This window comes from Bos indicus x Bos taurus, chromosome 8 (assembly GCF_003369695.1).
Source record: "Bos indicus x Bos taurus breed Angus x Brahman F1 hybrid chromosome 8, Bos_hybrid_MaternalHap_v2.0, whole genome shotgun sequence".
NCBI classification, from domain to species: domain Eukaryota; kingdom Metazoa; phylum Chordata; class Mammalia; order Artiodactyla; family Bovidae; genus Bos; species Bos indicus x Bos taurus.
The window spans coordinates 109,825,916-110,056,339 of NC_040083.1; the positions used below are offsets into that span (position 1 = coordinate 109,825,916).

At 50.1% G+C, this 230,424-nt stretch overlaps 1 protein-coding gene across 8 annotated transcripts; it reads right to left on the reverse strand.

The window, feature by feature from the left end:
- Window positions 1-28,485: 28,485 nt before the first annotated feature.
- CDK5RAP2 (CDK5 regulatory subunit associated protein 2) lies at window positions 28,486-211,726 on the reverse strand. 8 transcript variants are annotated; one of them, XM_027550654.1, is made up of 38 exons: window positions 211,489-211,726; window positions 201,515-201,582; window positions 198,070-198,137; window positions 183,184-183,294; window positions 179,232-179,308; window positions 168,957-169,080; window positions 165,932-166,086; window positions 160,233-160,395; window positions 159,080-159,133; window positions 158,143-158,262; window positions 155,335-155,427; window positions 148,122-148,340; window positions 125,682-125,852; window positions 124,978-125,118; window positions 113,422-113,519; window positions 107,199-107,329; window positions 104,985-105,094; window positions 102,751-102,879; window positions 96,471-96,566; window positions 94,469-94,656; window positions 87,928-88,360; window positions 82,365-82,596; window positions 79,179-79,367; window positions 75,156-75,732; window positions 72,545-72,777; window positions 66,139-66,187; window positions 63,428-63,600; window positions 58,977-59,096; window positions 53,126-53,242; window positions 50,520-50,709; window positions 49,513-49,634; window positions 48,213-48,461; window positions 45,646-45,723; window positions 44,342-44,607; window positions 41,901-42,044; window positions 32,276-32,402; window positions 28,991-29,037; window positions 28,486-28,581 (listed from the first exon to the last, which is right to left on the reverse strand). In XM_027550654.1, the coding sequence occupies exons 1-38, from the start codon at window positions 211,542-211,544 to the stop codon at window positions 28,525-28,527; spliced, it is 5,775 nt and encodes a 1,924-aa protein (XP_027406455.1). In that variant the 5' UTR covers window positions 211,545-211,726; the 3' UTR covers window positions 28,486-28,524. The 8 variants fall into 8 exon arrangements, 7 of the variants coding, with proteins under 7 accessions (XP_027406455.1, XP_027406454.1, XP_027406456.1 ...); XM_027550653.1 differs by having other exon boundaries at window positions 28,486-28,576; window positions 211,489-211,682; XM_027550655.1 differs by lacking the exon at window positions 96,471-96,566 and having other exon boundaries at window positions 28,486-28,576; window positions 211,489-211,683.
- Window positions 211,727-230,424: the final 18,698 nt, after the last annotated feature.

Genomic DNA, 230,424 nt, shown 5'->3' on the forward strand with positions numbered 1-230,424 from the left:
CCAGACCTCTGTCTTGAGCTCCAAAACCAGGGATGCAGTAACCCTCTGGACATCTGGGGATATCCAAGATGTCTCCAGCTCCACATGGCCCCAGTGAAGTCAGCATCTTCATTTATTGGGAGCTACCGAGAACACCAAGGCCAATCAGGATGAAGGAAAACTCCAGGCCAGGCACCCTTCTGAGTGTCTAAATCCATGCATATTTCACTTAGCTTTGCAACAGCCCTGTAAGGACTGCTGCTAGCCCTGTCTCAGAGATGCAGAAACACTTTGCCTTTCTATACGTGAGATTCTTTGGAAGAATAGAAGCCAGTCTGACTTGTTCCTTGCTGGGAAGCCTCTTAGATGTGTTGCTTTCACCTGCCAGGATTCTTGTGTGTTAGTCACTTTGATCTTTTTCCTTGTAATTCAACACATTATCCAGGTTCCGCCCAAGTGTGGCTCTTCCACTGGCTTAGTCAGGAAGGAGGGGCCCTGCTCTTTCCTCAAGAACCGCCATCATATCCCCATTGCTCCATCTTTTCTGAGTTTATACTTTTCTTCTGACTTATTAAGGGAACTGCTTAAGATTGTCCTCCACATCACCGATTTGATTTTCCATCAGGTCTATTCGGCTGTCAATATTTCCTGGGACATTGTAACGATTCTATCGCCTTTTGGGTCCCTTGTAAATCTTTCTCATCTCATCCATCTCTCTTTATATATATTTCATCAAGGTATCTGTTCATCACAGCTTCCCCTCCTTATGACTTTCTGCTCTATTTTCATAAAAACCACCCTCTACTTGCGTTCACATGTGGATCCTCACAAGATTCCAAAATTTTCTTCTGGATCAAAAGAAAACACTTTTCAGAGATCCAGTCATCCTCTGAATTTTAAACAATGTTATCATTCAATTATTCAGCAATTTTTTTCCAGAGGTCCCAGACCATTTCTTGAAGAAGAATACATAAAAAGCACACTCGTATATTCACCAAATATTTCCTATGCGTGTTTCTGTCCCAAGCATTATAAAGAAAGCTCCCTGCTACCCGGTGGTCTAGAGAAACAGGAAATGTGTTTCTCCGCAGCCCAGGGGGAAACTCGGCCAGGGCTGAGGACAGCTGTCTCCACCACTGCCACAGGCCCAGCAGAGCAACGTGGAAGGGTCGCCGGATCTGCAGGTGCTAATCATTCAGGAGAGGGAAGGGGTGACCCTTGCTGTCTTTTCTCAGGTCTGGATTTGCACGGCCAGTTCCCAAGAGATCATTTCATCTTCCATGTGGGGCCAGCTTTCTTCCTGAGTCTTCGCTTTCTTTGCCTGTTGAAACAGAGGCCAACGGCAGAGGGGGAGCCCAGATCCTACAGTGCAGAGGGGAGCTGAGGCCAACCGGCTCCAAAGTTGAGCACAGTTCAGTCCAGTCGCTCAGTCATGTCCGACTCTTTGTGACTTCATGGACTGCAGCATGCCAGGCTTCTCTGTCCATCACCAACTCCCGGAGCTTGCTCAAACTCATGTCCATCCATGATGGACTCATCACCATGAATCAGTGATGCCATCCAACCATCTCATCCTCTGTTGTCCCCTTCTCCTCCTGCCTTCAATCTTTTGCAGCATCAGGGTCTTTTCCAAGGAGTCTGTTCTTCGCATTCGGTGGCCAAAGTACTGGAGTTTCAGCTTCAACATCAGTCCTTCCAATGAATATTCAGGACTGATTTCCTTTAGGATGGACTGGTTTGACCTCCTTGCAGTCCAAGGGATTCTCAAGAGTTTTCTCCAACACCACAGTTCAAAAGCATCAATTCTTTGGCACTTAACTTTCTTTATAGTCCAAACTGAGCACAGCAGCAGCTAAGTCGCTTCAGTCGTGTCCGACTCTGTGCGACCCCATAGACGGCAGCCCACCAGGCTCCCCAGTCCCTGGGATTCTCCAGGCAAGAACACTGGAGTGGGTTGCCATTTCCTTCTCCAGTGCAGGAAAGTGAAAAGTGAAAGTGAAGTCGCTCAGTCGTGTCCGACTCTTAGCGACCCCATGGACTGTAGCCCACCAGGCTCCTCCATCCATGTGATTTTCCAAGCAAGAGTACTGGAGTGGGGTGCCATTGCCTTCTCCAAACTGAACACGGGAGACACGAAAGCAATAACGGCTAAAAGGCGTGGCTCCTGACAGCCGCTGGGCTCTACCGCCTAAATCAGGCTCCACCCCACCTAAACCACGCCCCCTCCGCCACCCCACCTAAACCACGCCCCCTCCCACCCCGCTGAGATTCGGTGCTTGCCATCTCAAAAAACAAAAGCAGTGGCTTGGGTAAAGCAATCACGAGGAGAGAGAAAGGTTTTGTTACTCACAAGAGAAGTAGTTTGTTGTTTGGTTTTGTTTTCTTTTTTTTAATAGCTGAATTTAGGTTAAAAAACTGCACATCTTTGATGCATACGATCTGGTGAGTTTGGAAGTCTGCATGCACCCGTGATACATCACCGTAAGGAAGACAGTACATAGACCCTCACCTCCATAAGCCTCCATGCGCCCCTTTTTTCTTTGCCTGTTTCTGTTTTCTGTGGTAAGAACACCTGAGAGGACATCTAACGTCTTCAGCGTTGAAGTGCGCACTGTAGTACTGTTTACGCAGGCACTGTGTCACACAGGAGATTTCCAGAATTTATTCATCCCGCATAGCTGAGACTTCAGTTCAGTCGTTCAGTCGTGTCTGACTCTTTGCGACCCCATGAACCGCAGCACGCCAGGCCTCCCTGTCCATCACCAACTCCCGGAGTTCACCCAGACTCACGTCCATCGAGTCAGTGATGCCGTCCAGCCGTCTCATCCTCTGTCGTCCCCTTCTCCTCCTGCCCCTAATCCCTCCCAGCATCAGAGTCTTTTCCAATGAGTCAACTCTTCGCATGAGGTGGCCGAAGTATTGGAGTTCATACCAAAGGAATAATATATCCCCCTTTTCGCCCTCCTCCCCGACCCTTGGTAACCACGCCTCTATTCTCTGCTTCTGTGAGCTTGACCATTTTAAATACCTCACATACATGGAATCAAGCAGTATTTATTCCTCTGTGACTGGCTTATTTCACCGAGCAAGGTGTCCTCGAGTTTCATCCACATTGAAAATGGCAGAATTTCCTTCTATTTTTAGGGCTGGATAATATTTCACTTTATGTATAGGCCACATTTTTTTTCCTATTTATCTGTCAGTGGACATGTGGGTTATTTCCACATGTTGGCTATTGTGAATAATGCTGCAAGGTACATGGGGGTGCAGATAAAGAGATAAAGTGTTTCTTAATCTTCCCACATCAATGGGAAGGTCCTGTGGGAGAAATGACAAGGGAAGAAGCTCCTTACAAGCTTCACAGGAAAGAGTGGTGCTCTCCTTGCTATTAAGGAACAGGTATAATTCAGTAGGAGAAAAGAAACGGAAAAAAGGATAGGAGAACATGTTGCTTAGTCACTAAGTCATGTCTGACTCTTTTGCGACCCCATGGACTATGCCCACAAGCTCCTCTGTCTGTGGGATTTCCCAGTCAAGAATACTGGAGTGGGTTGCCATTTCCTTCTCCAGGGCATCTTGCCAACCCAGGGATTGAACCTGTGGTTCCTGCTGCGTCTCCTGCATTGTAGGCAGATTCTTTAACCGCTGAGCTATCAGGGAAGCCAGAATGTGTGAATCAAGCAAATACACATGTGCATGTTTGATTATTTCAGAGATACACCAGTTCTGTGCCTCTTAGCACATCTACTGAGTAAGCTATATAGCACTGAAACCATGGTATCTGAGTCAAGTACAACCCTGGGGCCGCTTAACCTGGGAACTTGTCAAAAATGCAAATTCTCAGGCCCGGTCACAGACCTACTAAATCAGAATCTGGAATTTAACAAGATCCCCAGGTGAGTTCTTAGCACATTAAATATTGAAAAGCCCCTATTTAAAAGGAAAATAGCACTGATTTTAAAAAGAGTAAGAAAAAGAAAAGGGCAAGTGAAGTGAACAGATAATTATGGATAAGGGTTGGGTCCAGATCTGGATATATGAGAGCTCGTATTATTCACTACCTTTGCATTTATTTGAAAATGTTTGGCATTAAAAACAACAACAACAACACATTGATGGAGTGACAAAGGAAACTGTGGTCAGAGAAAACAGCAGCGGCTTCAAGAGAGAAGCTCCAGGGGGCCACGTCACAAATGCAAACAGCTGCGCCGGCCGAGGCACTGAAGCCCCCCAGGTGACATGTCAAAGGGCTGCACCTGGATGCCGAGGGTAGCTGTGGCCTCAAAGAACAGAGCACCGAGGCCACGCGCGATGAATGAGAAAGACAGACACGGACGCTTCCTGGCGAGGTTCTGGTGCTCCTCGGGCGTGGAGAACATTTCAAAGGCTTCAGAGAGCAAACGCGCGGAACCCACTGATGTCCACGGCCCACTGGATGCCGCAGGCATAGACCCGGCCTCTGCGTGAGCTTCCTGTGGCTGTGGTGACAAACCGCCGTGGTGGCGTAAGCCTGCAGGGGTGCGCTCTCTTACAGGCTGAAGGTCAGAAGTCTGAAATCAGTGTCACAGGGTGGAAATCAGGGTGCCTGAGCTTGCTCCCTCCATGTCTCCTCATTGTGCCCATCCCAGCTTCCAGAGCTGCACTGCCCACATGCCCTGGCTCAGGGCTCCGTCCTGCATCTTCAAAGCCAGCAGGTAGCATCTTGCTTCAGTGGCCACATTGCTGTTTCCCTCTGGAAGTAAATCTCCCTCTGCCTCCTTCTCATCAGCACACTTGTGGTTACATTGAAGGCCCCATTAGATAATCTAGGACGATACCAATACCACTGATCACGCCTGCAATGTCGGTTTTGTCTTACAAGGTAACGATCATGGGGCCCATGGTAATCTGCATACTGGGGGGAGGAGGGCATTACTCAGTCTGTCACACCTTTCAGGTCCCAAGGAAAAGTGTTTTTCTCCAAGGTTCTATACAAACTGTCAAATAGGGGGAGGGCAAAATAAAGATATTTTTATGATTCCCAAGAAGTCAGAATTTTACCACTCTGCCTCAAAATTAAAAACATGTATATTAACATGCTTCTACTCAGAATAATATTTTTCAAAGTGTTTCCATAGCAGAAAGACAAGCAACCCAATTAAAAAGTGCACAAAAGACTTGATACTACCACAAAGAAGATACACGCTGACCAATAGACAGATGGGGAGGCTCAGCATCACAAGTCATGGGATGCTTAGTCACTTAGGTCGTGTCCGACTCTCTACAGCCCTGTGGACCATAGCCCACCAGGCTCCTCCGTCCATGGGGTTCTCCAGGCAAGAATACTGGAGTGGGTTGCCTTGCCCTCGTCCAGGGGATCTTCTCAACCCAGAGCTAACATCAAAAACCAGAAAAGAGCAGGTGTTAGCAAGGATAGAAGATGCGGAGAAGTCAGAATCTTCCTACATTGCTGCTGGGAAGGTAGCCCAGGGCCGCCACTATGGAAAACAGTTTGGAGTTTATCAACAAGTTAAAGATAGAATTAGCTGCTGCTGCTAAGTCGATTCAGTAGTGTCCGACTCTGTGCGACCCCAGAGACGGCAGCCCATCAGGCTCCCCCGCCCCTGGGATTCTTCAGGCAAGAACACTGGAGTGGGTTGCCATTTCCTTCTCCAATGCATGAAAGTGAAAAGTGAGAGTGAAGTCACTCAGCCGTGTCCGACTCTTAGCGACCCCATGGACAGCAGCATGCCAGGCTTCCCTGTCCATCACCAACTCCCGGAGCTCATTCAAACTCATATCCGTTGAGTTGGTGATGCCATCCAACCATCTCATACAACCCAGCTGCCCATCAGTTTCTGAGTAAACAAAATGCAGTCTCTCCATACATTAGAAGATCAATCAGGATATTCTGCCCTGCCTGCTGCTGACCCTGGAGTATCGCTCTAGGACATTGCTTCAGACCTGCAGACTTTTAATTGGAATACTTGAAACCCCATCATTCTCGAAGATGAAGAACTAACTGTGTAAAACCAGTTTGAGACCACAGCAGCCAACAAACAAAAACAAAAATACAAACCCAGTCATCAGCAGACAGGATTACCACCTCAACCAGCCTTGCCCATCAGAGGGAAAACAAACAAACAAAAACTCAGCATAAATCTTACCCTATACGAAGCTTACACAAACCACTGGGCCAAACTTAGGAGGGCAGAAACCAAAAGGAAGAAATAATTCAGCCTTGAAGCCTAGGAAAAGGAGACCTCAAATACAATGATTTTTAAAAATAATAAATAATGAAAAGGCAAAGAAATACTACACAAATGAAGGAACAAACTAGAAACACAGAAGTCCAAATAAATGAAGAGGAAATAGGCAAACTACCTGAAAAAGAATTCAGAATAATATAGTAAAGATGATCAAAAAATTGAAAACAGAATGGAGAAAATGCAAGAATCAGTTAACAAAGACCTAGAAGAATTAAAGAATAAACATACAGAGGTAAACAACACAATTACCAAAATTAAAAAACTCTAGAAGGAATCAATAGCAGAATATCTAAAGCAGAACAACGAATCAGTGATCTGGAAGATAAAGTGGTGGAAATAACTTCTGAAGAGCAGAATAAAGTAAAAAGAATGAAAAGAACTGAGGATAGTCTCAGAGACCTCTGGGACACTATCAAACAACACCAACATTCAAATTATAGGGGCCCCAGAAGAAGAGAAAAGAAAGGGTATGAGAAATTTTTTGACGAGATTAGAGTTGAAAATTTCCCAAACGTGGAAAAGGAAACAGTCAATCAAGTCCAAGAGGCACAAAGAGTCCCATACAGGATAAACCCAAGGAGAAACATGCCAAGACACATACTAATCAAACTAACAAAGACTAAACACAAAGAAAGAATATTAAAAGCAGCAAGGGAGAAGCAACAAGTAACATACAAGGGAAACCCCGTATGCTTAACAGCTGACCTTTTAGTGGAAACTCTGCAGGCCAGAAGGGAATGGCAGGATGTATTTAACTGAAAGGTGAAAATCTACAACAAAGATTACTGTACTCAGCAAGGATCTCATTCAAAACTGATGGAGATATAAAAAGCTTTTCAGACAAGCAAAAGTTAAGAGAATTCAGTGCCACCAAACCAGCTTTACAACAAATGTTAAAATTATATAGTCAAGAAATATGATTCTTTTTGATATTTGGCAAAACTAATACAATTATGTAAAGTTTAAAAATAAAATAAAATTAAAAAAAAAAAAAGAAACCAAAAAAAAAAAAAAGATCCATAAAATCAACCCCAAACAATTAAGAAAATGCCAATAGGAACATATATATCAATAATTACTTTAAATTTAAATGGATTAAACGCTCCAGCCAAAAGACACAGACTAGCTGAATGGATACAAAAACAAGACCCACATTTAAGGTGTCTACAAGAAACCCACTTCAGACCTACAGACACATATAGACTGAAAGTGAGAGGATGGAAAATGTATTCCATGCACATGGGAAGAAAAGAAAGCTGGATCAATCCTCGTATCAGACAAAAGAGACCCTAAAATAAAGAGGATTACAGGAGATAAGGAAGGATGCTACATAATGATCAAGGATCAACCCAAGAGGAAGACATAACAACTGTAAATATCTACGCACCCAACATTGGAGCACCTCAATGCGTAAGACAAACACTAACAGACACAAAAGGAGAAACTGACAGCAACACAATACTAGTGGGAGGCTTCAACACCCACTCACACCAGTGGAAAGTTCATCAAAGCAGAAAATTAATAAGGAAACACAAGTCTTAAATGCTCCATTAGATGACATGGATCTCACTGATATCCTCAGGACGTTCCATCCAAATGCAGAAGAATTACCTTCTTCTCAAGTGCACATGGAACATTCTCCAGGATGGAGCATATCTTGGGTCACAAATCAAACCTCAGTACATTTAAGAAAATTGAAATCATACCAAGCATCTTCTCTGACCTCAACACTATGAGACTAGATATCAACTACCAAAAAAAAAAAAAAAAACTGTAAGGAACACAAACATGTGGAAATGAAACAACACGTTTCTAAATAACCAGCAGGTGACTGGAGAAATCAAAGGGAAATAAAAAGATTTCCAGAAACAAATGACAATGAAAACACGACAACTCAAAACCTATGGGATGCAGCAAAAGCAGTTCTAAGAGGAAACTTTATAGCAATACAATCCTACCTCAGGAAACAAGGAGAACATCGAATGGACAACCTAACTCTACACCTAAAACAAGTGGAAAAAGAAGAAAAAAAAAATTAGTAGAAGGAAAGAAATGATAAAGACCCAAGCATAAATAAATGAAAGAAACAATAGAAATGATTAATAAAACTAAAAGCTGGTTCTTTGAGAAGATAAACAAAATTGGCAAGCCTTTAGCCAGACTCATCAAGAAAAAGAGAAGACTCAAATCAACAAAATTAGAAATGAAAAAGGAGAAGTTACAACAGACAACACAGAAATACAAAGATTGTAAGAGACTATTATGAACAACTATATGGCAATAAAATGGATAACCTGGAAGAAATGGACAGATTCTTAGGAAAGTTCAATCTTCCACGACTGAACCAGGAAGAAATAGAGATTATGGACAATCCAATTAAGCACTGAAATTGAAGCTGTGATCAAAAATCTCCCAAAAAGCAAAAGCTCAGGACCAGATGGCTTCACAGGAGAATTCTATCAAACATTTAGAGAAGAGCTAATGCCTATCCTTCTAAAACTCTTTCAAACAATAGCAGAAGAAGGAACACTTCCAAACTCATTCTATGAGGCCACCATCATGCTAATACCAAACCAGACAAAGACAATACAAGAAAAGAAAACTACAGGCCAATATCACTGATGAACATAGATGCAAAATTCCTCAACAGAATTTTAGCAAACACAGTTCAGCAACACATCAAAAAGTGCGTACACCATGATCAAAGTGGGTTTGTTCCAGATATGCAAGGATTCCTTAATATATGCAAATCAAACAATGTGATACAGCATATTAACAAATTAAAAGACAAAAACCATATGATAATCTCAATAGATGCCAAAAAAAGCCTTTGACAAAATTCAGCACCCATTTATGATTAAAATTCTTCAAATAAATGGGCATAAAAGGAACCTACCTCAACATAGTAAAAGCCATATACAATAAGCCTACAGCAAACATTACTCGCAATGGTGAAAAGCTGAAAGCATTCCCCTAAGATCAGGAACAAGAAAGGGGTGTCCACTTTCCCCACTATTATTCAACATAGTTCTGGAAGTCCTAGCTACAGCAAAGAAGAAAAAGAAATAAAAGGAATCCAGGTTGGAAAAGAAGAAGTAAAGCTCTCACTGTTTGCAGATGACATGATACCATAAATAGAAAACCTTAAAGATAGAATCAGAAAATTACTAAAGCTAATCAGTGAATTTAGCAAAGTTGCAGGATACAAAATCAATACTCAGAAATCACTTGCACTTCTGTATACCAACAATGAAAAATCAGAAAGAGAAATTAAGGAATCAATCCCAGTCACCATTGCAACTAAAAGAATTAAACATCTAGGAATAAACTTACCTAAGGAGACAAAAGAACTGTACACAGAAAATTATAAGACAGTGATGAAAGAAATCAAAAATGACATGGAGAAATATTCCATGTTCCTGAGTAGGAAGAATCAATATTGTGAAAATGACTATACTACCAAATGCAATCTACAGATTCAATGTGATCCCTATCAAATTACCAATGGCATTTTTCACAAAACTAAAACAAAAAATTTCAAAATTCATATGCAAACACAGAAGACCCCGCATAGCCAAAGCAGTCTTGAGAATGAAGAATGGAACTGGAGGAATCAAACTTCCTGACTTCAGATTATACTACAAAGCTACAGTCATCAAGACAATATGGTACTGGCAGAAAAACAGAAATATAGACCAACGGAACAAGATAGAAAGCCCAGAAATAAACACATGCACCCATGGGGACCTTATTTTTTACAAAGGAGGCAAGAATATACAATGGGGCAAAGACAGCCTCTTTAATAAACGGTGCTGGGAAAACTGGACAGCTATGTGTAAAAGAATGAAATTAGAACACCTCCTAACACCTACACAAAGATACACTCAAAACGGACTGAAGGCCTAAAGGTAAGACCAGAAACTATAAAACTCTTAGAGAAAATCACAGGCAGACAGTCGATGACGTAAGTCAAAGCAAGATCCTCTATGACCCACCTCCTAGAGTAATGGAAATAAAAACAAAAGTAAACAAGTGGGACCTGATTAAGCTTAAAAGCTTTTGCACAGCAAAGGAAACTCTAAGCAAGGTGAAAAGACAACCCTCAGAATGGGAGAAAATAGTAGCAAATGAAACAACTGACAAAGGATTTATTTCCAAAATATACAAGCAGCTCATACAACTCAATGCCAGAAAAACCAACAACCCAATCAAAAAATGGGAAAAAGACCTAAACAGACATTTCTCCAAAGAAGACATACAGATGGCTAACAAACACATGAAAAGACGCTCAACATCACTCAGTATTAGAGAAATGCAAATCAAAACCACAATGAGATACCATCTCACACTGGTCATAATGGCCATCATGAAAAAGTCTACAAACAATAAGTGCTGGAGAGGGTGTGGGGAAAAGGGAACACTGTTGCACTGTTGGTGGGAGTGTAAATTGATACAGCCACTGTGGAAGACGGTATGGAGATTCCTTAAACAACTAGGAATAAAACCACCATAGGACCCAGCAATCCCACTCCTGGGCATATACCCTGAGGAAAGCAAAATTTAAAAAGAGACATGTATCCCATTGTTCATTGAAGCACTATTTACAATAGCTAGAACATGGAAGCAACCTTGATGTCCATTGACAGACAAATGGATAAAGAAGTGGTGGGACACATACACAGTGGGATATTACTCAGCCATAAAAAGGAAGGCATTTGAGTCAGTTCTGATGAGGTGGATGAACCCAGAACCTATTATACAGAGTGAAGTCAGTCAGAAAGAGAAATATAAATATTGTATTCTAAAGCACATACACAGAATCTAGAAAAATGGTACCGAAGAATTATTCACAGGGCAGCAATGGAGAAACAGACATAGAGAACAGACGTATGGACACAGGGAGAGGGGAGGAGAGGGTGAGATGCAGGGAAAGAGTAGCATGGAAACTTACATTACCATGCGTAAGATAGACAGCCAACAGGAATTTGCTGTATGGCTCAGGAAACCCAAACAGGGGCTCTGTATCAACCTAGAGGGGTGGGAAGGGGAGGGAGATGGGAGGGAGTTTCAAAAGAGAGGGGATATATGTATACCTATGGCTGATTCAGGTTGAGGTTTGACAGAAAACAATAAAATTCTGTAAGGCAATTATCCTTCAATAAAAAGATAAATTAAAAAAAAAAGAATATCATCAGTCACAAACAAGGAAAGAAAGTGTAACACGCTACAAAATGGATGAAACTCGAAAACATCAGATTAAATGAAAGAAGCCAGGTGCTAAAAAGCCACATATCATATGAGTCCATTTACTTAAATACACACAATAGACCAATCCACAAAGGGAGAAAGATTAGTAGTTGCCAGGGGCTGGTGGGAGGGAGACATGAGGAGTAATTGCTTACTGGGTACTGCTGCTAAGTCACTTCAGTCGTGTCTGACTCTGTGCGACCCCATAGACGGCAGCCCACCAGGCTCCCCCATCCCTGGGATTCTCCAGGCAAGAACACTGGAGTGGGTTGTCATTTCCTTCTCCAATGCATGAAAGTGAAAAGTGAAAGTGAAGTCGCTCAGTCGTGTCCGACTCTTTGTGACCCCATGGACTGCAGCCTACTGGGCTCCTCCATCCCTGGGATTTTCCAGGCAAGAGTACTGGAGTGGGGTGCCGTTACTGGGTACTGGGTTTCCTTTTTTTGAAGCAATGAAAGAGTTCTAGATGGTGGTATTGGATGTGTGGTGGTGGTGGTTTAGTCGCTCAGCTGTGTCTGGCACTTACGAACCCATGGACTGTAGCCCACCAGGCGCCTCTGTCCATGGGATTCCCCAGGCAAGAATATTGGAATGTGTTGCCATTTCCTTCTCCAGGGGATCTTTTCAACCCAGGGATCGAACCCACGTCTCCTGTATTGCAGACAGATTCTTTACCACTGAGCCACCAGGGATTTTGTGAATGTACTTAGTTGCACACTTTAAAATCATTAACACAGTGGGGGCACAGTTTTTGAGTCTCTAGCCTACTGTGTTCCCCCTTTGCCTGGTAAAGAAACAAAGCCATTCTTTCCTCCTCCTCCATAAAAAGTCACTGATACAGTAAGTTTTATGCTAAAGAAACTTGTGTGTGTGCTTTAGTCGCTCAGTTATGTCCAACTCTTTGCGACCCCATGGACTGTAGCCTGCCAGGCTTCTCTGTCCATGGAATTCTCCAGGCAAGAGTACTGGAGTGGGTTGCCATTCCCTTCTCCAGAGGGCGTCCAGGCTTCCCTGGTGGCTGAGATGGTAAAGCATCTGCCTGCAATGTGGGAGACCCAGCTTCGATCCCTGGGTCAGGAAGATCCCCTGGAGAAGGAAATGGCAACCCACTCCAGCAATCTTGCCTGGAAAATTCCATGGATGGAAGAGCCTGGTGGGCTACAGTCCATGGGGTCACAAAGAGTCGGACACAATGGAGTGACTTCACTTCACTTCTTCTCCAGAGGAACTTCCCAAGCCAAGGATCAAACCCTGGTCTCCTGCATCGCAGGCAGGTTCTTTACCGTTTGAGCTACAGTTGTTGACACTTAGGGAAGAGAAAAAGAGTCAATATGGAAAACGGTAGCTAAGGATAAGTTAGAATTGAGAAAAATACAAACCAAATTATAGGAAATTCCACTGGCCCCAGTGTTTAGAACATTCCCTTTGAGCAGCAAAGTTTTCAAGACATAGGATTCCATTATCTTCCCTGCAGATCTAATCACATCATTTAGTTCTTCAGCAAATAGTTCCATAGTCCAAAGTGCATACATGGTATTTTATTGGGTTTAAAGTTTTAGAAACAACCTATAGAGAAATCTTGAAAGACCAATACGTTAACAGAGAGAATGGAAATGTTATGAAGCTTGACCAGGTAAGAAAAATTACTTAACAAGAATTGAGAGGAGCACAGCTGTCACAGAAGAAAGAATAAGACCACGACAAAAGAAAGGAATGATTTCTCTATTTTTCACACCAGAGATCAATACTCATGGTTCAAAAGGAATAAATCAAGAAATAGAGACTTAGTATAGTATTAAAAGTTACACAGGCAATCAGTAGAAGAACTCAGAACAATACCATGACTATAATACGAAACTCACTAAAGGAAAGGAGCAATGGAAGATAGCAAATTCTGGTCAGTTTCTCCTTTTTCTCGGTGGAGAGGAAATAGATGGCAACCAAAGGACATAAGTCAAGAAACAGAATTAAAATACTTAAAACTTCAGTTGTTGGTAGATGTCTGTTTTTGTCTGGTTTCAGACACGTCCTTTACTTGGTGATTACCCACTTGTGTGGATAAGGCAGGGTTATCTATCTTTTTGGCCATGGGGGTGGTCCCCTGACTTAGCCTAGCCAATCAGAAACTCCCCTGGGACTTTTTGGCCCGCATCCCTGGGGAAGACACCGACTCTCAGCTGGGCTTGTCCGGTTGTGGGAATGTGAATCTGGGCCTGTCTGCATCCGTCTTCTTGCTCCTTGGCATGCGTCCCCATAAGGCTGAAGTAAACCAGGGCAAACAACGTTAGTGAGTCCCTAGATGTGCTGAAGCTTATGCTGCCTTCAGACTTCTGTTATCCTACCCAGTGAATTCTCCTTTCACTTAAAAATAAAGTGCCCTGGGCAGCCACTGGGCTTGTGTGCTGTGCTGATGGGTGGTGCTGACTCCGGGAATCTCCCAGGAGAAAATGGTGTCCATCAGCATCGAAACGGAGTTAGATCCACCATCCAGATGACTACACGAGGCTCTCAGCATGGGGCACAGATGGTGGTTCAACGGCCAGAGCACCACGCTGTGAGGTAATAATCGTCCACACCCTGCCATCCGGGAGCCACGCAACTCGGGTGCGACTCTCAACCACCCTGACCTCAGTTTCCCTGGCACCCCAAAGAGAAGAATGCCCAAGGGGCGGCCAAGACGGTGGCGTAACTGATGAAAAGGTGCCTGACAAACCACACCCGGCTTTCCTTTCTACGATGACTGGTTTGGTCCCTGGGTTGGTTGGTTGAACTGTAAACTGGTTTTGTTCTCTGACCACAGTCTGAAACCTGAATTCTAGCCCAACCACCCTACAAAGGTTAGGTTGTATTCCCAGGTGGTGAGGGTGAGAAAGCATGAAGGATTCACTGTGTCCCCTTCCAGCTCCTGGGGAGAAAATCTACCCCAGCAATCACTGGGCAACTCCACCGAAGGTGTCATCGTGATCTAAGCCTGCCTCTCCTTCCTCTTTCTACAAGGTACGGCTCCCTTCTGGCTGGTTCTTCTTTTAACTCTACTGTTTTATAAAAAAAATTTTTTTATTTTATTTTATAAACACCATCTTCATTGAGTGACAAAGGGGACTTTTTAGGATGTGAAAAAAGTACAAGTGTTAGTCGCTCTCACTCTTTGTGACTCCATAGACTGTAGCCTGCCAGGCTCCTCTGTCCTGGGAATTCTCCAGGCAAGAATACTGGAGTAAGTTAGCCATTCCCTTCTCCAGGTTCTTCCCGACCCAGGGATCGAACCTGGGTCTCCTGCCTTTCAGGCAGATTCTTTACTGTCTGGGCCCTTTTTAGGCTAGCAGGATATAAATTCAGGTGACCTGTGCCTCTGGAGACAGTAAGGAAACCCCTGCAGGAGGGCCTGCAATGGCTTTTCCCTGAGATGGTGTCATTTACAAACCATGCAATGTAGGTTTCCTTTTGTCAACTTCTGTGTTTTTTTCTTATTTTAAGAGTAATACTGTTTACTGTAATTTTTTATGGTAAGTAATAGAAGTAATATTGTTTATCACAGAAAACATTGAAAGATAAAGAAGGAAATAAAAGTCACCCAAAATCCCACAATCCAGATATAAACCCTGTTAACATTTCAGATTTTCTTCCACGCTGTTTTAATAACACTCCCGAAATCATGTCATATATTGTACCCTGCTTTTTCCATTCAATATTATATGATGAGTCTATCCTCATTTCATTAAAAATTATTAAAAAAATTTTTTTTGACCAGCATAATACTCCAGGGTACCACAATCTGTTTATTATTGGATATTTTAGATCTTCTAGCTTTTCATCACTCAGCCTAACATTTTTTATAATCTGTTCATTTGTGTGTGTTGTCATAACTGACGGGTTTAGACCTGCAGCTCTCCTGGTTCCTGGGACTACGTCCAGGACGCTACGTATAGGATCCTGAGGACTGTCTCTACCACCCACACACCCAACAGGCCCTCTTCCCCACAGGGAGTGTTATTTCTCGGGCCTCCTCCCCTTCCTTGCTCCTGATCCTCCCCAGGGCCATGGCAGAGTTCCCTGACTGATCTCCCATGTTTGGGTCTCTGGAAGCAGAGATTCTCAGCCACGTTCTTCTAGAAGACTCCAGGCTCCTTGTGAGTAAGTCCCCCACCTCAGCCCCCAACCCCAGAAGGTGAATATGCAGTTTTCGAAACTCCCCAAAACAAACGGCTGCTTTGTACCCTCACTCCCAAGCAACAGGTGATTCCCAACCCTGCATCTGCATAACTGAGGTCCCCCATCTGTCCCCTCTGCAGGGGGAAGGGGCTCGAGAGGAGATCTGAGGGGTAGAGAGGACCCACTGGAGAGACCCCGGAGCCGGTGCCATATCCTACAAGCCAGGAGGCGGGTGGCACTGCTCCACATTCCCGACTTCTCTCTCCTCCTGGCACCCCGTTCAGGTGGACTTGCCCACTCCAGCTTGCTATTCCAGGGTCTGGCGGGGTTTGGGGCCTGGGCTCCGGCTGCAGCCCTGCCGCCTACGTGCTGTGTCAGTGCATGACCTCCACTCACGATCTAGCTACTCTCAGAGGCCATGCCCTTTCTCCCCTGGGCCCATCTCACGCCCCTTCTTTTTTAAAAATATTTTTAAATTAATTTATTTTAATTGGAGGCTAATTACTTACAATATGTAGTGGTTTTTGCCATACATTGACATGAATCAGCCATGGGTGTACATGTGTTCCCCATCCTGAACCTCCCTCCCACCTGGCACATATACACAATGGAGTATTACTCAGCCATTAAAAAGAATGGATTTGAATCAGTTCTAATGAGGTGGATGAAACTGGAGCCTATTATACAGAGTGAAGTAAGCCAGAAAGAAAAACACCAATACAGTATATTAATGCATATATATGGAATTTAGAAAGATGGTAACGATGACCCTACATGCAAGACAGCAAAAAAGACACAGACATAAAGAACAGACTTTCGGACTCTATGGGAGAACGCAAGGGTGGGATGATTTGAGAGAATAGCATTGAAACATGTATATTATCATATGTGAAACAGATCACCAGTCCAGGTTCAATGCATGAGACAGGGCGCTCAGGGCTGGTGCACTGCGATGACTCCCCTTCTTTCCTACACAGCCCCTCCTAAAAACCGAGGACTCATTTCAGAAGTCCCCTCCTCCCTCCTCTGTGAACCCCAGCCCCCTCCCTCCCCCATCACAGCACAGCATGTAGCCGCTGTTGTAAGAACGGTCAGCCTCCTCCATCGGACTGTCAGCTCATCGAGAGCAGAGGCTCTGTTGATTCCCTGCGAGCCTGGCGCCTGGCCCCAGCGCACAGAGAGCGCTCAGGGCTGTGCTGCTCCTGCCCCAGACGTGATCCCCCAGTCACCCCACCCCCAGCCAGCACTCCATCAATCAAAGCAGCGCGTTCAGGAGTCAGTCTTGGGGTCCCAGACACTGGCCCCTCCAAGTGGCCCGGTAGGGCCTCGAGCAGGCCCCCAGGGAGTCCCAGGTCCTATGAAGGCGCCAGGGGTACTGCAGGCCACTCATGAATCCCTGAACGGAGGGATTAATTACCGCCTGTCGAAATTAGACTTCTCCTTTCCTTCGAGATGCATCTTCTTTTTATTCTTAATTAATTTTTAAAATTACGACGTCAGTGCGAAGTCTAATTTATTTGACTTTTAGCATTATTTCTCTGATAAGCAATTTCGTTTTATGCCAGGCGCTCGCTCGCTTCGGCACCAATTTGTCACTTCAGCTCTCTCTTTTGGGGGCTCATCAGCCTGAGAGCGCCCCGGCACCAGGGCCTCAGGCCCCCGCTGAGAGGTGAACACGTCCCACAGACCTATCCTAAGGGCCCTGGCCCTCCTCCCTGTCCATGGTTCCACAGGCTCGTGCCTCCCTTGTTCTAGGATGGACAGAGGGAGCGAGGCTGAGGAGCTGGCCTTGCAAACGCAAGTGCTTCTCCCTGCCTGTCTCACTGATCCTGCAAACGCCCTTTTGAAGCAGAGCCTGTCATCCCATTTTACAGCTGAGGCCACCGAGGCTCACAGAGGTGTCGTAACTAGGACATGTTGGAAAAAAGGACTCCAAATCTGATGACTCTTCTGCTTCACCCTGGAACCTCAGCAGGGCTGGTTAGAAATTTCCACCTGCAGACCTACGACTGAGACCGAGGCCGGCAGGACAGGTCCAACAGGATTCCCACTTCAGTCTGCCCCTTAGCCTTCCTCCGGTCTCCTGGTGAACTGGATCCTTTGTATGGGCATCTGCGCCTCTCACCCTACACTCTGCCCAGAAGCCCTAACAGAGGAGCTGGCGACCTCCAGGACCCTCCCCTTCGGTCACGGGGTAACCCCACGGCTCAACTCAAGCAGGTTGTGATTCTAAATAGGGGGTCACGTAGGCTTTATTGACGGGGGACATCTGAGCAAAGTCTCCAGAGAGGAGAGGAAGTGATCGAGGGTCTGGGGAAGGGCCTTCCAGGCAGAGGGAGCACCCAAACTTTGAGGCAGGAGCACGTGGGGCACCTTCAGGAGAAAAGCAGGAGAGCAGGGCGGCGGGGCTGGAGGGGGCGATGGGAAGCCGGTGTGGGCAGAGAGCAGCCACCGGGGAGGCTGAAGATCCTCTATACAGTTACAAAGCTCAGGGAGTGCTCGAACACACTGGAATGGGATTTGAGAAGGTTCTTCTAGTCTAGTGGTACGAACGAGGTAAATAATTATAACCAGGGGAAGGCAGATGAATGACTCAGCTCCATGGTGATCGGGGGCCAGCTGGACGGAAGAAGCCGGGCAGTCTTGGAGGCCACACTTGGGGGGCCTGGGAGCCGTGTCTCCTTTCAGCCGCCCCTGTGCAAAGTGTACCCAGAGCCCCCAGAGGCTGTGGGTGTGATTCCTAGGGCCGCTGTAACAAGACACCCCCAACTGGGTGTCTTAAAACAGCAGAAATTCTTCTCTCACAATTCTGGAGGTTAGATGGCCAAAACCAAGGTGTCATGAGAGCCAGGCTCCATCCAAGACTCTGGGTAGAACCCCTCCCAGCTCCCGGTGTGGCTGGCACTTCTCAGCCTCCTTTACTTGCAACGGCCTCCCTCCAGCCTCTGCCTGTCTCACCCGCTTCCTCCGCGTGTCCTTGAGTCTTTACCTGGTGCTTCTCCAAATGTGCCTCTCGTCTCTCCTTATCAGGACAGCAGTTACCTTGGGTTAAGGTACCCCCCTCCAGGATGACCTTGTCTGTTACATCTGCAGGGACTCTGTTTCCAAGAAGGTCCCATCCTGAGATACTGGGGGTTAGGACCTCGAGGTATTTTTCTGGGGGACACAGTGCCACCCACCCCAGAGGCCACACCTCCTAGGGACGCGCTGTCTGGCCCCAGGCTGTCCTCCTGTAAGACAGGGGCTGGCGTCATCCCTCTGGCTCTGCCTGTTTCTCCACGTCCTTTTGAAGACCCGGCCCCCTCCCCTCACTGCACCGCCTCTGATCTTCAGCACGAGCAAGGCAGCGTGGGGACAGGCGCTTAGATGACTCCAAACTGGATCCTTACCTAAAACAAATGTCGCAGAAAGCCTTTTGATGTCACCCGAATGGAGTGCGGAAAACACCCTTCAACTCCCCTCCTTGGCGCTTTTAATTTCATCCTTTTTGCTGTTTTTCCTTCTCCTTTAAAGCCTGTGTCTGCTTTCATGCTACACGTTATTTATTTAGCTGCTTGTCAATTAGTGTCTATTCTCCAAGCAACAAGCACATTAGCAGCTGCAGAGATTAGAATTAAAATTCGCAACCCAGTTGGTGCTACCAAAGCCGCGCCTACCCGCCTGAGAAAACAGCACCTCTTTGTCATTTCAAAAGATGACCTTCCTCTCCTTCTCCCTGTTCCCAGCTCCTGATTTAATTCCAACTGACTCCTCCATGGTCCTGCCCAGACGTGATGGCTTTGAGATGGAACTTTTTCAAATGCACAGAGGAAGATGCAGGCTCCTCTTAACAGCAGCCTTTGATGACGGTTAGTGTAAAGCAGGAGCCGCTGGATTTGAATAACAGGCTCTGATCGCCTGTCAGGGGTTCTGCCTCAGCCAACCCAACACACCACACCTGCCATACACAGTTCAGCCAACATTCTAAACACGGCAGTGTGACCAGCTCCCTGATGCCCTGGGTTATGCGACCCTGTGCAAGTGAATTAATCTCTCAGATTTATTTCCTTCTCTGCAAAATGGGGGGGGGGGGGGGGCGGGAATTAAAACTAACTACATATAGATGTAAGAACTGAGAGTGTATGTGTAGAAAGTGAAAGTGTTGGTTGCTCAGTCACGTCTGACTCTTGCAAGCCTAAGGACTGTAGCCCACCAAGCTCCTCTGTCCATGGGATTCTCCAGGCAAGAATACTGGGGTGGGTAGCCATTTCCTTCTCCAGGGAATTTTCTTGACACAGGGATCTAATCCAGGTCTCCCCCATTGCAGGCGGGTTCTTTTCCGTCTGAGCCACCAGGGGAAGTGTAGAGGTTTGCAAAGTGGGCTTCAGCATCTGTTTCTTCCAATGAATCTGAGGAGTTAATCACGTGGCCAGGAGGGCTTTGGTGAAGGGAGACACCCAGGGCAAAGTCAGGCCACGCTCCCCCCAGGGGTCTGACCACTGCACACCTCAACGCTGCAGGCAGAGGTGGAGGGACCCCACTGAGACCCCAGCCTAAGACCAGAGGCTTCAGAGCCCGGCGACAAGGCCGATACCCAGGGAGCTGGGAAGCTGCACTGTTCCCTGTCTGTGTTCCCAGCGTGCTGCTGCTCAGGTCCGGGCAAGGCAGGCATTGAGCCAACTTCTGCACCTTCACAGTGAGCTCAGCAAACACCTGATACCATGACCTGTGCATTTCTCTGCCCTCATAATCCTGGGAGTGGGAGAGATTCCCTTGGCAGCTCCAGTGGAAAGACGTGACAAGGTGACAAGGTGACTGTGTGTGACCCTCCCTGGGTCACACTGCAACATGTGTCTGCCTGGGACTGATGTCCTCGCACTGCTAGACTCCAAGTGGCCCGAGGGTGACTCTCCCAGGGACCCCCGTTAGTGAGGAGTTCTGGCTCCCACTGACCCTGCTGTGTGACCTCGGGCTGTTCCCTTCCCCTCTCCGAACGACTTCTTTGAGTACAAAATAAAAGATGAAGCTTAATTCACAGGACTGTTGCTGGGGACTTAAAGGGGACAGAAGATGCGTAAAACACCTCAGACAAGGCTGACGGTGACAGGAACGATGGTGATCACGACGGGGACGTGCTGAAGGAAGAAGGGCAAACGCTGCCATCGAGCACGCAGCAGACCAGGTGCTCCCTCCCGTCCCCCACGTCCTGGGCGCGTGGGGAAGACAGAGTGGGGCCGAAGGCAGGGCCCAGGCCTCCAGGCTTGGCGGCCAGAGTGACGCTGTAACAACCTGAGTCAGATCACACCCTCCTCCACCCCAGAGCCTGCACCCCGTGCCCACCTCATCCTCTGAGCTCATCTCCTGTCACTGCCCCCCAACCCGGGGCCCCCTCACTGCTCCCCGGGCACCTCTGGGCACCTTCAGGTCTTCACCCCAGAGCTGCCACCCCAGCCGGCCTGGGACACCCTTGCCCCAAGACGCGCTCCCTCCCCCTCCAACCTTGCTCACAGACCCTCTCCATGAGCCCCTGCCCCTCCCCGCTCCGCCCCCTCCCTCTAGATGGAGCATGGTCACCCCGGGACACAGGGCTCCGCCCCCCTCCCTCTAGATGGAGCATGGTCACCCCGGGACACAGGGGCGGCTCACAGACCCTCTCCATGAGCCCCTGCCCCTCCCCGCTCCGCCCCCTCCCTCTAGAGGGAGCATGGTCACCCCGGGACACAGGGCTCCGCCCCCCTCCCTCTAGATGGAGCATGGTCACCCCGGGACACAGGGCTCTGCCCCCCTCCCTCTAGATGGAGCATGGTCACCCCGGGACACAGGGGCGGCTCACAGACCCTCTCCATGAGCCCCTGCCCCTCCCCGCTCCGCCCCCTCCCTCTAGATGGAGCATGGGCACCCTGGGACACGGGGGCGGCTTTGCTCCCTCATCTGTGCCACTCTCTCACCACTAGAATCTAAGCAGGGGTCGTGGTTTTGTCCACTGTGTGTCCCAAGGGCCCAGACGGGGGCTTGCTGGCTAGAAGGAGCTCTGCGTATCTGTGAAAGGGTGGTAACCACAGGGACCCGGGGCCGCCTTTAGGGGTCCCTGCATCTCCCCGCAGACACACGGCAGCTCAGCCTCTGTGGCTGGGCCCGCCATCGGGATAACTAGCAAAGGCCCGTGATTCTGAGCACCGCGGATGAGAAGGGGGCTGATCCCAGCTGCGCCCAGTTGGGGCTGTGAGCTCCAGCAAGCACTGCTTCCCCATCTGGACCAAAGGAGGCGTGGGGCCGCTGGTTTTCAAAGGGGGTCCCCTGGAGCTCCAGTACTTTGCGGAGGGGCCTCGGGGAAGTGGGGGTGGAGGTGTAGTGGGCGCCAAATGGCCAGGGCCCTGGGTAGCCTGCTCCGGCTTCCCGCAGAGATGACTCCTTCCTCTGCTTGTATGTAAGATTCTTTCAGAAGAAAGGGTTCCAATTCCCGAAGGGGTGCGGGGCAAGGGACCACGGGCAGGTGTGGGGGGCGGACCTTGAATGGACTGCCTCACCCCCCAAGGATTCACCTCCTCCATCTGTCTAAAGTCGGGTTGGACCAAAGGGCCTCAAAGTGCCCTCCCAACTCAGGAGCTCAGGCACCGATTTCACACCGGCAGAACCCTCATGAAGGAAGCACGGAACTGGGTGCAGAAGGACAATTATCCCCACACTATATAACACTCTAACGGCGGGATCTTTTATGTTAGAACTGAGGCGTTATGGAGCACAGTTCCATCAAATGAATATAATAGACTTGTTTTATATTACAATGCACACTGTAATTACACATTTCAATAATTCCTTCAATGCATCACATAGACGTGTTCTGAAGTAATGGAGTCCTGGGACCATATATAATAACTCACCAAAGGGGAGGGCGCAGGGGGTGGTGATGGGGTGACGAAGAGGTCTCCCAGCTGGCAGGGACAACCACCGTCTCCCCAGCCCAGGGCCATTCGGCTCAGACTCCGCTTTCCAGAGGCTCTTCGGAGGAGGCCCTTTGTCCCAGCACCTGCCAGGGAGGCAGGAACCCCTTCTCCGACACCCCCAGTGGCACTTCTTCAATCACACTTCCAGGGACCAGGAGCTCACCCCAGGTACCTACTGGGTGGGTCCTGTCATTAAGAAATTGCTCCACTGCAAGCACACACCACGGGGTCTACGATTGTATCCATACCGTTTAAAGCATCGTGGGGCACCCCTCGTGGCCCAGTGGTTAAGAATCCGCCTTGCAGTGCCAGGGATGCAGGTTGAATCTCTGGTCAGGGAGCTAGGATGCCAGGTGCCGCAAGACTGCAACCAGAGAGACCCAATGCAGCCAAGTAAATATATGTTTAATGTAATAGATTCCTATTACTGCTGTCACCACAAACTTAACGCCTTAACTCTATTATCTTGCGGCTCTATAGGTCAGGAATCTGACATGGATCCCACTGAGCTAAAATCAAGGGATCTGCAGAACGGTGCTCCTTTCTGGAGTTTCTGGGAGGGTATCTACTTCCTTGCCTTTTCCAGCTCCTCCAAGTCACCTGCACTCCTTGACCCCTGGTGCCTTCCCTCGGTCTTCAAAGCCAGCCCCTCCCTCTCTGAATCTTTCTGTTGTGTCTCTGACCCCGTGGCCGGGGAAAAGTCCTTCTCTTTTAAGGATTCGTGTAATTAGCGTGTCCCACCTGGATAATGCAGGTTTTATCATTAGCACATCTGTAAATTCCCCTTTGCGGTGTTAATATGCACAGGTTCAGGGATTAGAGATTAGACATCTCTGAGGGACACAGTTCTGCCTACCAGGGGCCTTCTTTTGTTATTACAATACCAGATTGTGAGCTCCCGTTAAAGGACAGAACAGTTTATTGTGACAATGTGTGTGCCACGTGACACACACACGCTTGATGAATGGAGAAAAATGCTCAGAGCGTCGGTGATACAATCCACTGTGTCAACAGCCCTCAAAAAGCAAGTCCCAGGAAACGACCACAAGGCTCTCGGTGCAGTACGGCAGGCCACGGGCAGAGTGAGACTATTCACCTCCTTTGTCTGGCCTCTCAATCTCTATTAATGCAGCCAAGGTACCGTTAGCATTTGGGATCCCTTCTTGGGTCTCCATTAACTTAACTGCTTGTAGTCAGTTAAAATCCTGTCTGTCTCCAGTTCCAAGGGGAAATATGATCATGCCCATTTTATAGGGGGATAAACTGAGGCTTAAAGCGTGCAGGCCCAGAGACGACCCCTGAGATGCGTCTTTAAGGATGAGTAGTGTGTGTCAGGCTGAGGATGGGGGAGACACACGTGCAAAGTCCAGGGCTGCAGAGAACAGGAGGTGCCTTCAGGGCCTATGAGAAGTGCAGCAAGTCTGGCTGGGGGTAGGGGTACCGTCCAAAGACACGGGGGATGGGGACGCCCCTGGTGGCCCAGTGCAGGGAGCCCACAGTCCCTGGTCAGGGAACTGACCCCACACGCTGCAACTAAGAGCGTGCACGCTGCAAGGAAGATCCCGCAGGCCACAGCGCAGCCACATAAACACATAAATCTCTTAAAAATACGAGGCTGGAGGAGGAAGGTTGGCTCTTTTAAAAAGACACTTGAGGGAGAAGAGTAGGAGAACCTGAATTCCCAGAGACACCAGCGTCATCAAAATGAAGTGACCCTCGCCGAGAGAACCGTGGTGAAACGGAAGCCAAAATTATAGTTTGCCCATTTTGCAGAGACGAAAACTGAGGCTTCAAGAGAAGAACGAAAAAAGAAAACACACACACACCTGGGCTCCCAGCCATCGGTCTCTGCAGCCACGGAGCCTCAGGACTCGGCTCCCCCTGTCTGTGACCCCCAGCCCTACTGGAGTCAGAGTCAGGGCGGCCCTTTCTCCTTCTTCCCTGCCGCCGGCCATCACCACTGTCCAGCGCCACAGAGGAGCTGGGGCCACTCGCTGTTTGCTTTGTTAAGAGGAAAACTAGCACTAATACAAACAGAGGCTCTTTTAAAAGCTGAAAGCCTGCAATTAAGCTCTCGCGTGAATGCCTGTTAACGACCATGCTGATGCCGGCATTCGAGAGGACCGTGGAGGGTGGCCGGTAACCACGGCACGATCCAGCAGGAGAGGGGCTCCCCAGGCCCAGTGCTGCCCTCTGGGCTAAGGCGGGGGTGGCTGCTTCCCCAAAGACTGGGTCGAAATGAACGCGCTTAAAGAGCTCTGGGAAACCTGAATGGAAGCGGAGGCTGGAGGTGGCTCCAGCGCCCTGTCTCCCGTTCGGGATGGAGAGACTGAGGCCAGGCCGTGGACAAGACTGGGCCTTGACGTGGAGGAACGTCCTGCACCCTGACAGGGGGCCACATCCCAGCCCCCCGCGCCTCCTTGCGCTTACCGTACTGAACTGTGCTCACGGGCAGTGCGGTGGGGGAGGCTGCGGCCCTCCGAATGAATCCAGCCCCGCGGCCAACTGGCCATGTGACCCTGGGCAGGCCACTCTGGGACCAGTCGGTCCTTCCCCTGAGAAAAGCAACGTCTCCCCGTGAGGCTTCACATGATCACCTGTGATTATGCTACACTGCCTCCCGGGCCACGGGACCTCCTGAACAAGCCCTCCCTACTGGCCTCGTTCTTCCCACCAGTCTGAGTCCTTCCAGGAGGAGGTGAGAGAAGCCTTGGGAGTGTCTGGTGACTGAATATATTTGCTGGCCTGTGGCTGGCCCTGGGGGCTGGAGTGGTGGGGAAGTACCACGTGCGTTCCGTGCCTTCATGGCCTGCCAGCTAGGGATGGGGGAGACATAATCCCCCCAGCCATTCACACTTACACAATCCAAAGCCACAAGTGTGGCCAAGTGCCAGTGATGGGACTCATCACCTGGGACAGCGCGCAGTAGGGGCTCCTGGTGAGAAAGTACCCTCTGCACAGGCTCTGAGGCAACCAGCAAGAGAAACAAGAGAAGCTAGCAGACGGATGGGAGCCCGCAGGCAGGGGACAGCATGTGCACAGATCCTGTGGCTGAGAGGGGAGCCCTGTGAAGCTGAAGCGTGGGGGCTGAGAAGCAGGCAGGCGGCTGCCGTTCAGGAAGGCAGACTCGGCACGCCCAGGCCCGCGAGGGACGCCAGCCACGAGGGGAAGCCTGCCGCGTTTCACAGGGAAGATAACAGGGTCGCCTCCACATCTCAGACTGTTCTAGCCCCGGTGTGGGTGCACGCAGGGAGGCCGGCTGGGGAGCCACTGCAGCGTGTGGTCCAGGGGACAGAGAACGGTCCAAGGTGGCCCATCTGGAAGTAAGTGAGGCGTGGCCTTGGGAGGCAGCGCGGAGAGAGAGGCTGGGGTCAGGGGTGGGACAGGTCACAGAGGGCAGGGGAGCGCAAGGCGTCCAGGACGCCTCCAGCACATGCTGCCGGCTGGGCAGAGCCTTCAGGGAGGAAGAAACAGGCAAATCCCAGCGACCTGGCCGAGGTCCCCGTGGGCCTCACAGTTGGCCATTACAAACCTTTACCCTTTCCCGCCATCACCTGGCAGGTGAGGGAACGGCAGCAGGTTCTATGAGGAGCCCCGAAGGCCACAGCAGGACCCTGGGCCTCTGAGGCCCCGGGCAGGCCCACCCCACCTGGCACCCAGTAGAGCGAGCTGGGAAGGCCCCATCTGCGGCAAGAGGTAGACACGACCGGGCCCCAGGGCAGCGTCCCGGGATTCTCTGGGGACGGGACGAGTCATTGTGATAACCGAATTTTTGAGTTAAGGTTTAAAATACGGCTAAGATTGAAGAGGCAATTTGGTAGGGTCGGGAGCCCCCAGGCAGGGTTCCCTGCCCCCACCGTTCAGAGGCCTTATTAACAACATCACTCTTTCTCCCATGCACAGCCCCGTTCACAAGCAGGTCTTGGGGCTGCTGGGTCCGAGGAATTCAATTGTGCGTCTCTGAGACCCAGCTCCGGCCAGCCAGAGACGTCTTCTTGGAAAGGGCAGAGGGAGAGGAGACTACTCGGGCCTTGATGCTGGGGAGAGCTGCAGTTTTTTGGAAAAGCTGGCATTTCGGGGAGACAAGGTATAGTCCAGAGACCAGGACCATTTTGGGAACAGGTCTTGACAGACCCAGGCTCAAATTCTGGCTCCAGCACTTGCTCTGGTGACGGCCCACCCGTTTCCTCGTCTGTAAAATGGGCAGGCGGTGCAGGTGAAAGAGACGATGCCCAGCGTGGCACTGCTCATCAGGTGGGTGCCAGCCTGGGGGCCCGCGGGCAGAGCCGGAGTCTCGGCCCCTCCTCTCTGTATTTGTTCCCTGCAGGTGCGTCTCTCAGGGGCAGCTCCTCAGCCACATGTGGTGATTCCTTGCCCTGAGCGGGGAAACAGACGCCTCTCCTGTGAAGGCTTCACAGCCTCCTGAATCCAGCTGCTGGTAAAATGAACTCGCCAGGGACAAGGGGGCTTTCCCCGAGGTCCAAATCATCCCTATTTGCCAAGGATGTTCTTGGCCCAATCCAGTCCAAACTCATGGGGCTGCTCCTCCACCTCCCCGGAGAGGAGGGCGGGCCTTCATTAGCCCAAGGTTGGAAATATTTTACACGATTCTCAACTGGGGGATACAAAGATGCTCTGCTTTGGATTACTGCGCTCCTGAGAAGCTGTGGGCGACTGAAGCCAATGGCCACCTGGGCTCCCAGAGGCCCCTGCTCTCAGGCGCCAAGTGTATGCCACCCAAAGGGTCAGGGACGGACCACGACCTCCACTCACGGACTTTCCAGAAAGCTCCCACAGGCTGAGCACCATCCATGTGCCAGGCCACGTACTCAGAACTAGCGATGAATCAGGCACTGACTGTTGCCTTGTGTTTCTATCTGAATCCGAGGCTAGCCCGAGTCCTGACCACTGTACCACACGCCTGCCCCTGCCCCCGCCCCCATTCCCACCTCCACCCGCATCCCCGCCCCCATCCCCACCAACACGCCCATCCCCGCCCCCGACCCTGCCCCCATCCCCACCAACACGCCCGCTTTTGTGCACGTCACCACGGAACCTTAAAGCAGGGCTTCCGTAACTTGCTTGAGAACCGCCACTGAGACACACTGGTTTTTGGAAAGGCTCTCACTGTTTAGTGACTTCCAAACGGCACAGAATCACCTGCGTGACCGGGTCTGGGCTAAAGAAGGGCAATTCCCATTTTACAGGTGTATTGACTGAGGACAAAAGCGTACCACTCAGGTCTAGAACCAGGACTCCTTTTCCCTCCACACTGTGGTGCCGAGCCCTCCTGTGGGCTGTTTGGAGCTTCCTTTGAGGAACTCGGCTGTGAGACTTCTAGAAAAAGGAGCTGCCACATTACGACTAAATCTCACTTTTCCCGCACTGGGATGGACTCAGGTACGTGTGTGCAAGTATTTCTTAAGATGAGTGCTCAGATGACAGGAAGCCAAGCAGAGACGGTCCTTCCTGACCACCGACCTGCCCATCCCTTGGTGAGAAGCAGAGGTGGGGGCCCAGGCCTACTTGTAGCCCAGGCTTCTGCCTCCCTGAGCCCCAGGCCTCCAGCGGATGCGATCCCGTCGCCTCCACCACCGTCGTCTCAGGAGCTGACGGGGTAGCGGTGGAGGGCCCAGTTCGGGGTCTGGAAGGACAGGAGGGCGCAGAGGACCTGGGCCGGTCGCTCGGCTGTCCTGCGGCCACACGAGCGGCCTGGACCACCCCAGAGTCCCCACCCCCACAGAGGCCTCGGGGTGAGCGTTGGACTGAGCAATGGAGTGTCGCTCTGCAGGCCCAGGGTGGGGGTGGGTTTCTGAAGGACCGCTGGACACCAGCGAGGAAAGGAGATAGATGGTGGGTGGGCATCGGAAGAGACCAGAGAGCCCCTCTCCCCTCCAAAGCAGGAGCCCCACCCATGACAGACAGGCAGGACGAGCTCAGCGGGAACCCCAAGCTTTATTGGCTCAAAGTTCTCCTCAGGAGCCTGGTCGGCTGGGACTGGACGTTCCAGGGTGGGCACTCCCGGGCCTGAGCTAGGAGAAGGGAGGGGGAAAAAATGAGAATTTTAGGTCACATGGAGGGTTTCTGGAGTATGATCCCTGACAGGGTTAAAGGTGAGTAGTTCTGAAACTACTTTCAAAGACATGCTGTTTGATCAGTAAATATTTATAGAACCAGATGATAATGAAACATTTATCAAATGCCCACTATGTGTCAGGCACCGTGTGCTGCGCTTCTCACCAGTTAAAAAACAACACACCAGTAACTAGAGCCACCATCAAAAATGAGGCACGATAAAATGAAACTTTCCATGCACTGCTGGCAGAAAAACACAGCTGGCGGAGAACAGGTGACCGGTCCACCTTCATCTTTGACAAGGAAGCCACTGCCAGCCCCACCCCATGCCCCGTCCTCCGCACGACGGCCTCAAAGCGACATTACCTCCAGGTTCCCTCTGGCCTTCCGAAGGACCTTGTGTGTCACGACCACTGAGGAGAGAGGAGAGAACGGGGCGATCAGACACGGATGCCCCGCGAGACGGTGCACCAGCCAGGGCAGGGAGGAGGCCTCGAGGAGAGAACGGGGCAATTAGACACGGATGCCCCGCGAGACAGCGCACCAGCCAGGGCAGGGAGAAGGCCTCGAGGAAAGAACAGGGTGATCAGACACGGATGCCCCGCAAGACGGCGTACCAGCCAGGGCAGGGAGGAGGCCTCGAGGAGAGAACGGGGCGATCAGACACGGATGCCCCGCGAGATGGCATACCAGCCAAGGGCAGGGAGGAGGCCTCGAGGAGAGAACGGGGCGATCAGACACGGATGCCCTGCAAGACGGCGTACCAGCCAAGGGCAGGGAGGAGGCCTCCAGCTGCAAGAGGCTCAGGCCTGTGGACAGTCCCGCAGCGTCCAGACCCAGAGGTGTCTACCTCATCACACACCCAGGACCAAGTGACCTGTCAGAGAGGGTGGGCCAGAGACCCCTCCTCAAGTCTAAGCCACCAGCTCTGTGATGCCAGAAGGCAGGGCATGTGACACCACGTTGCAGATGAAACTGAGGCCCAGCAGGGCCAGGGGGACCCCCGAGCCCACCTCTGCGGGCTGGGCCGCGGTGTGGGGAGGGAAGAGGCCTGCGCCCGTCTTGGAGCCCTCATCCCCCGGAAAAGCCACTCTGGGAATGGGAAGTGCCCGCTCCAAGCAAACGCAGGTGTGCAGGCCAGGGCCAGGCGGGAGGGCAGTGCAGTCCCGGGGTGGGCGCCTGACCACAGGGAGGACGGACGGACGGACACGGGGCAGCTCCCTGTGCCGGCAGCATGCTCCACTTGGAGAAGCGGCTGGGGCGGGACCACCTTGCAGTTCCCTGGGCTCCATGGCTGCGGGCAGAGGCCCAGCATGTGGCAACCCATGGGCAGGTGGAGGGCCCACCTCGGGGCACAGCTGTAAAGGAAGACAGCTTCTCCCCACAGCCCCTGTCTGTCCCCCAGATGCCAGGAGAAGGGGGAAGGCTACCGCTGACGGAGTCGGGCTGGATCAGGACACGCCCTCAACGGGCCTCTGAGATGGCCAGGGACTACATCTACGCCAGGGGAGGACACACAGTCTTCTGGACTGGGTCCTTGGCCAGTGAGGCTGAGACCAACTCCCTGCTGGCTTATTCCGAAGAGGTGCCATGCAGTGGCCTCGAGAAAATACTTATTTTTTACCTCACAAAAGCTTCCATCTGGAGGTAATGGAGTCTGCACACACTCTGTGACATGGGGCGGGCACAGATGCTGTGGCCTTGTTTTTAACTGGATGCAGTGAATCTCAGAGGTGCCCGCTGCCACCTGTGCCACCGCAGCCCCATGCCGCAGGGCAGAAGTTCTTAACTTGGGTCCAGGGTCATGCTTCCGGGCATCCTAAATCCCCGGAAACCATGTCCAAATCCGTGTGTACACAGTTGTGTGCATCTTTCTGGGGAGAGACAGCACCTCTCCTGAGATTCGCCAAGGGGCCTGGGACCCAGAGAAGAGTAAGTATCGTGGCACTAAAAGTATCAAAAGAGTCACGTCTCACCTGGCCCAAGTCTGAAGGGGCCCCCGCATCTGAACAGCACCGCCCACCTTCCGAGCAAGAACCCCCACTGAGCCGAGAAGCCCGAAGGGCAGAGTGGGGAACGGCTGGCCCCAGGCAGAGGCGTGCCTAGAGCCCAGGTCTGCCTGACGGCACTGGACCCCTTCCCCCAAAGACCCCAGCCTCAGTGGCGTCTAGCGGCGACAGGCGGTCTGTCAGCTGCGACCTCAGTCAGCACCCCGAGAGGCTCCTGCCCACTAGAGGCGGGACGTGGAGTGGGCAGCCCCAGACCACACGGGAGGCTCTCGCAGTCACTCTGTCTGTCCCCTCCTTTCCCGGCAGATTCTGAGCAGAGCTGGCGTGTCCACCTTGACCCAAGCGGGGTTAGGGAGAGGTGGGGACATTTCCCCAGCTTCCACCTAGTCCCTGAGAGCTGGAGCAGCCCTGGGAGAGGCCGGCGGGCCTGGGGTCCTGGGGGGACTCACAAGCGTGGCCAAGCCGCCCGCTCGCTGTACAACCTTGGGCAGGCCCTCCCTGCAGCTGAGACGGACTCTGGGTCAGGCCATGGGGAGAAATACGGAGATGGTGACGCCGTCCTAGCAGGGGAGATGCTACGACACATCGGAGGTTACTGGTTTGCCACCACCTCCATGCACAGAGCTCAGTCTGACCTCGTGGAATAAAGGAGCCAAAGAACTAACGCTGATGGAGCATCTCTTCTGTCCCAGGAAGATGTACAAGAGAGCGGAGACGTCACTCCCGTCCCTTACAGGTGAGAAAACAGGGGCACTTCTTTATGAAGTTGTGATGAGAACCCAGGCCCATCCAGCCAGTCTGAGTCCCCTGGAATTACCGTCTCCAGTTAGAGGTGAGGACTCTACAGCTTGGAGAGCTAAAGTCATTTATTCCCGGTCTTGCAGGAAAGGGGCGATCTGAGCTACGGCTCCCCGACCCAGGCCTCGGCGCTGGGTTCTGGGCCCTGGGTCCGCCACAGTGACTCAGCCATCTGAACCCACTTCCGGAACTTGCTCTCCTGGAGGCAGGGTTCACTTCCTGTGCCTGGGACTGCCTGGGGCAACAGCCACAGGGCTCTGCTGGCTGTGAACCCCAGTGTTCCCTGGACTCAGGGCTGCACAAAGCGCGCTCCCTCTTCCTCCGGCTACAGGCACCTGACCCAGCCAAACGGCCCGCCGCCACCGCAGACACAGCCTCGGTGGCACTGCCCCCACGCGGACCCCCTCCCAGTGCCCCTCTTCTCTACAAGGGACTTGATCTCCTAGGCCAGAGCCCCACAGACATCCGCCAGTCTGCCAGGGCTACCTCCCTACTAGCTTTCAACACCATCCTCGCCCCTCCACGGCCCTGTACAGCCCCCAAAGGGGCCTCCCCACCTCCCAGCCGTTCTGTGCTCAGCCACGGGGACCTAACACACGAGGGACCCTGTGGTCGTTGATGCTTCTGCCTGGGTCTGGCCCACAAGGCCCCTTGTAAGTTAAGGATGTTGACAGGCCACCAGCCCACGGTCCAGCGGGGGCTGTGCCATCCAGAGGCTCTCGGAGGACCCCGGGTGAAAGATGCAAGGGAACCCAAATGAAGGAGGCGTCAGGACAACCCAGGGCCGGGTTTAGTCCGCCCAGAGGTAGGGCCCAGACATGGCAGCCACCCCACCGCCACTCACACTGGTCAAAGATGACCTTCTCCTGGTTCTTGCTCAGTTGCAACAGCTTCAGGGTGTTATGCAACTTCTTTTCTTGTTCAAACAGTTTTTTGTGGAGTTTGCTGATCTCTGCCTTCAGTTCTCCCATCTAAAGAGAAGGGGATTTAGAAAAAAAAAAAAGAACAAAGAATAGAAACGTCAGATCATATAGGAAGAATTGCAAAACCATATAAAAAGCACTCAACCTTCCAAACAAAGGTATTTGAGTAAAAGCTAGAAGCCACGTGCTGCCAGCCAGATGGAGGCAAGCGTGCAGGCACAGCGGCCTCAGGACCGCTGGCGGAGCTGCAAGCCGGGGCAGCCCAGGGTGCACCCAGGCCCCCGAGACACAGCAGATGTTAGGATGCACTTAACCCTCTGACCAGTGAGTCTACGCTTGGACATACACCCCCAAGGAGGGGCGGTGCAGCCCCAAGCAGATGCCTTGGCTCCAGGATGTTCACCTCAGCACTGTTCAGGGCAGGACGAAATAAACAACCTGGTTTGTTTCGATAGGGATTTAGGTAACTTAATTATGGTACTTATATACAATGGAGCAATTTCGCAGCTATTAGAAATGATGTTGTAGGACTTCATTTACTGACATTGAGAGATGATGGTAATTAGTGACAGAAGAGCCCAGAACAGCTCCTGTGTGCCAGGGCACGCCAGTTTCACAAAATTGAACGCATATATCTCTATCCATAGGCGTGTATATCAAGACGTCTAAACCATCTGACAACAGAGACACCGTGAAAATGGTTACAGTGTTCCATTGCTGAGAGATGGGATTTGGAATATTTTGTTTTTCGTTTTTTTAATTTATCAGAATTGAGTTTTTCCCCCCCAAAACTATAATGCTGGTTTATTTTTAATGCTTACATCTTACAAAGAGGATATAAAGATACTATTAGGGGAGCCTGCTTTGATTTTTTCAGAGACGGGGAGAGAGTAGACGGTGACGAGCCCACAGCCCCCAGGCCCCTAAAGTGGAATATGCGCCCGTGGTGACTCTCTCGGGCCTCCCTGATGGCACCAGAGGTAAAGAACCCGCCTGCAATGCGGGAGACGTGACGAGACCAGGGTTCGAGCCCTGGGTCGGGAAGATCCTCTGGAGGCAGGCAAGGCAAGCCACTCCAGTATTCTTGCCTGGAGAATCCCACGGACAGAGGGGCCTGGCGGGCTACAGTCCAAGGGGTCGCAGAGAGTCGGACACGACTTAAGAGGCTTAGCACGACGCACGCAGCAGCCCTCCTGCCTAGCCTCCACGGAACTGGTGCGTGGGGTGACGCGCACTCGCTTCCTCATGAAACACCAGGACTGTAAGCTGCCTGGCACCGGCCACCCTGTGCGCCACTGAAACACCTCTGCTGCCGACTTACGGAGAACCGCTTTAGTTTGTCCCCAAACTTTTTTAGGCTCTTATAATCAGTTATGTGATTTAATTTTTAAGTAAACTTATGAAATATGTGTATGAAAAGACAGAACCGGTTGAAAGAAAACCTGCATATGTTTCAGAGAAGACCTGATAAAGGCAAGTCACTAAAAAAACCCACATTGCTGCCAAATTAGCTGTGGGTGAGTCAACTCTAAAAGATGTGGGAGGAACACAGTCTAGAAGAATTCTACATTCAAATTGCTTCCAAGTACCTAAGTTTTTTCTTCATCTTCAAGAAACAGAAATTGGAAGTGACAGACATACATTATGGATGTAGTTTATGAAAAAAAGGAGACGGGGAACTTCAATCAGCAGACCCATATTCAAAGAAGAGGCCCTGGCCCGACATCAAAAGAATGGCAAATGAATGTACATTGCACTGTTTTTAAGTTAAACTGAGATGTTTAAGGTATGTATCATTTTTTGATTCCCTGCTTTAACCTACTTTTAAGATTAACCAATCGTGTCAGCTACAAGGACTTCGACAGTGCTTCCAAAACAGATCCTAATTAAAACACGAGGTTTTCTTTGATTCCTCCTCAAGCTGAGAGCCCGGAGACTTCTGCTCTGGCCGCGGCTTCACAGGCCACACATTCGGGGATAAGGTCACTCTTCACTCGGAGCCCTGGGTCCACATCTGTAAACAGGGATGATGCGTGACCCTCCTGTCACACGGCAGAGGACAGAGACTCAGAGGAGAGGCTCCCTGAAGACAGGGAGGACGGTTACTTGCCTGCCCAACCTTACCTCTCCTTCTCAAGTCAGCTCAGACAGCATCTTCTCCAGGAAGCCCTCTTGAGAAGCTTCCCCACCACAGCCTCAGCTGCTTACTGCTCCTCTGGGTGCCCATCGTGTCCAGGGCTTTCCCTAACATTTCCCACTTCACGGTGGATTGTAACAGGTCATTACTTGTTCGCTTCCCCACCTACACTATAAGCTCCCTGAGGGCAGAACTCAATTCCTCCCTCTGACTCCCCAGCGACTGGCTCAAAGTAGGTGCTGTGAGGCCATATGCCAAGCGGTGGGTTCACCTGCACTCTCAACACACCCTGAACACCCTGAAATCTACCCAGCACTGAAGACAAGGCATTATATACAAGTGTCTGCTGTCTCTCTGAACTAAAAATCTTCATTTTCACAGGACGAAGACGCCAGGGTGAAGACAGCAGGGCTCCAGAGCTCCATTGCTTCCAGATGCTAAGATGATGGAGCAAGTGAGTTTCAGCTCTCGTGGTGATTTAGTCGCTCAGTCGTGACTGACTCTTGCGACCTCATGGACTGTGGCCCACCAGGTTCCTCTGTCCAGAGGATTTTCCAGGCAAGAACACTAGAGTGGGCTGCCATCTCCTCCAGGGGATCTTCCCAACCCAGGGATTGAACCTGCATGTCCTGCATTGCATGCAGATTCTTTACCACTGACCACCAGGGATTCCCTTCAGTTCTTCCTTCTGAAAAACAGGACTAATAATCCTTAACCCTCTGGAGGCTCCTGGAAGGGATAAGACGAGATGCTACTGTACAGCAGAGTCCCTGACCCCCAGCAGGACGGCAACAGAGCCACTCTTCTCGGGGCCACAGTGCTGAGATCAGAGCTGAGACTTAACGAGTGTGCTGCCTGACTTCTCTAACTGTTTTGTTTTTTTTTCCCAGTTGGTTGTTATTCTTTTTTAAAATGAAAAATCTCAAAACATTTACAGAAGTAGAAAGAACAGGAGAATGAACCACTAGATACCCATCCAGCTGCAGCAGCTACAGCTATCAACTAACGGCCAGACTCGTTTCATCTATACCCCTGCCCGTCCTCAGTCTAAAATTATTTTTAAAAACTCAATCCTAGAACCCAATCATGTTTCACCCCAAAATATTTCAGTATACAGCTCTAGAAGAAAAAGATTCTTTTTAAAAAAACCACAATGTCATTATCACATCTAAAACAATGAGCATGACTGCTTAGTATCACCAAACAGATGTTGGTAGATACGTTCCTGATTGCATCACAATTTTTATTATTGTTTTAAAACAACTGACTTGATTCAGCATCCAAATAAACTTCATGTTTTGTATCTGACTGTTATGTCTCCAGTTTCTTTTAATCCAGTGGGTCTCAGAGTTACCAAGAAGCCTCGTAAAGACAGATCACTGGGGCCACCCCCAGACTTCGTGATTCCGTGGGTCTTGGGCGAGGCCTGAAAATCTGCCTTTCTGACCAGGGTCCAGATAGTGTTGGAGGCACGTGATCTGAGAACCGCTGCAACATCTGCAACTTTCACTCTCTCTCCTCTCCCTTTTTTCTTAGGATGAAAAGAGGGTCTAAGCTCATGGTGTACAAATCCTGCCCCAGACCTGGAATCAAGCCATTGCACCAAGGAGTTCTAACTGCCTTTAGGAAAATAAAAGGTACTTAGAAACCAGTTTGGCGCCAGGGGTGCTCCCTGGTACTGGCTTGGACATTTTCAGAGTCTTTTAAAAGTAAAGAAAACTACTAAATTTTTAAAATAGAAAATACATCAGGAGTTCACATATATGCATTTCTCTTCCCTGATAGTAAAAATTTCAACAAAAGTTATTTGTTTTATCCTATGATAAAATACAGTAATTTCAAAACATTAATACAAATATTAACAATATATTTACTAAAAACAGTTTAAATTTTTTGACAGTTCGTTCCTGCTCTTTCAGTATTTCCACTAAGAAAATACAATCAAATCACTGTGTTTGTCATTGAAATGTTACCGCTGTTTGGCCATGTGGCCTCTAGGATCCTAGTTCCCTGACCAGGGATCGAATTTGTGCCCCTTGAAGTGGAAGTTCCAAGTGCGAACCACTGGACCAGCAGGGAATTTGTGAAATGTTTCCTCTTTGAGTGGTTATGCCTTCAATTATGTACAGGAAAGCTGGTTTGTTTTATCTTGAATATTTTAAAATTGCTTTCCCCCCCATTTTAATTTTTATTTATAATTACATAAAGCATTTTATAGAGTTTCAAAGTCAAATTTATGAAACAAGATCAATTCAGAGAAATCTACCTTCTATCCTTGTTCCTCCATCCTCTTCCTTCCCACCCCCATATGTAAACTCTTCTATTCCTGTTTATCCTTTCTCTTAAAAACATTTTTTCAGTCCATACAAATTATGCTTTATTTTCAGCATCTCTTATCAAACTTCAAGAATGAGAGTGATTTTCCTGCCGGGACTGAAAGCATAAATTAAGTCTGGAACTAGACGGTGTGGGTAGCTATTCCCCTGGACAATTCAGTTGATCAGAGTGAACAGTCTTTTATTTTTTACGTTTTAAAAAAAATTATTTTCAATTGGGAAATAATTGCCTTATAATATTATGTTGGCTTCTGCCATACAAAAATGTGACTCAGCCGTAAGTATACATATGTCCCCTCCTTCTCTGCACCCCCCCGCCACCCCACCCCACCAGGCTGTCACAGAGCACCAGGCTGAGCTCCTGTCACAAAGCAACTTCTCACTAGCTATCTGTTTACATATGGTGATGTAAATGTTTCAATGCTACTCTCTCAATTCCTCCCACCCTATAAATATTTTTATAAACAAATATGTGTACATATTTGTATCTCTCCTCACAACTTTCTTAGATAAACTTATACATGTGATATACACTTTCCAGAGCAGTCTTAGGGACTGTCGGAGACGCGAAAGGCAATTTAATGACACTCAGAGAAAACACCAGGTAGTAAAAAAAAAACCACTGGAGCAGCTGATGGGAACCTGGAACCTGCTTCACACGGATTTCACACCAAGAAATAGGCGCCGCACGAAACCCAGGCAGGGACGGAAAAGCGGCTGGAGGCGGCTCAGCACCACGCGGGGGTCTGTGTGCGCCAGCAGCCATCTCGGAGTGTCTCCGAGGGCCTCTTTCTGGCTCTAAAATTCTGTGACGCTAAAGTAAGCATAATCAGTTACCTGAGAAACCTTGGAAATAAGGTGCAAACCTTCACAAGCACTGACCAGTCCCTAGACTAATTTGCACTATAGTGGGGGAGATCAATGTGCCGACAATCTGTGTTTATACACGCGGATACACACACACTCGGAAGAGAAACAAGAAGTGCATCCATCTATTTAACAGACGTTACTCTACTGAGGACAAAAACGCTGTATCAAGGGTGAAATATTTAGCTTAGACACGTGCTTTAAAAATCACATGAGCAAGCACTGGTTTAGAAGGATGAGAGGAAATTATTCATTCATTCAAAAACATGAACAAAATAGACATGGCCCCTCATGGAAAACAGAGACACAGACATTAAACAAGCGTGTAAGTGTGACGCACGGTAAAGGTTAGCATGAAACTGAAGAGGGTGCTGTGACGAACTGATCGGAAGCCTCTCTGACCTTGAAGTAACATTTAAGCTGAGACCTGCTGCTGCTAAGCCGCTTCAGTCGTGTCCGACTCTGTGCGACCCCGTAGACGGCAGCCCACCAGGCTCCCCCGTCCCTGGGATTCTCCAGGCAAGAACATGGAGTGGGTTGCCATTTCCTTCTCCAATGCGGGAAAGTGAAAAGTGAAAGTGAAGTCGCTCAGTCGTGTCCAACTCTTAGTGACCCCATGGACAACAGCCCACCAGGCTCCTCCGTCCATGGGATTTTCCAGGCAAGAGTACTCGAGTGGGGTGCCGTTGCCTTAAGGTGAGAAAAAGCCAGCTGGAGGGAGGGAGCACTTCTGTTTTCTGGGCCTGAGATGGAACAAGCTCGGAGGGTTATGAGGAAAGGCGAGGCCAGTGTGGAGCCGGAGCTCGGTGGGGGTCCCCTCCAACAGGCACCTCCACTCCACACACAGACTTCCTCGCGTGATGACGGGACATGCGCTTCCCCGAGCCCGGCGCACCCAGGTTCCTGCCCAGGATCCCAGGAGGGACGCCCAAGGACAGGCCCAGCAGAACCTTCCGAGCCAAGAGCTGCTTCACTGCTACTTCCCTGGCACGGCTGTGAGCTCTGAGGGCTGTTAGAAGGTAACTAGATAGGTGATGATGTGGAATGCACGTTTCCCTTCTGCCTTCCTGCTGGACTTGGGCCAAAAATTTACAGGTTACATAAAGGAGGGAGTATCTCTCAGACTACCAAGGTGACAGCTTGAACTCTCCCTTAACTGACAGGCCGCTTCTTCCAGGGAGGCTTCTTTGATTACCGGAGTCGGTACTTGCCTGGACCTAATATGACATGGTACTCACACACACTGAAATCACATGGATTCTTTGCAGCCAAAGATGGAGAAGCTCTATACAGTCAGCAAAAACAAGACCAGGACCTGACTGCGACTCAGATCATGAGCTCCTTATTGCCAAATTCAGACTTAAATTGAAGAAAGTGGGGAAAACCACTAGATAATTCAGGTATGATCTAAATCAAATTTCTTATACAGTGGAAGTGACAAATAGATTTAAGGGCCCAGATCTGACAGACAGAGTACCTGATGAACCATGGATGGAGGTTCGTGACATTGTACAGGAGGCAGGGAGCAAGATCATCCCCAAGAAAAAGACATGCAAAAAAGCAAAATGGCTGTCTGAGGAGGCCTTAAAAATAGCTGTGAAAAGAAGAGAAGCGAAAAGCAAAGGAGAAAAGGAAAGATATACCTATTTGAATGCAGAATTACAAAGAACAGCAAGGAGAGATAAGAAAGCCTTCCTCAGTGATCAGTGCAAAGAAATAGAGGAAAACAATAGAATGAGAAAGACTAGAGATCTCTTCAAGATGATCAGAGATACCAAGGGAACACTTCATGCAAAGATGGGCTCGATAAAGGACAGAAATGGTAGGGACCTAACAGAAGCAGAAGATATGAAGAACAGGTGGCAAGAATACACAGAAGAACTATACAAAAAAGATGTTCACGACCAAGATAATCACGATGGTGTGATCACGCACCTAGAGCCAGACATCCAGGAATGTGAAGTCAAGTGGGCCTTAGAAAGCATCACTACGAACAAAGCTAGTGGAGGTGATGGAATTCCAGTTGAGCTATTTCAAATCCTGAAAGATGATGCTGTGAAAGTGCTGCACTCAATATGCCAGCAAATTTGGAAAACTCAGCAGTGGCCACAGGACTGGAAAAGGTCAGTTTTCATTCCAATCCCAAAGAAAGGCAATGCCAAAGAATGCTCAAACTACTGCACAATTGCACTCATCTCCCACACTAGCAAAGTAATGCTCAAAATTCTCCAAGCCAGGCTTCCGCAACACATGAACCATAAACTTCCAGATGTTCAAGCCGGTTTTAGAAAAGGAAGAGGAACCAGAGATCAAATTGCCAACATCCGCTGGATCATCGAAAAAGCAAGAGAGTTCCAGAAAAATATCTATTTCTGCTTTATTGACTATGCCAAAGCCTTTGACTGTGTGGATCACAATAGACTGGAAAATTCTGAAAGAGATAGGAATACCAGACCACCTGACCTGCCTCTTGAGAAATCTGTATGCAGGTCAGGAAGCAACAGTTAGAACTGGACATGGAACAACAGACTGGTTCCAAATAGGAAAAGGAGCACGTCAAGGCTGTATACTGTCACCCTGTTTATTTAACTTATATGCAGAGTACATCATGAGAAACGCTGGACTGGAGGAAGCACAAGCTGGAATTAAGATTGCCGGGAGAAATATCAACAACCTCAGATATGCAGATGACACCACCCTTATGGCAGAAAGTGAAGAGAACTAAAGAACCTCTTGATGAAAGTGAAAGAGGAGAGTGAAAAAGTTGGCTTAAAGCTCAACATTCAGAAAACAAAGATCATGGCATCCGGTCCCATCACTTCATGGGAAATAGATGGGGAAACAGTGGCTGATTTTATTTTCTTGGGCTCAAAAATCACTGCAGGTGGTGACTGCAGCCATGAAATTAAAAGACGCTTCCTCCTTGGAAGGAAAGTTATGACCAACCTAGACAGCATATTAAAAAGCAGAGACATTACTTTGCCAACAAAGGTCCGTCTAGTTAGGGCTATGGTTTTTCCAGTGGTCATGTATGGATGTGAGAGTTGGACCGTAAAGAAAGCTGAATGCCGAAGAATGGATGCTTTTGAACTGTGATGTTAAAAGAAGACTCTTGAGAGTCCCTTGGACTGCGAGGAGATCCAACCAGTCCATTCTGAAGGAGATCAGTCCTGGGTGTTCATTGGAAGGACTGATGAAGCTGAAGCTTCAATACTTTGGCCGCCTGATGTGAAGAACTGACTCATTTGAAAAGACCCTGATGCTGGGAAAGACTGACAAGAAGGGGACGACAGAGGATGAGATGGTTGGATGGCATCACCGACTCGATGGACATGGGTTTGGGTAAACTCTGGGCGTTGGTGATGGACAGGCAGTCCTGGCATGCTGCGGTTCATGGGGTCGCAAAGAGTGGGACACGACTGAGCGACTGAACCGAACTGAACTCACACACACAAACCCAGGGACGGCATCTGCTCTGCCTGACTCCTGAGCTGTGCCAGGGCAGATGCAAATGAGGATGGGGTGGGAGCAACTGTTCTTAATTCAGTCACGTTCAAGTTACTGCCAAGTCTAGCTTTTAAGGGAAATTTCAGTGGCTTTGTAATAAATGATTTTCATTGGCTTAAAATAAAAAAAAAGGCACAACTAGTTTCTAAGTAGTTAAAATAGATTTACAAAGCCCACTAAAATATGATGCTGAAAGCTATCAAAAGGAATCAAGACAGTCCAGAGAAAAGGCATCAGAAATGAAAGAGATCTTGAACAGAACGGAACGAGCTAGTCCATGAGGACAACCTGGGACTTAAAACTTATCAAATACAAGCCTGTCCTTGGGATTCAACACTGCTGCTTCCAATCCGGCTCTGCATCCTTGAGTGCGTGCCTCACTGCCCGAGCCACAGTTTCCTCGTGTGTGGAATGTGGACAGGGTTCCTCCCAAAACAGACATGCTCAGCGTGGGGCCGGGGTCAGGTCCCGGCTGTAGCCGAGTTTGCAGGGCACCAGGGACCGAGGAAGAACAGGCCTGCAGCAGCCAGCGCAGTGTCTGACGCGTCGTTAAACACGCACGGAGGCTTCCCTGCCACCCTCCACGTTCCCCTGGTGGAGGCACAACTGCCGCGGGCCCGGCCCTGGGCTGGACACGGCGGCGGCGGGGCCCAGGCCCGGCGGTCCCTGGAGCCTCTGCGTCCGCGTGCCGCCACCCACCTGTTCGCAGTGGAGCGTGCACTGGCCGTCGGTGGGCAGCGAGACCTTCCAGAAACGCACCAGCAACCCCGCGGCCTCGTCCAGCGTCCGCCTGGCAGAGCTCACGCCGGTGACAAAGCTGCTCGGGGGCTCCGCGTGTGGACCCTGCATCGGGGAATGTGAAGGCTGTTGGGTGCAGTCTGGAGAAAGATCACGGACAAGCTGGCTCTCACGGGCAGCATGAATCGCCAGACCACGGGGCCTGCATTCCACATTCTGAGCCAGAGCCTGGCGTGGACGACATCAATGTACGGTTAAAGCTGGTGAATTACAGATTATGAGGGAACTTCGTTGGTGATATTAGGCCCATCAACAAGCATGATCAGTGGCCACCTGAGGGCACTATATTTATTTCGGCCACAAGAGGGTCCGTGGCCGGCCCCCGCCCTGCTCCGCAGCCCCGGAGCCTCTCAACAGCCAGCAACGCAGCGTGGTCGTTTCTGTCCCCTGCATCCCTGGCTCCTCGGCTCCGCCTGCTGCCAGCGGGACTTGCCCCGTCAAGTCTCCATCACCCCTCGGGCAGGCAGGAGCAAGTCAAACTGGGGAGTTTCTCAAGGGCACAAGAAAGCGAAGAATGTGAACCCCAGAAGACAAAGTACAAAATAGATTCTTTTTAAAGAAAGAAATGAAGAGTATCATTTTCACAAGTAGATAAAGACGAAACAATATGACACACCCTGTTAAGCTATCAAATTGGCAAAAAAACATTTATAAATAAAAATACTCACTGAAGACACAGGCGCAGAGGCACCCTCACTCGTAAACGGAGACACTGACACACACACTTGTGGAAAGCAACTCAGCAGTGGCTTCCAACAGAAGCTAGGAGGCCACGCGGCCTGGGAGCACGTGAGTTTACTTCTAGAAATCCGTCCCTAACGGACGGTTCTAAGGTATCACCAGAGATCCAGTTACAAGGATGCTCGTGACAGCTTAAATGTCCAGCAAACAGGTGAGAGAGTAAATAGACGGCTCTGTATCCACGCTGGCTTACTTTTCAGCCACGAAAAGTCAAGCTTTTAGGAAAATACTGAACAAGATTGAAATGTTAATATAATGTTAACTGAAAGTCAAATACAAAACTCATATGTAATGAGTCAGTTTTACAGACTTTATGAATGAGACACAAGTACACACATGAAAATTCTAAGCACTGAGCACTATGTGGTATTTTTATAGATGCTTTTATGTTTCTCTATAGTTTCTAGTTTCTGTAAAATAAAGATCATAATCAGAAAAGAACAATACTCTTACTTATATTTACGAATTCATTCAACGAGTATTTACCAGGCACCTACTCCCTGCCAGGCCCCGGGTGACACAGTGGGTATATGAGAGTGAACAAACACACGCTCTCCCTACTCTTATTGATGGGATGAAAAAAGCAAAGCTGGCTTTCACAATATTGTAAAACAAAACACAAAGGCAAAACAGCTAATATGAAGTAGGGGGCTTAAGTGTCCTCAATGAGAACCCAAAAAGAAGGATCAGAAAATGTGACCCACAGAAGCTCGAAGGTTGAGTCCAGTCCAGAGGAGGAAGGAAATTTGACCCCAAGTCTTGGAGAAAGTCAATGAGAAACTTTATGTCAAGCACACAGGGGTCCTTGACTTTAAAATGAGGATTCTGGCAGGACGCCGCAGGAAGAAGGGGTAGGTGGTCTTCCCAGCCAGAGGGCACAGGGAGCCAGGGCTGGAGGAAAAGCAGCCGCACCAGGCTGGGCCAGCAACTGGGGAGCGAGGAGAGACGGTGGGCGGGCAGGAGCAGACCCCAGCGTGAGAAAGTCTGCACAGTACGGGGAGCGGGAGGTGTCACACGGCTGCGGGGCAGGACACCAGAGCGCTCTGGAGGACATGCAGCGGGGTTCCAGCCCTGGAGGCGCCGAGTTCCTTCAGCTCGGCGTCTGTACAGTGGGCACAACGCCACCCATCATGAAGGCTGCTAACCGGCCACGTGCTGGGAGGGCAGCCGCCACCCGTCAGAGGAGGCACGGGGCAGCTCGTGTCAGCAAGCGCGTCCCAAGGGACTGTGCGATCCTTCCACGCCACGTGAGGATCAGGACCTCAGCCATGCTGAGCGTGGAGGCTGGGAGCGGGGCGGACCGGTGACCGGGGGGAAGAACAGACGGACACGTGACAGGCCTGAAGGACAGAGGGACGGATGCGAGCCTGGACAGACAGAGGCCGGCGTGGGGCAGGGCAGCGCAGCAGCACAGGGACACCCCTCAGCAGGCGGCCCCCCAGAACAACGCACAACCTGCAGAGCAGACCTGCCCTCCGAGCCTCAGGGCCTCCTTTCCTGCCCCTCCTCCCAGGGGAAGAGGCCCCACGGCCCCCTTGCCTCCTGCCTCCGCCTCCTGTTCCCCCGTGCGTCCCTCTCCCTCCGGCACCATCTGAAGTTACCTTGGTTACCAGCTCCTGACTGATGGGGCCAGGAGCCTCTCGGATCTGAAGGTCCATCTCGGCAAGGAGCATCTGGCCCTGGCCAATCTGCTCACACAGGGCATCGTAGTCCTCGGCCAGGCCCAGCATGTGATGGCCGCTCTTGCTGGCCCAGAGGTGGTGGCTGGGGACCAGGGAGGACACGTAGGAGGCACTGACAACGGAGCTGCCGCTGTCGCAGGAGAGGGTGTCCACATCATTTCCGGAGAGCGGAGGCATCTCTGAAGCTGCACAACGAGAGGGGAGACGTGAGATCTCCCAGGAGCAGCACCTGCCTTCGATGAGCTGTGTGTAAGGACATGAAGCCAGCCGGGAGGCGAGAGCCCTCAGGTCCAAATGCCAGCTGACACCACCCAGAGAGGACAGACAGAGGCTGGGATCCAGGATGCCAGTGTGTGCGCCACCTAATGAGTAAGCTCTGGGATTAGTCACCTCATTTCAACCCAGCCAGCACTCATCAGAGCCCTGCAATGCAGAAGAGCCTGGTCTACACAGAGGAACCGAGGCCAGGCCTGCGCCTCAGGGGTCTGAGTCTGATCGGAGAACAGACGCCACGCGGAAGGGGTAGGAGCCCGACATCAGAGAGCCGGATCTCAGAGGACAGGACAGTCAGGCCTATGTGCAGGAAGGGGGACCAGAGACAGCTTCCTGGAAGAAGCAACGACTGCGCTGGGTGCGAGGGTAGCAAGAATGATGCTTCAGAGGAAAAAGCCTGCCGCTTTCCACCTTTGCATCAACAGAAGCACAGGGGGTGATTCTGACAGGGGCCATCCGGAGAGACGTTTCCCAGAGCCATTTGCATTCAGGAGGAGTCTTGAAGCGGCAGGATTTTCACTAGCAGAGAAGCGGGCAAGATTGGTCTGGCAAAGGCAGGAGCCAGGAGGCACAGTCCCCGTGAGAGGAAAGCGCAGGCCCGCCTGCAGGATGGTGACCCATCTGTGTGCCACCGGGTGGGCAAAGGGGTGTGGCTGGGCAGGCCCGCCGGGGCTGGGTGCTGCAGGCCCTCGAAAGCCACACTAAGGTGGTCGCTCTAATCCAGGGCAACAGGGACCCCAGCCAATGATGTCACTAAGGCTGGTAACACCTAGGAACACAGGAACCAGCTTGGAGGATGAGATCGCCAGCTAGAAATGCTGAGAACACGAAACCCTAAATCCTGCCGAATACTCTTCTGAGTTGGAACCAGGGACCCCCTTGCCCTCAACTGAACAAGTCCCACCGAGAAACCCAAAGGTGCCACAGTCACCCAGACTTTAGCTCTGTACCTGATCTTGGGGGCGTTGCTGGGGTGGGATCAAACAGATCACACGAATCGTCAGTTGCCACGGGACACTTGTCACCATCTGCACGAGGCAAAATACGGGAAGCAGGCCATCAAGTTCTCATTTCATTCTCATCAGCATTTGAGAGAAAGAACTGCAGGAAAATATAGTCAAGTTCTGGACACGAGCACTATCGTTCATTCACATCCTCACTGGGCCTCTCTCCCACCAGGCCTTGCGGAACACAGAGTGAGCAGGCCTGGCCCCCTCCCCGGAAGGACCCTCTTTGTCCAGACAAGTAAGCAGACCACGTCCCCCGAGGAGTCAGGGCTAAGGGGCGGTGGGAGCCCAGGTCGGGGGGTGACCCGAGGAGGCAGAAATGCCGGGGTCCTTTAGACACCTCAGGGAGCGTGAAGCAGGGGCTTCAGGAGGAACGGCTGGCAGCCCGAGTCTGGAGGCGGCCGTGGTACCCACACGGGATGGAAGCGTCACCCCAAGCAGGACCTGGGAGGGGATGCACTGGAACAAGGGAAGTGGGCAAAACCAGTCAGATGCTGGAAAAGATGCCAAGCCGCGTTCTACGGGGCACCTCCAAGCTCCCAGGAGCTCAGGGACAGCGTGGCTTCTAGTTCAGGTTTCCTGGGAGAGGAGGCCAAGGGACCGAGATGGGAAGGGATCTGCCTGGCATGACCTGGAGTGTCAGGGATGGAGAGAGCACTGTGTCCCCGCCTCGCGGGGTCCCGTTCAGCTCATTCCCACCCAGGCATCTCCTGAGAGTGTGCTTTGATATCAGGGGGCCAAGGAGCCCCGGGGGTCTGCTCCAGGGAGCTGGCCCAAGAGGGATCACTTCCTACAACAACAGCAGCCTTTAGAGCAGAACTTTCAGACAGTGGCTCTTCGCTACCATCCTGGAAAGTCTTTTGCAAAGGAGGAAACGCTGCTGCCTACAGTATAATTCTCATCTTCACTGGGGGAGGTGGGAGAATGCTCCCACATGTCTCTGTGGAGGGCACCCCAGGGCTGACCCTGGACAAATCTCCAAAACAGGCAAAGGCTGTTCAACGACCTCACTTCACCTGCCCCAGAGTCCATCCTGGGCACCCCAAGCCCCAGGCTGGCCTCCCTGGTTCAGTCTCCCTCGCTTACACCAACAGTCTCCTTGGTCCCATCTCCGCAAAGTTCTAGAAGGGCCAGGACAGACCTCTACTTAAGGGCCTCTGGCCAGGCCGCTGCTGATACATCACCCATGCAGACAGCGGCAGCAGGGGCGCCCCCAGCCCTGCGAGGCCCCCCTTGCAGGATCGTATCCTCAGAACGCCGCTCAACAGAACGATCGTGCTAATGCTGATGTTCACTAAAGCGCCGACTCAGAGACCACGCTAACCATCACCAGTGCAATGGTTTGGTGACTGACAATCCTCTGAAAACAGTTAGTTAGGAAGCCCCTGTGAAGGAAGGGGTAACACTGGTGACGTAATATTGGGCAAAAACAAAGAAAGCCACAAAAACGCATCTGAACCTTATGAATTCACGCCTATACCCGATCACCAGATGAAGCAACGCAAAGCACAGAGCACAAAAACTAACGTTTTATAACATGAAGGACCTTTTCCTTTTTTCTTTTCCACATTGTCACAGCACCTTTTTGGTTCAAATTTTAAAACCCTTCCCAAGGAGGAACCCGTGAGTCAGCCACTGCAAGTTCCAAGGCTGGGTGACTGGGTGGTCTCTGAGAGATTATAACTTTCTAAATTAAAGGTGAGAGGTGTAAGTCCCAATCCAAGTAGAGTGTAAGTATAAACTCCTTACTCCCCGCCCCCGAGGCACACACCCACCCTGCGGGCATGAGCACGGTGACCCCAGACCCCCGAGGCCCTCCAGGCGGCGCTTCAGAGACAGTGGCCTCGGAGCTGGGCATGATTTCTAGCTCCAGCCCTGCCACCGACATGCGGCGGTAACTCTGGAAAGTCTCTTGCCCCCTCTGAGTTTGGTTCCCTCATGAAGAGAGAAGGAGGCTGGCCTGGCTGACTGCTCTGAGCCTGAGCCCCTGCCGGCGTCTTCCGGACCTATGTGGGAGGGGACAGAGGGTCCAGGAGCCCAGTTTATCCTCTCCCTGCCCCCTCTACAGCCTCTGCAAGGCCAGACAAAAAACCGGCAAGAAAACGCCAAACAGAACCAGCGTCCAAAACTGCCAGGAAGCTTTTCAGATCCTGAGACGCTGACAGCTGGAGGAAGAGGCGTAGAACCTCTTTTAAAGGTGGTAAAAGGGACTAAAATGGATTTCCAGCAGCGGGTGATGTGGACAGGACTAAGTGGGGGGCGGGAGGCAGCAAGGTGGCTGGAAGCCACGACTCGGCTGCCCTGAGAATCCACAGGCCCCAGGCAGAGACGACGGCATTTTGCCAAAGGTGACAGCTTCCTGGCGGTCAGGCCCAGGCTCCCGGGGTCTGGCAAGTCTGCTGTCGGTGGGCGGACACCCCTGTGGGGCGAGGGTGGGACTCAGAAGCTCAAGTGTCCCGCACAGACGCGCAGGGCTGTGTCTCAGACGGTGGGGGGAGGCAGGACAGTACCTGGCTCGTCCAGCGGCAGGGGCCGCTCGGGGGCGGACAGGGTCTGCAGAGCCAAAGCGAGAGCGGCTTCCCGGGCCTTCTGCCCGTCCTGCACCAGCCGCTCCTCCACCCAGCTCTGCAGCGTCATGTTGATCTTGATGCTTTTCTCCAGCAACGCCTGCAGAGCCTGGACCTCGGCCAGGAGGCCGTGCAGGTGGCCCAGGAGGTCCTGGCCCCTCCAGCCTTCTCCTGACGCCTCCACACCGGCCTCTGCGAACGTGAGCAAAGGGAAACCTCAACACCGTCCATTGCCAAAGGTCAGCCGTGAGCGGACGGTGCTTGCCACCCGCCGCCACCACCACCTTCCTCCCCCGCCCAAGGACTGGGAACAGTTGAAAATAACAACTCAACTTTCAAAACAAAAATATCGGCAGACTTAATTGCTGCTATTCCACAGGCTAAGTAAGAGCTGGAAATTAATCTTCGCTTCTGGCCATTAAGGCCTAGCAAATTGCACACCAAACCCCGAAATTATGTCTAGTAGTAATAAAATCTATTTGGGCTGGAATTATAGAATGAAAGGGGGTGATTTTCAGAGCTGCAGTGTATTAAAAAGGCACAACAGCAGGAATAAGAAGAGCAACTTGAGGAGAAAATGAAAGCTGAGAGGTGACCCTTTTCTAGATAAACTTTCAATAGGGAGAAACCATCTGGAAAATTAGTTGAAAAGGAAACAACAACAACAGCAAAACCCCCCACCACACCTCAAAATTAATTCTAAAACATCAGAGTTTACAGTCAAGTCACTCTGATCCAGTATCTCTCTAGGACAGAGCGCGGACCAGCAACCATCTCCAGAGCAACGCTCAGCGCACAGCAGGTGCTCCATGATTATCCGCTGAATGAATGGGCCAAAAAAAAAAAATACACTCGCAGGAAAATTGTTATTTCTCAAGTGTCTACTACGTGCCAGGTACTGTGCTAGGACGTTTAATAAATGATCGCATCTAATTTTCATGACTGCATAGAACCGAGAGTAGCAGACGTGTGTTGCAGCAGAAGGAAGAGGCCCAAAGTGGCAAGCTGACTACGGGAGGCACAGGCGGGCATGCGAGGCTGTGAGAACCCAGACCTCAGCCGGCTGGGCTCCCGAGCCTCAGTCCTTCCCTGCTTCCTGCTGCCGCTTCAGAAGGAGGGTGGGCCGGAGAGCCTGCCTCAGAGTCGACCTGCTCCACCAGGGAGGCAGGCCTGGGGTTTGAGGACAGAGGGCCAGCCTGCTGTTGGTGGAGAGGAGAGCACGCCCGGCCAGAGTGCCCAGTACCTCGCGGCCTCCGCTGCTCTTGGTCCAGCTTCTCATACACCTTCAGCTCCGCCCGCAGGGCCCTCAGGAGCTTGTCGCTCTGCAAGAGCAGCTGTTGCCTCAACACCGACTCCTCCTGCAGCCTGCAAAGGCCCCGCCGGCACGGGGAGGAGAGGTTAGTCTCACACGGCGGGCAGGCAGTCCCACCGTGACCCGGAGAGTGTGGCCGAGACTGTTGGCGTGCTGAGGTGCATCCTGAGGGCCCCTCCGGGCCCAGCCCTTGACATCTGAGGTCTTGGGTCATCCTCACAGACACCCCAAGAGGGACGCGCTACGAATGCCCAACTCAGGAATGTGAGGAAGTGAAACGCAGAATGGTTATGTCTCACCCAGGGGTGCCCAGCTCAGGAGAGAAGCAGGGCTGTGAAGGCACAGACCGTGAGCTTACGGATCACTGCACCGCACTGGGGAAGCAGGGCAACCTCAGGAACTAAAGGTCAGGGGGAATCAGGAGAGCTGATGGGGCTGCTGAGACCCACGGGACGAGATGGAGACCACAGGGACAGAGGGGCCTGCGGAGGAGCAGTCAGCATGACCGGCTCAGAGTCCGAGTCAGACGCGTGTCAACCCTGTGTGCAGAATCGCCCGTGGCTTCCCAGTCACTCAGCATGAAAGCCAAGGTCCTCCCAGGCCCCAGGGCCCTCTTCCATCCCAACCCCTCCTCCAGCAGGGCCCCCTGCTCTGCCCTGCACAGGCCAAGGACACCCCGCCCCGGGCCCTCATCCTTTCCAAAGAGAAGGATCTTCCAGAGGCTCCACAGGGTGTACGCGCTCACTGCCTCCAGTGGCTGCTCAACAGCACCTTTGCAGAGGCTGGCTTTGATGCTCCCGGGATGAAACAGAGCCACCTGGCCCCCAGGCCCTGTCCCCTGACTCAGATGACTTCCTCCTCTCATTTCATTCCCACCTGCCATGCCGTGTGTCGTGTGCTTACTGCACCCGTCCCCGGGCAGAGGACCCTGGCCCCACCTGCTCAGCGCCCTGCGGCCGTGGCATGCCTCCTGAAGCAGCCGCTGGTTCTCTCTCTCCTTCCCGTCTACCTCTCTCTGCAGCCGCTCCTTCTCCGCCTGCACAGCGGCCAGCTCCCCCTGGAGGTGCTCCAGGCTGGCAGCCTTCCTGGAGAGGGCCTCGCGCAGCTTCTCGTTCTCCTTCTGTTTATCTGCACGCACAGAGAAGCGCCGCTGAGAGGAGACACCGTTTGTTTTTCCCAACCTCATTACGCAAATATAGCACTTTAGCCGGAGCACGCCAAGAATACAAAGGAGAGAAGGAGATTTCATCTGGCATTTGTGATTGTGGTATTCCAATTATCTCATGCATTTTGGGCAGATAAATCTGTCAACATCAAGGCTGCAGGTTAAACGTCACTGGGATGAGATGAGCCCGTTTAATTTTCTATTAAATAATGGGCTGTGCCAACCTAGTTACTGTGCCTTCACAGAGCAAAAACTGGGCAGACGTTGGAGACAGAGGCAAGAAACGGGGCTCAAGACTCTGGCGATGGGTGCTGGGCAAGTCTGAGAGGCCCGCTGGGAGGCCAGCGGGCTGTGCAGACGGCCCTTCAGCCACCACCGCCAGGCCCGGAGGCCAGCGCTCCCAAGGGACAAGCAGCACCGGGGCTCAGGGATACACGGCCCCCACAAGGCCTGGAGACGAGGGGCGTGCTCGGGTGCAGCTCCTCTGCTTACTGACCGCAGCAGCTTCAGCCAGACTCTACTTCTCTGTGCCTCAGTTTCCTCATGTGCGTGGCCAGGAGTAGTAACTGAGCTACAGGTACAGGCTCCATTCAGGGCCTCACAGCACACTGATGGCTGCCAGTGTGCCGGCGGCTGCGGGCTTTGCCAGTGCTGCCAATGGCTGACATCACCACAGAGCTCACTGTTACCCTGAGATCTTCCTGTGTACCATTCCTGCTTACTCTTCAGAGTAGGCCTCCATGGAGGCACTTGGCTTACTCTCTATTTTTCAGACAGGATGTTAAGGATCAGAGAGACTAAGGCTTTGCCGAGGTCACATAGCCAGTAACTGACAGAGCCAGGATTCAGATCCAGCTTTTCTGATTCCACTCTTAACCATGACTTGATCATCTCTGAGCAAGCTTTCTCCTCTCCCCGCAGGCTGCAACCACACTGAGCTTCCTACAACTCTGGACCAGTCCAGACTCCACCCCCACCTCTAACCCCTGGGCCTCCATCCACCCTCTTCTTTCTATTTAAAATGCCCCGGCTCTTCTGAACCTTATCTGTTGTTTAAGTTGTTAAGTCTCGTCTGACTCTTTGAAACCTCACGGACTGCAGCCTGCAAGGCTCCTCTGTCCCTGTGATTTCCCAAGCAAGAATTACTGGAGTGGGTTGCCATTTCCTTCTCCAGGGAAGCTTCCTGACCCAGGGATTGAACCAGCGTCTCCTGCATTGGCAAACAGATTCTTTACCACTAAGCCACCCGGGAAGCCCTCTAAACCTCAGGCACCTCTGCTAATCCCTACTAATATCCCAGACTCAGCTCTTGAAGGCCAGCTCCTCCTGGGTCAGGATGCCTTTCCCAGGGTCCCGCTCTCCCTGAGGATTTATGATGGCTGATCCTCACCTTGGTCTGACACAGTCGCCTGGCTCTCTCTCCCGTCAGACCGTGAGCTCCCCTGCAGAAAGGGATCAGGTCCCACTCAACTCTGAATCAGAACCTACACGGGCTGCGATACAGAAGAGGCACCAGGAGGTGTTTGCCAAATGAATGAATGATCTGCGGAAGCCCCAGTTTCATCTCTTAAGTCAGTATCTCTAGTGAAAATGGGATAAGATGGCCTGAGTTCCGGTTCCACCACCTCTGGCCCTGTGACCGCAGGCCAGTCAATTCCCCAGCCTCAGGTGCTCACCTGTAGGGCAGGACTAATAATCACGTCATTCCGGAAGCATTTTATGCATTGTCAGAAAATACAAGTGAAACCTCTTTGAGGGCTAAGCTCCACACAGAAGGAATGGAAAGAAGAGAAACACTGTCCTCTTCCCTGGTGGCTCAGTAAAGAATCCGCCTGCAATGCAGGAGACCTGGGTTTGATCCCTGGGTCAGGAAGATCCCCTGGAGAGGGAAATGGCAACCCACTCCAGCATTCTTGCCTGGAGAATCCCAGGGACAGGAGCCTGGCGGGCTAACTGTCCATGGGGTCACAAGAGCTGGACATGACTTAGTGACTAAACCTCCACAAAAGAAATCCTGGAAAAGCTTTCCTGGTAGTAGAAAGTCTCTGAAATTTGGGGAGTAACATATTTCCAGCCCTCTCTCTTCCGCTGTGACCTGAGTGAGAGGCGGCTGCACAGAGGGGAGGGTGACAAGTGAAGAAACATTTCCTCAGCCCCACGGAGGCAACCCGCTGTAGGCCCTTACAGCTTAGCTGTCACAACAGCCCGATGAAGAGCTCCTATTTTACAGCTAACGATACTGAGGTTCAGAGAGGCTGAGTGACCGGCCCGAAGGCACAGAGCCACAGGACTTGAACGCAGGTTGGTCCAACTCCAGCATCCGCATCCTTCCCACATCACAGGGGCCTGTGGGCTCCCGGCTGTACCTCTAGTTTTTACCTCTGGATCCTTTAGCGAGCATCGTATTGAGGGCCTGGTTCTGCTTCCTCAGGAAACGTACTTCTGATGTCAGAGAATTGTGGACCTCTGGACCATAACCCAAAACGTTTGAAGAACCTATAAAAACACACAGAAGTCACAATTTATGGATGGTCTTCAGGCCCAAGTGCATGGAACTTTCTAGAAAACAGTTTTAAATAATGAGGAAACACAACACATCATGAAAAGTACTCCTGTGAACTACGTAAGACGCTACCAGAAGGGAAAGGAGAGTGAGTTTGAAAGAGGAGACGGAGGGGACTCCCCACATCTTACCTGCCCTCGGGCAGGACAGAGGAGGAGCGGGCAGGAGACGGGTGGTGATCTCAGCCTCCATGACTTCTCTCCTGAGGGCCGAGCCCTCTGGGGACCTCTCCACCGAGGCTCCGGTCCACACCTCACCTTTCCCACCCTCCCTCCTGTTTCCTGCCTGTGTGGATGGTCTCACCACTACCCCAACCCGAGCTGATAACCTGGGAGCCGGCCCAAAGGCGTCTTCTTCCACTCCACAGTCAGGCCACACACCCTGGCCCGCTCTGTTCTGCCCTGTGGTTCAGCCGTATTTTGGCCCTATGGCCTCAGCCAACAAAATGATCGTCCTAAACGCAGCCCGTTCGTGGTTTCCTCTTTATTTTTTTCTGCTCAAAACCATTTGATGGCACCACCACCATGAAAGATAATCACACAACCAAACACAAGGTCCAAACGTCAAGTCTCTATTATTAGCTCGAACCTCACAGCCCACCCCACTCCCTCTCACACTAGACCCTCAGCCCAACCGAGCCACCCTGTGCTCCAAACACACCGCATGGTTAAACACATGCTTTACTGGACGACGTATCCCCTTTGTCCAGAGAGCCTGCCACCTTGCTCAACTGTTGAAATCACACTCGTCCTTCAACTCATAGCTCAAGCTCACTGCCCCAGCGTGCAGACTGAAAACACCAGGCTCTAAAGCTAGACAGACTGGGTCTGAGGTCCCTCACGCACTCTGATCAGTTCCCTCATCCCTAGACACCTGCCCGGGCTCGAGTCTGTCTCCTGAAATCCTAGCCCTTCCTCTGGCCGGACAGCTCCCCGACGCTCTGGGTCAGCACTCCCTGCGCACTGAACCGCCCACGCCCGCACCACGTGTACGGCTCCTGTCCGCAGCCACATGCCTGCAGGGCACCCGCCGCGCAAGGTGCTTTCTGCACGTGGCAGACAGATGCCTCCCTTGCCGTCCTTACTGATGGAGTCGACCACACCGCAGAGCCCGAGGGCCAGACACCTGCTCTCCCAGCCTCCGGGGCGGCTAGAGCACAGTCCTGTGCCACTTCTGGTCAATGAGGTTTGACAGGAAGCCTGCTGGGAACTTCTGGGAAAGATTTTCCGCCCGGATGAAGAGAGAAGGAGGGGGAGGAGCAAGCCCCACCTGCTCCATTCCCTCCTCTGGACTCCGTCCCGAGAGGAGGGGAGGCGGCAGCCCCACAGGTATTAACCCCACGCTCTGCTCCCAGTCAATCAGCAGTAAGACCCGCTTACAACTGCCTGCCCTGGACTGCCTGCTCTATAAGAAAACAAAAATCCCCGTTGTTTGTACCAGCTTCTTACTCCTGTTCTGTTACCTGCAGCTGAAAACACCCTGATACACAACTGATTACCTGTGTGGTAACCCCCTCCAGTATTCTTACTTGGGAAACCCCATGGACAGAGGAGCCTAGAGGGCTACAGTCCGCGGGGTCACAGAAGAGTCTGACCCAACTTAGCGAATAAACAGCAGCAACGCAGCACTCAGACTCCCCGGGAGGAGGGCTTGGCCCTGCGTCTCCAGCAGCCAGAGCTCGCTCGCTCTGCTGCACAAGCACTGCCTCTTCCTCACGGGAATGATTCCCTAGTTACAGCGTCATCTTTTCTCACTGACATCCCTCTCTCCCCACCATCTTCCTCCACGCTCCCCTGTAAACTCTGGTGTCCTCTTAGAGACACTTGGGTTTGAACTTCAGCTCTGGCTTCTTAATAGCTGCACGATCTCAGGCAAGTCACCTAACTTCCCTACCCCTCTATGAACTCAATAAAAACGATCGATGCTAATATTACTCACTATTACCATGTTAACACACAACTGATGACCGGCTGGAGCCAAAAGAGGACCAAAGAACGACCTGGATGAGCAGCTAAGCTTCTCCAGAAGTCTTCCATGACCACGGCTAAGGCGGTCACTTTTCAAGAGGTAATGGGGCCAAGGAACAGTTTCTGACAGAGCCTGAGCTGGCGGGGTCCACTTCTGATGCTAAGAGACCCGTCTTTCTTCTGAGCATCATCACTGGAAGCTTGTGTAACTGGCGACAAGCCGGAAGACCTAACACCGAGGGTGACAGGTTTAGCGATATTCCACCTCCACATTACAAGGAGCTGTGCCTTTCTCAGACCTGCTCCCAGGACAACCGTCTCACAGCAGGGGAGGCCGAAACACTATCATTTCCTTGTCTTTTCAGGGACTGTGGCAACACGGCGAGAGCAGCATGTCTCTCTGCCAGCATAAATACTTCACGAATGTCTTTCTGTAAACCTTCCCATCAGAGCGAATTACTCTCCAGAGCAATTGCCCGCTCCACTGTAGCTGGTGGCCATTTGAGCCCCCCAAATAATTCTACGATTGGATTTGCCTGGGAAAATGTAAAACAGACAGAATCTAATTCGGGCATTACCACGAGTAACTGCGGTGGGCCCAGGCGTGCGTCTCTTTCCTGTGTGTGATGTGACTAATAACTCAGATTAATCAATTTCCCTGGAGTGAGATGGGGAGGAGGGGAGGATGCAGGATTGCGGGGAGAGGGGCAGTCGGGAGAGAGAGGGGCAGCGGGGGGAGAGAGAGAGATGGAAGCAGTCTCTCTGCCTTGCACACCGCCCACACACAGCACTTTGAAAAGATGTCCTTCCAGGCTGATGGTTATGCCGGACTAGAGAGCGGACTTGGGGACCAGAGATGCGGGCGCTGCCACGGACTCCATCCTTCCAGAACCCACTTTTTTCCTCACTGTCGATGGCAATGAGACTCCATCTTTCCAGAACCCGCTTTTCTCATCACTATCAATGGCAATGAGACTCCATCTTTCCAGAACCCACTTTTCTCATCACCATCAATGGCAATGAGACTCCATCCTTCCAGAACCCTCTTTTCTCATCACTATCAATGGCAATGAGACTCCATCTTTCCAGAACCCACTTTTCTCATCACTATCAACGGCAATGAGACTCCATCTTTCCAGAACCCACTTTTCTCCTCACTATCAATGGCAATGAGACTCCATCTTTCCAGAACCCACTTTTCTCATCACTATCAATGGCAATGAGACTCCATCTTTCCAGAACCCACTTTTCTCCTCACTATCAATGGCAATGAGACTCCATCTTTCCAGAACCCACTTTTCTCATCACTATCAATGGCAATGAGACTCCATCTTTCCAGAACCCACTTATCTCCTCACTATCAATGGCAATGAGACTCCATCTTTCCAGAACCCGCTTTTCTCATCACTATCAATGGCAAAGAGACTCCATCTTTCCAGAACCCGCTTTTCTCATCACCATCAATGGCAATGAGACTCCATCCTTCCAGAACCCGCTTTTCTCATCACCATCAATGGCAATGAGACTCCATCTTTCCAGAACCCACTTTTCTCATCACTATCAACGGCAATGAGACTCCATCTTTCCAGAACCCACTTTTCTCCTCACTATCGATGGCAATGAGACTCCATCCTTCCAGAACCCACTTTTCTCATCACTATCAACGGCAATGAGACTCCATCTTTCCAGAACCCACTTTTCTCCTCACTATCAACGGCAAAGAGACTCCATCCTTCCAGAACCCACTTTTCTCATCACTATCAACGGCAATGAGACTCCATCTTTCCAGAACCCACTTTTCTCCTCACTATCAACGGCAATGAGACTCCATCCTTCCAGAACCCACTTTTCTCATCACTATCGATGGCAATGAGACTCCATCCTTCCAGAACCCACTTTTCTCATCACTATCGATGGCAATGAGACTCCATCCTTCCAGAACCCACTTTTCTCATCACTATCGATGGCAATGAGACTCCATCCTTCCAGAACCCACTTTTCTCATCACTATCGATGGCAATGAGACTCCATCCTTCCAGAACCCACTTTTCTCATCACTATCGATGGCAATGAGACTCCATCTTTCCAGAACCCACTTTTCTCATCACTATCAATGGCAATGAGACTCCATCCTTCCAGAACCCACTTTTCTCCTCACTATCAACGGCAATGACACGAGGGGTCCTCACCCACCGCAGAGCTTTGTAATGTTACACTGATCATGTTATACAGAATAAAACAGTAAAATAAAACTGATGGTAATGAAGAAAACCACCATCTACTGAGTGAGGTGCTGAGCAAGGCCCTATTTATAGCGTCTCATTTAATCTCACAACGACCCCGTTTTATAAGATAATGAAGATGGGGAAGGAGGGGAGAAATGCCCAAAGTCACGATGCTAATAGAAGAGGCGGGTCCCAGTCCAGGCCAGGCCAGCTTGCAGACAAAGCTGTGCCCAAAGCTGCTCTCAAGACACATTCTTCCCAGGGTAAGAACACTCCCTTTGGAGCAAAAAAGGAAAGATCCCAAAACCGAGTATTCAGTGGTAAGACGAACACAACAGTGATATAAAGCATTCCGCTTTTCAGGTAGGTGATGAGGAGAATAAGAACACACGTCTGTACTTGCGCTAACACTCTAAGGGTGGAGAGAAAACTAACAGAGGTGGGAGGAGAGAAGGCAGAGCAGGACTGATGGTATAGGACGGGGATATTAATGTTTGAACCACGTGAATGTCCTACCTATGGGAGAAACAGGCATTTTTAAAGTTTATCATGGAAGAATATTCCACGCAGGGCTAATTGTGGTTATGGAGGAACGCCCTCATGACTGGCATGTGGGAGTTATCAGATCGCTAAAGCGCTCATGCTTCTAGAATCTGTTATTGACAAAAGACAAAATTCTGCTGTGTTATTTTAACATATCTATCTTATCTCACTGGGGGGGTGGTGTGTTTCCCCAGTGGCTCAGTGGTAAAGAATCTGCCTGTCAATGCAGGAGACGCGGGTTCGATCTCTGGGTCAGGACGATCTCCTGGAGCAGGAAATGGCAACTCACTCCAATATTCTTGCCTGGGAAATCCCATGGACAGAATAGTCTGGTGGGCTACAGGCGATGGGGGTCACAAGAGAGACGCGGGTTCGATCTCTGGGTCAGGACGATCTCCTGGAGCAGGAAATGGCAACTCACTCCAATATTCTTGCCTGGGAAATCCCATGGACAGAATAGTCTGGTGGGCTACAGGCGATGGGGGTCACAAGAGAGACACGCCTGACTAAACAACAACAAAATCTGTCTCACTATAGCTTCTGGAATCAAATGAGGAGCCACTCACGGTTCAGGACTGTGGAAGATAGCAGACCCCCCAGCGACCGAGAAATAAACACGTATCAGGCAGGCGCTTTGTGCCAGGGCTGCGGGGCACTCCACTGGTGTTAGCGCCTGTAAGTCTCATCACCACCAGAATAAACTGGGAATTTTATTACCAGTTTAATAAACTGGTAATAAACTGTTACCCCCACTTAACAGATAAATCACTGCTAACTGAGAGTCAGCAAGGTTAAGTAAGCAGTGAAGTCAGGATCTGAGCTGAAATCTCTCTGGCCACAAGTTCAAGGCTCTTCCCGATACACAGCATGCTTATCCAGGCAGAAGCGTCACAAAGGAACCCCTCACGGCCCTGTGGGAACGTTCACCTTACCTTGGTCACATTCAGTCCCTTGTCGTTCCAGCTGTTTCCGTAGCTTCTCATTTGTTTTAATAGATTCCTCTAAACGTTTTCTCAAACTTCGAATTTCTTGTATATGTTCCATCAGTAAGTCTACAGGAAGGAGGGTATTTTTAATTTAAAGTCTGAAGCCCCCAACGAACTGAATAATTTATGAACTATGCAGTGATCCTGAAATTCTAAGAAATACTGGCTGTGTTAAGAGAGCCCTCCCCGGGCATGGGCGTGCTGAGCTGTTGCCCACAGCCTGTCTGTGATGACTCTCTGCAGCGCTCCATGAAGAAGATACTTTACATCACATGGAAAAATTACACTTCATACAATTTTAATGCTAACACTAATACAGCCTTTTATTCTTCTAAATATCAAATATTAATTTAAAATCTTCCTTTCAGTGAAACTAAAAGATTGCTTTCAAGTTTGCCTGAATTGCTAAAGAGTTGATTAAGCCACTTTCATAACAAATTCAGATATTTTTGAGACTAATTCTTTGAAAGGACTATGTTAACCATTTATCACTTATTAATTTAAGACTTAAAAACAAGGCAAAACAGTAACCCCAACACAAGTGAGAATGGTTAAGAAGAGCTCTCTCAAGAAGTATATCCTGTTAGTGTGGGTATAAATGTATATGACTCTGGGGACCATTTTATTAATAATCATTAGAGAGGTTCTTTACAATATCTTTTACCAAATAATTCTATTTTCAGCAATCTATTTAAAGAGACCACCAGAGATGCTGACAATCATTTACCAGAATGTATGGAAATGTTCATCTTAGCACTTTTTATAATAGTCAGAATTGAAAATAACTCAAATTATTAAATTAACGGCATTATATCCATTATGATACAGTACTACACAGCCATTAAAATTATATTTTGAAGACCATAAAATATGATGGGAAAATATAAATACAAAATGGGTTATTCGGCACAATCACAACTCTGTTTAAAAACTTGCAGACAGGAAAGATATATATATATGCAAAAGAAGGAAATACATCTAAATATTAACAGAGGTTGCCTTTAGGTGGTAGATCTTAGGCTTCTCAAAACTTTTATATCTTAATATAATATTTGACAATATATAAAAATTTAAATTTTCTGAATTTTCTAAAACGAGAACGCATTATTTTCTCAGCCTCTGCCACGTCTCACTTTAAGAAAGAACGAAGGAAGCAAAGTTCCAGTCCAAAGGTAGGTCTCTAGAATTAGTGTTTACAGCATAATCACATTAAGTATACAAAGGCAAAACTAACGCCTTTAATTCATCAATTAGGACATACTCAGCATGTCTTGGTAACATTTGCTTTAAAACATTATACTAATGTTACGACCCAGTTTTAATTCCTCCAAAATGACTTTCATTTACAAGTAGCACAATGTCACAGATCTTTTCCTAATTAAATAGTAATTTTGCCATGAATTTGAATGTTTATGGGAGGACTTAGTTCCCAGATCCTCAGCTATCTCCTATTAATGCCAGAAGTGTGGCAAGTCATTTGGCGGACTGAGGACTCTGCCTGCAGTACACTGGGGCATCACGGCACCACACCTCCGCCTCTGCCTGGCTGCCCCCGAATCTCTCAGCAGCCGGTCAGGTCCGAGTGAGTCAGGAACTTATCTTCCTTGCTGGTTTATCCATGCCACACACTGCCAGCTTCTGGGGCAAAAACGCTCAGCAACGATCGGTAGAACACATCTTCTGAGTCTGGCTGGAAGCTGCAATCATCCCTTCAGCTTAAGGACACATTCCCAGTCGAATTGGACACCACTCGTTAATTATGCAGCCTTAACTGGGCAGAAGGAAACACTATACTTGTCTTAACAACACTGGAGAAAATTATCTGTCCCTCTTACAATAATACCCTTCTGACAAATGCTGATTCTTTAAAACCCATCCTGCAAGAAGCAAGCACCAAAAACAACAGTATACACATCTTCTGCCAAGTAGTTACAATTTATAGAATCTAGGTCAAGAAAGTGTCCCGAAATAAGGGGAAAGCTTCATGTTCAAAGACATTCCCCGCAGCACTTTTCACAATTGTGAAATTTTAGAAAATGACTTAAATGTTCAGCAACAGGGAAACAAAAGGAAAACGGCAGCTCAGCCGTTCAGCGGACGACGGCACAGCCACCGGAAACGGCGCTGTGTAACCTGCTGGAAACCTTACGATACACGCCGAGCAAAGCCACCGGAAACGGCGCTGTGTAACCTGCTGGAAACCTTACGATAAACGCCGAGCAAAGCCACCGGAAACGGTGCTGTGTAACCTGCTGGAAACCTTACGATAAACGCCGAGCAAAGCCACCGGAAACGGTGCTGTGTAACCTGCTGGAAACCTTACGATAAACGCCGAGCAAAGCCACCGGAAACGATGCTGTGAAACCTGCTGGAAACCTTACGATACAACGCCGAGCGGAAAAAGCACAAGTGTAAATCACCCCTCTGCTCCACTACGAACACGACAAAAGGAAAAACGGACGCAGAGACAGCAGAGAAACAGACCCCAAGAAGCTAACCGTGGGTTACTTAGGATGGCTCCAGAGAGCACTGTCTGCATTCAGGAAAGTGCCTGAAAACCCACCTGAGAGGCCCAAGGTCATGTGTCCTCAGGAGGAATAAGGGGTGAAAGAGATACCTGAATGGCTCTACACTGGAAATAAACCAAGGCTGGAGTCGTGGAGCGGGTGGAAAGTGAAAACAAGAGGGACAGGCTGGGAGAGGAAGAGGAAGTGCCTGGTGCCACCTTAGCGGGCGGATTTTAAAGAACAGGGATCACAGATATGCAGATATTCCGGTGGCAAGGATCAGACTTGCTGCCCTGTAAACCCCGCCCTCTCTAGGCCCCACACCTCCGTCAGCTCCTCCCACAAAGATTCCGTCTTCGGAGGGAATCTCGGGCAGGAGGAGGAGAGCGATAGGGACAGGGAAATAATTTACAATCTGACCTAAGTCGAAAGGCAGATAGTGCGGCCAGAAATCACAGAAAAACCAAGAGCAGAAACTCACAAACTGCAGAGGGTCACAGCCAGAAATGCAAAGAAGACACACCCAGGTGACTGGTTACTGGAGGAGCCCAGCTGACACCTGCGTTGTGCCAAGCCCGCGTACATCACGCTCTAGGTCTGTTTTCAAACTGTGCTCCTCCACACCCTGAGTATCCTACTGCGAGTCTCAGAGGCAACCACTGGGGATAAAGGCTCTACTCTGGAAAGTTTTAGCTTTTATGTATTTCATATATCTCTTACATAATCAGTTTCATCTGAAAAAAAAGGGGGGGGGGCGGTTTCTGTTGCCAGAAAAAGGTTTTACAATTTTGAAACCCTTGTTCTACATGATCAGGTGTCAACAAAGAGCTTTTAGCAGGGAAGCGTCTGACTTGTTCTCTGGGTCCATTCTGGGCACCTTGCAAAGAAGCCGCGGGAAACGTGAGGGACCAGAGGACGTCAGCTGAGGCCCAGAGTCTAGAGCAAGGGTCAGGAAACGCGGGCGCCTGCCTCAAAGCGCCCCCACCTGTCTTAAAGGTAAACACAGTTATACTGGAACATACCCACACTCATTCATTACGCATTCAGGAAACGCGGGCGCCTGCCTCAAAGCGCCCCCGCCTGTCTGAAAGGTAAATACAGTTACACTGGAACATACCCACACTCATTCACTACGCATTTCTACAGCTGCTTTCTGCTGCAAGAGCGCAACTGAGTCAGTGCAGCAGAGGACATGTGCTCTGCAAAGCCTGTGATACACACTACTGGCCTTTCACTGGGGAAGATCTCTCTGTTCGGGTCTGAACAATCCCTGGAACTTATGATGAACAGTGAGCCCTACCCGAGGCCCAGCAGGGGGTATCAGGACTGATGTAAGGGGAGCTCAGGGTGGACGGCCTCAGGAGGATGATTCCGCCAGCTGAGCCCACAGCTCCACGGTCAGAGGCAGGGCAAAGGGCTGACCCCAAAGGTCAAAGGTCACACTAAAGAGAAACACAGCAGATTTATCAAATTCAAAAATCTCCAAACAGGGGGTGAGGTCCTTTCGGGCACCCGTACAATTCAAACCAAGGGTCTTAAAGCGACGTTGCCTCAGGAAGAGATTGAGAGAAATAACAGGAAATTGACCAGATGGATCCGTGACCACAGCGCTTTCCAGACCACCACTGCCAGATAAGCGAGGAAACGGCAAGCCATCATCAAAAACAAAGGCGACTTTTCCCTAATCTCCAGCACCTTCAACAACCGCAGGTTTCTCCATCGATAAACGGATGTCTGAACGACGGGCTTGGGCCCTCCCGGGAGGTCCTCTCATCCAGTAACCAGTCAGAGGTCGCTACACTCTCCTCCACTACGAAGGCAGGAGGGTGAATTACCGTTCGAACCGGAAATCTCAGCTAGGTTTACGACGCTTGGGAAAGCGCGGCTTACCTTGCGAAAAGTTGTTTGCCAGGCCCGACGCCTTCTCCGCCTCGCTGTCTTGCTTCTGGTCTTGTGAGGAGCAGGACTTCTCGGACAGTCCACAGTCGGACGCCGCGTGACAGGCCGAGGGCGCGGGGGACTCAGGGAGAACGTGCTGGTGTGTGAAGCTGTCTTCTTCAGTCCTTGACCATCGGGATTGAAAGAGAAATCGTGTTCCACACTACGGCCCCACGCCAGGATAAGGACACTGGCCCTTTATCACTTACCTATACTTGCGACGTTGGTCTTTTTGCACCCCTAGGACAATTTTTAGCAAAGACATTCTATAAACAAACCAAAAAGGGGCTCAGTGGGCTCGACTTGCAGTCAGTGAAGTAGGGGGACCCACTGTCTGGCTGGCAGGGGGGGCCCTGAGAGAGGCCGCTCTGTACCAGGCGTTTCACACTCTCTGTCCTCGCTGGGAGGACCATCCGCAGGCAGAGCTGGGAGTCGGTGGGACATCAGAACCTCGCCCGCTTGTACGTGGCAGGGCAACCATCTGAACCCTCGTCTGACTGGTTCCAAGCCCCCAGGAGAATGTTGGGGGTGGGGACAACCCAAACCCACAGGTGGACTTGTGGGTCTACAAATCTCAAAACCCTCGTGGTCCCCAAGCTGGTTCCAATATCACCATTCAGGCAATCACCTGGTCATTAACCTGTGTTTCCCAAGGGCCACCTCCGGCAGGAGGAAAAACACCCTGAACTTCGTGAGAAGCCCACGTGAATCCCCATTATAGATAAGCGTCTTAATTTAAGCTCTTTTTTCTCCCACTTTTTCCTATTACTTCGTGTCTCATTATTCACAAGCTCAGACAGGAGCAAAGGACTCCAGAGCGGCAACACATTCATTAACAGGTAAACACCAGATGCGACTTCACTCAGACAGCGTGATGGATGCTCAGGCTCGCTGCCGCCCTGCAAAGGGAGGAAGGGGCCGAGGGCACCCGTTTAATTAGCTTAGGAGTGCCCCATGCGAGTGCTAAGCCTGCAGCTGAAGATGGGAGAACAGAAGGGACAGAAGCAAGCCGGTCAGAGATGAGAAGGGTGGCTGAGGAGGGCCACCGAGCCTCCCTGCCTTCTCCCAGCCCATTCTCCAGTCAACCACGGCTGGTTTTCAGATCAGCAAGTCTGCTCCTGTCTAGTCCCAGCCTGCCCTCCTTTGGAGATGCCCCTCTTCCTGTAGAACAGGATCTGGGCTCTTAATTCAGGATGTGAGGACCAGGCCAAGCACCACCGCCCACCCCACCTCCCCAGCTCCGTGCTCTGTCCACCAGCCACGTAGCTCCAAGGGGCCACATCTCCTACCCCTCAAGGGTAGACACGCTCCCAAAACCCCACCCCAAGCCTCACCCTTCAGATCTCAGCTAAGACAGCACTAGCGGGAAGGTCCTTACTGCCCCCTCCACAGCATGCCGATGGGACGAGACCCATTATCATCAGGGCGGAAGTGGAAGGTCGCACTGGCAGGGATTCTTGAGAATACTGCAGTGGGAGAGGAGTGTTTCTTCTAACCTTATAGGAGCCCTGATTGAAATGTGCTCCAGTGAGCTGTGCCACTTCCCTGCCTGCTCCCTCTAATGATGCTGGTGGCTTTCATGATGCCAAGAAAATCGGAAACGCCACATCCCAGACCAGTCTCTATTTCTTTATTTCAGCCCGAGGGATCCAAAGGGTCGCAGCTCCCAAGAGGAGCAAAACATCGATAGCATTAACAACAGTGAGAACCTTGAACAAGTTAACAGAGGAAGCCACAAGCTTGATGTTTCCAGTTGGCCACAGAGGCAAGCTAAGGGTGTAAACGATCCACTTAAACCACGAACATTTTTAAAAATTCCAATCACATGCCAGAAAGCTGGGGCTGGAGCAGGTGTACAGATATTTAAGACAGTCTTTGCCCTCAAAAGGCAAGAGGGAATAACAAGAAGCATCCAGGTGTGAGAGTAACAACAGATTCAAGTTCAAACCCCAGTGCTGCCTCTCCTTGACACGTAGGCAACTCTGACCCCTCAGGCTCCTCATCCTAAACTGGGAACAAGAATGCTCACCTTGTAGGGTCAGAAACAGTGACGCGGATGCCAAGGGCAGCAGCGGGCACACGCTAACACCTAGTTAGTGCTGCCTCCTTGCCTTTCAGGGAGTCCTCGAAACCACATGGCCAGGGCTGCAGTGCAGCCACGCGGCCAGCGCTACGAGAAGGGCCAGGGACCCTGGGGTGAGGGCAGAGGCGAGGGGGTCGGGGAGAGCGCGGGCCGCTTCCCGCGAGCCGACTCTGAAGAAGGGTTTTAAACCACAGGAGGAAGGCAGGGCCGCTGCCTGTGCACTTGCACACTCTGGAGAACCACCAGCAGTCAGACAAGACTGCAGCGCGGGGTCCACAGGACAGACGGGCCAGGCGGGAGCCTGGAACTCACGCTCCGGGGACTCGGGCCAACAGAAGGGACGCGTCGCCCGAGTCAGATCGCCTGAGAGCAACGCCAGGAGCACCTCCCACGGCTGCAGGGAGGCTGCGGGACACCCGCATCGACTCCTGGTTTTGTGTGGCCAGTGTTCATTTCCTACGCGTTTCCGCTTTATTCCCCAGATGCAGGAAACTAAGAGGACAGGAGGCAGCCCAGAATGCCAAACGCTGGCACATGAAGCTGACCCGCCACGGCCTCTTACCCAGTGCTGCACACTCACCGCTCTCTCGCTTCTCTCCGGGTTTTCATTTCCACCTCAGCTGAATTTCCTGGAAGCAGAAACAACATCAAGAAGGAAAACATTAAAAGAAAAGAAGAAGTGCTCCCTAATAATCCCTTGCTCATCCATTTGCAGAGGTGCTATCCCATTTGTTTAAACACTCCTCTGTAACAGTCCTGAGGATTTAACGTTGGATTACCAAGAATACCGCTCAGACTGCAGGCTCCAGCTGCAGTGCTGGTTCCATAGAAGGCGACAGGACTGAATCTAAAAAGCAATCACGAGGGCACGGCTGGATACAGGCTCTTCCTGCTTCCCCACAATTCTGATTCCAGCAGAAGACCGGCCTGTTGCAGGAGACGGCGAACAGAACCCACAGAAAGCAGGTCACTCCCCTCCGGGTCCAAAATTCCAGAGTCTTCTCACCACAGACTTGCTCCTGGCTTCCCTTCCGTTCTTTCCTCCACGCATTCTAATGCGGATGCTAGTTATTGTGACTTAATCTCTCACTTTGGCCTTTATTTTTTTTTTAGCACACTAATGGTGATTTTTTTTTTAACCTTATCTATGTTGGGCTGCGCTGGGTCTTGGGTGCTGCGTGAGCTTTTCTCCAGCCATGGTGAGCAGGGGGCTCCTCCCCAGCTGCAGCACGTGGGCTTCTCCCCGCGCCGGGTCCTCGCTGTGGCGCACAGGCTCCGGGGGACTCGGACTTCAGGGGCTGCTCCCGGGCTCCGGAGCACGGGCTCAGTGGTTGCGGTGCACAGGCTTAGTTGCTCCGTAGAGTGTGCGATCCTCTCGGGTCCGGGATCGAAACCATGTCCCCTACACGGGCAAGTGGATTCCTTACCACTGAGCCACCAGGGGAGACCCTCACTTTGGCCTTTATCATGAGCACTTCTCTTACCAAGTTTGCTTTAGAAACGTTATGTTTGACGAGAACAGGGATATCCCCTTGGAGCTGGGCGTGGACCAGTTTCTGCTAGTTCCCTAGCTGACATCGAGGTCCTCTCGTATTTTTCATTTTATAAAAGAAACATCTTTGTGCATACAGCTCTATCTGCACTGAAATTATCTCCTCCAGAAAGGCTCGGAGAAGCGGGATTCCCAGGAAAAGGAGGTTGTGCGTGCAGCTGAAGAAGCCGCTGTCTGCCGCAGGTGGGTGACCGGAAGAAATGACAAAGGAAAACAAAACCAGGCTGGGGACACAGCTGGGGACGGCACTCCGCTGCCCTGCGCGCCACCACACGCCGTCGCAAAGGAGCACGGAGCCCACGTTTCAGAAACGAACAACTGTATTTTAAAAATATTTCCGAACTCTGGAAATTGAAGCCTGGGAGGAACTCTGAAGAAACGAATGGGTGGCTAAAGAAAAAAAACAAACCTTCAGTAGCTGTACTGGAAAAATGAGACTATAATTAAACAGTACCCACATGTACCATTTCCAAGACTACTCCTAAAAGGAAATGTTCTCGAACACGATGGCATGGAGGAGGAGATCACAGGAGAGACCCACGCTTGCTTCTCGTCCCGCAGCTCCCTCTGCGCCCACCAGGCTGGCCTCTGAGTGCCAGCACCGCGCGGGGCAGGACGCTCAGGCTCCCAGAATGGGCCCTGCGGGCGGTTCCTTGGCACCCACATCTCCCTCGGGCCCCAAGACAACCCTGTGAGCCAGGGTCAGGCTCTCTGTTTCAAGGTAACGACGAGAAATCCCGGGGGTAGAATGTTTCCACCCTCCCGGTTCACACTGCATTTACTTCACCACATGCTCAGGTAAGCCAGAGAGATGGAGATGCTCTCACAGTCGCCTGCCCACTCTACAGGTGCCAGCCAGCCAAACAGCATCACGACACGTGCTTCACAGCTACCACTGCTGTTCAGAACAGGGACTTCGCAGGGCAGCGTGGGTCTGCTCCAGGGCAGGCTGTAAGCATTCTGGGTTGCCCGACACTAAACTCATCTCAAAACCAGAGGAAAACTCTCCTTGATCCCTAACAAAGCCCACAACCACAGAAGGAGCCCATGACCTGGATGCCGCCAGCAACCCTAGGTTCCCTTCTGCAGATCAGAGACCCTCTGGGGAGCTTGTAACAACTCAACAGTTGTATTCCACTCACTGCCCTTCCACTGCAGAGTTCTTTAACACCAAATGACAGACTGTTTTGGTGGGACTCACAGGGAGATGGCTGGTACGATGCACTGAATTCTTGGTGCAATCTGCCTTCACTACCATCTGTCTGGCTCTTCTAGAAGCTTAGGAAGCATGTCATGGAAAACTGCTCCCATCTCTCAGGCAAATCTCACAGCTACACCTGAAAAGCTATAGCGTATGTGGCGGTGGAAGGGTCCCATCTTGCCGCACAGAGAGACACCTAGTTATCCGCTAACACATCTGAACAAGGGCGAGGAGCACGGTGCAGGACCGGCTGGTAACGGGTGGCCCCACCTGCAGTGTCCTCCTTGCGCTGACCCCCTGTACGCGGTCACTGGTCACCACTTAAGAAGTCGCTTGGGAGAACAGTCCTCCCTAGCCCACACCCATCGGTCGTACAAGTTTAAGCTCAAACATCAGAGTCTGGCATCTCCTACGGGACCCAGACGCTTCTTCCTTTCTGTCTCACGGGTAATTCACATTAAATATTTACAGTTCTCCTCCCAGGTTGCCTGTGCCCGACGCTGAGGACACAGATGTGAATGGGGGTCCTGCCCCCAACAGGTTCACAGCTGAGTGGGGACCGTGGACCCAAAAGATGATTCCACAATAGCACCGTGACGAGGCACGTGGGATGCTGTGTGTGGGGGGCGCCGAGCACCACCCAGCCTGGACCATCCGAGTTCAGAGGAGGTGACGACTAGTCTAGATCTCCGAGGCTGGAGAGAGCTGTTTCATGAAGGTAAGGAGAGGCTCAGGGGCCAGGCAGAGGGCAGAGTTCAGGGCTACTCAGGAGCATTCTGTGGATACTCCACTTTATCGGATAGCCTGGCTCACGAAGCTAACCAGAGCTTGCACCACCCGCCCCCAACAACATTGGGGAAATAACCTTCCCCACCAGCCATGAATCCTCCCGACGTGGCAGGCTGAGCTCCCATGTCCCTTCCTCCTGGAAGCCTTCCCTTCAGAGTCCACAGGTGCCCCCTCAAGCTCAAGGACGCGTGCCAGACAGAGGCGGGGGGCCTTTCACCCACAGGTACCCAGGGTCAGGTCCGTACCACATAAGACTCCCAGCAGCAGCAGCAGATCCTGACCAGGCACTGCAGGTCTGGCCCTTTCCTAGGTCGGGAGGCCAAGACAGAGACCGCCCCCCACGCCCCCACCCCCCAACTTCCAGGAGCTCATGCTCTGAAGAAACAAAATACGCCCCCAGAAGTCACTGCCGTCACCTGCTGGGCTCCCTCTACTGGCCGGGCGGACGCCAGCCGCTTCAATAACCTTGCATCCTCGCAGAGCTCTAAGAAAGCACACTACCACCCTCCTTCTTGGGTGCTACCAGTTAAATATCAGAAAAGAAAGAGCAAGCATACGCACAAGGGTTCCAATCCACTGGGCCTTTATCCCAGCCCTAAGCTTTGACAACCTAAACGTCCACCAAGTGGGGATGATTAATTACAGCGCCTTCACACGAAAGAACGCTCCACGCCCCTAAAACTCACAATGTAGCCTAACATTTATCGTCTATGATTGAACAAAGGGAGGCTGCAAACTGTCCTACTTCCACCCAAAATACACACATGGATAAAAAGGTCTGGAAAGTGTACACTCCAGGATGTTCCTGTTTTGCTGTATAAATGATGCAATTACAGGAATATTCGCTTATCTGTTATTCCACAATAAGCGGGTACTGCTTTGTATTAATAATAAAAAAAAAAAGACTAGATTTAAATTTTTTAAGAACTCATGCTATGCAACTACCTCAAACATAAAATTACTTTATGGTGGGCTCGTTTCATAATTCAGCAGCCAGACTCTTCAGATGGCAGCCCAGAAAGACCCATCTTGGCTACATATTATTCTCTAAGAAAAAGAGCTGCAGAGACGTTCCTGAGACCTTTCTGCCTTTTGTAGAGGAGAATTAAGGTCTGTTTGTGTTGTCTATTAAGCCCGAAATGTTTCTGCTTCCAGAACCCACAGGAAACAAGAAGTGAGATCTCCTTGGGCTTGTCAAGGTAAATAACTAAAAAATAAATCAAGGGGAGGCGAAAGTTGACGGTGGGTGAGCGTCTGGTGCCAGAGGCAGTCTCTCTCGGCCTCCCGCTCCCAGGCAGAGGGCTGGGAGGAAGGAGGGAGACAAACAGAAAGTGCCTCGGGCCAGGCAGACACAGCTCCATCTTGAGGACCCACTGATCCCTCCTACAGCAAAACGGAAGCTAGCTTATTTGCAAAATCTTGGCCAAAAGACGGGATTTCGTGTAAGGGGGTAAAAGTCAAGTGTTCCTGCGCTCCGGCCCTCTGGGGTCCCGAGAGCTGGCGGCAGACAACGGGCCTGTGACGTGCCTGAGGTGGTGGGCCCTTTTTAAAACAGAGAAAACACCACTTCCTGGGCCCAGAAGGCAAACTACCCCACGTTCTATCTCGGCGTCACACTCAACACATGGACCCTTGTGAACCGTCTGTGTGTCCGCACGAAGGCACAAGGACTGCGTCAAACCCAGGTTCTTCCCTGTAAGGCCGAGTTCCTCACGTAAAACCACTTGTCCTGAGGGTGAAGCCCCCGGCTCCTGACGAGTACAGGACTCGAGCGCTCAGGACTCCAGGTGAGGCACCACGCGCTCTGTCCAAGGCCTGGCCTCCGTGATTTAACTTGAGCCTCATGACTCACAAAGGAAAGCCTCTGATTTGGGGCAGGGAGCAGTCATGACCCGACTTACACTTTGTGAAGACCCTGTGACCACAGTAGAAACGGACTCCTCCGGGCCCGGGGTGGACGCACAGAGGCCAGGGAAGGCGGGACGCACCCACCCCAAGGGGCAGCAGGCGGTCCGCGGGAGCCGTGGCGGCAGTGAGGAGGCAGGACCGGCTGATCCGGAATACGCACTGAAGGCAGGGTTCAGAGGGCACCGGGGGCGGGCGGGAGAACTGACTCCGGATGGTGTCTCCTTGGAGTCAGGGAGGAGAGTCCCCCACGGAGGAGGGGCCAACCACACCTCTGTCCTCTCAGGACTATCGTAAGGTGTCCGTGTACATTTACGGGTATGTATGCATCTGCTGAGAGAGAGGGAGAGAATGACAGACTGCACACGGCAGAACCTCATGGGAAATAGATGGGGAAGCAGTGGGACAGTGTCAGACTTTATTTTTCTGGGCTCCAAAATCACTGCAGATGGCGACCGCAGCCTTGAAATAAAAAGATGCTTACTCCTTGGAAGAAAAGCTATGACCAACCTAGACAGCGTATTCAAAAGCAGAGACGCTACTTTGCCAACAAAGGTCCGTCTAGTGGTTTTTCCTGTGGTCATGTATGGACATGAGAGTTGGACTGTGAAGAAAGCTGAGCGCCGAAGAATTGATGGTTTTGAACTGTGGTGTTGGAGAAGACTCTTGAGCGTCCCTTGGACTGCGAGGAGATCCAACCAGTCCATTCTGAAGGAGATCAGCCCTGGGATTTCTTTGGAAGGAATGATGCTGAAGCTGAAACTCCAGTACTTTGGCCACCTCATGTGAAGAGCTGACTCATTGGAAAAGACCCTGATGCTGGGAAAGATAGAGGATGGGAGGAGAAGGGGACGACAGAGGATGAGATGGCTGGATGGCATCACTGACTCAACAGACATGGGTCTGGGTGGACTCCGGCAGTTGGTGACGGACAGGGAGGCCTGGAGTGCTGCAGTCCATGGGGTCGCAGAGAGGTGGACACGACTGAGAGACTGAACTGAACTATATGGAAGATGTCTGCTGTAGTCTCATACAAATGCAAATTATTATTTTTGAATGGTAATGTAAGAACATCCATTAAAGTACCTAGCACATAGCAAATGTTTGGCAAAGGCTTTCTTCCATCCTTCCTCACACCATCTCTGAAGCTTAAATCTGTTTTAACCAATGAGAGTTTGGCTTTTCTTGTTTGCTTCGTTTGTTTGCTTCTGCCAGCATTTAACATTCGTGAGTCTTTACCTGCCAAACCTGGGTTTCTATCCTCTCTTGAAAATTCGGAGGAACTGGCAACCATGTGGCCATGCCTTCCCAGCCTGGCCCCTGAGGCCCCTCCACCGGACCCCGGGTGTGGAACAGAGCAGAATGCCAACCACGGGGCAGTGGGCACCAGAAGGAAGCGGCCAGTGGGGCTCTGCCGTCACCCCGTCAGGGCAGGGGGTGGAAGGGGACGCCAAGGAGCTGGTTTCCCCGGGCCCCTCTGAGAAGTCCTGGACCAGCGCCTGATCCACCTGAGGACTCACGGGCCGGCGCCTCACTCACCCTTGAGAAACAGCTGCTCCAGCTGCTCCAGCAGCGCCGAGCACTGGTGTAGCTGCTCCCGGAAGCCCTCGGCCACGCAGTGGTCCACGTCGCTGGCCTGCAGCAGCTCCTCAAACGCCTTGATCATGGTGTTCACGTGCTGACGACAGACGACGCAGATGCTGTGGCTGTCCTTTATCTGCTGTCGTTGGAGGGAGAGTTCCCTGGCTTGGGCCTGAACTAACGAATCGTACCTGATACAGGAGAGAAAAGGAAACGCTGGCACCCATGTTAGAACCGAATTTCTGTGACCTTAACACTAACTGGAAAACTGACAAAGCAGGACTTTGAAAAGCCTGCAGCTGTACAAGTATGTACACTTTTGGAACAAGTGCGACTACGTAAGGTCCCGACTCTTTCGATTTCAAAACAGCCAACAAATGCTGGAACAGAGGTTCTTCTGCAACACTTTTAACCTTTATGAAGCCCCCAATTAAAGTACAGATCGGCAAGGACTCGGGAGGACAATTACTTTCCACTCACTCTTTAAAAACACTACTCGAAATTTGTAGAAAGGAGCGCGCCAACAGGCAGGGGAGCCGGCACACATCCTCAGAAGAGCAAAAAGGAAACTGATGGCGGGAAAGCAAGCCCAGGACTGTGCTCTCGAGGGAAGGGCCGCAGGACGACCCTAACCCTGACTGCCACGCACAGAGGAACTGTGACCTGTCAGCCACGGAAACAGGCGATTTTATAAGTCATTCATTCCTCGCAGTCTCCTAACAAATGCGCGAATATCTCCCTTTATGGGAGAGAAAACTGCCTCTTAGAGATGGCAAAGTCAGTTAAATGGTGAAGGTCTGTGACTCAAATAGGGTTCCGGCTTCAAAGCCTAACTAAACCAGGCATCACGGCCTCCAGGCACCGTATCTGTCTGCCCGTGCGAGCCCGCGAGGATCCGTCAACACTGAGAAAAGCGCAAGTTGAGGGAAGCGTGGCTCCGTCTTTCTTACCGACTGTGGGTGCAGGAAGCTGGCCCCAGAGTGGCTTGGCAGAGACCCTGACCCTTCGCTTCACTACCATCTCTTGAAATGATGACCAGTGACCACCTTCGAGCCCACGTGAGCAGAGAGGTCACGTGACCACAACACTGCCAACGGGGCCAGTTTAACAAACGAGAAAAAACCTGGCATCAGGGCGGGATTCAGTAGGCTGGACCAGCCCACTCCGCGAGCCCTCCCGGGCCGCCTTCTCGGGCACAGCAGCCTCTCTGAGGCTCCATTTCCTCGTCTACAAACACAGGGTTTAAGAACACCTCCTTTTCATCTGACTGTGAGGATTCAGTCAGAACAGGGCCTAACCTGGGGTCTGACACCGCTGCCCTTCAATAAATACCAGCTGCCTTCAATCGCCGGAGACGGCGACGGCGCCCACTCCAGCTGCCTTCAATCGCCGGAGACGGCGACGGCGCCCACTCCAGTACTCTTGCCTAGAAAATGCAATGGATGGAGGAGCCTGGTAGGCTGCATGCAGTCCATGGGGTCGCGAAGAGTCGGACACGACTGAGCGATTTCCCTTTCACTTTTCACTTTCATGCACTGGAGAAGGGAATGGCCACCCACTCCAGTGTTCTTGCCTGGAGAATCCCAGGGATGGGGGAGCCTGGTGGGCTGCCGTCTATGGGGTCGCATAGAGTTGGACACGACTGAAGCGACTTAGCAGCAGCAGCAGCAGCAGCCTTCAATCACACTGTATGGGAAGCCTTGAAAAATGCACTCTGGCTCCTGACAATTCTCAACAACGTGTCTGTCTCAAATTAGTGACGAATGAAGGTCAGCTTTACAAATGATCCCATGTTTGTCAGATCTCATGAAGCAAAACTGTGTATCTCTATGCCCATAAAACATTATCTTCACGACCCAAGAATTCTTCTCTTTCAACATAGGCTTATTTCTCTGAGATGACCTTAAAGGGTAGAGATACGGACAGTATTTATTTTCTCCCCACCCTGCCTAGGACAGCGGTTTCAGTGTCGTCCACCCCTCCCCTGCAGGACAGTAAGAGCCGTTAACAGGGTCAAGGGTGAACACTGCCATTCAGCAACCGCACTACGACTCACCAAGTGGCAGGTCTAAAACCTTCACCCTGTCTCCCCGACCTGAGGCGGACAAGACCTGCTGGGCCAGTTTCGGAAGGCACAGGCCGAGTGTCCACCGCCAGGGTCTGTGGCCCCACACGTCACTCCCCCAAAGGCGCAGCGGCCTTGTTGTTACTGCTGCTGTGCAGTCCCTAGGTCGTGTCCGGCCCTTTGAGACCCCGTGGACTGCAGCACACCAGGCTCCCCTGTCCTCCAGTATCTCCTAGAGTTTGCTTCAATTCAGGTCCATTGAGTTGGTGATGCGATCTAACCACCTCGTTCTCTGCCGCCCTCTTCTTCCTTTGCCTTCAATCCTTGCCAGCATCAGCGTCTTTTCCAAGGAAGAACTGCCTCAGCCGGGCCATGACGGCTTCCCTGGCACATGCCCAACGCCCCTGCAGGGCAGCACCCCTTCCCAGGTCAGGGGCGCCCACCTAGCGGCCACGTGGGGGAACTGCAGGCTCACCCGTGGGAGAAGGCAGAGGTGGGACGTACCTGGAGGGTGAGAGGTCTCTGATCTTATTCTGCAGGTTATGGATTCCACCAAAAAGCTCCATGTTCAAATTCTGCTCCTTCTGCAGCTCGTACTCCTGGCCCACCAGCTGCTGGCCGAGGCTCCCCAGCGCCCCGCCGTCCATCATCTTTGGCGCCAGAGGGTGCAGGATCTTCATGTGTTTCACATAACGGACCTGGCGCAAACTCGAGAAGGCCATTTCTTCTTCGTCGGCACTGCCCTTCGACTTGCTCAAGCCGTCCTGGGCCCCTTCCGTCCCACACAAGACCGTGATGATGGCCTCGCTGAACCCGGAGTGCTTCTGCAGCTGCAGGATGAAGTTCCGGTAGCCCTCGAGCTCCGTTTCCAGGTCACAGATTTTCCGTTCTAAGTTTTCTTTATCATTTGAGGTATCAGTGTTCTCCAGTGGGTCGGTCCCAACCACACTGACTTTAGTGGAAAACTGAGTGTTGGAACTCAAGTGTGTAGCTGCTGAAGGGGGGCCTGGGAAGTCTTCAGAGGGGTCTTCGTCGCCTGGTGGCAAGACGGCAGGGTCATCTGGCTGGTAAACTTCAGAGCCTGGAAATCAAACCACGTTTACATCAGTCTCTCCACTGCTGAAATCTAGCCCTCTGCCCTGGCTCACAGCCCCCGCCGAGCAGACACTGTGGGAGCCTCCTGCCAAGCCCCTCTGGCTCGAGTCCTTCCCTCTTTCTTCTCAATCCAGCCTCCTCCTCAGAGCGACTGTGCTGAAAAGTGATTCCACCCTGATAACCACCCACCCCCACCTACAACTCACCCACCCCCCACCATCTTGAGAATTAAGTCTAAACTTCTCACAGTATCTGAGACCCTCCATGATCAAGTTCCAGGCAACCTTTGCAGGGACATGTTCAGCCACCACCTACGCAGACTCCCTACTAAAGTAACCATCATTCCCTGCATACAGCAGGCTGCTCATGCCTCCCTGCTTCTGCATGTGCTGCTCCCCCTTGGCCGCCTACTTTACTCCCTCTCAACAAGCTCCTACTCATCCTTCAACACCCAAATCTGATTTCCCTTCCTCTGTGAACCCATGTTCAAACTATGCACAACAGTCACTCCCCACTGCACTTCCACGGCACCTGATATGTAACACCCACAACAGACATGATCACGTGTGGGTGCCGGCACAGGATGGACATCTGGCTCATTCATTCACACAGCAGTTAGTTACTGGATTCCTCTCCCTCACTGGACTGCATGTTCCTTCCCAGCAGGAACTGGCCTTTCATCTTCTCATGCTCAGGGCCTTGTACAGCACCCAGCCCAGACCAGATGTGAATGAAGGGCAGACAAACATTGGAGAGGGAAGTGACATCAAAGACGAGCAATTCTGAAATCCACGGCAGGTGAGAAGTCACCGCATCTCCATGTCTGCCAGCTTCCAGGAGACGCCATGACGTCCCTACAGCGAGGAGTTATTTGGCTGACTCATAATCCTGCCAGGAAACATCTCCTTACAGCTAGTTTCAATCCCCATGTTTGCAGCCAAACTCCTGTGGGAGGCAGGGTGGTGCTGCAGGAAGAACACACGGCTTTGAAGACAAAGTGGAGAGGGCTCACCCCCAGCTGGGCTACCTGCTGGCTGCACAGACTCGGGTAAGACCTTACTGCCCAGAGTGCCGGTCTCCCCAAAGCAGCATCTTATTTGTTGCTGTAAGGCTTCAAGCTCAGGCCTGAATCTAGAGCATCTGTCCTTAACCACAGGCCACACTGCCCACTGTCCGAGGGAAAGCTCAGCTCAGCACAAGCAGCTGTCTGAATACGTAAGAGGCAGCAGAACACAGGAGAAAAATCCATCTCTGAAAGTCAACAGATCTGGTTTCACACTAAAGCTCTGCTTAATGGCTGTGTGACCTTAGGCAAGTGCCTTAGCCTCTCTGAGCCTCAGAAGCTTCATCTGCAAAAGGGAGAGAGCACCTTGTATTCTGCTTTTGTCTTTAGTATCCAATGGGACAGTATCTGCAAAAAGGCTAACAATGTCCGGTACACAGTAGTGAAGGAGACCAGCCAGTATGAATATGCTTTGCTTTCCTGAGGTGTTCAAAGATGGGAGAGGACGCCTATTCCAGGAGACACATGAGCAAAGGCTTGTGGACTTGGGGAAAGGTGGGCAAGGCAGCGGGGTACGTTGGTTGAGATGACCGAGGAGACCACGCAGAAGGAAAGGCGTACACACATCCTTGTCAGGCTGTCTATTCCAATTTCTGGGTTCTGCAGCTGCTCCTCGTGGCTTTAAGCCCATTCCTGTCCTTGCTCACGATGCAAATAACATAAAATAAACTTATGAATTTTAGAAAGCCACTGCTACGTGACCTCAGGAAAGCATTCCTAACAGAGCATTTTTACTGAACAAAATGTGTTACAATCACTAGCTCTGAGGGCCTTCAGGGTGGAGACCATGTCATTCACCTCTGCTTCTCCAGGGTCTGGCCCGGGGCCTGGGGCAGAGAAGGGGCTCAGGGAGTCCTGCTGGCTGAACAAGAATGAGAGATACAGAAGGAGAAAGCTCAACAAGGCTTTTTTCCTATGAGTCACACTCCAAGGCAAGGAAAGAGCTTTGCTCTAACAACCTCCTAATAATGGAATTTCATGGCAGGAAGTGATGTTCACTCATGGGAATAAAGATCAGTTCTGATGACTTTCGGTAAGTAATCGCGAGGCAAAGACAAACGGAAGGCCCATACAAATGTCCTTTGTGATACAGGCTGTGGCGCCTCTGCTGTTCAAATGCACACGTACACACGCTCAGTACAGCTAGGAGGCGTCCTCCTCACATTCCCACTTGCACAGCAGTTTAAACTCTGCTCCTTACAGCTCCTTTAGACACTTGACACTCCAAATTTTGACTTCAGAAATGTCCCTCATCTACAGCAATTTGTGACTTCACAGAGGCAAGGGCCGACTTCTGGGCACCTGGGCCAGTACATAGCGAGTCTCACAGCTCAGCGTCAGCACGGCCACGTGGCTCTGCAGTCTCTGCTCTGTAGCCCTTCGTAAGGTTCCAGGCAGAATTTTTTTTTCATTTAAAAATCACTGCATAGCACTATTCAATAGCCAAAGCATGGAAAAAACCTAAATGTCTATCGGCAGATAGATAAAGAAGATGTGGTGCGTATATACAATGGAACACCACTCAGCCGTAAAAAGAACAAAAAGCCGCCACTTGCGGCAACATGGACACAGCTAGAGATTCTCACACTAATTGAAGTGAGTCAGAAAGAGACAGACACACACCCTGTGACATCACCCGTAAGTGGAACCTAAAACACATACAAACGAACCTATCTGTGAAACAGGAACAGACTCAGGCATAGAGGACAGGGAGGAGGGGCAGCGAGAGGGCTGGACGGGGAGATCGGGGCTGGCGGATGCAAACTGTTACATTCAGAACGGATAAACACAAGGTCCTGCGTGCAGCACAGGGAACCGTGTCCAGTTCTGTGATAAACCACGATGGAAAAGAATGTAGAAAAGGATGCTTCTGTGTGTAACGCAATCTCTTTGCTGCACAGGACAGGTACCCAGGGCCACTGACTTACATTATAGGAAACACTGAAGTTCTGGACATCCCTACAGTGCAGCCAGGGGACTCGATTACCCGGGAGAGTGGCTTTCTCCTCGAAGCCCAGGGCCCCTGGCAGCCTGTGAGCATGTCGTCGGCACCCCGACTGGAGGCCTCGGGAAGCGTATGCCACTGGGAACAGGGCCCGCAGCCCAGGGTCTCCCCAGAGCCCGGGCAGGGCTGTGTCCTCTGAGGCCAAACCGCCAGAACCCAGCCCACTGCCTGGTAGAAAAGTGTCAGACAAACGGACTGCCCGCTCGGACAGACACCCAGCGGGCCGTGACTCGCCCACCTACCTACTCGCTGGGTGGCCCTGGACCAGTTCTCTTTCAAAACCCCAACCTCCCTCCCCCTGTGTTAACGGGGACAGCAAAGACACCCTAAGATGCCTGCTGCGGGGCGCAGTCCTGGTTCTTACATGAAACCCCCAAATGGTGCCCGGCACACAGCAGCTGGTCGGCAGGCACAGGGGGTGAATGCTGGCCAGGCTCGTGGGCGGCCTGCTGCTCCTCGTCCCCTTCCCTGTCTCTCCAGACGCGGGGCGTAGCTTCCAGGCCTCCCTGCTTTCCCGGCCCGTCCTGGTAGGCTGTTCTCACGAGGTTCTGGGCTACAGGCATCCGCAGAGAGAGAGCAAAGTAAGTAAAACCCTCGACTTGAAACTTAGCCAAGCAACTAAGAAGAACACAAAGATACAACAGGGAGAATAAAAACACTGGGAGGCAAAATGCAATTTATGAGATGAAATTAATCTATCGAGCTGCCGTAACAGGACATAAAAAGCATAAATATACTGCAGCTTGTCTGAAATGGTTTAAGCCCGGGCTCTCGAAAAACCATGAGTGAGAAAATGAATTCTACAGACTTATGCCCACCCTTCCCAAGAAGAGAGGCCCCCTGGGCCCGCCAGGCAGCTGCCGAAGTAGCACCTGGCCAAGGCACCCCTGGGTCTCAGCAAGGAATCACAACATTGTTCAGTGTGATGGCAAGCCCCGGGCAAGGTGCCAGGGCCCCAGTGCGACTCAGCGCGTCTCCTTCCTCCCCAGGGCAGCCCCACTCCTGCTGCCCTGATGTACTTAATTATCTGTCCCTGCTCCACGGGACAGGTTCCCCTCAGAAGGCAGGGACTGCGTCTCCTTCCCTTCTCTCCTCCACTGTGTGCAGGCAGCCAGGAGCATCGCAGGCGCCCGGAGAACGTTGACTGACTGTGAATAGACGCCTGGGTGGATGGGTGGGTGGATGGATGGACAGATGAATGGATGAAGGACTCTGGGAAAGGAAGGAGGAAAGGAAGAGCCATCCTACCGAAGGCCTACTTCAACGGAGGCTGATCTTAAAACCTCAACTGTGCTAAAGCCAAGACACTGCTGTTTTGTCACTAAGTCACATCTTTTGCGACCCCGTGGACTGTAGCCCGCCAGGCTCCTCTGTCCATGGGACTCTCCAGGCAAGAATACTAGAGTGGGTTGCCATTGCCTTCTCCAGGGGATCTTCCCAACCCAGGGGTCAAATCCAGTCTCCTGCATTGGGAGGTGGATTCTTTACCACTGAGCCACCTGGGAAGCCTCAAACCCAAAAGAAACTAAAATCAAATCGAAGATACTCTTGGCTACAGGTCATCATAAAATCTGCACACGCAGAATCGCACACTAGGCTCTGGGAAACACCAGGGGTAAAGGAAAGGCTCTGAAACCAGGCAGCTGGTTCAAGCTGGGATGTCCGCCCACAGGGTGACCGTAGCCAAGTCCCTTTATCTCTGAAACTGCTGCCTCAGTGATCAAGTGGGAATAACTAGTGTACCTGCTCACAGGACTGGGAGGAGGCTTCAGGGAGACCACGTGTGTAAAGTGGGCAGCGCAGCTCAGGAGGTAACAGGCACACATCTGACTATATTTACTGCCACAGGCAGGCAGAGGCCCCCAGCCCCCTCCCAGCCCCGAACTGCTCAGATGCAGCTGTCCACGTCGGCCTGTAGCCGTTCCTCGGCAAACACTGCTTCTCTGGCAGCCTCCCCAGGAGTGGGTGTATCTTCCCTTCCTCCCTTGTACCGTGGGCCTAGAAATGCTGAGTGCCTTTGCTCATCTCTGAAGCTTCCAGACCATCTCTCTTCTTTAAGAACTCCAGTTTTGTGGCTCACGCTATGAGATCACCCCACCACCGACCCCGCCTTCCTGCAGAGGTTGCTGCTGTTCAGTCCGTCAGTCGTGTCCAACTCTCTGTGACCCCATGGACTGCAGCACTTCTGGCCTCCCTGTCCTTCACCATCTCCCAGAGTTCATTCAAACTCATGTCCATCGAGTCAGTGATGCCATCCAACCATCTCATCCTCTGTCGTCCCCTTCTCCTCCTACTTTCAATCTTTCCCAGCATCAGGGGCTTTTCCAATGAGTCAGCTCTTCGCATCAGGTGGCCACAGGATTGGAGTTTCAGCTTCAACATCAGTCTTTCTAATGAATATTCAGGGTTGATTTCCTTTAGGATGGACTGGTTGGATCTCCTCACAGTCCAACGGACTCTCAAGAGTCTTTTCCAATACCATAGTTCGAAAGCATTAATTCTTCAGCGCTCAGCCTTTATGGTCCAACTCTCACGTCCATTCGTGACCACTGGAAAAACCAAAGCCTTGACTAGGTGGACCTTTGTTGGCAAAGTACTCTCTCTGCTTCTGAACACGCTGTCTAGGTTGGTCACAGCTTTCCTTCCAAGGAGCAAGTGCTGCTCACAGTGTATTTTCTTCCTCCCCCTGCGACACGTAAGCTGGACGCAGACTTGGTCTCTTATGCTCACTCTCTCGCCGGTGCCCAGCACACAGGAGGATCTGATGCATCCTTTCTGAACAACCACATACAAGATCACTGCTCTTGCCACTGTGTGCTGGCGTCATCTGCTCACAGCTGAAGGTCAACACCAGGAGCCAACAGAAGTGCTCCTGTGGACTCAGGAACACTCTGAAGATGACGGATGCTGCTGCACGCATGCTCCCCTGCCTGCTCTGTGAGGGCCCTCAGCTTTCCTTACTCTCAGAGGCAACATGTCCAAGCACCACCATGTCCATGTCTTGGGCTGGGGACCACACTGAGGTCTCCCTCTGAGTCTAGGAGTCTCAGCCAGAGACTCTGGACCCCAAGGGCTATCTGGGGAGCTCCCAGGAGAGCAGAGACAGCAGGTTCTAAGGGAGTAGGGAGGCAGGTCAATTCTAGAAGCCATAAGGTCAGCAGGGTTTGCAATCAGCCCTGAAGAACCCAAACAATTACGGCCCAGCCTTTCAGAGAATGCTGCCAAGACGACTGAGGCCTCCACAGATGGTGCCGGGGGTGGGTGGGGGGGAAACAACCTGGATTCAGGTCACGCAGCGCCTGGAGACAATCGCAAGTGAAGGGCGCACGACCCGTCCCCCTCTGCCCCTCCAGAACAGAATGAAAACAAAGGATGCGCTTTGCTGACTCTGCCCCCTTGATTGTGTATTTGTTAAGTCAAGATTAGTCACAGCAATTCAGGAAATTTATCCTCCAACCTCCTGCAATTCCAAACACCACGGCTGACATTTCGGGCCGCGCGGTCGGGCCGTCCGTCTTCCCGTGGAGGACACGCTTTCCTTGGCGCTTACCTTTCGGGAGCGCTTCCTCTGGCGCCGGCCGCCCCTCTGTCACTGCTTCCGCCAGAATTAACTTCTGGTGAAGCTGCTTGTTGCGGATTTTCGACTCCTTCAGCTCCCCCTGCAGCTTCAGGACCTGGGCCTGCAGGTGGGCCACAGCCTCCCGGGAGGCAGGGAGCCGGCACACGCTTCCCAGCGATTGCGACGCTTTTATCAGGACGGGCAGGCGCGACTTCTTGGCATCCTGTAAACACACCGGGAGAATAATGACCACCCTCCCCAGGCCGCAGTCGACCCGCTCGAGCCGACCTCAGACAACAGGACTCAAAGCGGCCGCCGGGCCACAGCCTCTGTGCTTACGCCCGGCCCACAGAGCTTGTGCCTCAGCAGGCCCCCTTCTGAAGCCCCCAGCCTCCAGAGGGCGCCCCTCTGACTGACAAAGGCCAAGCTCCCCCCGCCGCCCCCCCCCCACGCCCTCTGGCCCAGCCTGCCGCCTCCGCATGTTCCAGACGCTCTCTGCACGGCAACCTTTTCCCAGCGCGGTCTTCTGGGCGACATTCCCCAGAAGGAGCATCTGGGAAAGCTCCTTATCTGTGTCCTCATTTCCCATCCTTTCTTCAACCCAAGACAACCTGCCTCCCACTCCAGGCCACAAGAACCACCCTACTAAGGTTTTCGGGGCTACATGGCCCTAGCCCCATGGCTATTTCTCAGGCCCGCGGCTCCTGACCTGCCCACCCTATACATGCCCTCCCAAGTCAACCGAAAGCTCAGCTCTCTGATCCATCACCCCGGGCCCCCACCCGACCCGCTCCAACGGCCTCTGCCTGCGGAGTCATGACAGCCTCCACTTGCTGCACGGCCCCAAACCCGGGCGTCACTTTTAAAATTCCCTTTACGGGCATCACCCACCTTCATCACGCGCCAGGTTCCACTGATTCCAACTCCCAGGCTGTCTCTGAATTCTTTTGCCTCTTCTCATCCTCTGTGGCCCCCACCCACCTCCAAGACGCTGTAAGCACTCACCCAGGCCACCGTGACAGCCTCCCCAGCAGCCTCCCCACTCTCATTCCTGCCCTTCTAACCCACTGGCCATACTGTACCGAAGCAGGCAACCCCTCCTCCTGCTTAAATCTAACTTAATCATTCCCCATTTCCCGTATGACAAAGGTCAACGTCTTTACAGCACAGCCCACATGCTGTGCATGACCGCAGACAGAGTGACCCACCACGGCTCCCCCACGCCCCCCACTCCCCGGCCACAGGGACCTCCTACCACTTCCTCAGAGTGCTCGGGTCCCTCCACTCGGGGCCTTGGCACAGGCCGCCTGCTCGGCCTAGAACACTCTTTCTTGCCCACCCCCACCTCTCCCACTAATCCAGATACATTCATTAGGATTCAGCTCAAACACGCCTTCCTCAAGAGAATGGGGCTTGGTTCCTCTATGTACTCACTGCTCCCTTGGAATTCTCCTCGGAAAATATTAGGACCATCATGGTAAGTGCCTACGCGTTTCCGTCTGTCTTCTGCACCAGAAGCTGTACTCTCTCCGCAGCTTCCAGCGTAAGAACTCAAATACGGCAGGTACTCAACAACTAGGTGTGGCATGAGCCTGCAAATGCTATCCTAAGAGGCCAAGAGGGGGTGCCTTTCAAGTGGAGGAAGTTTAAACACACTCAAAGCTGAGAAGAAAGATGTGAATCTAGAATTCAGAAAGAACTACGACAACTCAATAAAAACACAAGTGAGTTAATTAAAAGATGGGCAAACCACCTGAAAGACATTGCTCAAAAGGAGAAACACAAAGGCCAGTAAGCAGGTGAAAAGATGCTCAACTCATCTGTCATCAGGAAACTGCAAATCAAATCACAGCAAAATACCACCCCACCTACCCCTTAGGATGGTTAAAATCAGAGAGATAGCAATGATCGTTAGTGAGAATGTGGCGGAATTAGAGCCCCCACATCCTGGTGAAAACTTCTGTAAACTAGCTACAGCCTCTTTAGAGAGAGTCTGGCAGTTCCTCAAACCATTAAACAGAGTTACTACGTGACCTAGCAATTCCACTCCTAGATAGATACTCCAGAAAAATAAAAAACACATGTATACCCAAAAACTCGTACATGAATGTCCACAGCAACATCAACCATAATGTCTAAATGTCCATCAACTAATGATCGAATGAATAAGCCGTGGTATATCCACACAGGACTATCATTAGGCCATAAAGAGACATGAACCACTGACACCTCCTACAACATGAACGACTCTTGAAAAAGTTATGCTAAGTGGAAGAAGCCCGTCACCAAAGATCGCAGACCACGTGATTCCTTTTACACGAAACATCCAGAACAGACAAATTTATAGAGACAGAATAAAGCTTGGTGGTTGCCTACAGCTAGGAGTGCACAGGTAGAGAAAACAGGAAGTGACTGCTAAGGGGTTCAGGGCTTCCGCCTGGGAGAAAGACATGGTCTTAACCTGACTGTGACTGCTGAAGGTTGGGAAACTCGGGAAGGAGGAAACCAGCCAAGCCTCTCAGGAAGGAAAGAAGACAGAGCTCTTCCTGCACGCTCTAGGACGTCCAATGCTCTCCAGGGTTTTCTCCCGTAATCCTCAGCTCAAGTCTGCATTTCTGGAGCTCACAGGGTAAGAGAAGTTATTATGCCTATTTTCTGGACAGAGAACTGAAACATCAACCAACCAGACCAGTATCGAACAAGAAGGCGGCTGCAGAGCTGAACCTCAAACAAGCTCTTCAGACATTACTGCCCGGTTAAAGAAAGTGAGACCCTTTCTACCCCGACATTCCAAGCCAGAGGAGACAAGAGGTTCAAGGACAAGAACAGTCTGCGGTGGTGACGGGGACATGTGGGAGGGGTGGGCGCCTCATCCAAGAGGACTGGGAAACGACAACCATTTGTTTGGCCCTCCATCTCCACCGATCGATATTCCTGGATCTGAATCTGTGTGTCGTGTGGCAGCAGAGAAGACGCTCCAAGTGCATGAACGCCAAAGTCAATTTCAGGCTAGGAGCCGCCGGCAGTCACCCTAACGCCGCCTCCAAAATAACGCCGCCCGAAATGCTACCTTATGGACGCCGAACAGAGTCCCACCTACCACCTTATTAACGGTGTCATCCTGGATCTCTCACTTGGGGAGGGAACGGGGACGGGGACACACAAACCCTGAGCTCCTGCCACGGACACGGCACGAGGCACTGACCACATACTGCCTCTCTGACCCAGCACGCCAGCCCCGGGCGCCAGGTCACAGGATCCCCTTGGAGCCCCTGAGAGTCAGGTGACTGCCGCAAGGACTCAAAGCAGGTGAACAGCCAGGCCCAAAGGAATCGCTGGTGTATCTGTACAGCATCTTGCCTCTGTCACTGAACCAGAAGTAGGTCTCGTTTCTCTGTTTCGCCCCTGGGCTGCAAAGATGTTCTTCTTAACAGGGTGCCAGAGCTCCAGCTTCAGTTTGAGGATTACTGACTCCTTGACTAACCACAAGCCACAAAGAAAACCATTAAATTTTCTTCTACTTTGCACAGATGGGAAGCCACACTGCTGATATGAGGCTCCCCCGTTCCTGAGAAAGGTGGGGTTATCACATCCCTGTCTGCCTCTAAAGCCAGACTCTATGGGGCACGCCTGCTGCTCCTCTCAACAGCTGAGTCACTCAGGACAATTTTCTGAGCCTTCCAGAGCTTGCATTTCTTCCTATGCAAAATGGAGGTGATGCCTACCTCACTCATGTGCTTGGTGAGAAGATTAAACGTGATGCTACAGGGATAGAAATCTCGCGCTGCAGGCATATATAGCAGATGCAAAAACACAAACACAGCAGACTTCCTTCTGAAGACACCAACGAGAAGATAATTCCAAATGGAAAATTTTTTCAATATATTTGGGGAAATTAAGTTCATTTGATTATCCAATTTTCCTGAATGGAAGATGCTATCTCCCACGCAAATAGTGGGGAAAAACTCAGGCACGCACACACGAAACCTCGTTTTCCTAACATGCAGGTACACACTAAAGTAGCTGGGGCAGATGAGAGCATTTCTATTCCAGCCAAACTGCACACATTTGCATCTCGAGTACTGTTAATATAATGGCAACGTCTCTTTTTTTGGTCTCTACTGATATCTTTAGAAAACCCTTCTCCAGAAATTACAGTTTTGGTGCATAATTTAAAACAATCAAAAGCAATTTTGCTAATGATATATCTAACTCTCTTTGGTAGGCACAAAAGCAGTAATTTAGCGGTCAGAAAATAAACTTAATTCTCCATTCTGATGCTATGAAGCAGAGTATACAGTTATTTTTCAGATTCAAAACACCCCTCAGAAACCAGGGGACCAGCCGCCGTCGCTGGAGCCCCGGCACAAGCACGACCTCGCTCCTCCTCTCCCAGGCCACTCCCGTCTCCCTGCTGTGGGGTCCTCAGCCCCAACCCGTCCTCCTTACAAGGATTTCAAACACTGCCAGGAGAGCCTGTCTTTTAATAATCGGGCATATTTGACGGTGTGAGAGAAGATGCTTAGAGAAAGCATCTCGAGTGAAGCAAACTGCAAACATTCGGCCACCAACACCCGACCCTCCCACTCAGGCCAGCGTGGGCTGGCGAGGAGGGTGACCCAGGGGAAGTGATCAGCTGTGCAGCCAGGCAGTGAGGGGCCCAGCTCAGCCCCCTAACGGCTGACCTTGACCATGGGCACTTGCAACCTGGCTTCCTCAGCTCCAACGGGTGCTGTAAGCATAAGAGCACAGAGACGGTGCCCACAGAACGCTGCCTCTGAGACACGAAGTCTGTACAAAGGAAAACCTAGGTTCTCGTCCCTGTCGCTCAAGTCAGGTTATTACAGTTTTACTGCAGGTTAAAATTTTATTATTTTACTGCAGGTCAAGTCAGGTTATCAGTTTTACTGCAACCTGCAAAGTAAGTCCATCAACGGGGGAAAATCATGTAAATTTTGGCATATGTCCCACAATGGAATCTTATCAGCCATTACAAGGAAAGAAGTTCCTGATACGTAACATGAGAGACCTACAGGCAGATGTATAAATGTGACTCTGCTTTTTACAATGAAAACATAAACATACCATGAAAGTATATTAGCCACTCAGTTGTGTCCAACTCTTTGGGACCCCACTGACTATGGCCCGCCAGGCTTCTCTGTCCATAGAATTCTCCAGACAAGAATACTGGAGTGGATAGCCAATTTCCTTCTCTAGGGGATACTCCCTATCCAGGGATTGAACCTGGGTCTCCTGCATTGCAGGTGGATTCCTTACCATCTGAGCCACCAGGGAAGCCCTATACATATCATGGCACACAGATAAATGAGAGGGCTGGGATGGGGGGAGAGAGGGAGGGAGGGAAGAGATGTCAGCAACACTTTGGGGAAGGTGAGCAAGGACACACACCTCTACGTGGAGGTCAAGATAAGTACAGGCAGAGGGAGACACCAGACTATATAAATATTCTAAGGTAGTAGGATCGGAGATCATGTGTAAGTGTTCTGTCTGTATGCAGTAGGTAGCTAAGTAAGGAGCGAGTGGGAGGGCTTACTCTCTCGGTCCTCCTGGGGAAGGTGGGGGCGGGGGCCTGCCGCCCCAGCGTCCTGCACGGCTCTTCCGGCCGACGTCCAGCACTGAACGCAGCGTCTGCCGGTTGCTCCTCCCAAGCCTCTCTCGGGCCCTCGTGTCCGCATCTGAGCGTGTCGCCCTCCACGGCCGAGGTCTGCACGGAGGCATCTTTCTGCTCAGCTTTGGACGCCTCAGCCCCCTGTGCCAGCTGGGCTCCCCAAGGCCACTGCAGCTCATCAGGTGGCATGGGAGAAGAGCTGGCTTGGATGAAATGTCCGAATTCACCTCTTAGCTGAACGGCCACCTGCCTCAGCATCCTCTCCGTTTTACCATCAAGGTGTTCTTCTGTAGCCTCCTGCTCCGTCAAGCGCATCTGCTCCAGAAGCAGTTCACGGAGCATTTTCAGAAGGTCTGGCCTGTTTTTCCAAAAGGGAAAGGAAATGGGAGGACTCAGTTTTCTTCTATGGCCTTGGCCCCCACCCAGTTTCCCAAGTTTCCCCCTTGATTCTGGCCCGGATTCTGCTGAATCTAAACACCATGAGCTCCAGCCACGTGCCAGGACCCGCGCCAAGGAGGCTATCCGGTCACCTCCAAACAGCCACACCAGGAGGCACCTCACGTCTGCTTCACGGATGAGAAGAGAGCTGCTTTGACACAGGTACCCAGCACGCGAGGGGCCGCACGACCACCTGGATGCAGGCCGGGCGTAGGACAACCAAACGGGATCAAGTGTTCATGACAACTGCAAGATCCGCCGTTCCTGCGTCCAGGGGAAAGGACGGCTTTGCATGAACATGGCCAACCTGGTGGGTCCATGAGTGACCTGGTCCGCCTGGGTGCATGATCGGCGCTCAGTAAACCTGCTGGATGAAGGGGTGCTGGGAACCACTGCGGACAGAAACAGCCGTGGCTCTGAAGTCAGAAAAGATGGCTTCAAGTTCTAACTGCAATTCTAGGGAAGTGCAGCGAGTCTCTGACCACCTGATACAGAGAGCCAACTCATTGGAAAAGACATTGATGCTGGGACAGATTGAAGGCGGGAGGAGAAGGGGGCGACAGAAGATGAGATGGTTAGATGGCATCACTGACTCAATGGACATGAATTTGAGCAAACCCCAGGAGACAGTGAAGGACAGGAAAGCCTGGCGGGCTGCAGTCCGTGGAATCGCAAGGAGCTGGACACGAGTCCAACTGAACAGCCACAGGGACTGAATAATGGTAGAGACTGAACACGACACAGAAACACAACAAAAGCCGAGTCTCCCTCCACACACGCTGCAAGGATTGAACCAAAGCATGCATGGACAGCAGGTGCCTCTCTCGTCCCCTGCCGCACAGCCCGGGCCTCCCTGGGGTTTCAGCTGCAACTGCGGGGATAGCTCCTGTGGACAAATATCCCTCCTCCAGTGCCCCCGGCGTCTCCCTGCGGCCCTGGGCCCTTTCCCAGGGCCCTCTGAGCTCATTCACGGCTCCAGGGGACACTCTCGACTAGGGGAGGAAAAGAGCCTTCGGGTGAATATCCCAGTCCCCCCGAGCTTCAGAGGATTAGCCCTGACACGGGTTGACACCGTCCCTGCAAAGCTGGCAGGACAGCAGCCCGGCTCCCCATGGCAGGAACCAGACCATACTGCAGCCCTCCCGCCTCTGCCTCCCTCCCTCACTCTCTGCATCCCTCCTTCCTGCTGCCTGCAGTCACATCCTAAATCAATCCCTTGTACCCAGGTCCATATCTCAAGACGTTGCTCTCCCAGGAATCAAACCAGTTCAGCGTGTAAAAGACTCTGGAGCAGTTCCAGAAGACTCGCTCGTGAGTTGTTTTGTGAGCCAGACGCTGTGCTAGGCGCTGGGGCTGCAGAGCTGCCTGCAGGACGTGCTCGGGGCAGATATGCACACCAGTCACCACTCCACAGGTTGCACAGTGAGACTCGGGCTCTGTGGGAGGCCAGCAGGCTTACGAGCAAGCAGCCCAGAGCGTCTACACTCGGGGTGGCAGGAAGAGCACCAGGAAGGGGCCTCCAGAGTTGACGAGAGGTTAGCTGAGGGAAAGGAAGTGGAACCTTCTTCTAAGCAGACAAAACAACATGAACGGAGTCAAGACACACCGTGAAGAACAGGCAGAGGAGGCTGGGGAGTTAGGCGGGGAGGACAAGCCCTCTCACGGGTGGGGGAGCCATACGCGGCCTGTGTGACATGGGGCACGCCTGCTCAGGGAGGGACTGGCTGTGCACAGAGAACGAACGGAGACTCCATCAGCTGTGAGTACGGGGTGACTGCACGCAAAGCCCTTCCGTTCTGCCCTAGACACGTGTGAAAGTGAGGTCAGTGTTAGCCGCTCAGTCATGTCCGACTCTTTGCAACCCCGTCGACTGTAGCCCGCCAGGCTCCTCTGTCCATGGGATTCTCCAGGCAAGAATACTGGAGTGGGTAGCCATTCCCTTCTCTAGGCGATCTTCCCAACCCAGGGATCGAAAACGGGTCTTTCGCATTATAGGCAGATTCTCTACCATCTGAGCAATCAGGGAAAACCACTCCAGTATTCTTGCCTGGAGAATTCCACAGACAGCGCAGTCTGGTGGGCTATAGTACACGGGAGCCCAAGAGTCGGGCACGACTGAGCGACTAAAGATATGTAAATGACAGCAAAGCAGAAAGACAAAAGTGTCCAAGGCGCACCACAGGACTCAAAATCCAGTTAGACACGTCCACAGGACAGAGACGGGAGACCCAGAGCGGGGGCACCCATGGAAGGCATTCAACTCCCACAGCGGAAAGAAGAGTCAGGCAAACGTCACGCCCCGAAAGTGAGACCCAGAGAGACAAGTCAAGGCAACTTCAAAACCACCGCACAGGGAGGAGCCAGGGTGGGGAGAAGGGCAGAGCAGGGCCGCGGACACAGACAAGCCGCTCCTGCAGACAGGCTCCACCGTTACTAACGACCGCCGGCAAGCTGCAAAGCAGCGTCCACGCTCAAGGAGACAGAGAAGCCAAAGTGGCCTGAAGAAGACTTAAAGAAGCATGTCTCCATCATCTGAAAAATAAAGGGAGGAAAAGAGATTCATAAAAATGAAAGGAACTTATGCAACGGGGGCAGAAAATTATGAAGAAAATAAGAAGGATAGGAAGAGGGGGAAGCAATGAGGGAGGGGGCCAGCTGGAAAAGGAAGATGCGGTCAGGACGGGGCACGGTGTGGTCAGGAGAGCAGGAGAGGCCTCATCCGGACCAGACCCTTCCCGCTGCTGCGGTGTCTCCTCACTTCAAAACACCTGGCCAGACAGACCGGAGCTACCAAGTCCTTCAGCGCACTCCAGCCTCCCCGTCCTCTGGGCCTTTGCTGCCACTGGAAGTGACAGGCACCCTGGTGCTACCTTCCCACTGGGCCCTGTAAGGGCAGAACCGACAGCTGACTCATATCTGGATTCCTAACACCCAGCTCTGGGGCAGTCACAACACGCGGAAATATGGCAGAAACTAAAAGTATGGAAAACAGAATTAAAATGGGTGGTACATTTTTCACGTCTAATATGGAGTCATCTAGACAACACCAACCATCTTAAAATTCAGTAAACTCAGACTTCAAAAATATTTCTGGTATTTCAAGCACGTTAAACTAAATTTTCCTTTCCTCTCCTTCCCTTAATTTAGATTAAAAATAATGACAATTGCTACTGAGCTAGCCAGAGGAGGACCATTACTCACAACTAAACAACATACAATAAAATCCAGGAAAGAAAGACTTACAAATGGGGAGTAAAAGGTGGTGAAAGAGGCCATTAGAATACACTAAAGTGGGAGTGCTGTTACATAAAGCATTTCAAGTGTTGCTCTGCTAGAAATCTGAACAGCAGATTCATTAAGCTGTCGCCACAATCAGGACCTTTCTAATGGTTCAGTTCGAGGGTCTTGTCAGAGGCCCAAACGCTGTTTATTCACCCTGAGCATCTCTGCCACGCGGAAGGCACGCGGGCAAAGGCCCGGACACTCACTAGCACCTACGGCGCCAGATCCGTTACACTCAGCACCTTCCGTCCTCACAGGGAGACTACGATGGGCTACTGGCCCATCTTACAGATGCGGATTCAAGATCTCCCAGCAAAAGTGGCAGCCAGAGGCTGCAGAGCACAGGCCTCTCTGACTCGAGAGAGGCACCGTGCTCTTTCTCCTCTAAACGTAAACCTTCTGCTTTGATGCTGAGCTTCTAGCTGCCAGTATATTCACTCAAATATTCACCGAGCCCCTCCCACCTGTCGCGTAAAGCCGTGAAATGCACAGTGTGAAAGAATCCTGGCCCTGGGTCTTCCCTGGTGGTCCGGCGGTTAAGAGTCAACTTGCCAATGCAGGGGACACGGGTTCAAGCCCCGGTCCAGGAACGAAGATACCACATGCCACGGGGCAGCTAAGCCTGTGAGCCACAACCAGTGCAGCCCACACACCCGCGAGCCCACGCTCTGCAGTGAGAGAGGCCCCGCGGCGGGAAGCCTGCACAGCACAACGGGAGAGGGGGCCCGGCTCACTGCAATGGAGAAAGCCCACGCGCGAAGACCCAGCGCAGCCGACGGCAGATTAGCTGAAAAGGAGAATCATGACGCTGACGCTTCACCACAGAGACAGACAGTCATACAGACACTGATGTCTAAATAAGACAACGCACAGCAAGGAGAAGTACCAGGAAGAAGGGCCGGTAAGAGGGGCGGAGGGCACCAGTCCCCAGATGGAGTGAGACGCAGGGATTCTCGTTAAGAGTGGGCGGGAGAGGCCTCTCTGCGGAGCTGAGACACCACCTCGTCCTCGAAAAGAGCGCTGCAGGAGGAGGGAACAGCAGTGCCAAGGCCCTGAGGACAAGCCGGGATGACCTCGGGGGGGGGACAAGCCGGGATGACCTCGGGGGGGGGACAAGCCGGGATGACCGAGGACAGAAAGACCCGTGTGAGCAAGAGTGGGCGCTGAGAAGACAGAGAGACAGGCTGAAGCCGGGCCAAGAGGCGCGAAGCTCACTCCAAAGGCGACAGGAACCCACGAGAGGGTTTAAGCATAGAAAAAACATAATCGCATGTAAGTTTTTAACGAGTCAGTCCATAAAGCGCTTTCTTTAAAAATGAAGTTTAAATTTTCAAACATGAGGAGATTGGGAATACAAATTTTGGGTTTTTACTGATGGAAGCTCTGAGTCCACGTGCTTTCATGACAGCAGGGATTTGGGGCTGAAGAGCTCCGACCTGCCAGGAGGGAGCACCCAGGCCCTGAGTCCCTGCACCCCACCATCTGCCGTTCTTTCCCCAGCTCACGTCACCCAAGTGCCCCAGGTGGTCCTCAGAGAGAGCTCGGTGCATCTTCTAACTCTTAACACAGGAGCAGCTGACGCTGAGGAAACCCGTTTCTCACTTATGGACACCTAACTCCCTGTGATAATATACCAGAATGGGGTCCCCAAGCTCCACAATCTACCGCCCGGTGATCTGAGGTGGGGCTGACATAACAATAATGGAAATAAAGTGCACAATAAATGTAGTGCACTTGAATCATCCCAAACCACGCCCAAACCACACGCCACCCCGATCCGGGGAAAAACGGTCTTCCAAGAAACCGGTCCTTGAGGCCAGAAAGGGGGGGCCCGCTGCTCTAGAGGACTCAGCTAGAAAATGCTCAGCAGATGCCAGGGGCTGGGGAGGCCGCTCTCTGAGCTCAGAGAACACTGCCATCTTTCAACTGAAGAAGCGCCCACAAGGCTGAGCCCACCAAGGACATGAGCACTGCCAGGCTCCTGGTCGTGCCAGCAGCGCCCGGCGTGGCACCCGCTCCATCTGTCCATCTGTGCTGGAGGAGGACAAAGCTTTCATTCAACACCCGGCACACGCCAGCCATTCTCCTTGAACAGCGTTTTCCCGCTCCTAGTGGCGACCCCGAGAAGTGGTCGGAGAGATGGAGGAAGTGAGAGAGGAAGGTGCAGCTCCCTCTGGCTCCCAAGCCCAGAGCAGCTGCTACGGTGGAGTGAAAAGAATGGGCAAGAGGAGAAATCTGCTCCTAAAGGACTAGTTTTGATAATACATGTGTACTGAAGACTTCTTTTTTGTTTTCAGGAAAACACTCTGGAGTGTTTCCTCGTAGAGGAACGACTGCCAGCAGATATAATGAGAAGGGGATTGTGGTTCAAGCTCCACGTAAGACAGCAGAGTCGCAGCTACAACGGAAGTGGTGATGCTGCTGGAGACACTGGGAGGGGTTTCGGGAGGGCGAGCCCTCACGCGCACAGCCGGGCAGGCCTTCCCCAGCTCCCAGGAGCGACTCTGAAGGGTCTTTCTCAGCATTTTGTGCTGGGCGTGCGCGTGGCTCTGCTGAATGCAGTCCCCTTGCAGCCACGAGCACGCAGCCTAATTACTTAATTGCACGACTGGCAAGGTTCCTTCCAAGCCATTTCAGGAGCTCTCTCAGGTAAACTGCAGAGCACCACCATCGAAAGCCATTTAACACAATGAGCTTGTCCTCCCCTCTAACTGCAGACAGAGCACCGCCTGGGCCCCGTGTCTACCTGGATTCCAGGAACCACACAGCCTTCTCGCCGAAGAGCGGGGTGAGCAGGCTCACGAGCTCGCCTTCTTCCAGACCCTGGTCTCCAGGGCCGCCGGACGTGTGCGCTCCACCGTAGTCTAAGATACTGGAATCTGCGTGCCTTAAATATCCATTTCTGCAGCCCCCTTTGGAACTGTCCTCCATAGTCTGCAAATCAAAAGTATCTGGTCAGATAATGGACACAGGGGAGGGGTCAGGGGGTGGGCAGAGAAAGGATGGAGACAGGCGGTGATGAGCGAGTACAAACACCCGAGAGAAAACGAAGGGCGGGGCGCAGGCCTGCGGTCCACACGCGCTCACTCTGCCCACAATGCAGAGATGCTTACTTCTCCACAGCCTCAGTTTCCTCATCTGTAAACGGGCACAGTAACGCCACCTGCCAAGGCAGTGACGAGAACAAAACGGGATGGCGGGCCCACTTCAGTTCGTGCCACGGTGTCTTACCCGCTCTAGCTGTGTTCCCCTACCCCACGGCCTACTTTCTACATTTCCCTTCTAAGAAGAATCCAGAACATTGTTAATTGCTACCCACAATGCTGCAGACATTTATTATACACCTCTTGCAATGTATCTTCCTCATTATATATCAGAAAGCCAGCCTCCTTACAGACACATCCTAATTATCGTGACTTTGATTTGTCTCATCAGGACCATGGAGAGCTCCTAATTCCCATGGAGATGAGATGTTTATGGAACCGCCTTCTTGGGTCACTGAGGGTCCCAGAGGAGTGGTGCCAAGGAAACACCTAGTTAAAGCCTGTGCCGGGCATGTCCTGAGGTGCTGCAATTAGCATTCTTCCTCCCCATTTCCAGAGCTGTAAATTTCTTCCACCTGTCTATAAATAACTCCCCTTGGCTTCATTACAGCTGGTAACATACACACTGGCCACCACACCCCTCTCTCCACACATGTAAAATGCTTGAGGTTTTTAAACAGAAGACAAGACCCAAACATATGAGCTGTTATTTATAGGGTCTTGTTTGCCACCGATCTAGTTATTAAATCCATCTAAATAAGCAAGCTCCACAGAAGGAAAAGTCTAGAATATAATAATAAAAAGAAAGGTTGCTGCCATTCACTGAGCAATTAGTACATATCTTCTATTTAAATATCACAACAGTTCTAACAAGGGAGTATTATTCTCTTCATTGATGGGGAAACACAGGCTTAGGGGTTAAGCAAGGAGTAACCAAAGTCACAGAGATAGTGACCAAGACTCAAAATCACATCTGATTCCAGAGCCCCGACTTTTAACTAATTCGTTCTCCAAAACTCTCACAAGATGACCTCGCCTTCATGACTCCATGAACCTGAACACCTTGAAAGCCACAAACGTCAAATCTGCAGCCTCCTAGCTCCCACCACACACTGGTCTACAGTTCTTTCAACTTGGAGAACATTTGCTCCAAGCGTTCAGTCTCCATGCGCCTGGAGCGAAGCTCTTCACAGCCCCGGGGCGGCACTAATCCAGGTCTCAGATCAGGAGCTTGCAGACGGGCCCAGGGAAGGAAAGGGTGGCTCTATCGGTGGCTCCTTACACAGCAAGCAAACGATCTGGGGGTCCACAGTTGTCCCCGAGACAAGGGCACGGGTCCCGACTGTGTCACTGACCTACTCTGAGCCCCAGACGAACCATCTCCTCTCCCAGGCCTCTGATTCCAATGCATAAAATGAATGGGTTGGGTCAGAGTTCTAAAGAGCTGTGTAGGCCCAATGTCCAAGACCTATTTTAATACTCTTCTATAAGAGCCACATTTTTTATTTACAACTATATGTCTGCTCTCCTGTCTCCTGAGTGGCTCTACCACCACACCTGTAGCCTCTGCAAAGGGAGAGAGCTCCTCTCTTTGCTCCCCACGGGCACACGGCAGGCACTCGACACAGGCGGAGGGAACAGTAACCCGTCGGACTCGTTCCAGACGGGAGACGGGCTTGGGCACAGACAGGGGCGTGTTCCTACCTTGTGACGCTGCTCCAGACACTCGTCACTCAGCAAATTACTCTCGTCCTCCTCTCCAGTTCTGGTTGAGTCCTCGTCCTCCTTGCTAGCCAGAAGCTACATGGAGCATGGCATGGTGTGAAAACGCAACCCAAAAATGTGTGCAGCATGAATATGTATGAAGAAATCGGTGATGTCTTTTTTTAAAAGATGCAGAACGAACAACAAAAAAAAAAAAAACCAAAAACCGAAAAAAGAGGCAGAGACAAATGCCAAAGCCAAGAAATAAAAATTAGCCAAAGTCAGAGTTGCTAGTGCTGGCAAATCACACACAGCTGCCTGGAATCAGGCAAAATTTAAGGACAAATTCCCCGAGAAATAAGGACAGCCATCTCCCTCTGCCCTCGCACAGCCTTCCTGACCGACTAGAAGCTGAGTATGCCGTCCAATGTGCTGTTCCCATTTCTGCCGTTGCTGAATTCGCTTTCAGATTATAGAAAAGTAACCAGATTTTGGAAAATAGCTATTGATGGGATTGAAAATATCAAACAGCAAGAAAGCAGGAAATGAAAGTTATGGTGGGCCCAGTTTCTGCAAACCTGCCCCTGTTTAGCACAGGGGCTGAACCTCTTTCTGGACGGTCATGCATCTGCAATGGACGGTCTCAACCGCATAGTCATTTCGCTGATGAAAAAGTCCTCATGGCTAATGAACAGAGTATCAAGCCTGCCTGACAATAACTTTCTGCTTTTGAAAATGAAGGAGAGTTATTTAGAAAGATGGCCTAAATCCCTAATGCGCTAAAGCAGTGTAAATCCCAAAGCTTCTGCAGTCTGTATTCTACAGAAGGGACAGCAGTTGTCAACAGGGCCAGATCCCAGGTCTCTGGAAGAGCAAAAACTCTAGCGTGAGACACTCAGATCATCCAGAGAAAAAGTGAGAGGGGAGGTGACCAATGCCATTTCAAAAACTGGACTAAAGCTCACCTCACCCATGGAGGAGTGAGCTTTGCACCATGGCATTAAAACCACGAGCTGAGCCTCCGCCACCGGCTGCCGTGCCGTACATACGACACATCCGAGGTTCTGTCTCCGTGCTGTGATTTCAGGAATTCTTACACTGAGTCCCTCACCCCATAATTTTCCCAGCCCAACTCAAACTTTCCTGATCTTCTTTCTAAAGGAAACCCTTGTTTTGGAAGAAAAAAATAAAGCAAAGTGACTTCGGAAAGTCTTTTACAGAAAACTTCCCAGGGTCAGAATCTTACATGTGTGGCTCAGATGGTTAAGAATCCGCCTGCAAGGCAGGGGACCCGGGTTTGATCCCTTGGTCAGGAAGATCCCCTGGAGAAAGGAATGGCAACCCACTTTAGTATTCTTGCCTGGAGAATCCCATGGACAGGAGCCTGGTGGGCTACAATCCATGGGGCTGCAGAGTCAGACACGACTGACTGTAACAACATACTGGTTGTGATTTACATGAAAATTTATCAAAAAGATAAGGTGGAAGGATGATAGCTGGTGGAAAAGATGAATAATAGAATCTAGGGGGTGAGTATATGGGTGTCCACTCTGAAGTTCTTTTCCCTTTGCTATATTTGAGTTTTTTCACAATAAAACGCTGGGGCGGGGGGGGGTGGGGAGGGGGGAGCCTCTCTCGTCTTAAAAAAAAAAAGCCAAGTAATGGCGTTCTCCTCTCTGGTCCACCGACAGCTCTGGTCACGAGCGCTGCCTGCCTCTCTCCAGGCTTCCTGAAAGGACTGTGCACCCTCACCTTCTGCAACGTGGCTTTTGCTGCCAACACCCTCCAGAAACTCCTTAGGAAAGGACCCCAAGACCTTCTATGGCAGGAGCACGAACCCTCCTGGGAACAGGAAGGAGGCAGAGAGGCGCTGCCCCCCACCCTGAGGATCAGGAGAAGGGTCTTCCCGCAGGTATAGCTGAGCAAAAAGTATTGTTAACATGTGTCATTCCAAAATGACATCACAAAAGCTTGCAAGCTATTCTTCATTTCCAGAACCACAACCACACCATTATGAAGTACTCTGAAATAAAAACTTGCTTTCGTTTCCCTTTACCTCTGCTGACTTGGTTAAAATTAAGTCAGATCTCAATCTCCAGCACTGATCAAGAAATTAAATACCGTGACACAGAGAAATGTCACCCATGCCATATGTGACTGATCGGTTTTCAAAGGCAAAGGCAATAGAGACCAGCGCGTCGCGGCAGGCGGGTGTTTCTGGCGCCACCACCCGCAGGAGAGGAGCCCTACACACCCGCACGGGCCCCGCTCGCCCTTCGCCTCTTCCCCTCGCTGCCTCTCCACCCACTGCCACGCAGCCTCTGTTCCCCTCACTGCTCCACTGCTCGGTCCCCAGCGACTTCCCCGCTGTCTTTTTCTCTTGTCTGCTCGAGTGTCTGACACAAATCAGCAGGGCCCTCCCTAGACGTCTCTCCTGAACAAATGCGTGGCCTGGATCTGCCGCCACCTCTTGGGCTATTCCTTCTCGGGCCTCTGCAGATGCCCCTTGTCCTTCCACAGAGAAGCTCTTGACCTCAGAAGAGGAGGCGGGACCGTCCCAGGGCCCCCAGGCCCTGTCCCAGCTCTGCTTCTCCGCATCACGTTCGCCAGGGGGCAGGGACCATGTCTGGCTCAGTTTTAACACCAGTGCCCAGTGCTCAGGAAACACTGCTAAAAGGACAATTTTTTTTCCCAAATTTTTTTTTTCCCCCAAAACAAAGAGCTGGAACCATTGCTTCTGATCTTGCTGCTCAAGTGTGTTCTTTGGAGCCACGGAAGCGCGTGAGAAACGCAGACTCGCAGGCCCCGTGCCAGGCTCAATGGACCAGAATCCTCCCGTTAACAAGGGCCCGGAAACGACACTGAACAGAGTCAGAAAAGGGCTGGAGTCGCAGCTCGCACACTTCACTAAAAAGCAACACTGAAGTAGCTGTGTTACATAGTGACTGCCCACTACACGCCAGGCACCATGCCAAGGGCTTCATAAGTTGGCTACAACTCGTAACAACTTACGAAGTCAAATTGTTAGACGCATCCTCCTTTCGATGAAATTCAATCTGCTTCTGACAAACCAAATTCTAGTCTGTTGCTAATACCAGATGCTAACGAGCTTGTACTTCTGAGCTCCACTTCTGTCCTCTGAAGTCACACTAGGTCTGTTTCTTATTCAAGATGACAGCCCTACACATGAGTTCAATTAAATTATGCCCCCTAATCCATGTTTCCTCTCCATGCCAAAAAAAAAAAACCCTTAGTTTTCTAACCATCCCTAAAAAAATGACAACGTTGAGTAAATAATGATAGCGAGCAGCCTTTCCTGGGTGCTCGCACGCGTGATCTGGCCCCCAGAGGTGACAGCTGCGTGCCACACACCCGAGGCTGGCCATGCTCACCTCCCTGACCTCGGGCCGTTCAAATCATTCCCGCACGTCCATCCTCAACCACATCTCCCAGAATACATAAACTATAGTCCACAAAAAAATACAGGGAAATCAGAGCAAGCCCACGAGAGACTTTTTTTTTTTTTTAATATGCTTTAAAACACAAGGATGCCTGTTCTTGGCTTTCTGCTGATTTGGCTGGTTCTTCTGTGACCTGCCCACATGCAGGGAAGAAGCACTGTGTGCCCAGCTCAGGGGGACTCCAGCCCAGGGCCTCTGTTCTAAGGACACACCTGGCAAACTGCATCAGGGCCTCCTGCTCTTCGTAGCCTTTATCAAGTTAAAAGCCGTGTGTGTGCAGGGGCATAAAAAGAAAATAAATTATATGCTTATTATATATACACATACACATATACACATCTGTATGTGTACTTTTGACCTAGTAATTACTCATCCAGAAACACAGTCTAAGGGGAAAAAAAAGAAGTGTAAACCCAGAAAATGATTTGTGTCCAGACATTCATCAGGTAATTTAAGATAGTGAACCCCTAGAAACAACCTCCATGCCCGACAGTCGCGAGGCAGTGAGTTAAAGCCAGGGCACCCCCAAGACGGAGTAAGACGTGCTAACGCGGCAGCCACTGGGGCACACGGGCAACGGGGCCGCACGAGCGCGTGTACACGCGCTGCACACGAGGAGGGGGAGAGGCTCTGGGAAGTGCCAGGTCAGGGGTCATTTCTGAATTTTCCAAATTTAGGCAATGCTGTGGGTTAATTAAATACTGGAGGAAAAAAAGACTGAGTATACTTAAAAATACACAATATATTTGCTGTCTTTTTTTTTCCTTTTCTGACTCGTAGGCTCCCAGAGAGCTGGAGCGGGGCCCATCCCTGCTTCACAAGCCGCTGCCCCGACGAGGCTGTGGCCCACGCAGGCATTCCCCATTTGTGTCTGCCGTGTTGCTCATCAAAGGAGAGAGCCACACGCCCTCCCAGGGAACAGCAGCCTCCCCTCGGCCCTCGCAACCTCTCCGTCCTCTCCCAGCTCAGGATGCCTGTGGGAAGGCCGCCCTTGCCGCGCGCATCTTCCCATTGCATTCCGGGGGAAGACGGGGGCTGGGGCAGCAAAGGACACGGCTATTCACAGGGATCATAAAATTGCCGTGCAACCTGACCAACGATTCAGGTCTGAACTGGCTGCTATTAGGACCTCAGAGTGGAAAGAGGAAAAACTCTCTGTCCTCCAGAGGACGAGAGGACATTTAACAGATTTCTTTCAAAGAGCAAACGAACACACACACTCTCGCCATTTGCGACTCAGATGAAGCAGATGAAGAATGGGTGGCTTATTAAAAACACCGCCTTGGAGAAAACAAACCAAGAGCCTTGTTTCTCCCTAAATGGGCCGCACGTGTTCTTGCTTCTCAAAATTATCTGGGGCCCCGAGACTAAGATCAATAGTATTCTGTCTCTCCAAGGGAGCAGATGGCCAGAGCACAGCACAAACACCTGAGAGAGCCTCCCACTTTGAAGGCGGGAGGAATAAACACCTGTGAGAGCCTCCCACTTTGAAGGCGGGAGGAATAAACACCTGTGAGAGCCTCCCACTTTGAAGGCGGGAGGAATAAACACCTGTGAGAGCCTCCCACTTTGAAGGCGGGAGGAATAAACACCTGTGAGAGCCTCCCACTTTGAAGGCGGGAGGAATAAACACCTGAGAGAGCCTCCCACTTTGAAGGTGGGAGGAATAAACACCTGAGAGAGCCTCCCACTTTGAAGGTGGGAGGAATAAACACCTGTGAGAGCCTCCCACTTTGAAGGAGGGAGGAGACCACTCAGGCTGACAGATCTTTCCCTAGAAATGGTGTAGCAACGGGCTCTCCCTTTACGTGGCACACGAGGCTGGGTTCAAGACAAGGCCAACCAGGGAGAGTGTGGGGGACCCAAGTGCAAGGGGCCCGGGTGCATCTCATGGCAAGCACAGGTCCAGAGTTCTGAAACTAACTAGCCCAACACCGGCCTGGAGCGAGGCACCCCTAGGGGAGTGTCAGGCCCAGGCAGGGACTCAGGAAATAAGCTCCTCCTGAGTCACAGCAGGACCCGCCTCCCCCCACTGTGTGTGGTCAGGCCACTGACTGAGGAAAGCACAAAGACGAGGAGAGAGCCAGACTCAACGGGCCAAGAGGGCTCCTCTGCTGCCCCCGGGGCGGGCTGCCAGAGCGACCCGCACGCCCAGGAACCACACACTCTGCAGCGCAGACGCCAGGACTTAACCTTCCCTGGCCCTTTCAGACTCTCAAATGCCGCCACGCAAGAACTTCCAGAGGCAGGAAGCTGGACATGTGGGCCCAGGGACACCGACTGTCTGTTCCTTATCGGGTCCGCCGTGGGGGCAGGGCACAGGGGGTCCCGGGTAAGTGCGGGAAGAAAGAACATGCATCCGGCCAAAGCCAGGGGAAGATGCATGGCAGTGAGAAGGCGCGTTTAGAGGGTTAACTCAGGAAGGAGATGGAAAGAGTGTTTACTCGTTTGTTTTTCCAAGGTAACGGGTTTGTTAAGGTTGCATCTATACTACCGGAGTGACTGGTGACGGGACAACTCTCCGACTCCTGGGACCTTACCAGTCCTCCAGACGTGCCCAGATGCCCGTGACCTGCAGCCCAGATCCCAGGGCCAGGCCTGGAGTGCGGGCATCACAAAACATCAAGTGCATCCTCCCAGAAACGACCCAAACTTGCGGAAACCTACAGGCAGACCTGTTGACCTAAGAAGGCCTCCAAAGCCCGTCCACAGCAAAGGTAATTTCCACAGAGACCCCCAGAACAGATGCAGCCTTGACACGTGTGCGGGGCTGTTATTCTTTGTGATGAGCTCGTGATGATAAGAGCATTCCTTCTTACCTCTGTTTGATCTACTGACTCAGGCTTGTTGTCTCCTGGGAAACCCACGCAGGAAAGATCAAAAATGGTTTTCTTTAGGTGCTGGTTGTCCGCGTACAGCTCCTTGACCAGCTGGATAAGGTCGCCGACCTGGGAGATCAGAGCAGGAGAGACCCGGCTACCCACAGGCACACTTCTGCCTCTTGGGGCCATGGTTACTGAGCAGACCTCCCAGCATCACAGTCATGGAGAGCCAGGCAGCCTGACTCCAGGCTTCAGGCTCCCCCCAGGTACAGTGAGAAAAACACCAGCATCTCTCTGTTGTAGCCCCAGAGATCCTGGGCAAGCTGCCTGGTCTAAGCCTCCGTTTCCGCTTCTGTAGAATGGGCTACCACGAGAACGGAAGATGACCACGGCCACGGTGCACTAATGCCCCCCGCGCAGTCTAAGTACCCCATCCATGACAGCGTACAGCACCTCTGTCTTGCACTTGAGAGCCTCCGGAGGAAAATCCCCCGGACTGACACTTCTGAGGCTGTGTCGGAGGCTTGTTCTATGGCCTCCGCCTTCCTCTCTCTATGCCTATCTACCACTGTCCAGAATAACAACAGTCTTCAGTTCCAAAGCAATTCATGGCAACTGAAACACTCCCTTGAGCTTTAGTCAATCACTCCTTACAAAAATCCCACGGAGGTGCACAGGCCGGTGTGACTGTCCCCATTTGACAAGGAAAAGCCCGAGGTATAAAGCAGCTCACTGCCCAAGGCCCCAGAGCTGGGGTTCCTGGAGAATTCAGTGATGTACAACACTGGCCAGAGTGCCAGGTCAAGCGGGCAAGGGCAGCTGCCCGCACAAAGCAGAGTCAGGCCTGGACTCCCGGTCCAAGGCCCCTCCTTAAGGCACAGGTCTCACAAGGACAGGTGCATAAGCAGCTGATCAGACACCACCTTTATTTCCTGCAAACTTCAAATTCCAGTGGTCAGTGACTTTCCAAACCCTTCTTCAAGGGGTAATCATTCGCCCCTGAAATAAGCGGGAAATCCCACCTCAGCACAAAGAGCAGGTGTCCCCTGCACCCAAACGTAACACCAATCAGACCCAACCCTAAAGGTTACAGAGGGAAGAACGAGACAGTCTGACCCTGCAAACAGCCACGGAGTGCCAGCCAAGGGGACTAGCTCCCGCCCGACACACAGCCACAGTAGGGACCAGCCGTGGCTCCTACCACCTCAGCTTCCTCACCCTCAGAACACGGACAGATGCCTCAGTGCTTCCTGCTGCATTCCTCTGAACATAACTAAACTTCTACACTCCTGTTTTTTATCTTTTCTGTACCTTTTTTCCTCTCCCTCTCTGCCGAGAAAGTTTTCTAGTTAGATAAGCTCCTACTCATTGTCCAAAACCCACCTCAGGTCTCATTTCTGTTGAGACGCTTCCTCTGATCTGGGAAGGGCCTCCCCCACCCCCTACCCCCACCAGACAGACAACCTCTCTTTCTCTGCTGCGCCTGCACCTCGCATCTCTGCCTGGCACAGCCCTCTGTGCACTCTGCAGTAACACGGCTCGGACACACATCCATCTGCTCTACCAGGATGCGACTTATTCCAAGACAGAATCTGAACCTGTCACACACAGATGATCATTTTACAATAAACCACAGTGTCCTCTGAGTTCACACTTCCTCCTCTTATCAATGGCTCTTAGAGCCTTGAAATACTCAACCACCCTAACCACACCAATGATAACAGATGGGAAGACCTTTCCAAGTTTTAGAAAAGATTTATTGACCAAACCTGAACCTTTATTCTTTCAAAAACCATCTATTAACTCCCACTATATGTGCCAGGCAGGCACTGGGAAATCAGAAATAAATAAGATACACTCACTTTAAGGTGAGTGGCCTACTGGGGATATAGAAGAATAATCAGATAATTATAGACCAGTATAGCAAGGACATCAATGAAATCAGGTACAAGAAGAGAGGAAGAAGACCAGAGGGAAAGAGGGCTAATTCCAGGGGGGATGGGGTGCTTCCTGGAGGAGATGGGGCCTGGGTGGGGGTCCTCAAGCCTGAGAAAGAGTGCATCAGACACGGGGGGTGGGGGGGCGGTCTCCATGGAATGTCCGTGGAGAGACGGGCAGGGAGAGAGGCAGCAGAGGCAGGGAGAAGGGCTTTTGGAACCTCACACCTCTAATCAGGAACCCAAGAGACAACAAATAACTAACAAAGCACTGAAAGTTAATAAAGTCAATACCTTTTTCTTAAGCTCTTCTTGAGAAAAATGTTCCACGTGCAGCCGATTGTGTTCTTCAAGGCAAATGCTCAGGTAGGATGTCTGATCACTATAAAATGAAAATGTTTCTTCTGCACCAAGAAAAAAAAAAAGAAAGAAAAAAAGGAGAAGAGCAACAGAACGTCAGAAGGAGATCCTGCCCAGACCCACCCCAGTGCGGTCCACCTAATGCACCTGAGCTGCAGGAGGGGTGGGAGGGGCGTGAGCACTCCTAGGGAGTTCAGGGCCCCTCCTCTGGGGCGGGAGCCAATTTTCCTGGGTCTCTACAGGCTGATACTCAATGCAGGGGTTCATCGTGGGCCGCAGGCTTTCCCTGCGGCCAATTCTGAATTATAATTTGCGTATCCAGTGTTGTCTGCAGACCATTCTGAGCGGCACAAATAAGTGGTGATTTTTCAGTTTAAATAAGGGAGTGATTCTGTTTAGAAAAATCAGATGTGACCCTCAGGGGTAGAACTCAAGGGAAATAAAAAGTGCCTGATGTGTTTTTTTTTCCAGCTCCAGAGTCCACCGTGGCAGCGAGTCCACACTGAGAGGAGAAACTGCCTGTGAGATCTATGATGGGGAGTCCTGGGTCACCCATGAAGGGTCTGCTTTCTCTGCAGCAAAGCTCACACTCTCACAGGGAGCACGAGGGCAGAGAGGGGCCAGGCTAGGAGCATGAGGGCAGAGAGGGGCCTGGCTAGGAGCGCGAGGGTGGAGAGGGGCCAGGCTAGGAACGCGAGGGTGGAGAGGGGCCAGGCTATGCAGAGGGCACGGGGGCAGAGACGGGCCAGGCTAGGAGCGTGAGGGCAGAGAGGGGCCTGGCTAGGAGAGTGGGGGCAGAGAAGGGCCTGGCTAGGAGCGCGAGGGCAGAGCGGGGCCAGGCTAGGAGCGCGGGGGCAGAGCGGGGCCAGGCTAGGAGCGCGAGGGTGGAGAGAGGCCAGGCTATGCAGAGGGCGCGGGGGCAGAGAGGGGCCAGGCTAGGAGCGCGAGGGCAGAGCAGGGCCAGGCTAGGAACGTGAGGGTGGAGAGGGGCCAGGCTATGCAGAGGGCGCGGGGGCAGAGAGGGGCCAGGCTAGGCAGTGAGTGAAGCAGGATCTCGCTTAGCACACGTGGGGAAGAGCTGATATGCTTAGCATGCTGTAAAGAGCTGGACTTCAACGGAAGGTGTCCTGGCTCAAATCTGGGTGTCTTCATCTGTGATGTGATGTCAGTGCCTACTCTACCCAATGGGTCGACGGCCAGGATCGGGGTGAGATGTTAAGGGCCTCCCACTATGCCCTGTACACAGCAGGTGCTCAAGACCTGTCAAACCTATCACTGCGATGACTGACTTTAAGCATACATGCCAACACCAGGCTAGAGACACGGAAAGGATGAAGATACCAATCCGGAGTCTACAGGACTCAGGTTCTAGCCAGTGCATGCAGGCCTAGTCACTTCAGTTGTGCCTGACTCTTTGCGACCCTACGGACGGTAGCCCGCCCAGCCCCTTTGTCCACGGGATTCTCCAAGAAAGAATACTGGAGTCGGTTGTCATTCCCCTTCTCCAGGAGATCTTCCCAACCCAGGGATCAAACCTGGGTCTTCTGCACTGCAGGTGAACTCTTTATCGTCTGAGCCGCCAGGGAAGCCTTAGGTTCTAGGCAGCGAGGGGGCCAAATGCTGCTGTCCTGAGCACAGCAGGGAAGGTACCATGGGACCTCCCAGGGCAATTCGAAAAACAGGCATCATGGGACCCTCCCTAATCATAGCCCCTTGTGGTCATGACAGTTCGAAAAGCAGTATTCCAGCAGCAAACAGCAGTTTCACCCCCATGCGTCTACGCACTGGGTGCCTGGGGAGGCCAGACCCAGATGTTTGGGGCAATGAGTGCTGTTGATCCGAGAAAGGGGATGACGAGGCCCTGAGGTTATCTGGAGCTAGAAGTCAAATGATGCAGAACAGAGCGGCGGCAGCGAGCAAGCGGCCCTGCAGCTGGCCCTCAGGGAGCCAACGCAACGTGCTGGGCCCCGGCCGCCACCGGCCGCAGCCACCCGAGTCCAGGCCAGAAGAGCAGCAAAAACACTGTCCCTGCAAAAGAGGCTCCCCAGACGAAAGCCCCAAGGTGCTGCGTCTCCTACTGAAGCCTGAGGACTCCTGCCAAGCTCCGCACGGCCCTCCACGTGCAAACGCATGCAAGGGAGCGAGTACCTTCCCGCCGCCGGATCTCGCTGATCTGCTCCTCCAGGGCCCTCCGCAGGTGCTGGTACGAGAGCACGTCCCACTCCAGCCGCTTCCGCAGGGCAAAGACACTGCTCAACTCAGCCTGCAGGGCACTGACACTGGTAAAACAAGACACCATAATTTATAAAAGATCTACTTGTGCTGTAAAAAAAACCCAGCCAGCCTTCCTTTGATTTTTATGTTATTTGTGAGATGTTTGTCTTTTTTTCTTTTTCTGGCTATAAAAGTAAATACAAGTTCATAGAACATTTAAAATATAAAAGTGAAAAAAATATTTTTAAATATAAGTATGAAAAAAGCAAAAATTACTATAACCCCAACATCAAAGAACATATGGCAGACTGTATTCCCTCTAATCTTTCTCCCTGAGTATTGTTATAAGGTTGAAATCATACTGGACATAAAAAACTACATTGTGCATTGCTCGTTTAAATATCTCCCTCCATTTTCAGAAATAATTTACAAGCATCACTTTTAATGATTATGTAATATTAAGCTGGGTAAACGACCCAGCGTTTACTTTAAATCCTCCCCTATCAGTGAACATTTGGGTCCTTTCCCAAGTTTCTGCTCCAGATGTAGCTAGGTAGATATCATTTAATTCTTCGGAATGTTTCTCTGTTTGGAATACTGTCTTGCACAGGCTTGGGTATGGAAGGAAGGCTCTAGAGGGTCTGCTGTGTCACCCCAAAAAGAGGTGGCGCTGGAGGTTAAGGGCGAGGGGCAAGAGGGACAAGAAAAAGAAGAGAAGCGTGAGAGCTGAAGGCAGGAGGGACTGAAGCACCGATCTAAGGTTCAACAAAAGACTAAAGCGGTGGGTTAGCCACTCACAGATGAAGAGCCAAATGGACTTTTGTTTGAGGGGTGGGACGATGTAACAATACGGTGCTGACCTGCGCGGAGGGCTTGATGAACTCGGGGCGGCCCTGAGAAAGCCCACCTCCCAGAATCCACCCTGACGGGGGAGGGCCATCCCCCAGAGCTCTCTCCAGTGATGGGAACGCCTTGTATCCACACCGATGAGCACGGCACAGCCACCGGTGGGTCGCGCCTGCTGGGCGTCTGAAAGGGGCTACACTCCAAGGCACCGAATGCCCGGTGTGGTAACTGAAACGTGTGCGGTCACACGGCCAGCGGCTGCCGGACTGCACGTGCTTCCAGGCGGGGCTCCGTGGGTGAGCACGCGGCAGGGGTCTGAACCGACTCCACAGGCTCCTGCAGGGACACGGACTCCAGCAGACACCTGAGCGACACACACACTGTCCCCTCAAAGCCCTGTGCCGAGAGGCTTGCTTCTCACCCAGGTTAGCTTCTGGAGACAGATTCCCTGCAGCACGACTGGGTCAAAGCAAACGAACACGCTTTGCGACTCCTGAAACGCCTTAGCGAGTCAGAAAGCTCGTCTTAAATACCAAGAAATGCGTCACTCTGTCTCGCACGTGACCTTTTTTCCCCGAGAAGGCCCATCAACACTTAGAAAATGTAGGAAAGAGTTTATCAATGTGTGGGTTTTTTTTTTTAGGGAGCGGGCCCATCAGCTTTCATCAGGTTGTTCTAGAGGGGTCCACAGCCCCAAATGCTAAGGAGACGTCGCTCTAAGATACGAGCGCCACGGACTCAAGTCCCTCTTCTCCTCCAGCGACTCCCTCCAGCTCCGTCCATCGAACTGCACGAAGAAATCAACATCTATTGGAAGGAAAATAAACCATCATGTCTAATCTTCTATGCTCGCTGCTTTGAAGATGGTTCATTGTGAGGCAGCCTCCTTGCCAGGGAAGGGGCCTTCCCAGCAACTTGTACCTAGTTCCATTTCAAGACAATCATAATGATCAATTTGTAAGGCTGATGGAAAACCTCACAGAGGTGTCATAGCACAGCACTCGCTCGGATGTGGTCGTGCTGCAGACACATTTAACCAGGGGGAAGAAAAAGAAAGACTGCTCCAGCGAAGCTTCTGCGATGCGAGCTGGGGCGAGCTGACCGCTTCACTCCTTCTCCACTCTCTGGCAGGGAGAAAAGTACACAGCTGCAGCTCCTGCGTCGGTCATCCCTGTTTCCCCAGCCCCAGGATCCCTGCACAGCGTGAGGAGTCGGGGGAACAAAAGGAGCTTCTCTCAGACAGAAAGGACAGCCCTGCGCCTTCCTCCTTCCGGGGAGGAGTCGGGCAGGAGCTGGGCCTGCCTGCCCCCAGGGCGCCAGCACTCATCGGCTCCAGGACCTCAGCGGTCAGCTCACCGGCCTGCCCTGCTGCCCTCCTCTATAAAGCGGGGACAGTGCCTTTCCTTCAGGTGTTTCGAGGAGTCAGTGAGATGTTATAAGGGAAAGAGTGCAGCACAGTGCCTGACACACACAAGGTCTCGATAAACATCAGCTCCTTCCTTCCATGTAAGTTAACGACTCCCAAACAGCAGGTGCTTACAAGCCCAACCTTCTGCGACTCGTGAGTCACAGCCATGATCTTCATCTGGAGAGGATTTAAACCCCCCAGGGCACATGTGGCCGCATCTGGAGACAGCGCTGGTTGTCACAATCGGGGCAGGGGAGGGTGTCATTGCCACGTGGTGGCAAAAGCCAGAGACGCCATTAAACGTTCTACGATGGACAGGACGGCCTCTCAAGGCAAAAAGTTGTTGTTGTTCTGTAGTCACTAAGTTGTATCTGATCCTTTTGCGACCCCGTGAACTACAGCCCACCAGGCTCCTCTGTCCATGGGTTTTCCCAGGCAAGAACACTGGAGTGGGCTGCCATTTCCTTCTCCATGGGACTCTCCATCCCAGGGATCAAACCCGCGTCTCCTGCATTGCAGGTGGATTCTTTTACCACTGAGTAACCTGGGAAGCCCTTGACAAAAATTTATCTAGCCCCAAATCCCAACAGTGCTGAGAATGAGAAAGTCTGAGTCACAGGCAAACACAAACTGTCCCCTGTCTTCAAGGTGACAGCTGTGCAGTAAGGGCCCAGAGCCAGGGAGCTCTGAGCTCTGAGAATCCTAAGTGCAGGAGCTTAGAAATACCCTTAACATCCCTGAGAGCAGATGTCCATTTCTGTGACACGGGGCTGAAGTGTCGCTGTGAGGAATGAATCATAAAGCTGTCCGTGGCCAGCTGCTCTCTCCCCACCTGCTCTTACCAACTTTAGTTACAAGTACGTCACCCATCTCCAGTCACCCACCTTTCGCTGCCAGTTTGCAGGGGGTGAGCAGCCCTGGAGGGTGGTTGAGCCCACCCGAGCCCATGGCTCCGCCCTCTGGCTACAGCAAGGTCTGAAGGCTCAAAGCCCCCTGCAAGCTGAGTGTGCGGACAATGGGATACTGAGGCATATGAGACTTCTCACATCGCTGTTAGTCTTAACAAGTGTTACATTTATTGAGTATTTCCTTTGTGCCAGGCATCAGGACTTCACATATTAGCATCACGTTTTAAGCAACCCTCTAAGGCAGGTAGGGAGGTAGGTGAACAGGTAGGTCTGTGGGCAGGGCAAGCTCAATGCACAAATACTGACATGTATCTTGAGGCTCAGGGTGAAAAGTGACTTATCCAGGAGCTGAGAGCTGCTGAATGCATTTTGACTCTGAACATGGACAGGAGACCTTTTAAGCATCCGTTAGACGCGGTCTGGCCTGCCCTCGTGCCATGCACGCTTTGATTCATTAAGGAAGAGCCTGCAGGACTCAGAGCCACCACCCGTGAGGCAGAGGAGGGTGACAGCGGTCACTTCTGCCCACAGAGCCTCTGGGCGCCCAGTCAGGGTTAGCGCCATGGTCAAGCCCACTGCGCCCACTCCCCATCTGAGGTCCCCAGACTACTCAACCCACCCCAGGTGAAAACGACGAGCCCCAGAGGCTTCTTAAAGAAGCTTCCTTTCATAGTGAAACCGACTCTAGAACTTCATCAGCATGCTTTCATTTTCCTTAAAACTCACTTCAGACTAAAAATCCTGAACATTATCTCAACGTAAAAGGGTTGGGGGCGGGCGAGGGGCGGACTTTAAAGAGGGAATTCATCCACTGAGTATCTCCCGAGGGCCTACTGCATGCCAGCCCCTGTGACAAGCACTGGGACACGCGGACGCCAGACAGGACGCCAGCCCACAAGGCGCTGATGGCCAGGAGAGGTGGCCAGCCACTGCAGGGCGGTGACTGAGGGAGGGGAGGGCCGTCGCGAGGGCAGAACAGCAGAGGGGCGCCTGTCCTGGGGACTCATGCAGGCCTCCCGACAAGGGGGTTCCTCGAATGCTCAAGGATGAGTTGGGGGCAGAGCAGAGTGCAGAAGCCCACTGAAGGCAGAGGCAGGGAACCCGGCCCCAGGGACAACGAGGACTCTACGTATGACAGCTCAGCTGGTAAGGAATCCACCTGCACTGCAGGAGACCCTGGTTCGATTCCTGGGTTGGGAAGATCCGCTGGAGAAGGCATAGGCTGCCCACTCCAGTATTCTTGGGCTTCCTTTGTGGCCGAAGACAAGGAGCGGTGAAGGGTGAGTTTCCTCAACCTTTTATGACGGGAAACTTTAGACATAAACAGATGAAGACAAGCTGACATCATGAGCCCCCACCCACCGCAGCCTGCCCTGAGAGCCGGGGGCCGCGGCCGACTGTCCTCTGTTGGCGTGCCCGCCCGCCCCGTCCGCTTCTGTGCAGCCGTGAAACGAAGCCCAGAGGTTGATACCCTTCCACCTGTCACCATCCCACCACGCACAGAGGTGACCTCTGCACAGGAGAATCACTGAGGCCAGCCCGGGGCTGGGCCCAGAGGGACCCAGGGGTGTCAGCTGCCTGGACCCGGCCAGGGTGGGAGCCAGGCCACCAGCCGACCATCAGCGTTCTGGCCATGCCTCTTGGCACCACCCCACCGCGGCAGTGCTGTGAGGACACAGGCCACGCCAGGACAGGGACACACCGACGTCACTCACCACCTGCGAGACTTTAGACGGTCATCTCACCTCTCCAAGTTTCCATGGCCTTGTTTACGGAAAACAGGGCCAGTAATGACATTTACCGCTCAGAGCGGCCGTGGGGGCTAGGAGAGGTGGCACACGTGGAGGCACTTTCTGTATCTGTAATAAGGTCTGGTAAAAGCCTGAGTAATTAGTATTAGTGATGTTTTTATCCAATGTACGTGCTATGTCGTTTCAGTCGTGTCCGACTCTGTGCAACCCTATGAACTGTAGCCCACCAGCTTCCTCTGTCCCTGGGATTCTCCGGGCAGGAATACAAGAGCGGATTGCCATTTCCTTCTCCAGGGGATCCTCCCGACCCAGCGGTCAAACCCGTACATCTCCTGCAGTGCCAGGTGAGTTCCCTACCACTAGCCCAGGGGATCCTCCCGACCCAGCGATCAAACCCGTACATCTCCTGCAGTGCCAGGTGAGTTCCCTACCACTAGCCCAGGGGATCCTCCCGACCCAGCGATCAAACCCGTACATCTCCTGCAGTGCCAGGTGAGTTCCCTACCACTAGCCCAGGGGATCCTCCCGACCCAGCGATCAAACCCGTACATCTCCTGCAGTGCCAGGTGAGTTCCCTACCACTAGCCCAGGGGATCCTCCCGACCCAGCGATCAAACCCGTACATCTCCTGCAGTGCCAGGTGAGTTCCCTACCACTAGCCCAGGGGATCCTCCCGACCCAGCGGTCAAACCCGTACATCTCCTGCAGTGCCAGGTGAGTTCCCTACCACTAGCACCACCTGGGGAGCCCTTATCCTGTATTTGCTGCCAAAACAATCATACCACTCTTGCTGCTGCTGCTGCTGCTGCTGCTAAGTCGCTTCAGTCGTGTCCGACTCCGTGCGACCCCATAGACAGCAGCCAACCAGGCTCCCCCGTCCCTGGGATTCTCCAGGCAAGAACACTGGAGTGGGTTGCCATTTCCTTCTCCAGTGCATGAAAGTGAAAAGTGAAAGTCAAGTCACTCAGTCGTGTCCGACTCTTCGCGACCCCATGGACTGCGGCCCACCAGGCTCCTCCGTCCATGGGATTTTCCAGGCAAGAGTACTGGAGTGGGGTGCCACTGCCTTCTCCAACCACTCTTGCTAAGGAAGTAGGAATACCTGATTTAAAAAGGCAATCACTGTCCAAGTATCTTAAGCTTCCTAAGCAAAGTGGGAAGTCTTTGCTGCCTCAGAAAGCAGCAGCATTTATTCAAAACACACGCGTGTTCTGTTTATGTGTCAGTCCAACAGAAGCCCTTACCTGTCTGAGTCCTGTAGAGATTTTACCAGGCGTGTATAGATGTCCCGTTCTTTCTTTATGACCTGAATCAGCTCTTCATAGCTTAATTGTTGCTTTTCCTGAAAATGACAAGGGGCATCTGACATTCAGAGAAGAATTCCGAAGGAGCGCATCCTTACACTATGCAAACAGACGTGGACGCTTTGGTGTGTAAATCCAAAGGTGATGCCCCGTGCCAGGCTCTGGGCCAGGCCGCGGTCGGAGAGCGCCACCTGCAGGCGGAGTGGGGAACGACCGCCCACGGCAGCGGAGGCGGCGTGCAGGGCTCCCCCACAGTGGACACGTTACCCAGCTGCTGCGGAAGGGGCACCTTGCTGCCCGGCTGCCCTCTGTGAGACCGCACCCCCTCAGAGCTGCAGGCCGTCATTTTCACAGACTACGAAGGTGGCCTTTCCACATGTGTTCTTCCTCCCAGGAAAAGACATTCCTCAAACAAAACCCGACAACATTAGGGACAAGGGACTTAATAGGTCAGGTGACGCGTGCTTCCCAGGCTCTGTGAGCGGACTGGTGACAGAGAGACCTGAGGGGCCTCTGCCACTTGCTGGCTACGTGACCTCAGCTAGCCAGCTCAGCACACCTCTTTTGAGATGCAGGCTCCTCGTTTATGAAGGCGTATGTAATTCTGTGAATTCCACAAATGTGAAGCTTTATTTACAGCTCAGATCTTGGCTCTGGTACTTACCAGTTCTGGGGCCGCAAGAAGCTACTGACTAGAGCCACCTGAAAAATGGGGGAAAGCGTCACCACTTTATAGGGCTACAAGCAGATAAAAGTTCAACTGTGTGCTAGAGGAACCAAGGATCCCAGGGGAAAAGGCCAAGAAAGTCAGAAACAACCCATGTCTACAGCACTCTGCCATGTCGGAAAACAAGGAAGTGCTTAAATAATGGAGCACTGTCAAAAGGACACAGGAGCCAGTTTGAAAAGGCCAAACCTGGGACAATCTGAGCATCAAAATAACGGCAGTAACAGATACAACCCACTGAGGAAAACCGAAGTTCATGTCCACAAGGCCACGAGTAAGTTAATACACGGGAAGAAGAGCAGGCTTTTCTTTACAGCAAAACAACTAATAAATGTAGAAGGAATAATACAGTTAGAAGAATCACCATTTGCCAACCATCATGGTAATAAATAGTTCAGCCTCCATAAAAGGAGACTAAAACTGATGGGCAAAAGTCTGAAGACCGGAGTGTGTACCTAACTCAGAATACCTCCCCTCAAATACTAATTACAAAGGGAGAAAGAGCAACCGCATAGTCGAGACCAGGCAGACGCCACCCTCACAGAGTTACCCAAGTCAGCAGGGCCGGGAATGGGACAAATCTAAGCCACGTGCTGCCGGAGAGGACACGCTGAGAACTCAGCCTCTCTCCCGGGACACCCTGCCAGAGAGGCCTCGGCTGAATCCTGTCACCAGGAAGTGTCGCACAGACCCACCTGAAGGAGGCGCCACAAGAGGCCTGGCCTGGACACTTAGGAAGTCTCAGGGCCAAGAACGTCAAAAAGACGGAAGGCTAAAGACTGTGAAATGCGACACGTGACCCTGAACTGGCTCCTGCGGTGAGGAAGGGCATTAGCGGGCCAGCAGGTGAGATGCGAATGAGCCTGAGGGTCGGCGGTGGTGCGGGTCCCTGCCGGCCCCTGGTGTGACGGCCGTGCAGCGTCACACGGGACCGCGTCCCCTCTACAGGAGTGCACACTCGGGGAGTGTGCACACACAGCAGTCCAGTACTCGGGGCGACAGGCTCCACACGAGCAACTGACTCTCAGACGGCTCAGGACAAGCAAAACCCTTTATTCTTGTAATCTGCTTATAAATCTGAAATTATTTCAAAATAAGAAAAAGTAAAAATAAAGAAGGAAAGTTAACGTGTGCACAACCCCTGGCACAGACTAGGTGGTCCTGAATGCCAGGAAGACACCTGGTCTGTGCAGAGAGGGGCTGCAAACGGTCCTCACATTTCACGTGGCCTCAGCCTGGCCCCTAAAGCTCAGGTAGCGTCCTGAGACAGCGCTTCCGACCCCGATGGACACTCAAACACACAGGAGGGGGAAAAGCTACATCTTCATTCCCACTAACCTCTACCTGAAGTTTAGCATTTTCTTCATTTAGGAGCTGAAGGAACGCTGCTACGGCCACAAACCCCAGCAGTTCAGTAGAGTGTTTCCCCGAGATTTGGTCAGCAGAGGAAGCATAGGTACTAGGTGCACGCTGCAGGTATCTCAAAATATCTATTCTTATCACTACTTCAAAACTACGGCAGTCGCTGCTCACCACTCCAAAGCAACACCAGTTTTTTATATTTACAGCCAACTTTTTATATTTTGACAATCAAACTTCAAAATAACTGGTTTCCTTTATAAACCTGTGCACATATTTTCTGCATATAAATACTTTTCCAGGGAAGGCCTTGGCTCCCGCAGACTACCAAAGGGACACAGAGGGCAAAAAGGTTAGGAGCCCGTTACCTGGAAGAACGCTGCTACCACAGGTCAAGGCAACCCTGCCAACGAAAGGTTTCCACGCTAACCCGCTTGTTTGGTCGTGAGAAGTCAGCCACCCACAGCGCTAGAAACGTCAGGCCCTCTTGTAATTCATGTCACAGGTCAGTGGCTCAAGGTGCGCCCGGCTGCCTCCGTACACAGTCCCCAGCGCCAGCTCCCACGCACACACACCGCGCGTGCAGACAGAGGACCCCGGGGCAGCGCCTGGAGGAACGTGCCACAGTATCCAGACGAAGAGGCCATCAGCCATGGTGCCAAGTGCACTCTAGCATTTTCTCATGTAATCCTCACAAGCCAGTGGGCTCAGGCCTTACCACTCTCCCCATTTTGGTGATGAGGGAACCGGAGCATGCAGTCACGGTACGGAGGCAGAGTGTGGACCCAGGCGGCCAGGATCCAGGGCCTGAGCTCCTCAATCCACCCATGAATGACCCACGATGGATGCAAAGCCCTGGGAGCCTGGGGACACAGTCACTGTCAGCCGCATTAAAGGTCAGCCAACACTGACAAGGAAAATTAGAAAACCTACTACACCTTGAGCGTCTACCATGGGAGGCAGGGACGGTTAAGAGCATGTGACCTTCCTTATTAGCTGTGTGAACTTGAACGAGTCACTCAACTTCTCTGCACTTCAATATCCTCACCTATAACAGAGCTAATAATTCTGCCTACTTCACGGGGCTGTGAAAGAGAGGAGCTGAGCTAATCCACACAACATTCTCGCGCTGATGCCCAGCATGGAGTAAACACTTGATGTGCGTCAGCCACAGTCACCACTCCTATGTCCTAGGCCGGGCCCATCACACAGGTCATCTCTCACCATTCCTATGTCCTAGGCCGGGCCCATCACACAGGTCATCTCTCCCCACGCCTATGTCCTAGGCCGGGCCCATCACACAGGTCATCTCTCACCATTCCTATGTCCTAGGCCGGGCCCATCACACAGGTCATCTCTCACCACTCCTATGTCCTAGGCCGGGCCCATCACACAGGTCATCTCTCCCCACGCCTATGTCCTAGGCCGGGCCCATCACACAGGTCATCTCTCACCACGCCTATGTCCTAGGCCAGGCCCATCACACAGGTCGTCTCTCCCCACGCCTATGTCCTAGGCCGGGCCCATCACACAGGTCATCTCTAACAGCGACAACCACCCCAGCAGGTGTATCAGCCTTCCCACTGTGCAGACGAATTAACTGATTCTCCGAGAGGACAGGTCACGTCTTTGAGTCCACTCAGCTATTAAGCTGCAGTCAGAATGTGTGCTTAGGTACATAATTAACCAAGAAGGACTAGGAAGAAAGATGAGTAAATATGGACCTTGGGTGGGTGGATGGTGTAGATTCCAGCTGTAGGACAGACACACCCAGGGAAAGAATCCCGACCCTGGGGGTCTTACCTGGATCGCCCTGAGCCGGGGTAGAAGCCCCAGAAGACCGCCCACTGCGGTGTGGGGCCTGGGGGCCTGGCTGGGTCCCTTCCCCTCCTTCCAGCAGCCACTGCGAGCCTCCCCCGGGTTTCCCAGGCCACTGCTCGCCTCGGCCCCCACCCTCCACCTGCCAGCTGGCCACACCTGCGCTCCGTCCCAAAGGAGTCAGGAAACCCCTCCACCTGGGCTCCCCAGGGGGAACAGCCCCTCCTCCTTGGAGACCACACTCCAGCAGGCAGCCCCCTCCAGGGATACCCTCCTCACACCTTACAGAGAGAGACCCTCCCCCAGCCCCGAGGCGCCCAATTCACCTTCCCCTTCACCCAGAGCCTGTGGACCAACTGCAAGTTCACAGGCCTGCGGACCCCTCGGGGGCAAGGGGTCATCCCGAGCCAGGCACACTGCTTGGCACAGGTCAAATGCCGCCGCAGATGCTGAAATGCTGATTACGAAGGTACAAGGGGAATACAGGGACCGGTATGAGTCTTAAGAGGAGAGACCCCTGTGGGTATTTTGCACAATGGAGTCAGAGTGAGTCAGTGTCTTCCTAGAAGCAAATCGCTCACCCACGTTAAACAAATGAACTCTTTGGAGCCGTCTGGGTCCCATTTCATCCATCACCTATTCCTCGGCGTTGAATCATGCCCGATTACAGAGAAGTCATCTGGCTCCCTGGGCAGAGCTGAAAACCCCTGGATCTCCTCAGCACAGAAGCAGAGGGCCAGGTGGCCCGAGGGAGATCACGAGGAGCCCCTGCCCCCCACCCTCCACCCTGCCCCTCCACACCAGGCAGAGCCCTGGAGTCCACACCCCTTGGCACCTATGAGTCTCCAGGACGTTCCCAATACACACTCCCTTTCACTGCTGTTTTGCTCAAACTCTTCACCCTTGGATCCTACGGCCTGCCGTCAAAAGAAGTTTAACTGATACCTGTACGTTATTTCTAATCATCTCAAGAGGTAGGCATGTAACTCCCCATATTACAGATTAGGAAGATGAGTTCAGAGAGGAGGTGACTTGCCCAAGGTCACAGAGTTAACAAGCAGTAGAACTGACACGCCGACACCAAAGCCAAGGCACCGTCTGCCCCACCAGTTTCCTCAGAGACCGGAAGGAAACACGTGCAATGCCCAGACCTCAATCTGGAGAGGCGCAGACACGTGAAGAGCAAGCTTAATGGCTCACTTCTTGGTAATCAGGGCAATTCAGTGGCCTGGTAGATAGAGGCTGGTCGATTTCAAGAGCTATGTCACAGCTCTGCAACACAGACATTTATTTTACTACTCGGGAAATTGAGCAGTGATGTCCCAACCACGTCAGCAGCCAACCTATAAATCTCCGGCTGCAGCAAGTTAAACATGGTCATTGTGTTTTACTCCCTGTCCTTCAATTCCCTGACCATCCAGCATTAATTCTCAGGATCACACACGATTAGAAGGAAAACAGACTGCCCAGAGTCAGTGGAGACATCATGACAGCCTCAAGTTCTTCATAGAAATGGGTAGAGAATAAACTCTAAAATCAACACAAAACAGCCAAGGGCAGAGCACGGGAAAAAAAAAAAATTCGTGTTTTCTACAAAGAAAGAACTACAATCTGAAAAAAACACCTTTCTCAGGAGGAAAAATACTGTAGACTGCAACAGCTGGGATTTCTTAAACTGACACCTAGAAATTTCCAATTTCTAAAAGATCATTTATAATCTTTTATCCTCAATTTGCAATTACTCTTGCAGAACAGAATTAGAACCTTTGCTAAAATACCTAAGTATTTTTGCAGTCATTTAAACATCACCAGGTTCTAAAATATAATGGAAATGCCCACAGGATGACTTTATACTTGTGGTTCTAAGAAGTATAGAAAACATTAGCCTGAAAGACTGAAAACACGGTGATACCGACAATCAGACTACAGACATGAAATTTTAAATCACTCAACTGTCCAATAAATTTAGAAATATTTTGTTCAACATTTACACCATTTTTTACATGTCTAAAATATTCAAAATAGTAAAGTTTAACTAAATATACTCAAATTAGTGACGATCTGTCCATCTGAAACCTGATGCAATATTGTAAAGTTAAAAATTAACTTTAATTTTTTAATTTAATTTTAATTTAATTAATCAAATCAATAAAATTAGAAATGAAAATGGAGAGATCACAACAGACAACACAGAAATACAAAGGATCATAAGAGACTATTATCAACAATTATATGCCAATAAAATGGACAACGAGGAAGAAATGGACAAATTCTTAGAAAAGTACAACTTTCCAAAACTCGACCAGGAAGAAATGGAAAACCTTAACAGACCCATCACAAGCACGGAAATTGAAACTGTAATCAAAAATCTTCCAGCAAACAAAAGCCCAGGTCCAGACGGCTTCACAGCTGAATTCTACCAAAAATTTAGAAAAGAGCTAACACCTATCCTGCTCAAACTCTTCCAGAAAATTGCAGAGGAAGGTAAACTTCCAAACTCATTCTATGAGGCCACCATCACCCTAATACCAAAACCTGACAAAGATCCCACAAAAAAAGAAAACTACAGGCCAATATCACTGATGAACATAGATGCAAAAATCCTAAACAAAATTCTAGCAATCAGAATCCAACAACACATTAAAAAGATCATACACCATGATCAAGTGGGCTTTATCCCAGGGATGCAAGGATTCTTCAATATCCGCAAATCAATCAATGTAATACACCACATTAACAAATTGAAAAACAAAAACCATATGATTATCTCAATAGATGCAGAGAAAGCCTTTGACAAAATTCAACACCCATTTATGATAAAAACTCTCCAGAAAGCAGGAATAGAAGGAACATACCTCAACATAATAAAAGCTATATATGACAAACCCACAGCAAACATTATCCTCAATGGTGAAAAATTGAAAGCATTTCCTCTAAAGTCAGGAACAAGACAAGGGTGCCCACTTTCACCATTACTATTCAACATAGTTTTGGAAGTTTTGGCCACAGCAATCAAAGCAGAAAAAGAAATAAAAGGAATCCAAATTGGAAAAGAAGAAGTAAAACTCTCACTATTTGCAGATGACATGATCCTCTACATAGAAAGATTAAAATAAATTTTTAAAAAATAAATTTAAAAAAAATTTTAAAAAACCTGATGGGCTGCTATCTTATTTCAAAACAAACTGTGCCTCCTGAAAAGATGCTCAATATCACTATTAGAAAAATGCAAATCAAAACTACAATAAGGTATGACCTCAAACCAACCAGAATGGCCACCATTACAAAGTCTACAGATAATAAATGCTGGAGAGAGTGTGGAGGAAAAAAAAAAAACCCTCCTACATTGTTATCGGGGGTATAAAATTGGTGCAGGCACTGGGGAGAAAGGTATCAGTTCAGTTCAGTTGCTCAGTCGTGTCCGACTCTTTGGGACCCCATGAACCGCAGCACGCCAGGCCTCCCTGTCCATCACCAACTCCCGGAGTTCACCCAGACTCACGTCCATCGAGTCAGTGATGCCATCCAGCCATCTCATCCTCTGTCGTCCCCTTCTCCTCCTGCCCCCAAGCCCTCCCAGCATCAGAGTCTTTTCCAATGAGTCAACTCTTCGCATGAGGTGGCCAAAGCACTGGAGTTTCAGCTTCAGCATCATTCCCTCCAAAGAAATCCCAGGGCTGATCTTCAGAATGGACTGGTTGGATCTCCTTGCAGTCCAGGGGACTCTCAAGAGTCTTCTCCAACACCACAGTTCAAAAGCATCAATTCTTCAGCGCTCAGCCTTCTTCACAGTCCAACTCTCACATCCATACATGACCACTGGAAAAACCATAGCCTTGACTAGACAGACCTTTGTTGGCAAAGTAATGTCTCTGCTTTTCAATATGCTATCTAGGTTGGTCATAACTTTTCTTCCAAGGAGTAAGAGAAAGGTATGGAGACACCTTAAAAACCAAAAACAGAGCTGCCATGCGATCCAGCACTCCCACTCCTGGACAAAGGTCCAGAGAAAATTCTAACCTGAAAGGACACATGCACCCCATATACATACGTGTGTGTGTGTGTGTAGCTTCCAGAAAAACATCTCCTTCTGCTTTATTGACTATGCCAAAGCCTTCGACTGTGTGGATCACAATAAACTGTGGAAAATTCTGAAAGAGATGGGAATACCAGAGCACCTGACTTGCCTCTTGAGAAACCTATATGCAGGTCAGGAAGCAACAATTAGAACTGGACATGGAACAACAAACTGGTTCCAAATAGGAAAAGGAGTACGTCAAGGCTGTATATTGTCACCCTGCTTATTTAACTTAAATGCAGAGTACATCATGAGAAACGCTGGACTGGAAGAAACACAAGCTGGAATCAAGATTGCCAGGAGAAATATCAATAACCTCAGATATGCAGATGACAGCACCCTTATGGCAGAAAGTGAAGAAGAACTGAAAAGCCTGTTGATCAAAGTGCAAGAGGAGAGTGAAAAAGTTGGCTTATAGCTCAACATTCAGAAAACGAAGATCATGGCATCTGGTCCCATCACTTCACGGCAAATAGATGGGGAAGCAGTGGAAACAGTGTCAGACTTTATTTTTTTGGGCTCCAAAATCACTGCAGATGGTGATTGCAGCCATGAAATTAAAAGATGCTTACTCCTTGGAAGGAAAGTTATGACCAACCTAGACAGCATATTCAAAAGCAGAGACATTACTTTGCCAACAAAGGTCCGTCTAGTCAAGGCTATGGTTTTTCCAGTAGTCATGTATGGATGTGAGAGTTGCACTGTGAGGAAAGCTGAGCACTGAAGAATTGATGCTTTTGAACTGTGGTATTGGAGAAGACTCTTGAGAGTCCCCTGGACTGCAAGGAGATCCAACCAGTCCATTCTGAAGGAGATCAGCCCTGGGTATTCGTTGGAAGGACTGATGCTGAAGCTGAAATTCCAATACTTTGGCCACCTAATGTGAAGAGTTGACTCATTGGAAAAGACTCTGATGCTGGGAGGGCTTGGGGGCAGGAGGAGAAGGGGACGACAGAGGATGAGATGGCTGGATGGCATCACGGACTCGATGGACATGAGTCTCAGTGAACTCCGGGAGTTGGTGATGGACAGGGAGGCCTGGCGTGCTGCGATTCATGGGGCTGCAAAGAATCGGACGTGACTGGGCGACTGAAGTGAACTGACTGATGCGTATGTATATGTAATAGAGTATCACCTGGCCATAAAAAGAATGAAGTAACGCCATCTGCAGCGACACGGATGGGCCTAGACATTGTCGTACTGAGTGAGGTCAGAGACAAACATCATATGATAACCCGCATGTGTAGGACCTAAAAAAAATGATGCAGATGAACTTATCTAAGAAACAGGAAGACTCACAGACAGAACAACAAAGCTGTGGCTACCAAAGGGGCAGAGGAGAGAAGAGAAGCTGGGATCTGGGATGGACAGACACATACACACTATATACAAAACAAACGAGGACCTGCTGTATACACCGGAGAAGGCAGTGGCGCCCACTCCAGGACTCTCGCCTGGAGAACCCCATGGACGGAGGAGCCTGGAGGCTGCAGGCCATGGGGTCGCTAAGAGTCGGACACGACTGAGTGACTTCACTTTGACTTTTCACTTTCATGCATTGGAGAAGGAAATGGCAACCCACTCCAGTGTTCTTGCCTGGAGAATCCCAGGGACGGGGGAGCCTGGTGGGCTGCCGTCTATGGGGTCGCACAGAGTTGGACAGGACTGAAGCGACTTAGCAGCAGCAGCAGCTGTATACACAAGGAACTAGGTTTCGTATCTTGTAATAACCTATGTTGATAAAGAATATCAAGAAGAAAGTATATAGGGAGTTACGTAGTGGCTCAGCGGTTAAGCATCCGCCTGCCAATGTGGGGTAATGGGTTCAACTCCTGGTCTGTGAAGACCCCACGCGGCTCAGAGCTACTAAGCCCGAGGGCCACCACTGCCGAGCCTGCGCTCCAGAGCCCGCCAGCGGGGATGAGAGAAGCCACTGCGATGAGGGGCCCCCGCACACACGCACGCACACACGCACGCACATGCAGAGCTGCATCACTTTGCGGACACCTGGAGCTAGCACAACGAGGGTGAATTAACTGCACTTTAACATTTTTAAAAGTTTAAAAAAAACAGACTGTGCCTGATTATGGGTTACTGTGCATCTTAATATCCCATTAAATTTGGTCAATGTCGAGGAATGGTAAGCCACTCAGAATCACACATTAGGCCCCTGAAATCCAGTTACCGTGCCTGGACATGGCCACTCACGGGAAGACACAGAGCAAAGAGAGGAACCCAGGCCTCCAGATGCCTAGCCCCGTACAAAGGCCAAGTCCACACTGACACTCTTATTCAAGCAATGGCAGATTCAGGAGTGCTCAGAGCGAAGAAAGAGCTCCCAGGGCTCGGCAACGGCGCCCTCCAAGACCAGGGCTGACAGAGTGGACGCGCAGTGCCACGGCCAGGACTGGAGCCAACACACTGAAACCACTTCTCCACCAGCTACAGAACAGCCCCTGCTGCGTGCACCCAACCACCCCAGCCCCTCCCCAAGACCAGCAGCCATGGGGTTGGTGCCTGCACAAGAGCAGGCCTCTAGCAGCCCACTCCAGCCCGAGCGCCCGAGTCTGTTCTGATGGCGTGCCCCGGCTACACCAGCTGTTATTCTAAGAATCATACTTTCCAAAAACCACAAGTCATGATCTGAGTCATTCACCAGACAACGAGTTTGTGTAAGAACTCCCTGTTTTCTGAATGCCCGAACTTAATCAAAGGCAAGCTTAAAAAAAAAAACCTGGCCTACAATAAACTCCTTTCCTGTGCCATTTCTGGCTCCCTCATTGCATTACAGGCAAGCTTTGGGTCAGAACGCTCTGTATGCATCTCCACAAACCTGTACCATCAGTCATTCACTCAAGAAACATCCTGGGCCAGGCACAGGGCAGGCGTTGCGATTCAGACACGGATGCCGTTCCCTTCCCCTGGGGGGCCTGCCGGGGTGCTTGGGTCTCCAGGGAGGGGAGGAGCCCCAGAGCCGCGACGCTCAGCGGCAGCCCGAGAGTGCAGGAGCCGCCAGGTCAGCGGGGAAGGACAAGGCATCCCAGGCTGACGAGGCAGCACACACAGGGCACGGAGCGGTGCAGACACGGTGCCTCCGCACATCTGCGGGAGGTGTCAGAGATGACGGGGGACGGAAGAAAAGGAGACCGGAAAGCTAGCCTGGGGCCCGATCGGGAAGGGCCTGCTGAGCCACTGCTCGTGTTCACGTCAGCTGGAAAATGGTCTTACCTCAAGATTACACAGTTCTCGACAGGTGGACCCTAGGAGGCAGATATGAGGCTTGTCTTTTAACGAGCTGTGGTTTCTAGGTTTCCTGCACAGCACAAATACTAACACGTGGCTGAAGGATACCCGTCTGTAAGGAGGCAAGACACAGTAGCCCTCCTCCTGCCTGTTGTCAGCTCAATTATCAGCAAGGAGGCCTGGGATGATCTTCAGATCAGAGGAGCCGACACGTATGTGTCAGGAAAGAATACAAATTTGCACATGAGTGTCCAGTTTCAGTCGAGCTCACCTCTGAGAAGATGCTTTTGCCGCCTGGTGACTGAGAAGAGCACTTTTCTGTTACCAAGTCTTCACTCCTGAACTCGGGCTCCTCCGCCGGCACTGAGCCACAGTTCCGCTGTGCCGCTTCCAGATCTCTTTCATTGAATTTCTAAGGAAACAAACGAATCATATGAGTTTTCATCGAGAAAAAAAATACTAAGACATGGTCCCAAGCTCTTTAACGGAAGATTTACTTTTTTCACAATACCCAGATATCCTCTAAATAGTTTCCATCAGCCACCAGTATCAGGCAATTACAAATGCATTCATGCACTGTTACAACCGCGAGAGCAGCACTCAGCCGGGTGTCGACAAGGACGGTGAGGCAGGCCTCGCCGCGCACTGGACTGGCCGAAAAGCTCAGCCACGTCTGCCCACAGGAACTTACGGAAACCCAAATGAATTGTTAATACTAGTCATGTGACCCAAGACAGGCCCCTCTCTTCTTGGACCTTCTCTCTCTTCCAAACTCACCTCCATGGTGGCTGGGGTCCAAACGGCGCAAAGAAAGCTCCAAAGTGCTGACAGACAGCAGTGAAGACCACCCTCTTTTTTTGCCAGACTCACCTTTTTCTGAGCATCCTTAGAAAAGAGTTTTTAAGCACAATCACAACAACAAAGAAAAGCTACGCTGAAGTAAGAACGTGTAAACACAGGAGGGACACGTGGTACCTGAGGCAACGAGGCCTTCTGAGCGGCGCTTTCTCTGAGGCTCCTGATCACTTGCTCTTGACTCTGCAATTTTTTATTGCTTTCACTCAACAGACTCTTGTAACAACTCTCCACTGCTTTCTCTCTCTCATTCACTTCATTGCGTAATTTCTCAACTTCATTTCTAAGGTCCTACCAGAAGCAAAAGAAAAAACGGAAGTTGCTTGACAAGTCTCAAGGTAACAACCTTTCACCTGTTTTTACCTTATTGCTTAAGAAAGCAAGCCAAACAGATATAACTGACAAACATGAGCTTCCTCCTTATTTAAGGTCTTAGGAAAACCAACTTTAAAAATAATCTGAAATTTTGGGGAAAGCTTCAGGTGCACACATTTATCACAAAATTATTTGCAATACTGAAACAACCGGAAGGAAACTAAACGTCTAACAACACAGAATTATAAAAAGCATACGGCAGTATGGAAACATAAACATGACATATGTGAAAGAGACAGCCAGTGGGAATCTGCTATACGTGCAGGGAACCCAGAGCTGGTGCTCTGTGACCACCTAGTCGGGTGGGACGGGGAGGCAGATGGGAGGGCGGTTCGAGAGGGAGAGGATATACGCCTAGCTATGGCTGATTCATGCTGATGTGTGACAGAAACCATCACAATACTGTAAAGTAACTATCCTCCAATTAAAAGTATTTTTTAGAAAAAGCATATAGTATAAAACATCACAGTTAAGAGAAAAACAAAGCAGGAGACTGTGTGACACGATGCTGACGGTCTTCTAACTGCTCACATAAAATAGTTTTAAGGCTCAGAGGAAACACATCAAAATAATACAGTATCCCTAAGTAGAAGGATTACGGGTGACTTTGTATTGATATTGATCTTCCTGAGCTTCTTAAAAGCTCTAAGTCTGTATTACTTTCACAATCATAAAAATAAACTGTCTTAAATGACATTTACAATACATGGAAAATGCTCAAGTTATAATGTTAAGGAAAAACACAGAAATCAAACAGTACACAGTGTGAATTTTAACTATCTCAAAATGTGCACTATTTGTAATACGGAACCACTATTCCTAATAGCAAGAGGCTGGAAATAGCAAATGTCCGTAGCAGAGGGATCCACGCGTGTGCCTCCTCGCGGCGGAGCGCTCAGAAGCCATAAAGGAACAGGAATGAGGACTGCATCAATATCCCGCCCTCAAGGAATCCTTCAAATATACTGCTCAGGAGGGGGTGCGGGGTGGAGGGCGGTGTGGACCCCAAGAGGAAAAACAGGATGCACAGCACCCTGCCACTTAATCAATCACCAGGAATGGCTGCCGACAAGGCAAAGGAGAGAGCAAGACAGAGGAAAGAGCAGATTCATTTTACAGATGTGACGGTGAAAGCATTTGAATGTTTAGATAAGTATTTTAAAATTAAATGAGAGTCTCCTAAAACTAAAAGCACAAGACACGGGAAAAGAATTTAACTGTGCATCAAGCTGACTGGCTAACCAAACAGAGAGGAACGATTTCAATAACGAAAAAGTCGAGTCATCTCTACACCCCTAGTGGGATCTTTCTCCGACGACAAAGGAGCTGCTGCCGAAGCCCTCAGCTGCTTTCAGTAATCGTGCTGCAGGAAATAACACTTGTATTGTTATTCTCAAACTGTGTGTGTATAAATACATGCATACTTATTAAGTAACTAATTACTACGATCATAAGAACCAAGCCTCAGAAAACACAAATATAAAAAAGTTAAAACCTGTAATTCTAAATTTGAATTGGAAACATGAATAGGAACTTACATTCAATTATTTCTTTCCTTTCACTAAAAAAACCTAGAATCAATACCCTCCCTAGCATGCAGGCTACAGTCGCTAAATACCATCGCTCACAGAAAACAAAAACAAAAAAACTTCCATTATCCTTTAAAACAGTGGTTCTCAAAGTGTAGGCCCTAGAACAGCGTTATCAGCACCACCAATCACTGGGCCCCCACCCACACCTGTTACATCAGAAACTCTAGAAAGAGGGCGCACCCATCAATCTGTCTCCATAAGCCCTCCGTGCACGCGTGTTCAGTTGCCAAGTCGCATCTGACTCTTTGCGACCCCATGGGCTGTAGCCCACTGGCTCCTCAGTCCATGGGGATTCTGCAGGCAAGAATACTGGAGTGGGTTGCCATTTCCTTCTCCAGGGGATCTTCCCAACCCACGGATTGAACCCACATCTCCTGTGTCTCCTGCATTGGCAGGCAGACTCTTTACCACTGAGTCACCTGGGAAGCCCTTAATAAGCCCTCCAGGTGACTCCAAATCACAGTAGAGAGTGCTTTATACGAAGGGATGAGTCCAGACCTTGGGCAGGAATACATAATATGAGCTCAGACATCTCATCATGTCAGAAGGAAAGACTCTATCAAAGACTCCATGTTCACGTCCAAAGAACTCAAGAATCAACTTGAATAAGATTTTTCATTGTCAGAAGATAGGACAATTAGGATATCAAAGATAATGACAATGAATTAATATATGTCAAAAATGTTTTTTTTTTAAATCCATGAGTTCATAATGACTGAAAAAAAACAAAAACCCTTTGGTCACTATGGTAGACAGAATAATGGCCCCCCAAAGATGTTCACACCATAATCCCCAGAATCTCTGACTAGGCTGATTACATGGCAAAAAGTTGCCAATGGAAGTGAGGTTGCTAATCAGCTGACCTTGAAACAGACAGATTACTCAGGTGCCCCCAACATAATCACAAAGATCCTTAAAAGTGAGAGAGGGGAGCACAGAAAAGACCCCATCAGCCAGCTCTGGAACTGAAGATGGTGGGAGTCACAGCTCGAGAAATGCAGACAGCCTCTAGAAGCTGGAGAAGACAAGGAAATGGATTTTCTCCTAAAGCCCTCAGGAAGAATACAGCCCTGCCATGGTAAGACCCACTTCAAACTTCTGACTTCCAGAACCACAGGCTAAGTTTGTGCTGCTAAGCAGCCAAGTTGTGGTGATTTGTTACAGCAGCAGAAAGAAACTAATACAGTCACCTTTGGAAGATTTCAGGGGACTCTTATTTTGTCTTTTCTGTAAGAACTACACCCCAGAGTAACTGTATAGATACGAAAAACAAGTTTTCCTTAATAGAAGTATATAGCTATTATATAAAAGGATTGATGAAATTAAATTATCATCATTTTGCAATTATCAATGGCTAGTAGCATATTAAAAAGCAGAGACATTACTTTGCCAACAAAGGTCCGTCTAGTCAAGGCTATGGTTTTTCCTGTGGTCATGTATGGATGTGAGAGTTGGACTGCGAGGAAAGCTGAGCGCTGAAGAATTGATGCTTTTGAACTGTGGTGTTGGAGAAGACTCTTGAGAGTCCCCTGGACTGCAAGGAGATCCAACCAGTCCATCCTAAAGGAGATCAGTCCTAGGCGTTCACTGGTAGGACTGATGCTAAAGCTGAAACTCCAGTACTTTGGCCACCTCATGCAAAGAGTTGACTCATTGGAAAAGACCCTGATGCTGGGAGGGATTGGGGGCAGAAGGAGAAGGGGACGACAGAGGATGAGATGGCTGGATGGTATCACCAACTCAATGGACATGAGTCTGAGTGAACTCTGGGAGTTGGTGACGGACAGGGAGGCCTGGCGTGCTGCAATTCATGGGGTCGCAAAGAGTCGACACGACTGAGCGACTGAACTGACTGAGTAAATCATAAAAACAGGGACTATCAAACACTACATACCTGCTGTTAGACCACCTATGATGTAATCTTGCCAAAAAGTTAAACCTGAATTTGATCATGCACCTTATCTAACTAGCAATTTACTCGAAATAAAGTCAGCAGAGAAACAAGTTGAATGACATTACAAAAATACAATCAACAAAATCTAAAATGTGGAAATAAAGGACAAATGACCCAACTTAGTCAACAAATAAATTACAAAGAAAAAAAAAAGGAGAGAGAACTTGTAGAATAAGTAATAATTAGGAAAGTTAGGGAAGGCCAGTATGAATTCACAAATTCATATTGATTCTACAAATTCTGAGTTCATTTGAACTTTCCTTCCTTCATTCACAGACACACTTGCTCACACACAGAGTTGGCCATAGTTTACTTGGGTGTATATATGTGTATATGTGTGTATATATTTTGTACGGGTAAGTGCTAAGTCACGTCAGTCATGTCCAACTCTCTGTGACCCCATGGACTTTTGTATGAACAGAAGTAAATACAGGTAAGTATATGCCTGTATACATTCTGCATGCGTATATAAAAAAATGTAAACACACATTTCAAACTGCCTACTGCCAAGGCCTGGTAGTGATGATGACGCCCGTCATTCAGACCGTGGTTCCTAAATGCCATTCTCCAATAAAAGAGACCAGGGATCCATAAAGAAATGGTTGATTCCAGAACCGGATGAGGGAAAATACAAGAGTCCAGGACATCTTGTGACCCTAGCCAAGTGTGGAAGTGCTCAGAAATGTTAAAGACACAGGAATCAATCTGGAGGAGTTCCCCAAAGCCAAATCTGAGTCAATCTGAACAAGAAAAGAAATCATGGTAATAATGGCTTAACAACCTATAGAATGAAACAAAAATCCATGAGTTCATACGGGTATAAACGGCTGAAGAATAAAAAGCTGCAGCCCTTCCTTAGGGCTTAGGACAGCTTCCTTAGGACAGCCCTTCCTTACAGGAGAATCACAACTCTAAGTGCAGCAGGAACGACGGGCGCCGCCACTAAGAAGCTCCAGGGCAGGAACCGCCGTGGGCACGAACCATCAGTGAGAGTCTTAGAGGTATGATGAAAAACAAGACCCTTACGTAGTCTCAAAGTATTTCCCCCAAAACACTATCACAGATGGGGAAGAGTAACTTGATCGTGGAGAATCCAGGAGACCCCCGCCTTAACCAAGGGATCAGCACCAACTTCACCAGAACAAGCTGACATGATGCACCCAGCTTGCCTGTGCTGTTCTTACCAAAAATGCATAACCCCGATCTACTCATGACAGAAATATGAGACAAGCCCAAATGGAAGGTCAGTAACAAAACAATCATCTTGCAAAGGGGTCACAGGCACAAAGGACAGTTGCCGAGCGACCGTCCTCGGTCAGACGAGGCGCGGAAGCCGCGACGGTCAAGGGCAACGTGGGCCTGGGCCAGAAGGGGGCGCTAGTGGGAGACCTGGCAACAGTCAGATGCAGGCCGCCTGTATCGGGACTGCACCGGTGCCTATTCCTGCTTCTGAGGAGCGTCCCACAGGCATGCAGGACATGAACACCGGGGAAGCAGGACAAACAGGAGCTCTGCAATTAATACTGTTTCACATCTGTCCTCTGCATCTAAAATCATTCCAAAATAAAACCTTTTAAAAGGAGACTTATCAATCAATGTTTGAACAAACTGTTTAAAACAATTTTTAAATTAGGGAAATCTGAACATTAATTGGCTATTTGATAATATTAAGAATTAACCTTTTTGAAATGAACATATTTTGGGTTTTGTTTTAAAAAAAAAAACATACTGAAAATCTGATGAAATAATCTGCCTGGGAATTGCTTAAAATACTTGAGTATTGAAAGAGAGGGAGATGGGAGGAAGGCATAGATAAAGGACGGTTGGCTAAGAGTCTCTGAGTGCTGAGGTGGGTGACAAGCGCCAGAGGGCCAGTGCACTATTCTCTCTCCTCTTCTGTGTATTTGAGTTTTTCTTTAATAAGTACCTTTTTTAAAGCAATGATTAAAAATCCAAAAGACATACCAAAATGAATGATTATAGATGATTTTTTAAATTATTTTTTCTCAATTTTTAAAATATTTTATACTAAGTATAGACTACACTCATAATGGGGGATAAACATTTTTAAAGTAACATTTTTAAAAACAGAAACCACTTTAAAAATTAAATGTTGATTTTTTTTTCTTAGGCAAACAGATGATAAGGTTGTCCTGAACCTTTAATACAAAACAAGCAGGCCAAGAACCTATCATGAATTATCAATGTAAAGAGAAATTCAACTCTAGAGAAAGAAGATTTCTAATGCACAAATACTACTAAAGCAACAGTAACAGAATTCTAAAGTTAAAGAATAAAAACATTCTCCCACCTTAGAGTTGTGCCAACAAATTAAACCATTTTCCCACTGCAGACATTTCTGGAGTCACAATTTTTAGACAATTTTAATTTTGGTTTGGCTTTTTTTCCCCATTGTACTTTATTCCACTACACCACAACCTACAAAGAGCACACGATGAAACATGAAAAAAAAAAAAATTCTTAAAAATTTAAACGTTTAAGAGTATAATGTCCTATGAATATTTTTTAAAAAAATACAAAAAAGAGTGAGGTCCACAGCATGTGGCACCTGAGCTTACAACCTCTCAGCCTCTGAATCCAGGGGAAAAGCAAGATGAGGTCACTGGGGGTGGAAGGGAGGCTCAAGAGGGAGAGGATATATATACTTATAGCTGATCCACGCTGTACAGCAGAAACCAACACAGCATCGTAAAGCAGGCATCCTCCAACTAAAAATCTAAAAAACAAGAATCGCCCACAGAGCGCATACCCAAGCACACATGCGCACGCACACACATGCATGCACACACACACGCGCGTGCACACACACACACACACTTACACACTCACATGTGTGCACGCGCGCGTGCGCACACACACACACACACACACACACGCTCACAGGCATCAGAAAGGCCACCAGGACAGAGTCCATCCGTCTTACTGCTGCTACCAGGCCACAGGCAGTTGATGATGTTTCGTGATCACCTGCCTTCCTGAGTGCTCAGCGAGCCGTCCCAATCAGGGTGAGAACGTGCACCAGGGTGGCGGGGGGCCCTGGCTGGTGGGCAGGAGCATGAAGGGGCCCCGGAACTGCCCACATCTGGGCCCAGCCACACCTGGTTCCACTGGTAAGAAAAGCTACTGTGCGTCGAGTCCCAGGATCCCACGTGACCTGCACAGCCCACAGCGGCCCCCACGCTCTGTCCCACCTGCATCCCCGTTACCTCTCTGGCCTCCCCTCCTCCTGCTCCCCCCTTACTCTTCTGTCCAGGCAACCCCGGCTTTCTTGCCATCTCTCTTACATACCACCTAAATTCCCAGCCCAAGACTCAACTGCTTGCACCTCTGTCTGGAAAATCCCCCCAGGCTGCTTCCCCACTTCCATCGCGTCTGAGCTCAAATGTCACTTCTAATCCAGTGTTCCCAGCCCATCCTGCCCAAAAGAACCCCCAGGAGTCCCACCACAGCCTCACTCCCCAAATCCCTTCCTTTCTCTAGTCTTCCTCATAGCATCTGCTGCTGCTGCTGCTAAGTCACTTCAGTCGTGTCTGACTCTGTGCGACCCCATAGACGGCAGCCCACCAGGCTCCACCATCCCTGGGATTCTCCAGGCAAGAACACTGGAGTGGGTTGCCATTTCCTTCTCCAATGCATGAAAGTGAAAAGTGAAAGTGAAGGCACTCAGTCGTGTCGGACCCTCAGCGACCCCATGGACTGCAGCCACCAGGCTCCTCCGTCCATGGGGTTTTCTAGGCAGTACTGCAGTGGGGTGCCACTGCCTTCTCCGTAGCATCTGCTAACACGGCGTTTAATTATGTGTATGTTTTGGTTACAGTCTCCACAGCAGAATGTAAGCTCCATGAGGGCAGGAGTTTCTGCACATTCTGTTTCCTGTTGTTTGTCTCCAGCCCCTAGAACGGCAGCGGGCACAGTCGGCACTCGTGGCCGATTTCAGATAGCCGTGAGTTCTCTGACCTCTGTCTTGCCGCTCGCACAGTTCACTGAACCCAGGGCAGATAAGGCAGGACTGGGAAAGCTGGAGGAGGACTCGAGGAGCCACAGGGACTGCAGGCATGTTTATTCTCTCCAGGCGGCAGCAGCCAGGAGTCTTCAAAGACTACGGACATACTAAGACAGGACAAAGGCGGCCCGTGGCCAAGTGGGCACAGGCGCAGTGCTACCAAGGCCGGCAACGCCGCTGTTCACACAGCACAAGGGGCCGGGAGGGAGTGGGGCAGGGGAGGCTGGCTGGTGCCGTGCCGTCAGCTGATTTCTCCACACCTTCCCCCCGAAAGACGCGCAGTCTCTGTCGCCTCCTATTAAGTCTGGGCCGTGGGGTGACTACCACGGCCAAAGGAGTATGGCAAAAGTGACACTAAGCCAGTTTCCGGGTCCAGGCTTTAAGAAACTGGCAGCTTCCAACTCATGCCTCTCGGAATTATGAATCACCATCGAAAACGCGTGACTGCCTTAACGCTGCCGTGGCCACACACAAGGGCTCCAGGTGGCAATTCCAGCCGCGTCAGCTTTCCGGCCGCCCTCCAAAACGGCAGCAGAGGTGTGACCGAAGCGCTAGGGACCCTCCAGGCCGGCCCATCCACCAGCTGGATGCCACGAGGGACCTGGGCCGTGGAGAGCAGAGAGCAGAAATCACCCAGCTAAGCCCCGCCCAAACCCTTAACCCACAAAACCATGAAATATAATCAAATGATAATCTCTTAAGACACCAAGTTTAGGGATAATTTGTTACGGAGCAACAGATAACCAAAACAGCACTCAATAAGTATCTGTTGGATGACTAAATAAATGAATGAAGCAGATGGGATTCTTCCCATTTTATTTAATGAGCAGACCGGTCCAGATAATTAAAGCAATTCACTCAAGGCCACAGTCACCGAGGGACAGCAGCTATCTGACTCCAAGCCTCTCAGCTCACTTCCACACAAGGACGAGGGTTTGGATTTCTTCGGTATCAGCACTAAAGCAATGATTCCAACACACTCAAATGGTCATCTGACATTTGCTTTTAAAGAACCCCCCCCGAAAATTACTGAGAAAGGGACCATAAATCCTGCTGTTAAGCCACTGAGGTAGGTGCATCTTTAAATTCACAACAAACTTGCCTGCCATCCTAGAAAGAGCCTGTCTGGTTTTCCATTCTAAAATATGTATGTGTTACGGCCAGGTAGAAAGGACACGCTGCTCACGCACATAGCAGTCACAGGCCCACTTACACCGTTTCCCAGATTCGGCTCCCTGCTCATAAAACACTTCTCAGACCCATATTTGGATGTCTGGTCACACTTCTGTGTGTGTGTTCGGCCATCATTTACTGCATTCTCTAATTCTTTTTTAAATTCAGCTCCCTAGGTTAACAACTTCTCACCTGTTTTAAGTGATAAAAGCTACCAATTAATGCTGTTGCCTTTCCCCTCAATGGAGCTGACCACACGAAAATGGCCCACCTGTTCCAGGCTCCCACAAAGGACGCAGAGTTCTGTCACGCCCCCAGATCGGGGGTTCCGAGTCACAGAAACGTGTGCATCGGAATGTTTTGGGGGTACAGCAGCCTCAGCATGTATCAGGAGCTCAAGGAGAGTCAGAACATCAATGAGCACAAACTATTTCTCTCATAAGCGCTGGTAACAGAACTGCTATTTACCAAGGCCAAGGCATTTATTAAAACATCTCTAACCCATAAGACTGCCTACAGGGTAGTATTATTAGTCCTGTGTTTACAAAGACGAAACTAGGGCTTGTGGAGGTTGAGAGATTTTCGCAGAGCTTATAACAAGGAAGTTCAGGGGCTGAAATTCAAACCCAAGTCGGTTTGACTCCAAACTCTGTGCTCTTCTAACTCAACCGCGCTACTGCTGAAGCCAAAGAAAGCGGAAAACTGCCCTGTGACACGGGCCCGCCCTGGGCAGCAATCCACCCCCTGGGGCTGGCATTATAGCTTCTCAAGGACTCAGGGTGGATGGAATAACCAGCCTCAGACACGGCCGCCCCCTGCCCCCTGGTAATGAACGAGGCAGGACCAAGGATCTTGGATCTCATATGAAGAGCAGTCGGAGAAGGCTCGAAGTCAAACGACCACTGCGGGAAGGGGAAAACGTGTGCCGAGGTGGCCTTGAGGAGGAGCGGCTGCCATGGCAACAGAGAGACAGCCCACGGTCTCGCGGGCTCGGCCCCAGCGGAGTTATAATCAATGTTTAGGGGAGGCATGGAGACGGCATGTCTCGCCTGAGCAAAACAATCAGAACTGAAAATTGATAAACTTGGGTGGCTTCCCCAAACCTCCTTCAATATTCCTGGGCTGTGAAGACAGGCAGACCTAGCCTTGAATCCTGGCTCTACTGCTAACTAGCTGTGAGGCCAGAGATAGAGAACATGAATCTTTGTGAGTGTTGTCTTTCCAGTAAATGGAGATATTCATATAGATTCCTAGCATCCTTAATGGAGAGGTGGGTGCCCAGCACAGAAGCGGATGCCCAGGAAGTGATACTGTGTCACCTCCCCGCACCAGCCCCTCCAGGCTGACCTCTCCTCCCAGGCTTCCTCGTGTGGGCCCAGCTGAATCCCATCCAAGGTGCAGCTCTGCCCGATCGCCCCCGCACACACCTCCCCACCCCACAGGAAACCTGGGCCTGAAGCCCAGCACATCCTCCACACGGAGCCCTTGAGAGATGAGGACTGCAGACTCGGTACCAATACCATTGCCTGGGTCTTCTTACTTAAGTAGTGGCAGAAGTGGAAAAAGAAGAAGTGAGGACATCGGGCCACCCAGCCAGGACCAGGGCCAGCTAAGCCAGCAACAGGAAAGCCACAGGATCTGAAACCTGGGTTTTTAACTTAGGGTATAGTAACACACCCGTGAGCAAAGCACAGCCCCATGAAGAACCTGGTCTCTGATTAACCGGAAGAATCCCTCCTCCTTCCTGGAGGAGGCCTTAAAAAGGGGCAGGATGAAGCTGAAGCACTCAGGGCAGAAAGAGAAGAACGACCCCCCGACTCCTCCCGCAGCTCAGCCCCTCGTCCCCCAGCCCAGCATACTGCTTCAGCTGTGGCCCCCGTCTGCTCAACTGCAGCCGCTAAGTGCCCTCCAGACTCTGGTTCACCCACCAGAACACACGCCCTCCTCTGATCCTTGCATCTCTGCCCTGAACCTTCAGCAGCTCCGAGTGAACTGCGGGACGAAGCTGCCCTAACAAGCAGTCGCTCCCGGCTAACTTCGGGGTGGGGGGGGGCAGCGGGGGCTCCCTCCTTGCTTTATCTCACCCAACTGCTCCATCAGCCCCCCAGGCCCCCGCCTGTCTCCATCCATCCCCTCCAGGAAAGAAAATAATAAAAACCTCTCCAGTTCTGCCTGGAGACAGCACGCTTATCTGACAAGGGCCAATCCCAGGGCCAAGCCTTCCACAAAGCCCTTCTTGATTCCTCTGACCCTCTGCAATCGTCCTCCCAAAATACTTTTTCCTACGAACCTCCACAGCACTTTGGAGAGTACTGGGCACCTCACATCCATCGCACCTCCTCCAATCCTCGCAGCAACTGGGCTGCGAAGCAGAGGCTCTGACAATACCCACTCCACCAACCAGGAAACTGCAGTTCAGAGAGCTCCAGCAATTTAACCAAAGGAGAAAAGTGGTGGAATCCAGATTCAAAACCAGGTTTAACTGTGTCCTTTTCACTAAACAAGTGGTTTTTCAAACTGAGCTCGCAAACAAAGCCCTCGGATGAGCAGTGCGGAAGCCTGGCCGGCTGTCTGCATCATGTAACCGCGTGTTCCCAGGCCTTCCTCCAGAAATTGAGTCAGTTGGCTGGAGGAAAGCACGCAAGTTCATAATGGGTTTTAATGCAGGAATCTGCAGATACATCTGTTTACCTGCTTCTAAACAAAAAGACGCGGGGAAAAAATCTGAAGACCCCCTACCCTACACCAGACCACCACCCTTCACGATGAGTGGCCCCAGCAAGCCTTCATGACGCCATCAACAGAGCGGCCTCAATTTCCACCCACATGGGCCACACTCTTTGACTTGAAGATTCCTAGCACCGAGCTGAGCGCTGCCTTTGCATATCAGAGGCTCTCTTACAGCAGATGTGTTTTTTTTTTTAAGTGGATTATATGAAAAATAAAATATCCCTATAATCTTAGAATCACATTAGAAATGAAAAGCCAGGCCCTCACACTTCCTTCGCCAGGCAGCTAGTTTGTTTTATCACCAGCCAGGTGGAGAATGAGAAGGTTCTCATCCATCAAATTTCCATCTTATCAGGAGGCTTCACTATGAGAAAGCTTGTCAGTGGTTACCTTTAAACATACAGAGGAAAACTTCGCTAAAATCTTAATGAGGTATAGAAACTCAGTGATGTAAGAACTTTCAGAAAGAGCAGGAGATACTGGTGCTCCAGTAACACTCTGCAGAGCCTCGTGGCTCCTGGGGACTGAGGCAGGAGGCGGACGTGGTGGGGAGAGAGGGGCCGCCCGGCTTCTTACCGCGACTCTCCCTGAGCAGCTCTGCCTCTGTGTTTTCTCTCCAGAAGAGTTATTTGGACAAAGAATGAGTGAAGTGAAGTTGCTCAGTCGTGTCCGACTCTTTGCGACCCCATGGACTGTAACCCAACAGGCTCCTCTGTCCATGGGATTCTCCAGGCAAGAATACTGGAATGGGTTGCCATTTCCTTCTCCAGGGGATCTTCCCGACCCAGGGATCGAACCCAGGTCTACCGCATTGCAGGCAGACGCTTTGCTGTCTGAGCCTCCAGGGAAGACGAACAAAGAATTCATGTGCTCAAAAAATAAACGGAGACCACTGAAATGAGACAGTCCACGCCACAGAGACCAGTAACCACGTGAGCAGTGTGATTCTGAGCAGGGAGCTCCGTGTGGGTGTCACCAGGAAGCCAGGGGCGGACAAACGGACAAAGGCGGGGAAGTTCAAACTGAGCAGGGGTCGGGGCGCACCCCTCGAGGTACCGGGCACCAGGCGAGGCACCCCAGCGATGCAATGGGGCATGCCCACCCTCCCCGCAGCCTGTGCCCCGTGCCGGGCTCATTCACGACACCCCAGCCTCGACCCAGGCCTTCCCTCTACCGGAAACCCATCCCCACCCCCGGCCTCAAACAGGGGCTTATCCTTCGGGTCTCAGCTCACACCCACGTCCTCTGTGAAGCCCCCACTTCCCCTCCCCTCTTAGCACGATTTTGTTCTCCGTGCTCCCAAAGCACTCGGGCCAGCCCTCCATGAGCATTCATCATGCTCGACTGAAGCTCTTGTCGGCGTTTCCACTGTATTTCTCTACTAGATTCCTTCAGAGACTGCGTCTGACTTGATTCAGTCCTGTCTCCTCAGTGCCCAGGACAGGGCCTGGCACAAAAATTATACAGGAAAAGCCAGAGATAAAAGAAAGTCTGTTTACGCCCCAGAAAGACAATAGCGATTTCCGATGAGAAGTGATGGAAACGGCCTTCAAAGCCAGCAGCCCCACGTGAGCCACTCACACCCCAGAGTCTGTCACTGAAAAGGGTTCTGATGCCCCTCCTAGAGCGATCAGCGGGTTGGAAAGGAACGCACAAGCGCTTTCTCCAGAGGAGAGGTGACTGTTGATCAAAGAAGGAATGTATGGTTTTGTTGCCTTGACTGGTGAAAGGGCAGACCACACTTACTAGCCAGCAGGGTCTGGCAGAGTCTCGGGGCCACGCTTTGTCACCCCAAGCCCTGCGCCAGCACCTGCCACACAATTAAAAGGCAACGAAAGACGAAGGAAGAGAAGGAACCTGAGGTGCTGATCAGCGCCCTATGTGTGCTGGGAACCACAGGAGGTGTTTTCTCCTGCCTTAAACTTTATTATCCATTATTTAATTCCAAATTAGACGTCATCAACCCCATTTTAGGGGAGTAAATGTAAGTTGAGAAGAACTAAGTAACTGGCTTAGAAGCTTAGAGTTAAGCACCTACTGATGCTGAGATTCCAACCTGAGTTTGCCACCATTTCCCCGTGTCCCAAAGATATCCACTAAATTGCTGCATTTCTAGCACCCAAGACCATCAACAACAAAACAGCTACTACTTACTCATCACTGGTGATGTGCCAGGTGTTACGCTAAGTGCTCTATCTTTTCTCATGGGACCCTCACAACTAATGCCTGGTTTTCTAACAAGAGGTGGACATCACGGAGAAGGCGATGGCGCCCCACTCCAGCACTCTTGCCTGGAAAATCCCATGGACGGAGGAGCCTGGTGGGCTGCAGTCCATGGGGTCGCTAAGAGTCAGACATGACTGAGCGACTTCCCTTTCACTTTTCACTTTCATGCATTGGAGAAGGAAATGGCAACCCACTCCAGTGTTCCTGCCTGGAGAATCCCAGGGACGGGGGAGCCTGGTGGGCTGCTGTCTATGGGGTCGCACAGAGTCGGACACGACTGAAGCGACTTAGCAGCAGCAGCGGCAAAGTAGCTGGCTCCCAGACCCACCGCTGGCAAGCGACAGAGCCAGGGTTCAAATCCGGCCTGACTCCCACGTCTCTGCATTCTGCCTCTCTTAGGAGGAGCTGGGATTTGCAAAGACTAAATTTCTCTCACAGGTCATTTAAACTGCACATCTGACAAGGACACTGATTCAAACTCTTCACACCTGACCTTAAAAACAAAGGCTAGGGGTTGGGGGAAGAGGAGCTTTGACCCTTGGTAAAAATCACTCCAGGAAATAGTGGAGGAGAGACAAGGCTGGCATGCTGCAGTTGCAGAGTTGGGCAGGACTTAGCGACTGAACAACAACAAATCACACTACCTCAGGTCTGTGGTCTTAGCCCTAACCAAGCAGTCTACAGACACCGTCTCCAAGCGCCAGCTTTGAATGACAGCTCACCAAGAGATGTCCTAAATGCTGCTGCAACCCCACCCGGGGTCACCCAGCCTCAAACACGCGAGGAGCCAAGAGAGGCTGAGGCTGAACCGCCCCAGAATCAAACCCACCCCTGTCAAAGCACACGGGATCAGCCAGTTGGGTGACGGATACAACTTTAACAAGACTTGGGGGCTGTAGCCGGTAAAACCCATCTCCGCAGAGCTGAGGGCCCAGGTTCTGAAGCACACACTTGTCAGAGTAGCAGGAGACAGGTCTCATAACAGGCGAGAGCGTTAGCAGACAGTCTGGGGAACAGGCTAAATCAACGTCTAAGGACCGGGGCCCTCAGAGGGGAAGGAAGAGCCTGTGACTTGCTCCTCTCCGCCCCCTGCTCACCCGGAGCAGCACAGAGCGCCTGAACCAGAGGCAGCAAACGCAAAACCGAGACGTGCCTGTGCTGTCCTCCACCACACACACGCACACACGCACACACACACACACGCACACGCACTCCACCACACACACGCACACGCACACACGCACACGCGGCAGCACCTCGAGTCTCTGGAGCCAAACAAGGTTGTCAAAGCCAGAGATGTGAGAGCAAGGTTGTAAGAAACCAAGCAGCTCCTGTTAGAGCACAAAGTCCCAGTGAAGCCACTCAGTCGTGTCTGACTCTCGTGACCCCACGGACTGCAGCCCACCATGCTCCTCTGTCCATGGGGGGATCCTCCAGGCAAGAACACTGGAGTGGGTAGCCATGCCCTTCTCCAGAGGATCTTCCCGACCCAGGGATCAGACCCTGGTCTCCCACACAGCAGTCAGATTCTTTACCATCTGAGCCACCAGGGAAGCCCCAGACCACAGAAGCTAGGACATTTTAAACATCACAGTCAGAACATCGACTTAGGAATACTGGGGGCGGGGGTCTGATTGTTTTTTGCAAAGGCCTCCTGAATTTCTTTAAAGAGTTCTGGGTCCCTCTGCTGGTGAGGAGGTATAATACAATAAAGGGGATCTATCTGTGAGACCCTCACTTTTTGACCTTGTTCTTTTTTTTTCGTGAATAGCACTCCCGAGGTAGAGGCTGAAGCTTGGATTCACGCGAGCCTACCCACAGTGCCTGCACACTGCAAATGCTCAGCAACGGTCCCCTCAACAAACAAACGAGCAAGCTGCAGATGACGACACAGGCCGGGGAGCCTGGCGTGGGTCACTGCAATCACAGGCGATTAAAACAAAGCTACAGACAGTGAACTGACTCTCCCGGCCAAACGTCTCGGTGTTCACGCACCATCAGACACCGTGAATTCAGACGCCTCAGATCCAAGCCGCATCTTCGACAGGCACTGTCTCCTTCCAAAATGCTTAGCAGGGGGAACAATGAGGCGGCAGTACATGGTTTTGGCACGAGCACAGGATGGTTCGATCACATCCAAGAGAGGCTGGCTCGACCCGTGCTGCTCGACAGGGGCCACTGCAAGGCTTCGAGTGAGGGATCGTCTCAAGACAGAGCTGCAGGATTATTTCCCGCTGACTTTGTGATTCTTGTCCAAGAAACGAGAATACTGGGAAACAGCGAGACAGTCCCAGGGACTGAAAGCCTAAATACTTACAGGCTTACCCGACTTGGATGACATTGATCTGGCCCTGGGCAAAATTGCTTTTATTGAATGGGGTATTGTCGAGGGCTCTGTATACTGCTCAGAGAACTCTTTATAGAAACCCACCAGAGGCAATACTTCCCTTAGGCCTCAGTGCCAGCAAAGGCTGTCCCTTTATCTTAATGTCTTCATCTTTACAGACACTGGAGACCTTGTAACTACATTTCCCTTTTTACTGTCGCTGCCAGGAACGACCAGCCGGGTGTTAAGTCCCGTCTGTAGCACTGCGACCACGATCACAGCAGGCATCTCTCCTGCCTCACCTGCTTCCATTTCACTCGTCATCCTCATTTTTCTGTGACCCTAACGCATTTAATTTTGACTGTCCATAAATCTCTGAAAATGTTTCTGAAACACAGAAACAATGACAAGTTTGAAAGCTTCAAATAACCCAGACACAAGTTAGGTGGTCTTGAAAACAGATTACTGTGGTCCACTGAAAAGCTGAAATTATCAGTCTTCCTTTTTGCCAAAAGCACAGTATTCTTAACATAAATACTGACGGTCTGGCATAGCCTCAGCATAGTATCTTAGCAAAGTCCTGAAACTAAAAAGTCCACAGTCCTGGATCCACATCACATTATTTATCCTCTTCTACGTGACCAAGATCAAGCCATTTAAATTCTTTTTTTAAAAAGCCATTTAAATTCTGAGGCTCCGGTTAATCTGTAAAATGGGAATAACCTGTTGTATGCCCAATCGCAGGGCTGTGAGCGCCAAGGGAAAGACAGGCGGTCCTTTTATTAACTGCAAAGCACACCAAAGAAACCCACACCTAAGAGATCATATTTGCTTTATTTCTACCACTCCGACACCAATTTTCACTACCAAAAAGGATGCTGAAGACAGAGCTGAATGTGAACCGAGAAAAAGACCAATGTTTGGAGCACGTTTTCGTGCTTTTTCATCGGCGTGCGACTGCGCGGCTGAGCACGCAGCTGCTTTACTGCTGCGCTAGCTTCTGCCGCACGACAAAGTGAATCAGCTGTGAAAGCCAAGTGGCGGTCACTCAGTCGTGTCTGACTCTTTGCGACCCCGTGAACTGTGGTCCATGGGATTCTCCAGCCCAGAATACTGGAGTGGGTAGTGGTCCCTTCTCCCAGGGAGCTTCCCAGCCCAGGGATCGAACCAGGTCTCCCGCACTGCAGGGGGGCTCTTTACCAGCTGAGCCCCAGGGAGGCCCCTCTGTACACATATATCCCCTCCCTCTGGAGCCCCGCTCCCACCCCCGCCCCACCCCTCTGGGTTATCACAGAGCACTGAGCTGAGCTCCCTGTGCTATAACAGCAGGTCCCCCTGGCTGTCTACTTTGGAACGTCTCTTCTTACCAGTGTTTTTCAGCTCCACCTGTGGGAGGCAGGCGAGTTCAAGTACCTGCTGAATATTCAAGAGTCCAGGTGGGGAAAGCTTTGAATATGCACCGGACAGCCCAGAAGCCACACCCGTTGCAGAGGAACAGGCTCCTTCTGCCCTGGCTTCTCGGAGCCAGTCTCTCAGGCCATGCGCCTGTTCTCATCTTCCTGTCTCGGGGCTCTCTGCAGACAATCCATTCTCCAGACGCCCACCAGACAAGGCCCTCTAAACTGCACACCTGATCCTAACAACCCTCTCCTTAAGTCCCCCTCAATGGGGGCCACACTCCGTACAGGTCACGTCCACTCCCCCAAACCGTGACATGGCCCTCTACAATTCAACCTCTCTCCAGGTTAAAGCACCATCCACTACCGCTCCAAACTCTTCCTCCACCAAACACCACTCTCTCACACCGGTGTACCGTCGTCTCCTGTACAAAGCCCTTCTCTTCCTTGCCTACATCATAACCTTCAACTCAAACTTCAGAGCTAGTTCAAAGGTCCCTTTCCCTGGGAACCTTCTCTGACCCTGCTCCGTGCTCCCATGCTTCTCTGCTCCTGTCTCCTTTCGGGAGCTGTCCCCAGGCCAAGCAGAGAGCCTGCACAAAGCGCTCAGTGTGGCTGGACGCACGAATGGACTCCTCCTTTGCCAAGCCAGACACAGAGGCCACGAAAAGGCCTGGGCTTATTTGCGTCACTCCAAAAGCAACGGCAATAGCAGCTGCTGAGTGGGAGGCTCTAGTTAATGAAGAGCTTAGTCAACAGAACCAGCTGAGAAGACACACGAGGCTGGTGGCCACGCTCTACCTCTGCGCGCATCTTTGCACCAGAAGGTAAAGTCAGCCCAGCACATTTTCCCAGACCCTGAACAAGCCAGTGCCCCTAGGATCGGGTACAGAACACACTGATGAGACGGACACAGCAAATTCCCGGGATGAAGCCAGAAGTTAAGTGGAGATGCGGTTGTGACGCGATACATGCAACAGAAAAAAAAACACGGCCAGACTGTCCTGTAAGAGACAAGCACGACTTAATGTAGCAAAGCAGCCGTGATGAGACGCAAGGATGCTCCGTCACAGCCATGCGCATCGAAGGTGAACACAGAAGCACTGGAGCCCAGGGCCCGGAAGGACAGCCGCACTCTCTCTGGGGAAGCGCTGATCCCTTCCCAGCTCAGGGTTCTGGGGGAGCCGCCTGTGAACACGGGCTCACACCTGCACGCGCTTCTGACGAAGAACGAGCCTGTGGCCCGGGCTGAGCCTCTCGGCAGCTCAGCCCTCGGGCCTCCTGACCAGGGCTGAGTGCACGAGTCCTCCTTCCTCTCTTGCAATAAACTGAGCAGTGGCCGTCCCAGCAGGCCTGGCAGTGGTGGGTCCACCACCCGCAGCTGGAGTCGAGTGGACTCCAGAAACAGAAGGCAGCTCTCAAGACACAGGCTCGGTCCTGGCAGAGTTCCTGCCAGCCCTGTCCTTCTAGGTGTTCAGTTATCCAAAGTAACATATTCCTTTTTCTGCCTAAGTTCCCTAAGGAACGGAGTTTCTAGCCCTGCAAAAAAAGAAAACCTCCCACCCAGAGTAGACTTTGATCCAGTTCCTCCCTCTCCCCGTCATATGCCCCTTCCACTTCCTGCCAAGCATTCCCTGCCTCCTTGTGAAGATGTATGCATACTACTTAGAAATCTTCTTATCAACTGCAGTCCAAAATTCCTTTAGGAAGCATTAGGGTTTTCATGAATAAGTGAATTATGGAACCAACAATGTCTAACAATACAAGGATAGGTGAATAAATTACAGCGTACCACCGTGATATAAAGTTATACAGCCATTTCAAATGTTTACCAAGAGTAAGTTATAAGGTAAAGAAACAATTATGTATTTTATAGGGGTGTGTGTGTGTGTGCACACGTACACATGCATGCCTATGTAGCCCCCAAATCCAATTTCTACTGAATAAACATTTTTATAATGATAGTGAGGAACAGAGGGGATAAACTAAACTAAGGGGGAAAGAATTATCCGACAGTGAAGGATCTAAGAACTGATTATGGAAACTGACCTCTACAGAAGGACCCTTTCTGGCCAGTTTTTTCTTCACTCATCTATAAAGCCACACAACTCAAATCTCACACTGCTCACTCGAGTGTCATCTCCTCCGAGAGCACGGGTCCCCAACCCCTTCAATCTGATGTCAGATGACCTGAGGCGGACCTGATGTTATAATAATAAAAATAAAGTCCACAATAAATGTAGTGAGCTTGAATCATCCCCAAACTATCCTCCCTACCCCCAGTCCATGGAAGAACTGTCTTCCAGGAAAATTGGTCCCTGGGGCCAAAAAGTTTGGGGACCGCTGTCCTAGGAAGTTTTCCTGACTGCTCTCTCCCACAAGGATCTTCTGTGCTGAACACATAAGCTCCATGAATTAGCGCTGGGTCTCCACTGCTTTGCATTTTGCCATGTATAACATTTTCATCTCCCTTAAGAAAAAATTAAAACATTCAGAGGTCGTGCCACATATTTCCATCAGCATCTAGCCCAGATACATTTGCTGCTCAGTAACACTGCATAAATACGAGAAAAAGGTTTTTTACTAACATGCAATAAACTGGTAGACTCCAGTACTGCTGGTGAAGCATAGATTAATCCGGCCCTTTGAACAAATAACTTGGCAGCGTGATTAACTAGTGTCAGATATTTGTATCATCTGGCCCAGTGATCTCACTCCTCAGATCCTCGGCATTTCAAGAAAACAATGCCTTACAGCCCAAAGACGGGCACTGCGGTACTACTGAGACAGGCAAACTGCCCGAGAGAGCAGGAAATCATCAAGTAAGTCATGTGGAATCTACTCCATGAAGCGCATGCACCCTTCAGCAGGATGGCTCTGGAGCCTAAACACCACGGGGAGACGGCCATGAGAGAGAGAGGCACGGGGAGACGCTCACGGCGAAGCAGGTGACCAAACAACATGCAGCCTGATCCAGCCGGGCCCCCATGCAGCAGGGCTGAAGGGTGACACTCCAGGAGGCTTGTGGAATTTCAGGCGAGATTTTTTATTTTCCTAAGTTTCCATTCCCTGGTGGCTCAGACGGTAAAGCATCTGCCTGCAATGTGGGAGACCAGGGTTCAATCCCTGGGTCAGGAAGATCCGCTGGAGAAGGAAATGGCAATCCACTCCAGCACTCTTGCCTGGAAAATCCCATGGACGGAGGAGCCTGATAGGCTGCAGTCCATGGGGTGGCAAAGAGTCGGACACAACTGAGCGACTTCACTTTCAGGTTTCCATTACTGCTCTCTTGCCCTCCTGGGATTTCTGTTAAAATAGACAAGGCTGGAATTTCACTCCCCTTGTTGGCGTCAGCATTAGGACTTCCAACTATGGATCCTGACGTCCCATCCCGGCTAAGGGCAGCCACCAGAGGACCCTGGAACCTGTGGGCTCTCCCTGGAGCCCTCCCATGACTCGACCTTCCCAGGCCCCCGTGCTGGGAACTCACTGAACCTGAGTGTCAGTGATCACTCAGCCCCAGAGCCCATCCTACCCGACTGCACCAAGGCTTTGTAACCGGATGTGACTCTCGGGATGCTGAATGGGAAATACAACGTGTGCGTGCTCAATCGTGTGCGACTCTGAGACCCCATGGACTGTCCCCTGCTAGGCATCTCTGTCCGTGGAATTTTCCCGGCAAGAATACTGGAGTGGGTTGCCATGTCCTGCTCCAAGGATGCTGAATGCTGAATTTTAGATGTAATAGAAATCACAATAGAAAACACACGTGTTTGCCTCAACAGGCTGTCAGTTACGATGGCCAAAGACAAGGTCCAGCCCAAATTTCCAACTACAGTAAATGGATAAGTAACCATAAACTCACATACTAGAGCAGTACACAGCAGTGAAAATAAACAAAACACGGCTATATAACACCAGGTGAGTACATCTCTCAAAAAAAATAAATACAATAGAAACTGTAAGAGATAATTTTTGTCTACCAAATTCAGAGAGAATTTTTTAAAATACTAACACTCAATGCTAAATAGAGCAGTCTTTTAAAAAGATCACTCTCCTCTAGGGAGCATGGTATAATCTTTCTGGAGAACAATTTGAATGTATCTATAAAACAGCGTTAAAAACATGCATAGTCTTTGACCGAGTAATTATACCTCTATCAGTACATAATCAGTTGATAAGTATTTATGTACAATGATGTTTCTTACAGGACTTGTTACAAAATGAAAACTATACATCCTACAGTAAGGACTAGTTAAGTAAGTTGTAGTGCATTCAAGCGATGAACTACTGTGTTCACATATTTAAAAAAAAAAAAGTTTCTCAAGAAAACTCTTAACGGCCACACACCAAAATAAAAGAATAAAAAGCAAAACAGAATACAAAAATGCATTTTCAGGGACTTTCCTGGTGATCCCGCGGTTAGGACTCTGTGCTTCCAATGTAGGGGGCACGCGCTCAATCCCTGGCCAGAGAACTAACTTTTTTTGCTGCATGGCCAAAAAACTTTAACAATGCATTTTCAGCTCGATACTAATAATGTGCACGTGTGTGTCCGTGTCTGTGAGAGAGAGATAAAAGGACTAGAACGTCAAACAGTTGAGACCGGTCATTTCTAGGTGATGAGAAGACAAGTGAAATATTTTCTATTTGGGGCGTTTTTCTAAGTTTTCAGCAATGAATATCTATCTCCCTAAAACCAAAACCAGCCACATAGCCCCCAGGCTTGTGGGCCTATTCCAGAGGGCAGCGGCAGCACTCACGTGGATGGTGTGGTCTCCCTTGCTCCTCTCTTGGCGGGCTGCTTCCAGCGCCTTCTCCAGCCTCTCCCGTTCCTGCTGCAGGTTGCTCAGCTCCTGGGTGACCTTCTTAATGCTCCTTCGTAGTCTGTGGTTCTCTGTGCTCTTGCTGAGGTTTTCTGAGTGCAGCTCAGCCAAAAGGGCTGCCTTTTCTAACAGAGCAGCCTCGTAATCTTCAGAGCCCTAGAAGAAGAAGAGGGGAGGGGAGCTGGGTTGATTATCACAGCTCAGTGAACAAACCAAGAAACAGGTGCTCCTCGGTCACCCTCGGGGCTGGGGTGGGGGGCGGGGGGTGTGGAAACAAACCTAAACAACATTCAGGACCCAAAGAAAAATTATATGAATGTTTTTAGATAACACAGGGCATCCTTTATGATACGATGCTGATATTAAGGGGGGGAAGACTACAGTTATTGTGTAAAAGAACTTTTTTTTTTAAGATGATAAAGAAAAGCACAAAAAAATCCCACATTAAGTGGGATGTGAACACATGATTTTTTTCTTTACTTCTCTGTATTTTCAAATATAGGGTTACTGAGCATGTTATTTCTATAATAGCTTTAAAAATTGTTATTTTTAAAAGACAGACAATAAAGAATTTTATTTAAAAGGCAGAGATGGAGTCAAGCACGAGCAATGTTCATCTCTGTTAGGATGGCTCCAATCCAGAGTCATCCAGAGAAAAGGGAATGGGAGGCTTTAACTTCAGCAGAGTCAGATGGCTATACGCATCAAGAACAGGTTTATCTCATTAATACATTTCAGCAGAGAAAATACATATGTGACTATCAAGCATACTAAAAAATGTCGTAACTCACCAATAATCAAAAAGAGCAAATTAAAAACGACCTTTCACATAACAAGGGAGATTGTTTTAATGAGACTACCCAGTGCTGGCGAGCTCACTGTGAAACGATACGATCAACATTCACCTCTCCAGACTGGCCAAGCATCCAGAAGTCAAGGATACACTGACAGGACTCCCTGAGGACAGGTCCCAGACATCAGGCGTGAACACACTGTGCAAAGAGGTTCACAACCAGCCCCACAATTCCATTCCTAGGATTCAATCTCAGGAGAAGAATTCAAAATATACCGGGGGGAAAGCTTTATATACAGTCATTCATCACAGAATCACACAGAATAAAAAATAAGAAACAACCTAAGCGTGCAAAATATAAAAATGAATAAAATATGACAAAGCCACATGATAAAACCTTAAAACCATTATTTACAAAGAGCTGATAATATGTGAGGCAACAGTTAGAACTGGACATGGAACTGGCAGATACACTGGTTCCAAACTGGGAAAGGAATACATCAAGACTGGATATTGTCACCCTGCTTATTTAACTTATATGCGGAGTACATCATGAGAAACGCTGGGTTGGATGAAGCACAAGCTGGAATCAAGATTGGCGGGAGAAATATCAATAACCTCAGATATGCAGATGACACCACCCTTACAGCAGAAAGCAAAGAGGAACTAATAAGTGTCCTGATGAAAGTGAAAAAGGAGAGTGAAAAGGCTGCCTTAAAACTCAACATTCAAAAAACGAAGATCATGGCATCAATCACATCAATCCATGGCAAACAGATGGAGAAACAGTGGAAACAGTAACAGACTTTATTTTCTTGGGCTCCAAAATCACTGCAAATGGTGACTGTAGCCATGAAACTAAATGACACTTACTCCTTGAAAGAAAAGCTATGACCAACCTAGACAGCATATTAAAAAGCAGAGACATTACTTTGCCGACAATGGTCTGTCCAGTCAAAGCTATTGTTTTTCCAGTAGTCATGTATGGATGTGAGAGTTGGACTATAAAGAAAGCTGAGTGCTGAAGAACTGATGTTTTTGAACTGTGGTGTTGGAGAAGACTCTTGAGGGTCCCTTGGACAGCAAAGAGATCCAACCAGTCTGTCCTAAAGGCAATCAGTCCTGAATATTCACTCGAAGGACTGATGCTGAAGATGAAACACCAATCCTTTGGCCACCTGATGCCAAGAACTGACCCATTTGAAAAGACCCTGATGCTGGGAAAGATTGAAGGCAGGAGGAAAAGGATTACATGACAGAGGATAACATGGTTGGATGGCATCACCAACTTGACAGACATGAGTTTGAGTAGGCTCTGGGAGCTGGTGATGGACAGGGAGGCCTGGCGTGCTGCAGTCCATGGGGTCGCAAAGAGTCAGACACGACTGAGCAACTGAACTATGTGAATATTTCTAAGTCAGGATGTTATATAAAAAAAGACAACCCCACAATCAAACTGCAAACGAGCTAAAAAATAAAAGCTATGCCAGAAGAAAACCAGGGAGGAGAATCATCAAAGTATTAATAGTGGTTGGGTGATTACGTGATTTCCCTTTTTTCCTTCTTTCTAATCTTCGGGAATAAAATTATATACTACTCGTAATAGAAGAAAATAAACTTCTTTCTAAAATGTGTCTTTTGAATTAGACTGAGGACAAGATTAAAAATTTTAGAGCAAGGGACACTTGAGCTATCAAGGTCTCAACGCTGACTGTAGCACAAAGGTACCGGCCCCAGCTTCTGGGCTTCCCAAGAAATCTAGTTCTGCCTCCGTTGACAGAAAAGCCCAGGTGTTCACAGAGGTGGGCTACAGCCACAGTCACTCTGGAGGTGCAGGGGCTCTGCTGTTTGTGGGCCCCTACAGCCGAGCCGCATGGTCCCACGTTTCCCCAACTATTCTCGAGGACGCGGCGCCACAGAGGAAGAGCACCAGTCAGACTCCAGAGTGGGCTTCACAGAGGCTTTTGCTTTCCGTTTCCTTTAAAACTGAAATAAATGAGAGAAATGCGAAAACCTAGGCCACATTCCACCTCACCCCAAAAAGGAACTGGGGCAATGCTTATCTAAATAAACTCAAAAAAGAAGGTAAACAATGATTTGGGGAAATGCTCACCTCGAACAATTTTCATAGTTACCTCTTATTAAGTAAGCACTGATAATACATGACTCTCTAAACCAGGCGCTTTTACAAGCATTGTATCTCTGTCTCTCACACCAACGCTGGAGAAAGCAACGGCACCCCACTCCAGTACTCTTGCCTGGAAAATCCCATGGACGGAGGAGCCTGGTGGGCTACAGTCCATGGGGTGGCAAAGAGTCGGACACAACTGAGCGACTTCACTTCCACTTTTCACTTTCATGCACTGGAGAAGGAAATGGCAACCCACTCTAGTGTTCTTGCCTGGAGAATCCCAGGGACGGGGGAGCCTGGTGGGCTGCCATCTATGGGGTCTCACAGAGTCGGACACTACTGAAGTGACTTAGCAGCAGCAGCACACCAATCCTACAAAATACACATTATCATCCCTCTTTAAGTCACTAAGGCTCAGACTGGTAAATGACTGGCCTGTCTTCAGACCATAAGGGATTAAACCTGGGATTCAAATGACTCCAGAGCCTGTGCTCTTTCCAGGGCATTTTCCACCTCACCCATTCCAGGGAAGTTTCCAATTAACACCAATAAACTACAAAAAATTAAAACAAGAAGACTGAATTCAATGGGGGAAGGCTAGAGACAAGAATACCAGTTCAGAGTTTGTTAAATATAGCGCAGCAATGGTTGTTATTTAAATAATAGATATTAATAAAGTGATCAAAGTCCTGTGGGAAAACCATGTAAATAACAACACAAAGCCTCTTTAAAAAATCTAAGTTCAAAGAAATCAAATTCATACAGCCAATTCACTCCATGAAAACACTTCCCATGCTACTTTGCTCTGAGATGGCCCTGGGAGAGCTTCCCCAGAGAGGCTGTTCTTTGCCTTTGTTTCTTGACGTTCTCCTGCAGGACAGCCTGGCTTCTGGATTCCATTTCATCACTCAAGCGCCTACTGAGCAGGTGGCGACACTGGGCCCAGTGGGACATGGCCAGAAACCAAAGCCCAAATAGTATCAACCAATTGTTCTCCACAGTGTAAAAATGATGAGTTCGCTGAAAAGAGCAGAAGGCCCAGAGTTCTAAGGCCAGTTCAGACTGTGTGACCAGGAAGAAGTTCATTTCTGTAAAGTTCGTTATCTTACTGTGAGACTGATCACTATTTCACAGGATTGTTGTAAAGGTAGAAGATGATAACATACAGTCTTGTTTCAGCTGGGGCAGGATAAATAAATCCACGCCCCCTCTGCCGTCACTTACTCTACTATCTTTCAATCAACAGATAATAAGGAGACTTTCCTCAAGCTAAAAGCTACGTGTATGTCATTAACAGAATCTGAAAACAGACCAAAATAAATACTACTGTATTTTTATGCCAGAACTACACCATCCAACTTAAGGATGAGTTGACATTTACTGAGTCACTACCTGTGCCCAGATACACACTCTACTTAATCCTGATAAGGATTAGGGGACGTAAGTGTGACTGTCTGGATTTTATGACGTGTAGGCAGACTGGAGAGTGCAAATTCGTTCACCAAGATGAGACCAGCTGGCGAGGCAGAGTCAGACGCACGTCCACGTCCCACCCCAGGTTCTTCCCAATGAAAATAAGATGATACACACAGTGGACTATATGCAGCTGTTTAAAAAGACTGTATAAAAAGTGCACGCGCGCACACACACACACACACACTCACAAACGAGTGGTGTCAAACTGCTGAAATCTGAGTGAGGTCAGCAGACAGCACCAATACCCTGGTCATGACACAGTCCTACGGTCACACAAGACGCTCGCTGCGGGGGAACTAGGTAAGGAGCAGGCAGAAATTTACTGCATGTGAATCTACAATTATCTCAAAATATTGGTTTTTTTTAAAGATTGGCTAGATCTAAAAAAAAAATCAGGATTGGTTGATCTATATATACTGCTATGGCCAAAATGTTAAATGAAAACAAGAGATTATAGAAGAAAATACATAATGATGCTATTTAATTTTTCAAAGGTGATACATTTATACATATGCACTTTGAAAGAGTTAAGGTGTTAACAGTGAATATCTTCAGATGTGAGTTTACTGGTGACTTTTATCAACCTCTTTCCACCATTTTAAATATTTTATGAATTTCTTGCGATGTGCAATGTTACTTTTATAAAGCCATGCAGGGGGTGGAGGAGGCATAACACTGCTTCCAATCTGAAAATACGCTGTTCAGATGGCTTCAGAGGCGGCACAGCCAGGCCGCACTGCAGTCCTCAGAGTCACCCTATGATTAGGACTCACGTCTCTGCGCTGTGGCCAGAATCCGAGAGTCTGAACACCGCTAACCGTCGCTCCACAGTCAGGCTCAACGCCAGCCTTGTGAGCTCTGGCTCTTACGCTACAGTTCGTTCAAATCACGTAACATCCCCAAAAGGTCCTCAAATGTCAAAGACAATGCATTTTCAAGGGTCTGTCCAATATTCACATTGTATACACCTTGTAATTAATGAGCCAATACAGGGGTCTGGTATGCATTTATTCACACACATGATCAGAGTGGAAAGAGCACCGATTTGGAAGTCAGACTCGAGTTGAAGTCCTAGCAACCTGTCAAACAGGGGAACGCTCTACCTTCATGGCTAAGGATTAAACGAGTGCTCTCTGAACAGCCAACAAGCCAGGCAGAACCTGAGGCGTTTTAACAGTGTCTGCTCTTCACACTTCTCAAGATGAGAAACCTGGCCGACGCCAAACTACAAGACCTCAAAAATCACTCTGACAGTCCTTAGGACTGAGGGTTATGAAACTAACGAACACACACAATAAGTCAGGGTAACATTTGAGTGGATAAGACTTTTCTATCCATCAAGGGCCAACAGCAAGTAAAATATCACAGCTCTTATAAGGATATCTGGTCTTTGCTTATCAATTGCCAACATATATTTTTTTCCCTAAGGAATGGGTAATATGGATGGTTTTCCTGAGAATTCAGCTTTTAAGGCTTGTTAATTTCTAAGCAAGTAAAAAAAAAAAAAAACGAAAAACTCAGTGCAAAGTATAATCTTGGCTCCATTTCATCAACCACCACCAAAATAGTTGGGAAGGCAAGGCTGAAAGTCCCAAAACAGAAATGTATCTCTCCTTGCAATACACCAGGATTGAAACTAAATTACTTCAGTTACTCTTACTGTGAACCAAGGCTCTGAAAAGATAAGGCATGGGATATGAATCTTAGGAACCAAGCAGTCTTAAATTAGATTTAACTCCTAACTTCTACTTTATAACTAAAAACAACATAAGCGGGAGACGTGGGAGGGGAGAGTTTTAAGGTAGTATGGGCTTCATCAGATGATGGAGCTTTATCGATTAACCAGTTATTAGTAACAGGTAAACACTGTATAACATGGAAAGAAAATGCTAATTCCAAATACAGAAGCATATTTAACAAGAGAGACGGGCGACCAGGGGATGACCAGCACGAGTCCTTGCAGGCCCATGTTGGAGGGAAAACAGAGAACAGGCAGGTCAACTAACCAAGGCTTGGAACAGATATCTGCCCAGGAGCAGGAAGCCCGGAACAGCCAGGCTCAGAGGGGAGGTAGGGAGGGACAGGGAAGAGCACAGGCTGGGGCGTGAGACCGACTCTGGGGTCACATCCTAGCTCCTTCCACCACGGTGACCCTGAGCAAGCTACTCGATCCTCTGAACCTGGATGTCCTCAGCAGAGAACAGGGATGGGAACAGTGCCTCCCTCAGGGGGCTGCTGGGCAGACTCACTGGGCTGATCCACGGGGCGCAGCGCTTGGCACATAGAGCATGTTCGACAGAGGCCAGCTGTTAGGATCAGCAAGTACTGCACGTAAGTCCTGGCCCTCACAAGGCTGTGTGACAGTGAATCAGCTGCGTACCCTTGCTGAAACTTCAAAAAACCCTCAAATACAAGCGGGGTGGGGGGTGAAAACTGGCTTCCCCATTGGGTTGTGAAGGTTAGATGAGATAATCCACACATCTCACAGTCTACTCCAACTCCTGAGCTAGGGCACTCGGCCCTACGCCCAGCACTTGCACCGCTGGGCGCAGCCGTCACCGTCTTCATGTCAGACTGACGAGGGGGCTGGCGAGCGGCCCACAGCTGCGGGAGAAGCTCCTCTAACCGGCTGAGCCAACTCTGTTCTCACGACCTCTCGGAGCTCCCTGGGCTCCTTCTAGCAGCACGGTCCTGACCTCACAGGGGTAAGGATCATAGGGAGGACCACTTCAAACAAAGCCGACACTTACCTGGAATTTCTGGGTCTGTGCTTTCTGGGGGGCTTCTTTAGCTTTAGCAAAGGCAGCACTGAGCTCTTCGATTTCAGAGTTAAGTTCTTCAATCTGGGTAAAAATAAGGAAGAGTAGCCGAGTGTGCAACTGGGATCTCCTCTCTCTGCATGGCCCAGACGCCACTCCTGCTGAACTAGGAGCCCTTATCACTGAGGGCTCTGTAGTCAGAACAGTGGGACTTCTCGTGCGACTGGCCGCTAGCTGGACGACGTTAGGACAGGCACTTCACCTCTCTGAGACTTCACCCCCTCAGTGGTAACACGAGGATGCCACACTCACCCCACCGAAGCACTGTTAGGCTTCAACAGTGTGACGTGTACAGGTGCTAACTTGATGTCCCGCTCACGCTGAGGGTTACTATTGGGTTAGCCAAAATGTTCCTTTGGGTTTTCTAACCATCCTACAGAAAACCCAAACGAACTTTTTAGCCAACCCAATAGTACTGTTCACAGAGATGACCCACCACACCACCCAGCCTGGCTCCTCCCAGAACTCCACCGCCTCCAGTGACCTTCTCCTATGGCCCAGACTCAGCCACAAACTCCCCAGCCAGCCCCTGGCCTCTGCGAGAAGGTACTTGCTCCACCATCTGGGGCCCTGCACAGCAGCGAGCTCTGCCTTCAGCTGGGTCCCGAGCTCCCAACACGCGACATGGACACGGACTGCGATTATGAACCAAGCCTCCGCTGCAGCTGACACCAGTGGCTACTCACACTCCTGCCTCCTTGGCTTCCCCAACCCCGGATTCCTGGTTATTAGCGTCCTGCCCCTGCGGCCACCTTCCTCTCCTTATCTGTGAAACTGTGCACCCCTGCAGCCCAAGGCTAGGCCTTCCTGCCCACCCTGTGCTCTCCTTGGGTAAGGAGACCAGCTCTCAGAATTTCACCCACACGTGTAGAAGACTGACTCCCAGATCCATACCTTCAGGCCCGGGCCTTCTCCAAGTTTGGGACTGGCATGTCGACTGCCTCCTGGACTTCTCACCTGAACAGTCCAGGGGCTCCTCCGAGTTGGTACCTTGTAAACGGTATTCTTGCCTAGGAAATCCCATGGACACAGGAGCCTGGCAGGCTACAGTCCACGGGGTCGCAAAGAGGCAGACACGCCTTCGTGACTGCACCACCACAGACAGGCTCATCACCTCCAGGGCCGCCCGCCTCTCCGTGGCCCTCCGCAACCCGCGCTTGTAAGGGGGCTGGTGGGAGCACCACAGCCCCAGGTGTGCGGCTAGAAGCCGCCCCATGCTGCTCCTCCTCTCAAGTCCTGCATCTCATCACCAAATCCCCCAGAGTTACTTCTCATTTTTCATTATTTCCAATCTGACTTCTTGAATAAGCCCCACCCCTCCCCTCCTACTTGCTGTGATCACTGCTGACTCGGGCTTTCTGAATGGGGGGCTAGGGGCTCGCTTCAGCACTGGCCTCCCTGCCGCCATCCTCTCCCTCCCGCCACCCCGTCTGGATACAGTCTCATCCCTGGGGAGGGGAGTACAGTCACACGCCTCCTGCTCCAGAGCCCGCTACCCGAGCAGCTAAACTCACTGACTTCCAGCACCACTGCCCCACGCAGCCTTGCTGGCTCCTTCTCTCGCCTCACTTAAGCTCTGTACGTGACGCTCTGACAGGCTTCAACTGTTTTGCTTCTGCAAACACACAAGGAGCTCTTTCCTAACTGAATGCTCTGGCCAGCGTTCTCTTCCCTGCATGAGGCGGCTCCGCGTCTCCACCTGCCCCCCAGCTAACTCTTGTCCCCCTCTAAGATTCAGCCCGGACCCCTGCTCCCAGAGGAAGCACTCCACCGAACTGCTCAGAAGCTCCAGAAGTCACTGAGGGTGACCGCGGTGGTGCTCCCACATCCACTCTAAGCGGGACCAGGCCCCCTTCCCTCCACGTCACAGCCACCTGCGCTCCCCTCAGTCCCGACCCCTCATGCTGCCTTTTGTCTCCACTAGACTTTGTCTCTACTATCGGTGCCCAGCAGTGACTGAGACGTAAGAGATCACGATCCTCACAACAGGAAGAACACAAAGAACCCCCAGGCACCACCTTGGATCCCCAGGGCAGCGAGCCAGGCAGCAAAAGTCAAGGGAGACTTCCAGGTGGTGTGACTGGGGATACGGCGGTGCCACAACGCAGACAAAAGCGAGAGAAAATGCAGCATCGCGGTGGGATGAGGGGCGGTGAGGGAGGTGCTGAGTCTGATTAGAAAGGACCAACGCGGAGGGGCCTGTGAACCATCCAGGTGAGACGTCACAGCCACGGCCTTGTCTCCCAGAACACCGGCATCTCAATTTTCTGTTGTCTTTCAGAGGATTAGACCTACTCTCCGACATGGTAGCCACTAGCCACTTGGGCTCTTGGAGACTTGAAATGTGGTCTGTCTGACTTGAGATGTGCTAAGCCTATTCGGACTTCAAAGACAAAAGTCGGAGTTTAAAAATGGTAACTACCTCATCATTATTTTTGTTTTCCGGCTTACATGGTGAAAGGATAACATTCGAACCTCACTTGTTTCTTTTTGCTACCTTTAATGTGGCTACTAGAAAATTTTAAATTGCATCTGTAACTCACATTATATTCATACTGGACATCCCTGGATTAGCCTCTACAGAAGAACTTCTAACAGACAATACAACCCTTCCCCTACTTTCCACACTCAGCTCAGCTCTCTTATAAACTTTTTACCTAAAGCTAAAAATTTAGGGTAAGACAGGCCAGTCACAGAAGCTAACAAAGAAAAATCTAACTTCGGGTGTATCCGACATACCTCTTTTTCCTTCGCCTTTAATGCCATGGTTAGACCCTGAATGGCTTTATCCCTCTTTAAACTATTTTTCTTTTCCGTAGCAATTTCTCTTTCCTTCTCCCTCAGGTCTTCCCAAAGTGCCTAAATTAGATTAGAAACAGATTCACTAAGTTGATACATTCTAACCAAAATGCGCTGTAAATACATCTCTAAAAGCACACTCAAACGCAGCTGTTCCGTCTTCCTCCTGTCAACCTGTGATTAATGCTTCCAAGTAGCGCTGAGCGTCGGTCCCGGTTACCGCGTTGCCGCTCACGGCGACAGGGATGGGTGGAGAAAGGGGATCAAATCAGTTAGGATGGTGACAGCTAGTCCCATGGGAAGGACTCCAGTGTCTTCTGGAGCCTGAATTCAGTCACAGCAGAGCCTCGGAAACCGTACCGGGTTATTTGGGGGAAATAACAGATCATTAATTTCACTCCTTAATGCCTCAAAAGCTAGCAGAGAATTCGGTTTGATGGAGACTGAATATATGCATTTAGAGTCTGAGTTCATTTCTAATCACCACTGCCTCCCTCCCGGGCTGTTCTGAGGATCAAATGAGATGATGGACATGAAAGCGCTTTCTCCGCTGCAGGCAGGACTCGGACGCGGGCAGCTGGGACCGGGGGACCCCAGCGCAGCGGCTCTGCAGTCAGGCCGGCGGGTCTGAATCCTCGCTGCACCTGGGGACGGGACCTCGCCTGTCTGAGCCTCCTGGGTCACATCTGCAAATGGGAAGGCCCGCTCCACCAAGTCATCGCCAAGGCTACCAAACCCTCTCTCACGTGCCTACGGCGTAGCTGGCAGGCAGTGGCGCTCAGTGCCCACCGCCGGCCGTCACCCAGAACTACCTGCTGTGCCCCGGAAAGAGCCGAAGGGCGTCCTCAAGACACTTTCAGAAACGGCATCAACATACCTGGATTCTCTCTTCAAAGCGACTTCTCTCCTGTTCCCGCTCCGTCTGTGCAGCCTAAGAAAAGGCATTCATTGGTGCCCGGAAGGAACCCACGACCCAGGAGCTCCCCCAGAATAGTGAGAGTGAGCGCTCCACTTACGTTCTGTCTCCGCTGCTGAGGCTCTCACGAGCCCAAGCATCCACTCTTTACAGCTCACCTGAAGTCTGCCCGAGGGAAGAACGCAAAGACAAGTACCCCCACCGGCTGACGACCAGCCCCATGGAGCACGAACCAAGGAGCTGCAGGAAGCGGCAAAAGCCACTACTGCACAGCACGCAGGGAGCAAGAGGGGCCAGAGGGCGGGGCGGACGCAGGCCCATCACGGCCAAAGGCAGCCAGGGAGGCTACAGAGCTCACAGCTGGGTCAGGACAAAGACGAGCCTGCTCCACAGAAAGACTGAGACGCTCCACGCACTCCAAAGCGTCCCTGGGCATGAACGGACCCGCAGCCACCCTGGGTCCAACCAGAATCAGAAGATTTCCGCCGGGGCTGCCTGCACCTCAGGGCCTGCCCACCTGCGGCCGTGGGAGCCCCAGGCATAGGGCAGGGGGCCCGGGGGCTACAGGGTCTGTACCAGCGACCCACCTCTTGGAGCCAGGGAGAACAGAACAACTCTCTGAGTGTGTCTCTACAAGAGCTCCGCCTCGCAAGGTGCCAAGATTAACCAAGGTGGAACGCTGACCCCCCCACTCCAAGCACAGCCAGGCCCCGAGGCAAGTTACTTCCGTTCCCCCTCTGAAGCTTCAGACCAGACCTCGCCTCAAGCCCGCCTCTGACCCCGACGACAAAACAGGTACATACCATGACACCACCCTTCAAAAAACCCGATGGGTGAAAACAAACTTCCCAGGCAACAGCATATTAACACACGGTAAAACAGAGGCGTTCGGGTACGGACTGTATTTTTAACCAACTCTACAAACACCCGAGACTGGAAAGAAAAAAACTGCCAGGGCCCCTGGCAAAGGAGGATTTCTGCTAATTCCTCAGCTCACGACAGGGACCTGGTATTTTGAAGGCCAGAGTGTGTGACTGTGGGGACTGAATATGCACTCATCCCACAGGGGGGTCCGGTCGGGTAATTAAAGCCCCCACCCCCCGCCATGCCTCACCTCAGCCTCACCCTCCCCGTCTCCCCTTAGAGCAGCAGAAAGTCCTTGGAGTTCTCCAGACGACACGGTTTCATCAGGAGATGCCATCTGAGATTTCTCCTCTTTAAGGCACTGAATTAAAGCATCTTTGCTCTTCAAAGACAGCTTCAACTCCTCAATCAGTCTGAAAGAGAACACAATTTAAATATTAATTCTAAGCTGTTCCCTCAGCTCAGTGGAGCAGGAGGTAGGAAATGGGGCCAGACACCTTCAAAGGAGACATGTGGGAGGACTGAAGAGTTGCATTTTGCAGGTGGGAGACTAAGGGCCAGAATTCACGGGGCATCAGCGGTCCCCTTGCCTCCAGCCCACTCATGGCCAATCCACCCCCTGAGCAGCCAGACTATGGCCAGATCGAGTCACCCTCCTCCTCAAAGACTTTCATCAGCCCCCACTAGCGACGGCCATGGATTATGAATTTGGGCCAGGTCGGGCAGGGGGGCGGGGGGTAGAGCGGGAAATCTTCTCTCCCAAGGAAATCTGGGAGTGAGGCTAAAGAAACAGGACCGACAGAGCTGAGCTGCTGCAGTGATAATGAAAACAAGGAGTGCGTCTTCCAAGGCTTCTCAGGGCAACGTGTAACAGACTGGCTGCCAAGGTAAAGGGCCAGCTCCTCAGCAAGGCACTCAAGGCCCTGGCTTAAGGGCCAAGGCAGCCGGCGGCCCTGCTGACGGCCACCCTCTCTGCCCCAGGGCCTCTCCAGGGACCTCCGTCTACCGGAACCCCCTCACAACTCTGCTCCCACCCCCACCTGATGGACGCCCACCCATTCACCACCCATGGTCAGCCAGGCCCCCTCAGGTAGAGCTGAGCACATCCCTCTTTGGGTCACCGAATTATCCCTTACCCTGTAGGAACTGCTCCCTGACCTCAGCCAAGCTATTTAACCTTTGAATCTGCATTCCCACGGCTATAAAGTGGGGACCACTCGCTTCTGTGGAATAAAGATAAGCTATTTAAAATGCTCCATGACCCCAAGCACACAGCAGACCTCGACAAATAGCAGTGGCTATGATTACTTTAAAAAAAAAACATTCAGCAATTAGCATTTTGTTGGCGGACCCTCAGAAGAGTCTTTCTAGCTAAGCCTAGGAAGCACCTCGGTAGGATAAAAGAGCAACGGCTTGGAAGTTTCAGAGCTTCCTGAGCGCCGGAGGTAAAGGGGAGGCATGAGTAAATGCAGCTGAAGCACCTAGCAATGCGGATTGGAGCATCTGAAAATTCACGTCCACCTATACGAGTCCTGTACCGAAATCCTAACCCCAAAGGTGATGGGATTAGGAGGTGGGGCCTTTGGGAAGAGCTGAAGTCGTGATGTTAGAACCCTCCTGAGCGGCAACATGAATGAAGCTGCAGAAAGACCCCGTAGGCCGGGAAGCGAGGGGACACAACGAGAAGCCTGAGACCCCGACGAGGACCCTGGTCCAACCACGCTGGCACCTGGCCCTCGGACTCCCAGCCTCCAGACCTGTAAGAAGTGAGCTTCTATCGTTCGTAAGCTGCCCAGTCTGTGATGTTTTGTTATGGCACCCCGAAAGGACTAAAATAATTGAGCACAGCGGGAACTGGCAGCTTGGGGGCAATGCCCCCCAAAACTTGGAAAGAGGAGTAAGACTGCTCTCTAGGGGTTCCAACCTGAAATTATCACACAGTCAACTGGAGAGGCAAAAAGTCATCAAACTGCACTTAAAACGGACTTGTTGTGCCGCATGTAACTTATACTTCAATAAAACCGACCTGCTTTAGTTGCCTTAAGGTGACTTCCCCGGCGGCTCAGACAGTAAAGCGTCTGCCTGCAATGTGGGGGACCAGGGTTTAATCCCTGGGTTGGGAAGACTCCTGCGGGCAGGAATCCCTCAGAAGAAATGGAGTGGCCATCATGGTCCACAAAAGAGTCGGAAATGCAGTACTTGGATGCAATCTCAAAAACGACAGAATGATCGCTGTTCGTTTCCAAGGCAAACCGTTCAATATCACAGTAATCCAAGTCTATACCCCGACCAATAATGCTGAAGAAGCTGAAGTTGAACGGTTCTATGAAGACCTACAAGACGTTTTAGAGCTAACACCCAAAAAAGATTTCCTTTTCATTATAGGGGACTGGAATGCAGAAGTAGGAAGTCAAGAAACACCTGGAGTAACAGGCAAATTTGGCCTTGGAATATGGAATGAAGCAGGGCAAAGACTAATAGAGTTTTGCCAAGAAAATGCACTGGTCATAGCAAACACCCTCTTCCAACAACACAAGAGAAGACTCTACACATGGACATCACCAGATGGTCAACACCGAAATCAGATTGATTATATTCTTTGCAGCCAAAGATGGAGAAGCTCTATACAGTCAGCAAAAACAAGACTGGGAGCTGACTGTGGCTCAGATCATGAACTCCTTATTGCCAAATTCAGACTGAAATTGAAGAAAGTAGGGAAAACCACTAGACCATTCAGGTATGACCTAAATCAAATCCCTTATGATTATACAGTGGAAGTGAGAAATAGATTTAAGTGACTAGATCTGATAGAGTGCCTGATGAACTATGGACGGAGGTTTGTGACACTGTACAGGAGACAGGGATCAAGACCATCCCCATGGGAAAGAAATGCAAAAAAGCAAAATGGCTGTGTGAGGAGGCCTTACAAATAGCTGTGAAAAGAAGAGAAGCGAAAAGCAAAGGAGAAAAGGAAAGATATAAGCATCTGAATGCAGAGTTCCAAAGAATAGCAAGAAGAGATAAGAAAGCCTTCTTCAGCGATCAATGCAAAGAAATAGAGGAAAACAACAGAACGGGAAAGACTAGAGATCTCTTCAAGAATATCAGAGATACCAAGGGAACATTTCATGCAAAGATGGGCTCGATAAAGGACAGAAATGGTATGGACCTAACAGAAGCAGAAGATATTAAGAAGAGGTGGCAAGAATACACAGAAGAACTGTACAAAAAAGATCTTCACGACCCAGATCATCACGATGCTGTGATCACTCACCTAGAGCCAGCCATCCTAGAATGTGAAGTCAAGTGGGCCTTAGAAAGCATCACTACAAACAAAGCTAGTGGAGGTGATGGAATTCCAGTTGAACTATTTCAAATCCTGGAAGATGATGCTGTGAAAGTGCTGCACTCAAGGAGGAAAAGGGGACGACAGAGGATGAGATGGCTGGATGGCATCACCAACTCGATGGACGTGGGTTTGGGTGAACTCCGGGAGTTGGTGATGGACAGGGAAGCCTGGTGTGCTGCAATTCACGGGGTCGCAAAGAGTCAGACATGACTGAGCAACTGAACTGAACTGAACTGGGAAGATCCCCTGGAGAAAGAAATGGCAACCCAATCCAGTATTCTTGTCTGGAGAAGCCCCTGGACAGAAGAGGCTGGTAGGCTACAGTCCATGGAGTCACCAAGAGTCGGATACGACTTCACCTTCTAGTTACCTTAAAGCAAGTTCTAGACTGGGATGGAAAAGGAGCAGATTGTGGCGAACCCGGAGCCCCCGCCCCGCTAAGAGAGCAGCCTTGGTCCAGCAAGATTCTGGCCCAGCCCTGCTGCTCGGGGCGGAACAGGATGATTACACAGGCAGCTGTAGAAGTCCCAGTAGGGGGTTATGTGCTGTGCTGTGCTTAGTCGCTCAGTCGCGTCCACTCCACTCGACCCCATGGACTGCAGCCCGCAGGCTCCCCTGTCCGTGGGATTCTCCAGGCAAGGATACTAGAGTGGGTCGCCATGTCCTCCTCTAAGGGACCTTCCCAACCCAAGGATCAAACCCAGGCATCCCACATTGCAGGCGAATTCTTCACTGACTGAGCCGCCAGGGAATATAGACAGAGCAAGCCTAGGGAACCTTCGGAGGCCACTGCAGCTGACAACGGCTCAAGGAAGCTACTGCAGCACAGGCCTGCTACCAAAATAAAAGCACGAAATACGCCCCAGGTCATCCAGTGAGAGAAAAAACAAGTCACCACCCTTCTGCTGATTTGAATAATCAGTGCTGACAGTCCTGGTTTGACCTCACAGGGTCAGACACTCTCCTCCCCAGAACAAAGGAGGAGCTAGAGATGTAAGCCTGACCTTTACCGGAAGAATGAGGAAGAAAGCGATCTTTCCCCTCCCCCGCCTCCAACTCTCTTTTGATTATAAAACTGTAGCCCACTTATTCCTCAGGACAGAGCCCTCTTGCCTGACCACCTCCATCTCTCACAAGCATCTTATATTAATAAATCTACTTCTTGCCTATCACTTTGCCTCTCGCTGAACCCCTTCTGAGCTGAGACACAAAGAACCTGAGCCTCAGTAAGTCCAGACACCAGGTGAGTGATTCTAATTGAAAGAGGGTGGGTTCAGATCCCAGACTAGATTTTAGCTGGGTTTGAGTAAAGTCGAGCTCAGAGGTGCGAAGTTTTGCTGCCATGCCTTGCAGGTTTTTAAGAGAAACTAGAAATCTAGACTTTCACATGAAATTAGATTTTTTCTTCCTAATGTTAGCAACAAATTGAAAGTTACCAAAATACTGTGTAGGCCAAATGTAAGTGTCTGTGGGCCGTATTTGACCTAGAGACACAGACTAGACGTAAGGTCAGATTGAAGGAAATCAAGCGGCTAGATCACCTACCTTTGAGAAGGGTGGTGAGAGCCCAGGACACAAGCGAGGTCCTCCCAGGGCGGGCTCTGCTCAGTGGCGGCCGGTTACGTGACAGATCTGGACCCACTTCACCAGGGCAGGACCACAGAGCCCTGTTCATCCAGCTCTGTGCTTTGGAACTCACCTCTGACCTCAGCTTAGCTTCCTGGGCAGGCCCACCTCCGGGGAGGGAACACACTGGCTCTAGCCCCAGGAGAGTCCCACCACAGGGAGGGCCGAAGCAGAGCCAGCAGAAATCAGAGCGGCCCCTCCCCCCAGAGACAGCTGCACATGTGTCTCCGGAGTTACTAGCTTGTTCCATCTCGTGAGCAATATGTCTATGCCCTCCAAGACTGTTTTTCCCTTTTTCCTTTGGCTACCAGGAAGCTTATGGCCAAAACCTGGATGCTAAATTTAGTATAAGCAGAACTTTTCAGCATGAATTTCTGTCTACTAACCCTACCTCTGTCCTCTGATCACTACCCTATTCCTTCTCCTTTCATCCTGGTTTTATCCCTAGTTTTCTCACTGTGGGGACCAAGGAGAAAAAGAAGGGAACAAGGATAGGAAGGGGGTGACCCCTTCCCTTGTTTTGGATCATGCCGTGCTACGCTAAGACACTGCAGTCACGTCCGGCTCTTTGTGACCCTATCATGCCGTGCTATGCTAAGACACTGCAGTCATGTCCGACTCTTTGTGACCCTATCATGCCGTGCTATGCTAAGACACTGCAGTCATGTCCGGCTCTTTGTGACCCTATCATGCCGTGCTATGCTAAGACACTGCAGTCATGTCCGGCTCTTTGTGACCCTATGGACTGCAGCGCAGCAGGCTCCTCCGTCCATGGGATTCCCCAGGCAAGAATACTGGAGTGGGCTGCCATTTCCTTCTCCAGGGGACCTTCCCAGCCCAGGGATGGAACCCATGTGTCGTGTCTCCTGCCCTGGCAGGTGGGTTCTTTGCCACTAGGGCCAGCTGGGAGGCCCTGTAGTGGACCACACGGCCAGACAAACGGACATCGGAGCCTCACGGGGGTGCGAGCCCACCTGTCCTTCCCTTCCAGGACCGCAGCCATCTCCAGGTCCCCCTCGCGCATCTTCTTCATCTCTGAAAGCTTGCTTTCCAAGCTTAGTCGCAGAGCCTTCTCTGATTCTGTCCCAGCAAAGGCCTTTTCCATTTCTGCTTGGGCGGCTTTCACATCCTAGAGTTAAATTAAATGCATTTGATGCAATTTTTCAATACAATTGGGAACATTTTGAAAGGAAATTGGATTAAAACATAAATATTTATGACTTTTTCTCCGGCACATTTCCCCTCCCTGAATTGTACTACACATGGGGAGAATCAGTAATAAATACATTCACCAGCCATTCTCCCCCTCTTATATCCTGAAGAGTAACAGGCATTTCCAGTGGAAAAGACTCTACAAGAACCGTATTTGGGGTTTTGAAAAATCGGATCAATATTTACAGCTTCAATGAGTACGAAGAGAAATGTGCTTCTCAACACCTAAACATACATAAATTCCTAAGAGTCACCATCATCCCCATACACATTCATCCCACACCCCACTGCCCCTCACTATTTTTTTTTTAAGATAATGACTACACGACTCGAAAGTACATTTTCTAAACCTCCAAGGTGATTTAGGTGGTGAGAAACTCTATGTTCTTCCTGAGAGCTCAGAGAAGCCAGAGGGAAACTGTCTAGATGGCGTGGGCAGCGTCTGTGTGAGGGGAAAGGTCCTGGTGCTCAGGAAAGTCGCCTGACGGTGGGTCTCAATCTGTGAGCCCTCGGCCAGCAGCCTCTGACTGCGCCACACAGAGGGAAGTCAGATCGAACCGGGCTCAAAACCCAGCTCTCCCACTTACTCGCTGGGTGACCTCGCGTAGCCCCTAACCTGCCTGAGCCCGTCTCCCAACCTGTAAGACAGGGATAGGAACCTCGCTGGCGGTCCAGGGACTAAGACTGAGGGCTCCCAGTGCAGGGGGCCAGGGTTCGATCCCTGGGCAGGGAACCAGAGCCCACACCCACAACTGAAGACCCCACGCGCCTCAGCTAGGGCCTGGTGCAGCCAAATAAACAATTAAATAAACAAGAAACAGAAAACGAATGAGCACCATCTCTCCAGAGTTGCTGGAGACTCTGTCACATGCCTGCTGCATCCCAGGAGACTCCACAAATGCTGGCTCCCCTCCCTGCCCCAGCCACAGCATGTCCTCCACCACCGCCTTCCCAAGAGGGCGAGAGCCTGAAGATCTCAATGGCAGCTGGGGAAAACTTACCAATGTTCTGAGACAAAAAACAGCAGAACCTATTATTTGCTGAGTGCCTGCTGATGCCAGGCTTTGAGCAAGGAGCTTCATTTATGTCATCTGTGATCCTCACTCAACTCCAGGAATTACAGCCTGAGAGACAGGCTGGGGCAGCTCAGCCGGAAGCACTGCAGCCAGAGCGCCCGGCACCCACCCGGCACCCGCGGCCCCGGGGTTCGTTCTCAAAGACGGACAGTTACCTCGTACATCTACTGAAGGGATGAACGAAACCCGTGTATGAAAAGGCTAAGAAACCCTTCTTAGGTGCGCGACACGTGGTGTCTCAGACATGGTAAGCCCCATAAATCGCTGGTTCACTGCAGGTTATTACAATCACTGCAGGGCAGGTGCCTTCGGCCTCATTTCACAGACGAGGCAGCTGAGCCTCAAGGGGCACGTGTCTTCTCCACGGTGACAAACCGGTGACTGAGCAGGAATTCAACCCCGCACGCCAGGCACACTGTTTCCCTAAAACGCGGGGAGCACGAAACCGGGAAACCCAAGACGACTGAGCCAAGAGGTGAAGTTTCCCGAAGTCTCAGAATTACGTTTTAACTTCAGAATTCGTGCTCGAAAGACTCTCCTTTTGCTTTCAGCTCAGCTGCTTATGATCCAGACTAGGTTCCCCGCCCTTCTGAGCCAGTCTCCTCATCTGTATTTTGGACCTACACACCCCACCCCCCTGGGGCTGCTGTGAACAGGAAGAACGGAAAAGACCGTTATCAACCGCAAAGCACAGAACAAGCGGATCTGCTGTTTCCATCCAGGTGTCATCTCCCCTCTTACCTGCTCAGAAGAATCAAGGTTACAGGTAGAGAAAGTGAGATGAAACGAAGACTTCAAAGACCAAGAATGAAGGAACTGCTATTATTCCTCAGTACTAGCTTAACATGGAAGAAAACTTTCTAACACCTAGGAGACAATATATTTTGGCCAAGAAGCTTCATGCCTCCCACCAGTCACAGGCAGCACCTGGCTGAGAGTCGGTGGGAGAAGGGGCCACATGAGTGGCTCCCCAAGAAGAGCGGTCAGGGAGCATGGGCAGGGTGGGGGCCGGAGGCTGGGCTCTGGGGGCCGGGGCCGCGCGGCCACGTGAGTCAGGAAGCCCGGCTCCAGGCTGAGCTGTGTTAGGTGGGCCCTCCCCTCGCTGGGCCTCAGCTTCCCCTTCTGCAAAGAGACTGAACTAGATGAGAAGAAGGGTGGTGTGGCAGCCGAAATACAGGCTTTAGAACCAGCAGCTGTAAGTTTAAATGGGCTTCCCTGGTGGCTCAGTGGTCAAGAATCCATCTGCCAATGCAGGAGACACAAGAGAGCCGGGTTTGATTCCTGGGTCGGGAAGATCCCATGGAGTGGGAAAAAATGGCAACCTGCTCCAGTCTTCTTACCTGGGAAATCCCATGGACCGAGGAGCCTGGCGGGCTACAGTCTATGGGGTCACAAAGAGACGGACACCACTTAAGAGACTCAACAACAAGAACGTCCAACCGGGGATTAAGGCTGGACTCGCGTTTCTCTCTGTCCCTCCGTGCCCTCATCTGCAGGACACAGACGGTCAAGGGTGGCGTGCAGGGTGCGCAGGTACGGATTCCACACGCACAGCGCCCAGAGCAGGGCTGCAGCCAGGAGGCACTCAGGAGGGCTCTTGCTTCTGCTGACACCCTGACAGGTTACAGAGAAGAGGAAAAGGAACAAGATTCTGCCCCCTCTGTTATGAACCCACTGTGACGAACAGTCTCCTCAGGGCTCGCAGACTCGCCTCTTCTAAGAGGTGTATCCTCTTGGTCAGGACATCTTCGACCTGGCGGACCTTCTTCTGAGCATCTTCCTTCACCCGCTGAACTTCAGAGCCGCCCCCTCCAGCGAGGCTCTCAACTGCTTTGCTGTGAAAAGAAGCAGAGGCGTGAAATGCACAAGAGTGACAGTCACATGGTGATTCCAGGGGCTCCAAAGAGACAAAGCATATCTGCTGGTCCCTTCTCCCACAGACCTGTGCTGCGCTTTTTTTTTTTTAATATTTGTAATTCACAAGCAGAAATAATGTAATATATAAATGTATTAAATCAATCATGCAGTACACCTTCAACCTACACAATGTTATATGCCAAGTATATTTCAATTAAAACACGCAGATGTGATATCTGTGTATGTGTTTATATGTGGTTTGTATACTATCCAGTGATTTCCTTAGGGTCAATTCCTAAACACGGAATTACTAAGTTAAAGGATAAGCACGTTTTCAAGACATCTGACAGCTACTGCCAAATTCCCCACCACAAAGCTTCCGATAAAGCACACCGCCACCACTGGCAGGAAAGGTGGAGAGCAGGCGTGACGAACCAGCGTGCAAGGAGCAGGGTGCAGGGGACTCCCGCGGCCGCCCAGTGGTTAAGACACTGCACGGCCACTGCAGGGGGCACAGACTCAAACCCTGGTCAGGGACCGAACGTGCCGCCTGGTGCAGCCACAGAGAAAAGAAAGAAAAGGGGTCAGGAAGCAAAGAAAACAAACCTGAGGGCAAAGGTCGGCCACTGGAGGGAAAGCGTCTCAAACCCAGCACGACCGTTCTGTAAGCACCAGCGGCGACTGCGGGCCCAAGGGGAGGGGGTCACCCGCTCCTCGCGCCCCCCACCTCCAACACAAAACCCAGAGCTCATGCCGCTGGGCATCACGGGGTGCCCGCTCCACCTGACCAGCGGTGGTGGGGCTGGCGCTCCAGGACCGGACACGGGGCCACCACCACTGATGGCCTTTCCTTTTGGTTCTCAAAAGAGAAAAACAGGGTCAGATGTGAATTTCTGAGACACAGACTCAGAGCAGTTCTCATCGGATTTCCAAAGTGGCTGCGGATTTCCGGAAGGCAGAATAATAAAGGAACGGCTCCACCTAAAGCTCGTTTTTCAGAAAAACGGCAAAAGGATAAATCTATTCATCGCCAGCTTCCCGTGCCCTACTTAAGGGTATATAACATTTTTCCAACCAGGAGCCACGTGAGCAGACACTCTCATGCACAGGCCACGTGCGTTTCTGACTGAGAACAATGGAGAGTCAAGAGGGCCATGCTTGCCATCCACATCTCAGACACGAGTCTCTGCAAATACAGACTCCATTCCTATCTTGTTCCCTGGTACCAACAGGCCTTCGGAAGCCTCCCACCCCGTATCGTGATATTATTTTAATGGAATTCAATGTGAACGACTGCAAAGAGCGAGCAGGGGGTCTGGGGCTGAACAGACCTGCTTCCAAATTTTGACTCTATTATGTCCTCAGTGTGACTCTGGCTAAACTACCTCTTACACCTCGGTTTCCTCATTTGACAAATGAGATGATTACCTCTTAGAACTAACATGCTAACACGCGTGTCGCTCCTCTGATCTGAGTGCTGCCTGCTAGCCCGTGTCCCTGAGGACAGCGGTGCTGGCCCCTGCTGAGCGGCGCTGAGCGGCCTCGCTGCCCGCCTCGGCGGGTGTCTGAGCTAAGAACAGATCCTCGCGGGCTGGGACTAAGGCCACCATGGCCACCTGCCAATTAATGCCATGAGATGTCCTCAGGTCCCGCCCAATCCCCTCCACCATTTCCTGATCAGGACTGTCTGGGATTCACTCCTCAAGAGGCATTATACACGGCTGAAAGATTTCTGTTTTAAAAGCTTTCCCCTCCTGAGCCTTGAACACAGGATTTTTCCAGTCCCAAACTTCCACTGACTACCACAAATGTTTTACCCCTTCGGTTTTACAGGAACTTCTGTAGAAAACCACTGGCTCCACCATCCTCCCCTCCACCCCGCGCCACCTCCCCCCACAGCCAGCAAGTGCAAATACCAGCCACGATCAAACGTCTGTGTTTTGCAGTCTGCATCATACACATGGTCAAGAGGCTGACTACAATTTTTAACAAGTACTGGCATTATTCAATTCGGGTGCATTTTAGTTATGCCACTAAAATGTATTCCCAATAATAAATGTTCCAACTTTTCATTTATCATCTTTGTATTTTACAGTTACTGTAGCAATAAAATTTATACTCAGCAGTATGGTGCAATTTTCCCCTACTAATGGAATTATTATTTTTGTTTGTGTTTTAAAGCCACAGAGATAAAATTTACTCTTGACAATATGTCTGCTTTTGCTCTTAATGCTCCCTTATTGTAACTGAGAAATATAATAATAGATAGCCAGAAAACATATATGTTTACTGCACGGCAAAGTGGAGCGAGCTCCAGAGGAAATCAGCCCCAGTTCTGCTGCCAGAAGAACTGGGCAAGTCCTCCCATCCGCTGAGCCTCAGTTTTCTCTTCACTCAAATGGGAATACTGGCTGCCTCAAATAGCTGTTATAAAATCAGATGCAATAAAGCATGTCAAGTGCTAGGCCCAGGATCTGGGCCACAGTAGGACCTCAATAAACGTTAGTTCTTGGAAGGTAGAAGGGAAGCTCAAGAGGGAGGGGTTACATGTAAACTTACAGCTGATTCACACTGCTGTACAGCAGAAACCAAAACCACTGCAAAGCAATTATCTTCCAATTAAAAATACACGTTTTTAAAAAATGTTAGTTCTCTCCTTTCTTTATAGAAACTTCTCTTTACAGAATCTGGCGCAAGAGATGAGACAGACACCAAGACCCAAGGAGAGAAAGGGTTTAGAGAAGCGGCTCTAACCCAGCTTTCCACCCAATACAAGAGAGAACTTTTCTGGGAACAACACCCTCGCTATCCTTTTTAATCCTCAACATTTCCTCTTGATTCTTTCTATCCTAGTTGTGGTCTTTAGGAAAAGCAAGGCCTTTTACTGTAACTGATGCTGGGCAGTTCAGGGCCAGGGCAGGTACCTTCAGCAGGTGCTCAATGGACGCAGCACAGAGCCACGGCGGGGCTGCAACCGGCGCGCCAAGCGCAGGCGGCTGCGACCGGCGCGCCAAGCGCGGCCGAGAGGAGCTACCCCACGTCCGAGGTCAGGGGCAGAAGCCGGGAGGACCCCATGCCTGAAGGGTGGCGGCCAAGAGGAGTTACCCCACGTCCGAGGTCAGGGGCAGCAGCCGAGACTGCCAGACTGCCACAGCGCAGGAACGGCCGAGAAGAGCTGCCCCGCGTCGGAGGTCAGGGGCGGCGACGAGAGGAGTTACCCGCGTCCGAGGCCAGGGGCGGGGGCCAGAGGAGCAACCCCACGTTCAAGGCGCCTGCGCGTGTGCAGGAGGGCCTAGAGGAGCTATCCCACGTTGAAGGTCAGGAAGGGCGGTGGTGAGGAGATACCCCTCGTCCAAGGTAAGGAGCAATGGCTGCGCTTTGCTGGAGCAGCCGTGAAGAGATACCCCACGCCCAAGGTAAGAAAAACCCAAGTGGACGGTAGGTGTTGCAAGAGGGCATCCGAGGGCAGACACACTGAAACCATACTCACAGAAAACTAGTCAATTTAATCACACTAAGACCACAGCCTTGTCTAACTCAATGAAACTAAGCCATGCCTGTGGGGCAACCCAAGATGGGCATGTCATGGCGGAGAGATCGGATAGAATGTGGTCCACTGGAGAAGGGAATGGCAAACTACTTCGGTATTCTTGCCTTGAGAACCCCATGAACAGTATGAAAAGGCAAAATGATAGGATACTGAAAGAGGAACTCCCCAGGTCAGTAGGTGCCCAATATGCTACTGGAGATCAGTGGAGAAATAACTCCAGAAAGAATGAAGGGATGGAGCCAAAGCAAAAACAATACCCAGCTGTGGATGTGACTGGTGATAGAAGCAAGGTCCGATGCTGTAAAGAGCAATATTGCATAGGAACCTGGAATGTCAGGTCCATGAATCAAGGCAAATTGGAAGTGCTCAAACAGGAGATGGCAAGAGTGAATGTCAACATTCTAGGAATCAGCAAACTGAAATGGTCTGGAATGGGTGAATTTAACTCAGATGACCATTATATCTACTACTGCGGGCAGGAATCCCTCAGAAGAAATGGAGTGGCCATCATGGTTAACAAAAGAGTCCAAAATGCAGTACTTGGATGCAGTCTCAAAAACAACAGAATGATCTCTGTTCGTTTCCAAGGCAAACCGTTCAATATCACAGTAATCCAAGTCTATGCCCCAACCAGTAACGCTGAAGAAGCTGAAGTTGAACGGTTCTATGAAGACCTACAAGACCTTTTAGAACTAACACCCAAAAAAGATGTCCTTTTCATTATAGGGGACTGGAATGCAAAAGTAGGAAGTCAAGAAACACCTGGAGTAACAGGCAAATTTGGCCTTGGAATATGCAATGAAGCAGGGCAAAGACTAATAGAGTTTTGCCAAGAAAATGCACTGGTCATAACAAACACCCTCTTCCAACAACATAAGAGAAGACTCTACACATGGACATCACCAGATGGTCAACACCGAAATCAGATTGATTATATTCCTTGCAACCAAAGATGGAGAAGCTCTATACAGTCAGCAAAAACAAGACCAGGAGCTGACTGTGGCTCAGACCATGAACTCCTTATTGCCAAATTCAGACTTAAATTGAAGAAAGTAGGGAAAACCACTAGACCATTCAGGTATGACCTAAATCAAATCCCTTATGATTATACAGTGGAAGTGAGAAATAGATTTAAGAGCCTAGATCTGATAGATAGAGTGCCTGATGAACTATGGAATGAGGTTTGTGACATTGTACAGGAGACAGGGATCAAGACCATTCCCATGGAAAAGAAATGCAAAAAAGCAAAATGGCTGTCTGGGGAGGCCTTACAAATAGCTGTGAAAAGAAGAGAAGTGAAAAGCGAAGGAGAAAAGGAAAGATATAAACATCTGAAGGCAGAGTTCCAAAGAATAGCAAGAAGAGATAAGAAAGCCTTCTTCAGCGATCAGTGCAAAGAAATAGAGGAAAACAACAGAACGGGAAAGACTAGAGATCTCTTCAAGAAAATCAGAGACACCAAAGGAACATTTCATGCAAAGATGGGCTCGATAAAGGACAGAAATGGTATGGACCTAACAGAAGCAGAAGATATTAAGAAGAGGTGGCAAGAATACACAGAAGAACTGTACAAAAAAGATCTTCACGACCCAGATCATCACGATGCTGTGATCACTCACCTAGAGCCAGACATCCTGGAATGTGAAGTCAAGTGGGCCTTAGAAAACATCACTACGAACAAAGCTAGTGGAGGTGATGGAATTCCAGTTGAGCTATTTCAAATCCTGGGAAGATGATGCTGTGAAAGTGCTGCACTCAATATGCCAGCAAATTTGGAAAACTCAGCAGTGGCCACAGGACTGGAAAAGGTCAGTTTTCATTCCAATCCCAAAGAAAGGCAATGCCACAGAATGCTCAAACTACCGCACAGTTGCACTCATCTCACACGCTAGTAACGTAATGCTCAAAATTCTCCAAGCCAGGCTTCAGCAATATGTGAACCGTGAACTTCCTGATGTTCAAGCTGGTTTTAGAAAAGGAAGAGGAATCAGAGATCAAATTGCCAACATCTGCTGGATCATGGAAAAAGCAAGAGAGTTCCAGAAAAACATCTATTTCAAAATCTGCTTTATTGACTATGCCAAAGCCTTTGACTGTGTGGATCACAATAAACTGTGGAAAATTCTTCAAGAAATGGGAATACCAGACCACCTGATCTGCCTCTTGAGAAATCTGTATGCAGGTCAGGAAGCAACAGTTAGAACTGGACATGGAACAACAGACTGTTTCCAAATAGGAAAAGGAGTTCGTCAAGGCTGTATATTGTCACCGTGTTTATTTAACTTATATGCAGAGTACATCATGAGAAATGCTGGACTGGAAGAAACACAAGCTGGAATCAAGATTGCTGGGAGAAATATCAATAACCTCAGATATGCAGATGACACCACCCTTATGGCAGAAAGTGAAGAGGAACTCAAAAGCCTCTTGATGAAAGTGAAAGTGGAGAGTGCAAAAGTTGGCTTAAAGCTCAACATTCAGAAAACAAAGATCATGGCATCCGGTCCCATCACTTCATGGGAAACAGATGGGGAAACAGTGGAAACAGTGTCAGACTTTATTTTTCTGGGCTCCAAAATCACTGCAGATGGTGACTGCAGCCACGAAATTAAAAGACGCTTCCTCCTTGGAAGGAAAGTTATGACCAACCTAGATAGCATATTCAAAAGCAGAGACATTACTTTGCCAACAAAGGTTCGTCTAGTCAAGGCTATGGTTTTTCCTGCGGTCATGTATGGATGTGAGAGTTGGACTGTGAAGAAGGCTGAGCGCTGAAGAATTGATGCTTTTGAACTGTGGTGTTGGAGAAGACTCTTGAGAGTCCCTTGAACAGCAAGGAGATCCAACCAGTCCATTCTGAAGGAGATGAGCCCTGGGATTTCTTTGGAAGGAATGATGCTAAAGCTGAAACTCCAGTACTTTGGCCACCTCATGCGAAGAGTTGACTCACTGGAAAAGACTCTGATGCTGGGAGGATTGGGGGCAGGAGGAGAAGGGGACGACAGAGGATGAGATGGCTGGATGGCATCACTGACTCGATGGACATGAGTCTGAGTGAACTCCGGGAGTTGGTGACGGACAGGGAGGCCTGGCGTGCTGAGATTCATGGGGTCGCAAAGAGTCGGACACGACTGAGCGACTGATCTGATCTGATCCACACAAAGGCCCCAGGAAGCAAGAACAGCGGAGAAGCCAAGACTCAGAAGCCAAAGACCCGGCCGCTGGCCAGGGCCCCCGCCCTTTCAACGGGCCCCGCCTCCACTCAGGTAGGGGAGCAGACTCGGGGCCTCACCAGGTGTACAGTCATGCTGGAGAAGCGAGAATCACACGCAGGAAAATCAAGTACCCAAAACCTAGCGCTGGGCTACAAGTCAGGGACTCCAGTCCTAATTCCAGCTCTGGTCTTTCTAAGCGGTTTTGCTGCACTCTTTCCCTTCTCCAGACCTGAATTCCCCTCCTTGATGAAAAGGAGGTTTCTGAGAAAGCTGCCTAGCTCCCAGGATAATGATGGAAGGTGAATGAGCCTGAAAGCATCTTATCAATGGTGAAGTGTGATGTGCATATGGGATCATCACGGTCGCCAGAGGAGTTTCCGGAGGGGCTGAGGTGGGGCCCGCAAGCAGCCACAGGACTCAGCCTGGGCCTCTACGGCGGGGAGGCAGCAGGACAGTCACCGGGGCCGGCAGCGAATGGGGAAGCAGAGAGTCCTGCCAGGGCAAAGCCAGAGCCGCAGGGGCAGGGCATGCTTAGTATCTGCGTGCCATTTGGGACGAGGCGCTGGTGGAGAGCAGGCTGGAGCAGTGGAGTCACTGTGAATATTCTTACGTAGAAACTCTGCCCTGGGAGGCTTCCTTGACATCACCCTGCCTACCCCTTACCCAGCCCTGTGGACTGTGCTTCCCAAATGTCCACCCAATCCCCGCCAATAGCTCATCACGAGTCTCTCAGCTCAACTACTGAACTCGCTTCCCTGCTTCCACCCCGGCTCCCCCCAGAGAACATTCCCTACTCGGCCTCCAGAGTGACCTTTTTAAAAACAAAAACAAAGCCCTGATTGTATCAGTGGCTTAAAACTCATGACTGTTTTCGTGGGATCTCAGGATAAAAGACCAAAATCTCTAGCGTGGCCTCAAGACCCTGCAAGACGAGCCTGAGCCCCGAGGCATGCTGGATCACCTGAGACGTGCACACCCCCGTCTCCTCCAAGACTCTCCCCTCTTCCCCTTAAGGCCTACTTGCCCCCAGGATCATCGCAAACGCCGCCTCCCCGGCCGCAGACCTCGTTACGCACCTACGGCCGCTGCACTTGCTCTCACGGCGCCCTTTCTTCTCCGAGCTCTTTTCGCAATTTGTATTTACAGATCTATATTTCCAAGTACTTGATCCCCACCACTGCTGCCAGAATGTAAGCCCCACCTGTCTGTCTGGACCGCCGCTCTAGTCTCAGGAACCTAGGCCAGTACGGCACGTAACAACTGCTTGAGAAATATTTTCTGAATAAATTAATTAAGCTGATCAGATCAAGAAAGGGCCCCAAACTCCAGTCTAGGCACTTGGGGGATCGATGCATACAAACGTGGGCACAGCCATGGAACGCTCAGCCCGGTGTGCTGCTATCGAGGCGTGCGCGTAGCCTTTGTGAGTCTGGGTCTCCATGTACACACGCCTGGCTAGAAACAAGTCCTGGCCAAGATCCGCAGCAGGCAGGGCGCTGAGCATGCAACAGACCGAATTCTACTACTGGTTTCCCGGCTTGGTAAAGTCGATTTGACTCCCTGCCCAGAGAATGACGTTGCTCCCAAACAATGACAAAAGCAACCAACGAAAACAACGCATTAGGGAGCCCCTGGCAGCCCAGTGCTTTGGGCTCGGTGCTTTCAGTGCCGTGGGCCCGGGTTCCATGAGAAACCAAGATCCTGCGGGCCACACGGCAGAGAAAAGGCAGAAACACCACCACCAACGGGTTAGTGTGGTTCACTCATTCATCCGTCACTCACCCACTGAGAAGACAGCACGTGTGCAAGGTCAGCGCAGCCCGAGAAGCCTGGACCGGGGCCGTCTAGCCTCCCCCGAGCCCACAGACGTCCACGCTGGCTGCCGGCTGGGCCACGGCAACAGGGACCGTGGAGCCCGGCCCAGCGCAGCGCAGCTGCAGGCGTGTTTCAGCCGCTCGTCATGTCCAACTCCGTGACCCGTGGACAGCAGGACCCTCTGTCCATGGGATTTCCCAGACAAGAATGCTGGAGTGGGTTGCCATTTCCTTTTCCAGAGGATCTTCCCAACGTGGGGATCGAAACCTGCATTTCCCGCCTTGCAGGCAGATTCTTCACCACGGAGCCACTGGGGAAGCCCTCGCAGTGCAGCTGTGCCCCAGGCCGCCGTGGAGCTCCGCCGCCAGGACCGCCAAAGCGTGACCACACGAACTTCCAGCCGGGCCCTCGGTGGGTCAGCTCCAGGAAGTCTTCAGCATCTCTCAAGTGAAACTCAGCACACTCTCGTGTCGCCCCCGTACTCATAAATGCGCTCTGGCACTGCGCCCCCATCAGACCCGTTTACACGCTCACCACTGCCCGGGCGCTCTGAGTAAGGGGAAGTCTCTTTTCAAATCCGCAGCACATTTACCTAAGAAATGCTTATGCATGAATGAATAACCAGTTGAGACACAGACTCTTCTCTGAACTGTGACTGCTGGTCAATAAATATTTAAATTAATTAACTGATTAAAATAATAGTTTTCTATTTGTTTAATGCAATAGAGCCCTTCCTTTATGAAATACTACAAGGGAACCTAGTACAGAAAACACACACAGAAACTAGTGACTCTGGCTGAAGCCCCCACTCCGCCCCCGAGCCTCGCCCACCCCGGGGGTCAAGCCCCACACTCCGCCCCCGAGCCTCGCCCACCCCGGGGGTTGCCTCTAAGACTCCAAGGCCCTCGGCCTTTCACAGCGATGAAGACGAACGAGCTGTGGAGATAACTGACAATATAGCTGGATCGCACAGACACGTCCCTAAGGAGAGAGGCCAGACACAAAAGCGCGAGAGCAGCAGACGCCTCCTGTTCTCTAAGTTCAAAAACAGGCAAGACTGAGCGATGCAGGTGCTAACGGCGAGCGCAGAGGTGGTCTGTGTGAAGGAGTGTAAGTTCCGGGAGCACAAAGGCAACCCCAGGGGCCTGACGACCTTCCAGTCACTCCACGAACAGCATCACGCTGCACACTTACCATCGGCGCATTTTCTTATGTCACATTTTTGTAACATACTTATAGGAAATGGTGAGATAGATGAGATACTTAGAGAGCATTGCCGACTCGATGGACATGAGTTTGAGCAAACTCTGGGAGGTGGTGAAGGACAGGGAAGCCTGCTGTGCTGCAGTCCACGGAGTTGCAAAGAGTTGGACAGGACTTGGCAGACTGAACAACAACATTACATTTTAAAAGTTTGTTGAAAAATAAATAAAAATGAAAACCTCCTCAGGGTACTGAGAGCAACTGGCTTAGAAACACAAGGCTCTCTCCTCCCAGCACGACCAGCCACCGCCACCACCAAGCCCGGGTGATGAGGACAGGTACTCACGAGGCTTTGATGAGCAGCCGCTCTCTCTCCTGCAGCTCCCGCTTCAGGCTCTCTACTTCCACCTTGAGCTCGATGTTCTTTGGGACAAGATCAGGAGAGAAAAGAAACGTGTAAAACACAGGCCATCCAAATGCCTTCAGTGGGGAACCCACCTTCAGTGTGAACTGGCTCCGATGCTCTTAACAGATACGATGCTCTTAATGGGCAGATGTTAGATTCAAACCCTCATTAGCCTCGGGGCACAGGGAAAAGGGGGTTATTAAACACTGGTGGGCTCCGAAGAAAGCCCTGGATTTCTCAAGGCTTGGAACAATTATGTAAATTTTCCAAGCACCTAATAGCCAGAGCACTCAAGCATCGAGGCATACATGCCATACAAGTGAGGCTGGTTTAAAAATTGTTTGCCCTCCGCCAAGCACATTTACAAGCAATTCTGCAGTTTGTTTTTCCCATTCCGAGGCAATTACTTCTGGTTGTTTACAATCATGCATGTGGTGGTTGGAGCAGTGGGAATGTGCTGCAGCTTCAAAAAAACATGCAGATGGGAAGCCACATCACTGCCTGTCTCATTTCAGTGTGAGATTTCGGGGTACCCCCTTCCCAAAGAGCCGCGACTGCATGGGGCCCACTGCCTGGAGGGGGCGCCACAGGGCTCTCCCGCCAGCTTCCTCTTAACTGACCTAAATGAAGGGAGGCACACAGGGCCTTGGGCTTGCAACTCCTGTGACAACCCAAAGGCAGGGTCTTTGGCACATGGATCACAGCATGAGGCTGTGGGGCAGGGATAGGCTTTGAGAACCAGTTCACTGATGTCCTCAGACAGATTAGATGAATTCACCCAGCACAGAGGCGGGTCCAAGTGTGTGGTCTGCAGAGGGCTGCTGCAAATCCCAGATTTCCCTAATCCTGTGCCTGTTTTATTCCAATAATGTACACCAACTGACAGTCTATTCCCTAGTACATGTGTATCATTGTAAATAAAAATAACATTTCCAGTACGATTTACAATCTTAGAGGACATGCCTCCCTCCTTTCAGCGAAACGGCCCCAAAGGGAAGAGCACCCCTGACTGAGAAGTCTGCCAGGATGGGAAGGCCACGGCCTTGGGACTCGACAACTGTTCAGTCGCTCGGTCGTGTCTCACATTCTGCAACCCCGTGAACTGCAGCACGCCAGGCCTCCCTGTCCTTTACTATGCCCCAGAGTTTGCTCAAACTCATGTCCATTGAATCAACGATGCCAGACCTGGCTTCAAATTCTGTCTCCACTCTTTACTGGGCAGAAACCGTGCTGAGTCAGCGGACGCTCGTCCACTCGTTCCTTCACGTGACAGATACACACCGACCCCTGTGACAGACCGAGCACCGGCTAAGCGTCGAGGCCGCCGGGGTCGGCAAGGCAGACAGCCCCGCCTTCCTGCTCATATCCAACACGAAGGCAGCAGAGGGAGCCTGTAACTGACCTCAGAAACATAAGCCCAAGGGACTTCCCTGATGGTCCAGTGGCTAAGAGTCCTCACTCCCATCGCAGGGGCCCAGGTTCGATCCCTAGTCAGGGAACTCGAGCCTGCAAGCTACAATCCAAGAACCTGGATGCTGCAACTACACAGAGCCCACGTGCAACAACAAAGGCCCATGTGCCGCGAGACACGGACAAATAAACAAACATTAAAAGAAAAAAAGAGCTCTCATCACAACGCGGGGGTGGGGGAAATCTTAGAAAAGAAAAGGAAGAAACAGTCCCTACGGCCCTCTCAGATCCCTCAGGGGGTCACACGGCAAACACGAGGCCCAGCTGCCCTGCTGGATTCGAGGGCTGGATGAGCTAACAAACGAGCCGCGGCAGGAGACAGGGCTCAGGCGACGCTGTTTTCCTCACCACCAAACAACGGAGACTAAGGAAGCCATGTCTGCAGAACTTTTCCTAGAAAAAACTGACCTCTGCATAAAGCACACTGGGTGTCAGCGCACAACGTCTTCAACTGTGGTTTTGGGAAAACTGTAGAAACCCCTTCAAAGAGAAGAGTCCTCTTCCAGCTCTCCAAAGGGCAGAGAGCTTCTACATAACAGCTGACATCATATGTTCTAAGTGGTCTGCTTTCTGATGAACCAACTGGCAGCCCCAGACCAGCGAATTTACAAGACTACACAGCTAACATGTCCGTGAGATTATTCTTTGCGAGCCTGATATTTCAAGCTATAAACTTATATACATGGTGATCAAACTTTCTAAACCGAAAATCAAGACACCATTTAAGTATCAAATGGAATATCATTATAAAAAAGAATGAAGAAGCTCTTAAACCACTATTAAGGAAACATATGCAAGATATTGTTAACATCAAAGCAGAACATGCTCACGTTTATGTGAAAAGGGTGCTGATTCATAATATACATACATGCAATGGCTGCTTGCATACACATAAAACTTCTCTGCCTGAAGAATTAATCATATTGGTTAGATCTAGGGAACCAGGGGACAAGGATGGAAGAAAGTCTTTCCAGCATATACCTTCTACACTTTTTGATTCTGAACCATATACATCTATCCAAAATATTAAAATTTAAATAAAAGTACAATCAAATCAAGCCATCTAGCCAAGCAATGGAAAAAGAAGAGCTGAAACCACATGGCACAGTGAGGCAGGCAGACCCAGGTTCAAAGCCCACCTCACGGCGCAGCTACACGACATCAAGCGCGCTACTGATCTTTCCTGAGCTTCAGTTTCCTCTCCTGCTAGATAAGGATCATTTCCACGGGACAAGACTGTCGTGAGAATGAAAAGAAGATGATGAAGGTACAAACACCCAGGACAGGTGCCTGACCAAGAGGAGGCAGTTACCTTCTTTGAGATTTCCTAACACCCATATTTGTCCTGAGGTACATGACAATCATACATAAGTAGGAAATATTTTAGGTGACAGGCTTTTCTTTAAAATTTTGATTGCATCACCACTTCTTTGCCAAAAATCCTCATTGTCTTTCTCTCCCACAATAAAGGAAAAAAACAATTGGGTCTTGAGGGACAAGGGAGCTTTTTAATTCTTGAGAAGGCTCAGAAGTACAATACAATCAATCTTCAAGACAAGTCCATTTAAGTCCACCCACTAAAACTCAAGGAGGGTTTGTTTTCCTCCTTCAAAAGTTTCCACTGGTGCAAACTTCAGAAGAGGGAAAAAAATGGAATAAGTCTCAGGCCAAGGGCTAACTCCTAGAGAAAGTCAAGAAAGGGGCACTAAAATATTGTTTGTACTCCTGCCTTTTCAAGAGAGCCAAGTTCTTTTTTCAACTCCCAGAACCACAGTTTGTTTTCAGGCAGAGGCCTCTGGGTCAAGACTTGAGATAGGAATAGACTTTTTTCCTGACAGTTATAAGCAAGCACGCGAGGAATACAGAAGAGTCGTTATCACAGAAAAAAATGACAACCGTAACTCTGGGCTGCCGACAGAAGCTGCAACAAGACAGTGACGATCACTGGCGAGGGCTGACTGTGTGCTGAGGCTTTCCATCTACCAACTCATTTTAATCCACACAAATAACCCCAGGACAGAGGGGTTATCACTTAACTCTGGAAGCAAGCCCAGACAGCTGAAGGGACTTACTTGCCTACAGTTACACAAGCTAGTGAGTAACAACAGGATTCAATTCCAAAGACATGCCACCATTTCACTCTTTGTCTCATTTATAAATAATGAGAAAACGGCAATTGAGATATGCTAAGTCAGAATTCCATTTTAAGAAGAGAGAAAGACTCCCTTAAAATTAATCTTGTATCGCTTTGCTTAGTATTAAGGTCATTCTATTATCTTTACGCTCCCTGTAATCAATCCAATAAAAGGAAAGCAGTGCTATCTATTCGTGCCAAGTCTGAGAACAAACATTAATCGAACTGCTGCTTCGAATGGCCACGAGGAAAGACGCCAGGCGCGGCAGCGCCGAGCGGGGCACTCACGGTTTTGCAGGCACGCTCCGTGCGGCCGCCACGCTCCCGCTGCAGGCTTTCCTCGAGGAAATAGATGCGGAGCTTTAGGTTAAAGTTTTCTTTCTTCAGTTCAGTGATTTGCTAGAAAATAAGCACAGATGGGTTACTGAAAATAAGGTCTGAGGGACGAGACTTGCCTGACGCCCATAGCTTCCAGGGCTACAGAGGGAGTAAGAGCTCAGCTTTGCGGCTGCTGCTGCTGCTAAGTCGCTTCAGTCGTGTCCAACTCTGTGCGACCCCATAGGCAGAAGCCCACCAGGCTCCCCAGTCCTTGGGATTCTCCAGGCAAGAACACTGGAGTGGGTTGCCATTTCCTTCTCCAATGCATGAAAGGGAAAAGTGAAAGTGAAGTCGCTCAGTCGTGTCTGACTCTTAGCGACCCCGTGGACTACAGCCTCCCAGGCTCCTCCATCCATGGGATTTTCCAGGCAAGAGTACTGGAGTGGGGTGCGCTCAGCTTTGCTACAACCGCACAAACCCAGGATTAAGAGCCAGATGCAGGACAGTCTGAGCACGGAAATGAATGATGACTGAGTGCAGAGACAGAATTCATGACTCCACACTGAAAGCAAGTTAGGAAAGGAAAGGAAGAAGGGAGGCTCTTCTTTATAAAATAAATCAAGTTAATAAATGTAGAGAGTAGCAGGGAGAGAAAACCACCATTATACAACTGCTAGACTCAACTAACACACACACACACGTAGAAATAAATGACTCGGGCCGAGATCGGCACACAAACGCACTGGGGGAAGCGCGCGTTCCCACCGTCTCACGATGGCCACCCCACAGACGGCTTATCATTTGGGAAACATATCGTCACGATTCAGAAGCCTAGCAGACATCACCCTAATCAACAGAATATATTACTACTAGCCCTGGTGGGACAGACCGACATGCTGTGCCTCCTGAACTAAGGCACTGAAAGGAAGCAATTTCATTTAAAAACGCTAAAATACGTATAATCTTCTCTCTCTCTGTCTCTCTTGTTTTTTTTTTTTGGCAACTTAACGGCTTGTGAGATCTTAGTTCCCCAACCAGGGAACTGAACCTGGACCCTGGCAGTGAAAGCACCAAGTCCCAACCACTGGACTGCCAAGGAATCCCCCAAACACCTACAACCCTTAACCTTGAACTAGTCAAGAGTTGTCGGACTTCTCTGGTGGCGTAGCGGATAAAAATGCGCCTGCCAATGCAGGGAACACGGGCTCAATCCCTGGTGCAGCAAGCTTCCACCCGCCATGGAGCAACTAAGCCCACACCCACTGAGCCTGAGCCGGGCAGCAGCTGAAGCCCGTGAACCCAGGGCCTGTGCTCTGCGCGGGGAGAAGCCACAGCAGTGAGGAGCCCTCGCACCTCCACAAGGACCAGCCCCTGCTCACCGCCAACCAGAGAAAAAAGCCTGCACGCAGCAAGGAAGACCCAGGGCAGCCAGAAATAACCACAAATGAATATAGCTTTTCTTAAAATGTTTAATCAAGAGTCATCAATCAAACAAATCCAAAATGAAGGGCGCTCTACAAACAACAGACTCGGACTCTTCAGGAATCTTCATGACAATCTCAAGACAAAGAGGGCTGGGGACTTTCCTAATGAATGGAAGTAACAGAGGCCTGACTGTGAAGTACAATAAAATCATACAGTGACTCCTGAAATCTTTTAACGCTATATGGAGACAGCTGGGGGACTCTGAATAACAACAAGAAATTCCAGGATGATTTCAGTAGCAATTTCTACCAAATATTTAAATCTCTACCAATTTTATACAATCTCTTCCAGAAAACAGAAAATGAGGCAACTTTTCCACTTCATTTTAGGAGGGCAGCATTACCCTCATAAAACCAGACAAAAATATTATAAGAAAACTACAGACTAAATCCTCTAAATGATAGACTCAAAACCCTCAACTAAATCTTTAAAAATTCTGTTCAGTTCAGTTGTTCAGTCATGTCCGACCCTTTGCGATCCCGTGGACTGCAGGACGCCAGGTTTCCCAGTCTATCACCAACCCCTCAGAGCTTGCTCAAACTCATGTCCATTGAGTCCGTGATGCCATCCAACCATCTCATCGTCTGTTGTCCCCTTCTCCTCCCGCCTTCAATCTTCCCAGCATCAGAGTCTTTTCAAATGAGTCAGTTCTTCGCATCACGTGGCCAAAGTACTGGAGCTTCAGCTTCAACATCAGTCCTCCAATGAATATTTAGGACTGATTTCCTTTAGGATGGACTGGTTGTATCTCCTTGCAGTCCAAGGGACTCTCAAGAGTCTCCAATTCCACAATCCAAAAGCGTCAATTCTTCGGTGCTCAGCTTTCTTTATGGTCCAACTTTCACATCCATACACGACCACTGGAAAAACCACAGCTTGGACTATACAGACTTCTGTCAGTTAAGTGATGTCTCTGTTTTTTAATATGCTGTCTAGGTCTGTCATAGCTTTTCTTCCAAGGAACGAGCATCTTTTCATTTCATGGCTGCAGTCACCATCTGCAGTGATTTTGGAGCCCAAGAAAATAAAGTCTCTCACTGTTTCCATTGTTTCCTCATCTATTTGCCATGAAATGATGGGACTGGATGCCATGATCTTTGTTTTCTGAATGCTGAATTATAAGCCAGCTTTTTCACTCTCCTCTTTCACTTTCATCAAGAGGCTCTTTAGTTGTTCACTTTCTGCCATAAGCGTGGTGTCATCTGCATATCTGAGGTTATTGATATTTCTCCCAGCAATCTTGATTCCAGCTTGTGCTTCCTCCAGCCCAGCGTTTCTCATGATGTACTCTGCACAGAAGTTAAATAAGCAGGGTGACAATATACAGCCTTGACATACTCCTTTTCCTATTTGGAACCAGTCTGTTGTTCCATGTCCAGTTCTAACTGTTGCTTCCTGACCTGCATACAGATTCCTCAGGAGACAGGTCAGGCGCTCTGGTATTCCCATCTCTTTCAGAATTTTCCACAGTTTATTGTGATCCACACAGTCAAAGGCTTTAGTGTAGTCAATGAAGCAGAAGTAGATGTTTTTCTGGAATTCTTTTACTTTTTCTATGAGCCAATGGATGTTGGCAATCTGATCTCTGGTTCCTCTGCCTTTTCTAAATCCGGCTTGAACATCTGGAAGTTCACATACTGTTGAAGCCTGGCTTGGAGAATTTTAGGCATTACTTTGTGAGCATGTGAGATGAGTGCAATAGTCTGAACATTCTTTGGTACTGCCTTTCTTTGGAAAATTGGAAACATAGTAACACATCATGAGTGGGATTTATCCCAGGAATCTAACACTACTTCAATATTCCAAAGTCAATCCATGTAATTCACCAAACTAAAAGACCAAAGAAGAAAAAACACATATGATCATAGCAAAACGTGCAGAAAAAGTATTAGACGCTCAACAATCATTCAAGATAAAAATTTAGCAAACTAGGAATTCAAGGAAACATCCTTTATCTGCTAAAGGACATATACAAAAAAATCACACATCTACAAAAAACATATTTACTAAAGATAAAGAACGAAATGCTATTCCCCTAACATCAATAATAAAGAAAGGCTATTGGCTGTTATGATTCCTATTCAAAATGTATTTGAAGTTCCAGACAGTGTGATAAAACAAGGGAAAAAAATAAAAGGCATCCAGATTGAAAAGGAAGAAGTAAAACCACCCTTATGTGCAGACAACATGAAAACAAAAAATTCCAAGGAATCTACCCAAAAAAGCTCCCGGAATTCATTAAGTGAGTTTAGCAAAGTCAGCATATAGGTATCAATCATATTTCAATATACTAGCAACAAACAATCGAAAACTGAAAAATTTTTAAATACCATTTACAATATCTCCAAAAAGGAAAATTTGTAAGAACAAATGTAGTAAGACATTATGTATGTCTGATGAAATCAAGAACCTAAATAAGTGAGGAGACTTACCAAATTCATGAATTGGAAACCCTTCTTTTAAATCAATAAATTGAGCTTCATCAAAATTTTAAAAGTTTGCTTTGGAAAAACACAGTGCTGAGAGAATGAAAAGACAAGCTACACAGTGAGAGAAAACATTTGCAAATCATAAATCCAACATAGGAACTGTATCTGTTGCTGCTGCTACTAAGTCACTTCAGTCGTGTCCGACTCTGTGCAACCCCACAGACGGCAGCTCACCAGGCTCCCCCGTCCCTGGGATTCTCCAGGCAAGAACACTGGAGTGGGTTGCCCTTTCCTTCTCCAAGGAACTGTATCTAGAATACATAAATATCTCTCAAAATGTCATTGCTAGGAAGCAACTTGATTTTAAAAAACAACAAAAAAATAGGCAAAAGATTTGAAAAAACACTTCACAGGAGAAGATACACAGATGACAAATAAGCACAAGAAAAGATTTTAAGCATCTTAGATACCACTACACATCTGTTAGAACGGCCAGAAAAAAGTTTTTAATTGATAATACCAAATGCTGATGAAAACGTAGAACAAATGGCATTCTCGTATTCTGCTGATGGGAGTGCAAAATGGTACAATCACTGTGAATAATAGTTTGGCAGTTTCTTACTAAAAAAAAAAAACTACATTTACCATATGACTCAGCGACTCCAGTCCTAGGTGTTTACCCTAGAGAAGTGAAAACCCATGCCCACACACATAAACACACAAAAACTTACACAGGAATGCTTAGTGCAGCCTTATGAATAATCACCAAAACATGGAGAGAACTCAAACGCTCTTCAAAAGGTGAATGAATCAAGTACACGGCCACACGGTGGAAAAGCACTCAGCCACTGTGGTTCACGGCACGTGAATGAATTTCAAAGATATTACGGTGAGGGAAAGAAGTTACCCTCAAAAGATTACAAGTTGTATGATTCCGTGGATATGATCTCTGGAAAAAGCAAAATTACAGGGGCTGGAAATAGAGGGACAGCCGCCAGAGGTCTGGGTGAAGAGTCTGACCACAGAGAGGGAACACTCGGGGATTTCTGGCCTTTTGGAACATTCTGATTGTGGTTGACAGTCACACGAGCCTACAACTATATACACATATACCAAAAAAAAATAATCAAATAAATACATTTATCGATTATGACAAAAGTTACAAGGGAGTATACGTATGTCAAAACTTAGCCAACACTTAAAATTGCAGGGGTTTACTTTATGCAGAAGGAGAAGGGGGCGGCAGAGGATGAGCTGGTTAGATAGCATCACCAATCCAATGGACACGAATCTGACCAAACTCCAGCGGAGCGTGGCGTGCTACAGTCCCTGCGGTTACACAACTTAGAGACTGAGCAACAACAACAAAAATAAAATATAGCAAAATATTAATAGCTGTCCTTGAATGTTACTACATCACCATAAATACATATTCATTGGGGCTTTTCTTCAACATTCTAAAAAATAATTGGTAATAGCGCATAATACTCCTTTTAATAAATTTTTGAATACTTTTATGACTGATAAAAGAAAATGATAAGTATACTCTACATTAAGTACATTCCAAATTTTCCAGCCCTGGCCCCTTGTTAACACTTAAAGTTTCAATTCTGTGGCTAAGAAGAACAGAGCAACAAGCTATTGATAGGTTCATTAAAGCCTCCCTTTTAAATGTTTTAAGGAAACAGCACATAAAACATTCATTCAAACAAAAAGTCTACCCCGCCAGATGCTTCCTATAAAGAGAAACCTTATTCCATTACTCGGCTACCAATAAATTATTTATGGAGGTTGCTGAGAATGCCCACATTGTGCATGCTGCTAAAATTCTCAGCAACACTTGAAAGAATACTTGTTCTATTTATAGGTGAAGAACGTTTTTTTTAATGAGAAAAGGTAAATAAGCCTTCAGAAGGTCGTTGCAAACGCCAGCCAAGCCCCAGTGAATAAAATGAAATACAGGCAGCAACTTTTCTGCAACAATGCCAGTCTCGTTCTCTGCGTCATGCCAGAGCGCTCATCATGCTTTCTCTGATGACCCCACCAAGCTGGCTGGGGTCCTGCTGGATGTTTCCACACACCCTTTAATTTCTTTACACAGCAGCCTACCACACTGCAGTCTACCAGCTGGGTGATTTCCTTTCTACCCAATCCGTCTCTAAGAGATGGGGAACCATATCCTCTTTTGTATTTTAGTCTACAACATAAAGAGATAGTCGTTAATACATAATAACAATGGAGCGGTCAGAAGGCCGGGCATATTTACCAATTTCTCGAAGGCCATGTGACTCAAGGAGAGACCCACAGGCCTCAGAGTCAGACAGACATTGCTTTTTTCTATCACTTTTTAAAGATTTTTTAAAATGTGGACCATTCTTAAAGTCTTTGATTGATTTTGTTCTGTTTTTAAGTTTTGGGCCCAAGGCATGGGGGATCTTAACTCCCCCAACAGGGATCAAACCTGCAACCCCTGCATTGAAAAGCAAAGTTTTTCCCACTGGACTACCAAGGAAGTTCCTCCATCCCTCTTAGAATAAAACTTCCTGGGCTTCCCCGGTTGCTCAATGGTAAAGAATCCACCTGCAATGCAGGAGACTCAGGTTTGATCCCTGGGTCGGAAAGACCTTCTGGAGAGAAAAAGGCAACCCACTCCAGTATTCTTGCCTGGAAAATTCCATGGGCAGAGAAGCCTGGCAGGCTACAGTCCACGGGGCTGCAAAAATTAAAATAAAAAAAGCTCGGTGCCGTGGCCGCAGATTTGTGTGATCTGGCTCTGCGCTCGGCCGTAAAGCGCCCTACCCCTCGTTGGCAATGCTCCACCCTCCCCAGTCCTCACATAAGCCGGGCCTTGTCTGCGCGCACAGCTCTTCCTGCAGCCCTTGCCGGGAGGTTCCATCTCAGGCTTCCATCTCAGCTTAAACGTCAGAGGCTCCAAAAGGCCCTTCCTAACTACTGGCTGCAAAGAGGGCCATCTCCACGACCTCCACCAAGTCACTCTCTCACGCAGAACGCTTGCCTTCTTATTAGAAGCTGTCACAACCTGCCTCCACCTTCGATCCTTACACATGTACTATTTGCTATCACGCCTGTTATACAAAGATCATCCACTTGTGGAGGGCAGGGACCTTTGCAATCTATCTGCTCATGGCTGTTTCCCCTGAGATTTGTAGCACAGTATCTGGGACACGGACACCCCATCAACATGTGTTGAATGAATGAGTCAGCCGGTCCAGGCCGCCTTACGAGCCAAGTGAGTTTGGTCAAGTTCCTTATTCTGTGTGCCTCAGCTCCTTTATCTGTAAAAATGGGATTATTATAATGCCCCTTGCAGAGAGCTATTACGAGGATTAAAAGAAATGAATGGGGATGTTCAGTATTGTGCCTGACACAGCGTAAGAACTGAAAACACTAATATTCTTTTCATTTGTACTTTTCATCTACACTTTAAGTAAGTTCAAGAAATGAAAAAAAAAAAGTGGAAACACTGAAAATAGCTTACCATACAATAGGAATAAATACCTGAAAATCCACCAAATATGACTCAGAAACTCAGCGCTCAAAAGTAGGTGAACACGAGAGCTGTACTCGCCAGGCTCCAGCCCTGGCCACCCGGGTGGGACCACGGAGTTGGAGCCTCCGAAAGAGGAGCCATCCCAACTCGGTCCCAGCTCAGTGGCAGGACACTCTCTGAGGCTTCTACTTGGTCATCGTGACTTCCTCCCACTCCCTGTCAAAGGCCTTCCGCGCCTAGGGCACCATCAGAAAGGGAAGAAAGACGAAAGCCAACAACATAAGAAAGAATCGGGGCAACTCCAACCAACCAAACTCTCAGCCAGGAGCCGCGCTTCTGGTGACCTGGCCATCAGTTTCAGCAGCTTGCAAGGGCCTGGGACTCCACAGCGGAGGCTCAGCCACCAGGGCACGTCTGGGCTGCAGGCAACAAGGACCGAGGGCAGGGGCCCCGCAGTCAGTGGAGCCGGAAGTGGACTCAACTCCCAACGCTGTCACCTGTGAGCCACGTGACCTTGGGGAAACCACTGCACGTTTTTGAGTCCCTGTCTGCTCATCAGTAAAAAGAGGATCAAAGTCACGGAGGTATTGTGACAACCACATGACCTACAGTACCTGGCAGAGCCTGGCACTGAGCGAGCAGAAAACACAGGAGCACTTTCAGAACGAATCCACTTCTCGCTCAAGCCTCAATACACAGACCTTCGAGTGACCGGTAATTTTTTTTATCCTCTTTGAAAGACCAAAAACTGTTAGACCATTCACCCAGACATCACAAAAACCACGAAATCCTGCTGCCCAGAGTTCATTTCTGGTAAATAACACCGCATGTAAGACAGTTCTGCCAGCAGCAGCTGAGCGGGGTTAGGAAGACGAAGAAGACACCCTGGGATTCGCTTCTGATTCCAGTACGCTCCCAGTGTCCTCAAAACACCCAGAAAACTGTTGCTAGGCAAACATCTATTCATCAGCCAACAATACTGGAGTAACAACAGGCCTTTAAAAGTGAACCCAAACAACGCCCGGAATGCAACTATCTTCTGAAATCTACTCTCTGTATATTCTTTCAGCCTTTGCTCATGAATACACATTTGTGGTAAAATTGTAACATAAGTGAATCTGTATAATCCATTGCTTCCCCTAACATGTCTTAAATATTTTCATGTTGCTACAGAATTCCCATAATTATCACTTAAAATGACTGCACTGAACTCCACTGAATTGATTTACATTCAATTGCTTAACCGTTTCCCTGCTGAGCACGCACGCATTCAGTGTGCTCCGGAAGAATGCCTGCAAGCTTTCCGACCAGAAAGACCAGCTGTGCATTTGGCCTTCTTTTTGTTTCTCGATCACGCTAAACTCCTGAGTGAATCACTGAATCTCAAGCTCAGCTTCCTCACCTGGGAAACACCTTCATCACAAGCTTGTTGCAATAAGCCAAAGAGATGACAAATGTAAAATATAACTCCCTTGTTCCCGATTTTTCACAATCATACACAATGTGACAACACCTTCATGCTCGCAGCTTTTCTCTTCTGCTGGGTTCTTTCCTCAGGATGAATTTCCCCAAGATGGATTATCGGGCTCAAGAGTAATATTATTTTTATGACCATCAAAATCTCTTTCCAAATGGCCTTCAAAAAGATTGTAAAAATTTACACTGCCCAGGCCGCCACCTGGCCAGGTCTGCAGAGGGCATGGCCAGGACACTCAGAGGCCTGAGCACTCAGAGCATTTGACCCAGCATGCAGGAGACCAGCCTACTACACAGATGAGCCTCTGCGCTGAACACTTACAGACTTGATTCCAAGACCTCTGGCCCTGATGGGCCCCATCTCCTGCAGAGCCAGAACCACAGAGCTCCGGTAACAGTCACTCTGCCAGCTCCAGAGAGTCCTCCTCCACTTCTGCCCACCTGCGCCCCATATGATTCTTGCTCTCCTGCCTGGTTCTCAAGGCGCCCCGTTCTCCTTCTCAGCCTCCCCTGACCCTCATCACTGCCTGCTCTCCTAAGACTCTGGGGGGCATCTGCATGCCCCTCCCTCCTGCTACAGCGCTCCAGCCACCTGATCCACAAGAACACGGCGGCCACCCCCATCGGTAAGACCCGGGATGCCACGCGCTGTCCTGGCATGTTACCTAATCCTCACCACAACCCTAGGCATTAAATATTACTTTCCCATTTCACAGGTAAGGCAACCAAAATTTACAGCTTACAAAGTAACACATTTATTTTTATCAATAAGAATTTATCGACTACCATCTTGTTCAGCTGGGTGTTGAGCACGAGGGACACAGTAGAGGAGACAAAATTAAGCAATCACACCAATAAAATACTTAATTGCAAACAATCGTAAGACTCACGGTGGAAAACATTGCATGCTGAGTGCTGGGTCCCTAGCAAACCTGGGAAGGGAGTTACGGACGGCCTCTCTATAAAGTCACGTAAAGACTAAGCCATGGCGCTCAAGGATCCTGACGCTCAGGAGGAAGAGAAAGGACAGTGCCAGCAGAGGGAGGAGCACGCTGAACGCCCGACCACGTGGCTGAGGAAGGTCAGCCCAGATGCTGGAGAGCAGGCCGTGATGGGAGACGGCCGCAGCCGGTGACACAGGGCAGGGCCACACGGGCCACGGCAAGCAGTTAGGGATTTTGCTCCAAGGTCAAAGAAACATCACAGCAGGTTCAGCGGAGACTGACAACGGACGAGCAGAAGGCGGGGGAGCTGGCTGAGGCAGGGTCCTCGGGACAGAGCTAAGCGGGCACTGAGGGCCACGCGCCAGGCACCGAGCGAGGGGCCTTCCACACCAGGACTCACGGAGCCCTCGCCACCAGTTCTGAGTGGAAGACCGCGTCCAGCTCCGAGTTACAGAGAAGGCTCTAGAAGCCACCTGGACAAACGGGGTCACAGGCCTGCCAGTGTGACAGCACCAGACCTAACACCCACCTCTGGTCGTTCCCAGGTACGCGTCGTATCCACGTACGCCGCTACTTCAGAGCTTCGGGGCCACACACACCAGGTGGGGTCGGGGGGCAGGGGAACCACCCCCGGAAGGAAGACACCCAGCACACACAGGCCACAGGGCAGACCTGGAGATGCGGACTCCTAGCCGTGGCGCGGATAAAACACTAATGCTGACCAACTGCCTCACTGAGACCAAGACTTTTCAACAAAACAGAATAAGCGCCCCGATACAAACACCAGAACCTCAGGGCAGCTGGGCTGGAGACAAGAGCAGCAGAACCTGTCCCAAGGGGGAAAAAAACACGTAAGTGTACAAAGACCGGGACCAGGACACTCATCACCGCTTTGTTTATCACAGTGAGGAATTAGACACAGTCTGAACGTCGCACAGGAAGAGGTTACATAAATTACGGTTCAACCCACCCCTTTAGGCACACGTCTTTATGAACTTAAGACGGCCATTAAATAATACTATCCACCTGATCAACAGAGACAGAAAGCTATACATGTCACAGTAAAAGCCAGAAGTAAACGCTTCTATCTGTGAACAAAGAACAGCTACCCGGACTGGACACGCTGAACCAGATTCTGGGTCTCCCCGCTCACTCACAACATGTTGAGAGAGACAAAGGGAGAGACAGAGAGTAGTCCCTGGAACCAGTCACACCAGAGAAGCAGAGTCCTTTACACAACGCTGCTCAGCCCGGCCTCCTCTGGTCCGGGGCACTCCCCGTGACGTCATCACCCAGAAGGACCAACGAGGCAGGCTCCCACTGAAGACCACACTGATCTGCCAGCCTCCTACCGTAAGGCCGGCCGGCCGTTCAGATGACGACAGCTCAGCTGAGGAAGGGATCAGACAGCAGATCCCCAGATGACAGACTCACAAGAAGGTGTGAGAAGGGACACAGAACGCCGAGTGCAGCAGAAGGACAGAGGCCTGGGTTCAAAGACCATGTAAGTCCCTGCCCGTCGCTGGGCTCGAGGCCCCTGTGCCAGATGCAGGGCCTGGATGAGGCGGTCCCGGGAGCTCTTTTAGCACTGCGGTTCTGACTCTCTTCTCCACGCCTCCGGACCCCACCACTCACTGCACCTCCTTACTGATCACAGCACCTCTGGCCTCAGGGCACCCAGCCTGGCTCATCTGTGAAGTGACTCCAGTCACTTCCCTCCCCAGATTAAAACTTACCACTGACGCCCCTTCATCTTCAGCACAAAACTCAAAGCGGTGTAACATACAAGAGCCTGCAGAATCTGACCCCCACCTGCTTCAACAGCCCCACTTCTCCCAAGCACCCCCTAAGCCTCCTTCCAACCAAAGGGCACTTGGATTCCCAGCCTCGTCATGCCCTGTCATGCTCTCTCTGTGTCTTCGGCACGTGAGAGTCCCTCTGCCTGGGGTCATCTCCCAGTCTTCCCACCTTGGCTAATCCCTACTACTCTTGGTGACCCAACTCAGAACACGTGCTCCAGGGAGGCTGCCCCGAGTGCCCTGGGCCAGGACCAGGCCCCCGCTCTACGCCCCACAGCGCCCTGGACTTAACCTCAATCACCGCATGATTTTCCTGTCCATCTCCCTAAACAGACTGTGAGTCTCCTGATGGGCCCTTACTCTGCTGCAAATTCCCTAGCCCCTGTCCCGGGACACGGATGTGAAAAGACCCACTGATGAATGGCTAAACTCCAAGCAAAACCAAGAGGCCTGTATTTTGCCAGACCGTCATTACCAGACTCTGATGTTCAGGTATCCGTAATCCAAGACTAGGATAAAAGAAATCACGAGCTTCCCCTTTAATGCTATAGCCTTCTCTTTAACATGTATGCGAACTTTAAAATCAGCATTAGATGCCAAGAGCATTTCCTGTAAGCATCCCAACACAGAGACCCTGCATTTAGTAGCTCAGGCCAGATGAGGATTTTCAGTGACTTATAAAGACCTGAAAGGGAGACACTGAGAACCACGCTGTCATTTCAATTTCAACTGCAGAATTTGTTCTTGAAAGTGCTACAATAAAAAATATTAATGTCATAAAAAATAAAAAAGCCCTAACAGCAGCCAAAGGAGCACAGTCGTAAAGCCAAAACATAAACCCTAAAACATGCTGGCATAGAAGGCTCTCCCTTGCCTTTATGAAAATCAGTATTTGAGTCATCAAGAACACACCTGAGAAAGGGAGATGTGAGTCATGTGACAGAGCAGAAAAACGGTAACAATAAACGTAACCTAACCGCAAGAGAAACGCCTGACACGCAGGACAGACTCAGGGCCGGGCATGTCGCTGCATGTACCTTCCCTCAGGAAGCTGCACGATAGCCCTGGGAAGCAGAAACTGTAACATGCCCATTTTAAAGACAAAGGAAGTGCAGAGAGGGTAAGGTCACCCAAGGTCACCCAGCAGAAGCGGACGGGCAGGCGGCCTGGCTTCCGAGGCCGCGGCCCAGGGCACAAGCTGCACCGGGCACGGCCTTGCCGGCGCGTCCCTCGGCCTCCGTGTCTCCTCTCTCCCGAGGGGCTTCCCTGGTGGCTCAGACAGTGAAGCGTCTGTCCGCAATGCGGGAGACCCGGGTTCGATCCCTGGGTCAGGAAGGTCCTCAGGAGAAGGAAATGGCAACCCACTCCGGTACTCTTGCCTGGAAAACTCCATGGATGGAGGAGCCTGGTGGGCTACAGTCCATAAAAGGGAGCTGGATTCAATTCTCAGATCTCTCCCAGTTCAAAAGGCAGTGACAACACGTGAAGCTAAATCTCTAAGATTGTTAGGTTCTTCCATCTAGAAACAAAAATCAAAGCTGTGCCTTTCAAAAATTAAATAACTCTGTATCTCGCAGAGCTGCTTCAATATTAAAGTAATATATATGAAGAGCTTAACACTTATAGTTCCCAGCTCAGAGCAAGAGCTCAATAAACAGTAGCTATTATTACTCTTATGATAAAACACGAACAACCATTTAATAGTGGAGCACATTTTAATTATACACGATGTGGAATAATCAAATCTCATTTGTTTGAGGCCCCAGACCCCACAGCATATATCAGGTTGTACAGTTGAAATTATAACAACTCAACGCTCCAGAATTACTTGTTTCCATTAGAGATCTGACAAGTCATTTCTTCAATTGGTCACTGGTGGTTTGCAGATAACTATTAGCAGTAATGAGTGTTCTGAATTAAATCCAGAGACAGGCCCGTTCTGTTCGGGAAAGGCCATTGGGGAGAGAGAAACATGGCTGAGGAACGTCCTTCCCTCTGCGTCCTGCGCCCTCTCCCTGATAAATACCTCCCATGTCTTGCATAGTATGGATTTCATTTGGTTACAAATGAAGAAGGGTCTAATTCTTCCCATGATAAATGAGCACGCTGAGCAGGTAACTTGTTAAGCAGAATTGGAATTGGGGAAATAACCTTATTTTCCTGTTACTTGACAACAGACCCCATCCACTAACAAATGAAACGCAGATGCTGGCAGACAGAAAGCACTGAAGTCAAATCCATCGCCGAGCAATCCATTCTCAGACAATTACCACAGCAACCTGGGAACACATCGCTCACGTTTCATTCAACAGAGACTCAGCCTGCAAGATGCAGAGGCCGCGCCACGTGGTAGAGAGAACAAACAGCTTTAGAGTCATTAGAAACCCAAACTCAGATTCCAGCTCTGTCGCTCATGCACTATGCGGCCGTGAGTGAGGCTCTCCTGGTCTGAAGACTCCTGACCTGTAAAATGGGGCTAATTCAGAAAACCTCAGTCACAGGACAGCTTCAGAGGGGACCACGAACAGCACACCCTCCATCACAGGGAAGCTCCTGACACATGCTGCTGCTGTGCTACGCTTAGTCACTCAGTCGCGTCTGACTCTTTGCGATCCCCTGGACTGTAGCCCGCCAGGCTCCTCTGTCCATGGGATTCCCCAGGTAAGAATCCTGGAGTGGGTTGCCATGCCCTCCTCCAGGGGATCTTCCCGAACCACGGATCAAACCCATGTCTCCCTCACTGCAGGCAGATTCTTTACCACCCGAGCCACCAGCGAAGCCCAAGAATACTGGAGTGCCTATCCCTTCTCCAGGGGATCTTCCCAACCCAGGAATCAATCAAACTGGGGTCTCCTCCATTGCAGGTGGATTCTTTACCAGCTGAGCTACCGGGGAAGCCCGTGAAACACCTTAGCGCCTCTCAACTGTGCTCCATGGTGACATCTTCACCTTCAGGACGCCAGAAATACACCAAACTCCCCAAGGCTGGAAATCACTGATGCTGTCAGAACCCATAACTGGCCTGTGTGCAAAGGACCAGCTGTGCAGGAATGTCACAGTGCTCCAGAGAGAGCCCACAAGCCCCGGCACTCCTCCAGACCCTGCCTCATCCTGCTTGAATGCTTCTCGAAAACCCAGGCTCCCTGTGGGTCTGCTGGACAGCGCGCACAGACATGAGCCGTGAGGGATGCTAATTCAGTGTCTCTACTTACGTTTTCAAAGTCCTTCATGTTCCGTGCTCTGGTGGGAGACACCTTCTCTTCCGACACATTTGGGAGCACTATAAAAAAGCAAAACAGACACAGGAAAACGTCACAACAGGCAAACCGCCCCACACCCCTACAAGGGGGAAAAAGGATGGCTTCCACATTATATTCTGTCTTGTGATTTGAGTCTGCTGCTGCTGCTGTTAAGTCGCTTTAGTAGTGTCCAACTCTGTGTGACCCCATGGTCTGCAGCCCACCAGGCTCCTCCATCCATGGGATTTTCCAGGCAAGAGTGCTGGAGTGGGGTACCACTGCCTTCTCCATTAAGTCATTGTATTTCAAATATTTAAAAATTACTTAAACTGGACCCAATGTAACCATGTAAATGTCAGAAGAATGTAAAAAGGTGTGGGTTGTCCAGTCATGTCTGACTTTGCAACCCCATGGACTGTACCCCGCCAGGCTCCTCTGTCCATGGGATTTTCCAGGCAAGAATACTGGAGTGGGGTGCCATGCCCTCCTCCAGGGGATCTTCCCAACCCAGGAATCAAACCCACATCTCCCACATTGCAGGCAGATTCTTTACTGTCTAACCACCAGAGAATCCCCCTGTTAAGTATCAGAAGATGGACCCAAAGAGGCAGGCAGCAAGCAAGCAGAACTGCTGTGATACCTACGCCTCCTGCTGATCCTTAATCTGTTCTGTTGGGTGGGATGTCATCTTCATACATCAGCAATTAAAACAAAGCCTGTCTGACTTGACAGCAGGAGTTGGCACATTTTTTTTTTAAATGCGAGACAATAAATACTTCAGGTTCTGTTGGCCAGATGACACAAAGCCCCAAGTCTGTCACAACCACTCAACACAAAACAGCCACCGACGCTTCAAAAGCCAAGCAGCTGTGTTCCAACAGAAGTTTACTTTCAAAAGCAGGCCGCGGTCGGAAACTGCCGATCGCTGCTTCAGGGCGATTCCAGACTCAGCCAAAACCCTAATCTTTCCACAGCTTCTCTAATTCGACAAACATTTATTAGACCACTCCACTGGGCCAAGCGCCAGGTGAGGTGTGGGGAAGCAGTGGCGAAAGAGTGGTGACGGTGAAAGCAATGGCGATCGTGCGCCCAGCAGCCAAGACGGGCACGTGCGAGCGACGGTTCCACGTGGCACAGGTGCTGGGCACTGCTCAGGCGCTAACAAGATGTGTGTTGAGTGAACGAATGAATTCACTCCTCCCCCAAGTGGGCCCCGGCGGCCTACTCTCTGCCCAGTGCCGTGTAGAAACAAAACAAATAGAAGGAGCCAACAGTCCAGAAAGAAGGGACGGACGATAAACGAGGGCGATGACAGAGCATATCCAGGGTGATAAATGCTATGGAGAACACCGTGGCCAAGGACAGGAAGCGCCAGTGGCAAGGGGGCGGTGGGGGCCGCAGTTTCAAACGAGCTGGTTGAGGATTTCCCTGGCAGTCCAGGGGTTAAGACTCCATGCTCCCAACGCAAGGGCAAGATGCAGGGGGGCACGGGTTGGATTCCTGGTCAGGGAACTAAGATTCTGCATCCTGCACACCATGGCAAAAAAAAAAAAAAAAAAACACAAATAAGGGGGTTAAACTGAGGAAGGGCTGACCTCTGGGCATACTCGGACAGGGCACAGACAGAGGCCTGGGGTGGCAGGGACCTAGGGGACCTGAGGACCAGCCAAGAGGCCAATGGATGGGAGAGCAATAAAGGGGGGGACAGCAGAAGAGGGGGGAGCAGGTGCTGGGAGACAGGCTGAGTAGGGCCTCTCAGAACACGAGCTCAGGGGCAGCGTGGGGGACTTCGGTTTCCACAGGCTCCCTCTGGCTGCCTTGCTAAGAACAGATCTTTATGAAAGGCGCTGAGAGAGAAACGAGGAGACCAGGTAGGAGAAAGCGGGGAGAATCCAGGCCAGAGGTCACGGTGCTTAGGCCAAGGAAGGCGGGTGAGGAGCGGTCCGATTCGGGATACTCCTAAAGTGGCCAACACGAAGAAATGCAATGAACTGCAGCGAAAACGCAAGGTTCAGAGAGGAGAGCACAGGGACGCAGCCTGGGGACGGCAGCCTGGGGAGAGCCGGGGAAGCGTGGGCTGCAGCTGAGTCTTCAGGGGGTGGCTGGTAGAGGGGGGCGAAAGCCAGAGGATGGCGAGGGCATGGAGCTCGGGGCTCAGCAGAGAAGAGGCTTGGGAGCCGGCAGGGGCGGCCAGCAGGCCCCGCACGCCAGGCCAAGGGCACATGGCCGCCTGCCTGCTGCTCAGACAGGCGGGCTCTATCCCCCACGCGTGCCCCCGCCCAGGGCCCCTCACCCTCCAGGTCTCCAGGCCAGGTCGTCTGCTGGGGACACTCCGGCCGCCCCGCTCCTTTCTGAGGGGAAACCTGCTTCTCAGCCCATCGCCCAGCTCCTCAACCCCCAGCTGGCTGCGCGACCATTCTTTGCCTGCCTTCCAGGCGTGATCGGAGCCATGATCCAGGCTGAACCCCAGTGCGAAGCAGAGCCCCGAGCCTGGCAGGAAGCACACCAGGGCTGAATTAAGGAGCAGGCCGATCAAGTCTCTGGTCCCAACGGCCTGGGGGCAGAAGGCAGAATAACCAGAACTGTTGCACTGCATGCTTAAAGTAAAGTTGCCAGGTTCTAAAGGAAAACCTGAGGGAGAATTAACATATTCTCACCGTGTGAAACTTAGGTTATCTGCTCTAAAAACTCCTTCTTTTTGCCCGTAATCTCATTACTCTGGAGACGGGGGAAAAAAACACCTGTCAAAATATCTCTAAGATATTTCAACAAGGCAAATTATTAGCACTTCCCACAGACACTGATGAGGGCATCCACTCTCTTTCAGAAACAAAAATTATGAGGAAGGCTTAGCAAAACCCAAACTGCAGAACAGAAAGTTTCCTCACAATCCAGCTTGAACCCAGCAGACTGCTTATTTGCTCAGTGCCGTCTCCTATGGCCTACCCAGCTGTGTGTCTCCGAAGGGCAGGCCCGCGTAGGAATGCCTGGCCCTAGCCAGCACACGGAGCCCAGCAGCCTGCCAGGAAGGCCTTGGCACGCTCAGGTCTGGACAGCAGCCCTCCAGGGCCTCCAGCCATTCGGGAGCAGGACCCAACAGAGCCTTTGAACCTGACGGAGTGTCGTTCAGTTCAGCAAACACTGGCTGAACCCCCTATGCAAGCGTGGTGGTGAGAAATGAAACTCACGAAGTGTGGCCCAAAGGACATCCAGTCCCCTAGCTTGGTGCTTATGAAAGGAGGCGAGGAGCGGGTCAACATTTACATTAAACACCGCGCCCTTCTTGGGAGCACCAAGCCACGCCAGGGGAGCGCTGGGCTTTGGACCCACTGAAGCTCAGGCCCAGGCTCCCAGCTCAAAGGCTCACGGCCCTCACGGCCAAGCATCCACGTCCCCTGGTCTTACTCTGTGTACTTACCACCGTTTCCCGAACCAGGGTCAGGGCTGATGCCTTCCGGGTCATCTGGCGCACCGAGGGCAAGGCCACTAGGAGAGAACAAGGGCGACAAAAGAGGGGTCACCACCTGAACAGCAGAGCCTGCCGGAGCCCCTGCACTGCCCCCGACCAGCAGCGGCACCAGCCCGAGGGCAGGCAGCGCACAAGTGAGGAACCCAGGCTCCGGGGCTGGGCTGCGGCTGCCGGAGCCCCTGCACTGCCCCCGACCGGCAGCGGCACCAGCCCGAGGGCAGGCAGCGCGCAAGTGAGGAACCCAGGCTCCGGGGCTGGGCTGTGGCTCACGCCCGAGTAAGGGTGCTCGGTCAGGGATTCATTCACACAGCAAGCGTTCCGTGTGCCATCGAGGGGCCGGGCGCGGAGGCACCGGGCCAAACATAAGCTCCCGATGCGCTCGAGTCATACTTTCTTACTAATTCAGTACATGGGCCACCACCCCTCGGCCTGTGAAGATTAAATAAACTGGTGCATATAAACACTTAGCACACAGGAAGTGACCAGCGGGAGGCATCGACCGTTGTTTCTGTCAATGCTACTCTTATCATTATCAATATGCCTACGAGCTTAAAAGTATCAGGTACTAATTTGGATGCTTTAAGAACATCAGACAAAAATGCAAAATTCACTGATTCCAGAAGTTTTACTGGCTAAATTATACAAGCAGGTTCAGTGAGTCTGGAGGCTAAGAACTAAACCACGATAGGATTTGTGTGGTTCAACACAAAACGCAGTTCCCTGACTCCTGCTCTAAACTCCGCCAAGTACCTCTTCCCACCCCGCTTCCTTCATCTGCAAAAGAACAGCAGCTACTTCACGGAGTAATTGGTGATTAAACAAGACACCTAGTGTCTAGCAAGTGCCCTGCATACTGTGAGTATTCCATAAATGGGCGCAAAGTACCCTTGTCACCACGAAACATACAACGCTCTATAACTTGTAAATGATCTACCTTCCGAGAACTGGCCAGTTCCCTGAGGGTCTATGCATTTTACAAAGGAAGATTATTTCAGTGGCCTAGCCAGTCGCAGGGCAGTTAGTCAGAGAACTAAGTCCAGAATCCAAGTATTTTATGTCTAAAACCCAACAAAGCCTCCCTCTCCCAAGCTGTAAACTAGGAGCTGATGGAAGTTCAGCTTGACTTCTTGGCAATTTGCTCTTTCCAGGCCTCTAAATACAGATCCATCCTGCTCCTAGGACAATGCTGTCTGATCATCAAACTCTGGAGTTGGAATGAAACTTCAACATCAGAATCAAGCAAAAGAATTAGATATCATAAAATTTCAGCATCAGGAAAATGATTACATAAAATGTGTCTGCTATGAGGATAACTGGAGGGGAAAAAAAAAAGCAAACTTAAGTAGGATATGCCTTCAATTACTGAAAGACAAAAAAAACACATGTACACTAAAGTCACCTCAAATCCTTCCTGCAAACTAGGAGACTATAAGTACACATAACAAGTGAAATATTAAAAAGCATAATTTGTAAGAAAAGAGATATTCAATATTTTCCTTTTTAACTCTTTATAATTCTCAACTCCCTCCAGTATCACTAGGACAAACTCCATTTTCTAAACAAATTGTAAAAGTTTGCCACCACTCTTTGCAGTTGGTGGCTCAGTGGCCCCAAAACTACACAAACAGCTTCCTGGGAAGCTCAGCCGACTCTGGTCTCTACATCCCCAAGTCTGGGCTTCTCTCCATCACAGCCATTGATTCGCTACCATTGGAGGAAATGGCCGATCAGTGACTCAAGCCAACACCAGTCACGGCTGAAAGCCACGTGGCAGGCAAAGCCAAAGAATCTGGTCTTAGACAAGTTTCCAAGAGGCAAAACATGAAAAATGCCATTTGACACTGCAACTCTTAGAAGAAACCACTCTTAAACGCAGAAATTCCGGCCTGGCTCCCGTCAAACCTCCATGTGGGCTTTACCTGCTCCCCCTTTGAAATGTCGTGACCCTCGCGCATCAGGGCTCTCTGTCGGTTCCAGCCACACCTCCAGCTTCAAGCCTTCAGCTTTAGGTATCCATTCTGATCCCTCACTCTGGGCCTAGGTTGGGGCTTTCTGGGTCCCCATCCAAAATCAAACCCAGGCAAAGGAAGAGGGCTGAGATGAGAGTTTATCATGGTGTGGATGGAGGAGACCAAGTTTCGGGAAGGGAAGGAGCTTATGTGCTCCAAATCACACAGGGTTGGGTAGCAAAGTTGAGGCCAAAATCCGGTGTCTCAGGGCCCATTCCAGGCACTCAGCTCCTACTCAGAGGGCACCTGGTCAGGGTCAGCGTCCTCACCTGCAGAGCACAGCATAACCGTGGCCGCCATCCGCAGGGGCGCCTGCACAGACGGACCCCACGCCCAGGGACGGGCAGCCTGGCGCCGCCTCCTCACCACAGCCCACCTGGACTCCGCAGTCCTTTTTCAGGGCTGCCGTTGTCTCAAGCGAGGAAAAGGGAGGCCTGGCAGAGTGACTACGCTGAAAGACCGCAGCCGGCCTGGTTGCAGAGCCCATGCTCTTCGCCTGCGTACCACCCCGGCCCCACGCGCCCTCAAGGGCCGCGGTGAGGGCCCAGCGCCCCGAGGCAGGGCCTTCAGCCCCGCGGGCAAGTGAACCGACACCCCTGCGCCTCGCCGCCGCCCCGCCTCGCTCAGCCGCTGCCAACGGGGCCTGCCCTGGCGGCACCCAACCAGCGGCCGTCCAGGCGAGGGCCCCGAAGCGTTTCACCAACGAAGGGCTGTGAGCGGCCTGGATCAGACTGCACGTCCCATTCAGAAATCGCACACCAAGTACACTCCAGTCTGTCTCTCAACAGCGTGCTTTTCACTCTAGGTCATCTGTTCTTAATGAGAGAAAACTACACATAAATGCAAGAGACGGACGAGTTCTTCTTGACTATACTCGCATCTTGGTCTCCCGGAAGAAGGAACCACTCTCGTCAGTAAGACATTCCCGACCTTTCTCCGCGTGTGTAAGCGCACACTATTCTGCAGCGTCTTCACTGAACGTGTCGAGATGTTTTCCCAACAGTACAAACAGATCTACGGCAGCGTCCTTAACTCCTGCAGAGCATTCTACAGCAGCGTTTTTCAAACCTCACTGACCCCAACCAAGAGAAGGAAACACGTTAGCCTTCATTCTTCAAGTGCCTGCTGTCCTGTTCCTTTCTTCTTTTTTGCTTAATTCTGGTTCCGACCTACTAAATCGAATTTCACAAGTTGACACGGGTCACAGTCTGAAAGAGACCTCTAAAAAGGATGTCTATTTACCAGGTACTGTGTAGGAAACTCAATTTCTTTCCAAGTTGTTCCTTTCACAAACAATGCTGTATCTCCTTATACGGGTCTCACTGTTCACAAGCAGGAGGATTTTCCGACAGATAACAAGAAGTGGAAGTGCCATGTCTAAATACAGTTACATTTTCTCAATGGGCAAAGGATTTGAAAATATACAAGTGGCTAATAAGCACATGGAAAAATGTCCCACGTGGTCAGCTGGTAGGGAAATGCAAATCAGTACCCCAGTGAGATGCCATGCCACATCCCACAGGATGGCCACAATAAAAGACAGACAATGACAAGTGCCGGCAAGGCCATGGAGGAATAAGGATCCTCACACAGAGTGTAGGATGCTGAGTGTGAGATGGTGCCGCCGCTTTGGAAAAGAGCTGAGCAGTTCCTCCAAATGCTAAATACACAGAGTTACCACACGACTCAGCAACCCTACTCCCAGAGAAATGAAAATTTATGTCCACACAAAAACTTGTACACACATAAATGCTGATATAGCAAAAGAGCCAGAAAAGCAGAAACAACCTAAATATCAGCAACCAATGAACAAACAAAAACGGGTACATGTTTATAACAGCCCTCAGTCACAGAAAGGAGTGAGGTACTAACACAGGCTACAACACCGAGGGATCTCACAAGAGTCCACACATTGTAGCGTCTCGTTTTTATGAAATGCCCAGAGCAGGCAAACCAATAGACAGAGCAGATTGTGGTTGCCTAGGTGTTCTTGCCTGGAGAATCCCAGGGACGGGGGAGCCTGGTGGGCTGCCGTCTGTGGGGTCGCACAGAGTCGGACACGACTGAAGCGACTTGGCGGCGGCGGCAGCAGCAGCAGGGTGCAGGAAGCGGGCAGGGAGTGGAAACGGGGAGTGTGGTGACTGAACGTGTCCCCTGGAATTCATGTGATAAAACCCAGCCCCCACCTGCGGGATGTATCAGGAGGTGAGCCTTGGGGAGGTGATTAAGACCAGATGAGCTGGAGACGGTGGAGCCCTCAGGAACGGCACTGGTGTCTTTAAGCGTTTCCAGAGCTCCGACCTCCTCTCTTTGCTCTCCACCATGTGAGGATACAGTAAGAAGGAGGTCCTCACCAGAACCTGACCACACTGGCACCCTGACCTCAGACTTCCAGATGCAGGAACTGTGAGAAACCAATTTCTGTTGTCAATAATGGGCTTCCCGGGCGGTGCTAGTGGTAAAGAATCCGTCTGCTGATGCAGGAGGCACAGGAGACATGGCTTCAATTCCTGGGTCAGGAAGATCCCCTGGCGTAGAAAATGGCAACCCACTCCAGTACTCTTGCCTGGAAAACTCCAAGGACAGAGAAGCCTGGCGGGCTGCAGTCCATGGGGGTGTGAAGAGTTGGACACCACTGAGCATGCACGCAGGTAGTCAGTAAGTTACCTAGTCTACAGTTTTTTGTTACAGCAGCCCAAGCTAAGACTGGAAGTAAATGCTAATGGGCACAGGGTTTTTTTTGGATGATGAAAATGTTCTAAAATTAAGATTATGGTGATGATTGCACAACTCTGTAGATATACTGGAAAAAAAACACTGAATAGTGTATTTCAAATGGGTAAACTTTATGGCATATAAATCACATTTCAGTAAAGCTGTTAAAAAAACACAAGGCACATTTTTAATGCCAAACTGTGTTCCAACAAGTTGCACCATTTACACTCTGCTGTGCACTTTTTCACGCAGATTATAAAGCAGCATTTCACTACAAAATGGGGAGCCTGTGTTCACGGTATTTATCTTTTCAAATAGAGGCTGAACTAAACTGATTCATTCAACAAATAACTGTTGAGCCTATACTATGTACCAGACATCGTTCTTTCTAAAGATCCAGTCGGGAAGAAGCCACACACAGCTCCCTGCCCTTGCTGAGCTAACCCTGGCGACCGGGAGCGTCTCCCCAAACCTCACAGCCCAGGGGTACCTCTAGTCCGAGGTCGGCCTTGGATCAGGCTTTCAAGCCTTCACCAGAAATTTCATCCCGCCATCCTCTTTCTCAATCTCCTTCTACAAAATCCACGAAGGTATTCTTCGCCTAAGAAAGAACTGTGTACAAACCTATAGGAGACGTTTTTTTTTTTTCGGTCTGCCCCTAACCAGGCAGGAGGCACTTAATGGCCATGTGCTTAAGGAACCCACAGATGAACAGGCCTGGCCAGGCCTTCGGAAACTCACAGGCAGAGGCAGAATCCTGGGCATGAAACCGAAGGGGTGAACCCAGGGGAGTGGGCACAGAGGACTTTGTCCAGAAAACGCTACAACACGGTAACAGCTCAACAAAAACCAGCCGACACTGAACGTACTCCCCCATCGGTTCTAGGTGCTTAAAACATACAACTTTGCTTCGTCCACAAAGTCACCCAACAAAACAGAAAACTGTCACTGAAGAGAAATTGAGGATTAGGACAGTTACGTGAAAAACTCCAGCAACATGGCTAGTACCCCGCTGAAGCAGGATTCTGACGCAGGCGTCCTGCGTACAAAGCCAGTCCTTTCGACACCATCGGGCAGGACCTAATGAAGGGGCCTCAGGGACCGGGATCCAGGCCTAAACCTCACAGAGCCGGAGCTCCTGGGGCACCCACCGGTGATCAAGCCTCGAGAGGGCACACTGCCCTGACGCAACAAAAGGCCGAGGACAATCAGACTTCAGTTCAGTCTCTACAACCAGGGCCTGGAAATTACCAAGCAGGAGAGTATCCATATCAGCATAAAAAGATTCCTCACGTTCCAGGGGTTTCTCTCCTCCACTAGGACCACCTGATGGAGAAGCTGACTCTTTGAGGGCCAGTTCCAGCCCACAGCAGTTCCACAAAATCCTCCCAGAATCCTCTCAGAATCGGTTCAGAGAACTAGCTGGAAGGCAGGATAGGGCACCGAGAGCCAGGCTTTGGAATATGTAGCTGGATTTTAAATCCTGGCTTGATCACACACTTTTTGGTGGGATCTCAGGGTGCTCACTTCACCTCTCTGAACCTCAGTGTCCTCACCTGGAAAAAGTGAATAAAATCATGACCTCACCGGACCATTGTTCATTCAGGGAATTAACAGACAGGTACTGAGCCCCTACCATGAGCCAGATACCAGGTTAGGAGGTCACATCACAAAGATGGTCACAATGCAGCCCCTATTCTCACGCAGTAAGAGTCGAGTCTGGGAGAAAGACAAGTTGACAGCTGTGCCTGCGGCGGCCAGTTTATGGAGCAACTGAGGCCTGAGGTGTGGCTCCTCTAAATCGAGAAGGGCGGTAACTGTAAAACACATCCCGGGCTTCAGAGACTCAGTAAGATCAGATAGAAAGCAAAATAGCTCATTGATATTTATTTGTTTACAAGTGAGAATGATAATATATGGAAATATTAGGTTAAATAAACATTATTAACATTAATTTCGGCAGTTTCTTTTTATGCTTTTAATGTGGCTATTAGAAAACTTTAAATTACATACATGGCTCAAATTATATACTGATTGAACTGCATTAGTCGATAAAACTCAGTGAAGTCATGGGACTTCCCTGGCAGTCCAGTGGTTAAGACTCTGAGCTTCCACTGCAGGGGAGGTGGGTTTGATCTTTGGCCAGTGAACTAAGATCTGGCATGATGTGGTCAAAAAAAGAGAAAATTCAGTGATGTCAATAAGGGCTGTGAATACATCAGTGATGGGGGGCTAAAGGAGAATAGAGGGCCCAGGTGGGGAGAGGGGATGTCAGTGAAGGCTTCCTGGCAGTGACATCTAAACCGAGACGTGAAAAGTAAGGCGGCAAAGCAGAGGAGAGAGGGCAATTCAGGTGGCAGGCCCAGCAGGCACCCAGGCCCAGCAGAGAAAGAACAAGGCAGGTCATTCATAACAGTTTGGCAGCCAGCGGGGTGACGGGCTTGGAGAGGAGACAGGGAAGGGAGAGGGAAGACAGGAGCCTAGTGAGGTGGATGGGGCCACAGTACAAAGGAGCTCAGAAGCCACATTAAAGAACTTGATCCTGAGGGCAGAAGGGAGCCAGGGAGAGTCTTAAGCAGGTAAGAGATTAGCTCAGGAATCTATGCAGCACCAGGGTTACCAGCAAAGGAGGGAAAGGAGGGCAAGGACAATATTTGATGTTTTGTTGAGTTGCTACTCTGGGTCAGACATTGGGCTAAACGCTTTTAGACTCATCCATTTTACAGATAATGAAAACTGAGGCTCACAGAGGGTGACTTGCCCAAGGTCACATGATTGTTAAGTGTCAGAAGTGGGATGGAAACCCAGCTAGGTCTAGGCTGAAGCTCCAATACTTTGGCCACCTGATGCAAAGAGCCAACTCATCGGAAAAGACCCTGATGCTGGGAAAGACTGAGGGCAGGAGGAGAAGGGGACGACAGAGGACGAGATGGTTGGATTTCATCACCGACTCACTGGACGTGAGTTTGAGCAAGCTCCGGGAGGTGGTGATGGACAGGGAAGCTTGGCATGCTGCAGTCCACGGGGTCTCAAAGAGTCGGACACGACTGAGCGACTGAACAAGGTTCCAAAACTGGTGCTGAGAGGTGAAAAACTGCCTGAGAGAGTGATGTGCCTGACTCTCTGCAACCCCGTGGACTGCAGGCCTCCAGGCTCCTCTGTCCATGGAATTTTCATAGGCAAGAATACTAGAGTGCGTTAACCATTTCCTACTCCAGGAGATCTTCCCCACCCAGGGAGACTCTTGAGTCTCCTGCACTGGCCGGCAGATTCTTTGCTACTGAGCCACCTGGGAAGCCCTGAGTAATAGCAGACTTTACCTTAATGGCAGTGAAAGGCATTAAACATATAAAGCGGCAGACTGTGATGATCAGATTTGTACTTTTAAAATGTGCTTTTGAGCTGTAGTATAAAAGGCTATCAGAGGTGTGAAGGCAACCAGGACAATCCAGGTGAGGGGTGATATACCACTTACCGACTGAGCTCCCAGGGAAACCCACAACACACCCAGGCAGTGGCAGAAAGACGATGAGAAAGGAACATGACAAATCGCCTCAGGATTCAACCAGCAGGAGCTTCAAAGGGCCTGACTCGGTGTCTCATAAAACTGTTCGGCCGCTAAGTCAGGTCCGGCTCTTCGGGGCCCCATGGCTGCAGCACACCAGGCTTCCCATTCCTTCGCCACCTCCCAGAGTTTGCTCACACTCACGTTCATTGAGTCGATGATGCCATCCAACCATCTCATCCTCTGTCATCCATATAAATGGTTTCTCTGTTAGGCTCTCAATAAACAGAGCAACCATTTGTCCAGGTTTGGCCAAGATAGGACCTGTTTATGTCTGCTGTTCAGGAATTAATTGTGTCCATTTGACTCTTAAAAGCATCCAGATATGCACACAACAAATAACATGTCACCCTTTCAGTTAGGATCTGTTGACCAAAAGAGGCAACCTGTTCCTGGCAGAACTCGACAAATGCCACAGATTCTCTGGGCTGTCCTCTGAGTCCTTCTACCCTCTCCCCATCCGGGAGCCCCGGACAAGCAAAGGGGCCCAACTCCATAGCCGTGCGGGGCCTTTTCAGGCCTTCCTCCCAAGAGAGACCCCAACCCACCAGCAGTGGACTCCAACTGCCTCTTGGGACAGGTTTATTCGGCCATTATCCCCCAATTTGTACTACTGTTGTTGATGACCACGACGATGGTGGTGGTGATAATGGTGGGACCAAATCATTTTTAAAGCACTGATAATATGCCAGGCCAGAGAAGGCAATGGCACCCCACTCCAGTACTCTTGCCTGGAAAATCCTATGGACGGAGGAGCCTGGTAGGCTGCAGTCCATGGGGTCACTAAGAGTCGGACACAACTGAGCGACTTCACTTTCACTTCTCACTTTTATGCACTGGAGAAGGAAATGGCAACCCACTCCAGTGTTCTTGCCTGGAGAATCCCAGGGATGGGGGAGCATGGTGGGCTTCCGTCTACAGGGTCGCACAGAGTCGGACACGACTGAAGCGACTTAGCAGCAGCAACAATATGCCAGGCACTACACCTGCCAAGCAAATTGCTGGGCAAGCATCTTCTCGTCTAATCCTCACCCCAACTCTGTTGGGTGGATATTACTACCAGCCCCATTTAACAGATGGGAAAGTAGATTAAGTCATTTCATCAAAGTCACACAGCTAGTTAAAGAACTGGACTTGAATCAGTTCTGTTCAACTCCAGCCGAGGTTCTTAACCACTGCACCCCATGGCCTGAGTCTTGGTGGCCACTATGTGAACCATAAGCAAAGTCTGGACAGACCAACTACACTCCCGACAAGGAAAGCAAACCCCCAAACCACAAAGAGGCATCAAGTACCCTCAAGGTCCCCGTCCCTCAACCAGCCCTCACTAACTGCACGCTCCAAGACGTTCCATCTCCCTCTCTTTCAGAGAACCCCTTACTTGTCTCTCATCTCCTCTTCAAAGTATGTCCCAAAACGAGACATGGGGGCGATGCAGGTAGGGACCCTCAACCACAGTTATCAGTGGGCGGGTCCCCAAAGAGATCGCCCCCGAAGAAATCCATCTCACACACTCCCCACGTCAGGAACCCTCAAACCCCATCAGGAGCAAACCTCGAGTCTCGGATGGAGCGAACCCCCATCCGTGGGAACCCCGGCCCGGTTACCGCGAACCCACAAAGCCCGGGCCGCACCTGCAGCCGCTACGCGTCCCGGGGAGGGTGACGTCTTCTTCCAACACCGAGTCCATCGTGGACACAAAGGAGGTGGTGGCGCTGGTGTCTAGCGACGGCGCACTGCTTCCCCCACGGGATCGCGACCCGCCCGGCTCCCCAGGTCCCCGCCCCCTCCAACCCAGCTCTTGTTCGGACTCCGGCGGCGCCGCTGGAATTCAAACCGCAGCGGCCGCCATCTTTCCCGGAGCCTCTTCCTACGGAAACGAGGCGGGGTCGCCGAAGCGCGCGCGGTGAAGCCAACCGGACTGGCCAGGAGACCGGGCAGGGAAGCGCTGGCGGGACGCCATCTTAACTAAGGGCAGAGCGCCTGCACTTGTACCAGAAAGACCAAAGGAAAGAGAGGTGGACCGCCATTTTTAGTGAGGGCACGCGGGCCGAGCCTAGCGCAGGTGCCATGTTTGTTGAGGGCTGAACCAGATTTGGGCCGTTAATTTAAGCGGGAGATGGGAATTCAGCACCTACTTCTTGGGATCCGCATAACTCCTAATCAAGTGTATACTCCGAACCTTAGGGTCTGAGCATTCCAAAGGCCTCTGTCTTGAACTGAAACTCCGTTAATCGGTTGCGGGACTCGCTTTAGAAAAATCCTACCTACATATTCCCAACTCGAGTAATTTGCACACTTGGTTTGAAATAGATAAGCGCATCCCTATGAGCCTAGTGGTCAGGGACACTCCCTCTCCAGCCTCTCACCTACTGAACTGTTATTACCTGTAGGGCTCGAATAATGCACCTGGATCAGTATACTGAGGCCAAATGAGGGGAAAGACTCGCCTAACCCCATGCACCGGAAGTCTGGACAGGACAGATCCGTGGCTCCTGCGGACTATGAGTATATCCGAGCTCTCTGCGAGCCCTGGCCGCCTTTCTTAAAGCACACAGCAATCACTAGATCATTTTGGAAGAGCTTGACCTGTGAAAGCAACCTTCTCCTCATCTCGGTGTTCCTACCTTCCTCTGCACACTGTCAGGAGAGTTCAGAGAGCCGGATAAAAATAACTTGAAAAGATGAATAACTGGGTAGATGTACCCAGCCTCCTTCAGCCTCAGTTTCCTCATTCTTTCCAAAAGAGGCCTCTTTAATACTCTGATCTACATCAAACCCTTTATGTATTCTTAGCAATCTATTTTTTTCCCCTTTGTGGCACTTACCACATTTTGTAATTCCATACTTCTGTATATAATTTTTTTTTTATGTCTTCGGCACTAGACTGGAAGTTCTGTGAGAGCAGAGACTGTTCAGAATTGTTCAGGCTGTATCTCCAACACCCAGCACTTTGCCTGCCACCCAGCAGGGGTTTAAATATATATGTTGATGAATGGTTCACTCAATATGGAAAATGGGGCTAATATTATCCTGCAAGGTTTCTTCAAGTTATTTTATTGAAGTATCATTGACTTAGAATGCTGTGTTAGTTTCTGTTGTACAGCAAAGTGATTCAGTTGAATATGTGTATACATGTGTGTATATGTCCCCTTCTCCAAGGGATCTTCCCAACCCAGGGATCGAACCCAGGTCTCCTGCATTGCAGGTGGATTCTTTACCATCTGAGCTACCAGAGAAGCCTATATATATATATGGAGAAGGCAATGGCACCCCACTCCAGTACTCCTGCCGGGAAGGTCCCATGGATGGAGGAGCCTGGTAGGCTGCAGTCCATGGGATCGCTAGGAGTCGGACACAAATGAGAGACTTCACTTTCACTTTTCACTTTCATGCATTGGAGAAGGAAATGGCAACCCACTCCAGTGTTCTTGCCTGGAAAATCCCAGGGATGGGAGAGCCGGGTGGGCTGCCGTCTCCGGGGTCACACAGAGTCGGACACGATATATAAATATATATATATATGTATGTATGTATGTATGTATATGGGCTTCCCTGGTGGTCCAGTGGTCAAGAATCCACCTGCGAATGCAGGAGACACAAGAGACACGGCTCAATCCCGGGGTCGGGAAGATCCCCTGGAGGAGGACATGGCGACCCACTCCAGTATTCTTGCCTGGAAAATTCCATGGACAGAGGAGCCTGGAGTCACAAAGAGTCGGACACAGCTGAGCATGCGTGTTTGTGTGTGTGTGTGTGTGTATGTGCGCGCGTGTATAATATTCTTTCTCAGATTCTTTCCATATGGTTTATCACAGGATATTGAATAGTTCCCAGTGCTATACCATAGGACCTTGTTGTTTATCCATTCTGTATACAATAGTTTGCATCTTATCCTGCAAGGTTTTTGTGACAATGTGGAGATGACCTCAGATTCCTTTACTACCTAGTCAATGGTAATCCCATCTCTCTCCCTCCCACATCCCCCACCAACTCTCTCTCTCTCTCACACACACACACACCCCTTAGTGAAGGCGACAAATCACTGCCCCTGTCCCTCTCCCATCCCCAGATCTTCACCCACCTCCAGAATCAGCAATAAAATAACAGCCTGAAAGAGAGTGGGCAGGAACCAGCGGGCACGCAGGGAAGGGGCAGTCCTCGATTCCCTGGAACCAACAGTTCAATAAGATGAGCATGTCCAAAAGCAGGGAAGCTGGGGTGTCAGAATTCCTGCCGTGACTCCACCACTGACTCCCTGTGATCTTTGGCAGACTGCTCCTCTTCTGGGCCTCAGTTCCTACAGCTGTTAAATGGGAGGATTGGACTGGATGGCTATCTCAAGACCTCACAGATCTAGAGGAGATTTCTTTGTGTTGATTTCAAAGCTTCTAATGCACAACCAGCTCTGTTCCAGTGTGGAGGGCTGAGTTACAAATCATTACTTCCCGAATGAATGGACTAACTTTCCGTCCAGCAGATGAAAGCTCTTGAGAAGGGAAAGAAGGAAGGGGTTGTGTACATTTTGACATTTCTTACGCGACGCTTGTGCTAAGGACATCACAAATGCTACTGCATCTAACACAACCACCCTCCGGATAAGGTGCTACTGTTATCCCCATTTCACTTACAGATGGGAAGACTGAGGCTGAAAGAGATAAAAATAACCTTCTTGAGGTCTCCCTGCTGGTAAGTGGTAAAGCTGGGACTTGAGCCCAGGTCCCTCTGACCCTTCCTGAAAGCTCTAATGGTTTCAGGAAGCCTGTCCTCTCGATTTGCTTCTCTCCACTTTAGAATTTGGGATTGAGAGGTGAGGTCTACATTTAGACAGTAGTATTTCAGAGATATGTCCACCAGACTCTACAACCTAGACACCTGCTTCCAGGCAGCCCCGAGATGAATCTAGATGTGGGCAACTCAGGACCTGAAGTCTAGGTGCCGGGATCCTGACTCTGGGAGGTCGTCCAACTTATCCTGGGACCTGGGTCTCTTTCTCTGGCTCCTCCTTGATTTTCCTTTGTGTAAAATGGGAGAGACCATGCTGAGCTGACACGGTTAAGTTAGATACTTTGGAAATGCAAAAGAAGAAAGAGCCGGAGGGGTTCTCCTTATGATGAGTCTACTGCCTGTTCAGCAAATGGCCATATTCCTGGCTTGTGTGCTAAAGAGATAGTGAACCTTGAAACTGAAAATAGAATCAATTGCACAAAAGATGGGCTATTTGGGAAGTTGTTTTTCCTGTTTTCACGGTCAGGGACGAAGCCCTTTGCCCCGTCTCTGTCTCACCATGGCCTTTCTTTCTGCCAAGCCTGGAGGTGACGTCACTACCACCAGCTGTTTGGGCTATCTGGCGCCATCTCCTTGACGACAGCCACCCAGCCACAAAGCTGGCATTATTATTTCCTTGGGCAAGGTCATATCAAATGGCTGGGAGGAAGTCGCTTGCAGCCAGATGTTTCTCATTAGGGTAGAACCCTCAAGACACAGGCGCTGCCATTACTAGCAGCAAAAATAAGTTTTTACAGCATCAGTTCATGCACACGGCTACTTTGCCTGTTTCATTTTATCCTTACAACACTGTGAAGAAGATTAGGATGGCTGTCTTGCTCTTCAGTTTAGGAAAGTAAGGCTCAGGGAAGGGAAGAGATTTGCCAATAGCCACACTTTCTTCCTTTCTCTCTCTCTTTCTTAGCTTTTTATTTAGAAATAATTTCAATCTTAGAAAAAGTTGCAAAACGAGTACAGAGATTTACTTATATAACCTTCACCCAGCTTCCTAAAACACTAATATTTTACCTAACCATAACACAACTGTCAAAAATAAGAAATTACATTGGTATGATATGATTCACTACAGACTTTATTTACATTTAGTCAGTTTTCCCATTAATGCCTTTTTTTGGCCCAGGAGCCATCCAGGACTCCATGGTGCTCTGTCCATGTCTTTCATGATGTTGACACTTGAGGCAAGTTCCTGCCAGTGATCTGGGCTCATTGAGGCCGTGCACGTTTGGCACAAGTGCCGCACAAGTGATGCTGTGCCTCCCTCGGCCACCAGGAGGCGTGTGCGTGCTCAGTCGCTCAGCTGTGTCCAACTCTTTATGACTCCATGGACTGTAGCCCATCAGGCTCCTCTGTCCATGGGATTTTCCCGGCAAAAATACTGGAGTGGGTTGCCATTTCCTTCTCCAGGGGGTCTTCCCGACCCAGGGTTGAGCTAGCATTTCCTGCATCTTCTGCATTGGCAGATGGATCTTTATCATCTGCACCAGTAAAGATGGATTCTTCACTGCGCCACCTGGGAAGCCCAGGAGGTAGACGATGTTAACACGTCCCTTCAGTTGGTGCTGTTAACTCTGTGTTCTTGAGTAAGGTGACGTCTGCGAGGATTCTCCGTGATAAAATTGCTATTTTTTAAAATTAATAAAAATCATGGTGATATTTGAAACTACACAAATACCCCACTTTTCATCAGATTTTCACCCGCTTATTTCAGCGCCCATTGATAATTCTTACCGAGAATCTCACAGCGTGCTTCGCCCATCCATGCTGTCGCGTTTTCATCATCCCTTCTCTCTTTACTGGTTGGAGTTCCACTGTGAGGGAGAGCTTTCTCTCCTCCTTCATTTATCCAGTTTGTTTATTTAAATCAGGATGGACTCGTGGATCTTTGTTTTACCTTGTGGGTTAGAACATATTACCATCCTTACTTCTTCTGTCACACAAATTGTCCTAGATTTGACCAGGTCGCCCTTTGAACACAGAGGTGTGCCAAGATTCGAACCCAGGTCTGCCTGGTCCCAGGTCCGCAGTACTCCTGGCCCGTGACCTGCCCCTTGCTCACAGCTCTCTTCCCAGCCAGCCCTCAGCAGCGGCAGCCCTTGAGCAGTCCCCGTCAGTGCCCCCATCTCCCCCACAGGATGCTGTCCTCCAGGACGGTGCCTGGCCCCACACTGCGCTGTGCTCAGTGCCCGGCTGTCAGATTAACTCCAGCTGATTTTCTTCTCCAGATGGGGAGGGGGGTGAGAAACACTCAGTATCGAGGGGATAGCATGTAGATTATTGGGCTCCAGAGGGTAACACATACCAGCACCTATGGCCTTAGATCTGCCAATGCACCTCTCTGGGCTTCTTTTCTCATCTGTAGATTCAGCGCATTAGATTTAAACGTTGAGGCTCCCCTCAGCTCTCCCTTCCATAAATGATGATGCTAGTCGCCGCACACTGAGCTCTTTGCTGGGCACTATGGTAAGCGTGAAGCAGAGACTGACTATGGCCCAGCTCACGGTTGGCACTACTGAGGCTGAGCAGGAGAGGCTTTGTCTGGTCGCTCGGCAGCCAAGTGGTGGGGCTGGGAGCAAAACCCAGACTTTATCCTACAGCCCAGGCTTTTGAAAACCATGCCACTGTGCCTTTCACTGAATTGCTGTTATCTCTGCAGTCACTAAGCTGGTTAAAGTGCAGATAAGTATTATAAACCAAAATAAAACATTTGAATACTTCATTGGTATAAGAATAACAAGAGTAAGATTCTAGGGGCACAGAGAGAACAGATGAGTCATTCGGACTGAGAGGTAGGGGTAACGGTGTTTTATAAGCAAGACGTGTGCCCTGCAAAGGCAGAGGAGAAACCGGCACTTGCCAGAAATAAAAGAAGGCCGCTGTTTGATGCAGCCCCATTTACCAAGCCCATGTCAGTTTCCTTGAAGCTGTCTCATAATTCTAACAAGTTTGCTGTCCTTTATGAATAAGGAAACTGAGTCCCAAGAGACAAGAACTGATTTTTTCCGAAGTCACACGGTAAGCTAGTCACAGAGGAAGAAACTTGGACCTCAAGTTTTCTAGTTGCCAAAAGCTGGTGCTCCTGGTGTGTGTGTGTGTGTGTGTGTGTGTGTGAAACTTACAGAAGGCATCTCAAATCAAGATCTCCCTGCCTAAATTGATCACGCTCAGTACCATGGCCAGATCCCCATGCAGCCAAAGCCAGAGTCTGACTATAAGAGAGTCAAAGACTTCTGGGAAGACTGTCCTAAGGTACCAGGGAGAGCTTCCAAGCATTCTTCCCAGCTGCACACTTGAATATGTAAAACAGCAACAGCTGTAGGCAAAGTCGGGAAACTGAGCTAATCAATCTTCTGGACATTTTGCAGATTAAAAGAATCTCAATGTCTTGATCATGATTTGCAGGATGGGGTGGTACACGTCACTTCTCCCTTAAATGTGGTGAATTCCTAATAAGAGAACAGGCCAGGACCTATGAAGGAGGACCACAGGGAAGGGCTGTAGGACCCGATTCCTCAAAGGGATGAATGTGAAGGACCTGTGTCCCCGCATACGCCTCTCCCCCTGACTGCACAGCCGGCGCCCTGTTGAGGACGCCCAGCCAAGGATGGGCAGAGGCTTGAAGTCCAGCCCACGCTCTGCTTGCCAGGCTGGGGGCTCCACTTCCCACGCTGAGTCCACTCCAAAGAAGGAGCATCTTTTCCTAACTCCCAAAGGAACTCTGTGTGCTAGTGCTTCTGAAGAATCTAGAATCCCTCTCCTTCCCCTTCTCGGCCTAATTCCCAGAGTTTCCCCACCCATGGTTTAAGAGAATGTTCTGGGCCACCATCTCTATAGTTGCTGCACCTCTGAACTTCCAGGTCTTACTTACGGAACTAACACAGCTCTAGAATCATCCACTAACTCGCTGAACTTCCAGGGTACCCGGGTCTTACTTACTGCACTAACACAGCTCTAGAATCATCCACTAACTCGCTGAACTTCCAGGGTACCCGGGTCTTACTTACGGCACTAACACAGCTCTAGAATCATCCACTAACTTGCACCTCTGAACTTCCAGGGTACCCGGGTCTTACTTATGGCACTAACACAGCTCTATAATCATCCACTAACTTGCACCTCTGAACTTCCAGGGTACCCGGGTCTTACTTACGGCACTAACACAGCTCTATAATCATCCACTAACTCGCTGAACTTCCAGGGTACCCGGGTCTTACTTACGGCACTAACACAGCTCTATAATCATCCACTAACTTGCACCTCTGAACTTCCAGGGTACCCTGGTCTTACTTATGGCACTAACACAGCTCTATAATCATCCACTAACTCGCTGAACTTCCAGGGTACCCAGGTCTTACTTACGGCACTAACACAGCTCTATAATCATCCACTAACTTGCACCTCTGAACTTCCAGGGTACCCGGGTCTTACTTATGGCACTAACACAGCTCTAGAATCATCCACTAACTCGCTGAACTTCCAGGGTACCCGGGTCTTACTTATGGCACTAACACAGCTCTATAATCATCCACTAACTTGCACCTCTGAACTTCCAGGGTACCCGGGTCTTACTTACGGCACTAACACAGCTCTAGAATCATCGACTAACTCGCTGAACTTCCAGGGTACCCGGGTCTTACTTACGGCACTAACACAGCTCTAGAATCATCCACTAACTTGCACCTCTGAACTTCCAGGGTACCCGGGTCTTACTTATGGCACTAACACAGCTCTATAATCATCCACTAACTTGCACCTCTGAACTTCCAGGGTACCCGGGTCTTACTTACGGCACTAACACAGCTCTATAATCATCCACTAACTTGCACCTCTGAACTTCCAGGGTACCCGGGTCTTACTTACGGCACTAACACAGCTCTATAATCATCCACTAACTTGCACCTCTGAACTTGCAGGGTACCCGGGTCTTACTTATGGCACTAACACAGCTCTAGAATCATCCACTAACTCGCACCTCTGAACTTCCAGGGTAGCCGGGTCTTACTTATGGCACTAACACAGCTCTATAATCATCCACTAACTTGCACCTCTGAACTTCCAGGGTACCCGGGTCTTACTTATGGCACTAACACAGCTCTATAATCATCCACTAACTTGCACCTCTGAACTTCCAGGGTACCCGGGTCTTACTTACGGCACTAACACAGCTCTATAATCATCCACTAACTCGCTGAACTTCCAGGGTACCCGGGTCTTACTCACGGCACTAACACAGCTCTATAATCACCCACTAACTCGCTGAACTTCCAGGGTACCCGGGTCTTACTTACGGCACTAACACAGCTCTAGAATCATCCACTAACTTGCACCTCTGAACTTCCAGGGTACCCTGGTCTTACTTATGGCACTAACACAGCTCTATAATCATCCACTAACTCGCTGAACTTCCAGGGTACCCGGGTCTTACTTACGGCACTAACACAGCTCTATAATCATCCACTAACTCGCTGAACTTCCAGGGTAGCCGGGTCTTACTTATGGCACTAACACAGCTCTAGAATCATCCACTAACTCGCTGAACTTCCAGGGTACCCTGGTCTTACTTATGGCACTAACACAGCTCTATAATCATCCACTAACTCGCTGAACTTCCAGGGTACCCGGGTCTTACTTATGGCACTAACACAGCTCTAGAATCATCCACTAACTCGCTGAACTTCCAGGGTAGCCGGGTCTTACTTATGGCACTAACACAGCTCTATAATCATCCACTAACTTGCACCTCTGAACTTCCAGGGTACCCGGGTCTTACTTACGGCACTAACACAGCTCTAGAATCATCCACTAACTCACTGAATTTCCAGGGTACCCGGGTCTTACTTATGGCACTAACACAGCTCTAGAATCATCCACTAATTCGCACCTCTGAACTTCCAGGGTACCCGGGTCTTACTTATGGCACTAACACAGCTCTATAATCATCCACTAACTTGCACCTCTGAACTTCCAGGGTACCCGGGTCTTACTTATGGCACTAACACAGCTCTAGAATCATCCACTAACTTGCACCTCTGAACTTCCAGGGTACCCGGGTCTTACTTACGGCACTAACACAGCTCTATAATCATCCACTAACTCGCTGAACTTCCAGGGTACCCGGGTCTTACTTACGGCACTAACACAGCTCTATAATCATCCACTAACTTGCACCTCTGAACTTCCAGGGTACCCTGGTCTTACTTATGGCACTAACACAGCTCTATAATCATCCACTAACTCGCTGAACTTCCAGGGTACCCGGGTCTTACTTACGGCACTAACACAGCTCTATAATCATCCACTAACTTGCACCTCTGAACTTCCAGGGTACCCGGGTCTTACTTACGGCACTAACACAGCTCTATAATCATCCACTAACTTGCACCTCTGAACTTCCAGGGTACCCGGGTCTTACTTACGGCACTAACACAGCTCTATAATCATCCACTAACTCGCTGAACTTCCAGGGTACCCGGGTCTTACTTACGGCACTAACACAGCTCTATAATCATCCACTAACTCCCACCTCTGAACTTCCAGGGTACCCGGGTCTTACTTATGGCACTAACACAGCTCTAGAATCATCCACTAACTCGCTGAACTTCCAGGGTACCCGGGTCTTACTTACGGCACTAACACAGCTCTAGAATCATCCACTAACTCGCTGAACTTCCAGGGTACCCGGGTCTTACTTACGGCACTAACACAGCTCTATAATCATCCACTAACTTGCACCTCTGAACTTCCAGGGTACCCTGCTCTTACTTATGGCACTAACACAGCTCTAGAATCATCCACTAACTCGCTGAACTTCCAGGGTACCCGGGTCTTACTTACGGCACTAACACAGCTCTATAATCATCCACTAACTTGCACCTCTGAACTTCCAGGGTACCCGGGTCTTACTTATGGCACTAACACAGCTCTATAATCATCCACTAACTTGCACCTCTGAACTTCCAGGGTACCCGGGTCTTACTTACGGCACTAACACAGCTCTATAATCATCCACTAACTCGCTGAACTTCCAGGGTACCCGGGTCTTACTTACGGCACTAACACAGCTCTAGAATCATCCACTAACTCGCTGAACTTCCAGGGTACCCGGGTCTTACTTACGGCACTAACACAGCTCTAGAATCATCCACTAACTTGCACCTCTGAACTTCCAGGGTACCCGGGTCTTACTTACGGCACTAACACAGCTCTAGAATCATCCACTAACTCGCTGAACTTCCAGGGTACCCGGGTCTTACTTACGGCACTAACACAGCTCTAGAATCATCCACTAACTCGCACCTCTGAACTTCCAGGGTACCCGGGTCTTACTTATGGCACTAACACAGCTCTATAATCATCCACTAACTTGCACCTCTGAACTTCCAGGGTACCCGGGTCTTACTTATGGCACTAACACAGCTCTATAATCATCCACTAACTTGCACCTCTGAACTTCCAGGGTACCCGGGTCTTACTTATGGCACTAACACAGCTCTATAATCATCCACTAACTTGCACCTCTGAACTTCCAGGGTACCCGGGTCTTACTTACGGCACTAACACAGCTCTATAATCATCCACTAACTTGCACCTCTGAACTTCCAGGGTACCCGGGTCTTACTTATGGCACTAACACAGCTCTAGAATCATCCACTAACTCACACCTCTGAACTTCCAGGGTAGCCGGGTCTTACTTATGGCACTAACACAGCTCTATAATCATCCACTAACTTGCACCTCTGAACTTCCAGGGTACCCGGGTCTTACTTATGGCACTAACACAGCTCTATAATCATCCACTAACTTGCACCTCTGAACTTCCAGGGTACCCGGGTCTTACTTACGGCACTAACACAGCTCTATAATCATCCACTAACTCGCTGAACTTCCAGGGTACCCGGGTCTTACTTACGGCACTAACACAGCTCTATAATCATCCACTAACTTGCACCTCTGAACTTCCAGGGTACCCTGGTCTTACTTATGGCACTAACACAGCTCTATAATCATCCACTAACTCGCTGAACTTCCAGGGTACCCGGGTCTTACTTACGGCACTAACAGAGCTCTAGAATCATCCACTAACTTGCACCTCTGAACTTCCAGGGTACCCGGGTCTTACTTATGGCACTAACACAGCTCTAGAATCATCCACTAACTCGCTGAACTTCCAGGGTACCCGGGTCTTACTTATGGCACTAACACAGCTCTATAATCATCCACTAACTTGCACCTCTGAACTTCCAGGGTACCCGGGTCTTACTTACGGCACTAACACAGCTCTAGAATCATCCACTAACTCGCTGAATTTCCAGGGTACCCGGGTCTTACTTACGGCACTAACACAGCTCTAGAATCATCCACTAACTCGCACCTCTGAACTTCCAGGGTACCCGGGTCTTACTTATGGCACTAACACAGCTCTATAATCATCCACTAATTTGCACCTCTGAACTTCCAGGGTACCCGGGTCTTACTTACGGCACTAACACAGCTCTATAATCATCCACTAACTTGCACCTCTGAACTTCCAGGGTACCCGGGTCTTACTTACGGCACTAACACAGCTCTATAATCATCCACTAACTTGCACCTCTGAACTTCCAGGGTACCCTGGTCTTACTTATGGCACTAACACAGCTCTATAATCATCCACTAACTCGCTGAACTTCCAGGGTACCCGGGTCTTACTTACGGCACTAACACAGCTCTAGAATCATCCACTAACTTGCACCTCTGAACTTCCAGGGTACCCGGGTCTTACTTACGGCACTAACACAGCTCTAGAATCATCCACTAACTTGCACCTCTGAACTTCCAGGGTACCCGGGTCTTACTTACGGCACTAACACAGCTCTATAATCATCCACTAACTTGCACCTCTGAACTTCCAGGGTACCCGGGTCTTACTTATGGCACTAACACAGCTCTATAATCATCCACTAACTTGCACCTCTGAACTTCCAGGGTACCCGGGTCTTACTTATGGCACTAACACAGCTCTAGAATCATCCACTAACTTGCACCTCTGAACTTCCAGGGTACCCGGGTCTTACTTACGGCACTAACACAGCTCTGTAATCATCCACTAACTCGCTGAACTTCCAGGGTACCCGGGTCTTACTTACGGCACTAACACAGCTCTAGAATCATCCACTAACTTGCACCTCTGAACTTCCAGGGTACCCTGGTCTTACTTATGGCACTAACACAGCTCTATAATCATCCACTAACTCGCTGAACTTCCAGGGTACCCGGGTCTTACTTACGGCACTAACACAGCTCTAGAATCATCCACTAACTTGCACCTCTGAACTTCCAGGGTACCCGGGTCTTACTTACGGCACTAACACAGCTCTATAATCATCCACTAACTTGCACCTCTGAACTTCCAGGGTACCCGGGTCTTACTTACGGCACTAACACAGCTCTAGAATCATCCACTAACTTGCACCTCTGAACTTCCAGGGTACCCGGGTCTTACTTACGGCACTAACACAGCTCTATAATCATCCACTAACTCGCTGAACTTCCAGGGTACCCGGGTCTTACTTACGGCACTAACACAGCTCTATAATCATCCACTAACTCGCTGAACTTCCAGGGTACCCGGGTCTTACTTACGGCACTAACACAGCTCTATAATCATCCACTAACTTGCCTGTCTCCTCAATTAGACTGAGCTCCTTGAGAACAGGATTTTATTTTGCATCAGTTGTCAGTTCAGTTCAGTCACTCAGTCGTGTCCGACTCTTTGCGACCCCATGAACCGCAGCACACCAGACCTCCCTGTCCATCAATTTCACTGAGATATAATCTACATACAGTAACACAGAGACGATTTAAGTATACATTCTGACCTGCTTTGGCAAATGTATACGCCCAGGTAACCACCACCACAGCCAAGACACAGAACAGTGCTCTGCGAAAGAACCCAGATGATGGAAATGTTCTGAATTAGCACTGTCCGATGGAGCAGCCACTGGCCATGTGTGGCTATTGAACCCTGGTAATGTGGTTACGGGAATGAAGAACTTAATCTTTAAATTTTTTATCTTTTTTTTTTGAAGTACAGTCAACTTACAGTTTCAGGTGTACAACAGAGTGATTCACTTTTGTTTTGTTTCTCAGATTATATCCCTTTATAGGTTGTTACAATATACTGGGTGTAAGTCCCTGTGCCATTCAGTAGGTCCTTGCGGCTTATCTATTTTCTATATTTCAGTCTGAATGTGTTAATCCCATACTCCTCATTTGGCCCTCCCCCTCTCTCTCCCCTAAGGAGACCATAAGTTTGTTTTTTCATGTAGGAAACCATGGTCTGCTTTCTAGCATTAAAGATTTGCCTTTTCTAGAGCTTCGTGTACCAGGCATTATAGTATGTACACTTTTTGTGCCTGGCTTCCTCTGAAAATGGGAACTTTTAATTCTACACCCTAAGGTCTATACGTGCGCTTAGTCGCTCAGTCGTGTCTGGCTCCTGCGATCCCATGGACTGTAGCCACCAGGCTCCTCCATCCCTGGGATTCTCCAGGCAAGAATACTGGAGTGGGCTGCCATTCCCTACTCCAGGGGGTCTTATAGTTTTCTGAATACGGGGATTTTCCTCCATATTTAGACTCATTCCGGCGGACTCTACTCTGTTTGGTGTGACTGTAAATGGGCTTGTTTTCTTAATTTCTCTGACAGCTCACTGTTACTGTACAGAAAGTGCAAGGGATTTCTGCGTATTTATTTTGTATCTTGCAACTTTACTGAACTCACTGATGAGCTCCAGTAGGTTTTTGGTAGTGTCTTTAGAATTTTCTATGTAAAACATCATGTCATCTGCAGATGGTGACAATTTTACTTCTTCCTTTCCAATTTAGATTCTTCTTCTTTTTTTGTCCGACTACTCTGCAGTGCAGGAAACCTGGGCTCAATCTCTGGGCTGGGAAGACCCTCCGGAGAAGGGGGATTTTAAAGATCTCTTATAGTGCGTGGCAAATAATAGGTGTTTAATAAATGTTGGTAAAAGAATGAATTATAAATCTTTATCAGAATTAGTGATCTTGTCCCAAACACTTTTTTCTCTGCCTAACAGAATACAGGAATGAAAAAAGGCTCTCACAGAAACCATTTAACTCAATCTCTTGGATGTATCGATGGAAATATTGAGAACTGGTGGGATCCATGGCCTGCCCTGGTTCACTGTGTAAAATCAGAGCACGGATTACAGCCTGTTCAGAGCAGACTCCAAGGCCTGAACTCTCCCCACTCCCCAGCACTCACGTCCCATCCCTTTCCCGCAGGCAAACATACAGACTCCATGAATCCCCGTAGAAGCACAGGAATGCTGCAAGATGCCACGCTGCCTGCTCCAGCCCCCTGTGGACGCCCCCTGGTCCCGGGGTCACCCACCACAGCACAGGAACAGCAGCGATTCAGCTCAGAGAAGTATCTCCTTTCATTCCAAAGATACCTAAAACCTAGGAGTGGCCTTCCTCCAATACTGGGCTATGGGTTGGTTTTCTGTTCAGAGAACAAGCCACCTGGTACTACCCAACGATGAAAGAAGAACACTGCATTTTGGGGGGTGGGTAATGCCTTAACTGAAGGCCTCCTAAATAAAGGGAGAGAGGACAGGACCCAGCATTCACTACAGACGTGGCACGCGCTGGGGTGCTTCCCATGCGTCCTCAGTGTGCCCTAAGGGGTCAGCATCATTACTCTTCTACAGGGAGGAGAGAAGGACCAGGGGCCCTCTGTTAACCTGCCCAAGGCACTACACTGGAGCCCGCACTGGAATCCTCTCTTCTTCCAAAGCTGATGCTCTTTGTATCGTTAAAGAGCTTTTCATTTGCTCTTTGTATTATTAAAGAGTTTTTCTGTTGATGTTCCAAGATGTATCCATTCATTAGTAATAGCTAAGTAATCTGTCTGTATAGTCAAAGCTATGTAGTCATGTACAGATGTGAGAGTTGGTACATGGAGAAGGAAATCAATCCTGAATACTGAACAACAAGTAATCTATGTCATTGGTTGCTGGGAAAGTAAGCTAAATTAGGTGTCAGCTGCTAATGTTCAGTTCAGTTCAGTTCAGTCACTCAGTCATGTCTGACTCTTTGAGACCCCATGGACTGCAGCACGCCAGGCCTCCCTGTCCATCACCAACTCCCGGAGTCCACCCAAACTCATGTCCATTGAGTCGGTGATGCCATCCAGCCATCTCATCCTCTGTGGTCCCCTTCTCCTCCTGCCTTCGATCTTTCTTGGCATCAGGGTCTTTTCAAATGAGTCAGCTCTTCGCATCAGGTGGCCAAAGTATTGGAGTTTCAGCTTCAACATCAGTCCTTCCAATGAACACCCAGGACTGATCTCCTTTAGGATGGACTGGTTGGATCTCCTTGCAGTCCAAGGGACTCTCAAGAGTCTTCTCCAACACCACAGTTCAAAAGCATCAATTCTTCTGCTCTCGGCTTTCTTTATAGTCCAACTCTCACATCCATACACGACTATTGGAAAAACCATAGCCTTGACTAGACGGACGTTTGTTGACAAAGTAATGTCTCTGATTTTTAATATGCTGTCTAGGTTAGTCATAACTTTCCTTCCAAGGAGTAAGCATCTTTTAATTTCATGGCTGCAATCACCATCTGCAGTGACTTTGGAGCCCAGAAAAATAAAGTCTGACAGTTTCCCCATCTATTTCCCATGAAGTGATGGGACCGGATGCCATGATCTTTGTTTTCTGAATGTTGAGCTTTAAGCCAACTTTTGCACTCTCCTCTTTCATTCATCAAGAGATTCTTTAGTTCTTCACTTTCTGCCATAAGGGTGGTGTCATCTGCATATCTGAGGTTATTGATATTTCTCCTGGCAATCTTGATTCCAGCTTGTGCTTCTTCCAGCCCAGCGTTTCTCATGATGTACTCTGCACAGAAGTTAAATAAGCAGGGTGACAATATACAGCCTTGACGTACTCCTTTCCCTATTTGGAACCAGTCTGTTATTCCATGTCCAGTTCTAACTGTTGCTTCCTGACCTGCATACAGATTCCTCAAGAGGCAGGTCAGGTGGTCTGGTATTCCCATCTCTTTCAGAATTGTCCACAGTTTGTTGTGATCCACACCGTCAGAGGCTTTGGCACAGTTGCTAATGTAGTCTTAGCCTAACTTGGCTAGTGTACCTCCTCCTCCTCTTTGATATACTAAACTGGTCCTTTCATCCTTAATTGGTGGCTTAATGATCTCTGTCTTTTAATACAAAAAGGTGAGGTACAAATTATAAGTAAATGAAGCTCATTCTTTACCCGGGACCAATACCTGTTAATATATCTGCTTCCTTTCCATTTTAACTGGAGCAAATTCAAAACATAACTGTTAACCAAACTCTGATCCTTGCTCTGGAATACAAAGCCCTCTCCACTTCAGACAATTCCTTTGGGGATTCATGGCCCATTGGAGTCTACACAAGTTGCTTAACTGCCCCCAAATTATTACCTCAACTAAAACAGGATCTACACAGACGATCATTAATGTCCCTATCCTTGTCTGGAAGAATCTCATCTCTTGCCAGAAGTAGCCTCTTCAGATGAAACTGGATGATCCCCTGGCCATGGTGATTAGAGATAACAATGGCTCATTTGGGAAATATTTGGGGGGAATTAAAAAGCTGAGATATAGCCTCTCGGTTCTGCAAGCTTCTGGAAACAAAGGCAGAAAGGGGAGGACACCAAAAGCATCCACATAGCAGACTAAGTTTGCTTCCTGCCCAGGCAGCGCACGTGTGAGGGTACACAGTCCTGTCTGTGGACAAGACCTCTGTGCAGTGCAGGAGTGAGCTTCATCAGCCCCGCTCCACTGGAGGGGATTCTGCGCTGTTTATTCCCAGCGTCACTCAGAAACATCCCTGTTTACAAGTGACTTGGTGCCGCCCCAAATCGCAGTCCATTTGGTTTCTGGTTTAGACTTGCTTTACTTTAAAGCCTTCTTTGCAGTTCTTACATGCCTTTACCGTACTCACCAGTGTAAGCACTGCAGTGTAGCAGAGTCCATCATTCACTCACGTTTGTTGAGCACTTTCTGGTGCCAGGACTGTGCTTGGCAATGGCATTAAAAAATGCAGACAGTCCCAGTCCTCAAACTGAACAGATAATGTGATGATATCCATCATCATTATCTTTATACTCATGTATTCATCACTCCTTTTTCTTTATAGTTTTCCTGTATAATGTCTTTTTAAACAACATATTACATTTCCCAGTTTTGGTCATTATATATAAGAAATCATATTGTATGTATTCTATGCCTAGCTTTTTTTGCTTGACATTATGTCTTGAGACTCATCCATACTGATGTAGATAGCTGTAATTCATTCATTTTTGACCACTGTATAAAATTCCATTCAAAGTATATGGATCAGTTCAGTTCAGTTCAGTCACTCAGTCGTGTCCGACTCTTTCATTCATTTCTGACCATTGTATAAAATTCTATTCAAAGTATATGGATGCTGCTGCTGCTGCTGCTGCTAAGTCGCTTCAGTCGTGTCCGACTCTGTGCGACCCCATAGACGGCAGCCCGCCAGGCTCCGCCATCCCTGGGGTTCTCTAGGCAAGAACACTGGAGTGGGTTGCCATTTCCTTCTCCAAAGTATATGGATAGGCCACAATTAATCCGTTCTTCTACTGATAGGCAATTGGGATGTTTCCAGTTATTTTGCTATGACAAATGATGCTGCAATGAAGAGTTTGAAATGTGGGTCCTGGTACACATTCATAAGTTTCTCTAAACTATACACCAGGAGTAGAATTGCATGCACATTTTCAAAATATTCTATTTTTCATTCTGTTTCTAATCATTCTTCCTTATTCTTAATGACCAAATGTTAATTTAACAGTGTATGCACTAAGCCATGTCTATGGTTGAACATCTAAAGTTCGTCTCCACTTTTTAAACTTTACATACAACTCGGGGAAAGATTTTTTTTTCCACACAAAAATTTCTGCTTTTTAGGTCATTTTCTTATGAGGGATTTCTGGAAGTGGATCCCTTGAATCAAGACTGAACTGATTTACATTCAATGAGCGAGAGGATTATGGCTGAAATATAGAAAGGAATCTGCATCCTAGGAGCCATCAATCTTTTTGGGACCATAGATCCTCTAGAGACTATGATTAAGAGTATGGACCTTTTCTCCAGGAAAAAAAAAAAAAGACATACAAACTGTTTATGTTCACAAGTAAGCATTGCACACTTGTGTTCACAATTTCAAGTTTCTCAGACCCTCTGAATCGTGTATGCTGACATTTCTATTAAATAAGACTTACTGTCTTACCCACTGAATACAAAATTTCTTATACTGCTTCACCAAATAAGTTCAGATCAACTATTGCACCTGTCAAGTACTTTTTGTTTTAAACCACCATTTACTGAGTACCCACAGTATGCCAGCACTGTGCCAGATACTAGAGACGAAAGAGCATGTGCTCCTGGCTTCAAGGATTACAGTTTACCAAGGAAGACATAACAGAACAAGTATTTTTAATAAAATATGTGCAATAGGAGAATTCTTCTTTAGGCCAACGGGGGTATATGTTAAGGACTTATCAACCCTCTTTTATCAAGCGGTTGCAAAGAATGAATAAACATTTTCCAGGACATTATAGATAGAAGAGACAGTACCAACAAAGGGGAAAAGACATCATATAACCTGGCAAATACAGGAAAGTATACATTATTTTAATACGGTTGGTAGTGAGCATAAGGAAGGGTTAAGACTCTTCCTTATCTGGAGCAGAGATTAAAGTG

Excerpts from the sequence above, each read along its gene's own strand:
- CDK5RAP2 (XM_027550653.1), bottom strand. The coding sequence starts at position 211,544 with ATGGACTCGGTGTTGGAAGAAGACGTCACCCTCCCCGGGACGCGTAGC. Across the intron at positions 166,087-168,956 it reads GGATACACCTCTTAGAAGAG|GATGTGAAAGCCGCCCAAGC; the intron begins GCGAGTCTGCGA and ends ATTTAACTCTAG. Across the intron at positions 59,097-63,427 it reads GGCAAACAACTTTTCGCAAG|ACTTACTGATGGAACATATA; the intron begins GTAAGCCGCGCT and ends TCCTTCCTGTAG.